Source organism: Rhipicephalus microplus, chromosome 5, assembly GCF_043290135.1.
Source record: "Rhipicephalus microplus isolate Deutch F79 chromosome 5, USDA_Rmic, whole genome shotgun sequence".
Lineage (NCBI taxonomy): Eukaryota > Metazoa > Arthropoda > Arachnida > Ixodida > Ixodidae > Rhipicephalus > Rhipicephalus microplus.
The window spans coordinates 76,035,730-76,324,087 of NC_134704.1; the positions used below are offsets into that span (position 1 = coordinate 76,035,730).

General features: G+C 46.2%; 2 protein-coding genes across 2 annotated transcripts; one reads left to right on the forward strand and one right to left on the reverse strand.

Annotated features, from left to right (window-relative positions):
* The first annotated feature begins 57,246 nt into the window (after positions 1-57,246).
* On the forward strand, positions 57,247-222,298 carry LOC119174401 (metabotropic glutamate receptor 5-like). The gene is made up of 12 exons (XM_075895697.1): positions 57,247-57,409; positions 61,720-61,912; positions 79,470-79,778; positions 86,720-86,909; positions 176,516-176,762; positions 185,195-185,427; positions 186,664-186,903; positions 196,242-196,420; positions 202,831-202,957; positions 203,625-203,946; positions 213,621-214,253; positions 221,151-222,298. Exons 1-12 carry the CDS (start codon positions 57,351-57,353, stop codon positions 222,127-222,129), a joined length of 3,711 nt encoding a protein of 1,236 aa, XP_075751812.1. The 5' UTR covers positions 57,247-57,350; the 3' UTR covers positions 222,130-222,298.
* Positions 70,755-72,487, reverse strand: LOC142817174 (uncharacterized). The gene has a single exon (XM_075894235.1). It carries the CDS (start codon positions 71,772-71,774, stop codon positions 70,755-70,757), a length of 1,020 nt encoding a protein of 339 aa, XP_075750350.1. The 5' UTR covers positions 71,775-72,487.
* Positions 222,299-288,358: the final 66,060 nt, after the last annotated feature.

Consider the following 288,358-nt stretch of genomic DNA (forward strand, 5'->3'; position numbering starts at 1 on the left):
TAGACAGTGATGAATAAATAACACAAGCACAACCTTATTATTATTATTATTATTATTATTATTATTATTATTATTATTATTATTATTATTATTATTATTATTATTATTATTATTATTATTATTATTAACTTCGAAATGCGAATACCAATGTTCTTCTTTTGCCTTCACCCCTCTAGAGTTCAGAACATTCCACGTGGTAATGATGACAGACAACCAGCTAGCCTGACCATACAGTATCTTTCGAACAATGTTATTGCTGTCCCCTGAACACCCGCTTATCTGCTTTAAAATAAATCAGCGTGATAGAAGAGCAAGAATATTGGAGCTGTCTCATACTAGACGTCAGGCAAGAGCATCAAAAGTGGGAAGAATAACACACTCATCATTTGATGTAAATGGGTACAGTGACACCGATAACAACTCTATTGAGTAGTAAGTGGTGCCCTATAATTTATTGCGGTACCACTGGAGGCTATAACTAGTATGACACCGTTGAAAGTTAAGGACGGGTGATTGTTATTAGCGCAAAAAAAAGTACTGACGACAACGGTCTATGAATATGTCTTCTCAACGTAGTTCTTTGGGTAGGTTGTTTATATTTTTCTAAATGTGGATTTGTGCTGACACACACAGACGAGGAAGCGACAGCAAGACAAGCGCTAGCTTTCAACTGATCGTTTATTTTCAAAAGGTATAAATAAATCCGCAGACACAGAGTCCAATCATGTACAATGATTGTGCATGGGTTTTAATGTGCGATGTCTGGACCTTTTGCGCACGGATATGTTTATGCCCTGATTTCTGAAAATAAACAGCGAATTGAAAGTTAGCGCTGGTCTTGTTGTCTCATACCCGTCTCTGTGTGTGAGCACTATGCCACATTTTGAAAAATGTCTTGCTTTTCAAGAGCGAAAGTTCTTATGAGATCGCGGCAGGAGCCTATTGCGGTGCCGTAGTAGTCCACCGCTGTCACCGATGTCCGTAGCCGATATAACGCAATGTGAGGGAAAAATGAGCTGTAAGATTGTATACGTTTATTCCTGGATACATAATGCAGCAGCCAGGACTACTCACCTGGCTTCGTATACCTGATGCAACCAACAGATTGCGTTGCTGCAGTAAGAGAAAACTCGTGGTGAATTCTGTTAAGTTGCACGGGAACAGAAAATTGCCGAGCCGCCGAAGCGCAACGCTTCAGGGTCGCGCCAGGGGCCTGTTCGTTTCCTAAGAACTCGCAAGGCAGCTCGCGCGGAAGCATTGCGGGCAGACTTGAGCAACGCTTCAAGTCTCTCAAGCAGCATGTTAGGCGGAAGGAAGTATGTTACGATAATAAGAAGAAAATTAAGAACTTTGGACTAACCACCCGGCTGTCGAGAATTCTAATTTAATATGCAGCTTCACGTTCGCGGTTCGTGATTGCGCGAGACTGGGAAAACGCGAGCGCCTTTCGCGCAGCGAAGCGAATGTAAAAGTGAACAAGACTGGCGTAGCGTGCGTGATTAGCCTGACACAGTTAGTTGTAGGTGGCGCAGATGGCAGAAAGAAATAAGATAGCGGGATGTGAGATAACGGTGCATAAACAGAATACAGAATGAATTTTTGTAAAGATAAGCACTTACTACTGTTATATTGTTTATTCTATTCAATACCTTATTACTTTACCTCAGTTATTTAAGCACGAGAAGTTTTCGGTTATATGGCACGACGCACGAGTAACACGATACGTATCAGTGAGAGAAGAATGGTTCGTAAGCCTCTTAAGTGAAAACTTTAGAGCATGGTACATTGGCCTCGTGTCAATCCTTTAGTTTATTCGCTGCAAAAGTTGTAAAGTTTTAATTTTCCGCTATCAACTCATTTGCTTAGCACTTTTAAGTAGACGTGTACAGATAACGTTTAATACTGAGGGCTTTTAGGGACCGAAATTTCAGCTTGTGCGTGTAGAGGTGAAAGCTTTAAGGGTTCTTTTATTCATATTAGACGCAGCATTAGTGTGAACTAAGGAAAATCAAGTCACCGTTAGTTCTCATTAACCTTGCGTGGGTGTATTACTTTCGCTTATTTGGATATCCTGGTAAAATAAATAGGAATTCGTCATACAAAACTGCTGAGCGCGTGTAATCGCTACTCATTATTGCCAATTTATTAATCGAGACCTCTAGAGGATCTTTAAATAAAGCACACGATAACGAAAGTCGCGTACTCGCCAGGAATTTAACGACGTCCGAGAACTGTAAAAGAAAAACTTTGTTTCTGTAGCCAGGTCACGGTCCTTCAAAGTTTTTCGCGCTTCCAAGACGGCTGGACGCCAGGCTGCCCCATTGATAGGACGTAGTGTGGGGCGTAAAAGATGGCCCGTAATTAGCTCTGTTCAAACGTGCGGTGATGAGCTGCGGAAGAGTTTTCTCTCCGCGCTGGACTTGACCCTATCGCGTAGTGGCTAATGAAAAAATCCTTGAACTTCCGCTTCCCGTAACCTTTCTGTGGTCCCCCTTTTAAACATCGTATCACGTACGTTGGAAGCCACTGAGCATTATTTCGAAGTGCTCAGAGCGGATTTGACGCCGGGGATTATGAGGCAAGTTAATGCCTGTCGTCCGAAATCGCCGTAAAATCTCGGTCGTCGTTTCATATATATATATATATATATATATATATATATATATATATATATATATATATATATATATATATATATATATATATATATATATATATATATATATATATATATAGCCTACACCAAGGGACGGTGAAGCGCGGTTGATGTGAAAAATCTATAAGCTTACCTCCTTACCTTGCTGGGATGTTACATGATATACGTGTGCTATACGCTTTCGTTATGCCTGAGCTAAATGGTAAATGGTGCACCTTCTGAGTACCTGGTTGCGGGTTCGGTTCCCAGTTGAGCAATCCAAGAGCTCGGGCATAATATGTATATAGTAATGCTCAGCGTTATCATACGACGCTAAGCCTTATTCCTCAAAGTTCAAATATAAGGGCGACAAAATTATGTTTTTAATTTTCTTGAGAGAGTTCTGAATTGCGGATAGTTGAAGAGACCAGTTAGTAAATATTACTACTGTGCTAAGCAATATTTTACTACGATTGCACCTGGTCGTTGTGGAAAGGCACTCTTCATGAAAATGAATATCAGCGAACATGTTCATATATATATATATATATATATACCAGATTTTTTGAACGTCACTCTGACGAAGGCTGGTCCACCAGCTGAAAACGTTAAGTCAAGACGCTTCCGTGAAAGTTTCGTCGTCTCTTGCATATATATATATATATATATATATATATATATATATATATATAGATATATATATATATATGAGTGGCTGTGAATCCTCTGCAGATTTCTACCAGTATGTTAATGTGTTAATGTAGGGTTCTTCGATCCCCTGATTCCTTAGTGCCTGCATTACTGCTGATGTCTCGACTGAATCAAACGCCTTCTCGCAGTCTATGAAAGGTATGTATAGGGGTTGGTTGTATTCAGCGCATTTCTCTATTACCTGATTGATTGTATGAATATGGTATATTGTGGAGTGTATACGGACTTCCAGACACTGGCAGTGTGCCATCTTGCTGCGTCCACGCTAAGCGCAAGACATATCGTGACCGCATTTCTTTCCAGCTATAAAGAACGCACGCACAAGCTCCCTGCTATAGTGAACTAGAATATCACTATACTCCCAGTAAACCAATGATACCACCGGAAACCAGCTGAGCAAGTTATGGCACAGACGTTAACGATGCAGTGTCTCTCCTACCGAAATAAGAGGTAAACATTTGCGAAGCAACTATGGGTAGCGGGGGCCAAAAGAACGCGGGACCAAAGGTGGCATTTATTTTTGGACTCACGACAGGCCGCCTGATTTCTATATCGTAGAGGAATGACAACAACAAAGGAAAAAAAAAACAACTTACACAGAGGCAACAACAAATAACGAAGTCATGATGAGCCCCTCAAAATAAAGGAAGTTGAGAGAATTAATTGAGCGAAGCTAAGGATTAGGTGTGCGAGGTCTACGCAAGGGCCAAAGCTTCTGGAATAAGAATAATACAGGAAAGAAAAAAAATGGTGGGGGGTGGTTGCGGCCGCCCATTTTATGGCAATAAAAAAGTGAGCAATAAGGAGGACGCTGGCGGCGAAAAACACTTAGCTCGAAGGAACCACTATAGAAGAAATAACGCCCGCCCTCCCGGTCGCTCTTGTGTCCTTGTTGGTGTATAGGTCATTTTCACCTCGGCGATTGCTCTGAGCTCTGGTTGATGTCCGGCGCAGCTGCGGTTTAGCGAAGTTCAATAGACCCACATGAACCGGTGAATGTGCGGCTGTTTATTCAAGAGTGGATATGAAAGTATAGTGCCTAGAATATACTTAATGAAAGACACGGACCTCAAAGACGCTAATTATACTGATAGCGGCGGCGCTTGATAGTGACGCCGGAACTGGCAACGTAAAGGGCATGAATGTTTGACGATGGAAACAATGTGCCAGCTGAGTGAGGTATGCAGCAATGCAGGGATTAAGGGAGGGCAGTGCAGCAGTAATGTGTGATAGGATATGTGTGAGATTATAGGACGTATAAGCGGGCATCGTCATGGGCGAAATGAGCTGTTTGAGTGAGTGAGTGAGTGAGTGATAAGTGAGTGTCAGACAAAATTAGCAAAGCGTTGGAAACACTCGCCTTTTCGTGCAAGCGTTGCATGATCAGCGAAGCGTGATAAACGCTATGGTCTTTAGAATTGCTTATGTATGCTTTTTCTAGTAAATGATGCACGCAGAGAATATATACGTGCTGTTATCGTGCCTCAGATATGCGCAATAATTGCTTTTTAATTGACAATCGCACAAGTATGACTGCTGAATCTTGGGCAACATTGGTGGGCGCTGCGCATGGGGTTGGCCATTTTGGGTATCGGCTGGTGCCATTCAGAGTACCCGGTACAGGTAAGTTTTGACGAACCGACAAATGTACAGACAGAGAGACCAAAATTTTTGCGTCGAAGGTCCCCAAGAAAAATCGTCTTTAAAAATCATCTCCGAAAATACCTGAATACTAATACCCTAACAGATGTGTACCGTTATACATTTATACAGCATTGGTCGTGGTTTTTGCGCCATTGTTGCGTTATGCTTAAGATGGTGTACACTATACTTATATGCGTTGTCTTATTTTTGATTACTTATGAACCGCAATCGCCTTATTTTTCATTCTTCAGTGATCCTGATGCTGCGCAGTGTCTTACATTACAAACGCGTCTTTTTCCTTTCTGTAGAACAGACCATGGCCACCGCAGCTGCATTTTGATGGGCACGTAGTTCAAGAACCAAGCTAAGCTGGGCTAGGTTTTGGTGTGGGAACACTGAGCGGTAAAAATAAATCTGGAACCCTAAACTATGGTGTGCCCTAAACCATATTTTTGTTACCCCAGAAAATAATATTACTGTATAATAGAACTCACACTCCCAAGTCACCGAGGGCAAGCGAGAACATGCCCGTAATCAACGCAATGACGATGCTGGCTGCTGCGAACGACGAAAGAAGAAAAGGAAACACAGCATCGGAGAAAAAAGAGAAAACACAAACCGATTTCTTGCAATCGCTATCTACTGGCTCCCTAGTTGGAGCAGCCGGCTTGGCGTGTATACGCAAGTGCTGTAATGTAATAGCAGTTATGGCCGGGCGGACCCCGGGTCCGCCTCCTTTTCGCTCGCACAGATTGCACGTCGGCGTGCTGTGGGCGTCCCGTGCCAATACGTGTGCTCCGCGGAGGCGAGGCTGTTGGGCCCATCTTCGTCAATGTTTCTGGCTGCAGGGCCGTCGGTCCAGATTAGTTGTCCGTTATGGAGCCTGCTCTTCTTTTCCTGCCCTTCCTATTACTCTTAGCTGCGGCCCCCGACTACTGCGCCTGCACGCTAAGAATGAAGTTTTTATCGCTTGATTCTTTTTGTGGGCCCACTGCGCGTGGCAAGCGCCGATGCTGGTCCAACCAGCGTCGGTTCGTTGCGGTCTGCAACAGCGTGCGACCGACATTGCCGGCCAGATACGTACGGAACGGACAGCGCTGTAGGAGGAGGGCAAGGAAAGGAGAACGGTGCATTCCGATAGCTCTGCCGCCTGCTCCTCCGCCCCTTCTTTATCACTAAAAGGCTGTTGGAAACGGTAGGAAGACCGCCCCTGATCTCGTGATCGATTATGGCCAATCGCAAACGATGCCCCGTTTGCCGTTATAGTGTAATCGTCTAATACAGTGGTCGTCTCATCTTTCTCGTGTTTGTTCCTCGGGCTCGATACGATATTTGCGATCCGAGACCACGTCGTTGACGACTTCTGTGTTTCTCCCCCATACGTTTACGGAAGGACGGCTTCTTTCTTTATGGTGCTGGTGCGGTTTCGCCTTTTTTTTCATCTGTTTTACCCTTGCTTTCGCATGCCGTGCTTGACGACTCATGCCGACCCATTACCGTGTACGTACTATTCAGCAATTGCCGGGGAAACAGATTACGGGGTCTTGGCGTTTGGAATCGGACTACGTGGCTTCGGGGATATTAGTACGCACACGTGGACAATTTATGTTTCGTCAGGCCAGCCTGGACATGACTGCTATTATGTAAGTACATAGATAAAGAGTGGTGAGACATACTGTTGGCAAGCACTGGGATGCATACACTGCGGTGGCACAAAGGCATGTTAGAAAGTAGTGCGGGAGACATAGCATGCACATGACCAGAGACGGTATTGATTTTGCAATCTGTCATGTTACAACATCACTCACAGAGCAACGAAAAGCCAATTAAGACTGCAACTGTTCTAGTTTGTTCTGTTCTTCAACAGCCGTACTCATGCTCTTGTGGTCCAGTGGCATACGGTATTGCTTATGAGGCCGACCCTGGAGACTTCTTTGCAATGACTATGATGCATAACCAAAATGCTGAGTATGTCATGATATATAACGTGTGGCGATAATGACATGTAATCTATGATGAAATCGCAAAGTACCTCACGCCTTCATCATAGTAGAAATAGGCGATATTAGGACTGACACTCCCATGGGCCTGAGAACGTTAAAGGAATTGACTTTCAATGCTTCAGATGTCTCTGATAATCGAATATTCTATTCCTCTGCCATTCAATCAGGTGAACTAATTGAATCGAATAAATAAAAATGATAGCCAGAAGATGGCACCATCATTCTTCATTGTTCGTCGCTGATTGCATTGTGGCTGGCACCGACTTAAGGTAAGTCTTCCAGAGAGCTTAATGGCGCATAATGGAAGGAACAATACCACTTCTTTGAAATAGGTAGACGGATGCGCTCGTGTTTGATTGGTTGACTCGACCAAGCTTTAATATACGAAGTTGATAAGTGCCGGATTACATGGTGATCTCAATAGCTATATAATTTCTGGTAGTTCTGATATGTTTCGGCAAGGGAGGGGGGGCATAAAGGCAAATTAACTAGTTTGCCATAACAGGTATGCTGTGCTGCACCTGAGGAAAAATGAGGAAAATTCAAAGAACATAGAAAGAGAATAAGATAGAGGGAACACACACACACACACACACACTACGTCAAAAATCAGAGTGACAGACTTGTGTAGTATACGTCAACATTATTAGTCTAGTCCCCTCTTCCAAGTATATTACCCTTAGAAATTTTAACAAGGCATGGATTACTTGACTTTTTGACGACTTTTAATAATGACATTCGAGGGAATCTATTAGTGACATCTGTCTCTTGAGAAGACGAACGAGAACCATCGCGCGTGATTGTCTCTGCACACCGTAGCGAGGACAGTTGCAGAGATGGGCTGCGGAGTCTCCTTGATACCGTAGACATCGCAGAGAGCGTTGTCGGCCATCTCTGTACGAAGAGAAAATGACTGTGAAAGCCACTTTCAGCCATAAATGACTTTACAAAGCGAAGAGCTTGGCGTAATGGCGTCTGATCTTGCCTGTCGACAAGTCCATGTTAGCCAGTGCATGTGCGTGTCTTTGTGGGTATGCCTGCAAATACGTACAGTCAGCGTTAAAGTTTTCAGAGACTGCGAAACGCAAGAAAACGCTTAATATATCCCTGTTGATTCGGTAGGATGCTTTCAATTGAGATTTGCCACATGTTCTAAAGCGCGTTAACAACACACGTTGTGCAATTTGACTGGTTACAGACATATTGCTCGGAAGTTCAGTTTTCTTTGACCTCGTAGTCTCCTAAACTTTGACGCGAATGTACTTATGTGTGTTCGTTGGTCATGTCCTACGAGGGTGATGGGCCATGACATGATGGGGGGGGGGGGGGGGGGGGGGCGGGGGGCATTCGTGAAGACGTTTCGCGAATGGCGTGGGGTTAGAGAGCGGAACTCTTACGACCAAGGCAATGACCATTTCGTTCCTGCTCCATATTTCAAGAGATAGAGAGAGAGAGAAAGGACGCTATGTCGTTGCAGTAGGGAAAGCCTGATTGTAGGCTCTGCTATACGTACACACTGCTTGGCGTGTTTTTGGCCGATTCTGTTCGGCGCCGGCATCTCTTGGCGGATGCATCAATCTGAGTGGCCGCCACCACCAACCCCGTTGCTGCTGTCCGTACGACGTCCCTAGTCTCCCCGGGGGAAAAGGGTTGGTCTCGCTTTGCCGTTGAAATATGCGTGATGAATTTATTCCGCGGGTGAACGTGGCCATTCCCAGTACGACAGGCGTCTTCTTTTCGACTCGCATTGCTCTTTTTGCACTGGTCGAGTTCCCTTTATGTGGTTTGCATTATTCATCATGGTTACTTGTCATACTACCGTCCCTACGGTACTTGTACCATGAAAGGATTACCGGCAGCGCTAGAACACACTGCTTAAATATTCGCGAGTGAACAAGGCATACCTTGGTGTGGGCAAAATTTGAGAAACTGTGGCATTTAGGAAAGCGTATACCACCTAGGTCGCATCTACACGTGAAATCCAAAATAACTACATCCGGAATGTCTTCGCTTTGTTTAACATGAAAGTGTTTTATGCCGGAGTCCACCTCGTGTTTCGGGCATGGATATGACGTTATATATATAATAGATTGCAAAGAAACGAAATGACCCCGTATCTGTATGTTTCACAGCAAAGGTCATCGAAAGACGATGGTCTTTCGTCTGGAGAAAGTGAATAAATTTTTGTCATGTTCTGGGCGAGAAAATAGGTGAATGGGATTGTGAAGGCGCTGCGTGAGACATTAGCGCCGTCTTGCAGTAATCTTGGAAAACTAATGGATTTCCTCCGATATAGCGAACGCGCGGCGTGCACGCGCAATCTTGGAGGCCGTAATTTGTAGAATGCAAAGCCACGGGTAGGTGGCAGCAACGTATCATCTTAGCAAAGCGTAGAAATCGCCCGCCTTTTCGTGCATAGCGTCGCACTGTCAACGCAGTGAAATAAACGCTATGATCCGTATAATATTACTTATGTATGCCTTTCTAGTATAAACACACCAAATAATATTGAAGTGTTGATATTTCAACTCAGATAAGCACAATGTTTTGTTTTTAATCGGCAATGCGCACAGCTATGAACGCAGAACCCAGATCAATATTGGTGGACGTTGAGGGAGTGGTTGAAATTTAGCCGTTTCGCTTGAAACACAGACAGGCAGATCAAAATTCTCGCATTGCAGTGTCCCAACAAAGAATATCGTATTTAAAAAAAAACGAGAAGAAAACGTTCTGTCGCGAGGGCCGATCCAGTGACCTCTTGCTGTGCAGCGCGCCGCTTTAGCCACTTGGCCATGGAGCATACGTTGTCACGAGTGCTAATGGCAAGCTTTTATATGCACCATACGCTGTTGGGCATTCCTCATAGCTCTGCAACTTCAGCGTGTTTTAGTCATCAGCAGCGAGTTGGCGTGAAAGGCTCGCGTTGGGAAGCATTGGGCGCGCTTAAAGGTCGTCGCTTCTCGCGTATCGATGAGCATGGTCTCTCCTGAGCATGCTCGAAAGTCACTTTACTCGCTGCTGCGGCCGCGTTCACTAAAGCTTGACGCTGCTGGAGAACACGAAGAACTGAGGATTGTCACAAATTGTTCACGCTTTCACTGTGTACGTTTGTGAGTGCATTTCATGCATTTTTTTGAAGAGATGCTGTAGGCCCGTGCGCTTAGATTTGGCTGCTCCTTAAAGAACCCCAGGTGGTCGACATTTCTGGAGCCCTCCACTACGGTGTTTCTCATAATCATGTGGTGGTTTGGGACGTTAAACCCCATATATCAATCAATCATTTTTTGAAGATGTGCACGCTGCAAGTTTTCAGTAGCTTGTCGTTCTTCGCGTGACTTGACAACTCGTTGCTGTAACATTCATTACTAGGCTCTTGTGGCGAAATAATGCACAACGAACACTCAACTGCCTTTGTGAAGACTCGTTTCATCTTCGTGTTATACCAATTTCTAGAAAGAGGGGTCAGCCACATTTGTTTTTTAAATCTATGGTGAGCGCATCTTCGTAAGTTACCCAGAAGAAGAAAACGAAGCTCTGCGGTTTGTCTGTAATGGGAACGCACGAGCGAGCTTTAGTGGCTCCAGTTTCGAAAACAAAATCATTTCAGTTGTTTGTGTACGCTTTTTAGCAACAAATTTATGTATGGGAGATGAAAACTTATGACGCTAGCTATGCCAGCATTGCTGAAAGTTTTGCAAGAGGCGCAAAGCTATTGACATGAAAAAGAGGGGACGAAAGAGACAACACCCATTACAAAATGTTCAGCAAGCAATGCCCCCAACTCACCGAAGAACAATTTCTTTTAGATTACGCCACATATTCGCTCTCTTCAAGTCTTGTCAATGTAAATTTTTGTAAACGGGGTGAAGACTGCCAAGAAATGATGCTGCCCTTGTATTTCTGTTAATAGGAAACACTAATGAAACGTTATCGAGGCTGCTGAACGCTGGCCTCTATGAACCTTCCTTTCTGCCTATTTTCGCAAACATGTGGCACTTCTTGCACACCGGCATTCTGTTCTAATCATTGTTTTTTGAGAGAAACAGCCATGGAAGGAACAAGAAACACAGAAATAAGGAACAGTCATTGTCTGCCTGGGAGGAGGGGATATCACAAGCCTTCGGTTCTAAATAAAGAAAGATGCAGAGGAAAATCACTGTGAATAACTAGATAAAAAAAAAGAGCCTCCGGTTTCGTATTCTGCATGAATGAGATATTTCAAAAGATAGGTATAATGAACGTTGAATATTGCGTTCTGAATAAATTGTGAACGCTTTAGCCCAGTGTTCACAGAACCAGCTCATGTTCTCATGTTGGAGCGTTCAGTTAGACAAGATTTGAGCCAATACGAGACACGAAAGGTCCGTGTTTCTGCCAGCGGTGCCGCAGCCACCTTTTCAGGTTAGTTCTGGCGCTGCAGTTGAGACATTATTGCAAGGTATGGGAGAGGTTATGGTTCGAATCTACTAGGTCTAAGCCATCGGAAGACCTAGCATCAGCTCAGAGGGTCATGCTAAACCCCTAAGGTCAAACAGCATCGCTTTGTTTTAAGCTTTACAGGATTAGTTTAGAGTTCGCCTTTTTTTTGTTCCTCGTTTTCAAATGCTTTACAAGAGAGAGAAACAGGAAGAATATAGGAACGCTAGCGAGGTTAGCAAGATTACTCCCGATAAGCTACCCTATACATGGAGAGGGAAATAAATCAGTAAAAGAGAGAGCGACCCACACATTTCGTAAGTCAGGCAGGATCGAGTTCTATCACTGTTAGATTTATATTATCAGATTATCGCCGTACCGCTAGCGTAACAAACATGAAATAAATTATTAACATTCCTTTACTCGCTACACGCCGTAAGATATCCCGTCTGGTACTCATCCACAAAATTTACAACTCCCTTCTGCGTTCACTTTTAATAACCCCACCGTCATACATTTCAGCTCGTACTGACCATGCGCAGAAAGTTGCTGTTCCTCACTTCAAGACATCAACATATTTCCACTCATTCCTGCCTAAAACTTGCAAGGATTGGAACCACCTCCCACAATCAGTTGCATCCATCACCTCGCCTTGCAGTTTTAAAACATCGCTCGATAACATACTTGGTGTTGGAAATGTAAACGTTTGATTTTGTTGTTAGTTTTCTTGCATAATCTACTGGCTGTATTACATAGTTGCAGTTGATAATAGTTGATTTCCAGTGTTTAATAATGTTGTAGTGTCTTGTCTATATATTCTTTTCTTTAACATTGTTCGTCAGTGCCCGCTCCCCTCTGCAATGCTGTAAAGCCCTGAGGGTACAATAAATAAATAAATAAATAAATAAATAAATAGATACAAAGATAAATAAATAAATAAATAAATAAATCTGAAGTATACCTCGTTGTTACGGCAACAGTTATATCGGCTGTGGATTGGCGTTGATTTTTCACGTAGAGATGAACTCTTCTCGATGTACCGGAGAGGAACTGACTCATACAGCTGGCGTTGAACAATGCAGAAACGCGGAACGTCAACCATGAGCTGCCGGCAGACAACACACACACACACACAAAAGATGAAGTACTGCTTTACAGACAAAGAAAAAACAAATTCTTGCGCTTTTTCGCGCATGACCGCTCGCGAGGTCGCGAGCTGACACGCGAGGGCGCTCGCAACAGCAAAACTCACGCGCGGAAAGCCAAAAGAAAACACCTTACTGTTTTTTTTTGTTTGTCACCGTCAATCAATAATTAACGCTAACGCATGCAAACGTAGCACAACTTCTCTTTAGGTTCGAATAGCGCTTGAAGCGTAATTTATTTATTTTATTCATTTAACAATACTACTGATCTCACAAGGAGATCATTGCAGGGAGGGCACACATATGATACAGAAAAGAAACACGAAGCAAGCATGCTAAACAATAAGCAATCGATACATGAGAAGCAGTATTAGCAATGAGCAAGGTGAGAGTACAAATCTCTGCAAAACTATACGAATTACAACAACTATAAAGACAAAATGTACAATAATGCAATCACGTTATCAATATACAGAGCTTGCATACGAATTACAAGAGGACAAAAGAAAAGAAAAAGAACAACAATTTTCAGAAAAACTCCTCAGCGCGCGTACCTTTGCTTCTACCATATCTAAGAACACATTCAGAGATAAAGTGTTCGTAACAGAAGGGCTAAGTTGGTTCCAATTTCTTATGGTTTGCGAGAAATATGAATATTCAAAGCAGTTTGAATGAAAAGTGTATTCACTAAGTGCTTGAGAGTGCTGGTAATTGATGCCGCTTATAGTTGAAGCCCACTTCGCGCAAATTATATCGGCTGCAGCATGGGGCGCACGGACTTCTGAAATTCTCGCTGTCAACGACCAGAACTTTCGCTAGTCGATATTGAATGACTTTGACAAATAACTGACATCACTTCCAAAGAATTTAACGATTTTTACCACAACAGCTGCACTGCAGCTTAAAGTATTCGCTGAAGTGAGGTGTGGGATCGGGCTAGTTCGTAATCTAAGTATTCGCATTCATTTTTAATGGGTGCAGGTATGAGGTGGTCATCCCGAGTGCTTTTACAGCAACGTTGCGTAGGCGCAACGCAAGACACAATGGGCTGGCGAGGAAATGGGCACTCGCTGAAAGCGACAAAAAATGATGATCTGATCTATAAAGCGATAATGGTTGGATTGAGGTGCTCATTAAGAAACTGAAGTTTAAAACTGACAAGAGCACAAGAAAGAAGAGGCAGTACAAAATAACTAACAAGTCTGCCACATAAGCAAATGCAAAAAATAAAATAAAATATCAGTGTTAGCGTAAAATTATCAATCGTACAGTTTATATAGCGAGTTCCTCCAATGCGCTGATCTATTTCAACTGCATGCGCAATCGTACATTTTATGTTGGGAGTTAATCCAATCAGCTAATATTTTCCACGTGACTACGGCAGCACACCAGCAGTGGCTATGTCATGCTGAAGCTCACATTGAAGTCGCGGATTCGTTTTCGGGTCGAGGAGATCACATCAAGTGGGGTCCTTACCTACGTGGTCTCGCGCAGTGTCACAGTTTTTAGCTTTTAAATAAATAAATAAATAAATAAATATATTGCTACGTGCCAGTGCATGGAGCTGAAGAAGACGAAGCAGATAGACTGGCACGAGCTAATCTGTGTGGCTAGCGCTGCTCGCCTAACCGTCTGTAAATACATCGGTGACTACCCCTCTGAGTCAGTCTCCTTCACGTAACATATTTGGTGGAGTTGTGCGATCCCCGTCCTCGCCACGGAACTCCGAAGCGGACGCTCACTCGCGGCTTACAACATGACCACCCAAGACTCGGCTACACCCTCTCCGGTCGCTCCCCCTTCTGCCCGACCTGTCAACCCAGCGCCCGCAACAACATTCGTGACGCTTCCCGCGCTCAAAGACCCCGGCGTGTTCTCGGGCAGCGAGGGTTCCGACGTCGACCAGTGGCTACGCCTCTACGAACGCGTCAGCGCCACTTACAGGTGGGATCCCACTCTTATGCTGGCAAACGTCATCTTTTATCTCGACGGAACACCTCGTGTTTGGTTTGATAACCACGAGCATGACATAACAAGCTGGGACAGCCTCAAGGCAAAGATCCGTGAGCTTTTTGGCAACATCTCTGGTCGTCGTGAAGCTGCGAAAAATGAGTTGTCGACTCGCGCACAATCTTCCACGGAGCCCTACATCGGTTATATTCAGGCTGTCCTTTCACTATGCCGCCAAGCTGACGAAAATATGTCTGAACCTGAAAAAGTTGCCCATATCCTAAAGGGTATCGCCGACGATGCGTTCAACTTGTTGGTATTCAACAATGTGTCGTCTGTTGATGCCATCATTCAAGAATGCCGCCGGTTCCAACAAGCTAAAAGCAGACGCATCTCCCATCAGTTCCAGCGCCTCCCGAACACCACTGCGACGTCCTCATGTCTCGACACATATCATCCACCAGACAACTGTGACAACTTGACGCGAATCGTCAGGCGGGAGCTTGAAGCGGCTGCTCCAGCTAAGGTGGGAACAACGTCCCCTGACCCCTCTCCGCCAATTACGTTGCCTCTCATTCAAGCAGTCGTCCGGCAGGAAATCGCCAGCTTGGGAATTCACTCTATCTCACCGCCTACCCGCACCGACTACCAGCCCCGATACACGCCTGCACGTCCCTTCCCGACCGGCTCTCCCTCAACGTTCCGTAATCCGTCCGCATGGCGAACACACGATGACAAGCCGATATGCTTCTCGTGTCACAGAATCGGGCACATTTCTCGCCATTGCAGAAGTCGCTGGGGTCCTCCTGCACAACCGTCCTCTCGTCCCTTATATGCACGTCCTGCCTATCGCCATGAGACCAACCGCGACCATTTTGCCCAGGAACCTGCTTCTGAACGCCGCTACTCCCGCTCTCCATCCCCCCAACGTCGCCAGTCTCGTTCTCCACAGCCCCGCCGACCATCTTCCCCCGCCTTCCCACGAGGTTCTCCGACGGAAAACTAAGCGTTGCAGCCCCCGGAGGTGGCGCTGCATCGCTCGGACTGACCGAAAATCCTCTTTTGACGATACCGACAAAACGGAACCTCATAGACGTACAAGTAGACGGCCTACATGTCACTGCTCTTGTCGACACCGGCGCCCAACTTTCCGTGATGACGAGTGATTTTCGCCGCAAGCTCAAGAAGGTTCTCACACCTGCGACCACCCAGTTCGTCCGTGTTGCGGATGGTGGCATAGCATCGATCGTTGGAATGTGCTCGGCTCGTGTGAGCATTGCGGATCGACACACAGTTGTTCTCTTCACCGTCCTTGATAAATGCCCCCACGACGTAATCTTAGGCCTCGACTTCCTATCCGCGCATTCTGCCCTCATAGACTGTTCGACCAGTACGCTCCGTCTACACTTGCCCGCAACAGAACCTCTTACACAACGGCCGAGTCGCCTCTGCACAACGGGACACGCGCGCCTCCCTCCACAGACACTGACCTACATAGAGCTCGTCTCAATACCACCAGTTCCCGACGGTGACTATGTTCTCACCCCTATCACCGATGTTCTCATAAGCCGTGGCATTACATTACCGCACACCATTCTGTCCGTCGCAGGAAATTCTACGTGCCTCCCAGTTGTCAACTTTAGCTTGACACCTCAAGTTTCGCCGCAAGGGATCTCTTTAGCGTTGCTCTGCACCTTAGAAGACAATGCGGTAGATGTTTTCGCGATGGCCGCCCCTTCTGAACCCCACGCTCAACATCAGTCTGCTGCTTGCTCCGACAGCGCTATTACTTCGATGATCGCTTCCAACTTAACACCGCAGCAGACTGATGAGCTCCACCGGGTTCTGCTGTCCTACATCGACGTATTTGACATCAGCGGCCGTCCGTTGGGGAAAGCTACCGGTATGAGCCACCGCATAAACACTGGTAATGAGCATCCTATTCATAGGCGCCCATATCGGGTGTCGGCGGCCGAGCGTCACATCATCCAAAGTGAGGTCGACAAAATGCTCGCCAAGGACATCATTGAGTCATCTTGCAGTCCTTGGGCTTCTCCTGTAGTGCTAGTCCGCAAGAAAGACGGTGCATGGCCTTTCTGTGTGGATTATCGACACCTAAACAAAATTACCATTGATTGATATGTGGGGTTTAACGTCCCAAAACCACCATATGATTATGATAAACAAAATTACCAAAAAAAAAAAAAAGACGTCTACCCTCTGCCACGAATAGATGATGCGCTTGATTGCCTCTATGGGTCCCACTATTTTTCCTCCATAGACCTTCGTTCCGGCTACTGGCAGATAGAGGTAGATGAAATGGACCGTGAAAAGACGGCATTCATCACCCCCGACGGCCTATATCAGTTCAAGGTCATGCCCTTCGGCCTTTGTAACGCTCCCGCCACCTTCGAACGAATGATGGACTCCCTGCTCAGAGGATTCAAATGGTCCACATGTTTGTGCTACTTGGACGACGTCATCGTCTTTTCACCAACGTTTGAAACTCACATAGAGCGCCTCTCAGCCATCCTGGGAATCTTCCGTCGCGCTGGCCTGCAGCTCAACTCGTCCAAATGTCACTTTGGACGCCATCAAATCACAGTGCTTGGCCATTTAGTAGACGCCAACGGTGTACAACCAGACCCGGCAAAAATCAGCGCCGTCAAAAACTTTCCTGTACCACGATCTGCGAAGGATGTACGCAGCTTTATCGGACTATGCTCCTACTTCCGACGCTTCGTGAAAAATTTTGCGCACATAGCGAGGCCGCTTACGCAGCTCCTCAAGAAAGAAGTCCCGTTTTCATGGGGCTCCGAAGAGGCTTCTGCGTTCTCGACTCTCGTCGCTCTTCTCACTACCCCTCCGATTCTGGCACACTTCAACCCTGCTGCCCCTACGGAAATCCGTACAGATGCAAGTGGGCATGGCATTGGTGCAGTGCTGGCTCAGAAACAACATGGCCATGATTGCGTTATTGCATATGCCAGCCGCCTCCTATCCGCCCCTGAACGTAACTATTCGATAACAGAGCGTGAGTGCTTGGCTCTTGTATGGGCGGTAGCGAAATTTCGACCTTATCTATACGGACGCCCATTTTCGGTAGTTACCGACCACCACGCACTCTGCTGGCTGAACTCTCTGAAAGATCCATCAGGCCGCCTTGGTCGCTGGGCTTTGCGCCTGCAAGAGTTTTCCTATTCGGTGGTCTACAAATCTGGCCACCTACACCGTGATGCCGATTGCCTCTCCCGGTACCCTGTCGACGATCCTGAGGACACTGACGAGCCCACGGAGAACTCTATCTTGTCAGTGTCCGACTTCCTTAATATTGGGGAAGAACAGAAGCGTGATCCAGAGCTGCTTGACATCATCAGCCGTATGGAATCCTCTCCAAATGATGCTTCCGTCCGCTACTTTGTCATTCAAAAAGGTGTGCTATACCGTCGCAATTTCCGACTAGACGGGCCCGACCTTCTCATTGTTGTGCCTAAGCATTTGCGCCGCTGTGTTCTCACCGAACTTCACGACGCTCCCACGGCTGGACACCTTGGCGTATTCCGCACGTACGAGCGCGTCCGGCGCCGTTTTTTCTGGCCAGGCCTTGCTCGTTCGGTACGCCGATACGTCGCCACATGTGACCTATGCCAACGTCGTAAGACACCATCGCTGCTACCCGCTGGCCATCTTCAACCAATTGACATACCCGCGGAACCATTTTACCGTGTTGGGTTAGACCTGCTTGGTCCTTTTCCCACATCAACATTGGGAAACAAATGGATAGCCGTTATCACAGACTACGCTACACGCTACGCTATTACGCGAGCTCTACCGACCAGCTGTGCAACCGACGTCGCTGACTTCTTGTTACGGGACGTTATATTGATTCACGGTGCGCCGAGACAGCTTCTAACAGACCGTGGCCGTACATTTTTATCCCAAGTCATCGCCGACATTCTGCGTTCTTGTTCGACGCAACACACACTGACAACCGCTTACCACCCTCAAACAAACGGCCTTACGGAACGATTTAACCGCACTTTAACAAATATGCTCGCTATGTACGTGTCGCCCGACCACCGAGACTGGGACCTTGCCTTACCCTACGCAACTTTCGCGTATAATTCATCCCGTCACGACACAGCGGGCTTTTCGCCGTTCTACTTATTGTACGGAAGAGAGCCGACTTTACCACTGGACACAGTCATCTCAGCTCACACCTCGTCCACCAGCGAGTATGCCCGCGACGCGATTGCGCGAGCCGATCATGCCCGTCAGCTCGCTCGCGCTCGGCTGATGGCGTCGCAAACCAACCAATGCCGTCGGTACGATGCGGAACATAGAGACGTACATTTCGCTCCCGGTACCCTCGTTTTACTCTGGTCCCCTCAGCGTCGGCTGGGCCTATCCGAAAAACTTCTGTCTCATTACACGGGACCCTATCGTATATTGCGTCAAGTAACACCTGTCACCTACGAGATCAGCCCCATCTGCCCATCATCATCTACTATGCGGTCCAGTGATATCGTACACGTCTCGCGGATCAAGCCCTACAATAATGCGTCAGATAACGACCTTTAAAGCACCGGGACGGTGCCTCCGCCGCCGGGGGTCATGCTACGTGCCAGTGCATGGAGCTGAAGAAGACGAAGCAGATAGACTGGCACGAGCTAATCTGTGTGGCTAGCGCTGCTCGCCTAACCGTCTGTAAATACATCGGTGACTACCCCTCTGAGTCAGTCTCCTTCACGTAACAATATCGATCAACCAATGAATTCACTTGGCGATGCCTTGTAAGAAGTAGGAGGAGATCACCGTCCACAAACACCGACCGGCTGACACAACACCGCAGTGATTAAGCTGATCCCATACTGACGAAAACGTTTTGCGCTAAAGATTTCCGTAAGATTGTGTTTCAGCCATTCATGACACGGGCATATCATTAGCAAAGCTCGCTGACCAATGGTACAACACACTTACAAAAGAGAAGCTTGGCTCATTCGGCTCCTGGATCTAAAATCTCTGCTTTGGTTGTGTTTCGGTACATATGAGAGAAGTTTCTGGGTTAATTTTTTTACCATCGAAGTTAATTAACGTCCACGTGAATATAAGTAAAGTAGCACCATTTGATTATGCTCCCATTGAAGAGCAATATAGGTAACAGGGTGTGTATAGACAGCGGAACTTCATTAGAAGCGTTGAGTGGTCCCATCTAAATGAGCTGTATGAGCTTATTAAAGCATTGACACGGGTTAACACGGCGTCTCAGAAACCAGAATCCCGACTATGCTTGTCTCTGTTTGCACAAACATCCCATTAGGAGTGCGTTATCCTGTGGCCCGTTTCAATAAAGCTGGAAGTAAACAACGTAGCTGGCTCCTCATTTTTATGCAAACGGGCGATGCTTTTCATGATTCGGCTAGATGGAAAGCTTAAGAAACAGGCTTCTTGTTGTAACAGCCGAAAAACTTGGAATACACGCATTAAGTCAGCCGCTGAAGGCTTCAGCGCCGCAGTGTTTTCTTAGTGTTGGTATGCACGGAACTTCGTGGGCGCGGCCGGCGGCATTCAAAACACGTGTCAAGTTTGTTTTAACGCCTTAAACTAAAATTTCCTCTCTTCCCTGCTGTGCTCTAATTGACGCTGATGAGCTTTTAGAGATCGTTGGTCGTGGGGAGTGGCGTAGCCTCCCTTCGCCCCGAAAGTATTTTTTGCCATAGCAGAGAGAGCGAAAAATGACCATTTCAAGGGGCTGCCCATCCTTAAATCAAGGAGGCCCCCCCCCCCACTCCCCCCATAAATTCACGGCTATACGCACCTGGTCGTGGGAGTTCAAAAAGGCGTGTTCACCATCCACAATGTCGTTCTCGGCGCCCAAGGCTTTGGTGAATTTTGTGAAAAAATGGATATGAGGCTGGTTATAGTGGCCTGCCTGTGGTCGGTGGCTTTCTGGAGGTAAAGGTAGGAAGTGTAGGCGTGCGCACGTCTCCCTTTAAGGGGGAGGGCGAAGATTCGTCGCAATGCCACCCTGCCCCCTATTAAGGCAAGGTATGGTATAACTGTCAGTTCAAGCGCAAGGTATGAAGCTGACTTCCCCCCCCCCGTCGTCTTGGTGACCAGGGGGGCGGCCTCCCTCCCCCCCCACGTGTGCACGCCTATAGTGAGAAGTGAACAGTTCTTTCATTACGATATATGCAAGAGTAATCAATCGCCACCTTTATAATCAAAAACACGTGTGCTCGTGACCATACACATTAAATAATAACAGGACAGGTTCGACTGTGTGAGGTGTCGAGCAGAGTTGGCATCTACTCCCCCCCCCCCTCCTCCTTTTTTTTTTGTTCTGGTGAGCCCTCCTACGAGTTCCGCAATGGAGTAAGCTACTGTCCGCGCGCAAGTACTAACACACAAAAAATCATTATATGGAGCGATGCCTGCTCTCTAGTCAATTCTGATTACGAAACTTTTCTGGGTGTTCAACGGTGCAGATCTCTTTCCTCGGCTGCTCCAAGTTCGTCACGAATAATTTAATCCGGCCAAAAGACTCATTAAGGAAGTTGATGACGACGCAGGAGTGCAACTTCGGTGTCGTATACCGGTGCCTACAGCGTGGGGATAGCGTTGATGACGGTGCCTTATTTTCATCCCTTTTCAATTATCATTATAGTTGGGTGTAACGAACCGTTTCGTAAGTGTAGATTTCGAATTCTTACGCGTTTGGTAAGTTACAGAGATACCGAAAACTCGGCCCATACTCAGCGTACACGGCAGCGATCGATTCCTTCAGCGCTAAGCTATTTTCGGGTCTTGTTCGCTTTCTCACGTCGTGATTGGAGATGGAGCTTCGCGATTAGTGGGAACTCTAACGTTTCCAGGTAAACGAAGGCGCGACGGGAAGTTCTCGTGATTCAAATGGATAAATTCAGCGAGATGTGATGCAGCCCTTAAGAAATCTGCCGGACTTTTTCAGCTTCCAAAGGTGTCAATTTTATGAACTGGATCCTTCGCTCAAGCGAAAGCTACTGTTACGGGAAGGCTGGTCTGTGTGGCTGGCGCTGGGTTGACAGGTCAGGCAGAAGGGGGAGTGACCGGAGAGGATGTAGCCGAGTCTTGAGTTGTCATGTTGTAAGCCACGAGGGAGCGTCCGCTTCGGAGTTCCGTGGCGAGGACGGGGATCGCACAACTCCACCAAATATGTTACGGGAAGGAGACTGACTCAGAGGGGTAGTCACCGATGTATTTACAGCCGGTTAGGCAAGCAGCGCCAGCCACACAGATTAGCTCGTGCCAGTCTATCTGCTTTCCCTTCTTCAGCTCCATGCACTGGCACGTAGCACTACCATCACAACTTTCCCACTCCCATGCGACACTATTATGCCGCCTTTGGTTGGGTGTTGCATTTACAAAGGTGTACTCCTTTCGCATTGGTATGGCAGCCACTCCTACATGCGACTACTGAGGAGCTGAAGAGACCATCGAACACGTCCTGTGCAGCTGCACTTGATACGACACACAGCGATGCCAGCTCCGGATGGTTTTGAATCAACTTGACCCCGGACCATTTTGTGTGCAGAAGATACTAGGACCTTGGGCATCTGCCTCAGTTGCGCAGAAAGCGACTAAAGCACTGCTACTTTACCTTAAGTCAACAAACCTGAGCGACCGCCTGTAGACTGTGTGTGCTCCCCGAGTGCGCTCGTGATTGTGTGTACCTTCTCACCTCTCTGCAACCTCTTTTCTCCCCTTTATCCCTTCCCCAGTGCAGTGTAGCAAACCGGATGTGCGTCTGGTTAACCTCCGTGCCTTTCTTTGATATTTATCTCTCTTTTCTCAGGTGACTTGGAGTTTCGCACGTGTGTATATCTTGCGAACGCGAGTATGCTTTGATGGAGGATGCGTGCGTTGTATTCAACAATTATCGTTGCGAAATACGTCCAATGATATCATTATATTGATAAAGAATAGAGAATAAAACGTTTTTGAAAGTCATAGTGTCACTTACTCTATTGTTTGGAGAATCTGCTTGAAATTAATCTCGAAACGTACCTGAAAACACATTTAATAAAGAGATAGAGAGGGAAAAAAACAAAGGCAGGGACGCTAACCAAGCTTGGATTGATTGGCTATTCTATATGCGGTTCGGGGAAAATGAGGAATAATAGATTAGATAGAGAAGAAAGAACCAGAGGAAGAAATGGAAGAGTGAACAGTTAATGAAAACTCGGGGATACATGGACTCGTGCTGCTGCTTCACAGGCGCTCGTCAAGTCCGGTCCCCTTCGATGGCTTTCGTGGCCTTGTTAACGCCGTAAACCATAAGCCATGCTCCCAGCACCTCCTTTTCGAATAACGGTCTTCCACCAAGACGACCCAGTTTGGCTTCTATAACTCGTCGTGGAGTCCGGTAGGATGGGCTGTGGCATACGTTGTGTTCGATCGTCTCCTCATAGCCGCGTAAGTTGCATGCCGAATGGTTGCATCATTCGTACGGGATGAGAGTAAATGCATTCGTAAATTCCACACCCGACCAGGTGCGACGCTACAAAGTTGCATCGTGACGGGAAATTCCGGATGGCAAATCAATTCGTAAAATAGGGTGAATAGAAAATAAGTGCGGGTTCGAGAAACCCTGCTTGTTTCATTGGAATAGTGTGACGCGATGAGCAAGCGGTTGCAGCTTGTCGCGCCGCATCCGTTCTAGAGAACGGTATGTGCATCCGAAGCTCTTCCTCATGAGCCAGTCGCGCAGCTTCGTCGGCGCGGTCGTTGCCGGTAATTTTGCAACAGTTTGGTAGCCACAGCATTGTTATATAATCTCCTTTCTTGAGTGTTAGGAGGTAGTCGCGTCTTATTTCATACACTACCTGCTCTCGTAATCTATGCCGTAAAGAAAACTGTAGTGTTTGTAAGGCTAACGTCAAATCGCAAAACATAACCAATTAATTAGGTGGCTGAATATTTTAATATTTTTCGGGCTTTGCTTCGTGCCTTTACGTTTCATATTGTTGTTTGAGCTTTTAAACGTGTTCAGTTGAGAAGTATGAGGAGAAAGTTTATACCTTTTTTTAGGAGCGTTACGCCGATTTATGTGTTGAGGAAAGCTTTACACCAACATTTCACACATTCGCTTCCAATTCTGAGCTACAAGTTTTTTTAAGGTGTGAAATATTACTTAAATTCTAAGTGTGCGATCAATACATCCTTGCTTACTACACGTGAACATCGAGCTTTAGCTGGAGATTCCATGTGGATTCGCGTACAACGAAGTCAAAGTGACCAGAACATTTCATTTAGCACGTGTTGCAATTAAAGAACAGAGATGTGTTCAACAGGGTTACCGTGTAGTAAAGGAAAATAATCAAAAGCAAAAGAGGAACGAACCCGGAAGTTATAGTGTCGCAACAAAAGGGATCACCGTTCGTGCTGACGTCACAAAAGGAGCGATCGTTACGTCCGTCTGTCGCCTCCGTCTCGGTGGCAGCACATACCACCGCGGCAACTTCTGCTAGTACACCACAGTAATTTGGCGCCTCGATTTATCACTGTGGCACCGTATATCCGATACACTATTTCGCACCTTCATCCTAGGCCTGCTAACTCAACAAAGCGGCGTCGCAAAAAAACTTCCTTCACCTTGTCTTACTATGGCTGACCCGGTGTAACCCGGTATTCTGCCGTAATTACTTTATCCACCTTATCGCCCCCATTTCACGACACGACAGTTTTCATCTCGTTTCTCTTCTTTCGCATTGTTTACGTTGCGGGGCTCGACGCATGAGCGCACATCGGAACAGTCTTAAAGGAGAGGGTGAGGGTGAAGTTTTATAGGTAGACACCTGCCCCTGTTTTGTATAGAAAAACGTGTCTACACGTTTACGAGCTGACTTGTTTATCAACGATGTTCTGAAGACGGGAAAGTGCTGGGCAACACCAGCAAACTAGGCTACCGTTCACTATCTGAGCGGAAAGCTCTATGTCAGCGCTTTCGTTGTCATGACTTCCACCGTGCGCGCACAATGTTATGAACGCGTTGCACCAATTTTTAGCTCACCTGCGATTTACGACAGAAGTTTTACAACGCTGTATCACACTTCGCATTGTTTGTTTTCGCCTAGTTACTCCCTCAGAGCGCGTTAACTTAACTTAACCTGATCGTAACAACATCCCGCCGAATCTCGGCGAATAGCCTCGCTCGCTGTCTCCCAGATCTTCTCCCTTGTTTTGTATCTTGCTGTTGTGAACCAAACGTGACGCATACATGCGTCAGTTCTCGTGAGTTTGTGCTAGTGTTTGTGTGTGTTTGGGAGCTCGCAGGTTTGTATATTACCAGCCGTATACATGCGTATGTGCTCTATGAAAGACATGTCGTAGGAATTAAATATCCTGTCAATTACGCATTGCGAACAAAAACGGAATTATGGTTCTTGAATAGTCGGAATGATGCACAGAGATAAACCCTTGGAATGCTTTATTTTAATGCAGTTTAATGTGCTGTAGTGTTTAAGGTAAACCTTTGCAATGTTTTAATAATATCGCAGGCGCGTCGACTCCAGCATGCGCTACAGTTTGCGGCATCGTGCAGGAGCAACGATGTGAACGTCATATCGGTGTTTTGAACGCATGATCCCACAGATAAGGCTAATATAGTGTGGGCACCCGCAGGTCACGGGATCGAATCCCGCTGGCAGCGGCTGCATTTTCGATGGAGGCGAAAATGCTGTAGGCCCGTATGCTCAGACTTGGGTGCACGTCAAAGAGCCCAAGGTGGTTGAAATTTCTGGAGCCCTCCTCTACGGCGTGTCTCATAATCAAATGGTGATTTTGGGACGTTAAACATCATATATCATCATCATCACTTGACATATTTCATGTCGGTCAGCGTTGTTTCTTCATTCCTGATACCGATCGACGTACAAGTTGACAATTACATTGCTTTTAGTGTCTGTCGCGACAATAAAAAGTGGGTTGTCAGCTAGAGCGAACTTAAGGCGTACGCATCACTCGCAGTCGTGGACACAACAACAAGAAAGAAGTGGAATCCGAATGGCAGAGGAGAGCGAAGCCAAGAACGAGAGTGGAAGGTTTCCTTGCATCGATTGCGCGTCACGCCAGGCAATCGCTCAGTGTTCATGTCATGTCGGGCAGCCGTTTCATCCAGCATTGTCGGGCGCGTAAGACGCTGCAGGAGAAGCGATATATATATTGGCCGCGAGAAGGCACGATAAGGCGCTATTGATCGAACGTGATGATTCTTCGTATATCCAGCCCTTCTTTGTACCGCGTAGAACACATGCACAACAGCGAGAAGAAAAATGAATAAAACATACTTTCGCTGTATATCTGGTTCGACTGTGCGCATGGTGTCAATCGTGATTTGCTTGCAGGCTCATTTTATCATTGTTATTTATTTAATCCCCTTGCAGCAAAAGCCACATTCGTCATATGTGAAAAAGGCACATATATACAGCACCTAATGAAAAACTGCAGCGCCACGGCGTGTCGCATCACCATTCTCCTTTATGCAGTTAATTGTTCTTGAAATTATATTGTTCGTTCAGCAGAAGAGTGATGGCTAAATATGTGTGCGCACGTTGCAGTTGCTTGCCTCAGATGGATACTGATAGCTAGTGCTTGGTAAACAGAGGGAGCAGAGGGAGCTAGACTTCACTGAAAGCTTCTAGGCTTGAATGATCGGTAAAAGTCAATGCTAGCCGATCGTGATGTTCGGCTTGTCAATAGCAAAGGATACCGGCCAGTGGCAAACGGCAGCTGCCAACATTAACAGCAACAGAATTGAGACTCTGTGTAGTCGGCACTGCTACATATTGAACTATAGTGTCTCACAATAGCTCCGCCGTGGTGGTCCAGTGGCTAATGTACTGGGCTGCTGACCCGCAGGTCGCCAGAGCAAATCCCTGTGGCGGCTGCTGCATTTTTGTTGGAGGCAGAAATGCTGTGGCCCGCGTGCTCAGATTTAGCTGCACGTTAAAAAACCACAGGTGGTTGAAATTTCCGGAGCCCTCCACTACGGCGTCTATCATATTCATAGGGTGGTTTTGGGACATTAAACCACACATATCAATCAAGTGTCTCGCAATAAATACGCCTACAACTTGCAGACAGGAACATGAAGACGGTAAATGAAGAAAGACAAAAGAGCGCCTTTTTCATTTTTGTATTCCTAGAAATTGTACAACACATATTATGTTCAGCAAACTTAGGCACCAAGTCTCTCAGGAAAAAGTTCTTCTAGAGCACAACAAACACTTCTGTGCATCGCTCTTTTCACTCGTCTTGGCAGGAAAACTTACATAAAGCACTGTGTGTTTGGCTACGTGCATGCTGTATCAAGAATTCTTGAAAAAGCTTTGATTTGCAGACTAACAGCCGTCGATACCGCTTGCAGTTGATATTGTGTGAACTTTTGTCAGCACAGGTATGGTTGATTAAAGATTCAGGATGACCAGAAATAAAGGACATCTTTGTGTGTGTGTGTGTGTATCTCCAGTGTAGCAGCGTCGTAGCGAGAATTATTAGCGAGGAAGACTTTTATTACTTGGAGAACACTACATTTTGACATTACCGTCGTTAATGCGCCAATCGGTAGGTCTAATGATTGCGAAGTTAAACGTGAATTATCTCTTATGAGAGAGTTTGCTTGCTAGTTAGCGAGTGAGCATTAAAATGTGCAAAATATATGAACATTTGAAATCAGGTGCTAAAAAGGTTTTTGACAGGCCTTTGGCGATTGGGGTGGGATGGTACGGCGAACCTAAGCAAAGCTTTGTCTGCTACACCTCTGCAATACTGCAGAGGTGTAGTAGACAAAGTATGAAATTTGTATGCCTGCCTACAATTGAGCTCTGTCATTTCACTCGAGAGATAAATTTACTCTTGATTGTTTCCACTATCTTTTTATACTAGAACTCGACTCTCCCAGCGAGCAAATTGACTTTATCAAAGGAACTTTTAGCCAGGAAAAGCAGTTCCTCTCTTTGCATGTATTCTGGACATCGTTAAAGGACGCTCTCATTGTACCTTATGCTATCACGTAAGAAGAACAAAAAGAGCCAAGATTTTGGAATCTTGGAATGATCCAAGATATTCCGAGATTTTGGAATCTTGGAACATCACAGGCAACAAATAAACAAATCTGTGGCACACACACACGCTGGAGCATTGGCTAAGAACCGGGGTAGTTCCTGTGAAATACTTTTATTTCGTTAGCTAACGTCTTTTAAAATAATGAGGGGGATCAAGGGAAAACCTAAATCTTAGAAATTGAGAATTAGAAATGGCGCATGCAGAAAGTGAACCACATAATATTAGCAACAACAATCAATAAATCAATAAATAAAGCAATTTTGAAACAAGTAGTTGTGGAGTAATAATTGGCTCAAGAGTCTGAATCATTTTGAACGTTTATTAAAACCGTGCAATGCACCTATAACTGTCCCGTCACTAAATACTAGGGACAATACCCCCCAAAGAAGTAGATTTGGAGTGTTTAACTTCAGTCTTATGAGACGGAAGACGGCATCTAATGTAATTTTGCTAAACGCGGCGTATCTTTCACAATACGATGTGATAATGGTCTGTTGTCTCAGGGACTGCACAAAACCAACAATTAGGGGGAGCAGCCAGACTAGCTCTGTGTAAATGAAAATTGAGATAAGTAGTTTGACACCGCAGTCCGGTGATTTCAACTTCAACTGCACGCGTGCGACGTATTATACTGTTCCAACGATGATTTAAGTGTTGAAATTCTCCTGTTTTGATTATGGACGGCAAACGAAATTCTTCTAACATTATTTCTCTCCTAAATCTAGCCCCACATAATGAGTTTATTGATGACTCGAAGGTGAAAGCTTTCTTTCTTATTTTTTCTATTCTAAGTTGATTAAAACACCCCATATAATATTGAGATAATGATGATAGTGATAAATAATCTATATCTGCTTTCACGATCTCCGTGGTGGAGGTAGATGCACAGCAAACAGTGCTTTTTGGCTTGTCCTCGTGTTGCCTTTCTGCGGTGTATACGGAGAAACGCACCTCGTGTATAGCGTATGCGCAACCGGCTTGCGAATTCAACGGCTCTGCTCTATCGGCCGAGCATCATGCCATTAACATAGCGCGATGCTGTGCTCGAGCGAGCAAGAAATCGTGTTACCATTCGTCGGGACGAGTGCGTCATTGCAGGCAGGCAAATCGGATTGCGTGCGCCGCCGGTGGCGTCGGAAGCGACGTCGGGAAAAGCCGCGCGCGTTCGAGGTAAAACCTGGCCGGTCGATCGTTTCTCGGAATGCGGCGTGAGCGCGGGCCGATACGCCGTTACGCAAAATAAGAAAGAAATCAATGCTAGTGCTCGCTAATATTTTCTTTCGTGAGAGAACTTCACGATTGGTTGATCGCTCGCACCGGTATATGTGCGGCTTTGATATTGGCTAAAATTTATTGTCGCACGGAGTTGCAGCGTATTTTTAAGGTGATTATTTAGTTGGTGAAAAATAATGAGCGACCATTGATTAGTGAACCTTCAACGTATGAATATAATAAAATGAAAATGGGTGAGTGCTTGGTTAACTAATAAAATTACATTAGCAGCGGTTAATAAGTCACATTTGATATTGAATCATTGACACATCAACGATACAGATCTGTTACAGCGTGAGGTTTCTGTTTGAAACAATAGCCATAAATAGACCATCAAACGCCAAATCTAACCGTCGGCGTCGGCTTCGTGAATAAGTGATGTAAAAAATTGTCATCGCTAGATGACGTTATTACATGACGTCAAAAACAGCCAAAAATTGTGACGTCATCATGATGCCATAGTGAACTTATTATGACGTCTGATGTCATCGCTTGACATAGTAGTTCGGCCAAAAATGCTCGATCACGAAGGCAATGCGAAAACCGGGTGAGCTACCTCCGATCTTTGAGGCCGTACAGAACCACGCAAGATGCAGGATTCTTTCTGTATGTGGCCAGGCAAGACCGATACAATTGACTAGGAAGAAAACAAAGGTGGTTTTAGTCAGCATTCGAGCCGTTTTAAAGGGCCCCTCTAACACTTTTCCCGACCTAATAGTTTTACATGTTTTTCTAACGTGTTGCGTACACCGACGGCTTAAGAGGTAAGTGCTACAAGAATGGCAGCAATAGGGTCACACAGTGCAAAATTATTGAACGTAGAGATATCAAAATAGGTGGTGGTAGTGGTTAGAAGAGGAGAAAGGCACCTAATTTCTGCAGCCCGCTCGGGAGCATGGCGCTGTGGCTATATCAAAATACAAAGAAATGGTTGCTTACCCTCAACTTGATTTTCGCGGGCTCACCTTGCCATGTTTCCCTCGCCCTCTGACGTCGGAAGGCTGCCAAATGAAATGAACTGAAAGCCCTACCATACAGGAAGCTCGCATGAGATATAGCCTGTTACGTCCAGTGCATTACGGGCGCCGTTGCGATGGTAACAAACATTGTGGTGCTGGAAGAGGGAACGAAACGTGCGAAATTTGCCCGTTCGCGAGCGCTTCTATAATGTGATGCAGTCTTACTGATCTTTCTTTTTGCAATGACGTATATATATCAACGCTCTTACATTTCTTCCTTCTAGTTTCTTCAAATAACGGCACCCTGAGCGTCGCCGGTGCGTTTCCTCCAGCACATGGCGTCCGGGGATGCGTTCTACCGTTGAAAGGAATAACCGGGAAATTCTTACAGCATATTGTTTTGTGGAAGTGTTACGTGTTGCTGGGTGCTCTTCTGACAACGGAGCTACGCAGTGGACGCCTCCTTAAGTCTGCTACCATGGCTCCGGGTGAGGATACGGCTTCGCCACCTACCTCAGCAACGACAGCAACCCGGTACGTCGCCCTAACGCAACCCCGTGATCCCGGTACCTTTACTGCAGAGGACAACGCGAATGTGGACAAGTTGCTTAGTATGTACGAGCGCGTCAGCAAGCAATATGGCTGGTACCCAACCGTTATGCTTGCGAATGTCATTTTCTATCTTGACAAGACCCCTCGCATCTGGTTTGAGACCCACGAGCACGACATCACAAGCTGGGAAATGTTTAAACAACAGCTCCGCGACCTCTTTGGCAACCCGTTTGGTCAACAGCGTGATGCCCGAAAGCAATTGGCTGTACGTACACAGACGTCCACCGAGCCCTACTTGACTTATCTTCAAGACGTCTTAGCGTTGTGTCAAAGGGCCGATCCCAACATGACTGAGGTCGACAAGATTTCGCATGTTTTAAAAGGAATCGCCGACGATGCGTTCAGCCTGCTTGTATTTACCAACGTAACGACCATTGACGCCGTGATCAAAGAGTGCCGCCGTCTCGAGCAGGCGAAGAGTTGACGCATTTTGCAGCAGTTCCAGCGCCTACCCAACACCGCGGCAACGTCGTCTTGCGAAGCCACTCCTTGTCATCCGTCTACAACCGAAGATGTGACGCGCATCGCCCGACGTGAACTCGAGGCCGCTTACCCGGCTGCCAACAAACCGACGTTGCCCGACGCCTCAACGCCAGCTGTCGCCTTGATCCAGGCTGTTGTCCGCCAGGAATTCGCTAACCTTGGTATCCTGTCCACTGCGCCCACCCTGGATAATACTGGTCTCTTGACAGCTTCTGTGGACATGAGACGTCACCTCTATTCGAACCAGGAACCCGTTTAAATGGCGAACAGCTGATAAGCCAATCTGCTTCCGCTGTGGTCGCGCAGGACACATCGCTCGTTACTGCCGCAGCCAATGGCCATCTATGTCTTCTGGCTCGTACCCCGCTTACAGTAACTCATTCCGTCCACCAAACCACCGTTATCCGACCCGCACTGAGTCTACAACATTTACTGCCCCTGAGGACTACGCCACCCTGTCCCGTCGTCGCCACCGCCTCAAAGCCGCCCTTTTCGTTAAAATACCCGTCGCCGCTCCCCCTCGCCATCGTTTATCCGCCGCATTCCCCCGGAAAACTAGGCTGCGATGCTTCTGGAGGTGAAGCTGCCCTGTCGACCTTACCCAGCAGCTCCACCAAAATGTTACGTAGAAAATAACAGTAGTCAGTCTGTAGCCTAGACGCAGCTCACCTACAACGTCCACTTCTACACTCTCAGTCTGAGGCACCTTTATTGGGTATGTCCCACTATGCCTTGTTTCAGTCAGCCGAAATCACGTAACAATATAACGAGCTCACTAAGCATTTCTACCTGTCTAGAAGGATTTTTTCTCCACCTCACAAAAATCTAACTCGGCCCCAAGCACTTACATTAAGGTTTTTGAAAACGCGGATGTACCGTACCTTGAAAATGTTACACATCTTGTACCCTGACCTGTACACAAGAAATATTTGCCCACATTGTAGGGAAATAGCTTCATTGAAACATGTGCTCTGGCACTGTACCAAATTCGCTCATTTATCGAACATCACCTCTACCAGATGGGAGGCGACAATCCGCAGCTCGTCCTTGACAGATCAGCTCTGGGCTGTCCACCAAGCCCGCGAGGCGGCTGAGGAGCTCGGCATCTCAGTCCCCACGTGGGAGCGCCCCGCAACACAGTGATCTGTGTTTTGGAGGACCAAATAAAAGTTTATCCAATCCAATCCAATGACGTTCAGCGCATTCTTTGAACAGCTTTGCAGTTTTCAGGCTCGAAAAGTGGGAGAGCTTGATTCTCTGTCGCAATGAGTGAAAAATCATGCTAATGAAAAAATAAATCAAATAGTAATCTTTATTTTGATGCAATGCCACGATCACATTTAACGTTACATTTATCCAATCATATTGCGGTAACCTTCGGCTTCATTTCCACTCGCAGTAGTTCTGGAGAGGGCCACTGCGAGTTATGCAGTCGGCACCGATGTTTTCAAGCGTTTGAGGAACCCCTTAAGCGAATGCATACGCAAGTGGCCCTGTGAGTTTTTTCTTTTTTTATGAATATGAGCAGTTTAGAACAACCCTAACGGTATAGCGCTATTAAAGAGGCTAATAAGAGATGGGGCATTACTGACGAGATGGGGTATTAGTCGCGTAGGCGTACTCATTGACCTTGTATTCGGTAATGCGCTCAATACAAGGTCCATAGTTATACAAGTCTCGCCCTCACTCTAAACTACTTCGCGACAAAGTATTCTCAGCCAGCGCAAATGCCGCACATATAGCAAAGGCGGTTGGACAACCCGAATTCGTTTGCAGCACTAGCATTAGCAAAAACGAGGCGGGCATATATAGTCAATCGAATAGCGACGGTCCCAGTGTTCTGTCTAACAGCACCGCTGTTTTCCTGTCTCCCTAGCGTAACACCCGATGTTCTCCGTGGCTTCGCCCGTTCCTGCCGGATGTTCTCCGTGGCCTCCCAAATTTTACAGGGCACCGGGTTCCTGAAAAGAATGCGGAAGTCCGGCAGTATACTACCGCTCTTCCGCAATCTTCCGCAACAGAGTTTGCCCAGCTAAATCAACTGCCTCCATATATGGAGGCTGTTGATTTAGCGGAGCCAACCCTGTAACCTGCAAGCTGTAATTTTTTTCCGCCGTGGTGGTCTAGTGGTTGTGGTCCTCGACTGCTGACCCGCACGTCGCGGGATCGAATCCCGGCCGTGGTGGCTGCATTTTAAACATATAGGCGAAAATTTTCAAGGCCCGCGTGCTTAGATTGAGGGAAAAGGAAGGAAAATAGGAGGAAAGAAACGGCAAGGAGGTTAACCAGTCCTTAGGCAGCCGGTTTGCTACCCTGCGCATGGAAGGGAGATGGGTGAGATGGGAGATAGAGAGGAGAGAGGGTAGAGAGATAAACACAGTACAGGTACGCGTCAAAGAACCCCGGGTGGTCGAAATTTTCTCAGCCCTCCACTGCGGCGTCTCTTTGTTTTGGGTCATTATTACTCTGTGAATTTGTCCAGGCTCTTGTCTCGGTCGAAAATTCATTTGTTCTTCCTTAAGGCCCACGATGCGGTGGTGAGGCTGGGCCTCCCTGTCCCAACGTTGGAGCGGCCCGCGATCCTACCCCTATAAAACGGGGGTGGAATCCTTCAGGACCCCAATAAAAGTTTTTCATCCATCCATCTTGACACGTATAGAATCCTCTTAACGCATTCGCACTTTGCATTAGCAGTCTCCGTCCTCTTCATTAATGTCAAAGGGAGGAAGTGGCGGTCACTTCAATCGGTCTCAGCTGTCAATACGCTTATTGCTAAAACCAGCAGGTAACTGCGCCCGGAGCCGTTGCCCCGTTATGTATGTCCATGTATCACTCGAACTGTAATAGCTGCACTGACCGCCGATTGGTCACTGAAGAGAGTAAACTTAGCTACTCGTTTCTTTGTTTCTTGTTTACTTATATGGGAAATTGTTTGCATCATTATAATGTGAAAATATATGAGCTTACAAGGTAGAAGGAAAAAAAAAACACTTGGCAGAAAAGACGCTCAATTTAAAACTGTCGATTAATCAGAAAAAAATAATTGCACGAGAACACCGAAACGCGCAGCCGCAACCATTACTGAAAAACTTCACCCCCACAAAGTGAGTGTTTCTCTCCTTCAACTACTTAACATTGACACTTCTTTGTCACTTAGCGTGACCGAGGGGACACTGATACGCGTGCTTGTGCTCGCCCTGATCAGCCCTGCTTCCGTGATTTCTTTGGTGAATCTGGGTTTCGATATGCTCAGAATTTTCGTGCTGCAAACATTGCGGATTGCACCCACAATTAGACAAGTGTGCGTGCCACCTGCGATAACCTTCCAGGACAACGCATGTTTTCCGAATGGATCACATGAACATCAGTTTGTCTTGCTTATGTACATTTTCCAGCAGCTCAACGGTATTTCGTACACAACCTCTGAAGAACAAGGTACAAACTGCGTGGCATGTTTTTTTTTTTTTGTGCAGCCACTTTTGTTCACCTTATGCTGTTCCCGATTTCCTATCATGGCGCACATTTTAGCCAGTTTGCAGGGAGCCGTGAGAACAAGCTCTACTCCGTGCTTACGCTTAATCTTCATGAGACTGTGCAACACCTTGTGCACACATAGAGCATGGCTACAACCAGGAAACAAGGGCGGCCGCACAAAGAAACATGCCGGGCAGTTTGTACCGTGCTCTTCAGAGGTTGTGTACGAAATACCGTTGAGCTGAGGGAAAGTGTACATCGACCAGACGAGCCGATGCTTATATGACCGACTCGGAGAACATGCGTCGTCCCGGAAGGTTCTCGCAGGTGGCACGCACTTGTATATGCATTGCAAGGATTGTGGTTGCGATGCGCAGTTTTGCAGCAGGAGAATTCTGAGCATATCTTAATACTCAGATTGACCAGAGAAATCAAGGAAGCAGGGCTGATCAGGGTGAACGCAAGTACGTGTATCAGTGTTCCCCTCGGTCGTGATAAGTCACAAAGTATTCTTTTTAAGTATAGTTGAAGGAGAGCAACACACCCCTTGGGGGTTTAATCATATAAGATGAACAGTGGGAGTGCCTCAGACTCGCTGGCCGACGTTTCAATAGGAGGACATATCTTTTTCAAAGGTACCGTGTCATCCTTGGCGTGTTAGTTTTAAAGGGGCTAGTGGTGACGTCCTCTCATGGCGGCGGCACGTGTCCCTGTTCATGATCGTCGTCGTGACAGCACTCTTCTGCTTTATAGTATTTTGCTTTTCACTATATAATATGCTTATGAGGAACTCTGTAGTGGGGGACTTCAGGTTGTTAGGAATTCGGGAACAAAAAAGGTGAAGATTTTATTGTTGAGAGTAATAAGAAACTGCTATTTCCACAATTGTTCTGAGTGAGTGAGTACATTGAGATCAGTGCCACACAAATTAAATAACTCTTTAGCTGCCAAACCAACATGGTGTATGCCATTATGACACCTGTCGTATATCCGATAGCTTGGTTATGGTGAACAGAAGCTTTTCTGCAAACGGTTACCGACTCAGTATCTTCCCCGGCCGCTCTTAATCAAGCATTTAGGCCTACTGACGTGACTTAGGCACTTTTGGCAGGGAAGCATAGACTAATTCGCACAAATAGGGATCAGTCTGATTGCGATTTGTATGTATTACGAGTGAGTGTTGCCTTCAAATCAACAAAGAGCTACTGCGAATGCAAAGCTTTATGAAATCTGCGTACGTATTCCAGGTTGTAAGATGTATGGCCATTGCGTAGAAAGTTATCCGAATCGACGCATTCTCTCGCTAGCAATGCTAATGAGGGCAGGTGGCAGCCGACGTGAACAGCGTGGAATTGAGTGAAGGCGCGAGCGGCGCATGCAGTATTTGAAGCGTGAACTTTGACTCGGCCTCCGAAAGTGCCGCTGCAGTTCAACCGTTGCGCCTTGCAAGCGTGTGAAGGGAGCATGTGCTCATATAGCGATGCGTAATCGGGCGACAGAACTTTTGGTCAGTTAAATCACTCTGCGGTTACCAAAGTTCTGCTCAACTTGTGATGCAGGTGTTTCAGTGTTAATTGTTATAGACGTGAAAATTATGCTTGCTAGCTATGAAGCTGTTTTGCGCACTGACGCTGAGTATGGGAACAGATCGGCCAGAACTGTAATAGTAAATCGGAAACTAGCGCTAGTGTGAGAAAATTTCGTTGACGGTTGGCACTGCACACAAGAAATTCAGCGTGTAACGACTGCTTACAGAGGGGCCTTCAAATACAGTGGGGATTCTTACATGACTTGAGAATGCCGTTCTACGTTCGCACAACGAAAGCAGCAGTTATCACAGAGAAAGCTTGTCACTGCCTTTTCGTTGGAGAACCGTGACAAAGGGTAATTCCCGGTGCCTATAATTGTGGCGTGCACGCCAAGAATGCGCGTTAGGCCATCATGTTATATATGACCGTGTATCGTCGAGGTCTCCATCTAACATGCATTTTAGGCATGCTGCCGGGTGCCATTGAAGCCGAAGGCATAGCACTTCACCTGTGCACGACAGACAGACAGACAGACAGACAGACAGACAGACAGACAGACAGACAGACAGACAGACAGACAGACAGAGACAGACAGAAACAGACAGACAGACAGACAGACAGACAGACAGGCAGGTATACAGACAGACAGACAGACAGACGGACAGACGGACGGACGGACGGACGGACATACGGACGGACGGACGGACGGACGGACGGACGGACAGACAGACAGACAGACAGACAGACAGACAGACAGACAGGTATACGGACAGACAGACAGACAGACATACAGACAGGTATACGGACAGACAGACACACAGACAGACAGACAGACAGACGGACAGACGGACGGGCGGACAGACGGACAGACGGACAGACGGACGGGCGGACGGACGGACGGACGGACGGGTATGCGGATAGCTATACGGACAGACAGACAGACAGACAGACGGACGGACGGACGGACGGATGGACGGACGGATGGACAGGAGATCAGCGGGGAAGAAGGTATGAAATATGGAAGATAACGGCAAAAGGAAAAATTTCCATGAAGGCGCCAAAACCCCATGAAGACACAGGGGAAAGCCGCTTTGCAATCACCGACGGTCCTTTTTGTCGTCACGTGGTGTACGGATTCCGCTCGAGCTGCTCGAGCACCAGCGTTATAATGACTGCGCGGCATTACGCTATGCACCGTGTCCCACGGGCTTTAACACACCTGCGTGTGTTGTACGTACATAATGCCACGTGCATTGCACGCTCACTAAAACGACGACGAGGGGATTTAGGTGCGCCGCATCCTGCTCCACGCATCGCGACGTTTGCCCTCAGGGCTCGGTCGTATACGCGTGGCTTATGGAGGCTGCCTCCTAATATGGAGGCTTAAGCCCACGCTGCCCGCAGAAAGCCGGGTTTTTACCTCGCCGTGAGACGCTAGAGTAATTTTGGACACTTCGCGACCGGGCAGGGAGTGCAACTATGTAGAGCTCAGTTTCTGAAAAATGGAGAGCCATAGGTCGAACGTAATAATGCCGACACGGTTCTTTTTCATAATGATGAATAGTTCACCGCAAAAGTAGGCCTCTGAGGTGATAAAACCACGATATATTTATGAGGGATGCCGCAATGAAGGCTACTAGAAAATTAGACCATCTGGGCTTTTTTAACATGCACCTAAATTTAAATACATGATTTTTTAAGAATTTAACCCCCTGCAAAATGCTGCCGCCGTGGGCAGGATTTGATCCCGCGATCTTCGGTTCAGCAGTCGAGCACCACAACTTCCAGACAGATGAACGCTTCCACATAAAAGTGCGTGATGCGCAAATTTATGCTTTATGTGGGCGCAATACAACAGGTGCCGTTTTCGGGCAGTTACCTTCGGTACTACCACGATCGTTTGCGAGATCGCAACTCACTCGGCACCATTTCAGGGCTGATCGCGACGCCTCCGTGACGCTTCCGCTAGTCATCTGAGCAGGATGTCAACTCTACCCCTTGCCGTTACTCAAGTAGGTTCCTTGCCGCCATCGTTTCAAAGTGCGTGGGTGTGGCCACGCAACATATTACGATAATGGTGACTCAAGGCTTTTGATATTGCATTAAAAGAACACTCTACTTCCTTCTTTTACCCTAGAAAGCCGGGTGCCGATGGCAGGCGCTGGTGAAAAGCACGTGATCGCCTGATTTCTTTCTCATTGCGACATTTTTTCTTTTTCTTTCGGATATGATTATTGGGAGAGGGGGGGAGTGGAGGCAGGCGGCGACAAAAATTGTCTTCCCTGATTGGAGAACATTGTGGGTGCCTGTATGTACAGAAAGAGGTTTTAACTGGTGCAAATGACAAGACCCGCTCACAAGTATAGTGGTTGTTAGAAGTTAGCACGTTGTGTGTCTCAGCAATTAGTCTGATATATTCAGTGCTGTAAACACAAACATATACAGCTTTCGCTGTAAAAGCCCTCACGCTGTCGACGTTCCAACGGGTATCAGATTTGTAGCTCGAGCGAGGATTCACTGGTTGTGAGAGTGGCTACGGTATACCGTAAGGTAGGATGATTTCTGGCGTTCAGGTGCGCCTATAAACGTAGTGCGGGTCGACTTGCGAGCCACACACGTGGGACCGTTCCCACGGCGCGGTGAACATATCCAACCGCTGCAACATGGCGGCAGCTTCGTCGGGTAACTTCCGTCCTTCGCTTGCGTGCCACTGTTGGCCAAGGCCTCGTGCCGACCCGGCACGAGCCGGAGCTGTCTCGTCTCGTGTAACGGCAGCGAACGTTGGGTATATACAGAGAGCGGGCGATATAAGTCGGCTTGAGTCTTCATACACGACACTTTTCTCTTAATATTTTGTTTTGCTAAAGCCAACCTCCGGGCAGAGTAGGGAACCACTATGCTAACCTCGTAAAGCACTCTGCCTTTCTTGTATCTCTCTCGCTGTCTCACACACTATACGTACAAACTACGAGGTTTTGAAAGAACAGTAAGGTGGAAGAGTGCATTGTAGGCGTAGTAGTGTATTGTGCTTCGATATTATCGGGACAATGACATAACCGAACATCAGTCAAGAAGGCTGCGAAATCATTTTTGTTGCTTTTAGAAAACGAACTGCTTCGTGTGGGTGCCCTTGACTGCAAGCCGCTATCTGCGCAGGCCCACAAGTCCGCCATGTTCCGCTCTTTGCCCCATATACCGGCGTAGGGTATGCTCAACCAAACACTTCAACACTGTGCCACTATCCCGTATTTCGCGCTGTTAATCCACAATGCTTAATTTATCCCGGTTAGCTCACTCACTCTCTCTTGTTCTTCCTTCTTTTTCTACGTTATACAGTTCCGCGCTTTGATATGGCGTTCAGAACTTCCCTTTCGCTCTTCGATGCGGCGTTAGTCATTGGCGGCGCATTGTGACCGAAATTCTATTGCTTTTACGCCGATAATGAAGGCTTACTTAGAGTGCGGAAGCCAATGATGATCACACGCGTCCTCCACCATCAGAGTCGAACGCAGAGGAGGATAAGTTTAGGAGAGAAAAATTACGCTATTTCTGCAGCCATAGTTCGGAGAGCGGTTCAGCGTCGACGGGCTCGGACAACACTATACTTTCTGCCCCGCACTGCACTCTCACATTCGCGTATAATCTGACCACCACTACGACATCGCAGCGGCATTCCCAAACGATCGCTGTTGCACGTGCCTTCATTTTCCCTGCACCCGTAGAAGTAAAGCGAAACCATCTCGAAGCTGTGGGCCAGACCATTGCGCGGCATATATAACATCGTTTAGGCGCCGGAGTCTGCGGCCCGATGGCGCCCGCATAGGCAGCTCTATAACCCAGCCAAAGGCACTGAATGGTCGTGCATTCGCCACAAGCGAAATGCACGTTTTACTCGCGGGAACGTATCCTCTGAAGCGATCTCGCACGCGACTCTGCTTGCGCTATATTCCAAGCGGCTGTTTCCCTTCGCTTTTTCACTGCTTGCATCCTGTAACGCCGAATAAGGGCCGAGTTTATGTGGTTCGTCGTCGTAAAGTCCCACCCTTTTGCGTGCGTTTTTTCGTAGCGATTTGTCTGGCTATCGTTTACAATGCACGCGGTTAAGGCAGGCAGGTCGTTCGTTGTATCATTTCCCATCGTAAACTGCTACGGTCAGTGTTGTACGAGACATAACTGGCCTGAGCTGCTCATTAGAAGCGGTAAACTTACGTTCTTTGACGGCACGCTTTACAACTGGCCACTAACTTTCAGGCACCACAGGCCTTTAAACGTTTGTTGAAGCGCGATTGGACATTGTTAATTTAGGTATATAAAAACGCTTACCTGTGTCAAATTTTTGTACCCTTTTCTTGAGGCTTTGTAATTAGTTATATATTGATTATTTGTGCGGTGTTTCACCGCAAGCCTAATAATTAGAGGGGTCCCAACGATAAGCAGGAAATCAGTGTTACACAGACAAAGCGTCTTTTTGCGTGTTCAGTAGCGTTTACTCGGTGTAAATCTACGTTCATTAGTGCAGAGAAAATATAACGAAGGAATTTCATTTCTAACATATGAGGAATAATCGTTATCGTCGTATGCGAAAGAGAGATAGAGAGAGATAAAGAAAGAAGAAATATTCAGCCCGTAAATTTATTGGGTGCTGTTATCTCTAAGATCTTTCACCACATGTGCAATATTTTTATAGTATGGAGAATAAATAATAAAGAAAAATAGGACGGAGTGCTGTCTATGAGTGTGGGTGCCTGGTGATAGAAGTAATTAATACTATTTGGCGCATACAGCTCTCACGTAGGTAAATGAGTGACAAAACGCTGTACAGTTACATACGCTTTTTTTTTTGGTCATAAAAAGTATGTTGTGTTAAGTTGTGTATTTCGTTTTGCCTTCATTTTTACTGATTTGTGGTATCGGTTCTAGCTTACAGTTGGCAAAGACGAGGTCTGTGCTGCCTATACACGCATTAAATTCTTATTCATGCATCTATAGGTAGGTTATACAGCGAGATCACCTCTGTACTTGAACGTTTACACCAAGGAAGCGATGCAACGAATGCCACAGTTTCGGACACACATATGGGGCTACATCTGCGGTTATTGTTAGGATACAGAGCGCCCCGACGTGTTTGGGATATGTAACCACATACGACGCGATCTCGCCGCTTAGGGAAGATCAAACGGAGAGCGGCGGTAAAGCGAAGGTTATTTACCACGGCGCACCTGTAGTGCTGCTAACGCATTCGGGGAATCGCAGAGTTGATCTTCTTATTGGAGCTCGGGATTCTCGCCGTTGCCACCATCTGGCCATTTAGTCTGCTTGTCTTGGCTCGTCGCTTGGCTAGATGGCGACGTTATGTGATGTATGTTGATTGATTGACAAGTGAGGTTTAACGTCCCAAAGCCACCATATGATAATGAGAGACGCCGTAGTGCAGGACTCTGAAAATTTTGACCACCTGGGGTTCTTTAACGTGCACCCAAATTTGAGCACACGGGCCTACAACATTTCCTCCTCCATCGGAAATGCATCCACCGCAGCCGGGATTTGATCCCGCCACTTGCGGGTCAGCATTCGAGTACCTTAGCCACAAGACCACCACGGCGGGGCTATGCGATGTATGCGTATTCGTGCCCTGCTCATCCAGCTCAAGAGTCACAAATTGGTCCTAAGTGCCCGAACCTCGTTTCCATAGCCATCGCTCATCTAGGTGTGTGGACCCACCTTCACGTTGAATATACTAAGCGCCACGTACGCTGGCAGGCAAGACTGAATCCTAATATTATTACATCAATAGTTTTTGGACAACGGATGGCAAATTTGTGTATACATATTTGCGCATAAAACAGGGCTGTATGCAACGGAGCAAGAGGATGCATCTCTTCGTCAGCGCTCGTGATGATGACGATGAGGCTTCTAGCATGACTCATACCTAATAAGGGAGATTGGCTTATAATTGATTACATGAATTGGTATTGATATTTCAAGTAATAAATATTGTTACCAAAAGGAACAAAAATGTACTTGAGAACTGAACAAGTATAATAATGACTTTTTACCCATTAAAACAAGAAACAATAGTCATTATCTTAAATAGAAATTGCAGTGATCTGGAGCACTTCCTTTTCGTTTTTTTTTTTTTTGAACGCGTGACTTACTTTCAGTGTGATGAAGAGCGCACACACGGACATGCGGCGACTTCAGCCGGCAGACGTGGTAATAATGTATCTCACAACATAGCCTCCAAAATAACAGGCGCGCGGTCGCCATTTCTGAGGCCATGCTGACAATGTGCAAATCAGCCGATGGCCGTGTACTTCGGGTATGGGGTGCAGTAATTTGGTTTTATGACATTATTTGTCGAGGAAAGACGCAAGCGTTTGTAGCTAAATTGTATAAATTAATTGTTAATTTCAGGTCTTCTGCTGCGCCACAATGTTTGGACGGCGTGTTCCAGTAGCTTGGACTGCGGACCAGCAGTGGTTTTTTCTTATTCTGATGAAAAAAAAATTTGCGATGCCTCTTCAAAGTAAGTAAAGAGCACCGGTAACAATGTATCCGATAATGAATACCAGAAAACCTGTCGGGTATCCTGACGCAGAAACATCGCCTTCGAGAGGCGTGCATTGCTTCTTCGTGGACTCCGAGAAGAGCGCAGTGGGGAGTGCGATTTAAACGACAGATACATTGCTAAGCTGGTGCGAAAGTCCGCGCCTTCTCTAGTTTACTTATCGAGCTTCGGATTTCGTATTTTGCTGTTGTATGCGTGAAAATTATGGCTACAGCTGTTTGGGAACAACTCCCTTTGTTGCGCGGAGGCATGAAAAATAAGGGCAATGAGGCCTCGTGGGTGGAGCCTATATTTATTCTTAGGTTGTCAAAGACTATGGTTGAAAAAAAAAAGATTTTTTATAATGTTTTCCTTCACCATGTGAACAAGCGTCTCTTCAGGAAAGCCTAAACTTCTTTCTCGCATTTTGTTGGGTGGTCGGTGTACTCCGAATGACGTTTACCATGATTTCTGTGGCTGGACAAGCTTCTGGTGAAACTCGGCTTCGTGAATCTGAGTGGTTTTTCCCCACCCTCTTCCTGTACGTAGAACTAGATCTGGTTTGAATGCAGGGAGGAATTATTTGGCTGACTTGATTTTTTAGGCGCTTTATACAAGGCCTGGCAGTTTGGGCCGGAAATGGCTCCATTATTGGGGATTTTCAGTGGGGTAACAATGTCTATAGTTCAGTAGAAATGCTATATAATGTCTGCAACACAAGCCCTACAGTCCATGCGAATTCCCAACCACAAATAGCGAATCACACGGCATTGGTGTCACAACTGTGAATGAATAAATGCCTGGGGATTGCCTAATCGCACAAAGGAGGCCCTTTACGGACGCATAAAAACGGCACGATGACAGGTTAGTACAAAAGCGTGGTGGTGTATGAGTTTCCCAAGCGTAGCTGTTGTGTTTTCTTTACCTTTCAAGAAGTCCCGAGCGTGACATAGTTGATCGGATGGTTCAGTCGAAAATGACAGAAGAATGGACGCCAATGGTAACATCAACATATTGAGCCTATTTCAAATTGAACAAAGTGGTGGTCAATGTAATATTATTTCGCAAGAAGTACAGAACGACGGAGGCAGCCTCAGAACCGATTACATTGCCCTCAATAAAAAAAAATTGTCTCTTGAATACTCAAGTTTACGAGCAAAAAAAGAAAAAAAAAGAACCAACTAGAACTCACCGCAGCGTCACCGTTTTTTGATGGAAAAGGCCTTATACAATATTCAGCGAGATTCAGTTCAGCCATTACACACTGTCCCACTGTATATATTGAAAAGTTACATGGGGTAATTTGTATACGCTGCTAGAAATAATCATGACTGTACTGAGTGGGTAGCTACCGAAGGTAAGCGTTGTGATTCGTGAAACAAAGGGTGCAACTAGATTTGCATAAACATCAGAACCTATGATAAGGCCGTTAGAAGCAGCATCACGCCTATAAATAATCACATGCTTCGAAGGTTCCGCGGAAATACACCCGGGAGGAATATGCATGAATAGTAAAGAAGAGTGCCATCTGAAAATTAAATAATAATATAATAAAATTGAACGTGTCGATGCCCGTTGAACGGGTGATTAAAGAGCGTGATTGTGAAACGCAAGCCTGTATTACTAAAAAAAAAACCGTCGGCCGTAGAACGTACGTGAGAATCTGACAGCGGATTTGCGAAAGATTTCCGCTTGAAGGGGTTGGCTTGCTGCCTATACGTAACAATGTGTACACCAGGATCGGTTGACGTCTGGTTTTACAAAACGCTTTGTCCAAAACTTCGCGCTTTGAACATCATATTTGACGAGTGCACCTTTCACTTTAAAGTGTAAGGATCGTGCATGGCGAATACGAAATTGTCGCCCGTGAGTATTCACTGCGTAGAATTGAAGTGAACACACTTTTAGTGCTCACAACATGACGCCCCATTCGCCGAGCGATGGCGTTAAAATAGATTCGTCATGTTCGTATCTGGAGTGTTACGCAGGGTGTGATGAAATCGAGTATTCGTGCAGAGGCTATCGCTTTCACGCTTGCATATTCTGCACTGAAACGACTTTTTGGAAGTTAGCTACATCGTCTATGCGTGTGTATGCTCCTTGATGACACACTTGTGGACGAATTTAAATTGGCTCATAACACCACGCGAACGCCCATTCAAGTAACGTGTGTGCTTCGGAATCTGAAAAACAATTTGTAGACTTCTAGCGTTTACTGGGTGCTTTAAGTTGCAAGAGATTATTTATTTATTGGCGGTTGTTTTCGTGGCTCGAATTTCGGCACTGAAACCACATGTTCTTGTGCTAGCACTGCGTACTAAGAAAACTCTTCTTGATGGCGCATTATAGAAGGGAATCTCTCTAATAAAGTAGCGCCTTACTACCACTCGTGTGTTCGTGTAGATTGCGAATTCAGACTGCCTTTCCTAATGTGATAGTTATTCCGGGGGAACCTGTCGAGGGAGCGATTAAAGCGCTGGACCGGGTTTCAATTATTAATGGCTTCACGGCTCGCCTGCCTCACGTGAGTTCTCGTGTGAGTTTCGCTTCTCAAAGTGCTCACATAGAATTCGGTTGCGCATATATTTTAACAATGCAGGCCGCCGCCATAAAGGCGTACCTCTACAAAATCGCAAACCTGCAGCCAATTTTGTCTCGTAGTAGCTATGTAGCGCGAGAAACAGTGACGCAGAAAGAACCACACTAATGGACGGTAAACTATCAACTAAGCTTTATTAAAAAACGTGTATTTATAAGTAGTGCAAGTAGCCAGTTGGTCTGAAAACAGGTGCTCGTTCCTGCACCGTGATAGTGAGTGGTGTCAGCGTCGACATAACTGGCTTTCTTCCTCCATCACGCGTGCTGGTCCTATTGTGTCGAAACTCGTGCGCATGCGGAGATGGAAAGTGCACTGTGGCTGGCTTCGCTCGTCGTAACGGGCCTGTCAAGAGTTTCACTTGTTTCGCGACGCCCGCACTGCACAAAGGTGTGTGTGTGGCACTGGAGCGATGGCAGTTTCAGTGTCAATATCTAACGAATGTTACAGTGTGAGACGGCGGGTAGCCAAAACTTGACACACAATTGGTGTAGCCCCGATGTGAGATATCTATCCGTTCACTTAAAACGCCGCTGATAGACCCCTTTTCGCGTGGTGAGTGACGTCGGCTAACTGGCAGACTGAACCCACAGCAGCGGTTGAAAAACGGCGACAGCCTGAAGAGTGCGATGAGGGAGAAAACGAAAATGGCAAGACTACCGGTTGTGCGGTGGTGGTGGTGGTAAACATTTATTAAGAAAAGCACAGAGAGTAGCACTACAAATGCACTTGGGTGGTCTCCTTATTCCAGAAGTCCACTGGAGGTCATCGCTGCTCGGACGCGGGCCAGCAGGGCGTGCGAGAGCCACACGCGATGCCACAGTTTAGCGCGCACCGTCATAGGTCGGCTGATGTGGAACGCGCCCTCGCGCTGCCTTCCACCATCTCCCGGGTTTGCGCAGCAGTTGCGCTACGCTCCTCCCGCGCTGGTTGATGTGAAATGGGCTGCACAACACTGTTCGCGGCTGTCACGCTACTCACAGCGTTCTCTTCTTAATTTAAACGGTGTACCCACACAAGTTTTAGCCAGTTCTTTCTGAACGATGCGAGACGCAGCTGGCGCAAAAGCGTCGTGTGCCAATCCTGTCAAATGAGCTGTCCCGGCAGAGGCTCAATGCCGCCCACGCTAGAATGGAGAGCGGCGCGCCACCTAAGCAGAAACTTTCGCGTAAAATTTTCGCAAAATCAAAACATCTTAACACCTAGAATTCGCTGTAGACAGCATTGTAATCGCCGGTGATTTATTCTCGGTATTTTCTTAGCATTTGCATTCCCGGACGTTCCCGCGAGTGACGCGTTCGAATTAACATAGTTCAGCGGATGGGTGGAAGCTTCTTTCGTGTTACAAAATATCCGTGGTGTACATTGCAATCTGTTCATTCTATTAATTTTTTTACCCCAGTGCGATGGATACGAAATCGCGTTGTCATAGCGGTTATCGGCTAGCGAAGGAAGCTGTTCTCGAGTCTAACCGAAGTTGTGTATCGGGGACGACATAACGTTGCACAATCCCCTGTCGCACGTGCGAGAACAGTAGCGTATGACATGCTTGTTCAGTTCGGGGGAGGGGGGGATGTGGAATCGGGGGTATATGTCTTCGCGTATGTATGCTTGTAATTGATAACGAAGAAAGAACAGGAGGGGTGAAAGGGGGGGTTAGCCGCGTCCGTATGCTTTTAGTCGATTGCCATCGCGATAAAAGTTTATACGGCCCGCTTACATCATCGACAAGCAAAACAATTGGCCCGAGAAAAAACGTCACCGCGTTTGCTGTTTGCGGCTGCTTGGCGCAATGAATCGACGTCCCGGGGTCTTCCTTACGGCTTTTCGGGCGGCGAAAGCCGATAAAAAAGGCCATTACACAAGACGAAACCAGCCACACAAATTGGGCCGGCTCCATGACGCTGGGTTGTGTCTGTGAGCTCGTACTTTCTGAACGCGTTTGTTTGTTCGCGTGGCGTGAATTTTACGTATAAGACAAAGTACAGCAGGGGGTGGGAAGGGGGCTGCGGATGAGCTTGCGCTTTTCTGCGTAGATTATGATAGCGCATCTTTCTGTGTATGCTGGCCTGTTGGACGCATTGTTGCCTACACGGCCTCACGTCTCTACAGATGCTGTTTCTATGATCAAGATCAATAAAATGTGAAAGAAGAAATAGAAGGATTCGCAAATGGACAACGTCGAAGAAACATCAAAGAAAAAAAAGGGCAGTTAAGTTTCAATTGAAACCGTTTTGAATGGCAAGCTGGTGTTATTTGAACGGCGCTGAAATGCAGTTCTTCGCGGTGAAGTGAACAAGGCATCATTTTTTGAGGGTCAACGACGACACAAAAGCTATGTAAGAGCAAGGTTTGGTGTTTGTTTTCTTTTGAAAAGTTCTGCTCGCATTGTTGGCTCCGTTTTAGAGCAAACAAAAAGATCGAAGGACAAGGGCTCGCCAGTCTGGCCTTTTGATTCGCCGACAAATGCGCGCTTGCTTAACTCCGGCTGGGGTATACTGAAAACCTGTATGAAAAGGCAGTTATTCGTTCCTTCACTTGTACTCTTTCTGCTTTGTTATCCATCGACCAACTTTCTGTCGCTTCTAATGCGGCTCATAAGAAAAAGAGGACAAGACATTTACAGCAAGCTCTCTTTGTGTCGCCGAAGTGAGCTGTTCGATAAGCTTTGCGCTGAACACTTTTGGAAAAGAAAGAAAAAATGAAGAAGCGAAGGAAGGAAGGAAGAAAGGAAGGAAGGAATTGATGAAAAAGTCGCAGCTTTGCCGCAAAGGTAAGCACTGAACGCGACAGCAACAAATTCGAAGGTCATTCGCAGTATGGCAAGTATATGGAAAGGTGCCCCGTGTTTCTCACGCACAAATGACGCACGAAACGTACTCAAAAGTACAGATGAACGTGAATGAGCGTCTTAGTTGTTACTTTGCTGTGTCCGAAAAGCACGCCCTTTTCGCAAATGGAAACTGCGCAACGATTGCAGTGACCTTTGTGCGCCCGGTAATCACAACAGAATTGTTCCGGTAAAAGCCCATGGCCAGCCAAGACGTACGATTGTCCTCACCACGAATTAAGCGCACCCGTGAGCGTCCGCCCTGGCTTTTTTCCGTGGGGCAAAGTACGCGTCCGCGATGAGAGCGCGCGCCGCCGCGTCGGGACGATGTGGGCACGCGCGCTCACTGCGCCATCTTGCTGCTAATGCTGAAAACAAAATGTTACCCTCCAAGATGCCCGTCACTATCGATAAGTGGTAGATATAAATAGTTTGACGTTTGAACTTTAAAGGAGGTGCTCCTTCGTGGCTCAGTGGCTAACACTTCGCCCTCATTTCGGAGGTGCCACGTTCGATTCCGCGTGCCGGAGTCTTTTTCTGGATATGTTTTTTCTTGCGCTTTCATATATAGAGATATTGTTACTGCATATGTGATTTGGGTATGAGCCTCTGGGTAGCGGGGAACAGGCAGATTAGAGAAGAGGACTTTTGGCTAGCGAGATAGGCCTCCGCTGCATGACCCCTTCAAGCCTCCCAGTACGCTACAGCGTAATAAAGCCATTTATAAACGTAACAGAGTGGTGGAGGTGCGGGGTAAAGCACGTCGACGAACCACGGAGTCACAGCTCTCTGAACTTCGCCGGAGCCGTCGTCTCGCCGGTCTGCCACTAACAACAACCGTCATGGCCGAGAGCGAAGGTCACGGCTTCTCAACCACGCAAGCGTCAGTGCCGGCTGCACCTCGGTATCGCTATATGGAACCCTGCCAGTTCGCGGAAAGAGCAGGGGAAGATGTGGATGAGTGGCTGACACACTACAAAAGGGTGAGCCGGTACAACGGCTGGGATCCCACCGATTAACTGGGGACTGTTGCGCTGTTTCTCACGGAAACTGCCTTGATGTGGTACGAAAACCACGAAGATTCATTAACAACGTGGGATCGTTTCGCCGAAGAACTAAAAAAATGCTTCGGCGACTCTGATGCGAAAAAGAAAAGCACGGAGCGCACTTTGGCTCAAAGAGCCGAGACACCTGGAGAAACGTGTACCACCTACATAGAGGAGGTTCTGATGCTCTGCAAGATCATAGACCCGCATATGTCTGAAGAGGACATGGTCGGATGCCTTCTGAAAGGTATAGCAGAGGACGTCTACAATTTCTTGATAGGCAGGGAAGACCTCACTTCCGTCTCCACCGTCCAACGTCACTGCCGTACTTTCGAGAAGCTGAAGACCCGTCGTATTGCCCCGAAATTTGGTAGGCTGGCAAATGTAACAACGGTCGCCAGCGTCGACGTAAGCCCGCCTGCCGACCTTGCCGCTACTATCAGGTCAATAGTGCGCGAAGAGCTACAGCGACAAGACACACTGGTCGACGACACCATTCATCATCCGCCTACCTGTTCATCCTATTACCCGGCACCGTTCGCTCCTCTGTCACCATCGGTTTGTGTGACAGACTTTAGGGAAGCTGGAACTGCTTGGCCACGCCGAGACTCATTCGCGCCTGACCAGCGGTATGACCGACGCCTTCGTACCGGCCCCGCTCCACAGAGGCGGACAGTTCCCGTTCAGCCAGCTGCTCCACTCCGTTCGGGTAGGCGACCTTTCACAGCGGAGCGCTCTCAGCAGTGGTTCGGCGAACGACCCCTACCCGTCTGCTACAGCTGTGGCATCGAAGGGCACATTGCCCGGTACTGCAACTACCGGCAGCCGCCGAGGTACGACCGCTCACCAAGATCCCACCTGTCCGCATGAGCACCAACATTCCGTGGAAGCACATCTGACGAGATAAGGCCACAGCGAAACCGTTCCCCGGCCTCTGACCGCAGTCTGACACCCCCACCAGCCGCTCGTCCCAATCGGTCACCGTCTCCTAGGCATATCCTTCGCCGCCTCCGGAAAACTAGTCGGCGCAACCGTTGGAGGTGAGGTCGCTGGACAGTCATCGATTTCCACAGAAATGCCTCCTTTAATTTGCATGTTTAAAAATAAGGTTCGTGTGTTAATTGACGGTGTCTCAACAGTGGCCTTAGTGTACACAGGTGCAACCATATCAGTGATGAGTCTAGCGTTCAAATCTCTTGTTGGACGAAAGGTTATGTTCTGTTGGGACCGTGCTGATACATTTCGTGGAGTGAGCGGAGATGTATTACAACCTGCTGGTGTTTGCACAGCGACTGTTAGTTTGGGTGGCCAGAATTTTATTGCTGATTTCGCTGTTTTCTTTCATTCAACGCATGATGTAATTCTAGGGCTCGCTTTCCTGAATCTTTGTGGTGCCACTGTCGATTGCCGCACAGGAGAGATCACAGTAGATTCAAGTGTTCCAGTAGCGTTTATGGAAAGCCCACCCTGTATGGAAAGTACCCTTTGCGTGTCCATGGACACAATCGCACCACCCTTGTCTGCCAAGTGTGTTCCTGTCGTCGGTACTCAACAGAAGTTCCCCTGCAACCGAGACGACAATTGATGTCATCGTGGAGCCCATTCGCCTCAGCTGCATAAAGAAGAATGTTCTAATATCCTATTGTACGCTGTCGGTTGTGCAAGGGCATACCGGTTTGTGGGTGATCAAAGGCCCCAATGAACCTTCGGTAATGCCAGAGGGTCTACAACTTGCTAAGATCCGTCAACATCAAGTGTTCTCCCTTGCATTCCTTGCAGAGAGCAGTGATTCTCCGGATAAGCCTGATTCCAATCATTTGCACGCCAGGGACACCTCCATATTGGCAATGATTGACAAGTCTCTTAGCACCAACGAACGTAATGACCTGGCGAGTATTCTGCGCAAGCATGCTGTTCTTTTCGATTTCGCACAGCTACAGGCTCCACTGTCAATCCCTGTTTCTCGTGTAAAGCATCGCATAGATACGGCATACCATAGACCTCTCCGACAAAAGCCATACCGGGTATTGCCTTCGGAACGCGCAGTGATAAATGAACAGGTTGGCGAGCTGCTAAAGAAGAATGTGATTCAGGAATCATGCAGTCCGTGGGCCGCTCCCGTAATAATGGTCAAGAAGAAAGATGGAAAATGGCGACTTTGTGTTGACTACCGCCGTCTCAACGCCATCACAAAAAAGGACGTGTACCCACTGCCACGTATTGATTGCTATAGACTGTCTTTCATCAGCCTCCTACTTTTCGTCTGTTGATTTGAGGTCAGAGTATTGGCAAATTCCAATGCACGAGGAAGACAAAGAGCCCCGCCGTGGTGGTCTAGTGGCTAATGTACTCGGCTGCTGACCCGCAGGTCGCGGGTTCGATTCCCGGCTGCGGCAGCTACATTTTCGATGTAGGTGGAAATGTTGTAGGCCCGTGTACTCAGATTTGGGTGCACGTTAAAGAACCCCAGGTGGTCAAAATTTTCGGAGCCCTCCACTACGGCGTCTCTCATAATCAAATGGTGGTTTTGGGACGTTAAACCGCACAAATCAATCAATCAATCAATCAGGAAGACAAAGACAAAATGGCATTTGTTACACCAGATGGACTATTTGAATTCAATGTGATGCCACTCGGACTATGCAATGCGCCTGCAACTTTTGAGCGCTTCATGGACAACATTCTGCGTGGTTTGAAGTGGGAAGTATGCATGTGTTATCTGGACGATGTTGTGATTTTTGGGCGCACTTTCTGTGAGCACAACACACGCCTCGACCTCGTGCTGAACTGCCTAAGCAAAGCACGCTTAGTGCTCAACTCAAAGAAATGTCGTTTCGGAGAACGCCAAACACTCGTTCTTGGACACTTGGTGAACAAAGAAGGCATACGGCCAGATCCTGCAAAAACGGCTGCAGTGGAGGCGTTCAAGCAACCTCGCTCAGCGAAAGAACTACGCAGCTTTTTGGGCCCCTGCTCATACTTCCGTTGATTCATCCCTGGATTTGCCAATATCGCGCACCCACTCACGGGCCTGCTTCAGAAAGGCGCGCCATTTGACTGGACTCCGGAATGTGCGTCCACTTTTTCTGAGTTGAAGTTCCTTTTGACATCCCATACGATTCTTCGACACTTTGATCCTCTGGCTCCCACAGAACTTCACTCGGACGCTAGTGGTGTGGGTGTTGGGGCCATGCTGGTTCAACGCTTGGATACCAAAGAACATGTCGTTGCGTATGCAAGTCGCTCGCTAAGCAAGTCTGAGCGTAACTACACCGTCACAGAGCAAGAATGCCTCGCAGTAGTCTTCGCAGTGCAGCGCTTCCGGTCCTACCTGTACGGACGCCCCTTTACCATCATGACAAATCATCATTCGCTCTGCTGGTTGGTCAATCTGCGTGACCCATCTGGTCGACTAGCGCGTTGGGCACTCCGTCTGCAGGAATACGACTTTACGGTTTCCTATAAAAGTGGTCGTCGTCACACTGATGCAGACTGTCTTTCGCGACTACCACTCCCATCGACGGACTGCGACGCGGGCAACTTGGACACCTACAACGCATCATTGGACCTGCCATTTCCTGATACTTATGCCTTTAAGATTGAGCAGCAAAGGGACCGCACCATACAGGAGCTCCTTTCTACTGAGTCAGGACCATCGGCGACTCGCTTCTGCATGTGCGACGGGCTTGTATACAAAAAGAACCATGCTACGACCGGCTTACGATATCTTCTAGTGGTTCCGAAGAGTCTTCGCGTTTCCGTCTTGCAGGCCATGCATGATGACCCAACGTCTGGCCATCTAGGCACAGCGAAAACTCTTTGCCGGCTTCAAGAAAGATTTTACTGGCCGAAAATGCGCCAGACGACGGAACAGTACGTCTCTAGTTGCAACGAGTGCCAACGCCGCAAGCGCCTTACCAGTGCTCCTCCAGGGTGACTACATCCTATTTCACCCCCTAGAACTCCATTCGAACAAGTTGGGATTTACCTTCTAGGTCTTTTTCCGAGGTCTTTTAGTGGTAATCGCGGGATAGTCGTATGTACCGACCACTTAACACGGTACTGCGAGAAAGTTGCTATACCATCGGCAACTGCAGCTGACGTGTGTTTATTCATGCTGCGTTTTGTGGTTCTACGACATGGACCTCCTAAAATTGTCATCAGTGATCGTGGGTGACAATTCACTGCAGACATGGTGGAAGATATGCTTCGTCTATGCGCTTCAAGCTTTCGGCACTCTACGCCATATCATCCCCAAACAAATGGCCTGACGGAACGAACTAACAGGACTCTCACGAACATGCTTTCTATGTATGTCGCAGCAGATCACAAGAACTGGGATGGCGTACTACCTTTCATCACTGACGCATTTAACACCGCACAGCATGAGACTACCAGCTACAGCCCGTTTTTTCTTCTGTATGCTCGGCCACTTCGTCATACCCTAGATACCGTCTTCCCGTTTTTGGACCACCATAATTCAGGTATATCCGAGACCGTCTGCCGTGCAGAAGAAGCCCGACGTCTTGCTTACCTGCGCACCCTCGCTTCACAAGATTGCTCGAAGACACGTTTTGACCGTCTTGTCCGCCTCAGTAGCGCAGTAGGCAGCGCGTCAGTTTCACGTTTTAGACCGTCGACGTCGACACGTGACGTATAATCGCAGAGACCTCGTGTTGCTGTGGACGCCAAATAGGAAACGTGGGTTGTGTGAAAAACTGCTTGCACACTATGCGGGACCTTATGTTGTTCAAGAACGCATAAGCGATTTAACTTACCGCGTAGCATCTCATCATTCAAATGGCTGACGGTCTGCAAAGACCGAACTTGCCCATATAGCCCGTTTGAAGCACTATATTCGAAGAGAGACTCTCTAACTCGCCCGGTGGGCTTCGTCTGCGCGGAGGGAAATGTTACTGCATTTGTGATTTGGGTATGAGCCTCTGGGTAGCGGGGAACAGGCAGATTAGAGAAGAGGACGTTTGGCTAGCGAGATAGACCTCCGGTGCACGACTCCTTCAAGCCTCCCAGTACGCCACAGCGTAATAAACCCATTTAAAAACTTAACAATATGTATAAATATACTGTGAGTGATGCCGACGTCGGCGCTGACTCCGGGGGCAAAGTCCAGCGGAGTGTGTCCCTATAACTGCAATCGCTATAAAACTTGTGTAGCTGGTTTTGTTCTGCAGACATCTGTGAGTCTGGTACTGACGCCACAGCAAGAACTTTTAGAATGAACGCCTGGAGGAAAACTGCTTGTACTCATTTCGACCTTGAGTGCTTTGCATAGAAGCTAACTATGGTCTACGGGAATGGCCGAGTTATATTGACCATAACTTTTCACAGCAAGACAGTTACAACAGAACATAACATAGCAGAAGAGCTATGTTCCGACTGCATTGCATTGTTGGGGTTTTTTAACGAGACGGTACTCAGCAGAAGCTCCCATCGCTCTGCGCAATACGGGAACTGGCTTCATGTCTGTTTATTCGATATGACCAGGGTTGCTACGAGTAGCTATTTTTCGTGAAATTGGCGAATTAGAGGGGCCCGTGGCGATTTGAACCTGTGAATTGCGACATGACGTTTTTTTGGCGAATTTCGGCTTAGCTTATGTCAGTGTTATGCATTCTAAACTCAGTGTCTTTGAAACGAATCCGCAACAATAGCTTTTAAAAATTTTCATTGTGCTATAACGTCCAATAGAAGGTGAACTTTTCGTGCAATTTGGTAAGTCTGTCCTGCTTCTCAATTTACCGATATCGTTGAGTCACTGGCGTACTGGTGCGTCTGCTAGCAACCTCCCAGCAAAATTCACGCCAACAGAGTGCTTCGCATGCCGCGAAGCTGTCGTATAAGTTATTTAGTTGCTTTAAGAGTTTTAAGCTTTTTCACAGTTTTGCTTCTCAAGGAGCTAGGTGACGGTTAGGCCCCGCGTGATCTGATCGCAATAGCTTGTCGAGTTCTTTCCGGCATGCGGTAGTCCTCTATTATCCGGTATGTAGAGTTTAAATGTGTTAACGTGGTTTTCGGGCTGGCCAAGAAGTCGATTTCTTTAGGCAGCCTTCAGAAACTGCATTGAAGTGAATGTGTAACGTAAGCATGACTGTACAGAGAGCGGGGTTCGGTCATTGCTATGGTTACGCAGTCCAATCAAGTTTATTTCTGTTATTTTGCAGTTAATTTGTTCGATTATTGGACTCAATAAATGTGTAACGTAAGCATGACTGTACAGAGAGCGGGGTTCGGTCATTGCTATGGTTACGCAGTCCAATCAAGTTTATTTCTGTTATTTTGCAGTTAATTTGTTTGATTATTGGACTCAATATTCCACTGCAATGAGATGCCCTAACATTTGCAGGAAGGTTACGCACGCCATCTCTCTGTTGTTGTATCGACTGTTTCGACCTGTATTCGATACAACTGAAGCGATCACAGCCTTTTGTTATGACGCGCTATACACTTCAGGGGCGCTGCTGGTGCATGCATGCCCTTTCTCTCAGTGCTCGCATGGTGAGGCGTGTGATGGGACTCCACGACCAGTGAGTACTTCCACAGTGAAGTGGGTGATTCGTCCAGCATTGAAAAACGTCGATATAGTTTAGTGGTTATGGATGGTACTGTGCTACAGAAGGCAATACATAAATATCAATTTTTTTAGTAGGCTTGCCACACCTATGTTGCGTGGCAACTTTTTTGGCGAAATTTGAAGAAGAATGCTGACTTTTGGTGACTTTTCACTCGTCATTTGGCAAACTTTACTGGAAAGTCAGTGGCAACCCTAGATACGACGTGCATGGCGGTCAAGCCATGCCGAGCCGGAAGTGTTGTAAAAGCGCATATAGTGTGCGCTAGAGCCCGAGGCTTGCGCGGAAGTGAAAACAATAGTAGCTAGAAATATTTTCGGTGCTGATTGAACACGCTGATGTTGCTTTAAGTGGTCATCTAATTAACTTTTTTAAGGTGTCACATTAATTCTTTCGTCACCTGCTCACATTTTTTATTGTTTTGCCATGTTGCTACAGGCTCCTGTAACTGCTGTCTATCTTGATTAGTACATTAGGTTGTCGTGTTGTTCCTCAATGTTTTAAATGAGTGATTTTATATTGATTGAAGGTATTACGTCGTTGTTTTATTGTCACTGTGTAAGGGCGACTAAATAGTTCAGGGTTTGGTCAATGCTGCGACCGTTTCTTGAGAAAATGTACGAGCGAGTCTTCATGTACTGGTTCGTCAAGCTTTCATGTAGGGCAAAACCGAAATGATTCTGATTGTCTTCGAGCACAGAGTCGAATTAAGGTATGTATTGAGAATCTATTTTTAAGCTACTCATGTGAACAGCAGCTCTCTTGATTCGAAGAGAGTTCGCGCTAGTGAAACTAACATTACGTTTTACGCATTTTTAGGCTGCTCAAAAATGACAGACAAAAGAGCAACTCCGCAAAGGTATTAGGGCTTGTTTGTGTACAAGAACGTTGCCAGGTCATAATAGAAGTGACACATATATATATATATATATATATATATATATATATATATATATATATATATATATATATATATATATATATATATATATATATAAAGACGCAGTTTTTCTTTAATAGGTTTCTTCTATATATAGTTGCCAGAGAGAAGATAGTGGTTTTTTTATGTACATCAATTTTCATCACAGAGAAGTTCGATTTAAGCCACAGACACCACATGAGCACGTCAACTTCTTTGGCGTAGGTCTTCCGTCGCCTCGGTGCCCTCTCGCTGCAGGCGCTGCCTTTCCCGCCCCCTAGTATTTTTCCAATGTACGAAATAGAAGTCTCCAGCTCGCCGCCGTGACTTCGCAGCCCTTTGTTGGGCCAACTGTCGCCTCGTTTCTGTTTATTCAAAGTTGTGTGTATAGGCATTTCCCCAACTTATGTGGCACATATCTGTTTACGAGGATATCAGCCTCGTCGTAGAGAAGTACTGTGTTGCCAAGATTTGTCTCTTACTGAGTGTGCTGTGCCGTTTTCTTCTGTGATCTATAACCAAATAATTAACACAAATGGAGCTGACGTTTTGAGCTGAAAATTGCTTCCCCTAACGAAAACAGATTGTCTCGTTGAAGCGTTGTCGCCAGCTGCGTTCATTGTCCGTCCATTCAAGCAGCTCTATTTAGCTCACACTTCAGTCTTGCTTGCGTTCTTTCATGGCTTAAAAGTAATATATCTTTATTGTTTCTTTGCTTGCTGCCGTGCAGGAGGTGGTGTTCGTGGATCCATCCCGATGCCCTCGGGCGGCGGAGGGATGGCCGGCTCGAGCCGGTGCGGCGGCCCGGCGCGCGAGCGCCGACGCCGGCGATTACGTGGGGCGCCCTGACCCAGGCCGCCGGAAACTGCTGCCGCCGCCGAACACATGTGCACCTGCACTAGCCGCCGAGCACCGGCTACACTCCGGCGCACCACGCCGGCTGGGTACGTACATACGCGAACACGCCTGCGTTTGTGCACGTAATCGCGTGCTTGCTCGCTGGGGCTGATACTCACGCACTAAGCGATAGTTACACTCCAAAAGACGCACGCTGATTATATACAGTGGCTTGTGAATGTAGACACTAGGACAGTTGAGGAAATCGATTGAGCGACTTCGACAAGTTGTCTTCATTGGCCAGACGTTTACTCTGTGCCACGCAGTAGCCAGCGTCCGCAGAGAAGTACTAGCTTGTGTTTGTCTTTGGCTGAGCCGGCAGGTCACATTAGTTCGCTTTGGCTAATTAGCTGTAAACTCGCGTATTTAAAGTTTGGCGCCGCATTAACGACATCACGCAATTTCGCTAGCCAACAATACACACTCGCGCGCATAAATGTCACCGTGCAGAGGACGCGGCGCTGCGAACTGTCAAAGCGACTCAAAGGCTAAAGGCTTTTTTATCATCATCCTCAGCAGCAGCAACACCATCATAACCATCATCTTTTTCTTTTGTTCCTCTTCCCTTCCCTTTGCTAAAGCTCTTTGCACCTCGTCTGATTTATTACTGGCTCCGTAATACGCCCATCATTGACCAAGTGAAGATTTCATTTCGTGATGTCACCACGAGGTGTCACAGAGACTTAATCATGATGCCGCAAATTTTGGGGATTTTTGAAATCGTGATGACATCGCACTAAGGGTTCATGATTTGCGCGATGATGTTTATTTTGCATGACTCGCGTGGACGCCGACGCCGATTTCACAATAGATGGTCAGGTCTCGCGAAACACCGTTAGGTCTTGCAAAATCTCGAAGAGGCTGCTGGTCGATTCTCATAATGGATAAGTCGACTTAGTTCTAATAACAGTTGTTCCAAGTCACAGATTCTTGGCCCGTGGCCATGTTGGCAACCAGGGTTATAAACTATTGTAAAATTGCGTCTTTGTAATCTTATCACCGCAAACCAGGAAACCGGAAGAGAGTCGATGGCATAAGCCCGGTTTCTGCAGGAAACGACGTTCTATAGCGACGCATCCGCGCGGCCTTCAACGCCCCTTTGTGTGTGAGATTAAGATCATCGTATCCCGGAAGAGACATGCCTAGGCGCGCCGCCGGTGCATGTTTGAACTCTCTGTTGCGAGTTCACTGCGGCCTGTCAACGCGACAACTGATGCGAACGCACACGCAAGAAAAGTTAACAAGGACATGTAGGAATACCGCACAGGGCAGCATGGGGCAGGGTCAACAGGAGTACTCGTCCCGTTTGCGCATCGTGTGGATGTATCGGTGCCTCGCTTAGGTTCGAAAGGCCGCCCCTAAATCCACGAAAAATATTGACAGACAGCGTAAGAGCAACAATAACTGTGTAGAACAGGACCGGACCAATAGGATGTGCTGGTTTTGCTTGTATTCGAACATTCCGACACATATCTCTGTTTGCACTTGTCGACCAGGATGCCTGCTTTAGTGCTGAAGCCAACAAGAAGTACATTTAGGCGTTGCACTTGTATTTCATGTTAGCGTCGGCTAGGGGCTTCTTTCTGCTTGTTCTTTGGTAGAACAAAACGAAACGCCACGACAGGGCGTAGAAGACAGCCAATAGGAAAGCTGAGAGAATTCAGAAATGTTTTAAACGCGTAAAGAACTACGGAGTTAATTTAAATAGCCTATAGAAAGAACGTCAATAGATGTACTCTAAGCAACAACAGCAATAGATGTACCCTAAGCAGCAATAATAACATCTAAGGTTTTGCGTGTAAAAACGACGATATCATTTGAGGGGTGCCATCACGGAGGGCTCCGGATATTTCAGCCGCCTGATGTTCTTTAGCATGCACTGACATGGCGAGTACGCGGGCCTCTGCCGTTCAGCCTCCATACATATGCGACCGCCGCGGCCTGGATAGAAGCCGCGACATTCGAGTCACCATCGGAGCACCATAACCACTGCTCCACCGCGGCCTACTAGAAGCAACAAGTGACAGTAATATTTATAAGGATATTGGAATATTGGCAGGCACTGATTTTTTGAGCCTTGAAATATAAGCGAGTGATGTCTCGCAATTTGACAGTGCTAATATATTCAGTGGACGTTATGTGATCTCGCAAATGGATGAGTCGTTCGGTGGTAAGAATAATAATTTTTGGGGTTTAACGTCGGAAAATTATATGATTATTTCTGGCACCGTAGTTGAGGGTTCCGGAAATCGCGACCACCTACGGTTTTTTAACGTGCACATAATCAAAGAATGTGGGCCTTGAACATTTTTTGCCTCCATCGAAAATGCAGCCGCCGCGCCGGGAATTCCATTCGCGATCTGTGGGTCAGCAACCGAGTGCTTTAGCCAGACCACCGTTGCAGGTAGTCGTTCGATAGCGGATGCTTGTTGCGGTTTTTCGAAAACCAGCAGCGCATGATTGGAGGAACCTAGACCCAAGGCAGGCCGCTTTGATTCTCTGGCACCAGTGCTTACGTTTCAATCCAATCGAAATTGTCCCAAGATTATTCTGAACCCACTCTACCGGAGAGAACGATGTCTCCGTTCATTCGGGGCCCGTTTCTTGCCAGAATAACTCACAGCGCGGCTGTTATCGTTTAAACTAGGACGTCTAACCGTCAGACAAGCCTCAATCGATCCTGTGTTGCTGGTTGTCGTCCTCTCGGGACGTTGCATTCTGTGCTGTCGCATAGCGCGTACAAAATTGCGTCCTGATGGTGATTCCAGCGTAAGAATCGTGGAAATGTTAGCTTTGCGCTCTACAACTACACTTCCTTTAGCCATTATAACTAGCATTGTGAGCGCTGTTTAACAAGCGCCACATGCTCGTGAAAAAGCTTCTTCTTTAATGGTTAGCAAGCTGATGCTAGGCAGAAATGCAACTAAAATAGGCTGATGCGTCGCGAGATCCATTAGTAACGCATGCCGAATGCAGGGACCTTCGTGATACCAGCAGCGCCAGCTCACTCAAGGTCACGTGCACGGGAAGCTTTGATGCTTTCGAGCTCGATAATGAGGTCCACAAAGAGCTGGCGACTTTGTTTTTTTTTTTGCCTGACATGTCGAGCGCGTCGGATGCGCGGCCATTCTGCGCACGACTGGAGGTTGCGACGGCCAACCGCGTACGACGACGTGAAGCTGACAGGACCGCGAGGCCACAATGCTTCATGGTGCATGAGGTACAATCGATGATGCACTGCTCTCTTTGTTTTTTAGTTTTTTTTCAACACTAAGTGATTGGAAAGGTATCGTAATGAGATACTTCTAATATCGTGGCGCCAAAAAAGCGTCGTTTGATCTCGAATTAGCTTTCGCGTCTTTATTCCGTCTAATATACACGTCGCATGCTTTGAGATTCCTCTTTCCTCCAATCATTGGCCGTTTAGCACTGCCAGAAAAAAATGAAAGTCTTTAAGCTACGTGTTATAAACTGGAACCAATATGCCTGCAATTTTTTTTTCTTTCAACGATATTTTCTATTTAAAACATCGCTTTAGTGGCCATTGCCGAAGAATAGCGCACACAAGAAAATCGTGTGATCAGTTTCAATGCTTTGGGGACTGAGAAACCTCATTTACACCTTGAGGTAGCCTGTATATACATATGCCTCACCTGTGCGTACTACGTACAGAGAAGGTCGTTATGTGAGTGACCAAAATTATAGAGCAGTTAGAGCTTCTGCTGTACATTGCCACCTTGAATGTCCACAGCACGAGAATATCTGATAAAAGTGAAACTATGTTTCGTAATCATGTTATAACTTTAGACTAGCGACTACTTTTTGTGCAGAAAGTACCTAGACTTATCGTGACATCACAGACAGACACTGTTTCGCAGGGATCGACACGACGTTTTTCGTATAAAACGTACAAATAAACTCTTTACAAATGGTGACTTCTGCGTGAATTCAACTTTCTCTCCACGTTACAGTATGCGGCTCTGCTAATGAGTTCTACGGGATCGCGCAAGGTGGCGGATGGGGTAAGTAAGGGAAAACTGACAACTACCCATTGGTAGCACAAGGAATACAGCCTTCGTAAGACATTTAGCTGAATCGTTCACTATTGTGTAATAAAGTGTGCGTGTGTATAAGGGAGCTAGATATAATGACGTAGTGTGTGGGTGTCCTCAATCACCTGTCTTACGTGCGGTTAAAGACGCGTGTCTGTAACCGAATGTCTTTAGAACACTGTTTTAATCCACGTGTTTAAGCAATAGTGCCTTAAAGCGCGAATTGATATGTACTATATGCCGGCACATTGCTGGCACCCATAGGTGGCAGAATGCTTCAGTTTGTTTGCAATTGGCTTTCGCAGGAGGTTGCTGCGGGTCTGCGTGCTGCTTCTGCTCCTGGAGATGGCGGCCGAGCGGCACGGGGCCTTCGCCGCCGTGCCGCCCAGCGCCCAGCGGCAGACCGGCAGCATCCCGGGAGACTTCATCATCGGTGCCCTCTTTCCCGTGCACCAGTCACCGGACGCCAAGAACGCGCAGACGCGCACTTGTGGAGAGGTACGTCTGTCGGTTCGTCTCTTACTGCGGATGCTCCGTATGGCTGTGCTTCCGATTGAAACAGTTGGGGTAGCTACGCGCTGGTGGTGCGAAGAACGATGAAGCAGTGAAGCTGATGGCCTTCTTCTCCCCCTTTTCCTACTCAACAACTTTACTACCCTTTCTCTCACCTTGATACACTACTGGGCAAGACTGTACTATGCTATGTGGACCGATCCCCTCAATCTTTTTCAAATCCTCCCCTTTATTTCTCTTTTAGGAGCGAAGCTCCTTAAGGCGTGGGCTGTGCGTCCCCTGTATGTAGCCACCTCTCGTTCAGTTCTAAGTATTACGCTAGCCGCCGCCCGATCTAAAGGATACAGCCATATCCATCCGTCCATCCGTCCATCCGTCCATCCATCCATCCATCCATCCATCCATCCATCCATCCATCCATCCATCCATCCGTCCATCCGTCCGTCCGTCCGTCCGTCCGTCCGTCCATCCATCCATCCACCCGTCCGTCCGTCCATCCGTCCGTCCGTCCGTCCGTCCGCCCGTGCGTCAATCCGTCCATCCATCCGTCCGTCCGTCCGTCCGTCCATCCGTCCATTCGTCCATCCGTCCGTCCGTCCGTCCGTCCGTCCATCCATCCATCCGTCCATCCGTCCGTCCGTCCGTCCGTTCGTCCGTCCGTCCAAAAGATGCAAGATGTTATAAACTAGACGGCGGTACGTGTAGTTCATTATGAAAGATGCGAGGTGTTATAAAATAGGAATGATGCCACATATGGCGCGTGTCATTGTTCGATATAGTGCGGCAACGTACGCTAGGGGGAGCGTTGCAATAAAATCGAGTGGGCAAAATGTACGGAGGATTCATGGTTTACCAGGTTTACCTCCGGAGCTTCGCCCACTCATCATCATTCACTTCGTGGATATGGCGGCATTTTTTTTATGAATGAGGGTTTACCGTTGGAGTCGTCGTTGGCGTTGCGCCGTAGCCGCTGCTCGTGATAACGTGATGCTCGTGAAGATCAAGAACAAGCGCGTTCTAGACCACACATTTTCTTTCAGTCATCACGGCACACCACATGCAAGGTACCCACTATACGCGGTGACGATGACAGTGATGACGAAGACGATCACGGACAAGGATGGGATTATGCAGTAGATGAGAGAGGAATAATTATTTTATTGGAGCGATGTCTAAATCTGATTACACTCAGCAGTAATACGTCAAACGGAACTTGCAATTCAACGCAACATACCATTTTTGACTAATAAACAATGCATACAGCTGTACTACGCTTGGCACGCATTTACATCCGTAAATGTGGCATGAGTGATTTACAGCAACACCGGATGATCCCACGTCCTCGTCCACTCATCATAATCTATTTCGGGTATATGACGCATTTTTTATAATATACTATACGTTGCTATGCTATCGAACGCTCTTATCTCCTCCATTTTCTTTTTCTCACCCTCATAACGCTCGTTTTCCTCCATTCTCTTTTGCATATTTCGCATACTATAAGGTATGCCTGGCTGTGTTATGCTAGGAGGTTTTTTTTACACTGTGAATATGATGACATGCATGACTCCGATGTTAACAAAAACACTCCACCGTGGCCTCCACGATTAGCTCCAGACGCGGCAATCGCACAGGCAGCGTAAATCAAAGAGGCAGCGGGGAAACTACGAGAAAATGTGGCATGTTGAAAATGCGAAGCAGCTTATGGTTGAGGCTTGTCCCTTGTCCGTCGTCGTAGCGACGCCACTACTTGGAGCACCCACTAGATGGCTCCGCGTTAGAGCACTTGCTTTATGGCTAGATGGCGTGAAGCACCGCCCGATTAAGGGCACAGCCAGATCCATTCATCCATCCATCCATCCATCCATCCATCCATCCATCCATCCGTCCGTCCGTCCGTCCGTCCGTCCGTCCATCCATCCATCCATCCATCCATCCATCCTTCCATCCATCCATCCATCCATCCATCCATCCATCCATCCATCCATCCATCCATCCATCTGTCCGTCCGTCCGTCCGCCCGTCCGTCCGTCCGTCCGTCCATCCATCCATCCATCCATCCATCCGTCCATCCGACCGTTCATCCATCCAACCATCCATCCATCCATCCATCCATCTGTCAGCGATGTCCGAATGAATGTAGTCAAGGCAAGGTTCAAATTTTAAGAAAAACTGTATTGTGCTAAGTTACAGGTGAATCGGCAGTGGTTACTTGTATAAGGAAACTGGACTCGGTGCAGGAGCTCGATCGAATACGTCCGACGCCACTCGCGTCTCGGCTCGCTCTGCGGTGCGTTGCTCTGCGGTCCCGGCTCGAATCTCGGCTCGTTCTCCCTCTCTGGCGATGCGTTGCTATGCGGTCTCGCTCGAAGGCTCATTTTTTGTTTTTTGAATGTTCGTCGAACCAATGGGCAACCTCGTTGAGTGGACGCGCTCAGGGCTCGGAGTCCACGTTAACGCAGTGCAGCGTTTCCCGAGCAAGCACGGAGACGCTGCCGGAGAAGGAGGCGCTGCTGGAGAATGAAACGCTGCCGGAGAATTCAGCTGTGTGAACTCGAGTGCCGCTGACACGGCCCTCCCGAAAATTGCGCCTGTCCTCAGGCGTGCGTGTCGTTAGATGGCGATGGTTCCGTAACTTCTAGGAGCGGCTCCTTATATCTACGAAGCTGCTCCACGTTGACAATTTTTTGGTTGATCATGCCCGGTGTGTGGGGTAATCTTTGGATCTCGGCCCTGTTTCCTCAGACGAGGGCCGTTATTACGAACGGACCTTCATAGCGAGGGTCTAATGTGCCTCGAGCGCTCAACTCAAGCAGGACGAGGTCCCCCGTTATGAACCTCGGAGTGCGCCGCTTCTTGTCGTATCGGACTGTTGTTTTGCGCTGACTCTGCAGTAGCCTATCTCTTGTCTCCGCACGTCCCCTTGCCAAGTCGTGCAGTCTATGAGACTCGTCGATGTCTCCCTCAACTGAGGCGACGTTGAGCTCTCCTGGCTGTTTTGGGTCGTAGCCGTGCATGAGTCGAAATGGGCTGTGGCCACTGTGACGATGCTTCGTGGCGTTGACTGCTAGCGTTGCTCGGGGTAGTTCCTTCTGCCATTTGTCCTTGTTGTTTAGCATTTTGCGTAGCACCTGTTTCAATGTTCCTACCATTCGCTCGATCAGTCCGTTTGATTGTGGCCACTACGGTGGGGAGTTCTGATGAGCGATTCCCAGTCTGCGATGGAATTGGTTGGTTTTCTTGTTCACGAATTCCTTGGCTTGGTCCGTAATAATGACGCTGGGAACTCCAAATCGCGGAATCCACCGGTTTGTCATGAAGTCAAGGTAGTGCGTCGACGAAGTGCTCGGTAAGGTCACGGCGTCCATGTATCTCGTGGCGTGGTCGATACACACGAGAATGTGGTCTCCCTTCTCGTTTAGCGGACCCATGTGATCCAGGGATATCACCGCATTTGGCTCAGTAGGAATATCGCGTGGGATGAGGCAGCCTTCATTCCGTGTCGTGCGCTGCTGCTGAAAAACATTTATTTACAGATGTTATTTACAGGGAGGGTGGGAACGGTCCTTAAGGGGCCGCCCCGTACAAACACTAGGTGGGCTCCCTCTTACGGGAGCCCATTGGCGTTGGCCGCGGCCCGGGCACGCTCGACCAGGGCCCGTTGGGCCGTCAGGTCAGAGCAGCCGAGCAGGGCTGCCTCCCAGTCCTCCCGCGAAGTGTTGGGTAGTGGGGTAACGTTTGGGGTTTTTCGGCATGCCCAGACCATGTGGAAAATGTCAGAGGAATTTTCCTCACAATGCGGGCACTTCCCCGTGCATGCGGGGTCAAAGAGTTTTATGATTGCCGGGCACAATAGAGTTTTAGTGTAAAGGCGAAGGAGGATTCGCTCCTCCGCCTTCGTGAGGCCCTTACAGGGTTTTGGATAGACGTTATGGCCGGATTGATCTTAAAGGTGTAGGCAGGATTGGGTTCGAGTTCCGGATCGGTAGGGGACGAGGATGGTGCCCGGAGAGTGAGCGCGCGGGCAGCGGCATCGGCCGTCTCATTACCATCGAGGCCCGTGTGAGCCGGAGCCCATATGATCGTTCGGTGCGCGGGGGCACCTAGGTAGCTGCTGTTCTGCAATATTTTATAAGCACGGTACGGAATGTATCCCTGTTCAATATTGCGACAGGCACCCCTTGAGTCGGTGATGATGACCCTCGAGTCCTGATCTGCGGCGGCTAGTGCGATGGCGATCTCCTCCGCGTGCGTAATGTTATGTGCACGGAATGTGAGTCCGTTTACAACGGTGTTTTGGTGACGACCGCAGCCGTATACCAACCACCGTGGTGCGGGCCGGAGGCGTCCACGTAGAATACCCCGAATTTGTGGCCGAAGTGTCGAGCCAAGGCTTCCGCCCGCGCGAGGCGTCGGCCAGTGTAGTCGTCTCGGGTCATGTTAGCCGGAAGAGGGCGCACGTGCAAGGAGTATCGCCAAACTTCTGGAATCCGTACGCGCTCTTCCGTGTGTATTGAGTGATTGATGTGTAGCCGGGCAAGGAGGTGGCGACCCGCCGGTGTTTTAGAGAGTCTAGTATATTGGTTTGTCAAGTGCGCCTCTCTCAGCTCCTTGAAGGTGTTCACCATTCCCAAGCCCAAAAGGCGCTGGTTAGAGGTGCTGACAGGAAGGTCGAGGGCGCGCTTGTAGATTTTGCGGAGAATGACTTCGAGTGCATTCTCGTCGGATTTGCGTAGGTGGAGGTATGGAGCCGAGTACAGGACTCGGCTGGTTACGAATGCATGCGCCAGCCGCAAGGCATCTTTGCATCGTAACCCCCCAGGTTTGTTGGAAACCCGGCGGACCATCCGGCCCACCTGGTCCCCCACCTTACGCAATTTGGCCAATGTTGTGTCTGCTCTGCGATTTTTGTGTATAAAAAGCCCCAGTACTCTAATCTCATCGCGTTCGGGTATTGGTTCACCGTAAAGGGAGAGGTCAATCTTTGCGGTGCACTTTGGTGAGGGGCGTATGTGCACGAATTCCGATTTGGACGGGGAGCACTGAAGGCCGCAGCGACGGGCATAGTCATCCACGATGTCCGCCGCTTGCTGCAGGCTTGCCTCCATGTCTCCTGCCGAGCCGTGTGATGCCCATATGGTGATGTCGTCGGCGTACAGCGCATGCTGTATGCCTTCGACTTTTGCCAGCTGAGCGGGGAGTCTCATCATTGCCACATTGAATAGGAGGGGCGAGAGGACCGCTCCCTGCGGAGTCCCTCTCGTGCCTAATCGGTAAGGGCCGTGTTCAATGTCCTGAATCCAAATGTATGATTGTCGGTCAGTGAGGAATTGTTTAATATAGTTGAAAGTGTTTTGGCCGCAATCCACCTGTGAGAGATGTGTTAGAATAATTTCGTGGGTCACGTTATCAAAGGCCCCCTTCAGATCCAAAGCGAGCACAACTTTGTCATTCAGGGGATACTCGACTGGATCGAGGATCTCATGGTCGAGCTGAAGCAAGACATCTTGCGCGGACCGGTGTGGGCGGAACCCGAACATGGTGTCTGCAAATGCATTTTTGCTCTCCAGGAACGCGGACAACTTGTCGCGCACCATCGTCTTCATTAATTTTCCCACACACGAAGTAAGGGAGATGGGGCGGAGGTTGTCCGTGTTAATGGCTTTGCCCGCTTTGGGTATGAAGGTGACCAGGGCGGTCTTCCACTCAATTGGTAGGCTTGTTTTCCCGATCCAAATGGAATTGATGTAGGCAAGGAGCATGGTGTAGGCCGAGTCAGGAAGATTGGCAAGTAATTTCACGGTAATTTTATCCCTTCCCGGCGCCGTTCCTCGCCTCATTTTTGCTAGGGCTGCCTTCAGGTCGTGTAACTGGAACAGTTGATCCAGCTCCGCGTTCTCGGTACCTGCATACGAGTACGCCGGCGCTTGGGAGTCCTGCTGAGTGCATAGATATTGGTCTCGGAGTTTACATGCCAATTTGGCTGTGTCTCCGTCGAAGCTGTGAAATGCTCGTTGCAGATGCTTTTGTGTCTCTGTTCGAGTTTGGGTCGGATCAATCAAGGCGCGGAAGAGGCGCCAGGTACTCCGGCTGGACATTTGTCGAGCGGCCGTGTTGCAACGGTCCACCCAGTTAGAGTCAGCGAGCTGGGCCGCGTACTCTGCTGCTCGCTGGGTGAGCTCAGCGATGCGAATTTTGAGCTTTCGGTTGTGTTTTTGCCGGCGCCATCGGCGGACGAGGCTGCGCCGGGCCTCCCAGAGGTGAAGGAGATGGTTATCCACCGCCGGAGTCGCCTCGGAGAGTTTAATTTGCGTTTCTGTGGAGCGTAATGAGGAAACCAGTTGCTGGGACCAAGCATGGTATCCTTGCTCCTCAACGGGTGTCGAATTGGCGTATATTTGCCGAAACTTCGTGTAATCGGGTAATTTTGCCTCTCCGTAGGGTCTTGCCAAAGGGTATGTGCGAATGGTGGTGTTGAGTATGCAGTGGTCGCTGCCGAGGGTCTCTTCAGTGTTGACTCAATCCGCATACTGAATGTTTTTTGTGAGGGTAAGGTCCGGACATGTGTCCCGGGTCACGGAGTTACCCACGCGAGTTGGATATGCAGGGTCGGTGTGAAGAGTTAGGCCCAGCGTGGACATAATTTCCGCCAATTTACGTCCACGTTTCTCTTCACGTGCATACCCCCAGAGTGTGCTGGGGGCATTAAAATCACCCACAATCACCAGAGGGTCCCTGCCCGCAGCCTTTAAAGCGCGGCTAAAAAGGTCTGCGAATGTAATGTTGCTTACCCCCGAATGCAGAGATGTTACTTGACTCGTACTTGACTCGTTCTTGACTCAAGACCGTCTTGCCGGTCGCCATAAATCGTTCTCGAACTTGCGGATGACTTGAAGGCGACTTGGCTCGGTCGAAGTCAGGACAAGTTTCAAGTCAGCTGCGGGGCTTGCTTGAAAGCGACTTCACGCGTTATTCCAACATGGCCACCTCTCGAATGGACGTCGCGTGAAAGGTGGCCGCTTTTGAGTTTGCTTCCTCGCCATAAGCGTAGCATTTTTTGAGGCGCACTGCCTGCCGAAGATTCTTGGAACCGCTTTACGTGACCGAGGAAATCCGATGGTGTTGTACGACGAGCAACAATTCCACGCTAGGTACAGATTCATGAAGAACGCCGTGGGGCAGCTGCTCGTTATATTGCCGCTCCGTGAAAGTGGGGACAACCGAAGACAGCCCGTGCATCCAGTGTTACAGCTACTGATGGCTCTCAGGTTTTACAGCGCTGGCACATTCCAGCCAGTCACCGGAAATTTCGTCCGCATTCCGTAGTCGACAGTGTGCCGTGCAGTCGGAAAAGTTACGCTACTCATCGCAAAGCACCTGTACGCGATGCTGGTGCGCTTTCCGCAGCCGGCGGACTGTTATGAAGTGGCTGAGTTCCCTTGCGTTACAGGTTGTGTCGACTACACACACGTGCGTATTAATAGCCCTGGTGTCGACAACGCCGAAGTGTTCCGTAGCCGCAAAGGCTATTTCTGTTTTTCTATAACACGACGACACTTTCCGTCTCTTACGGTAAAAAAAAAATGGACTCGGTGCTGTGTCCGTGTGCCTCGTCTATCCTTTCGTCCCGTCTAGGGCGCTGTTTCTCGCTCAGAAAGGCATCGCTTGTAGCACAACGCTACGTAAAATTACACACACACAAAAAAAGAGGTGCCCCTATCACGGGTTTTTTAATCCGCGTCACCATCATGCAGCGATACATTGCTGCACCCCGCGAGACAGAATTCTGCTGAGGGCAATGTCCTGACCCCCGCTTTTTTTCTTGTTTACCCAGCTCAACAAAAGGATACGAATCACATTTGTTCCCAGAACTTGTTTTTTTTTCATAATAACTGCGACCTAGCCCATTACAGGCATGCACACCGGGGAACAGAGGCAAATACCGTGAAAATCGCGTCACATCGTGAGCCAGGTCAGCACAAATACATGCCATGGCGTTCGATTAAGAAAAAAAAAAAACGACGAAAGAACCCAACGCGATGCTTGTTTCTCCTCCAAACAAGCAACCATGGAGAAACGCACCGCATTTGGGTGGCCACTAAAACCAGCGGGCAACGAACGCTTTACAGAAGCAACACTACGCATCGCTGTGGTGGCAGGCACCACGTGCCGCTCGTTAGCCGTAAAATGGCAAGAATATGCTTGTGGCCCTTCGTTTTTATAGTTATTTTAAAACGTATGGTCTTTTTTTGGTGTAATGCGTGCCTTACGCGAACAACTTCGTTATTACCCTCGTTAGCAGGCGAGCAGCGTGTTTCTGCTTTGAAGCTCGTTCTTGACTTGACCAAGCAAGACAGCCTGAGCATCTATGAAACGCGAAGGCTGACTTGGGCGTTTTGAAGTCCGCTGCTTGCTTCGCGCCGACTTGCTCAAGTTAAGTTGAAGTCGCGAGCCAAGTAACATCTCTGCATTCGGGGGTTAGTTTCGGTGAGCAATAAATGTTTAGCACGCGCAGTGGCGGGTCCTGTTTACGCAGAGGAAGGAGTGTCACCATCACGTACGAGAAAGCTGGCTTAAGGTCGAGATCAACTAGGTTGGCCGTATAATTTTTGTGCACGCAGATGCAAGATAAAGGGTCCTGCTGAAACGTAGTATAGTTTGCTAGTGTGGCAGCACTCCCTGGCTCCTGGAGGGCTACCACAGCAGGAAGGTTTTGAAATGCTGCGAGAAAAAGCCGGAGGTTGGCGCGCTTAGTGTGAGCCTTAAAGCCCCGAATATTCCACTGGGTGATTTGGATGGGAGTGGCCGTATTGGATCGTTCCGAATTCTAAGGGTGCCCGCCTTGGTCAGTGGAGTTAACGAGCGATTGCAGTGGCGGTGCTCCCGAGCCAGCACTCGAGGGGAGGGGGGTGTCCTCAATTCCGGAGGCGGAGCAGCTGTCATCATCCTCAAATTCGACCTGTCGTCGAAACGTTTTAAGGTACCGGCCGGACACATCCTTAATTGGGCCGGCTCGTTTGGTGAAACGCGCAACTTGTTGGGCTATCAGGGTAGGGATGGTTTCTGTCATTTTAGCAATGGCGGCATTTACAGCCGCTGAGATTTGGGTTTCGAGGACAGTTATACGGCTGTCCATACGGACCTCAAGGGTGTTCACACGAGCCTCGAGTGCGGCAACCGCGTCTGCCGCCCCCGCCCCGGTCTCACTCTCCATTACCTCTACTGTGGGGGGAGGAGGAGGGGAGACTAGTTGGGTCTGTTTGGCCTCGGCTTCCGCTAGTCTTTTCTGTAACGCTTCGATTTGTGCCTGAAGTTTGGCAATAATATTTTGGTCAGCGTTACGCGATGAAGAGGGGATGATAGGGGGGGGATGAGGAGGCAGCTCTACCCGTACCACCCACCTGCTTTCCGTTTTTGACGCGTTGGCCCATGGCCCGGCTTCGCCGCATGGTTGCGCCGTCGGCTGCTTTTCGGTTCCTCCAGTAGGGGAAGCGGGCTTCTCTGTCTTGGCGACTTCCCGGCGTGGTGGCTCACTGGGAGTCTGATCTTTGCGTCGTTTCTTGGACGCCCTTTTGGACTTTCTGCCCTGTTGTGCGGCCACCTTGGAATTACGGTACTTGGCCGTACATGCTCGAGAGTTTGTGGCGTGTGCTCCACCGCACACAGAACACACGGGTACACATTCATGAGGGGCCCGCACCCCCTCCTCCACAAGCGGAACCTGCTGTCCACACAGGCCACACGTATCCGGTCGTAGGTTGGGACAAGTGTCCATCCGATGGCCGACGACACCGCACTTGCCGCAGGCCGGGATCGTCCGGTAGTAGGGTTTGACGGGGATCAGCATTGCGTCGTAGTGATTAAAGCGTGGCTTCTCCTTGCCGGCGAAGGTTACACGCGCCTTGTTCGATGTGCCAAATTTACGCACCTCGACGATGGTGCCTGACCTCCAGCGTACGCTCTCTTGGAGCGTCTCCGTCGTATCTGTGTTGCGGACTACGATAACTCCGTGGCAGACATTGCTACCATCTTGTCACAGGTACCCGTTGAGCAGAACCTGCCTGTGCTCGATGTTTACCGCGAAGTCCCCGATAATTTTGTCCGCCGTGTCAGGGTCCGGGGTGTAAATCACGATCAAATTTTGCTCTCTCGATGGAATAACTGTCAGCGTCTCAGCTCGCCTGGGCCCGAGGTATGCCTTAAACGCAGTCCCGTACCAGTTCTCTGAGAAAGCATCATGCAATGAGATGCACTCTCGTGGCTTTACGACTATTACATAGTCGTCCGGACTCGGTTTCGGAAACGGGCGAGGCTTCCATTTGGTGAGAAACTTGCCCTTGCGTCCCACAGCGCGCGAAGCGGGAGGCTGCGTCTTGTCAGCTGGCGTGCCGGAAGCCGAAGCAGCGGCGGACGCCGCCTTCTTGGCGTTGGCTTGCGAGCGGCGTTCCACCGCGTCGTTGAGAGCTTGGCTCCGAAACCTCGGTGAAGAAGCAGAGTTTGGCATTTCGGAAATCGTAATCGTTTCCCACGTCATGGCATGCGGGTCGTATCCACGCTGCATGAGAGTAGCGTCCATGTTGCCTCGGAAAGCCGGTCCCACGCCGCCGGGTGTTGGCGTCGCCGTTTGGCCTAACGGCGACGCCAACACCCGGCGGCGTGGGACCGGCTTTCCGAGGCAACATGGACGCTACTCTCATGCAGCGTGGATACGACCCGCATGCCATGACGTGGCCAACGTGGTCGGGTGATGATCGGCCGTAAAGTTGTCAAAAATGGGCCCACCTGGATGACACTGGTATCCACGTGTTGCCTGTGAGTTGTCGAAACGATTGATGTTGGTCTTGACGGGGTACTGTGAAGTTGCCCGTGGTTCCAGCCGAAAATCAGTGGAGCCGAAGCGCAGCACGTCCTTTATCATCGCGCGCTTGCAGCGCCCCCGTGTCGTGCGGGCGTTGATAGTCTGGCACGTGTGGCAGGAGTCAACATACTCGCGTATGTCCTTTCTCATCGATGGCCACCAGTACTTTCGCTGGATCAGGTCTCTTGTCTTCTCGACGCCTAGGTGGCCGTTATTGTCGTGGAAAACGATCATCACACTGCTTCGGAGGGCAGCGGGAATGATCTCTCTCCGACGGACCCGTACTCCCTCGAGAGATTTCTTCACCAGTATGTCGTTTTTGATCTCGTAGTCTGAAGATTTGTGCTTGGCCTCCTCCCGAAATCTTTTGCAGTCAGTATTCCTCTCCTGAAACTCGCGTAGGCGACTGTGTTTGCCGACCACTACTGCGTAGCAGTGGAGGTCTCGGGTCGAAACGCCCTGGTCAAAAGCCTCTGCAGATTCCGACTGCCTCGAGAGTGCGTCAGCAGCGGAGTTCTGGCGTCCTGGCTTGTGCTTCACGTCGAAGGTGTACTCTGCTAAGTCGAGCGTCCACCTCGCAAATCTGCGGTTGCTGGCTCCCTTCTGGACGAGGTATGACAAGCTGAAGTTGTCCGTGAACACTGTAAAACGAGGGCCTTTTCTCAGATAGACCGAAAACTTCTCAGTGATCGCCCAGTGGAGCGCCATGCACTCAAGCATATTAGAGTGTAGACCACGATCGTGCTCGTTTAGTGATCTGCTTGCGTACTCTATGATTCGCTCCTTTCCGTCTTGAGTTTGTGAAAGCACCGCACCCAGCCCGGTTTGCGAAGCGTCGACGTGAACGTTAGTCGGGCAGTCTGGGCGGAAGCTCGCCAAAATCGGTGGTTTCTTCAAGGCGTGTTTTATGGCGTTGACGGTTGCTTCATGAGCTTCAGTCCATACGAAAGGAACGTCCTTCGCCAGAAGGCGCCGTAGCTTGTGCGTGACCTTTGCAAACTCCGGTATGAACTTTCGGTAGTGGTTAGCGAACTGCAGGAAGGAGTACAGCTTCTTTGCGTTGCGATGCGGCTCGAACTTCTCGACAGCGGCAACTCTGGATTTGTCCAGTGTTCGTCCTTCGGCGGAGATCACGTAACCCAGGAAAGATACTTCGTCTTGAATCAACTGGCATTTCCGGAGATCCATCTTCAAGCCGTTGATCACGACTCTCCTGAGTGCTTCGTTCAGCAAATCCAAAGCCTCCCTCACTGTTGTGGCTCCCTGCCCGACATCGTCCATGTACGTAGTTGTCCTAGGTAAGCCATCGAACGTGCGACGCATGACTCTTTGCATGGTCTGAGGGGCCTCGCAAAACCCAAAGGCTATTCGAAGGTATTCGTACTTTCCGTCAGGAGTGACGAATGCGGTCTTGTGTACGTCGTCCGGCTTCATTCGTATAGTCAGAAATGCCGTCTTCACGTCCAACACAGTGAAGTATGCCGATCCGTCGTTCATGACATCGTCAATAACGTCTTCCATGACGGGCATTGGATAAGAAGGGTTGATGGTTTTCTCGTTGAGCTTGCGATAGTCGTGTACCATTCTTCGTGGAGTCGTCGGGTGGTGCGGTTGGTCGACGACTATCGTTGGAGCACCGTACTCGCTTTCGCTCGGCCTTATGATGCCCTTGGAGAGGTAGTCATTCACATGTTCTCGGATGAACTTGCGATCAGCCGGTGAGCACCTGTACGGCCTCGATGACACTGGTATATTGTCTCTGAGTTCGATGCTGTGCTCGGTGTGAGGACACACGCCCAAAGTGTCGCCTTTGGAAGTGAACGCTTGGTGATGCCTTAACAGGATTGCGTGAAGTTGTTCCCTATCTGCCTCGTTGGCATCCTTCGTTATCTTCCGTGTGGCGTCTTCGACTAGACTCGTGAAGTCTTCGTCGGGTGCGGGACATTTCGTGTTGAGGCGCACGTACCCTTCGTTTTTGGAAACACTCTCGTCCGATTGCCGGCAGAACGTCGCAATAAGCGTTTCCCCGGTGCGGTGTGGTGTGCCTAGTTTCGGGGGTGGCACTTCGGACGATGAAAATTTTCCGGAGGGCTCGACTGGAACGATAGTCACATCGTTTGACGTGTGAAACGTTACGTCGACGTTCACGACTCGTCGCCAGTCTGATACCAGAATCAGGTCAATGCCGCTGGGCAGTTCCGTTACCACGACGTCTTCGAGTCGCACATTCGTGGTGCCCAGTGTCACATCAAGCGTTGCAGTGAGAGTTGGGCATATGCTGCGGTTGAGAACTTCAATGTTCTCGCGCGATACCCATTCGTGCGTGGAAATGTCTTCCGTCAAGGCATTGGCACTCATAATGGATAAGTTGGCGCCACTGTCAATGCACACGCGGACGGGTCGGTTGTTAGCAATACCGGACACTATTGGTAATGTGCCGCCCGTCGAATGCAAAAAACAGTTCGCTTGCCTACGTGACGTAGTCCCTGTTTCGTGGCTGCTATTGTCCCTCTTCGCTCGTTTCTCGTCCGCTCTGATCGTTGCTGGCGTTTTCGGCTTTCTGCAATCACGGGACAGGTGACCGATGTCGCCGCAGTTGAAGCACGAACGAGCAGAGATGGGCCGCGGGTGTGGAGCTCCCGAGAAATCGCTGCGCGGGTTGGCCTTCGGCAAGTTGGCAGAGCTGCTGGCTGGCACCCGCTGGTTTGAACCCTGATCACGGCTCGCTGTAGGCGATGACGGTTTCTTGTCATTCTCGGCACACACGGTCGTGCGACGCCTCGCGTCGAGCAAAGCCGCTCTGTCAATGAGTTCGGCTACTGTGCCACACAGCTGCGCTACGAGTGGGTTGGCCCATGTGTCGTCCTCGATGCCGCTGAGAATGAGGGAAATACGTTCTTCCTCTGCTAAACAGTACGGCGCCTTGTTCAGAATGGCGTTCTTCGAGTACATGTACTCGACGATGGTCTTGTGGCTCTGAAGGCATTGCTTCGTCTGCAGTTCGAGGAACTCCTGCATTGTCAGCTTTCGTTTGAATCGGAGAATGAGCGCTTCCTTCCATTGCTCCCAGGTGTCATAATGTGAGCCGTAGGCGCTGTGCCTATCCTTGGCAGATCCCGTCAAGCGGCTTGCTGCTGTCACCAACGTCAGCGATGGCGTCCAGTGGGCGAGTGCTGCGATTCTCTCCACTTGCGTAATCCATTCGTGAGTACTTTGTTGCGGCGTCCCATCGAACAAGGGGATTGAGGATGACGTGTCGCTTGTGGAATGAATCTGGATCGGGCTCGTCGTCGGTGGACCTCTCGACAGCGTGTTGGCGAGCAGGGCTTGTGTGTTCACGAGCGCGGCGAGGATCTGGGCCATGGAAGGTTCTCCCTCGTGCGTTGAAACGGTCGGCGTGGCGGGGCGTGCCGCGTCTTGGTTGGTGCCGTCGTTCAGTGACGGTGGCCGCGTCGAACGCGAGGACATCGTTATGTCAGCAGGGACGGAATGGTGCAGCCCGAGGGTTGGAGTCGTCACCCGTTCCGTTGGCAGTGAAGCGTTCTGATGGGCTTCGTGCAATGTCTCACGTTCACTCGTGGTCGCACGGTTAAGCTGGGCTCGCAGGCTGCTCAGTTCAGCGCAAGGCCTCGCGTTGTCGGCGGACAGCGTCTCCAGGTGCGCCTGCCTGTCGTCGTCATAGGCAGCCTGGTCCTTTGTTGACGAGTCCGTCGGCTCTAGTGCTTGGCGAGTGATGTTGTCGCGGATGATTCTTGCGATGAGCTCGTCCTTTCGTCCGGAGCACCGTAGACCTCGTGCTCTCAGCTCATCGACGAGTTGCTTTTTCGTTACATTGGCCATCCTGCTGTGGTCGAGGGTCGTGAACACACTTTCGACGATGGTCGTTTCGGAGTCCCGAGACGATGCACGGCGTGGCGTCGCTCCTTCTCGTGGCGTCGTTTCCTCCTCCGCATGCAGCTCGGTCGATTCACATCCGGTCGGCTGCGCCATGTCAGCGATGTCCGAATGAATGTAGTCAAGGCGAGGTTCAAATTTTAAGAAAAACTGTATTGTGCTAAGTTACAGGTGAATCGGCAGTGGTTACATGTATAAGGAAACTGGACTCGGTGCAGGAGCTCGATCAGATACGTCCGACGCCACTCGCGTCTCGGCTCGCTCTGCGGTGCGTTGCTCTGCGGTCCCGGCTCGACTCTCGGCTCGTTCTCTCTCTCTGGCGATGCGTTGCTATGCGGTCTCGCTCGAAGGCTCTCTTTTTGTTTTTTGAATGTTCGTTGAACCAATGGGCAACCGCGTCGTGTGGACGCGCTCAGGGCTCGGAGTCCACGTTAACGCAGTGCAGCGTTTCCCGAGCAAGCACGGAGACGCTGCCGGAGAAGGAGGCGCTGCTGGAGAATGAAACGCTGCCGGAGAATTCAGCTGTGCGAACTCGAGTGCCGCTGACACATTCATTCATCCATCCATCCGTCCGTCCGTCCGTCCGTCCGTCCGTCCGTCCGTCCGTCCGTTCGACCGTTCATCCATCCATTCATCCATCCATCCATCCATCCATCCATCCGACCGTCCATCCGATTGTCCATTCGATCGTCCGTCCATCCATCCATCCATCCATCCATCCATCCATCCATCCATCCATCCATCCATCCATCCATCCATCCATCCATCCGTCCGTCCGTACATCCGTCCATGCAACCGTCCATCCATCCATCCATCCATCCATCCATCCATCCATCCATCCATCCATCCATCCATCCATCCGTCCGTCCGTCCGTCCGTCCGTCCGTCCGTCCATCCATCCATCCATCTATCCATCCATCCATCCATCCATCCATCCATCCATCGCTCCACTCCAGCGTGTGCTTCGGTATGAGTGAAGACCGCCAGCGGCGCTGCGCTGCTTTGTAAAATAAAAGCGCTTAGCCTATTAGAGGGCTCTGCGGTAGAGCGCTCTCAGCGCTCCGCATCTGATCTGGTAAGATTGGAGACCACTAGTGACGCTGCGCTGCTCTGTATTATAAAATATGAACGTCTGCGGTGATGAATAAAAAAAGCACCTCTTTACAAAACTTCAAGTCGATCTATAGCTGCTTCGAACACTACTAAGGGTCCCCTTTACGGGGAGAGCAGCCCAGCACTTGAGTGCGAAATTCAGCCATGAAACTCGTAAACTCGCCCTTCTCCTCTGTAATTGAGTCACATTTGCTGGAATCCGACCAATCTTTTCTTCTGTTTATAAAATGCTAGATATTCTTACAAATAAAGCTTTGCTGCATTCGGCTGAAATGTTGTCTAATGCTGACGTCTGGACGTCCTGCAAAACTTGGCACAAATATTCAGCCTCCATCCTGAAATCAACAATGCAAAGATGCATCTCACAGGTAAAACACGCTATCTTCTTAGGTAAAAGCGCTTGATATTGAGAACGTAAACGCAAGTACCATTTTGCTGTGCCACAAGTTACACCGTACCCGTGCTCTCCTGTCGGTACGTGCTGTCGAAGCAATTTTCGCAACCCGACGTATTTCTGCTCACCTGAACTGCTGGTACATGTATGCAATCAAATTCACTGTGCGTGCCTATTTCGTCCGACGTGATGCTTAATTCCACACTCGGGTCATTTTTGGTATGGTATACTTGTATTATTACACTTCCATCCGGCGTGTGTCACTATCGTATCTGTTTCATGCAGACGTCTTATCTGTCACAAGGTATATGCGTGAAATAAGGGGAATATTAGACTTGTTTTTCTTGGTCAAACACAATTTTAATCAGAACTAACTGACAAAAAACTCAAGAAAAGTACGGGCGATGTAATCCTTATAATTATGATGCAAATGTCAAGAAAATAAAGTGAATGAATAGATGACTAGCCGGTGACAGGCACCGAACATATGACCTTCGCATAACGTGCTCCTTGTATTCTTTCCTTTATCGTTGAACGTACGTCGATCCTGTTTTTCCTTTTCTTCATCTCTTTCTGTAACTTCTCTCGTCTAAGATCGTTCATTCTCCTCAACCTTTTGTCCTGCACAAGGTAGCCGGCTGGTCTGAGAACTGTCTAAGCTTCTGTCTTTCTCCTCCTCCTCTCACAGTTTCATGCCTCTCACTGCAGGTATAGAGCCGACTTACACTTCTTTAAATTACCTTATGTAATACTGTAAGTTACCTTAGGTTATTTCACTTAATTTCATTTATTCACATCAAAGACCCCAAAGCGGTGTTACTAAGGGGTGGTTATCTGAAAAAAATTACAAAATTTCTCCTCAAATGAATCTTGTCATTTCTTTCGTGAAGGTAGGTGAGGTGGTGATGGAAGTGATGTGGTGGAGAAGGCCGTTTCTGTATTTGCAAATGTAGGAGAAAATGATGATGAGCAAGTGAGAGTTCGTGCAATTAGACGAGAAACGTTAAAAGGATGGCAAGTCCGCAGTTAAATGCGCATAGGAGGTATAATGTGAGGTGTTTGGAGAAGTGAACTGTTACAGAATTTACGATATAATAGTAAGCTCGCGATGAGACGGCGATGCGCTTGTGCATCCAAACGAGATTCGGCGTTCAACCACAACACACTGATGTGATATAGAGGCGGCTTTAGGTTACCTTAAGCTATATGTAATTTAATTGTGAAGTTACGTTTGTAGGCTACATTACCAACCTATAGACGCACCCTACCCATCGTGGGCGCAGGTCCGCGAGCACTACGGCATCCAGCGCGTGGAAGCCTCTCTGCACACCATCGACGACATCAACCGCAGCGACACCCTGCTTCCCAACGTGACGCTGGGCATCGAGATCCGTGACTCGTGCTGGTATTCACCCACGGCTCTGGAACAAACCATCGAGTTTATCCGGGACGCAATCAGCGCCCAGGAGACGAGTGGTGGTGGCGGAGCGAACGTCACCGAATTGCCCGCCGTCTGTCCCAAGGGCCCGGCGAGGCGCGTCAAAAACTTAGTGGGCGTCATAGGACCTGGCTCGTCGGCCGTCACCATACAGGTGGGTCTGAAATCGTGAACGTTCTCCCGTTCCTGGTTTAATGGGCTTGCTGCGGAGAGCTTTAGTTTTATACCACCAATATTAGGGTCGAGGGCCTAATCTCTCATATCCTGGCCTTCCAGAAGGTCGGCGTGAGGGTGGGCAGGTGTAACCTGACCGTTCTCGAGTGGGCCTAGCCAGGTGACGTCGAGTCAACTCGTGCCTATTGTGGACCTAATAAGGTTGTTTAACTTACTCACCTCGGCTTTTTCATTTTTATAACTTATCTAGCGAAAACATTGGCCCCGTATCTGCAGGCTACACTGCAAATGTCGTCGAAAGACGACAGTCTTGCGTCTGGAGAGAGTAAATAAGACGTTTTTTTTTTATGTTTTGCGCAAGAAAATCGGTGAATAGTGTTCTGGAGGCGCTGCGGTAGAGGGCATCGAGCGTGCAGCGGAGGAGGAGGAAAAAACCTTTATTGATGCTGGCTCTGCCAGATAGCCCTTGTCCCCACCGGGCTAGTTGACATCCCTAGTCCGGGACGTCATTAGTCGAGGCCACCACCCGAGCCCGCTGCACTAGAGTTCGCTGTTCCTCTAGTGTGGATCTATTGAGAAGGGTCGTCTCCCAGTCCTCTTTGGTGGGGTTGGGAAAGGGGGTTAATTTTGGGTTTATTTGGCAGGCCCAGACCATATGGTAAGTGTTGGCCACTTCCCCGCAGTACTGGCACTGCCCACTTATTTTAGGGTCGTAATATTTTAGTATGGCTGGACAGAGCAGCGTATTTGTCTTTAGGCGCCGCAGGATGCGCTCCTCCGTTTTCGAGAGTCCCTTCGCTGGTGCGGGATACAAGCGGCGTTGCTCAACGTAGTATTCTTTGATTTCTCGAAACCGTGTTAAAGGTCTGGGACGTTCAGGTCTATCAGGGGAACGGGGAGTTCCCCGGGAAGTAAGCACGCGGGCCGCTGCATTTGCAGCCTCGTTACCCTGTAGACCCTGATGTCCCGGAGTCCATATAAGACGTTTTGGAGTAGGATCGTGGTTCCTGATGCTGAATTCTAAAAGTCTATTAGCCAATGGAGAGATTTCTCCTGCAAGATAGCTCTCGCAGGCTCTTCGAGAGTCTGTAACTATTTGTTTTGAGTTTGGATGGGATACTGCCAGTGCAATGGCCACCTCCTCCGCCTTACTTGAGCTTGTGGCTTTGAAAGTGAGGCCGTCCACCTGCGTTCCTTGATGTATTACCGCCACCGTGTAGTATCTCCTAGGTGACGGCCCGGCCACATCGACGTAATAGACCTCATTACGGGAGCCAAGCCGTTGTTTGTGTGCCTCAGCGCCTGCTTGCCTTCTACCCTGCTGCGCCTCTCTGGTCATTTTGCGGGGAAGCGGGGACACCCAGAGTTTTGTTCTCCAAAGTTCAGTAATACGTTCCGCGTTTTCGATTTCGCATTCGTGTTGGATCAAGAGGCGGTCCAGTAGGTGCCACCCGGGGGGCGTCTGCGTAAGACGCGTATATTGATTTGTGAGGTGGGCTTCTTGGAGCTCTTGTATAGAGTTAAAAACTCCCAATGCAGAGAGTTTCTGATTTGAAGTGCTGATGGGTAAATCAAGTGCGCACTTAATTACTTTTCTAAGAATAGCATCGACTCTGTTCTCTTCGTGTTTAGTCATTCGTAAATACGGTATTGAATATAGAGTCCTGCTTGTTACAAAAGCATTGGCGAGCCAAATCGCGCCCCTTTCTCGTAGCCCCCCGCGCTTGTTTGACACTCGGCGGATCATGTGCCCTACCTGTTCTCCAATTTTCCGTAGCTTGTCTAGCGTGGTGCTGTTTTTTGTTCTGTTGTGAATCAGAAGGCCAACGATTTGTAGTTCTGAAACCTCTCGTATTGTTGATCCTGATACCATCAATTTCAGGGTCGTCCTATCTTTAATGTTTTCTCTGATATGAAGGAATTCAGATTTGGTTGGAGCGCACTGCAACCCACACTGGGCCGCATAGTTCTCCACAATGGAGGCGGCCTGCTGCAGGCGATCTTCAATTTCTCCTAAACTGCCCCCATTCGTCTAGATTGTTATATCATCGGCGTATATTGCATGATATATTCCTTCCACTACTGCCAATGCTTGCGGGAGCTTCATCATGGCAATGTTGAATAGCAGCGGAGACAGGACAGCTCCTTGCGGGGTTCCCCGCGTCCCCATTTTGAATGGTCCATGTTCCTCGTTATCTATGCGAATGAACACCAGTCTTTCAGAGAGGAAGTCTCTGATGTAGGCAAATATTTTCTTACCGCAATGGACACTACTCAAGTTCTTCAGGATGCTTTCATGTTTTACGTTGTCGAATGCGCCTTTAAGGTCGAGTGCAAGGATTGCTCTGTCGTTGTGCGTCGAGGAAATGGGTTGGATAATGTCTTGTTTTAGTTGCAAGAGGATATTTTGCGCAGACAGGTGGGGCCTAAAGCCAAACATGGAATCTGCGAAATGCCCCTTGCTCTCGAGGTACGTGGCGAGACGGTCTCTGACCATTGTTTTCATCAATTTGCTGGCACATGAAGTTAATGATATAGCTCTGAGGTTGTCCGTGCTGATTTGCTTGCCTGGTTTGGGGGATGAATGTGACAACTGCTGTTTTACATTCAGTTGGCAGTGGTTGGCCATCCCAGATCGCGTTAATGTATTGCAATAGATGCCGATAAGAATCGTCTGACAGATTTGCTAACAGTTTTACCGTGATCAGGTCTCGGCCCGGGGCAGTGCCCCTGCGCATTTTTTTCAGTGCTGCTTTCAGATCGCACATTTCAAAAGGGGCATCGAGTTGACTGTTTTCTCTACCTGCGTATTTATATGCGTTCCTGTTGGGATCCGTGGTGCGACATAGGTATCCAGCACACAAATCATCAGCCAGCTGGGAGTTGGTTCCCTGAAAACTGTGCAGGGCTCGACGGAGCTGCTTTTGCGCTTCTCCTCGGGTTTGGGCGGGGTCCACGAGAGTTCGAAAAAGGCGCCATGCTTTTTTGTATTCATTTCTTTAGCTACAACATTGCACCGTTCTATCCAATTGGATTCATTCAGTTGTGCAGCATATTCATCCGCTTGCTTACTCAACTTGGCTATTCTAAGTTTAAGCTTGCGGTTGAATTTGTTTTTCCGCCAACGTTTAGTTAAGCTTCTGCGGGCGTCCCAAAGGTGGAGCAGGTACTTATCGACGGCGGGGGTGTTTTCCGTTGTCTTTATAGTTTTAAGACACTTGGAATTGGCTGCAAGGAGCTGTTTTGCCCATACCGTATATCCTCCCGCCCCTGGCACAGAGGGGATCGCCCGTGAGCGGAAGGCTGTCCAATCTGTCAGCTTAGCTTGGCTCCATGTTCTAGGGCCTGTGTTGCCGGAGAGTGTGATTCTGAGGAGACAGTGATCACTGCCGAGCGTTTCTTCTAAGTTTTCCCATGTTGCGTAGGAAATGTTCTTAGTGATAGATCTGGGCAAGTATCTCGGTTTACAGAATTCCCGATTCTAGTGGGTTTCATTGGATTTTTGAGAAGCAATAGACGAAGAGTGGATATGAGTTCTGCCAATTTCCGTCCCTTGGGGACTTCTCGGGTGTACCGCCAATGATAGCTGGGGGCGTTAAAGTCACCCAAAATCATTAGTGGGTTCTTATCTGCTTCCTTAATCGCTTTATAAAACATTTCGTTGAAGACACATTGCATAGATTTTGGAGAACTGTATACATTTAGAATGTACAAGCTAGGATCTCGTCTTTTGTTGGGAAGGACTTTGACCATTGTGTATTCATGCGCCTCTGACAGATCAAGGTCTATCTGACAAGCGGTATACTCCTTGTGTACGAGAACACAGGTGGACGCACTTCCCTGAAATGAGTTGTAACCAGGCAATTTCGCCTGTAAGCCGGTTTCTTGTAGCGCCAAAACTGCAGAGGTAAAATGTTGATTCTGCAGGAGAAGGTTAAGAGTGGCCCTCTTTTTCCTATCTTTAAAGCCCCTGCAGTTCCACTGGAAAATATCGAGTTGCTGTTGTTTGGAGCTTTTATTAATATGTTTAGAATTGCCTGCCATCATGAATTTATTATTGAGGAGGTGTCATTTTCGCCACTGCAGCCAGCGTGGGAGCCTGGAGAGGCGTGGGGGACTCAGTTTGGTTGGTTGACGACTGGGCTATGTTGTTCTCGGATTCAGAATTTGCCAGGTTACGATAAACAATTTTGCGTCGGGGTTCTGTTGTCTTAATGCTAGTTTTGAGTTGGTCCAATTGGGGTGTGAGCCAATTTTGAATGGTTTGTAGTACACTGGCTGTGAGAATTGGCAAAATGCTTTGCTTGAGGTCTTGCATAGCGGCTTGAACTGATAGGTTCAGCTGCTGCAGAATAATGTCTTGTACTGTAAGCTTGGTTTGTTCTAGGATTATTTTGCTCTGCTCCTCAAGTTTAGCCTCTAGTCTGCTTAGTCGACCTTCTATGTCGTTCGAAGCACCTACCCTAGTTTTAGACACACTAGTGTTACCCGATACGTCTGACTGAGTGTCCTGCTCATCGTCCGAGCAGTCGGAGGTGTGCATAGCCACCGGTTCCGACGGTGGTGGAGGGGTAGCAGTCTGCGACGCCTTCAGCGCCCGATTTTCGCGTTCCAGAGTTTCAATGCGTTCTTTCATGGCTTCCAATTGTTTTAAAATTTCTGAATTGGAGGGGGAGGCAGCGGTTGTGGTGGGAGACTGAGAGAAGACCCCTACCCAATCGCTGACCTGTTTGGGCGAGTTTGCCAGTGACGGGAAATCCTCGGCGCCGAAGGTAGACGGCCTCGACTTCTGTCCGGCTGGGGCTGTGATCGGCTTGGGCTTGTTATGCATGGGCTTCGCTTTTTCGTCAGTCCTGAGAGGGGCTGAGGGCTCTTCTTGCTTGTTTTTTTGTCCATGTTGCCGCTGTGTTAGAGCGGGCTTCCATGCCTTCCAGAATTTTCCGACGTACTGCGCTGAGCCGGTGAAGTGGTTTTCACCGCATATAAGGCACTCGTTTTGACAGTCGTGCTTCGCTGGGCCCTCCAGAGTGAGTTCCACCTTCGCACCACAGTGAATGCACCACTGATTGTCCGGATTGGGGCACGCATCCGGTCTGTGGCCCACCGTTCCACACCGGTAACATGCCGGAACCGTTTTCTTGTAGTAGCGCACTGGCACGTTTTCACAGCAGTAGTGAATGAATCTTGGAACGCGGCGTCCTTTGAAGGTCAACACTGCAACGTTGGATTTTCCGAGTTTTCGCACATACAAAATTTCGCCGTCGATCCACTCGAGCTTGCGTTTCATTGTCTGCAACGGTGACGACACCATTGCAGGTTTCTCCGGCTGATTTCAAATGTCCTTGAAATGGTACCTGGCGGTCCCCGATCGTCAGCGTGATGTCTCCGATGAGCTTCGAGGCCAGGCTTTCCGTTTTCAAACCTACAACAACGATGTTTTAGTCCCACACCGGCCACACGGAGATACCAGCGTTCGTGGTGCTGCCGGTGAAGCGTTGCACTGCTGTGCCAATCCCGCCTGGGCCGAACGAAGCGTGCAGATCCACGGTTATTTTTGGTTTAAGCACAATAACCAACTCGTCCGACCGGATTCGAGGCGTGTGTGTTGGCTTCCACGTCGCCAGCTGCCGCGGGGACTCAACGCAAGCTGCGGGTGTTGATCCTGTTTTGCGAGCCTGTGGCTGGGCGGCGGCCGTCAAGCCTCGGGGCTTCATTTTATCGAGCTTCTCTTGCAGTTGGCGAACCATGATCGGAAGATATTCGTCTTCACCTGGTATGGGGTCTTCCCGTGTTTCTGCCACCTCGATGTCAACCCACTGCATCGTGCTGGGGTCGTAGCCTGTCTTCGTGGACGCTGCCATGGCTGGGGAGCCCGGGCGTAAGCCTCGTCGGCGTTAGGCTTAGCCGGGCTCGGGCGTCGCATGGTGTTCAACCAGTCGTAGATTGGCGGAAAATGGGCCTACCTGGATAAAATTGGTATCCAGAGGTTCCTGATGGCTTCGCCGAAACGCTGAACCCGGTTTCTGGTGGATATTTGCCAAAAGTCCACAACATTAGTCGATTTCCGACGGAGCCGACGTGACATGCGTCTCACGCGCGCGCTGAAACGCCGCGTCCCCTCCGTGCAGCGGAGGCACGCCAGTTATATAAAAAGAGACTCATGGATGTTTACGACGGCTTTTCTTGCTACTTGGCAATACGTTCATCAGCGTACCTGCAACCGTTGCTCACTGCGGAAGCACAAAGGTGGCGACAAGAACTTATGCTTATGCCACCCTTTCAGCATTGCTTGTACTTCTGTTCTTGCTTATTTTTCAGTTACTTTGTTACCAGATGTCGCTGTTGCACGTTACCGCATCTCCTCAAGATCAGCGTCTTTTATAAAAACGCAATAAAACATGAAACTCTTTTGCCTGCTTTTGTCAGCTTCTCTGGGAACCATGTTTTACAGATATGCATTTGGAAGATCATTTGTATGTGGGTCATCAAGAACAACAGCATCCATCCAATAACCCCACGGGCTGGAATACGTCATTTTGAAGTGGAAGAGCCGTTATAGTGTGGCCGCTCTAATGAGAAAGTTCAAGACTGCATGGTTCCGTTGCTAGACAGTATCCGTCTTGATTGCACTTGGTCTAAGTGTAATCATAGTGTAAGTAGACTTGGGACTAAGCTACATGCTATATAATTCAAATCAATGCATCAGTGTGTCGTGACTTCGTTTCTGAAAAAAATAATATGAAGTGGATTGCGTACCTGTTCGTGATTCTCCCAGCTTTTATGCCATACATTAGCAAACTAATAAATGGGCATTGTAAAAAAACAAAAAACATCAAACAAGAAAAAAAAGCAGCCAATCAAGAAAGTAGTTGCGTATTGACGATTTAGTCTTCTTTCCTCCTCATCCGGATGGGCGAGCAGGTGCAGAACCTGCTGCAGCTGTTCAACATTCCGCAGATCGGCTACTCTGCCACGTCGCGACAGCTGAGCAACAAGCAATTTTTCAAGTACTTCTTGCGCGTGGTGCCTTCCGACCAGTACCAGTCGCAGATGATGGTCGACACGCTGCTCATGTACAACTGGACCTACATCTCCACCGTCAACACGGAAAGTAAGTCGGCGGTCGCCGCCTCTTTCCTTCCTTTGAGAGCGGTGGCTCTGCTACCAGGCGAAGGATAATGCACACAATACTTTGTTTGCTGAGTTTCCACGGTTAAAAGAACAACCACCTGACACGATTACAGATAGATATCACGATGCATTTGGCAAGGGGTAAGAAGATGAACCACAATCACGGTTTTTATTGTCAGTTTGCTTGGCAAGAATTTTGCACATTTAGAACGTGATGATGGTCATACAAAGGTCGCACTTCCTGTGTCTAATCGAGACAGACTAAAGTTTGATAATTTAGTGCGCTTCATCCAGCTCCACTGGTCGTTGGAATTTTCAGTAACAGAGACACGCATAAATGTTTGGTCGTCTTAGGCCTGCTTTTAAACACGTGGCTGTGATTACAAAGTGCTGTTTATAAATGCAACGAAACCGTACGCATGCACTCCGTACGAACATAAAAAAACAAGTAGAACAGGACAGTCAAAGCGTGCACTGTTGCTCCTTCTCAATGCCCCGCCTTCTTTACACTGCATCGGAAAAACGACGCAGAAAAATCTTTAGAACTGCGTTTGCTATTCGAGATTGTTGACGGCATTGAAACACCTTCGAAATCGCATTGAAACTCCTACTTGGTTGCTTCGTATAAAATTCACCGCAAAATTATGGACATTTTCTATGGTGTACTGCAACGTGCCGTTATGAAACAGCAAGAACTGACGACTGACCGCTCCGCTCTAGAGCTGTGCCAAAACTTGGACGAGGCATCCTACTAAGGAACCTATAGGATCTAATATTGGCTAACATGACGGATTTCCCATGGGGGTATTACCCCCATAGAGTTTCCTAAAATACTATTGGGGACTCTACTGCGATCATTGAGTCGTGCGTTCCCGACGTATCTAGTAGTAGTAGTAGGAGTCATCGTCGTCTGAGCTGTAGGTAGCCACCTCTCGTTTAGTGTTTGGAATGTTCGCTGGGTGATGGTACTTGTATATGATGAAGATATGATGGAAAGATGCGAGATGGTGGTACTTGGAGCGTTCACTAGATGGACGGACGGACGCATGGACGAAGAGACAGACAAGCAGACAACGTACGCGCAGACGTATGGACAGAGAGACAGATGCCCGGATGGACGGACCGACTCACAGACCCACGCAGGGATGGACGCACGGATGAATGGAAGCACGGATGAACTGACAGATGCTTCGCCCTACTCATTATCAATCACTCCGTGGATATGCTGTGATTTTTTTTTCAATGAAGAAACTCACTAGAAGACGCTGCCTGCGTCGATGTTGTCTGTCGCGGGTGAGGGCGCGTTCTCGTTCATTGCGAGCTGTTAGTTCAGCGTTCATCACAAAAAGCGTTCCCTTTCTTCGCCACACGACGAGTGCTGAGGTGGTGCCCTCTCTTGCGCACAAGCAAAGAGACAGCAGCAGAGGACGATGCCCGCCGACACACCGATAACCTAAGGTACTTCGCCCCTAAAATGTTCCAAATGTTTCTGAGGCATTATCTGTACTCTGAACATCCGCTGTCTTGCATGAATGTCATCAAACTTACGTAACAAGCGCACGTGTTCGCAGATTGAATACGGTGGTGTTAGGAATGCCCCGCATGTAAGCAATTAATCCAGCGAGTGCAGATGGTTGGCGCGTTCTCGTGTTTTCCACTACGCTGATCATTTTCTCAAAAATCGTTTTTATGCAAAACTAGCACTTCGAAATGGTGGGCGCGTTATCGCAGTGCTGACAGAATTCCGTAGAATCACTTTTACGTTACTTGCATCAAATATTATAACTGACAGCAGAGGACTTTGGTTGTACGTTTAATGATCAGCTGGCTGAGAGAAAATATTACTAAACATGAGCGGAGTCGTTTTTTTTGTCGTTAATAATCATTGAAGACCTCGTTGGCTTTACTTGAAGAAAAGTGCGCGTAAGAGGAACTATATGCACAATATGCAATGAATAATAGGTGCTGGCCGACTCGTAGTGGGTGAACACGTCATCAGGAAGCGCCTCTTCGAAGCAGGAAGCTGTGAAGCATTGGCATGATTGAAACTGCTCCTTGTCGCACAGTGTAAGCTGGAAAGAACCGAGGCGGGTGGGTGTGGGCGGCTTTTTTTATAAACCTAACATCGATCAATCATCCGCTTAGAGGCCAGACAAGGCTGCAGTGTTGTACTTCAAGCGTTGGACGGAGTAATCAAGAACTTCTTCCCAACGTCTGCGAGACCCGGTTAACCGAGACACACGTCTTATGCGAAAATATACAGCAGCTTGATCGGTGCTGTAGAGAGAGAAACATGGCACTCGATCATCGGGAAATTCCTCAGATAGGCGGGGTTTGCCGACGAACAAGGCACCAAGGCTGCTTGAGCTGTGAACGTTCTGCAGACAAAAACAATGACACAACAGAGCAACAGATGAGGCTTATCCACGTTCGTAAATCATGACTCCAGCGGGAGCTCCGCTTACTCTTTTATTAGTGAGAACACTGAGCTCATGGCCATCAGGAATATTTCAAAAAGCATTAGAAAAGCTTCAATGTTCTTTTGAAGTCACTAACATTTGTGATCAGTACTGAAAGAGAGATATCGAAACTGTGCGTTGTGCTTGTGTGGAAGCAATGTTAAAATGAAGAATTTCAGCCTCGCCAGCTGCAGGGCTGTGTAAATGATTGTGTGTGTTTTAAATATTTACTTTATTCAATAAGAAAGTGGGATTAGGTAGCTGTAGTGAAGAAATGGCTGTGACAGCTAATTCAATAATTTTCTTGTTCAATTTAAAAGTACAAAAAGAAGAACGAACTGCTACAGACTACAAAGGCGGTTAACATTATCTCACTACTCAAATACTCACTTCATCTCCCTTCATTCGACAGCGTACCAGGCAAGTTTTCCTTCCTCTTGTCCGCAGTGTCATCTGGTGGCTAAATTGAAGTGCCCGGCAAATTGCCAGAGAGCAAGCGAACGTTAAGAGAGCAACTGGCTTTTACAATGTGGCTACTGGTAGTCTGTAGTAAGTGCATAGGGGCTCTGATTTTTTTGCTTTTTGTTTTTGTTTTTCACATCGAAGCAGTTTTTAGTCGAGGCTGCCTCGTCCGTAGGCGTAGCTCTGGTCACGGGATTTTGCAGCGTAGCGAGAGTAGGACTCTATAAGAGAGGAAGGGCTGCTCCGTGCCAAGATGAATGAGGGCCAGGCTTTGTGGAAATGATGAAACAATAAGATGTGCGCTCAGAGCGGGAGTTTCCAGGCTCTGTGGAAAGGGTGCACCAATAATAGATGCGCTGAGAACGAACGATTGTGTTGAGGCTCACTAGAAAGGGTGAGCCACTAGAAGGCTCACAAGCGTGGGTGAGGGTGAATGTGACAGAGCGGGTGAATGTGACACAGTTTTGACTGTGTTCGCAAAGTGGTGCTGCCGCTTTTTTTTTTTCTCGTTATGGTCTCAGAATAAAGTCGCGTTATTTGCGAACATTTGGACCTTTCTTTATCATATCACTAGCATGCGTCATTTCTAAACTACAAATTGTGAAGCAGGGCGTGTGTTCAGCTTACAGATGTAGCATGGACGCAGTGACAAAAAGAAAATTCAGTGGTTGACTACGGCTCCGACAAAACAGAACAAAAAAAGCTAAAATAAGCTTGAATGCGTAGGCAAAAGTCGCAAGTGATTTCTACTTCAAAATAATTATACAACCTCTCCCAGAAGGCAACCCTGATGAGATGCGAATTAGCAGTGGTGCGCACGGCATCGAGCTTGTGAATGCGGGCGTCGACGCGGGTTCTGGAAGAACGGTTTCAAGGGAAATCAGGTGTAGTGCTTACTCGAATAAACGTTTGTTTGAAACGCAAAGCTAGAGAGGCGGGTTGTGTTTCGTGTAAGTTTCATTGCAGATAAACGAGCTTAAAGAGTGTTTTCACTTGACGCGTGGTCCAGCGTTGTGCATGGTGGAGAGGGTGAAGCGAGAGAGAAGTGTGTTGCGAGCGGGTGGAGGGGCCGGCAGCTGTTGCGCATAAGGAAGAGAGTGACGTCAACGCGCAGCTGATAGTTGACCTACTTCGCACTGCTGGAACACCTGCGGTGAGAGGGTTCGTATGGATGTACGGGACAGCGTTACACAGGCTAGTGAAAGCGCTTCTTCGCATCTAATAATTTAGATAAGTTTTCGTGTCATATAAGCGCACACTGAACTGAATATCTAAGGGTGGTGAATAATAATTGGGAACGGTCGCAGTGACTGTGAGCCACCAGAGCATAAGTGGGGCAGGCATGACGCTATGCAACGTGAAACACTGCGTAGAGGCGTCATGGCTGTCTTATCTTTGAGCCTTGCCGCTGCAGTACCACGCGAGAAGGCGTATGACGGCTGCTTCGGGGGCGCTTGGTTGTTCAGCCTCGCGATGGGTGGCGCGCTTGCTGGGCCATCTGTACGTGTGCTTCAGTGGAAGTGACAACCTGAATGCCATCGTCGAGTAGATATCGCAACACCGCAAGCTGTGAAATCTCAAGCAAAAACCCAGTTTCCTTCTTAAACATCAGGGCAAAAGGAGGCCACATTAGCCCAATATAAAGCCTAGCAAGCGGGAAAGCTCACCAACATCGAAGTTGTTGCAGACGCCGGCCTTGTTTAAGAACACCAACAAGGTAAAAACATCAAACTTTAATGATATCGTATGCGTAATTCTTGCCAAACTCAGCCAAACATGCCTTAAGATATTAAAAAGTCGGCCTACGAGAATACGTTTTAGCCAGTATTTTGTTTTTCCTCTTGAAGGAACACACGTGGCGCCCTTTTGTTTGTTTTCGTTCAGGCCCCTTGCTCTATCCATTTTATTCACCCTTTCTCGTTGATCCCAGTTCTTCGAGTCGAAAATCATTTGTACTCTCTCCACCACCTCTTAACTTTTCTAAAGCGAGTTCACTGCGTCCCTAGTTTTTCTTCTTAAACATTTATTTTTTAACAACCTTGTGTTCCGGCAATTTCGATGACAAAAGTTCGAAAAACAGCCACCAGGGGGAGGATTACACGAGAGTGCGGGTCAGCCAGGAGGAGATTGAAGCCTAATGCATCCGAAATCACGGACATGTACGCTTCATTATTGGCTTTGTTTGTTTCTTTCATCTTCTTTATGTTTGGTAGTCTCCTCTTTATGCGAGGGCGTCGTCGCCATTCTACAACCTCGGCTGTGTTTTTCTTTCGGCGCGGTGGCCTGTTACGCCTGGTCGACGTGCTTACTCGCTCCCACGAGCACATCGGAGCAGGCGCAACAAAAACAAAGAAGAGAACCGAGAATAGGGATAAAGGGAATAAAGACCGAGTGATGGTGGCGTGAAAGGGACAGGATCCGGGGGACAAAGAATAGAGCAGCAACGGCACTCGTCTGCTTGAACCGCGGAGGCATTAACGCACTCCTTCGGGGAATCGGGTTCTTCCGGGTCTCCAGGACCGCACGGGATTGCTACAGGGCATTTCGCTGCTGCCCCCCTGTGTTGGCACTCTGCTTGGCTTGGCACCCAATGTGACGCGACCTGCCCGATACAAGATGGTGGCGTTCGGGTCTACTTGGCATTGTACGTGTGTGCTAGTCCCTCAGGCTCCGGCAAAGATGCCACCTCCCTCTTTCTCAGCCGTATGTAGACTCCTTCGACGTCTTGCGTGAATGACAAGACATGGCTTTTGGTAAATGCCATTCGTGCCATGTATGGATGAGGATGATGAGAAGAAGACAAGAGGGGACTCGATTTTTGTGTATCGAGCTCTTGCAGGCTACGGACGACAAGGAACGCAATGCATAATCAACGTTGTTGTTTTGATTAGCATTAGGCGGGCATTAATTTCTGCTGGGGTATTAGTACCGGTGGATGATTGTGATAAAGTCTTCGTGAAAATAAATGAAAAGTTGATGAGAAAACATTAGAGACAACTCAGCGCTGACGCGAGTCGAACACGTAGCCTGCGCATTATCTTTTGCTGTTTTCTAGCAACTGAAGATGTACAGCGACGACTTATTTCTTTCAACTATATTGTTGACTATCTTTATAGATCTATTTACAAAATTGTGCTGCAAGTGGAAGCAAAACCAACGTATTGCAGCCTTTACCTGTAGTTACCCTTTAGTAGAATAAATTTACAGAACAAGTTGTTATTACCGGATGGTATGAACTGCCTTTTTGTACGCTATATAAATATCACGTTCCCACCCTGCACCCACGCGATGGAGCATGCGCTGAAATTCCACAGGAAATGTCACCTAGGTTGCGTTTGTTTTGTGAGCATCATGGTGTTTGGTGTCTTGCGTCGAGTTCCTTGCTCAGGCGTTAATAATATACACTTTGCTGCCTAAATATTGTCTTGCAATTTGTTCGACCTGCACTGACACGTTTTCAGGGGCAAAGCTTCGTAAAGCGTGGGTCGGTCGTCACCGGTATGTATGTATGTATGTATGTATGTATGTATGTATGTATGTATGTATGTATGTATGTATGTATGTATGTATGTATGTATGTATGTATGTATGTATGTATGTATGTATGTATGTATGTATGTATGTACGTACGTACGTATGTATGTATGTATGTATGTAGTATCCACCTTACAGCATATCCACAGAGTGAATGATGATGAATGGGGCGATGCTTCGGAGGGGTTTATCGGCAAACCGTGAATTATCCGCTGGCCGCGTCCGTGCGTCGTCTGTCTGTTTGTCTGTTTGACGAACGGATGGACGCACGTATGGACTCACGGACGGATGGACAGACGAACACACGAATAGATGCACGGACGGCCGCAGAGACGAATGCGCAGACAGACGCACGGATAAAAGCGCGGACGGACTGATGGACGCTTCGCCCCACTCATCATCATTCACTCCGTGCATATGCTGTAATTTTTCATTCTTGCCGTCATGCTTTTTTTCTGTAAGCCTTGCTGTATTTCCCTTACTGAAATGTGCCACCTTTTCAATTTTCAACCCTTCTATTTATTGTGTATTTTCAACTTTCTATTCATTACAATAGCGGTGCAGTTATGTTTATCGTTATGCCACGTGGTGACATCAGGAAAATATCATCATCAAGAACGAGCACGCGATCTCTTCGTCCTCTTCTTTATCATCTGCTTGGCTCTCAGGACGCGCGGGCCCAATCTGTCCGGCGTGGAATGCAATAACTCTAATGGGTCAGATAATCAGAGAGGGAGAGAAAAAGAAAGAGAAATAGAGAAATACATTAATGGAGGAAGCCATACTAAGAAAGAAACACAGAAGAAAGACAGAATGAAAAAAAACAAGCATAGTATTGTATAGTATTGTCAAGCAAAGGCTGAGAAATGGAAGTGAGGGTGAGGGGAGAGAAAGGAGAAAGCAACGCTGCCATCTCCGCTGTTATCACAGGTTTGCAACTTTACCGAGCAGCTGCCCAATTTTTCGCCTAGCAATAGACAAACATTTCCCCTCGTTATTTTGGCTGCTGTAGTAGTGATATTATTTCCATCTTTGTAGTTTGCCAATTTGATGTGCACTTTGAAATAAAATAACTTTATCAGATGTGGTGCCATTAGTTTACAGCGGTGCTAATAGAGTCGATGGTAGTCAATGGTGGCCGCTTTACGGTATGTGTAAATTTGATGTGAGCACTGAAATGAAGCCGCAAAACTTTGTAACAGTGGTCGAGCGCCTGTACTATATGGTTTACACACAAACTGAGCTTTCATCACTTCAATTTTTTATCAACGTTTGTTTCACCACAGAAAGTGTGCAAAGGCGGTGAAGCACGCTTTTCAGTGAATTGTTGCGTCAACGTCATTCCGCTCATTTTCTCCGCCTACCGCACCCTATACCTCCGTAATAAATTTCATAAAGTGTTCACGCAACATATGCACTGAGAGAAGCATTTTGAACGGAGCAATAAATAAGCAATAAACGATTGGAGCAGCACTCACACAAGTGGAACCAAATTGCCGTGAACACACGCGTGTTCACTGTATGGCGATGGGTATAGGGGAAAAAGTGCAGCTAGGCATGTTACAGACATAGAAATTGCGTCGCAAATTACGTAATAAACACTACCCATGGCAAAGTTTAGCCACTAGCAGCCTTGCCATAATCAACAATCTCTAAATGAAGAACCCAATGTCGAGTACATTAGCACATACCTAGTCTCACAAGAGCTGCTTGTTGGAAACGTGGCGCTAGTGTCTGCTATAGCTGCAAATATGGCGAGCCTTCAAACACGCTAATGGCAATACGAACATGGATTCCCCTAATCTCGAGCCTCGTGAAATCCAACAACTTCACAACTAACTTACTATTTCGAACAAAACCGCGTGCTAGAAGCTCAGCAATGCGTGGCGCCTGTGCATCTGCCCAGAGTAGACCTGTGTTCCGCGTTAAAAAAAATAGATATGCACCATCATTTGAGCTGATAAAGGTACGTGCGTCTTAGAAAACAAAGTCACACAAATGATTTAGCTCTTTAGTACAAATCAGACAAAATCGAGAACTGCCCGTCATTCTTCAAGACTTCTGAACGACTGGAGCGTCATAGTTCATTGCAGTCATTCTTGTAGCCATACTTACGGCAGCACAAGTACGTGTGCTTCTGCCTTATGACCGTCATCACGCGTGCTGCATAAGAACATTGGAATTGGCTTTTTTTTACAAACGCGAGGAAAAAAAAACACTCTTTGACGTGGCAGCACCTTGAAGGAATATGTCCATTAAAAAATAGTAATACAAGCGTGCTTAACGAAATGCATTTTCTTTCCCCGAGATCTGAACTTATTCATTCTGTACGGACCTTCGATCTTTGTCGCCATCTGAAGAGAGTGTCTTCCGGAGCGTGCGATATAACAAAGTGCTGTATGACACACTTCTAACTTTCATAGGCGCCCTGCATATCCCCGCCTCGTGGCAAGGCTGCCCACGCAACGCCAGCAATAAAATTGCTTAGAAGCTGTGTTGCGCGTAACTGAACCGAAAATGTAGCCGTCGGACGTGATTACCAAGGCATGAGTGGCGCCGCATTGCTTTAATGCACGAGGAAACTCATTCAGAATTCATTACTTTTTCCGCGTAATCTCGATGTTGTGCGCTGACGTCACACTTGTAGAACCGGTGAACTCCACAATCGCTCTCGCGATCACGCGAAACTGTACTTGTACAGCCTGTACTCGAAGGCGGAACAAAAAGATGAGGACGTTCGTTCTAGAAAGTACAAACCTTCTCCTAATGAGACCGCGAGACCAAGGAAGAAAGGGAAAGAAATTTGATTAGTGCACATTGTGGAGAATATCTGACTAGAAAATTACGTTAGGTCCTGGAACACAAATTCCGATTACCGTCGTTCATATATGTCCGGTTCCAAATTTGTCGTAATTCTCGAATATGATGTTGCTTCCCCACGGGTCCTTTTCTTCGCGGCCATTTCTCGGTGTATTAATGTGCACTTCTCTGTCTTTGGTCTCTCACGCATCTCGCCACCCTTAAGCCTCCCCTCGCCCTCCGCATCTTTCCCGCCCTTTAGTTTTTCTTTCATCCCCAGCAACGGCTTATCAAGAAACGTTTCCACAAGGAGAGGAGGTTCATTTCTATTCATTATCAACTCGCTTATTATGTTCAGTCTTGACGTATACCTTCAGTCTTGCACCACCCTTCATCTTTTCTCAGGGGACATGTTCCTCTTTTGTTTTATTCTTTGGTATTTCCTTGCTTCTCGTTCACTTATCAATTCATTTGCATGCACGCGCGCGCTGAGTGTTCTATAGTGCACGTCTGGTGCGAGAAAAAAAATCACGAGTAATAACCCGCGTACAGGCCCGACAGCACCTGTGCACCCAGCGTTCATAATCGTCACGGAGCAGGGTTTAGCGAGAAAAAAAAGAACTTGGAAGAGGAGCGTGAAAGAAGAATGGACTCGTGCTTCTGCATACTACGAGGCAGTGAAAACAGGGATAATTGCGTGGTTGTTTCACGCGATCAAGTGTGCAGAATCGTTCGCTTTTTCTCTTTCGTGTGTATGTTTTCCGCTATCCTGACAAAGTTCCCTCAACAGCGACAGGAAGGAGAAAGTAAATGTAGAATATTTATCGCGTTTTGTCTCCATCTCACTACGTTCTTCTTTCATTCGAGCGTCCCTGTAAAAACTTACCAGCATCTTCCTATCTGGCGTCGCTGTTTTCGTTCCAGAAACTCCGGTGCCCTTCTCAACGTCTTTCATGAGTTCCCTAGGGTAATAACGAATTTCCAGAGGAAGCTGGAGTGACGTCAGTTGAGTGCCCGGAGCGCACAATCATACGCAGGCTTTGATGTAATGCACATCACTTCTTCAGTGAGGGGTCCTCGTTTCTAGAAGGATCTTCGTGGCTAGCACATGTATCGAAGATAGTGTCGGGCTAACAAATACGCACTTACTTATTTTGTTGAACGTTTCATATATTTTTTCTAAAGAGTTGATGCACTTGGAGCTTCATAATAATCTTCGGAAATCTTACGGCTTTCATGCATCTAGAGTGCGACAGAACCGGCAGTTTAGTTAATTCGTGGAAGTCTCGGGGCGCATTGTTTTCATCAACGTCAAAAGATGTATCCTTCATCTTGCTAATTAAGTGAGATGCATTCTGTCGACGTCAGATACTTGTCTTTGACCACGTTTTCAGCGCTCTTTAAATCACAGAAACACTCCCTTACACTCGCCCCCGCCACACACACCACTTCATAATTTTGGTTCACATTTTTACGCTGATTCGTAAACCTTTTTAATAGGAAGCAAACCGCCTCTGAAAGTTCGGTTGGTGACCCACATTAGGGCAATGCCTTTCACACCGCTTTCACTAACTTCCCCGTATTTTAAGCGCACGCATTAGCCGCATTTCACGCTCCCAGATGCGTAACCTACACGTTATGTGCGGAAACTCCCCCACTCGTTCCACTTATGAAGCGCAATGAAACTGCCAGTTGCAGGGGCTGGGAGTCTTTGTGGAGACAAGGAACTAGCAAATATAAGCTTACACCTTAGTTCGTCTAAGCTTTAAACTTGAAAAACCTATTTCATGGTGAGTGACTAAGCAAGATTGATGGTATCGCTCCGGCAGCTACTATGAAAAAAGGGAACCTCTTCAAATAGTATCCGCGAAAATAGTTTCTTTGCTTTTGCGACTAGCTTTCCGGACTGAAACACAAAGTTGGTAGCAAGGGAATGAAGCCCTTAGTAATGAATCGTATTCTGCTCTGCTAATTTCCAACAGATCTTTCTCGTCATAAAAGTGACGTATATATTTCTGCAAGTGAGAGTGGGCGCTGTGTAGTGCATCCGGGGCTGCACTGAACCAAAAGGCAACCTGCTTGTATGAGTCGTAGTAACTGAGCAGCGGAAACCTATACTGCACCACCACGAAGACTACATGTTTCTTCAGAATCATTTTTATTGCGTTCTCGTTGTTTGTGTTTTTTCCTCACATTTAGTTGTATTGATTAACGTTTGATAAGTCAAGTGAGAAGAAAAGCTCTCACCACTTTATTTGTATTTTTTCTAGGAAGTCGTGTTGAAACGCTCTCGTTTTCAACAGCGCTACTTGCATTATTTTTCAACGCTTGTTTCGCTTGAGCGAGCCTAATTACTGTCCAAACAATAAAGCGCCTTCGTATTTAACTCAGATTTATTTATCATGACCGGATTTTTGCACATTAACAGCTCATGTAGCGCGTTACTATGGGCATGCCGTGCCTCTTGGAAACTTTCGTCGTATTCAAATTTTTACGTTCACCGAAATTTACGTGCAAGAATGTTAAGTGTATCCAAATCAATTTGTGTGTTATGAAAGTAACCCGCCATGGTGGCCCAGTGGCTAAGGCAATCGGCTGCCGACCCGCAGGTCGTGGGATTGAGTTCAGGTCGTGGCGGCTGCATTTTCGATGGAGGCGAAAATGTTTGAGGCCCGTGTGCTTTGATTTAGGTGCACGTTAAAAGAACCCCAGGTGGTCGAAATTTCCGGAGTCTTCCACTGCGGCTTCTCTCATGGTAGATTTGGGACGTTAAACCCCAACAATTATCTACAATTAATGTTACGAGATTATCTGGCTCGGCTTTTGAAAATGTTTCAAGCACTGACGAACACCCACCCATTCATCCAATGCGATCTCAAGCAGATCGTTGGATAGAACTGCTGGACGAGTCTTTTTTGACGGTGGAAAATACGAAGGGATTCAATGTAACTTGTTTTGCGTTATTAGACGCGAGTGAGCTCACACAATAGCCCTGGCTTTCGGCGTGAGCAGGTTCTTCCTTCGGCAAGACGTGCGTCTCTGCGACATCGACGCCACTGACATTTTTTTGTTCGGCGACTTATCGCTTGCACGTCAAGTCTCTATACACCCTTGAGTATATGTCTTATTAGCATTTGCTTATAGAATTTTTCACGTTATAATTCTGCCTTTTTTAGGCGAAAAGTAACAGAACGATAGTAATGGTTGTTGCGTGTGGTCTCTTCGCCTGGCGACTGTCCTTTTCTTTTTCGTTTGTCAAACGTCGTCTCGATACGTTTACTATTTGTTCAAGAACTTCGCTATCTCCGATGACGCAAGCTCGAAGCACGCCTCTGTGTACACGGTTTCGAAATGAACAAGAAAATGTTTTCGCTCTTTCCTAACGTACCCGTCGTGAACTTTTCGTCTTGCCGAAAAGATATTGTCAACAAAAGTGTCAAGTTGACGTCACGGTCAGTAGGCTTCAGTACTTTTGCGCTGTCCTTTTATGGCAGCTCTTTCGAAGCCCGAACGCACGCAGACTAAAGCAGACCAGTTTTAATTAGTTCCCGGGACCCGACGGCACTTACAGTGACGCACCAACTTGAATTAAATACCCCCTCGAGAATCAGATGCCACGAAACTCTGCTCGTTTAATGCTTTTCCCCGAATACCGACTGCTAACCATTTCCTCTGCGATCGTTTCATTTACGTGGCGATTGGTCACTCGCACCTCGTTTTATTTGCTTTTAATTGCATTGCATATCCTTATTTGGCTTGGGTTAGAGGTGCCGGTACTTTCCCACAAATCAGTAAACAAGATGTTTGCCTGTGTCAGTTCAACACATCGAATAGATGTCACGAATTTCACGAATTCAGCGATTTCGGTGCTGTATTTTGATTTTTACTCATTCGACACTTTTTTTAAATTGACGCCTAAGTTAAGGTTTTGAGTCAGACGAAAGTTGTCGAGCGTGCGCGAGTATACATTTTTGTTTCACTCGGCTTTCATTGGAAAAAAAAAGATAAAGCAGATTTACAGATGCGTTCATTTGCATGGACAGTCATGACTGCCCCAGCTGCGGCGGCTGCATTTCCGATGGAGGCGGAAATGTTGTAGGCCCGTGTACTCAGATTTGAGTGCACGTTAAAGAACCCCAGGTGGTCAAAATTTCCGGAGCCCTCCACTACGGCGTCTCTCATAATCAAATGGTGGTTTTGGGACGTTAAACCCCACAAATCAATCAGTCATGACTGCGGCAATAGAAGTACAATTTCAGTAAAATTAACAACTTCTCTTGAAGGAAGTGAATGATCTTGTCGAAGTTGACCATTCAAAGGAACACTCACATGACGGAGCGGCTCGCGTCGTCACGCCTGGGTCGTTGTTTTTTCTTGCCAGCTTGTCGGTGTGTCGTTTTAACTATGCAGTCTCGGCAGGGACAGAGCTTCTCGAAAGTCGTGTATTGTAGCAGCAAAACACTTACCGCGTCACAAAAGGCGCACGATAAAAGATGCACTTAGGTTGGCTTCACAATTCAAGTCAACTAAAGCGAATTCATAAGGGCCCAGTTGAATTTTGCTGCCAAGGTGAGTCTTAGCTCAACATGCTCGCGATGTGTCTACCCTATATTTTCCTACTAGCACATCTCAGAAGCAACACTTACCTGTTATTCTGAAACCTGTAGTAGTATTGTACTCGCGAAGCACTACATCAATCATCTTGCCATCACTGGGCACTGCTTCACAGTGACAAGGCTTCTCTACCCAAGCAAAGTTCTTTCCACTTAACACGCAAACAGGTAGTTGGAGTTGTCCAATCTGTACCAGAGTGCTTACAAGACGTCGATACGCTGGGATCATTGATTGATTTGTGGGGTTTAACGTCCCAAAACCATGATACGATTATCAGAGACGCCGAGACGCTGGGGATCAGATGAGAAAACAAAGTGCAGGCAGTCGCGAAACTGAGCTAAATGAACGTTGCTGTAGAGTAGCCCACAGCATATACAAACGGCATGCTGATTGCATAGGGAGCCACTGGATCTCAGTTTTTGCTGGTATTCACACTCCTTCTTACGTGAAGTTGCTCACGTGGATTATATTATAAGCAGGTGAGTAATGACTCTTCCGAATAAAGATTGTTAATTTAAACGGGGAACCATAATGCGTTGCGCAAGCAACGCAGTGCCATCAGGCAATAAAAACGAAATATGAAGCCAGACGCTCCGGTGCCGTTCGGGAGTGAAGAGCTCGTATTGTATGAGGTGGAAGCGTGACTGGAAGAATGGGAATGGCAGTGCGACAAAATACACGGTCGTGGCTTCGTAAGGGTGCACCGAGGTGACCTCGCATGGTGTTGGCAGCAGTCGTCGCTCGACGGAGCCAGCGGTCATTAACATAGGGAAATTAGTTTTCCGAGTGACGGTTTCCGGGCCCCCGGGCGGAAGCGCGTTTTCTGACTTCCGGTTTAATGCGAAATGCGGCAAGATGGACTGGGGACAGAGGTAGACAGAGAAAAACAAAAATCGCAAAAGTGAACTTGAGTTTACGAAGGTAAAATGGGTGAACTAGATAGAGGGAGATAGAACGGAACATCTGGAGCGTGGTGAGGGCGAATCATTGAATGGGCGTAAATAAATGCAAAGCCGAGGATCCAAAACGGGTGGGGGAAATGAAAGTATATATGAAGATGTAGACGAGAACGAAGTAGATAGAGGCCTCTCCAACCCTCGTCCTTTCTTTCTTTGAAACGGAATAGAGGCGATGCGATGGAACGATGCGCCCGTATTCATAGAATCGGGCCTGCATTGCATAGCCGATGCGAGTTGCGTGAAAAACGGAGACAGTGTAATGAGAAATGGAGGGGCATGGTAGTTTTCGAGTTTTCGTACACCAGGTGAACACACATCTTCTCCGGAAGGACAGCAGTAGCGTCCTTATATGCTAGAGTTTACAAACAAATAGGTTTTTCTATGCGGTTCTTTTGGGGCTGAGTGATCACTGAGTAAAATGAATATGTGAAAAAGCAATGAAAAACTGATTATAGAATGGAATAGTTTGTCGTTGATGGCTGCACTTAATGGCGTCTTTGCTCTTTGATGCGCTTGTCTTGACTCGTTGGATCTGGCTTGCCGCGTTAAGCCAATGACCCTCCGAACCACTTGCGTTTTCTTGGCTGTCTGTACGTTGTAATTTGGAATTGTTGCTCTTTCGTAAAAAGAAAACACAGCGTTTCACAAAGAATCGATTTACTGAATACCAGACTACAATATCTGTCTTTACTGATAACGGAAACCAAACATGTGGACAACCATACAAATAGAATGGCAGGGCGTGGGAGCTATTTGGCTGGGTAAATGCTCCATTGCTGTTTTTCTCGAACTGAACGTGGCGGCAGATTTGCATCTTGAAGCAAAGCACCTCTTATTCGTTGTGTCTCGCATGACAGCTTCGTTTAAATTTGTTTTGTTTCTCCCTCATTTCGCATTGATATCTCATTACGTTCCGCCAGTGTGAAAACTGGAATCGTGAAACTCAAAGAGTGGATCATTCTGTTTGAAGTAACGCCTGCAAGCATTATTGGAGAATTCAGGTAAGGTGCTGTCGAAAGTATCTTCGATTTTTGTAGAAAGTAAGAGGACAAATAATGGCTATAAAAAAACCGTGTGACTGCTAGGCCGAGCAAACTCTGATGTTCCTTTTTGTGTATGAAGTTAGCTTCCTTGCACACAGGCTAGCCTTGTAGCAAAGCACGCTTTACAAGTGACACTTTTGGTACTTCAGAAAAGGTCTGTACAAACAATTCACCACACTTTTACGCTTGAAAGAACAGGGATGTTTACCTCGACGACGTGTTTTAGCTGTAAATGATAATACGTGACAATTTCTATGGCACATTGGCAACTCTCGCATGGACAGCACAGCGACCAAGCTGTTTATTTCGTTCGCTTAGGCAAATCAAGCACTCACACGGGATGAACTTGAAGACCGCAACAGTTGTGTAGGCGGCACTGCCAAAGTTTCCTGTAAAAGAAGAAAGTCTTTATTCTGAACGCAGGACTGTTGTTTTAGGGGCGAAGCTCCTTAGGGCGTGGGCTGTGCGTCCCCTGTAGCCTGTATGTAGCCACCTCTAGTTTAGTTCTTGCAGTGTTCAATAGATGGCGGTACCGTCCCCTGTATGTAGCCACCTCTAGTTTAGTTCTTGCAGTGTTCACTAGATGGCGGTACCGTCTCCTGTTTGTAGCCACCTCTCGTTTAGTTCTTGTAGTGTTTACTAGATGGTGGTACTTGTAGCTGATGATGAAAAGATGCAAGATGTTATAAACTAGAAAGCGGTACTTGTAGATGATGAAAGACGCGAGATCTTATAAAATAGGAATGATGTCACATATGGCGCGTGTCATTGATTGAAGGCAATCGTTCGATTTAGTGCGGCGACGTACGCTAGGGGGAGCGTTGTAATAAAATCCGTTCGCTGTTGGCGCGTGCTCGAAGTCGCCGGATGGATAAGGCTGCACAGCGGAGAGAGCACAAGGCGGCAGCAGCGCACGCTCGCCGACAGAATCCCGATGTGCGAGCGCGCGAGGCAAGGGACATCGCAAGCCATCCATCGCCTAAGAACAAATAAAAGTTGATTTGTGTGTATACACACACAGCGTTTCTCACGTCTTTACATGATGATCAACTGGGCGAATTACACGGAAGATTCACAGTTTACCGATGAATCCCTCCGGAGCTTCGCCCATTCATCATCATTCACCCCGTGAATATTTCGTTTGGGCAAAAATACGCTAAATGCCGTACGGCCAAAAGACAGTGTTGAAAGCACTGCAAGAAAAAAAAAAGATTGTTCCCTTTGCTTTACGCACTCTCTGAGGATAGTTCATGGCAAGAATGTTCATGATGATGATGATGATGATGATGATGATGATGTTTGGTGTTTCCAAGTGAACGTGTAGATAACGCATGTAAAAAAAACTGCTAGGCCTGTGCTAAACACGCAGCACAGTCACAGCAAAAGCTGAAAAAGTGGCCTTTCAGAGCCTTCTTAAAACTCTATTTGGGTAACTACCACAAGCACACTTGCAGGGTACCCACTACACCGCAAATCATCATAATTGTTGTGTACTAAGCAGGCATCTATTTGATTTGATTCCTTTAAAATGTGGCAGATACCCACTCCAAGGGATCGACCGAGAAAACGTAGCGTACTTGTTTATCGTAGTACATTGCCGTAATCATAACGACCTTGTAGTGTCACCATGGACTCTTCTCCCATTTTACAATTCTTCACCTTCTCTACCTCGTTAAGAACACGGTAGTCGACTGGCAATATCGTTTGGTTAAACTTACTGCATTCTCTTTGTCTCTCTCTATCTCGCCCTCTATCTGTGTGTGTATCATGAGCTATAAACACTAGCTCTTTACTTGTCCCATAGAAATGTCTCTGGCCACGTAACGCGTCCTTGTTTTATGCTTTGCCCAAGCCGAATTTGAGGCGCAGTTGTGTGAGTCGATGTGGTAACAATGAAATCGCGGAGTGGGTTTAGATGTCACGTGGAGTGAGTGGATGAGTGAGTGAGTGAGTGAGTGAGATTGAATTTATTCCAAATATCCTGAAGGAAGGAAAATAGGAGGAAAAGAATGGCAGGGAGGTTAACCAGCCTATAGGCAGCCGGTTTTCTACCCTTCGCATGGGAGGGGGACGGGGGAGATGAAAGATAGAGTGGAGAGAGGGAGAAGGCGGTTACGCGGAGGCGGTCGGCACGCGCATGCTGCACCTTCCTTCGATTGATATTTGCGAGAGCATACATGTATTATGGTTTAATGTAATGTGGTTGTGGCAATGCTTTTAAATAGACAACAATAGGGCTAGTCGGAAAGGCATTAAAATAAACGATACAGTGAAATAATCTTACAGGGCTGCATTCAAGTGTCCAAGTTTTCAGTGGTCGTTAGTAAAGTTTTACATGATCTTCTTTGTTGTATTAAGCATTACGATATGTTTCGCTCAAGCAGATTGTAATTGGAAGGTATGTTTGTCTGTTTTGTTGCATTTTACAGGCTTTCAGCTTTGCTTATTAACCGCAAAGTTGTTTAAGCTAGACGTAATTTTGGGCAGAGTGCAACAGTGCCACTGCGCAGCCTATAAAACTGTCATCATATTAAAGAAATATCTGCCGCATAATTTGGGTAAAACCCTCTCACTTCCCCCCGCCGCGGTGGTCTAGTGGTTAAGGTACCCGGCTGCTCACCCGCGGGTCGCTGGTTCGAATTCCGGCTGCGGTGGCTGCATTTCCGATGGAGGCGGAAATGGTGTAGGCCCGTGTGCTCAGATTTGGGTTAGCGTTAAAGAACCCCAGGTGGTCGAAATTTCCGGAGCCCTCCACTACGGCGTCCCTCATAATCATATGGTGGTTTTGGGACGTTGAACCCCACAGATCGATCGAACCCTCTCACTTCTGGTCTCTTATAAAAATGAAGAAGGCTACAGGCACCGCAACTTAAAATGGCTGCGAGGCGATGGCGGTGATCCGAAGACCCCTCGAATACGCGAAAGATACTAGAGAACGGGAAATGCTACGGCAACTGCGGGAGGAACCCAGAGTGATAGAATGCCAATGACGACGTGCCCGAAGGTCTAGGAGATGTGCCAATGCTTGGATTCAGCGTGAAATTCTATTTTTGGAGTTTGGACATCCATGTCGTGTCTGTGATTATGTGTGGTTTTGACTCAAACTTCTCGACGCTGTGAATTGACGCAGGAAGAATGTTTTTATTTTCATGCATAATTAGGACTGCTCTGAGTAAAACTACTATTTATTATTTCATCTCAAGAAAGCTTACTATCTACCATTTTGCCCCGAAATTTGAGGTGGTTCTCCACCATGAGAACAATAAATTATAGAGTTGTGCCCACTATATACCTCAGCACAGAACCACACATAGTGCTATGTATGTATGCTGCTTTAGGTTTAACCGGCCTGTAATGCAGCACTTTAGAACGCTGCATGCCACCGCTTGGTTGCCTACATTGCTTTTGTATTTGTTCGTGCTCCTTTAAGTATCCCTTACCATTTTATTGACCCTTCCAGCGCTGCTTTTTAATCAACCCAAACTACTTCTACATAAATTTAATTTCCTTCTTGTTATGTATTTTTTCTTAGTGCCTCACTTTTTACAAAGTTTCGGTCTCGCAAACAGTATGCGTTCAATATACATCTTTCGTGAAGCCAGCTAGCTTCCGCTCCAAATACGTGACTTCATTCCATTGCAGCGTGTATTCGAAATTCCTGCACTGAGGGGCAGACGTAGCTACGGCTCCACATATTCTTCCGAATTGCGTCGCGACGCTGGATAGCAAGCTATGAGAAATCTATAGTAAAAAAATTGCCCGCAGCTTCCCTCGGGGGAACACTGAGGAGGATGCGGACCATATAATTGGTTAACGGGGTGTTAAAGTGCGACTTACTTGGGTCGATGGCTAAATTGGTTAACGTGGTTGTGAAATGGGGTGTTAAATTGCGACTTACTTGGGTCGATGGCTAAATTTGTTAACGTGGTTGTAGGAGGAGGTGTTAAATGAGTGAACACGTACACACGTATGCGAAAGGGCGGCGCTGGTCGAAGGGACGTCGATCATTGTGTTTGTGGATTCGTTGGAATTCATTTCACCGCGACCTTGGACGTCGACGCGCCGTACAAACCAACCGACGAGCGGCAACTGAGCGAGCGAGCGCCGACCTTGAGTATATATACAGCACGACGGCGCATGCACTGTCAGCTGTTGAATGTTCTCGAGGCGCGACGCCACATGCGCGTCCACTGGAGAATCAGGAGAATTGTAGATGTCGAACGCGGTGTGTAGAGGAGGAAGGGTGCACAGATGGTGGAGGAGTGAAGCGCGCGCGGTGTGTAGAGGAGGAAGGGATGCACAGATGGTGGAAGAGTGGGCGACGGCGCGACGGCGCGACGGCGCATGCGCGCGCGTCAGCTGTCGAATGTTCGAGAAGCGGTGCGGGCGGCGCGGACGGCGCCCTACAAGGCGCGAGTATAAGATGCTTCCGCATCTAAAAGCGTGTCCATGGCAAAAGCATCGCGTCGTACCGACGCATCTCTTTTGGAAGAATGGCGCGCACTGCCCGAAAGTATACGAAGGCGAAGCAATACCGTATACGCGACGACGGGTAGTGGCTTCGGCGGTTCCAGCACCGAGTTGCCGTATCCCCCAGGATTGCGCCGCGCTTCCGCGCTGGCGGGCACGTGCGCCGAATGCCGAATTATGGCGCACCCGTACTGCAGCATACGTGCAGCAGCGCGTTGTACGGCGTCGCCGCTAAAATGATTTGCGAAATGAGTCAGACGCTGTGTACACTTCCCGATTCGATTTGTTCACTGGGGAATGCATCACTTTGCTTCTTTGATTCCCTCAGGTGGCGTAGACTATACCTCGCTTATGCGAACGGGCTCTCTCGGCACGTTTTAGATGCAGCTCTTTGACTAGCCTGTGCAACACTGTCCCTCCATATGAACGCGCCACGTGCCGCAGGTGTTGGCGCGCTGCCGTGTAGGTCACGCCACTGCTGTGCGTTGACATCACGCTCCCGTCACTCTCTGCAAGCGCGCTGACGTCACTCTCTCCCTCGCCCGCGCGCTTGCAGCTGCCGCCTCGTCCTTTCGCCCGCAACACCGGCCGCAACCACCGCTCGCTGCACTGCCGACTCGTCGTTTTCCGTGCTCTAAACATGACGCGCGCCTAACGTATGCGTTGAAACATGCATCTACGTGTAACCTACAAGACCTACGCCAGCCATCGCTTCAAACGAATCTTTCAGACTCACCACAGCACACACGTTAGCACCGTCCTGCCCGTGACGCCTCCCTTGCGCAAAGCTGTTGATTCACATCCCATCATATCTTCGGAGAGATGGTACAACTTTTCTTTCCACAAATGACGCCTTTTACCCTGAAGTGCGCCTATGGGGGCTGGATGGTACACGATGAAGACGGAACCAAGCAGCGCTGGACCCGGGACGGAGAAAGGACGACAGACGAGGACACTGAACTAGTCCAAAATTGGTTCGCTGAATTAGTTCAGCGCCCTCGTCTGTAATTTTATCCCTGTGCCGTGCGCACGCTGTTTGTTTCCATCTTCTCCGTATACCCCTATAACCGTGCCATATACCCATAAGCACGTTCATTCGATGATTTGAGTAATGCAAGCCACGTAGTTACCTCGGCCGCCACGGGAGGCCACCACATGCACACGCGCGTTTCGGCAAACACTGAAGTAACGGCGCACCGAACTTTTATAGTTTTATCTGCTCAGTCACCGCGGCGTGCATATTCCTTCGGTCACGTCTCCCGCAATCATCTGGTCATGAATTCGATTTGTTTGCGTGCAGTGCATTCATCGGTGGCGCCTTGGATACACATTTCGCCTGTCGGGAAACAAATCAAGTCCAGGAGTGTAAACAGAGCACGCACAACACTATTTGCTTGAGTCCGAAAGGAAAGGTGGTAAACGATGCAGTGTACAGCCTTGTTATTTCGTTTTTTCTGAGCGCACGCTATTATGGATTTTTTATTTCATTTAGATGATAGCGTTGCACAACTGGGTTGTGTGTAGGAGCGCTCACTTTGCATCACTGCATTTGTTCTAGTCTATTCTGTTTGAAGTTGCTTGGAACGGAGAGGCGTCAGAGATATTCGTACGGTGCGTCACGTGGAGGCCCGAAATGTACGGAAAGATTAGGGGAATTTTTCTTGGAATTCGTGGCGCACCAGTGGCTCGTAGCGCTGCCACGTGAAGAATAGTTAATCGCGACGGCACACTGGACACGATGCACGCGTTTGCTTGAAATGCTTGAAAAAATATTGGAGGTAGTTTACGGGCACTTTAGGAACACCAGATGGTTGAAATTTCCGGAGGCCTACACTACGGCGTCTTTCATAGACATATGGTTTCGGGACGTTAAACCCAAGGTAATATTAGAAAGTTTCATCAGGGGCTCAATGAGGGGCTCAATACATTGCGTTTCGTAAGTTGCAGACTGCTTTGCGCAGCTGGCTCTTGCGTTTGGACGAACCGCACAGTTTGAGAATTGGGGCAAACGCAGGCGGCGTTGTATCAAACGTAAGGAGTGCCAAAAGTGGCGAAATTTAAATTATGTGACGACGTGGACAGCGCTGCGTCTGCATCGTTTTCCTAGCGATCCAGGACGCCTTGGGGGGCCCACGCTAGATTTCAATTTTAGTAGCCGTGGGTCGTGCGTCCGCGATGTATGTAGTAGTAGTAGTAGTAGTTGTAGTAGTAGTAGTAGTTGTAGTAGTAGTACTAGTAGGAGGAGGAGGAGGAGTATAGTGCTTAGTAGTAGGTAGCCACCTCTCATTTAGTCCTTGAAATGTCCACTGGTTGGCGGTAGTTCTATATGATCAATATATGGTGAAAAGATGCGAGATGGCGGTATACCTGGAGTGTTCACTAGATGGATGGTGGATGGATGGATGCAAGGACGGACAGACAAGCAGACGAACGCATGAACGGACGCGCGGATAGATGGACAGACAGACAGATGCATGGACGGATGCATGGACGGATGGACGGACGCACAGACGTACACACGGACGGACGAATGAACGGATGAACGGGCAGACGAATGCACGGATGGATGCATGGACGTACGGACGGACGGACGTATGGACGGACGAAAGCACAGATGGATGGACGCACGAATGGACACACGGACGAATGGGCGGATGGAAATACGGACGGACGCACTGATGTACGGAAGCAAGAACGAATGGACGGACGGAAGTGCGGACAAAATGACGGACGCTTCGCCACACTCATCATTCACTCCGTGGCTATGCTGCGATTTTTTGGGAAGCTTGTGACAATGCGAGCGCATGAGCCCATGAGCGCCTTGGGTTATACGCGTGTTTCCTGGTCGCTCAGCATATCACCAGAAAAATGCGCGCTGGTGGCTTTCACTCGCAAAGCAATGACCCCTTATGTCATCTCAATCTGCGGGCGACCGATTTTTTACGCCAAAACCCACCGGTTTCTGGGCATCATTATTGATAGAGACCTCTGTTGGAGTCCGCATGTGACCTATATAAAGAAGCGCCTGACCGCTATTTCTCAACATGTTCTAGCTCCTGGCAGGAAATACGTGGGGGATGTCAGTAGACGCAATGATGGAGCTCTACAGGGCCCTGTTTCTTGGTTTCCTCAGATATAGCTTGCCCGTGCTTAGCAATACCTGCAAGACCAATGTTCGTGTTTTACAGGCAGTACAAGCCCAAGCGCTGAGAGTATGCCTCGGTCTGCCCAGCTGTACGTCAACAGAAGCAACAATTGCAATTGCTGGTGACTATCCGATACAAACTCACATTGTTGTAGAAGTCCTGAGAACGCACATCCGACACTTCGCACGTGGCCCCGGCCATCACCTTGCACTGTTGCCTTCAGAGAGGCGCCAAGCATCGTTCGCCAAAACTATCGTGAAATACAACGATAAACTTCCCTCGGGCTTCACTCATGCATCTAAACCATCCATACCACCTTGGTGTTTTATTCGGCCCACAGTGCATCTTAGTGTACCAGGGATCCGGAGGAAATCTGAGTTTTCGTCGCCCGTGCTGAAACAACTGTCTCTCCTTCTTTTGCACGAGAAATATTCAGACAGCAATCATGTATACACCGACGGTTCCACGAACCACCAGTGTTCGTCAGGGGCAGTAGTTATCCCAGCAAGAGGTGTTACCATCAGCTTTTGGACTGACCACGCAATCTACAGCAGCGGAACTAGCTGCTTTGCGCGCTGCACTTTGTGTGGTCAATCGAGAACCACCGCAACAATGGTCGATTTTCAGCGCCTCAAGGGCTGCCCTACAATCTGAGTTCTCAGCACTGCGTCGCGGCCCGTACGAACAGCTTGTTTTCGAAATTCGATGCCTTCTCCACACTTTACTCGAGAAAGGGCATCATGTGACACTTCAATGGCTGCCAAGTCACTGCGGCATCATAGGGAACGAACATGCCGATACTGCCGCGCGGGCAGCCCTTGAAGAAACACGAGAAGAAGCCATACCACTTTCGAGGATTGATGCTGCCAGTAATCTTCGACGACTTGCGCGTGAAATCACGTTTTCACTATGGTGCCGACCAAGCATCGATACGAATCGTCAACACCACCTGTCCTCTTTGATGGCTCTCCGCATGCCCACTGGACTCGACCGAAGAGAAGCCACCCTTCTTCATCACTTATGGCTAGGAGTGGCATTTACCAACTCTTACTCTTTTGTCATAAGAATGGCCGACAACGCTCTGTGCGATGCCTGTCATTGCGAAGAGACGCTACACCACATCCTGTGTGACTGTCCATTGTATGAAATCCAGAGACAGTCACTGGCGTCTGCTTTTGCGCGCATCGACAACAGCCAAATGTCTGTGGACACTATTCTGTCAAGTGCCCGAGAGAAGACCTTGCAACAGAAGGCGACGAAGGCTCTGTTGAAATTCTTACGCGACACCGACTTGAACAAGCGACTGTAACAGCAATGTCACACACCGCGAAAGGCAAGACTGGACTATGACTGAGTGTGCGCGCGTGTGCTGCCGAATGTGCTGTTTACTTCCCTCTCCGCTCTCTTTCGTCTCCCCCATCCCTCTCCCATGCGCAGGGTAGCAAACCGGCTGCCTATAGGCTGGTTAACCTCCTTGCCTTTCTTTTCCCTCTATTTTCCTTCCTTCTTTCTTCCTGGTTGCTCGCAAATTTCTCGAGTCTCCGAGCTTCTTGAGGCCCCAGTTCTGATTAGAACGAGGCGTAGAACAACTTTAGACCCTTCTCGCCACCAGCGAATTCTCTTAAACTAGTGTTGCAATACTTGGAGCCGGCACTTCCCACCAGTCGTTGTACTGCTCTTGTCTCGTGACGTGGAGATGGCTCTAGCGCTGTTATCAGTAGTGGACCTGTGAACTCGCTACGGGACAGACAGGTGTCGTTCGTCGGAGGAAGTGCGGGAATCGAAGGAATGCCAAAGGTGCACACAAGTGCGAATGGACACGAAAATGACGTGCAGCCGCCGCCGCTAGCTTCCAGCTTCGCAACAGCAGAAGAGCTTTTCATACGTTAATCTTTTTTTTTTCAACCCGGCTAGGAAAACAGTAAGGACGAGAGTGCGAAAAAACTTCTTTCAATAAATACCTTTCCTTTTTCATTTGTACGTCTATGTTTGATCAAACTATGTTTCGACGTTCCGCAGTCTATTAGCCGATCGATCCGCTTTAGTGAGTATCAGACTAGGGAACAAGCGTAAAGCCAATCAACCGTTATCGAGGCTTCCGAAGCCGGCGTACAGTCGAGAAGGGGGGGTTCTTCTTTGCTTTGAGACCTGTCACATTAAGTCTGGTTCTGACGGTGACCGCAGTGGTGTGTCTCTTCTAGAGCAGGCTGAGTGTGTTTGCTCGGCACACGTGTCAACATAGTCCCCCTTTCCGCGGCTCTTGTCAAGCGAGTGCCGCTGTGTGCTCGGTGCGGTCATCACCGGATGGGCGTCGCTCTGACGGGCGTGTCACCCACTGCGTGGTAGTTGGCTGGGCGTCACTTGCAGCTATTGAAACAGAAACCGAAGAAATGAAGATTAAATGAAGTTCTATGCATATTTAGGCACCGCTAATGCAAACAGAGCCTATCCGGCACTGACTGAGCCACTTTCACGTGTTGTAAGAGGTACCGTACATAAGCTTCGAAGCTTGAGCCGCCTCTTGTGGTATTTTAAGGATGCCGCCTTTCAGGGATATTTTTTTCTGCAAAACATAACAGCCATACAGCGTCGCTTATGCGATGGTATACAACTTCAGTATCTACTGCTAGTATAGAACTATATATTCATAACCCATTTCAAGTTGTTACTTTTTAAATGGCTTGTGTGACAAGTTTAAATTTTGTCCTTAACTTGATGTCGTTGGAAACGACAAGTGATGGGTACTCTCATCATTGCCTAAAACGGGTTAGGGATGGTGTATGTGACAAGCGATTCATTGATTAAACAGTGCTCCTAAGGAATCAGTTAGGGACAAAACATTCCTACGAAAATGGTGAAGAAAAGTGTAGTTCTTTCATCAATAGTACGAAACCGTTGCTCATAGTTTATTCAAATAGAACATCAGGTACACCGTAGTATGGCCGCGGAATACTTACCAATCTATTTGCCTGAGATTTGAAAGCGTTTGCTTTGGAAAACAGTTTTACGTGTATGCGCTTGTAATGTTGGTTTACAGTTAGCATACAAAGTAAGTTTGTACACTGTGGGTTGCAGTTACTTGAACTGACGCGGATTTCTTAGCATAAGCACGAGAGCATCTCAATAATACAACTTTGAAAAATACGAGCGCAGTCACGGCAAAGTTTACCGAACTTGAAAAGAGTAAACTGCAATTGTCCATTATTATTATCATGCTTGAGGAGCATTTCATTGTGCAAATGTAACTGTTGCAGGTAAAGTGCTTTCTTTGAATGCCTATTGTTCGGCTGTTACATCTTGGCTACCCTTTATGTGGCGTGTAGACGTTTAGTGTGTGGGAACATTTGGTGTTTTGCGAACATCAATGGTGGTCGAATGCATTTTTGTATTGAAGAACTGGAACTAAGTGCGTGAGTGTGCGCCCATGGATCTATTTTCATAGTTGTCTTCTTCACTGCTCTGTCCCGGCGACTATTATGCATGAGAAGATGAGTAGCCGCTGCCACATATTGATACCAATGTCTACTCATGTACATAGAATAAATGAATTGTTTTAAACATACCAAGCACAGGCATTTTACAAATTTTTATTGCATCTGTGCAAAGTTCAGGTCAACTTTGTGCAGGGATTCTGCTTCTTACTATTCAATCCCGTGTACCGGTATCACTCGGCCACTCTCATGTGGTTCAATTTAACACAAATTGTGTTTTGCACACACGTAAATCTAATCACAATCTAGCAGCCACATTGCGATGCTCCGGTCGCGATCGTCCTCATTCCGAAGGAGCCTCATCGCTGTTACAGCTGACCGTTTAGCAGCAGCTTATCCGTATCGAGCCTGAAAGGGATCAGCACGGATCGCTGCTCAGAGCCATCGTTGAGACGCTTGTATTGGATTTCTGTGGAAATGCATGTTCAGTGGGTATGTGCATAGGGGATGTAGGGAGGTATTGGCAGTAGCGGGGACGTAGGACGTTCTGTAATACCTCCTTCAACTTCAATGAAAAAGCAAATTGAAAACAAAGAAATTTGAAAAACATTGACAGACGCATATTATTTCATGTGGGCGGCCTGGATCAGCAAACCACTATATTTCAATAACCCGTAGCCGCGAAATAGCAGCTATGGCACATCGCTTCTAACCAAGAGGCAGATGTGTTGCTTGCCAGTCATGGCAGTTACATTTTCTCAAGTGCAATGCGCGAAAACGCCTCTGAAATTAGACTTATGTGCTCGTTAAAGTAAGTGGTTCAAAGCCATCTCGAATTCCTACACCATACGGTGTGCCTCGTGAACATATCGTAAGACCCAAGATAAATTTTTGGGAAATACTTTAAAGCAAAGTTGAAGCAAAGAACTCGATGAGGTTCGGAGAGAGTCGTCCTTGTACGCGTTAAACGATGAACAGGTAGCAGAACACTAAAATTACAACTTAAGAGCGTTTCTTCCGTCCCTCTTCTGATCGCAGGTATCTTAAGTGGAAAAGCTTGTAACGTTGAACTGACTTTTTGGATTCGCCGTGTGCTCTTAGTGGTCCAGCCAACGTTCCTTTTCTGTGCCGACTTTGTAGCTTATCGTGTCGGTAAACAGCCATTCCACCGTGTCTTCAGACGGCAACATCTCTTCGAAAAAAAAAAGTGATAGTTGAAGACCACCTACTCTGTTGTTTGGGTTGTCTCGAAGGCATTGATAACTAGATCACGCAGCTCGATACACTCTATAAGCACACGGCAATGGACCAGAGGGCGCGACGAAGCTTTTTGGGCCGCCTCGGCATTGCTGGTACCGACCGCCCGGGATACCAAGAAAATGAAACTCTCGCTGAACACATTGGCACGCTGAAGTGTCAGTGCCCTTTGTGGCACGTTTTCAAAAAACGCTTCTCCTGGGCGCTTACATAATCAACCGTGACCACCTGCTCACAGCTAAAAAAGAAAATAATATGCACGCGTAAGTCTGGTTTGCTGCGTTTACTCGCTGTAGGGTGACGCATAGGGAGACTCCGTTTTGCTGCGCCCATACTCCCTACGTTGTGTTCTCTGGTGCTACCATCAGATCTCGTAAACTGCATTGCCTGGTGCCTATTGAGGGAGCTGTCGAAGCCACCGCTCTTATGGGCTGCTTCTGAAAAAAAGTTATTTATGAAATACGCGAAATGCAAGCTTGTAGGGAAACCTATACGTTCAGAAGTGCAGCGCCTTACAACACGGATTTCCAGAATTGCACATAGCCGGTGGGAAGCCGATCGCGACGCAATTTTTAGCTAATAAAGCTCCATGGTCCTGCCGCATCTTGGTCAAAGCACATGAAAAACAATCTTTAACGAGAGTGTCCCGTGGATTTGGTTGTTGATTTCATTGTGCAACAGCGAATGTACCTCAGAGTACTTGAAGATGTGATGACACAAATACTCGGTGTAACAGTCGCTATGGTGCTCAGACCCTGACCAGAATTTAACGGGTTTCGATCCTGGCCGCGACAGTCCCATTTCAATAGAGAAGAAACGCTAATGGCCTCCGTAATCTGCTCCTTCAACACACGTTGAAGAAACACCAGATGATAGAAATTTCCGGAGCCCTCCACTATGGCGTGTCTCATAATCATGATTGTTGTTTTGGCATGTAAAGCTCCACACATTAATATGAGAAAACAAAATAACGGTGCTTGCATTCAGTGGCGCAAGGCTTGAAATAGTGGAACTGGATGACTCGAGAGATGGATTCAGTTGCTTCTAGGTTGTGGCCGGGCTTTTGCTATGTGATGCTAAGTTGTTACTAGATTGATTCTCAGCGCAAATAGGTTTACGTTAAACCACAGACAGTCAGAGACACGGCCCAAATGTCTTGAATGCAGAGACAAGAGCTCGCGCTTAAACCAAGCGTTCGCACCTCTCATAGATCTACGGGCACGTCGTCATTGGCACAGGCCTCCCCTCGATTGAGTGCGCTCTGGCTGTCGCCGCCGTTGCCTTTACCGTTCTCTAGTATTGTCTCGTTGGAGGTACTCGGGGCCTTGAACCATTTGTTAGGGCTCACTGTTCTCTTCTTCATTTTCACTGGACCAGTGTTGAGTAGTGGGAGTCACCCCATTTCTGTGGCACATACTCATTTACGATCATGATAGCTTTCTTGTGTTCGTCAAAAAATGGACCTCCAGCTTTAGCACCTTTGTTGTTAACGTGCTCGTATCTGTTCGCGCAGGCGAACACTTTTTTTGCGTCCACTTTACCCTACGTGTTCAGTTGCAGCAAGTGTCAGTTTTTTTATATGCGTATATCTTCTCGGCGAATGTTCACAGATCATATCGAAGGCCATTCCCACAACCAACTATAACACAGCAACAATGTATAAATGCAAGCTAAATCTCATTAAATAGGCAGCAACTAGCTGGCAGGAATTATGACTGGTTTTTACCATGTAAACGAAACCAAGTTTGTTAAGATACTTAGCCATAAATTGTGCCAAGAATGGATGCACCAATAGCTTGTCAGACGTTACCACGCTAAAATGTTATTGTGACAGGTGCGTCAGAGATATCTGAAGCCTTTGTTATTAGCCAAATTTGCGAACAGTGTGTAAGCACGCAATCTCCCGAATGACCAAATAGGCGAGCCCGCTCCTGTCGTCACCTGCTTGTTGAATATGTCTTAGTCTTTGATGATGCTTGATTCATTACTATTATTTTTGAATGTGTATATGTATGTTTTCTTAAAATAAATAATCAGTTGGCACTCAGCGCCCGTACTCGTGTTTTTCCTACTTGCTCCGATTCTCGCGATGTGAATTCATTTTCAAACATATACCAACAAGCGCGCCCTGTAGCTGCTTGTTCAGTGCGTGCTAATCTCATTTTGCTATGTAGGAGCTCAGTTTCAGCGCCAAAGAAAGAGGTAAAAACGAAAAAGGGAACGACGAGTGCTTAACTTTCGGCTTTTGTTCCGTGACCCTACAACACATTACACGGTTCACTCACAGCACGCGTCACGCCACATACACACACACACACACACACACGTGACTAAAGACAATAACTAAACGTGTGGCGCACCACACACACACACACACACACACACACACAAACACACACACACACACACACACACACACACACACACACACGCACGCACGCCCCGCCGTGGTGGTTTAGTGGCTAAGGCACTCGGCTGCTGACCCGCAGGTAGCGGGTTCGATTCCCGGCTGCGGCGGCTGCATTTCCGATGGAGGCGGAAATGTTGTAGGCCCGTGTGCTCAGATTTGGGTGCACGTTAAAGAACCCCAGGTGGTCAAAATTTCCGGAGTCCTCCACTACAGCGTCTCTCATAATCATATGGTGGTTTTGGGATGTTAAACCCCACAAATCAATCAATCAATCACACACACGCACACACACACACCGAGTTACTTTTATGCCAACATCAAATCTTCCAACCAACAAGCAAACATACGTCAGCACTTCAGTGCACACATTTGCTACGCCCAAGAAAATTGAGCTGTTTTTGATAAGGCTAGAAATGGCGTATTAACACACAATTTGACACGTTTCGCAACGAAATTCACTTCAATAATTCCGCGTCAGTCCGACATTATACTTCACCAACCTGCCCAATCTACAGTACCTGTCAGTACGTTTTTCGCTTCGGCGCATTCCCAACTGAATTCAAGAAGTCGCGTACGTCTTCCATTAAGTCGGTGGTGGCGAGCTCCATTTTTCATATGTCTCGCTTTTGTCCAATGCACACGCGAGGCACGTCGAAGGCGCAAAGGGGTAGCGAGAACACCGTCTTGTGCCGCCTGCAGAAACGGGATAAGCGGGCGAAGCCAGCGGCAACGTGTGCTCACGGGGAAAGAAACGTAGCTCAGCCGGATCCTTTATGAAGGCTCATGAAGCGCAGGTGGCGACCCGCTTCCGCTACAACACGTGCACGACGGATCGATGGCGGAGCGCAGGCTTGCGCGTGTTTAGATATAGCCCTACGGGGAAAGCCTCAGGCCAAGCGTGTCGGTGACGTCGTAGACCAAGGCGTTTGGCCGCAGCTTGTGAGAATATCTGGAAAAGTAAACGACGGCGGATTCCTGAAAAAAAAGACAGCTTAGTGCAAATAGTTAAGGGAGTTTTCATTAGGCATAGCAGTACACGTGTATTTCTTTACGTGGATGATACACGGCAGCCCGACAAAAACCAAAACCGAACAGCTTTATTGCTGCCACTATGCGTGTAAACACGGTACACTTCAATCAAAATATAATTTTTTAGTTTTAAAGAATGAAATGAAAGAGTGTTTTATATTTCGTCCGTCGTTATGTTTTCATATGATGGCTTGTACGACGTCTTTTGCAACGTAGGAAGGGTTTTGTTCTTTTTAATTTTATAACATAGGTATACGGCGTTTGTTTTTGCCTACCCCTCCCCCCACAAAAAAGAAACTGCGTGCGAAACCACAACGTATCTCCCCAGCCCATAGGAAAAAATGGTAATTTGGTAGGAAAAAAAGCACGTTGAACAGGTGGATTCATTAGACGCAGAGGCTACGCTATAAGGCGCGTTTTTTTCAATATCATGCTTTTTTTACAAACAGTAAACACTTAAGATAGCCACACAACCGTCTGGTTATTCCTTGAAGCCTGTGATGTCTTCCAGACGCCTAATGTCAGTTAATGGTGGACATAGTGCGTTATCCTTGCCCGCAGTTATTGATTACTAACGTTCTTAAGCGCGTCAACCAAGGGACACTCGCACGTCTTAGTGTTACAAACAGGAGCATTTACAAGTGGAAGAAAGGCACTAGAGCGAAATTTGTACGAAGAACCACAAAATATCAGAGTACATGGACACGCGAAGAAAATGACTTTAAGAAAAAGAAAGAAAACAGATGTGAAGGCAGCGCTGTGTATGTGGGCTTCTTGTAATTTTTTGTCCCGTCTAGGCCTACCGTTTCACATTCAGTATGTACTATCAAGTGGTTCGCCGACGATATGTGCTGAAAATTGCTCAAAACATGGCCACGGGAGAGGCGAAGAAGATCATGGTTGCTTCTACAACAACGAATTGTTGCCAATATTTGTCCTGGAGAAGTGCAGTGGAGGATATTTTGCTCTACTATGGGTGCCCACGAGATTTCTTTTCCCAACAAATGAGCCCTTTGCAGATGCAATGTCTATTGTTCAGGCAAAGAGGCTTTACGTGGTCACGTGTGTCTAAAAAAAGTGGGTAACGATTTAGAGTGCTCGGTACGCTACTATGGGAGGTCAGAAAGCCGCCCCTAGAGTGCGTTTCGGTCGCTTCGATGAAAAAGAACACTTCAGCGTGAGGAAACGAAGTTTATCCTGTATTGCTGCGTACGGCAACGCTTCAGCGATTCTGCTTCCTATAGTCAGAGAGGAGTTGAGTACTTCACGTTCGCTTCGCTAAGGTGTAGCTCCTTCCACAAACTTTCAAGTTAGTTTTCAACTTCACCAACCACGAACTTTTACTGGTTAACCGTCCTCCCTTTAATCTTTCTCTTTCCTTCGTTGCTTCCGGTGTTAATCAAAGACTTTTTCATGCTTCCGAATTTGTGCGGGCCCTCGATCTTCCAACTGTGCGCAAACTTGCACAACGTTTTGTTTTGTTGCGTATCGGCAACGCTAAACTTCGTGTGCGACGCATTCAGTTCGTACGACAACCCAAGGAGGTTTACAAATTTTTTTAAACCTCCTTATGAGAACCTATGGTCACGAAACATTCCGGTTAACGTAATCTCAACCCAATGAAATCTAAAGAAGCTATAAAAAGGATATATACGCCTCATCCACCAGGGACGTTTGGCGCAAGTTGGCTATAAAACTCGCTAAAACGAAACCGCTAAACAGTGATGTGTACGCATATTTCCCACGATGCGGGTCGGCGCCTACATCATAGAGAGTTTCACCGGAGTCCATGCATGCCTTCGGCGTTTCGCTCGATAGGGCAGCCAAGGGAGACAGCGATGGCTTACGCCGCGTCTCCCTTTGAACGTTTGTTAGGTCGGCGTCCCTTCAGACGGAAAGATAGAGTGTGTTAGCGTCTATTGCTCTTTTTTAAATTCTCCCCTACATCATCATGTTCGGCTGTATACGGTAAGGCAGGCCGTAAACCACGGTGCAGAGACAGTAATACCCGTTAAAGGACGCGTTGACCTTGGTGAATTTTAGATATTCTTGTCTCCGACACTCTACGTTGAGCTGGTTCAGTGGCGCTTTCTCGGCAAGTTCCTTCAGAAAGTTTAGCATCTCGCGAGCTCAAAAGTTGTCCAAACGTTTTGTTTACGGCACAACAAAGTCGTCTTCCTCTACTCTGTACGAATTTCCGCGTTCGAAATAAGCAAGGCCGTAACAACAGACTGTGTAAGCACGTGACTTTGTCTAAGCGCTCAGCGAGAAATTTTCGGGGGGTGTGTCGGCCTCCATTCATGCGTAAACTGCTGATTTCGCTTCGATAGAGCTACTTCTCGCTGAGGATCTGTTCTGCCTTTCAGAACATTTCACGACCGCAAGCCCAGTAAGCTCTGCTGCTTTTTTACCAGCTCGTCATTGTATTTACCAAATTTTTCTTAGGAATCGTGCGCACGGCCAAAAAACGTCATTTGCGTCCTGTTTTCCCCAACAAAGCTCACTCGAGCAGTGTTATACTATTTTCGCATCGCGGCGATCACACTTTCTCTTTTTCAAACGAAAAAATTTGTGGAAACGAATTTCTTTGTTGCAGAAGATCTCTATACAGAACGAAGCCGTGGAAAAGTTCTCGCGTGCTTTGCTGCTGCCTGTGAAAGCGCACCAAATGCAACGTGTGAAGCTCACATGGATGCTCTCATTGAAAGCGAGCTAACACTAAATCTGTCCTAAATATTCCCCAACACGGAGCCTTTGACCGTATAGGCGGGAGAGGCTTCTTACGGGCGATGGAGTGGGATGCATGGGGAAACGAACACGTTGTAGAAAGCGCGGCTCCGGCTTTCAGCCCCCGCCCCCTCCACCGGTTGCATTTCTTAGGGATCCGTACATACTCATGAATATTCCATATATTTCAAGCTGGCAAAAGAGGCTGTCTCGGTGTAGGTGGGAGTATTGGACGAGGATGATATACGAGTTCCTGCGTAGACAAACTCAGCTATGTGTCGGCGGCGCTCGCCTCGTTCGTATTTTCGCTCCTTCAGTGCGTTCAAAAGTGTAATACTCGTTCGACAGACTACACGCTTCTCGAAGAGTGTATGTCCGCTATGTATTCAGGGCATGATTGAGTGAGTGAAGATTGACGACGTACTTCAGCTTTATCCTTATATTCTCTTTCAAACGCTCAACGTTTTAAAGCTCCTTCTTTTCGCGCCACTTTTCAGTAAGTGCCCTGAAATTTCTCTGAATTGCACACACGAGAACACATGCAGCCCTGAGTCATCGAGATATTTTGTATCATCCGGAAGCTTGACGCATTATTTGATTTAGTAGAATTTCTGTGCCATAGAGTTAATATACTGATTCTGTATACTAACTCTATGTTCTGTGCTGACATAGGTGTTCAAACTTGGCGGCAAGTGTAAGCGCAGTTTATTGCACTATGCTCGTTTCTCTGCTGCAATTAGGCTTTCATCATCGGGAGTGCAAATGTACTGCGCCGTGTGCGCCATGTGCATTGTTACCGTGAGCGCTTCGAAGCTTTAACCACGCTGCTTTTTTATCAAAAAAAAAGCTTGCGCCTCGGGCGAGTATCTCGTATGGGAAGTGCTGTCGAATCGCAGGCTACTCTTGGTGATTGTGTGAGGATATAAATGACAGCCAATGACACCTATTGTGCACTATAGTTTCAAGTTAACGTGGGCGTTTTCGTCTGGACTGCAAAATACTATCTTATCCTGCGCATGGACAGTCATGCTGTCTCTTACCTACCATTCTGTCTAGTACAAGTTACCACTCCATCAAAATATATAATGCACGAATCGGACGATACGACAAAAAACAATGAAAAGACTATAATTTCATCACTTTTTTGATAGAATATTCTACATTGAACACTGTTAAGACTGTGAAAGTTGCTCATTTGGCGACATCATGCATAGTTGGGCAATGCAGTGAAGTAAATAAAACACGCAGAAGATTTGGCCGAGAGATGAGTAAAGAGACGATATATCGATATTTGGGCCCAGATAAGAATGGTCAGAGTACTGAAAAACATAAATGCAACATTATGAAGGAATATAAGTCAATTTACCATGTTCACGAGTGTTGCGGTCAGTAGGTCGACGAAAAAAATACTTTGTCGAAGTGAGGGATATCAATTCGAGTAGATGAAGCTGCACGGGAAAAGTAGGAACGTGGAAATACTGTCGAATCAAACAATGAACTGCCGAAAGCAACAAGAGGACACCTTAAGAATGACAGCGAGCGGAACAATGAACCCCTATACGCTCCTGAACTAGGCATAGGGGCAATGGCCATGAAAGGCTACGAACGCGCAGGAATGAGGCAGACGGTGCGTGGGAAAACCGTGCAATGGGGAAAGGAAAGGAGGAAAACGGGAGCTGGTGAGGGATGGCTGTACTTTTGGTATTGTTACTAGCTTGGCAAGGACCGATAAGGGACAGTGGCCCTGCAAGAGGAAAAGGAAAATGATGGGAGACAAGGAGAGAAGAGAAAGACAGAGCGAGAGAGAAACGGAACGAAGGGCGCGGTCTGCTTCGCGCAGAAGACGTGAGGTCGCAAAGATGTATTGCCGTAATTTTCTCGGTGGCTTGCCATGAATCATTCCGAGTGGTCCTCGCCATTGAATTTCTCGCGTCTTTCTCTCCCCAATTCCCGCGAGTTCTCGCGGGATAGAGTACGTAAAGGTCGCACCATGCTGGCTGAGAGCGTCATCCACCATCTGAATATTTTATCCCCCTCCCCCTTCTGCATTTGAGCCCCTCTCTTCTTTTTTGTTTACTTGAATTTCATATTTCTTGCACATCCTTTGAATTTCTCTATACTTTTCATTCCACACCCCCTTTCGTCAACTACTTGTATTGTTAAATGTTATCTCTTATTGTTACGCAGGAGAGAACGTGAAAGAAAGCCGCAATATAATTTAGCCAGTGGCTTCTGCATTATCAGCAGCGTTTCTAACTTTGCGTGCCCGAATAAGACTGAACAGCATGATGAAATCACTTTGAAACAGCTTGCTCAATGTCGACTGTTGCGTATTTTTTCGGCATTTTCTTGCCAATGGTTTCGCGTTCCTTATTTTTTCTTGCCCGGCATACTCGCCTTAACGCTCAGAAAGGAAACATAAATGACAAATTTGTATTTTGGGGCAAAAGACGTGTACTATGAAATGTGCCCCGTTAAGCGCATTTCGTGTACGTTGAAAGCACGTACATTTTGGTAGTGCGTATAAAAAAAAAAAGAAGGCAGATGTGCGTGCGTTATGGAGTTTGGAAATCGGCGTATACAACGTACACAGCCTGTGGCCGCCGCGCATTTCGTCAATGCTGGCGATCATTAATCTTCGCGCATCATTTATTTACACATGCGGACAAATTGCGCTTGCTCCCGCATTAACATAACTAAACGAAAACGTTTGTATGTGACACCAGCGTGCAATGACTTAATGCCACAATGTCGGCTGCATGATCGATCAACAACGGAATAGCTCATGCATGTGCCTCGTCGAAGCTTTACTGCGAAAGCCGTTAGGAGATCGCACGAAGGGTGCCGAGGTTGGCCGCTGCTACCGCCGCTGCCACCGGTGTCCGTAACAAGTATCTCTCGCAACAAGAAAAGAAAGAACAAAATAAAAAAATAAATATTTAAGATTGGGTGTGGTATGAACCTGGGTCCTCTGCCTGGAAGCCAAGTATTCTACCATAGAGACATGCCGTTGCTCTAAAGTCAGTTGCAAAGACACCCGTACAAGCGTTAGTTATGTCGGGAAGGAACCGCGTTGAAATATAACGTTGTATAAGAGTACAATAACAAGAAGGTGTGACCCAATGCGAATTCTATAACCCTGCGTCACATAATATTCTTACACCGTAGTGAATTAGTCTGGAAGACTGCACAGGGATGCTGATTACCTCTCACGCTATACCCTGCAACCGACTGGGACCCCACGAGCACTGATACCATCGACTGTGTCCTTTAAATCTCCCAGCTGCTGCATGTCGGCGACGAGCAGCGTGACGAATCCTCACCGTACGACGCTTCTGTTCGCATGTTTACCTTGAAGGACCACACCTTGTATCGGTGTAATTTGTCACCCGCCAATTACGACGCACTTCCGGTCATATCAAAGCACCTGCGCTTTACAGTCCTCCGCAAGCTCCATGACGCACCGACCACTGGTCACCTTGGCCTCTCTCGCACAAATGACCGTGTGCGCCGCCGCTTCTACTGGCCTGGCCTTTCGCGCTCTGTACGCTGTTATGTCAACGCCTGCAAAGTTAGCTAGTGCTGCAAGAAGCCGTCGGGACTCCCTGCCGCGTATCTTAAGCCCATTGACATTCCCTTCGAGCCCTTCTTCTGTGTAGGTTTCAACCTTCTCGGTCCCTTCCCAACATCAGCCTCCGAAAATAAGTGGGTCGGGATTACTGTATACAGATTATGTGAGCCGCTATGCACTTGCACGAGTACGCCAACAAGCTAAGCTACAGATGCCGCAGATTTCTACCTACGTGACCTCATTTCAGTGCACGAAGCCTCTCTTCAACTGCTGACAGATTGAGGCCGTACGCCCCAGGTGGTCGAAATTGCCGGAGCCCTCCACTATGGCGTCTGTCATAAACATATGGTGGTTTTGGGACGTTCAACCCCAACATATCAACCGAGGCCGTACGTTCCTTTGTAAAGTGGTTGACGATATCCTGTGTTCCTGATTCACCAAACACAAGCTCACAAGCTCGTACCACCACTAGACAAACGGGCTCACAAACGCTTAAACGCAGCCTGACGCACATGCTATCGAAATACGTCTCGGCCGATCATTGTGAGTGGGTTCTTGCACTACTGTACGGGGCGTTCGCACACAATTCCTGCTGGCATGAAACTGCTGGGTACTTGCAATTTCATCGTTTGTTTGGACGCTAACTAACATTGCCGTTGGATAACGTCCTGCCGGCTGCAGCACAGTCGAACTCTGAATAAGCGAGCGACTGTTTTGCCCGGGCTGACCACGCTCGTCAGCTTGCCCGTCGCAGACTAACTGCTTCGCAAGAAAAACGGAAGCATTGTTACGACGAGCGGCATTGCGACGAACGATTTTCGACGAGTTCCCTCGTTCTCCTTTGGTCCACTACACGACATGCAGACCTTTCCGAGAAGCTCCTTTCATAAACCCACACCGCGGGCTTCACTAGTGACAGACGTCACACACGAAATCGTTCGTAATGATTCTTCAAACTCTTCCGCTTTGTTGTCCCGTGACGTCGTCCGTGTATCAAGGCTCGAGCGTTACCGCACTCTTCCTGTTGTGGCCCCGTAGACGCCCCGGCTCAGCGCTTTCGCTGCCACGGGTTGTATTACGTGGTTTCAGCTGACGGTAAGAGGGCATAGTGGGACATACCCTGGAATGCGCCTCAGACTAGAAGTGAAGAGGTTGACAATGTGTGTGAGCTGCGCTCTGCTCACGGACTGACTGATCTTATTCTCACGTAACAGTATGAATTACGTAACGAGTCTCTGTGGCTGAATGCTTCCAACGCATTACAGAGGGCGCAGCCATAACTCTTCATCGTAATCAGCAACCACTTCAATTTATGTCGTAGTGGGTACCTTCCAAGGGTACTCGTAATTTAGCAGCCCCAGGATAGCCTAAGAAGGGCTTTAGAAATTTCGCTTTTTCAGCTTTCGATGTGACAGTGTTTCTCTCTCGCATAGAATATCCCCCTCAGGCATGATGAAATTCTAGCGGCACAAGGCATTTTTTTCTTTGCAATCAGTTCGCGTGGTCATCCAGCCCGTCAGGGTTGTGAAAATGAATGCTTGCTTGATAAGATCACGTGGGCATCTCAATGTACGCAGAGAGGGGGAGAGTCCATTCATGTTGCCTGTTAATCTGTTTAAAGATTAATCGTAACGCCCTTCAAAATTATTGGCGCAAGGTTAGAAACCCGCACCGGTTTGTTATCCATATATGTGAATACAGTGGTGCTGTGTGGTCTGGCTGTATTATGTGAACCTTGGCGACATTCTCCGAAAAGCGACATAGTTGGAGCATATCGCTTTGCCCCGAAATGGCTGAGAATAATATTTCGATCTTGACACAGGGTGTCGTTCGCACCACACTTCTGTTAAGAATTGATTGTGTTCGCTCAATATTGCTGGCTTACTTTTGAATAAAACAGAAGATGAATATGGAACTAGACACAGTTTCTGAATAGTTTCTTTTTTCAAACATATTGGTTTATCTCATTTTTCATAGATAAATGTTGTGACGTACGGACGTATTATTCATAGGTAGCGGCGGTTTCCTGAAGACACAGAGAAAAAAATGTACTACTTCTCCTATAGTGCGGTCTATAGGAAAGCCAGACTGATGATCTGGCCATGTGCTTTTCCGGGGAAGCGGTCATATGCTAGCCGTGCAGTGTCGTATTATTAAAATTATTATTAATATTATTATTATTAATATTAATATTATTATTGTTGTTGTTGTTGTTGTTGTTGTAGTAATACTGTGATAGTCGTAGTTGGCATTCGCAGTGAACTATATGGGCTGAGCCTCCTGGTCTCGCGATCTCATTTTGACCAGCTAGATGTGATTGCGTTCGTTTCAAATCTAGCGTTTGGTTCAGAGCATCACAGGATATAGCTAGCCAATCAAATAGAATCGCGTGCATTTGATAGCCGGTAAGGCCCTTTCTTGCGGCTAGCGCATGTTTTTTTCGGCTGTGACATGGTCACAGAGGAAGCAATCGCCTGTACCTACTTTTTCGATATTTTCCCGTACACCACGGTCTGTCCTTTTTTTTTTCAATGCCCGCATCCTTTGGAGAAAAAGCGAATAAACGCAATAAAGTCTGAATAGCACGGAGAAGAAAGCATGAAGGCGAAAAGTTGAGAAAAGAAGTCGTTATGGAAGAGAGGTAGAGATGCTGTGAGGAAAGCACGGTTTTAGACTTTTGTTTGTCTATTTCGAATAAATAAATAAATAAATACATACATACATAAATAAGAGACTACGTGACGCAGCTCCACGTTTTTTGACGGACACAAATTCTTTCCAGCAAACTGTTTCCTTGCTTCTTCCAATTCCACCTCCCGGCCGCTTCACGCTCCTTTTACGATTTAAAATCACGCACCGCTTTTAATCTTCTGGCATATAGCGACGCCATGTCGTGGAACCTTATAATCATCCGTTAGTTTTCTTTTTAAGTTCATTCGTGCGTACGTACGGCATGTCTTGTGAGCTTATTATTACAATTTATAATTATTAATTTTTTGTTTGTGTGTATACGTACAGCTTTGTGAACCAAGCTCAGACGCTTCCATATATAGAAGTGTACGCGGATGATGCATGTCCCTGCAGTCACGAAGGAGTTATTTCTCGATCTGTTTCTTGCTCTTATCTCTGTTGCGACCCATTGAACATGTTTGGTATATATTTTTTTATTTTTAGCAGAAAACGCAGCAAACGTCATTTATATTGAAACGGCGAAGTCTCCCAATTCCTTTCTTAGTAAATAATCGGGATATCTGTTTCATTTTGTTTACCGGCAGCCCCGTCGCATGTTCAACCCGTTCCAAGTGCATTTCTTTGCCATTGTCGAAAAAAAAAAACAGGGGGGGAGGGGGGTTGTATCGCGGACTCCTGGTTCATGCACTCTCATCTTAGTAGTAAAAAAAAACGCTGCATTTGACGTCCGAAGTAGTTCATCGTCGCTGAAGTGGAACGGCTTAAAGAAACACAACCTTCGCCTTCACCAATCGCTTGACCTTTTGAGCAATGGTCGGAGCGCACTCTCGTCATTTCAATAAAAGCACTATAAAAATACAACTGAGACCCAGCATTTAGCATAAAAATATGGTTTAAGATACACTCTTGGGCAATTAAATTTAGGAGGTCATTAGTGTAATGGACGCTGTGTCTGACGCAGTTGGACAAACTTCGTTCATGAATGAATTATATTGCTGCAAGATTTTGGAGGAACGGCCGCTCTATGTTGTTCACGCATAGCTATCTTCCTGCTAGTGTCTTTTACTTCAAGGACAGAAATGAGGGAAGTTTTTAATTTACTACCCTGCACAAATATATAGAGCTTGAAGTGTCTGAAGGACGAGGACGCCAGGTGCCCGTATGTTGGCGCAAATAGGAAAAGTGCTTCGCTATGTTAAAGCATGTAGTGGCCAATTTTCTGACAAATACATATAAGTTATTTTTGCTAAAATTATAGGCATAGCTCTGTGTTCATGCATATGAGACACCTTTTATGCGTGACTTCCGAACCTCGGAGTGATAATGAACATTGCTTGCACGATGAAAGGGGACAGCAGAAAAAAAATTGAGAAAGCGGAAGGAACTTGGAGTGAAGGATGACTACTGAACTTTTAGGTGATAAAAAAACTGAACTGCACAATTGAAGTTGTTGTACTGTACTGAGCTTCTAAGAGATCGGAAATGTGTATTTCCGATCTCTTAAATTTGTGTGGGGAGGCTTTCCAATCACCAAAGTGAACAAGTTGCTGCTTCAGCATGCACACTTGGTATTCAGAAAGAATAGGTCTCGATTGCTCCAGACACTTTCATATTACATTACATCATATCACCTATATATCTTGAAAATACTCATAACGGGCATTTCATAAGAGGCGGGTTGACAGCATGGCCGCGTGACGTTGCTGGGAAGGAATATCAGCTATAGTGTTCAAAAATGTTGATGGATAAGGGATCTCTACAGCTTGGTAAGAAAGACCGTTCGAATCCAATTCTACGCGGAGGCAAAAAAAATGAAGATATAAATGTAACGGCGTGCGCACGTGCTTCGAAACACTTGAAAATCGACGCACGTAACACGTGAAGCGTGCTACACGTAACACGATCGCAACACTTCGCGATGGGGTCTTACGTGCAAGGGGCGATAATGAACCGCGTGAAGGAACGTTATCAATCAATCAATCTACCAATCAATCAATCAATCAATCAATCAATCAATGCTTATTTTTTACCAACACTTATACAACAGTAAGAAGTGGGGAAATGACAAGAAGCTGCAGTTTCTTCATCTTGACTAGGCACGATCTACCCTGGCCGTCAATGAAACAGCCTTGCTGCTATGATGTTTGACACTAATCTCATGACATTGTGTAGTATTGTGGGGATGGAGGGAGGGAGTGCGGGCCGGAACAAGGGCCGCCAGGGTGTCAAGCTGTCCGCTGTTGTGTTCACCTGCACGCATAGGGCTTTTGAAGAATGCCAATGTTTCCTGAATTTTCTGAATACAAACAAACAAACAAACAATCGGAATGTTACTAAGCTTGAGCACGTTACTACAAATCTCTTCAACCAGGCTCTCAAGTTTTTCCCATGTTTCTTTGCGCTCATTGTCTGGCACACCAAAGAAAATTAAGTTTAACCAGCGGCTCCTGTTTTCGAGATCGTCAAGCTTAGCCTCTATCTTTCTTTCGGATATTTCAACAATATTAATGCGCTCCTCGATCACATTTGATTTTGCTATCACGCTGTCTATTTTCTGTTCCAGGTCGGCGTGCTTCGCCACTATTTCTGCAAGTTTAGTAAGCGTGGTTTTCTGACTACTTTGTACATCCAAAAGGATCTTCTCTATGTTCGCCATCTGCTCTTTTTCGGTTGAGTTCATAGGGCCTGGGTTTAGCTCTACATCCCCTTAGAGTAGCAATAGAGCCTCCCCCAACAAAGAACAATCATTGCAGATTAGCACCCAAACAGAGTCAATCAAGTATTTGCAAACAGTGTCAATGAACAAGCACAACTTCTGTCTATCAATGGGGCACGACACTCTTACAAGCATCACATTACTCGTGCGATAATATTTTGCGTATTTCAAATTACAAACCTGATACATGAAGCAACGTAAGTTCGTGCCCAGAAGAAGATCATGCTGAAATTATGCAGCATGATCTGTACCGAATATCAACGTGGCGTCAAAAATGGAAAATGAGTCTAAACGTCCGTAAATGTTGCTGTGTATCATTCACCAACCGGATTAGTAAACTAGACACAGAATACGAATAAATACTTGAATAATTAGCAATGAATCCGATTATAAGTATCTGGGCGTCTATTTTTCCGATAATTTCAAGTGGATAAACACATTGACATAACTGTGACCAAGTGCATACTTTACGCTGACGACACAACCATCTTTCAGTCATCTAAATCAGTTTCTTCACTCCAGTCTGACCTCAACACAGATTTACATAACATAACTTTATGGTGCCAGGCCAATTATCTTCAGATCAATGCTACTAAAACCGTGTTTATGTTGTTCCATTCCCCGCGCATTTCACTTGACATACAACCTTCCCTTCACATTGGTAATACCGTCATAAACATTTCCAGTGAAGCGCGGTTTCTTGGCGTCATCTTAGATAGCGAACTAAAATTTCATAAACATGCAGCATCACTCGCTAAAAAGATTGCATTTGGTATTCACGTTATCATCAAGACACGAACTTATTTTCCGCCTCACATCATACGTACTTTGTATTTTGCTTATATTCATAGCCATATTTCGTATTGCGTATCATCTTGGGCCAACACATATTTCACGCACATTGAACGTTTGCAGCGACTTCAGAATCAAGCAGTTAGATTAATGACTTTCAGCCCATTTTACTTCTCCTGCAGCTCGTTGTTTTCTCAGTTTAACATACTCCCATTGAGACAATTATTTTGTCATAGAATGTCCGTTGTCGCCTTTAAACTCATCACGCATGACATTTTTATTGCATGCATTGATCATCGTCACTTAACTAATGGTAACATCACCAGGTTTTCTCAGTGCTATAATCTTCTTTTGCCGGCCGTAAGGACAAACTACGGCAGGTTCTCAACCTTATTTACTAGCATAGCCATTTGGAATTCATTGCCTTTCAAATTGAAATCATCGCATAACATCCATATTTTCACTTCGCGTAGTAAGAAATATTACGTTCAGGAATTAATCAACTCATCCGATTTGTGTAATTAACTGTTAATAGCTTTCCACAGTTCTGTGCTTTTTTACTACTTCAATTTGCCATTGTATAATTGATAACACTGATAATGAAACGTGTTACATTTGTCACGTAGAGTTCATTAATATTGTTTTTTGTCTTAACTTGCTTTTGATTGTTTCCTTGTTATTTTTCAATAGTGAGTATTACCATTATGTTGTGTATTGATCGTGTTTTTATTGTTAATCAAGATTATTCATTATTACTCACAAGACCGTATACTATTGCTGTATTTTTTTTGTAATTACCCCATCCATGTAGCCATAGGAGGTCCCCCTGTCAGTTTCTCTGAAACTTTGGGACCTCCTGCTGTAATAACGCTAACCATGTAACTCAACTGAACTATTTAATAAACTTGACTTGACTTGACTTGACTTGAAGGCAGGCCGGATGCTATGCTTCATACGCAGAAATTTTAGGCAAGCTTCACAAACCGTGAAACCAACCCTTTATCTCATGTATGTAAGACCTATTCTAGAGTATGCTTGCGTAATCTGGGATCACCATCAGCAATACTTGATTGACGCATTGGAAAAAGTTCAAAACCAAGCAGCCAGATTCGTTAGCAACAACTCTAATTCCTTTGCAAGCATCGCAGAAATGAAACGAGCATTTAAATGGGAGACACTGATGGTAAGGAGGTAGAAACTGAGGCTTAAATTTCTTCATTGTATATATTATAATAGAAATGCCATTAACCCTCTTCATTATCTGTTCACACCAACGTACGTCTCTAATCGTCAAGACCATCCACAAAAGATATTAGAATACCGTTACAAAACCCACTCTTTCGGTAGTTCTTTTTCGTAAGAACAATACAGGAATGGAACCGTCTACCGGATGATCTCGTCAATGAAACTGATAATGAATCCTTTTTTTCTTCCTTGTAACAACCCCCACAATATCACTGCCACTAAGAATGGTTTGCTGTCTCGAAGCGTGTGGGTGTTTACAAATGCATGACTGTGACGTTGTTTTTGCTCACCAATATTCGAGTGTTTTTTTTTTCTTCTCTCAAAATATTTTGAGTGCTGTTTCATTTGTTGAATCTATTGTTTCGATTGAAAACTATGTAGTCAAATTATTATGTGTACCTCCCCTACGTAATGCCTCACGGCGATGTAGGTGAAATGTAAATAAATAAATAAAATAAAAATTTGGCGGGTGGATTCAATCAATCAATCAATCAATCAATGTTTCTTTATTAGCATCCGAAGTGTACATTGTGAGTAAGTATGCAGGAGGAGGTCCCAAGGTAGTAAACTGCAGGCGGGACCTCCTATGTTATTACAATGAAAAATGTGAAAGAGCATTTGAATAACGAAAGAGCAAGTCACGGAACATTTCGAACTTTTTTTTCTACAAACAAAGCAAGATATCAAAACTTAACAAAATCTAGCAGTTATACGTTTAATAGAGACTTTTTCAATTTCCTCTTAAAAACATGAATGTGCATTAAGTCTTTCAAATCATGTGAAAACGAATTCCATAATGAAATTGATGAAAAAACAATGCTCATTTTTCCATAATTAGTGCGAACTGTAGGTAATAACAGGTTATGGGCGACCGCGAATCTAGTATTATTGAAATTATCCAACAAGGTAATAGGAAAGAGGTCGATAGTGAGGGTACGGTGGAAAATTTTGAAAAACAAAACACACACATTGTAAACGTACATTTGGGAGATCGGTAATACGTAAAGCTGGCGAAAAATCTCATGTGATGGCGCTTGACGTGAAGCGAAAGTTATGAGTCGAATTGCTTGTTTTTGCAATACCTTTAACGGCCAAATGTGCACCGAATATGAATTACCCCATGATGTAATGCAATAACTGAGATGACTGTGTATGAATGCATAATACAATGCCTTCAGAGTTTTGATGTTAAAACACATTCGTGACTTGACCAATGCCCTGATACCGTACAAAATCTTTTTACAAACAGAATTGATATGTTGCTGAAATTTGAGATGTGTGTCCATTATAACTCCTAAAAATGATGTATGATCTTTTAAAGGAATAACTACTGAGTTCACGTAAAGGTAAGGAATAAATGCTAGTTTTTTGTTTGGTGAATAAAAAGCATAAAACAGGTTTTGCAAGGATTAATCAACAATCTATTACAGTTCCACCAGTCAACAAGGAAATTAAGGTCAGCTTGAAGTCTTGACACGAGAGTCGCTAAATCCAAGTGATGAGAAAAGAGAGTCGTGTCATCAGCGTAAAGTAAACCAGAAGAATAATTAAGGCAACGTGGTAAATCATTTATGAATCATAAAAATAATAATGGACCCAAAATTGAACCTTGCGGAACACCTCTTGTAATGGGGTTGGGACTGGATGTAAAATTATCGACCGAGACCACCTGCAACCTATTAAGAAGAAAGCTCTGTAATAGCGTTAATGCGGGACCAGTTATGCCATAGTACTGGAGTTTGCGAAATAGAATGAAATGATCAATACTGTCAAATGCTTTAGTAAAGTCGACGAAGACAGATCCTGCGATGTTACCATTATGAATGAATGATCTGATTTTGTCAGTGAAACAAGCAATTGCAGTATCAGTGGAAAGACCAGCCCTAAAACCAAACTGACAAGGAGAAAGTATGTTAAATTTGGTTAAATATTTAGATATTCTTATTTCAATTAGTTTTTCCAAAATTTTTTCCAGGAAGGAAGGACAGATATGGGCCTGTAATTGCACATGCTGAGGGTATCACCTTTTTTAAATACTGGCACTACCTTCGCAACTTTTAATTTATCCGGGAAAACACCGTTCTTCAAACAGCGGTTAAAAACGTGGCTTTATATAGGAGCTACAAGAGATCTTACAAGTTTAATGTGCTTTGAATGGATGTTGTCTAACCCAGCTCCGGTAGCTTTTAATCCAGAAATAATTGAGGAAATTTCAGAAGCACTGTAGGAAAAAGAAACATCGACTGAGGGCTGTGAGAAAACGGAGGTACATAGTCTGAGGAGAAGGGGACTGTAAGGCTAGTGGAAAAGTGTACATTAAAGGCGTTGGCCACGTCACTGGCTGCAGTGAGGGTGACGTTATCGACACGAATAGAGGCCACTTTTCTGCTCGACTGAGTGAAATTTAAAAATTCTTTTAAAAGCTGCCATTTTTTTTCTGAGTTATGTCCACAATTCTGTAGTTCCCGCTCATAATAACTTTGTTTAGCCTTTCTCAAAATTGTGGCTAATGTGCTGGAGTAAGTTTATAGCGTGATTTCAAGCGTGAATTAAAAGGCTGACGTTTCGTCTTTTTATATAGGTTCCCTTTTTTGCGAAGAGATCGTATCAGTGATTGTGATAACCAAGGGCACCGTGGGGCGAAGTAGCGTCTGTTAGATGATTGCAATGTAGTTAAACGCTCAACTGCTGAATAAATAGCGTCGTAGAACCTGGTCAAGGCCTCTTCAGGATCATTCGCGGCATATACACTGGACCAATTTTCATCGGCAATGAGCATGCAGTACTTGTCTGAATCAAAGCGATCCTTTTGACGTATTATATTGCTACAAGTGATGACCTGTCAAAAATATAGGAATACAGGAAAGTGATCTGTGATGTCACTCTCAATGACACCAGCGTGACTGACGTCATCAATGTTTGTGAGGATGTGATCGAGTGATGACCGTGAGCCGTTATCAGAAAAGCGTGTTGGTACAGATATTAGCGATTTAAACCCAAAACTATGAAAACAAGTCTTATACTCGAGAGCAGAATGGTTAGAGGAATCTAGTAAATCAAAGTTCATATCACCCATAATTATTCTATTCTTGCGCTCAGCGGTAAGTTTATCAAGAAAGTGATGAAGCGCATTACAAAAAGCAGAGGGGTCACTGGAAGGGGATTGATAGACAGCAGCAAGAATAGTTTTTCGTTGATTCTGACAAAGACCCGGCAGATCGATTTCCAACCAAAGAGATTCACATTTCGCCACATTTAGGTTTAAATCATTGCGCCTTTTATACAGAATGCTGTTTGATATAAAAATGGCGGAGCCACCATGACGATCATCAGCACGGTGAGCATATTCGCTTACATACCCCGGAAAGCCATTCAAGTCCCCATGACCAGGCAATAACCAAGTTTCGGAGCAACAGATAGCCGAGAACTGATGATTAAAGGAAGCTAGTAGAGCGGTAATACTGTCATGATTTTTAGGGAGGCTGCGAGCATTGAAATGAATCGAAGAAAAACCCTAGTTCTGCTAAGAAATGTTATTAAAGTCACCCGGAAGAAAATAAGCCATTATGTTTTTTTTTTCAAGCTTACGTTATTTCACACCTATGAGTTGAACACATGTAGATCTACATCACTGACAATTCTGTGCACTGCACTATCGAGAGTTTGTCTTGCCTTAATAAAAAAATTGTCAGTCCACAGAAAAGCCCACTTCATTTGTTTTTTGAGTGCAAGTGCTTTCGAAAACAGCCACTTATTATCAGACGTCAGGTGCTCATTAACGTATATTGGCTTTTCCTGCGCTGCCGAAAAACCGAGCAAGTCTGTTTTTAGGCGGAACTTCCGAGCCTTCTTCAGAAACTCTGTGCGCATGTCACGCGAGCAGAAGCGCACAATGATGTTTTTGTTATTTATGTCGCGCGTTGGTACTCTGTGTACAGTATCGATGTCATCAGGTTCGATAGGACAACCGACCTTTTTGCCGAGAAGCTCGACAATGTTTCTGCAGTTTTCGCCTTGTGTTGTTGGAACACCTCTTATTTCCAAATTATTGACGTGAGAGTACTGTTCCAAATGTCTAATCTTTTGCAGCAGCATCTGATTATTTTCATTTAGGAGCTTATTGTCAGATATGAGACCGCTGTTTTCTGACTTTGCAGCCTCAAACTTACTGCTCATGAAATCCATGGCTTTTTTGATGTCATCGATCTCAGATTGCAGTTTGTTCACAAAGTTCGCCACACCTAAGATTTGCGATGTTGAGCTGCACTTGTCAGGTGATATAGAGTTAACGGGCCGACATGAACTTATTTCGAATAAACTCGTCATATTTTGCAAGTGAAAGATCAATATACAGGGGTCTTTCAAGCATTTATTTAGTACGCCTCGAAGGCCAAATCACAGTCTAACATATATATTACACATCTTTCGTCTTTCGCCCATTAAGGTATCTTTCGCATTATTAAACAACCATGACCACTTTTCGTGCCTAAATTTTCACACATCGGTGATTTTGTGACGACACTGCGCTCTACAGCTCGCAAGTGATTGAAAAAAATAGCTAACGCATGCGAGATTTTGGTCATATCAACGCACCAGTCTCCGCAGCTCTTCTTGCTGTATTGAGTTCGCAGCATGGGCGAATTTAAACAAGAGAATCAGGAACACAGAAGAAAGTTTGCCTACGAAGAAGAAGATACGGCGAACTAAGAAAGAAGTTTTTAGATTGAACCGGTCCAGAAATTTTCGACCAGGGTCATTTCACGCCCGACTAAAGGGAACCAAGCATGCAGAGACAGAAATAAATAAAAAGAAAAATAAAATAAATCAAAACGACAATGAGAAACAAAGAGACGGGGATTCCGTCGTAATCGTTCGTTGTAACACTCGGTGTAATCTCAACCTGCGATCTACTCGTTCGTTTCGCTCCATTCCACAATAGTATTGCTCGCCTTCGAAGCCGAAGTGGAACAGTTGCGCCTGCCAAGTCGAGACGAGCGCGAGCCGTTTGTATACCGTACACACGGCGCACGTTCTCTCGAACACGGGGCCGCTTTAATCTCCCAAAAGTTCGAGGCACGTCGCCCAGAACTGTACGCTGCTTCTGCTCCTGTAATCTCTAAAAGCGCCTTGGTCGAGGCGACTTCGCACGAAGCCTCGCGTGAGAATTTAATGGCGACTTCTCTTTCACGGGTGAGCTCATTTCTTTTTATGGTTTGCTCGCGTTTAGTTTTCCTGCGAAAAGAGCTCGCGCCTCGTCTTGCGTAAACACGTTTTCCGAGCTGTATGACGTTAGCATTCGGCTGAGAAATTCGTTGGCTCCGTACATATTGCAAACTCTGCCTCTCCTCTCTCTCTCAAGTGATCTAGTCGTCTTGTGTCGCACCTACTTCGTCGACCTAATTCATCGCACTGCATTTGCTCCACTCGGAGCAGAGGATAATCAAAACCTTGCCGGTGCGTACAGCTAGACGCGTCGTATATGAAAGACGAGACCGCCTCTGAATTCCGAGCCCCGCGTAATTACGATGCGCCCGCAATTTATTCATCATTTTTTATTGCGTGGAATACACATATACAGCCACGCTCAATTAAAAAAAAGCAAAAGGCCACAGTTTTACGTCGTTTCACTGTTGGCACAGCGAGCGACTTTTGTCATTGCTTTCGCGCCATTTCGGAGTCTTCGCCGCCGTTTTGTTTCTTTTGTCTTTTGTTTGAGACCACCGTAGCGAGGGTTCAGTATTTTCAGTTTGTCGGGATATCCGGCGAATAAATGAAAGCGCGGTGTAAAAATATCAGAAATATTTTAAAAGGCTGGCACGCCTCGTTTCGCTTCTCTCTACAGATATTGAAATTTCGAAGCCGTGAAGCTTTGGGGCGACCGATAATAATCATGTTCGGAGAGAGCGATTTCCCGAAGTTATACAGATTGGCGTTGAGTTGGTTTATTTGCAAAAAAGAAGAGCAAGAAAAAGTGACCTGGTCTCTTATGAATTTGCCTAACTCTACTCAAACCAGAAACCCATTTTTTTTTGTTCCCGGTATAGAGGGCTTTCAGCCCGCGACGTGTTATTGCTGTGCCTCTGCGATTGGCTCACGTTTGACGAAGTTAAGATTTCATGCAACGACGTCATGCTAAAGTCATGATGAAGTCATCAATGTGGCCACCTCTGTCGTCATGATGACCTCATACGTTCACCAAGTGATGACTTTTTCTTGCATCTTCCACGTTGACGCGTACGCAGCCGGTGGTCCATTTTCGTGTTTGATGTGGCATCTAACGCTTTTGCTATCAAAAATCACAGCATATCCACGGAGTTCAAATGATGAGTGGGGCGAAGCATCCGTAAGTCCGTCCGTGCTTCCGTCCGTTTGTCCGTGCGTCCATTGGCCCATACATTCGCTCGTTCATGCGTCCGTCCGTGCGTCAAACAGACAGACAGACAGACAGATGGTGGATGGACGCGGTCAACGGATGATTCGTGCTTTGCCGATAAAACCCCCCGAAGCTTCATCCCACTTCATCATCATTCACTCCGTGGATATGCTGTGAGGTGGTTACTACATAGCATGCATACATATAGGGGACGACCGACCCAGGCCTTAAGGAGCGTTGCCCCTAAAATTTCTACAATGCAGATGCACCAGCACTTACGTAATATCGTGCCGTGCGCTACGTGACCAAATCCCTAGAATATGCACAAAAAAATAGAGACTGATGCTTACATATAACAAGGTCGCAAGACTATAATACATGAACAGAAGGAAACTTCCAGGGGTAGGAGGAGGCAGCAACAAAAAGGGATAAGGCAGGGAGGTTAACCAGAAAGACATCCGGTTGGCTACCTTACACTGGGGGATTAGGGAAAGACGAGAAAGATAGAAGAGAGGGAAAAGAAAAAAAAGGGTGTGGGAGAGACTGACAGTAATTTCACTGCAGCGTGTAGAACTCTACCGCATGTCAGAGGCGTTCGCACAAGCCTGTCTTTCTCAGGAAATACAGCAGGGCTTTCAGTGCCTTGTGGGCTGTCGAGGCATGTGGACGTTGCTGTAGTAGCACCTGCACAGAAAGAGGCCGATCATCCAGTCGCCGCATTGCGTCGGCAAATACTTGTCTATCTGAGGCAAATTGAGGACAATGGCACAGCAGGTGTTCGATATTTTCGTTGGTGCCGCAAACATCGCACGCCGCACTGTCAGTAATTCCAATTAACGTGGTATAAGCTTTCGTGAAAGCAACTCCCAGCCAAAGGCGATAGAGAAGCGAAGCTGCACGTTGATGTAGGCCGGGTGGAGGCCGGAGTTGTAGTGAAGGGTCGAGCTCGTGCAGTCTTGTACGTCGTATGCTTGCTGAGTTCCACTCAGTCAGTGTGAGACTGCGGGCCAGTTGACGAATCTGCCTCGCCGCATCTGCTCTTGAAAGCGGAATCAGAACGCTGTTCGCTTCTTTATGTGACGTGCGAGCAGCATGATCTACAGAATCATTGCCGTCTATACCACTATGCCCAGGTAATCACTGAAAGACGATGTCATGGCCTTTTTGTATTAAAAGGTGGTGAAGTTTCACGGTTTGGTAGGTCAACTGGTCGTGGCATCCGCGACGGAGAACTGATATCAGGCACTGTAACGCTGGTTTTGAGTAAGAAAACACAGCCCATTTACCTGGTCTTTCTTCTGAATTGATGTGTTCCAGTGCATTGCGCAGAGCCTCAAGTTCTGCCATCGTTGAAGTTGTCACATGTGAAGTCTTAAAACACCGAGTTACCCCTTGTGATGGTATAACCACTGCTCCACCTGAACTAGACGACGTAGTAGAGCCATCCGTGTAAATGTGCACGTGGTTACTGTAGTTTTGTTCCAGTAAAAATAGACTCAGTTGTTCCAAGGCATGTGTCGGTAAGTTCGATTTTCTCCTCATTCCTGGAATCATTAAATGAACTAGCGGCCGGCTCAAGCTCCAAGGAGGAAGCAGTAGCTTTGATGCAGGTGCGTATGTCTCAGCAAACGATGAACGATGCTTGTAGACAATAGTGCCGTATGTCGTGCAGGGCCTTTCAGCATCTAGGCTCGCCAGGTGGTGAGAAGGGGTCCTGGCATAATGTCTGAGGTGCATGCGCATTGTCTCGGTAATAATATGCGTCTTTATCGAGTGATCTTGAGCGATGGCAATGGTTTCAGCCGTTGAAGCACTGCGGGGTTAATTCAAAGCATATCTTAGGTGCTTGGGCTTGAATGCTCTGAATTGCGCGCAGGTTGGTCTTGCCGGAGTTAGATATTGCAGGTAAGCTGTACCGTAAGAATCCGATAAGCAGCACTCTGTACAGTTGTATCATGGATGGTATGGGCACTCACCAATTTTTTCCTGCAAGGAATTTGAACATGTGGCATATTGTGATCAGCCGCTTCTTCACATAGTTCACGTGTGGAGTCCACGACAGGTTTCTATCTATTATGACTCCCAAGAACCTGTGGCTTCTGCTGAACAATATGTATTCTTCATTAATCGATATGCTGTAAGCAGACATTGGCTTCCGCGTGAACGCTACCACTGCACATTTTCCGCAGCACACCTCGAGGCCTTGTTTACGAAGGTAGCATGACGTCGTTGTAGCAGCCTCTGAAGGCGGGCGCGAAGCTGAGGCCTTGTCACACCTTATGCCCACATGCAGATGTCATCAGCATAAACAGAAAGTTCTACAGTGCTAGGTAGCTGCTCGACTAGACCAATGAGAGTTAGGTTGAAAATTGTAGGGCTTAGAACTCCTCCCTGTGGAACTCCCCGGCTGCTGTAATAATCAGGTGTTGGGTCATTCGCTGTCATCTCGTAAAGTGATCTCAGCTGTAAGTAGCTGTACACCCACATATATATCTTGCCACCAAGACCTACTGTTTCCAAAGCACTAAGGATGGCTTCATGGGTGACATTGTCGTAAGCCCCCTTAACGTCTAGAAACAGCGCGGCGCAGTCTCTTACAGGCTTTCTGGTGTTGAACATATGTCACCAGATCAACAACGTGGTCGATTCACGAATGACCGCGCCTGAATCCGGTCATGGATACTGGATAGATTTCATAGTGCTCTAAATACCACTCCATTCGTGTTAGAATCATTCGTTCCATCGTTTTTTCCACACAACTGGCAAGTGCGATAGGACGGTATGAGGCAATATCAAAAGAAGATTTACCAGCCTTTAGAAGTGGAATGAGGCGACTTGACTTCCATGCCCGGGGAACCGTACCAGTCTGCCAGGAGTCGTTGTATAGGCGTAAGAGTGCCTTCCGAGCTTGGTCTCCAAGATTACAAAGGACACGATAGGTAATGCCGTCAGGTCCGGGTGCTGAAGAACGTCTGCACAGTGCCAGTGCCGCCTCTAGCTCATCCATAGAAAACTGGCATTCCATACGGGGATCACGTGAGGGCGGTGGATTGTCAAATGTGCCCGTTCTTGATACTGTGAAATTGGAATCACCGGAAATTCTTCTACAGAAAGATTTTGCGACTTCAATCTCTCTGTATCGACGGTGAAGTGCCAGAGATGTAAACGGGTGTCACTGACCCAATGTTGTGCTAAGACCCCGGACAGTTCGCCATATCAGCGATAGGGGCTTTTGTGGATCCAACGACTCGCAAAAGGATGTCCAACGTCGCCTAGCCAGTTTATCCATGTGCCGTTGCATTTTCTTTTGAATGCTTCTAGCCTGCCTCAAATCATCCATGCACTTTGTCCGTCGGTACTTTCATGCTGCACGACGGCGTATTGCGCGAAGTTTTTCAAGCTCGATGTCGAAATCGGTGCGCTTGTGGCTAGTCAAATGTGTATGAGTGGTATTCTGCAGGACATCGTTTATGGAGTCCTCTAGGTTATATGATGATCCGTCAGTACAGCAGTCTTCCATTAACATTTTGAATTTCGGCCAATCAGTGTATTTGAGGCCTCTTGAGGACTTGGAGCTGGTGAAACCTTCTATACACAGGTAAGGTGGTATATGGTCGCTGCCCCGCGTTTCCAGATCCGAAAACCAGTGCACTTTCTTGGTAAGTGAGCGCAAAATCAATGTAAGGTCCAGGCAGCTGCTATAGGCTGATCCGCGTGAATATGTAGGGCTTTCATCGTTACAAATGCAGAGTTCGTACTCCGAGGCTAAGGATACCAATTTTATTCCTCTAGAGTTGTCCCTGGAGCTTCCCCATAAGAAATGGTGGTCATCGAAGTCACCAGGGATCACCCATGGCCTTGGAGTCGATGTCAGAATACCGAGTAAGCGCTCGCAGTCAAGGCGGCTTGACGGAGATAAGTAAGCTCCGATAATCGTGAAAGCAACCTTATCCTTCTTCACAGTAAGGCACACATACTGATTCCCTTCATCAGGCGAGACTCTGTGGTGAACGTAAGTGAGGTCATGGCGCAAGAATACAATAACTTTGCTGCAGTCTCTGTGAGTGGAGGGCATAAAGCACTCATATCCTGACAGCTCGATTGAAGCACGCAGGTTGGGTTCACAAATCACGCTAATGGGGAAGCGGTTCACAAATACAAACTGTCTAAAGTCAGACATGCGCGACTTCAGTCCTCTGGTGTTCCACTAAAAGACAGATGCATTCTTGACTTCCGCTTGAAACGACGGTGCCTCGCTGGCCATGGTTTTACCTTAGAGCTGCAAGCACCGGACTCAGGGTGTCCAGCACATGCAGTGCGGTCTGCGCAGCCGAAGTCTTCATGTTTCTCAATAGGACACGCATGGTACTCATCAGCGACTGCAGCAAGCTTATCACTTGATCTTCATTCATCGCATCACTGGTTTGAGGGGTCGTAGAGGGCGGCGGGATTTGATGCAGCTCCGAAGTAGGTTGACTTCGTGGAAGTGAGGGCCACTGTTCGGAAGGTGCGACTGCTGTCGCTTTCTTCTGCTTGGCAGTATCCGTCTTCAGTGAGCTTGGTGTTTGTGGGTCAGCCTCTTTGATAGAGTATGACATCTCTCTATCGGTAGAGCCGTTTTTCCGCCCACGACGCAGTCGTCGGCGTAGTTTAGCGGCAGCTTCCCTGTGTGTTGAATTGTCCCGCACCATACGCCTGAGTACCGCGTGCTCATTTCGCACCCGCGGGCAATCTTCGGATGAGGCCTCATGAGTGCCGTGGCAGTTTGGACATCGTAACACGGTGGCACCGCAGGCGTCTTTTGAGTGAGACTCAGCGCACCGTGGACACACAACTTCGTTCGCACAGACACCTTTTACGTGTCCCATCTTGAAGCACTTGTAGCATTGCAGTGGCGTCGGTATGTACGGAGGCACTGAGTGGCGAACATGGCGAACTTTGACATACGAGGGAAGGCTGTCTCCCTCGAACACAAGCCTCAAGCAGCGTGAGTTGCCGAGTCTGGTAATGTGCGTGATGTGGGTGCCTTCAGTCACTGGCTTTATTAGTATTGGCAGGTCATTAGCTGAGATGGAAAGATCCACATCATAAATGACGCCTATTAGCCATTACAACCTGTAGCGACCATTGGCAGAACTTTCACGTTGCCAATTTCTGTTATGTGCCGAAGGTTTTGCAGTGCGCTACGGTGCATAACGTCTGCAGCAAGGACATTTTTTCGTGCATTGATCCTCACGTCTTTGATCTTATTCGGCGCGATTTCCTCGAGAAGCACAAAAAGAACTTGCCTGTTGAGGAGTCGCAAGTTAAATGCAGGGTCTTTGGGCGTAAACAGCATGGTGTGCGGCCACCGCTGTGGTGCAGTCTTAACGGTGGAAACACTTGCCGACGATGCCGTCCACAGCAGTCTTCGTTTTGTAGATCGATTCATGACGATAGCGAAGTCATCATCCGATGACTCAAAGCCGTCCGAGTACAAATCGGTTGCCTCGCTGTCCGTGTCGCTCGACGCGTTGCTACGCTTCCTAGACGACGAAGCCCGGCGCGACGGTTGCACGCCTGGAACATTCTCAGGTGTGTCCTGAAGCATCACCGCAAAGGAGGGAGCGGCAGCTCCCAGGATTTCCAGGGGACAACGACGAAGTGATTCTCTCACAGAACGCTTGTGCCCGTGTCTCGGTATTTTCAATTAGCACACGGAGGTTCGAGTTAAACCAATCACAGTCACAGACAGGACACGGATGTACAAACTACACAGACAGAAACCCGCCTTGAAGCATGGCATTCGAACTTCTCGTAGATCCATGAGCACGTCGTCCTCGACGCAGGTCTTCCATCGCTTCGGTGTCTTGTCGCAGCCTTCTCCACCCCCCAGTATTCTCTCGTTGTACATACTCGGGGTCTTCGGTTCGCTGCCGTCGTTTCGCACCTAATTGTCCAGCTAGCTCTGGCCTTCTTCATTTTTAGTGAACGTGTGGCGAATGGAGGGATTGGCCCAATTTCGGTGATAGTTCTCTGAGAAGTTGCACACACAACTTATTACCAGTCTAAAAGTTTCGCTGTTTAAAAAGAGGGGCCGAAATGCAAGTTAGGGAGAAAAAAGAGACGCAGCGTTAGATCACTCTTTCTTAAGGCAGCCTACGCAATAACGAAGACGGCCTAGTTGTGTTTTGTACGTTTTGCGTATTCTTCAGTCTTCAAAAAGAAAAAGAAAGAACGCTGACCTAGATGAGCCCGGATTTATTAAATTTGCTTTTTTGCGCTAGTTCACACTCCCTTCAACGTTCTTTTAATTGTTAGTGAGAAGTCTAGTCCACTTGATAGAACTACGTACATAAAATTGAGTTTGCTGAAAGCAGACCGGCAAAAAAAAACAAAATGAAGTGTATCGGTGAGACATCGAATCTGGGTGTATGACTGCGCTGCAATCTTAACGAGGTATGCTTGAGACCGGTGCTGACATTTTTTATTTTTTTAAACTTTCACCCGAAAAAAAACGGAATTCCGACTGTACAGTTCAAAATTCCAATCTACCTGCTTCCGCGTTCAGTCAATTTTAGTGAATCTAACCAATGCGAATGAACATCAAATGGGAAGGACTAGCTCGTAGGACAAAAGAGAACCGTGCTTCTTTTTTTTTTCAGAAATTCAAGATTCTTTGAATCTGTAATGCTGCTTATGCATACACGGTGAAACATGCTGCATGCTGCTTCTTGACAACGCGGCAGCATATCTGACATGGTTACGAGGTTCCACAGAATTTCCGTACGTTTTCAAAGATTCCTTCGTTGTGATCCTCCCCGCTGTGCATCTTCCAGACCCATAGAAAACAACAACAACAACAACAACAACAACAACAACAACAACAACAACAACAACAACAACAACAACAACAACAACAACAACGACAACAAAGGATAATGAATACGTGTTACGTTTTTGGCTGAGTGCTGCCGTGTCACGTATGCGATCGAGTCTCTTTAAAAGAGACACGATTACTTTCTATTGTTTGTCCCTCGGCTTTCCAACGGGAAGTATAACCATCCCCCTCCAAAAGAGGTCACGCCCCTTTTTTTAAAAAGAATAACATACGTGGTGAAGAGTCGAAAAAGAGAGTCAACGTACGTACTCTTTTTCTTAAAGAACATTTCACGTCAATAATTTTTAGGCAGGTTCGGACAAACATTCAAGAATGCGCTCAACACTTCGCCGTGTTCGTCGTTCGTTAAAAAAAAGAAAAAAAATGAATATCCATATTTCACGCCCTGTGGGAATCGTCTTTATGCGAAGCAGTCGGTGAGTAATTGTTTATTCTCCATTTTTCGTCTTCAAGCCGCGCATTACGAAGTGGGCCGATGTGTTTTGTAAGCGTAATATTCGCACGTACATCGTGGGCTTACCAAGAAAGTCCACGACACTGGCGTGTAAAGGTTATAGCTTATGGTCCGACGTAACGTCAGTACTAATCTTAGCACCGAGACGTCAGGGTTATTGCAACGAAATGCACTTTACAGTGTGAATATACGGAATATTATACGTAGCGTTTGTTAGCGTATTCCACAAGAGTCGAGCAATGTGTCAATGTAGCTTGCTGAATCACGCATATACAAATGTTAGCTGCACTACTATAAATGTGCAGCCTACACTCAAACCGCAACTGATGTTAACTCGACGGTACGCAAATACATATGTGTTGTTTACTTGTACACATACATTACAGGTATAAATGCATTGATATTGCGCACTGTAGTCATGTGTAAGCATATATGTAATTTTTATTACACGCGTAATGTCAGACACGTTCAAAGCAGTTTCAAAAAGTGGCGTGGTTCTGCGGTAGAATACCTGACTGTCACGCAGAATGCTTGGGTTCAATGCCTGCTGCCATCCTGATTTTCATTCTTCGCATTCGTTGGATCAACGCTGCCAATGTCGGTCATTATTAACGCTCTCACACCTAAATCATTAATGCCTTTTCTCGCCGTTCATGGGTAGATAAGAAGTGCCCCTCACCCGTGGCGCTTGCCGGCATACCGCCGTTTGTGGTATACAGCTATGGTTCGCATGTGTTTAGAGGAACGATTCTGAAGAGGTACGGGATAGAATTTTCACTTCATTCATGTCACGACCATACAGTCGTATTCGCTGAACCTTCTTACCTACCCATATTACCTTACGTCCACATTAAATTAAGTAGACGATCAGCAGAGCACCCAGACATAATTGTCTACGTAGATAGATGGACAGATCGAAAGGCTCAAAGGGCCTTTCGTTCAGTAAGAAATCATTCGCATTTAAAAAGCGCGACTTGTTAGAAATAACATCTTGTGCTTGTTGGTACATGACCTAAGGGGTATAGCGCATACTTGTTCTACGCAGGGACGGAGTAAGCAAGACGACATACAGCGTTAGTGTGTACATACAGTCTTGCTTTTGTGTAAGCAAGACCATAACCTTGCTACGTGGCCGTGCTACACATAAGCAACTAAGTTTGTGCCTAATTTTGTGATATCGCAGATGCGTTGTGGGTTTACGTCAGCGCCTCGCTATACCCATATTTAAGACGCATATAGTCGTAACACCATTTGCCAGTATCTCAGACATTTGTGGCGTTGGCTTATGTACGTGAACAGAAACACGACGGTTCAAGATCTTTGAAATTAAGTGCGCGAGAAGAGAGCGTCGTGAACGCGTAAGACAGGTGTTTTTACAAGTCCATAAAACCTTGGAAATGAGTACCAAAGCGGCTCCGTTAAGGCCTAAACATTCCAGCACGTCCGCGCAGCAACTGCTTTCCCAAAGTGTCTCTTGTGTCAGCAGTGATGCGAGGATTGAACCTCCGATTCCTGTAACATATTTGTTTTTCACACAAAAAAGCAAGCAAAAAAAAACGGGCGGTTGAACGACATTCGAAGTTCCAACTGGTGAGTTTACTGCCCTTCGAAGAGACTTGTCACCCGAAGAACGTGTTGGCAGCTTCGGCAGAGCACCCTTGCGACGTAAATATTGAACACCTGTGTACGCCTCGAACTGCAAAGGAAAGGCGCACTGCTTTAGATCTAAAACCATAAACGGCGCACGCGGGTCATTCGCCTCGAAACATGAACAAGCAAACAAGCAAACGCAAGCTCCTGTCTGACGTGCCGCATGGCTTGTGGGAATAGCACGCGAGCGATTCTCTGTCTATCGTCTCCAGAAGCGCGCCCACGGCTGAAACGACCCCGGACAAAAAACACGGGCAGCTCTCCTCTTTCTCTTCGCGTCTCTATTTTTTTTTCTTCCACTTTTCCTTTCCTTGGAAGCCTTGGCAGCTACCATCGCCACTGTCCTATAACTGCGAGGCTCATTCCGTTTCTCTTTATTTATGATCCTCCTGTTCTGCCGCGCACGCTTTGGCCATCACTGCCACTCTCTATATTTTGTCAGCGCTGCCGCTACTTCCGCTACTGCTGCTATTACTGATTCAGCGCTGTGCCCTCCAGGGTTTCCCTCGCCCCCCCCCCCCCCCCCCGCTCATTCACTCTCCTGTTGTTTAAGACTGTTCAGGAGCGCGAAGACTGTACGGTGTACGCCAGGCAGAAAGAATACCGTTTGTGTTGCGTTTTGTTTTCTTTATTTCTTGCCCTACGTGCTTGCAGCTATCCCTTTGTTCTCGCCTCTTGGTGTTCTAGCGCCGTGATTTCCGCCGCTTCGCCTGCCTTTGCCGAGTTTCTTTTCGACGCTGTAGCTCGAGGCAGGCCGAGCGTGCTGGAACACTGAGGCCGCAACTCCGGAACAAAAACGGAGTTTTTCTCTCGCTCTTTTGTTTCATGTATAGCGGCCTACGAACGAGGTGAGCGGGAGGTGGCGAAGCGATCGTGGTCACGCCATCGTGCCTGTCTGCTTCGGCGCTGCGGCCCCGACTTTTCTCACGCTTTGAGATATCACCTGTATCAGTCTCAACCAAGAGGTTCCCGCGATGAGTGTGGATTGCTGCATAAGAGGGTGAGGTATATATATATATATATATATATATATATATATATATATATATATATATATATTTCTTGACCACGGAAATATTTTTTCGACGTGATATTCTTTTGATATATTGAAATGCTTTTTTTCACTGGGCGCTGAAACACTGTGTCTCTTTGTTTGTATAGCTGCTGCATCATGGGATGGCAGCTATCTCACGCCAGCACCAAGTGTACTCATGGTAACACTTGAATGTTCGACGACTCCCTTTCTTAATAGTGTTCTTTAGTATCTATTTTTTCTTGCGAGCTCCAAAGCGTGTAAAAAAAGAAAACCTTGACCAAAAAGAAAGAAAGAACCTCTCAGTTCGCTTGTAACCTCACGAAACAGACTGCACCGATTGCGTTCTCGTGTCATACCGAGCATGTAAATCTGTCGTTCTTGTCTTCTAAGTGTTCCAGAATCACATCACGACCCCCATCTTAAGAGCTCACGGAGTTTGTTTCTTGGCTCAGTCCATTTATGGCTCTCTGAGGGTGGACGCAATCAGGGTAATCAGTGCAGGATAATTCTTATCGCTCACTCGCGTCAGTGTGTACGAAAAGACAAGTTTCTGGCGCGAGATGATACAGTTGTCTTTTCTTGGATGGGTGTATAAGTTGGAGTTCATGGAAGCCCTCCGCCTATAAAATTCGTGGAATAGTCTGCGCTTGGGCCTGAATGTACGTAAGGATCGTTAGTGAACGTACCTCTGTTGCTGATGGGGTGTGTTCGCGTTGTGTTCACGAAAGATGCTTCTCTAGTGGGGCAGAGTTCGAAAATACCGGAGAAAACTGTGACGTTTCTCGTTTTTTTTTAAATTCATTGATTGATTTGATTGATATGTGGGGTTTAACGTACCAAAACCACCATTTATGTTTATGAGAGACGCCGTAGTGGTAGGCTCTGGAAGTTCTGAGTACTTGGGTTTTTTTAACGTGATTTTTTTACTTCAAGCTTCGTTTAGACTTGGTTTTTACTTCAAACGTCGTCTATTTTGGGTTAGTATGCGCCTTAATGCTCTCGCCATAATAATACTCGCACATTTTCAGAAGTGCCTTGTAGTGCTCTCTTTCTTTCTTTCTTTCTTTCTTTCTTTCTTTCTTTCTTTCTTTCTTTCTTTCTTTCTTTCTTTCTTTCTTTCTTTATTCAATTCATTCATTCGTTAATTTTTTCGTTAGTACTCGTGAACAAAGCCTACAAAAAATAAAGATTCTAAACATTCTACAATACAGTTAGAAAACACGCCCTCTGAGCATTTCTTGAGCATTTGAGCATTTCACAACCAATGCTCCTCAAGTAGCCTCTACGTACCTTGCCACCTCTTCTTCCTCTCTCTTAGCTGAGAGCAGATCACTAAAGAGTAATTAATCATAATGCAAGAAATTCAATAAGCCACATCATTCACTTCCTTGGCCTGGACATGCACGCGTGAGCTTTCAGTGCTCTACATACGTCTGCTCTAGTGTACTTTACGAGAAATGTCGGATCATACCCTGTCACTGGCGTCTGAGTGTACCTGAGCTGGCACTTCATTGTTTCGCTTGCAGGAAGTAAATATTTAGACTGTCTTCCCCTGGTGGAAGTGAAACAGGGCAACGTTTATTGAATGAAATCACATTAGCACATCGCATCACAAACTGTCAGTGTCGTCGTCGTAATCATCAAAAAAATAAATGTAGGGCGAAAAGAAATAAATTAGGGTGACAGTAAGAAATGTAGTTCATCCTAGTTTGCTCTAAACTCTACAGCACACAATGCAATTATCTGGCTACACCAAGGCAAGAGCTAAAGAGAAAAGCAAACAAAGGTGTTTGGTTTATTTCACTGTCACGGCTTACAGCGACACGGACAAAAAAGTGAGAAGTTTCTGCAGGTGTGAATGGTTGCTCATAGGAGTGGAAATTCTTGCCCACAAGTGAAGCCGTGCCAACCGCAAGACGGCGGCTGCGGTAGCTATCTTATTAGGGGCATGATGAGCTGTCGGCAGTCGGCGATTAAGAAGGAACGTTTTCCTCGCACGCCCAACGAGTTTAACGTGGCAACTTTTTAGGGTCACATAGTGTTCAAATTGCGTCCTTGAGTAACTAGTTGTCTTTACTAAGCCTCGAAATCAAGGCAAATTTTATTGGAGGTGATGTCACCGATAATAATGATGATGATAATGACGATGATGATGATGATGATGATGTCACCAATACTATAGCCTCTTTGGAGTATTTCTTCGAAAACAACGATTTTTTTATTTAGAATTAACGTAGCCAAATCAAAGGCACTTGATGTCTAAGCGGGCACCATCAGAAAATAGCATGTTTCTGAGATCTTTGGAGGGCAAAAGCTGGCTTCACTTCTGCTGGAAAATCATTGCGGGAGCTTCAACTTTAGCAACTTTCGTTAAATCTCCTTGTTTCTGACAGTTATACCCATGTTACACAGGCAAGCTAAGCGAGGTTACGACCGAACACGGTTAACCGCGTGGAACCGCGGTTAGCGCCAACCACGGTTTGCCGATGTTGCACAGCTACTATGGAACCGGAAACGCATACAGCGTTTCTCGCGACCGAAAAACGCCACGTACGCTCGCGGCATGCACTCATAGGTGGTGGGCGCTTCCATTTCCTTTGCGAGTGCCAGCAAAGCTGCAGGTTCGTCATCATCATCATCGTCATCATCATCATCGTCATCATCATCATCATCATCATCATCATCATTTCCTCGGTAATCTGCAGGTAGCCAAGCTCGGTTTCTTAAAACCGCCGTTAGCGGCATAACCGCGGTTTCGTGTGGCATGTAACATCAGCGAACCACGGTTAACGTAACCGCGGTTAGCGCAACCACGGTTGAGACTGCATGTGTAACAAGGGCATTAGGTACTTAGGTCTAATCGGTTGCCCCGTGTTGTTTTTTTTTTAAGAAACAAGGAGGAACGGACATCACACGAATCATCATAACTTCCCCCGTAGACCGACTGAACTGAAATTAAAAGAATTTCACCAAGTTTCGCATTTCTGCACAACTTTTCCAAAATCAGATGCTGCTGCAGCTGCTTTTCCGAAAATACGCCAGTTTAATCTGTTTCTCGCACAGAAAAAAAAGACTTTCATTAGTTTTTTTTATTCGCTTACAAAGTGGAATATTTTAATAAGCCCCAGATCAACAGTTGAGTTCACGAGCTTGAAGCCGTTAAAGACGATGCTACAGCCGTTATGAAGCGACCGCAAATTGCGGTTCAGTTCGCTCCGCTGGATAAGGAGCTATGGTGCACAGCTGCTGACCCGAAAGGTCATGGGTTCAATTCCTGTGGCTGCGGTCGCATTTCGATGGAGGTAAAATAGTAGAGGCCTGTGTAATGTGCGATGTTAGTGCGCGTTAAGGAACAAACAACAGATTCTCAAAATTTCCGGATCCCTTCAATATATGGCTTCTCTGATAATCATATCATGGTTTTGGGATCATGGTTTTGGGATGTAAAAGACCAGATAACACTAAATTGCGGTTTACAGATTTTTCGAAGCGTGTGTTATTAAAAAAGATTATCTTAGAAGAGCCTCTTCTTGGACGAGTTTTTGCATGATTTGCGCTGAAGTTGATTTATGCAACAGTGTCCTCGCTAGCTACAGTGCTTTATATCAACTTATCGCTTCTGGTGTTGCCGATATTCATCGTCCCATTGGCATCGTTGCGAATGTGCAAACAATTGGTCTATAAACATTTACAACAGGTCAACATCTGTCTGTGCCTGCGAAATTTGTACCTATATTTAGCGTCATTTCATAAAGTATCACTCAATAAACAAATTACAACGCGATCACCTTCCCTCTGAATGCTTCGCATGACGTCGATTCCCAAGGTATGTGGGTTCCGCCAAGTTTTTATGGACGACGACGGAGTGCCGGTGTGACAGAACGCTGAGTGTTTCAGTTTTATGGTTTTCTGTGAATAATTTTCATATCGCTTGTCAAGCACGGTCTCCTGCAGGTGTGCGATGGAGGTAGAGCCCTACGGAAGACTACCGGACACCTGAATGACCGCGGGTGTTGCTTCCAGGAAGCGCTACAGGTCCAAGAGTGGCACTTACGGTGACGACACCGAACCCTACAACGTCAGCAGTGATGAATCAGGGGACGAACACTTCGAGCCTGTCAGAAATCACAAGGGAAAGGGACTATTTCTGAGCACGTCACCCACTTTGAGTGAGCCCACCATGCGATCTTCGCGGAATACCGAACGCTAGTGACAACGTGAGACGCCTTAACCGGCAAGCCGTGTCTGTACAGCTAGAGGCGCTGGTACCAAATGAACTAAAGGAAGTAAGAGTGAATAGCTGCAAGGACATCCTAGCGATTGACGTCAATCATGTGACTGCGCTTGACAGATTGCGTGAAGTAACGGAACGTAATGGGATGAAAGTCCACTCTCATATACTGCTGGGCAATGAAGTGAGCACTGGGGTGATATATGATGTTGGCGAAGCCATTGCCAACTCGGACCTACCAGTCTTGAATAGGCCGGCTTCGGAACATGCCATTATTACAACTATATGTCGTATCGGGACATCAAGATGAGTAAGTATTACATTTAAGGGGGAATTACATTAAGGGGAATTACATTTAATTTCCATCACACGCAAAATTGGGCCACTTCCGACACGCAGTTCGCCCTTTTATACCGAAACCACTTCAGTGCTGGAAGTGCATGAAGTTAGGTCACGTAAGTGGTGTGTTGTTATGCCAGCGAGTCCTCGTCAAACGACCGTGCCTCTGAAAAAGGCAATCTGGGTCAAGGCCAGCTCGCAGTCCGCCTGGCGTGATCAACTCGACGGCGTGAACACGCGCGGCGCTTCTCTGGCCCACGTGCATTGAGTCAGCTGCGCACGTGACAGCGAGCCGGCGTCCTCGTGTCTGGTGGTCTGACGCATGGCGCGGCGACCCCATTGGAGGAATCTGCCCTGACGACCAGCGGCGCTTCTGATTGGACATTTTGGTTGGACCCGGTGCAAATAAAAGAAGCCCTGCGGTGTCTCGCGATCGGCGGTCCTACGAGAGAGGAGTCCCCATGTCGGAGAGCCGACATGTGTGTGAGTCGGCGGTCTTAGGCGAAAAGTTGACCTATGTATTAGAGAGGAGAGCTCGGCTCTTCGAGTCTCTGTCGGCCCCAGTGCCGAAATTGTAACGCCTCTGTATATATGCTGTACATAAACCTTGTTTAACTCACCGTCGTCTCGTCCGCTCGTCTTATCAGCTCCGCGCAGAAGCAGTCGCGGGCTGAGAAACATACGCTACCAAACGGCTGGTGACCTTCCCGGCGGAGTTGAAAGCAGTGGCGCCTTCGGGGCCTTGTTGGCGTCGCCGTCTTTCGCAACAGTGGTGGCTTCGGCGGGATCGGTCCGTCTTTCGCAACAGTGGTTGGCAGCTGCGGGATCGGCCGGCGTCAGCGACATCGATGCGGTGAGTGCCTGATGTTTTCCCCTCAGTTCACCAGACTACTCTAGCTCAGGTTGTAGTAGTTTAGAGAAGGGCTGTGTGAAGCATTAGAGTGAGCTTTGATCGTTTCAAGCAAAGTCGAAGTGCTTTGAAACCAAAGTTAATGCGGAGGGGGTAAACACGGGAGAGTGAAAAATTGCTTGCGCGTCTTGCTAGTTGACTTATAGTGGGTACGGCAAGTAAATTGTTAACAGGGGCAAACAGCAAGAGGCTAGTGTGAACGATGGAGAACCTTAAAGTGAAGGAACTCATCGAAATTTGTGAGGAACTCGGCATTACTTTGGGCCGTGCGAAACGAAAGCAAGCGATCCTTGAGATCATGAAGGATGAGGGAGTGTCGGCTGAGGAAGTCGATGAGGCCTGGGTGGATATCAAAGCACGCCGCGAGGAGGCTGAAAAGCGAGAAGCTCGCGAACGTGAAGAAGCTGAAAGGCGAGAAGCTCACGAACGTGAAGAAGCTGAAAGGCGAGAAGCTCGCGAACGTGAAGAAGCTGAAAGGCGAGAAGCTCGCGAACGTGAAGAAAGGCGAGATGCTCGCGAACGTGAAGAGGCTGAAAGGCGCGAAGCTCGCGAAGAAGCTGAAAGGCGCGAAGCTCGCGAAGAAGCTGAAAGGCGCGGACGTCGCGAGGAGGCCGAGAGACAGGAACGCCTCGAGATGAAACGAATAGAATATGCAATCCTACAGTGTTCGCAGGCGCCTAGCGCAGCTTCTCCGACGATTCAGGTCAGCGGTATTAGAATTCGGGATCAACTGCCACCGTTCGTAGTAGGCGAGGACATGGCGAAGTATCTCGTCAAGTTTGAACACGTCTGTGAGCGAAATGCTTTGGAGCAGTCTCTTTGGGCGCGGAACCTGCTAGCTCTTCTTCCCGGCGAAGTGTCCGACGCGATAACTTGCTTGTCGAGGGAAGCGTTTGAGAGCTATGACGAGGTTAAAGAAGTGCTCTTGCGACGTTATAAGTTGTCACCCGAGGCTTTCAGGCAAAGGTTCAGGTATGCTAGAAAAGGGAATGAGTCACACGTTGACTTCGCGTTTCGTCTTAAAGCCGATTTGATTGAATGGCTCAAGGGCGAAGGTGTTTATGACGACCGCGATAAAGTGGTGGAATGCGTTGCATTGGAGCAATTCTACCGCTGCATCGAGGATAATGTCAGGCTTTGGCTGCAGGACAGACTTGGTGAAGTAAAGCTAAACAAGGCAGCAGAGTTAGCTGAGGAGTATTATACTCGCCGAAAGTTGCACAGCAGGGCAGTGCGCGTTGAAAAGGATGAGAGAAAAGAGGGCTTTTCAAAGAAACCTGATCAACGGAGACCCGATCCGCACCGTAATTTCAAGAAGGACCCGTCTCTAACGAAGGACAGTGTAGGGGAAGGGCAAACAGAAGCGGAGAAATCGAGTGAGGTTTCTACCACACAGGCATTTGAATCGGAAAACAAACGGAAGCCGCTAATCTGCTACAACTACAAAAAGGAAGGGCACATCGCGAGAAACTGTCAGGAAAAGTTTGCTTTCGCAGCGATCCGAGAATCAGAAAAAAACATTCGGTTGTTGGAGCCGTATTTCCAAGAAATTAGGGTGAATGAGAAAACGTGCCGAGCAGTTAGAGACTCAGTGGCAACCATGGACGTTGTCCATCCTTCATTGGTGTCTCCGGATGACTTTACAGGAGAATGCGCGTGGATCAGCCAGGTCGCCGAGAAGCAGAGTGTTCGCTTACCAATCGCCACGGTTGTCATTAAAGGCCCGTTCGGTGAGCTTCGCACCGAAGCGGCTGTGTCTGCCGCGCTAAATGATCGTTTTCCTTATCTTTTCTCCAACAACTCAGAGCAGCTTCTCAAAGAGCAGGGCAAATCGTTCTTCCCCAACTTAGCGTGCATGGCTCTCACGCGATCGCAAGCGCGGAAGCTATCGCGGCAGCTTGATCTGGTTCCATGCGGTGAACTCTCAAGTGACCTTGTCGGCGGGTCGACGGAACCCCAGAAAGGAAAGTTTCCGCATGAGTCATGTGAGCAGTCACGCGAGCGGCCCGTCGCCGAACCGGCCGGCGCGGTTTCCGTAGAAAGGGGAGACGACATGGCGCCATTGAGTCAGAGCGAGGGGGTTGCAACGCTCTCGCCTGTAGCGGAAAGTTGGAGCGAGCTGCTGAGAGTTGATCGAGAGACGCTCATTCGAGAGCAGCGTGAGGATCTCTCGATTGAAGCGCTAGTGGAAAGCCAAATTGAAGCGCTAGTGGAAAGCCAGAAAAACACGGCAAAAGTGCTGTCGAAGGAGCACTACGAGGAATCGGTGAAAAAGCGTGCTTTTGAAGTAGGGAATCAGGTAATGCTGCTGCAGCCGTTCAAAAAGAACAAGCTTGAGGTTGATTGGGAAGGGCCCGCCAAAGTATTATCGAAGCCTTGCGATACAAATTATGAGGTGCAAGTAGGAAGGCGGCAGAACAAAATTTACAACTTGATGAAACCCAACGCTCAACATCAAGCGGTCGTAAATCTGTTGTTGAATGCTTCAAAAGAAGAGGAAGCAGAATTTTTTAGTTCTAGTGAGGTGATTGAAGGGGGATCGAAAGTAATCCGGGAGCAGATAAACCTAGAGCCTAGCTTAAGTGAAGGAGGACCTGAGAAAAAGGACCTGAGAAAGATTGGTTCCGAGTTTGAAGACGTGTTTTTGGACTGCCCCGGAAACATGAGGGTGATCGAACACGATATCGAGCTAAGCGGTGAGGAGTCAATCCGTAGCAAGCCGTATCGTTGTTCCCCTGTGCAACGTCGAAAGTGTGAGCCGCTCTTGGTGCCGCATAGGTATCGTCGCCTAAAAGTGGCCGGTTACTGAGGTGGAGCATGTTGCTCCACAGCGCAACTTTGACGTTCGCTATCAAAAAAAAGGGAAAGCTAAACGCTAATGAAGGTGCAGTGAGCAGTGCGTTCTAGCTAGTACCTTCTCAACCTTTCGGTTTCTCGCTGGCAATTCGGAGCAAAAGTTTGACCTCATCACGACCTGGGCTGAGCGCTCTCGTTCAGAGTGATCTCAAGGGGCCAACTTTGTGGTATTCTAATTCGTTACGTTGTTGTACGTGGAAAAAAAAATCTTGAGTTGTCATTTTAAGAGTCTTGTGTCCCACATGTGCCTCTTGATGTAGAGGGAACAAAATTCCGATAGACACGAATATAGGTATATGTTGTACTATACTTTGTCTGGTGTTCTGTCGGGTGACCGAGGGCACTTGCGTGTGTCGTGTGTTGTCTGTTGTCGAACCGTTCTTAGCAAGTTGCAGAACCATCGACAAGTGCTGAAACCGAAGATGGTCAGAAGAGACGAGTGAAGCTGGTCGACAAGTTGTGGCGACAAGCCAGTGGAGCTGGGATCCGTCGTCAAAAATGGGACGTGTTCCCGGAACTGTCTGGAGCTGTATTCTCCCCATGGCCCTGGAGGCGAACCTGGAGGGACCTGGCGAACGAGCGCACCTGACATCCGAGCCCCGTGGAAGCAGCTCGTCTTTCCGGTGCATTGTCTGGCGGCGGGGGTGCTGTTATGCCAGCGAGTCCTCGTCAAACGACCGTGCCTCTGAAAAAGGCAATCTGGGTCAAGGCCAGCCCGCAGTCTGCCTGGTGCAATCAACTCGACGGCGTGAACACGCGCGGCGCTTCTCTGGCCCACGTGCATTGAGTCAGCTGCGCACGTGACAGCGAGCCGGCGTCCTCGTGTCTGGTGGTCTGACGCATGGCGCGGCGACCCCATTGGAGGAATCTGCCCTGACAACCAGCGGCGCTTCTGATTGGACATTTTGGTTGGACCCGGTGCAAATAAAAGAAGCCCTGCGGTGTGTCGCGATCGGCGGTCCTACGAGAGAAGAGTCCCCATGTCGGAGAGCCGACATGTGTGTGAGTCGGCGGTCTTAGGCGAAAAGTTGACCTATGTATTAGAGAGGAGAGCTCGGCTCTTCGAGTCTCTGTCGGCCCCAGTGCCGAAATTGTAACGCCTCTGTATATATGCTGTACATAAACCTTGTTTAACTCACCGTCGTCTCGTCCGCTCGTCTTATCAGCTCCGCGCAGAAGCAGTCGCGGGCTGAGAAACATACGCTACCAAATGGCTGGTGACCTTCCCGGCGGAGTTGAAAGCAGTGGCGCCTTCGGGGCCGTGTTGGCGTCGCCGTCTTTCGCAACAGTGGTGGCTTCGGCGGGATCGGTCCGTCTTTCGCAACAGTGTGCAAGAACTCCACTATCTGTTCCCGATGCGCTGGGCACCACAACAAGGACACGTGCCAGGCCACGACTCTGAAGTGCTCAAACTGCAATGGGCCACATGATGCCTCTTCGAAGGACTGTCTTTTTATTCGAAAGGAGCTAACAATACTGAAGAAAAGGGCCAGAGATGGCATCTCACACCGAGAAGCAGCTGCATCCATTACGCGACGACGGTCCCGTCGCTGGCGCTGCACCAACGCCGTCATAACCTTGTCGCCTCGCGAAGCACGCCCAAAGCCACCTCCACCTCTCCCACTCTGGCCAAGCGCTGTTGGTTCTAATAACAAAGGCGCTTCTGCTAGCAGTGGAGCTGACGCTTCATCCTTATTGCCCAGTCAGAACCCAGCCGTTTGAAAGGAAAACGATGCCTCTACCAGCAGTGCAGGTGACGCTTGGCCCGAACTCCCAAAGATACATGTGCCTGAAGAGAAGAATCAGACTTCGGCAATGAGAGACGCTTAATCGGTACCTTATAACTTGACGGACGAAGGACAACTTATCGCCATGGTCAGCACCCTGGTCAGCGCTACGCGCGTGCTGCTGAGCAAGATGCAGACACCGACAGCTCAAAGGGTGGTGCAACTGTTTGACACCATGACTCCAGTTCTCGCAAGCCTTCAGAAGTCTGCTGCTTGAGAACGCAAGTGGCACCATCATGGCTTCACCATCGGCAAGATTTTGGGTGCATGTAACCACGCATACAAACTAATGCAACGAATGCCCTCAATTGATTAAGACGCGGGTGTGACTCACCGTATGTGATGTTAAGCACGTAACTGTCGTTTTTTCGATGACATGAGGGACATTTCTCTTTCTCTCTCTCTCTAACTTTTATTCCCCTTACCCTCTTCCCAGTGCAAGGTAGTCTACCAGACTCAGCTATGGTTAACCTTCATTGCCTTTCTTTCATCTTCTCTCATGAATTTTTTTTCATTCTCTCTCATGAATTCGCTATAAATTCAAAAGCTTGATTGTAAGATGTGCCAGCGAACGTTGCATTTATTTCTTGCATACTGCTGAAAGTAAACGCCAAAGTGGGCATTTGCGTCGTTTAATCTGATTTGTAGATGGGAATACATTATAACCATGCGCGACGGTTTCTTTTTCATGCTTGTTTGATATGTGTGTTTGATGAGCGTTTTTCGGGTAAAATAAGTTGCTTATTTCGCGTCCTTTCATTTTGACAGGGATGTCAGCGTTGGTAACGTCAGTGCAAAAGGTTTTGTTTGACCACACTGCAGGATGTATTATGCTTTAAAGATTGACAACGTAGATGTTTCACCTGCAACAACTGATGTTCATAGATAGATAGATAGATAGATAGATAGATAGATAGATAGATAGATAGATAGATAGATAGATAGATAGATAGATAGATAGATAGATAGATAGATACTTAGAGAGATAGATAGATAGATAGACAGACAGACAGACAGACAGACAGACAGACAGACAGACAGATAGATAGATAGATAGATAGATAGATAGATAGACAGACAGACAGACAGACAGACAGACAGACAGACAGACAGACAGACAGAGAGACAGATAGATAGATAGATAGATAGATAGATAGATAGATAGATAGATAGATAGATAGATAGATAGATAGATAGATAGATTCAGGCAGGCAAGACAAGGAATGGAGCGTCACCTAAAAACGCAGAAGGCCGCTGGACAAAAGAGCTGAACAAAGTTAAGGCAGCAAGCAGGCAGGCAGGCTAACAGGGAAAAGATTCAACTGGTAGGTAGGTCGGTTAACATAACTAGGTATGTAGGTAGGTAGGTAAAGAGGGAAAATGTAGAGGTGGTCAAATGAAAAGGGAATTTGCGAAGAAAAAAACTGAAGGAACAGCGGAATAGTTTGGAAACAGTTCCTAGCTCCTCTGACTTGTGGGCAGCCCAGAAAGTTGAGATATTTACAATAGAAGGAAGCCTTGGAATTCCTAGTGTTTTGTTTTATCAAGGTGCGGACACTGGATTAAGCTGCTTGCTTCTCCTTATTCCGGCGTTGAACAGCGGCGAGGCCTGTCGCCAGGCTACTGTGTACTTGTAATGTAAGTCGAGCGCGCAATGTTCGAGACACGTGTCTTTACGAACGCCTTCGATCGCTTGCAGCGACCTTGCTTCAGGAGCAAGTGCGAGATTTCCTTGGTGGCCGCGACTTCCGATTCGAGCGAACAAAATACGACCCGTGCTTTCTGTTCGGCGTCCCCTCACTTTCGCAGGCTTTTATTTCTTCCTTTTCCATACTTCTACTTTCGGCTCTTCTAAAGGAGACACCGCTACTCTCAAGAATATTGAAGGAGAATATTGAAGAATATTGAAGGAGCTTGCAGAATTTACCGACTTCCTTTTTTTTCTGATCTTGTTCCGTATCGGCTGTGGTAAAAGAACAAGGAGAAAACAGGCCATCGCATTGTGAAGTTTACGAGTATACATACGCGTCAGAAAATAGTTCTGCATGTCCGGATAAGACGAAGTCTTTTGTTCCTGCCTTCCACTGCCCATTTACCGAGCATACGTGTCCTTACTTTCTTTCGCGTGTTTATCGTTCTGTCGCAACCGCACGGCCAAATCACAGCTGCCTCTCAACGCTGCTCGTTTTTCCTGCCAGTTTTGTCTTTTGTTCCTTTCCTTGCATCACGCCATTTCATCACGTATAGCGTATACCTTCGCAAGATGTGAGGTCATCTTCAACCCCTACGTGGCACAGCGTCACGTCTTCCGTGCTCCACGACCTCCAAAGCAGATGACGATGCGCGCCCAGTGTTTGTTGCCTGATTCGGTTTGGTGTCGCCATTTTCGTTGGCTTGTTGGCTGCGTAGCAGGCAGCGCCGTCTTCTGGATGTATTCGGTGTTCCCGCAAAACTTTGCACTCATCTCACCCCCGATACCCTTCTACCCGAACAGATTCACCAAAATCCTCCCATTCTCAGAAAATGTTGCCACTTCGTCTTCGTCTTCTTCTTCCTCTTTTTTTATCGCCTTCCTACTCCGACTGCAATGAAAACCGTTCGCGTATGAAACCTATGTTTGCAAGGAAAGAAAGTGAGGGCAGGCGCGATGCTTCTATTCTGTCCGACATCACTATGTTCATTTCTCTCCTGGTAAGACATCTTGGCGATGTGTGCTTGGTACTCCACACATGTCTGGTCTAGCATGGTCTATTTTACGCACACTTTTTTTGCATGTTTTCCAAGATGAACGTTGGCAAACACGTTATTTGGTACGCACCGTTACTTTTATCCTCCCTTTCTTCTCTATACACTAATTTTACTCGCTTTGCGTTTCCGTGAATATGGTAGAAGAAGTCATTATTTTCTTTTGAGTGGCTCTCACGAAACCGCGCAGTGCGAATACGTGATGCCAGACGTAGTAAACGAACAGTTGAATGTATTTCTTTTTTAAATGCGAAGCATTTCTTAGCGAACTTCAGCGACATTGAGCGTATCTATCTATCTATCTATCTATCTATCTATCTATCTATCTATCTATCTATCTATCTATCTATCTATCTATCTATCTATCTATCTATCTATCTATCTATCTATCTATCTATCTATCTATCTATCTATCCACTTACGTTTGGATGCTCTTGTAGTCACCCCCTTGACTTGGCGTGAACCAAAGTTGGTATGGGAGGGTATGATGGTATGTTGAATATGAAGCGCTGGTCAAGACATGAATATTGTCACAATGACGTCGCGTACGTCGTGAAACACTTCCCTCCAGAGAGTGGCACATACCCACGGGCGAGTATGTGCCGCTGGTATGTGACACAATTGATAGACACTTAGTATCTACTCAGGATTGATGAGAGCACACATGAGCAATTTTAACGTGCGAGCGTTAAGAAATACCCGACGTCGGTAGCGTTAACCCAACGATTGCAAAGAACAAATGTCAGGGTCTCAGCTGGAATTGAACCCAAGCATTCAGCATGGCAATGAAGCATTTTACCACAGAGATATACGCCCGGTCTCGAAACTACTTTTCAAAAAGACGTTAATCTTCGTGAAATGTGAATAATGGTTGCAGCGGTGCGTACCCAATTTGACAAACATTACAAATGTACTCCTTTCATACAGCCGTCATGTCGGGTTAACGTTAATTGTGGTTAGGTGCCGTGCGCTGAAGTTAATTTATGTAGTACTGTCCAGGGTTAGCATTGCGCAAGCATCAGCACTTGGTATCAGCTTCTGGTGTTGCTAATACGCATGTTCCAGCTGTCATTGTTGTGCAAGTGCAAACTACTAGTTATATAAACATCTGAAACTCTTCAACATGTGTCTGTGCGTGAAACATTTGTAAACACAATCAGCGTCATTTCTTGACGTGTTGCTCAATAAGAAAAATTGCAACAAGGTCTATTTCCCTCCACGTGCTTTGCATAACGTCAATTCCCAGGTACGGAGGATCTGTCAAACTTTTTTTCATTTGCAGTCCTCCGACCAGAACGGAACAACAGGTCTTAGAGTTGGGCTTGAAGCAACCATTTCTTTCCAATTCGAGCTTTCTCCAGTTAAGCTTAACAAGCGCTAATTTCCCGTGTATAAGCTTGTTTTGATTGGCGCTTGCCTTAATGTGGCTGAAGTCAAAATGAAACAACGGAAAAGCTTTTATGAACGCGTGCAATGGCTACGCTGGCGCAAACACACCAATTTGTAAACTAGAGTATTGCATCGAACTTTATTCTGAGATAAGGGAGACCCCAAAAATGAAGTCTACCAAAAGTTGATTCATCAAGCGTATATTTCCTGGCATGCATCTAACGTTGACGGCTGTTGTTTCGTTGACGCTGCAGTTTGATTCAGCGTTAGTGCTTCGACACTAACAAATTAAAACACGCTGTTAGAGAGTTTTGGTATATCGGAAGACACTTATGCTAGCGTTAGCGTGCGTCTCAGCGCTAACGCTAAAACAGAACACGCTTCCTGTCAACTGGTGGCCTTTTAGTACAGCGGAAGGTACTCCCACTAACGCAAATGCAAGCAGCTGCGGCGCGATGAAGTTATAAAAAATTGGCAGATCCCACGTACAGGGGGAATGCATCATATGCGAAGCACGAATGAGGAAGGCTGATATGTCACTTTAAAATCATTACAACGTTACGAGGTGAAGGTGAAATATGCGGTACATAAGTTCCCTATCATGGTTATCGTCTTTGGACGTGTCATTTACCTTCGTCATCTATTCACATCACCTGATGCTAAATTGGTATATCGGGAGCTAGCGAAACGGCCGCAAGCGTGCTATGAGCGTAGCGTGTAGTCAAGTTTTACATGACACGCATCTCATAATTATCATGCTTGCACCAGTCACATACCTTCGTTATCCATTCACGCCCCGTAATACCATATTTGGTATAAGTGAAGTTAGCGTAACCGCCGCGAAGTCATCATAACCGTGGCATGTAATCATCTTGTTACATGACACGCCTCTCATGATTATCATGTTTGCACCAGTCACCTTCGTCAACCATTCACGTCCTGTAATTCCAAATTTGTTATATATGAAGCTAGCGAAACGGCCGCGAGTGGATCATGAGCATGGCATGTAGTGATATTGTTACATGACACGCATCCAATGAATTTCATGTTAGGGTATGTCGCTTGTGTTTGCCATGCAGTCATGTCACACCATACCAGTTTTGCAACATGTCACGTGAAGGAAACCACCACAAGAGAAGCAAGACAATAAATATAAATCATGACATTCGTCATATACATGTCATGATTTTGATGTTATGACTAGTCAGTTATGCTGGTAATACAGTCATGTTATGCCATACCAAGTTTCGTATTGATACCGTTATTGAAACAGCCAGGAGAGCTAAAAGTAGTAGGTGGCTAGATAGATACGCTCAAAGTCGCCGATGCTCGCTAACAAATGTTTTGTATTTAAAACACCATATGCATTACAAAAACCTCAAGTGTGCCACTAAATCGAACTGACCCGAAGTCACCATTCAAGCGTCACCGTGCCGCGTTTGGTTCAGTATTACGTCTGACGGCCTCAAACACATCGTTTTCTCTCGACGTATGCCGTAATCGGGTATTCCTTGAGACCCCTATTATCTGCCTCAGCTTGGTTTGCAGCCGAATTTGCCTAAACATGGAAACAAGCGAATGAATGCAGTGGCCATTTTTGCGCGGCTACCAAAAACGAGGGCGAACTTTCTAAATAAGTTTGACTAAGCCTTCTGTACCCGAAATTCGCTGCGTATCTAAAAAACATAGCTCTTTTATCGGTAATTTACAACTGGCGAAACCTTTTTACTCCAACTAAATGAAGCACGACAAGCGTCTGGAAATGGAGAAATTTAACAGTGCAGGTTGACGACTATAAAGATTCGAAGTGAATGAATCTCAGTTCAACAGGCACCGCCACCATGCCTTACGTACGGGATCTGTTGCGTGCGTTAGTGCCGAATGCCGTATATCAGAAATAGCGTTAATACGTATATGGGTGCAGGCTACGTAACGTTCTGCACATGCTTGGTGTAGAGCACGTAACGCTAACGCTAAAGCTAAGTTCTTCTGAGAGGACGACGACGAAGTGATTCTGGCGTAGAACACTGCTGTCACTATCTGTAATTTTTCAAAGTTTTTCTGCGACTCTGTGGAAGACACCGTTCCAGTGACTGCGGCGATGGACGTGGATTCGCCTGGGCTTCCACCGCAACCATCGACGTCGTCCGCAGCTACCACGAGAAAGCGTACGGGCCACCCGAGTGATGCCGACAGCGAAGACACGCTGATTTACTCTACGGCCAGCGACGAGAGCTCCGATGAAGGCGACTTCGTGCCTGTGACAAGGCGGCAGCGAAAAAGAAGACTAGTGATGCCGTCTCCAACAACAAGTAAGAATGTGACGACGACGCGAGAGCCCTCGATACACACAATTCTGTTTGTGCCGGTCGATGTGGCTCATAGTCTCAACCGGCTCAATCGTCAAGTCACGTTTAGGTTTCTTGAGGAACTCACCCAGGGAGAGATCGCGGACGTGCGGATCAATGGCCGTAAGAATATCCTCGCCGTAGACGTCACTCAACGAAGCACATTGGAAGTGCTGAGCAACGTCAAGATGTTGGATAATATCAATGTTCGCTCATATATACCTGATGGCCGCAACTCTACGGCAGGCGTCATTTACGACGTCGACATTTCCATCAGCGAAAGTGACTTTGCTGCTCTCATCAAACCGGTGTCTGCAGAACTTACTATACTGCAAGCTCGTCGCCTTGGAAAATCACGCTGCGTGAAGCTGTGAAGCTCGTGTTCAAGGGTGACAGCCTTCCATCGCAAGTCAAGGTCGGCCATTTTCGACACACAGTGCGACCCTTTCTACCGAAGCCCCTTCAATGCCGGAAATTTTATAGATTGGGACATGTCAGTGCTGCTTGTACAAACCTGGCTGTGTGCTCGCTATGCTTAGAATCAAATAGCGTAGACGCTTGCCCGGCAGAACTTCGAAAGTGTCGAAACTGTCATAGCCCTCACGAAGCATCGTCAAAAGATTGCCCAATTATGAAAAAGGAAATGCAAGTGTTGAGGCAATTGGTCCGGGATGGCTCAACTCACAGGGAGGCCGCTGCCGAAGTACGACGCCGTCGGCCTCGTCACCGGAGGTCCCTGAGGAGACCCAGTGCTGAAGCAAGGATTGAACCTCACCAAACGACCGCCGGCGTACCACCTCAAGCGTCCAGACACGCCGACAACAAATCCTCCAAGCAAGACAAGAGCATCACCGGCTCTCCTGAAGCATGGCCAGCGCTGGCAGCGATAGACCCACCGTTCGAGCCACCGCATCGCTCGTCTACAATGACTTCGGAACTAGAATGCGGTGATAGTCGCGACAAAGAAATCGTAGCCATGGTAAAGGCCCTTATGAATACCATTCGTATGCTTCTCACTAGCATTGACAGTCCGGCTGCAAAGAGTGCACTTAAGTTAGTTGATGCGCTGAAGCCGGTGCTATCAAGTCTGGAAAGGCACCATGGCTCTGCCTCTGCAAGCCTTTCGTAAAGAGGTCAAAGGAGCTCCGATATTTCAGTGGAATGCCTGAGGCCTCAAGCCCCGCATTTCTGATATCCAACAATTTGTGTTTAAAAAGCAGTTTCCAATTATTGTTATCTGTGAGCCAAGGCTACACAATGCAATACGACTATCCAGGTACGAAGCCTTCAAGTCCGCTACCTGCAACGAACAGAGTAAAGTCATTGTATATATCAGATGCAACCTTACCTATATCGAGCACCGTGTAGCACCTCACGACGACAACCAGTACGTCTGCTTGACAGTTAAACGTAGAGACCTCAATTTCACGCTTGTAGGCGCATATATATCACCTTCAAACCGTTTTGAACCTGAAAGACTACGTGAACTGTTAACAGCCACACCTGGACCATGGATCATCACCGGAGATTTCAACGCTCACCACTCACTATGGGGAAGTCAGAAGACAGACAGTCGCGGAAGGCAAGTATTCTCCTTTGCTCTGGAGCAGCAGCTGCTTTGTGTAAAAGACAGAAGCCCAACGTTTCTACGGGGAACGACATACAGCAGCTGCCTTGACTTGACATTTGTGTCACGAAGCCTAATTGGAAAGGTAAAGTGGTTCGCAGACTATGAAAGTCATGGAAGCGACCACATACCAACTTATTTGAAGATCAAGGGCCTAGAAAAATCGCCAAACTACGACACTTCGACTCGCATCGAATGGACAAAGTTCAGGTCACTGACGGAAAAAAGGCGTCAAGAAAATAAAGCGCGTCCTCTTGATACTCTCGAGGATATGATCAGAGGTGCTACTCAAGAAGCGACCTGTCATATTCAATATACTTCAGAATATTGTCAACATCAAGCGGAATTGGAACGACTCAGAGCGATCCGTCGTCGCGCAGAAAGAAGATATAGGCGCACTAAGTCCATTCACGACTTGAAGGAGGCAAGGCGCCTACAGAAAAAAATCAGCGGTGAATCATTTCACTTCAACCCTTTCGCTGGAAATATCTGTGCGAATCTTTGGATCCAGACAAGCCTTTGACGCAGACATGGAGGATTTTTCGTGGCCTACGAACATCGCCACATCAACATCGCCCCTTCAAGTGTCTTTCTCTCCACCAAGGCGCACCGAAATTGAAGTAGCGGAAGATGTTTGCATGAAAGTTGCCGGTCATGCGTCCGCGTGCACCACGCGCCACCTAGAAAACGCTCCAGTTTCCAGAGATTCAAGAATGGACACCTTTTTCTCTCTAGAGGAACTACAAGCGTCCTTTACGGCATGCAAACGATCTTTATCGCCTGGTCCGGATGGGATCACGTACATGGCTCTTTGCAACCTAGGAGAAGCAGCTCGGCGGGCCCTTCTATCCGTGTACAACGACTCGTGGAGCAGCGGATTTATCCCTCATTCATGGAAATCCAGCCACCTCGTCCCTGTGCTTAAACCAGGTAAATCTCATCTGCACTTGACCTCTTATCGCCCCATCGCGCTTACCAGCTGTTTCGGGAAAGTGATGGAGAGGATGATTTTGACTCGCCTAGAGTGGTACCTGGAGCGCCACAATGTATACCCTCATGCTATCACGGGCTTTCGGCGTGGGTGGTCCGCAATTGATAACGTTATAGACCTGGTCTCATCTGTTCTGCATCAAAAAAAGACTGAAACGTTTATCTGCGGCGTTGTTCTTGGACGTGAAAGGTGCATACGATAACGTATCACATGAAGCCATTCTGGATGTCATGGAAAATATTGAATTAGGGGGTCGGGTTTACCAATGGATCCACAGCTATCTGAAAGGCAAAACTTTCTTTGTACATATAGAGAACGGCACAACAACGCACCATTGCAACCGTCGAGGTGTGCCTCAAGGGGGTGCTCTTAGCCCCACACTTTTCAATCTAGCCCTACTCGGCCTGGTTGACGCACTTCCAGAATCTGTCCAAATATCAATATATATGCAGATGACATCTGCATCTGGGCGTCAGGCATAACACGCCTTCATTTGCGTGCCCGGCTTCAGAGAGTGGCTACAATAGCGACAAAGTACCTGGAAGAACGATTGATTGATATATATGGTTTAACGTCCCAAAACCACTATATGATTATGAAAGACGCCGTAGTGGAGGGCTCCGGAAATTTAGACCACCTGGGGTTCTTTGACGTGCACCCAAATCTGAGCACTCGGGCCTACAACATTTCCGCCTCCATCGGAAATGCAGCCGCCTACCTGGAAGAACGGGGGCTAGAGCTGTCATCAGAGAATTGCTCGCTTATAGCATTCATGCATAAGGCTAGGAGCCCATATGTTATTAAAATCAACGGACACACGATCAACTACGTGAAGACCCACCGATTCCTCGGAGTCATAGTTGATCGCGACCTCTCCGGGAGCCCTCACATTGCCCACATGAAAACTAAACTCACCATGATCACCCACGTACTGAGGTTTCTTGCTGGAAAAACGTGGGGTGCATCGGTACGAGCAATGCTCCAACTCTACACTGTTCTGTTCCTCGGTTATATGCGATACAGCTTACCCGTACTTTGCGGGATCCGAAGAACAAACTTGCGCGTCCTCCAGTCGATCCAAGCCCAAGCCCTGAGAATATGCCTTGGTCTCCCGAGATGCGCATCTGCAGCAGCGACAGTCATCATTGCGCGTGATTATCCAGTCAACGCATGCATCCGCGTAGACGCTTTGAGAATGCACATAGGACATTTCGCTCGGCTTCCATCTCATCACCTCGCCTCACTTCGAACTTCCAGGCCCCACTCAGCGTTCTGCGCAACTGTAGCTCAGCATTGCGCAGTGCTTCCATTGCACTTCACGCATGCAGCACAGCCGCCAATACCATTATGGTGCCTACACCCTCTCAAAGCCCTTCTTACAATTCCTGGCATCCAAAATAAGAAAATTTGTCGCATCTAGCCCTGAAACAGGCCACATTACTTTTCCTGCAAGAGAAGCACAATGGACGCCTTCACATTTACACGGATGGCTCGGTGTCTTAAGTAAGCTCCGCAGGGGCGGTGGTTATTCCCGCGAGGCACATCACAATTAAATTCATGACATCCCATTCGACGTCGTCGACAGCTGCAGAACTTGCAGCCATACGTGCAGCTCTGGAGTTTATAGTGAAAGAACCTTCGGAAATTTGGTCTATCTTCTCGGACTCGAAGGCATCTCTTCAATGTCTTATGTCACCCTTTCGCCATGGACCTAATGAACAGTTAGTAGCTGAAATAAGGCTTCTTCATCACCAAGCAATCGAAAAACAGCCCAGCATAGTGTATCAGTGTATACCAGGACATTGCGGTATATATGGCAATGACCGCGCAGATGAGGCCGCTAGATCTGCACACGATGGTACTCAATACATAGACATCCCGTTCTCAAGAACCGACGCAGCTACAAGACTTCGTTCGCTTGCACGTGACCTCACACTGGTACAGTGGAACTCAACAGACTTCACAAACGCGTGCCTGCATAACTTGGATCCCGATCTGCAGCTTCGTCTTCCCCCAAAGATATCTCGAGCTGAGGAGACTCTTCTATGCCGCCTGTGGCTTGGAGTGGCCTTCACGAACGCATACTTTTATCTCATTGGGATGGCCAGCTCTCCCACATGCACTTACTGCAGTTGCGAAGAAACCATCGCGCACCTTCTGTGTGAGTGCACCCATTTCAACGCGCAGAGACAAGAACTCACTGCAGCTCTGGATAGAGTAGACGATCGGCCTTTGTCGGAACAAAGGATTCTGGGTCATTGGCCGAGCCCATCCTCAGCCCAGAAGGCTTTGAAAGCTTTGCTGCGCTTTTTGCGGACAACTGGCCTGAGAGACAGACTTTAGTGTCTTATACTCTTTGATGTTGCCTTTCCTCTGTCGCAATTTTTTTTTGTAATTTCTCCCTCTCTTCGCAACATTTTTTTAACATCTTTCATTCCCCTCACCCCTTTCCCCAGCACAGGGTAGCCAGCCGGTCTAAGAACTGGCTAACCTCCCTGTCTTTCCGCTTAAACTTTCTTCCTTCCTTCCTTCCTTTCTTCCTAAATTCTTCCCTTTGCTGTTTTCCGCTATACTATATAAAGCTTTCTAATAACTTGCGGTTGAGGATTTGACGCAGCTTAACCACCTTTAACGTGAGATCGAGGAAGAGAGAGCGGGGAACGAATATGCGGATAATTTCGGTCATTAGTCAGTTACAGACCCCCGCCTGCCTTTGTTCTGAGCCTTTCATGACATCTTGTTAAGGTTAAGGCTTCCGCAATTCCCAACCATGCAAACTCTTCTGTGAGTACGGAAACGCATCTCTTGCTTCCCTACTTCACTGTGGCTTTACTTGAGAAGTCGCGGAAGTTACGAATAGTACGTCGGTGCAAGAGCACGCTGGAGGACGCCGTCTTATTCAATTAGGCAAGACTTACGCGAGCGAATCTGTGAAAAATGTAAACCGTGGACAATAACTTCTCCTACACTGCAATGCCTTTCACTGAACTCGGACCCTTTCTCTCTTACCCGATCTCTTGAACGTTCGTGAAAATACGAGAAATGCAACCACATTGACCTTGCCTCCCGAATAGACAGTATGCATTCTTAGCCCTCAAGGAAAAACTAACACGCTCTGATAATGCCAAAGCCGGCGGACCGATCGCAAAGCTCAGAGCAGCGTGAGCCCTCGCCTCAATCCAGCACGCTAGCTCGGCGCATGTCATTTACTTGCACGTCGTAGCATGCTCGGGCTCTGTAACGCACGTTAAACGGCTGATTGTTTATGCAAAGCGCCATCTGTTGTGTCCGACCACTTCATCTATACGATAGAAAACGAAGCAGTCAATCTTTGTATATAACACTTTTTTTCCTGCCAAGAAGATAGCGGGATATCACACTACTATCCGAAGAGCCCCTATAGCTTTATATGAGGGCTGACGGGGTTCTTTCTTTTAGGAGGAAGCCTGTCGTCGATTTGGTCACCCGTAGTAAGAACCGTTATTGGGCGCGTAGTTATAGGACTGGGGCGGTGTTTTCGCAGGGCGGTTGTGTTGCTACGGGCAGCGTCTTCCTCGGCGCATACTATACCGCAGGAAGATGAGGAGATCTCAGCGAAGGTGGTTTCCCGGAAGCGCGTACGAAGAGAGGGTCGTATTCTTGCGCGCTCCCCTCGTTTTATGAGAGATATCGCCATGCAGATACCAGCGTGCATAACGAACCGTACTAGGCGACACCATCATGTGAGGACGCCAATTTCCCGCACTCTACATTTTCGCCGTGTCAACAAAGCAGCCCCCACCCCCTCTCTATACCTACTTCTCCCCTATCTTTTCATCCGGCATTTATTTCTATTCGCGCGGAAAGCACGATGTTCTCGGAGCTCATTTGTATCTCGGTGAGAGATAAAGATGATGAAAGTAGGGGGATGGGGGTGAATTCGCAGTGTGCTCGTTTCCGCTAACACCACCACTCAAGGGTTTTATTACTATATTACTATTTTTTGAGCTCTGCACATTATGAATGTATATAGCGAGGCTTTCTATCTAGCGGAGTGGGAAATTGAACCATCCTTCATGGAAATTCGTGTGTTCATATGGTATGTGTAATTGATGGGGGTTAACGTCTATGAAAGGCGCCGTTTTTAAGGGCTCCGGAAATGTCGACCATCTGGTGATCTTTAGCGTGCACCTAAAGCTAAGTACGCGGTCCTTAAAAATTCTCGGCTCCACCACAAATGCGGCCACCGTCACCGGGATTCGATCCCACGACCTCTGGATCGACAGTCGAACACCATAAGCATTAGACTACCATGGCGGGTAATTTGAATGTGTTCGAGTCTACGCATGCGCATTGAAAATCGATTAGATTTCAAAGGAAGGGGGAGATGTTGAACTTCCCTGGCTTCGCCAATGATGCACTTGAAGATAAGCCAGACAGAAAACAACTCAAACTTGTTTTACTTCCGTATCGTTGATTGTTCTTTGATAGTTATTTTTTTATTCGTAGAATGAAAGTACAACGTAAAAAAACTATAACAACCGTTCTACTATCTCCTCCCTTGATGGAAGATCATCATTCGGGATTAAAGAAAAAGAAGTATAGACTGGAGTGGAGAGACCACTGTGGTGCGACGAGCGTTTGTCTTAACGCTTCCGAAATTCCCTGCATAAGTGTTACTTCGTTTTTGCTTTTTCTGTTTTTCGTTCCGTTTCTCATTCTTGATCTCTTTGCTTGGCGAGTGTCGCACGCAGGCGTCATCGTAGCGTACTTCCGAGTATTCTGTCCAGTCTTTGTTCAGCTCTTTTGTCCAGCGGCCTTCTGCGTTTTTAGGTGACGCTCGATTCCGCCGCCACTTTTTCACGGCATGTCTTTCTGGACATTGTTCACGACCGAACTCCATTATCCCCTCGAGTTGGAGGCGCCTGTAGAAGAAGGACTTTAGCGACACTCGCCGTCGCCACCGCCTGTCGACTCGGGCCGCCACTTCGCGGGTTTCTTTTTGTCGCTGCAGGGACGGCTGGGGCCGTCTCGTACGGGAAACTGCACCTCTTTCCCACAATTTTTCACGACTTTCTGTCTGCCTATCTTTCACTTATCCAGGCTTCATTTCTTCGCCTTTTCCGGAACCTCATTTTGTCGATAACGTATAATTCTGTACTTGGATGTGTGAGTTCTCTGCATCCTTCGTGCAATTGTTAACGAAGTTGATCAAGTGAACCTTTTTCATCGGAATGACTGCTGAAATTCTGCTCTGAGAATGTAAGTTAGCCGCACACTTTCGATCCCAATCAGCTAAGCCAAGCAGAGCATTGAAAAAACCACGGTTTAAGTCATGTTCCTGAAATTCCAGGGATATAGCTAACATTTCAAGATAGCATTATAAAAGGTGGCGCTGCTGTTACATGAGACCTACTCGAACCGATGGCGGATCTGTGCTGATGGGTTGGTCTCGCCAATCAACTCACCAGGCAGGTGATAATATAATACCGACTGCAGTGATGAGAATAAAGTTTAAATTATCGCACGTAACGACATATACTGCTACAGAGCTTGTTTCTGTAAGGGCTGTATATGCATCAAATAAAAAAGAAACAGTTACCATCAAGTTTGAGAGAAAAGATGGAATAATGGCTACCAGGACATAAACATATTTCTAGTAATCAATTAGGCGACGAAGCAGCCCAATTAGCACTTAAAGGAACCCGAGTTGTTTTGATACCTCCGTCAACGACGTACGTGCCAAGAAAACTACACTTCCGGGCTCAAACATCTGTGCACGCTTTTTGGCGGTCTCATAACTTGATAAGGTGTTATCTACACCAGTTTGATCTTTTGTTAATGCTGCAACTGCCATAGCAAATTTCTCGTTCTGATGTGAAGCTCTTGTGTGATTCCTGCGCAATGAAACACACAATTGGACACGTCATGTGCAGCGGCGCTTTCTATGACCCTCACTCATTCTCACTTCATATGATTCTCGGATAACTGAACTCGAAACCGTTTTCTTCAACCAAAGTTCTAAAATCTTGGACATATATGCCTGGCAGCCACAGGAGGCAATGAAAGTGCTCCGAAAATAATCAGTCAACAGGCCTCTGCCACCGCCTGTAGACCCGATATGCTCCTCCAAGTGTGCGCGTGATTCTGCCAATCCTTCTGTTTTCTTTCATTTCTCTATTCGCCCCTTCATTTGTTCCCTCTGTGAAAGGTAGCAAGCTGGGCATGCGTATAGTTAACCCCCCTTCCTCTCCTTGCTACATCTCAACCTCTTCTAATTCTTGGAGTAACTAGGTGGTCACCGATACACTGAACGTAATTGTGATTCAGTCATGTGATTCACTGATTGTGTGACTAAAAAGAATTTAGTTTTCACCATTGTGACTTATTTTGATGATACACATTAATGTCATCTTTTCGTTTTCACCGGAAGTTTCAAGATGCGAACGAGTTGAAATGCATTATCTATAAACATCGCGACCGACGAGGCGCAAATAAACATAAATTCAGACAGTCAATGGCAGAGTGTGTATTTGAGAATCAGAACTTGGCGTTGTCCCTGACATTTCCAAAACGCGTGAGATAACGAGAACACGTGTGATTCGTGGAAAGTAAGAGAAAAGATACATTCACGACGAAACTTTATAGTGTGACAGAGGGGGGGGGGGCGACAAATATCTAAATTGAGCATGAATATCAAACAAGTCTACTTCACTCTACAGAGTTGAAATGAAAAAAAAAACGGAAGGCAGCAGCCAGGGCACACAGATCATTATAAGCGCCATGTTCTAGAGTTTTAATATACATGACTGTTTCGTTTTGGTTTTATATTCGCCAACATCTCAGACGCCGTGTACTCTGGTTCTAATTCAGAAAACTGCCGAGTTTTTTTTCTTTGTTTAATGAAAAAGGGGATTCTGCTGTCGAATCATGCCATAATGACACGCTATCCAAAAAGACACGGCGATGGTAGGGACAACATAAAACGTCAGCAGGCCGCTAGTCTAACACAGCAAACATACACCTCCTGCCAAAGCGCTGCAGCGCAGTCATAGAAAAGAAAAACAAGGAAAAGCGGGGAATCGTTTAATGGAGCGACGGTGGCGGTATTTTCTGGCCCGGAGCCAACCGGCGATACGTGCTCAGAAAAGCCGAGGAAGGTGGGATGGGGATGGCACATAAAGCTGCGAAAAAACAAGCGTCAGCATAGCTCCTATCAACGTCAAAACTCGATAAAAAAAGAAGAAGAAAAGAGAAGTGAGGTGGAGACGGGAAGTAGGGCGAGGAAATATACGGTGGCCGAACGCTTTCGCCTCCATTCCGCTTTGGTGACAACGTCTGCAGCATCTTCCTCCTCACCAGTCAGCCCACAAATCAAAGCGGTGCGTTTCATCGGGTGCTTCTGAGTTGTAGATGCAACCAGAGAGGTATATAGGAAAAGCGTGCGTGCGCTACACGCACTGCACAATGTGACATCGAGCGATTGCTGTACTCTATTGCGCGCACTGATGCGCTCTTCTATCGGAGTTTGTTATTTCGCCGGTGGCTGCACTGTTTGTGTGCCGGTGATATGTGCGCTCGTTTTCACTTTCAGAGGTAATGCAGGCGCCGCTTTAGGAAGAGTGTCGTAGGGTGTTTCTGTGCGTGACACCGAAACGACAAGGCAACGTCGTCAGAAAAAGGGTCTGTTTTCAGTGCAGTATTCAGATACGGCGAGTCAGTTTATGCGTATGCAGATAATAAAAATTTGTGAGACTTTCACACGCCAGAAAAACAGTATCATTACGTAACATACCGTAGTGGAAGGCTCCGGCAATTCAAATCGCGTGGTGTTCCCTAAGGTGCAAAGACACCGCGCATTGCAAGGGTGTTGAGCATTTCGGTTCCATCGAAATACAAACGCGTAATTGACCCCCAAACCATCGCGTCAACAGCCGAGCAACGTAGCTGCCGTATCACTGCGATGGACATGTTCATGCGGTGCACATAGGTAAAGTTCTGGGATAGTTAGAAATGCGTAAAGAAATTCTCAATAACGCAACACTATAAAACATGCATTCTTCCACAACCTGTTTTTTATTTTTTAAGTAGCTGTGAAACATAATAATTTGTGAACATCCTTGCTCTGCGGACGTTTTTGTTTCATAGAGTTTCATAAGTCTAACAGTTACCACTCAGAATTTTCATTGGAACGTTTTCTCACGTGTTCATTGTTCTATTGTGTTAGGAACATCACGAGCAAAAATATATATTACAGAGAAAACGAGTAAGCGGCATTACACGTAGTATTAACTTATTTCTAAATGTTATAATTAGAATAGCGCATAATAATTGCGGATGAAGTGACATATCTTACATGACTCACTCAAGCAGGCTTCATTATTACGACAAAAAAGAGAAAAAAACTTACAAGCAAGTTTTATTATACGCCTTTCCTCGTTTCAAAAATTACTAGGACCATTGGTTGAAAAGCATGCAGGGAAAAGCATTGCAGAAAAAAAAAACATAAGACAGGGCAGGAAATGACGCTACAGGAGCGGAATGGACAGAACAGGACAGACGTTTCTGTACATGACGCTTTTCATTTGCAAAGTTCACTACGATGACATTATGCCTTGCACCTTGTTCTATCGCAGGCAACTACGGCTACAACGGCATCGACGAGTTCACCAGTCGTGCCAAAGACGCCGGCATCTGTGTGGCCAACTCGCACGCCATTCCAACGGACGCGGACGACGAGGACTACAATGCGGTGGTGCGCAGCATCGACAAGTTTGGCACAGCCAAAGTGGTGGTCTGCTTCTGCGAAGGTTTCACCGTGCAAGCGCTTATCAACGCCACCGCCAGGCTCAAGGTCGCCGGGAAATACATCTTCTTCGGCAGGTGAGCACTATAATGATAGCAGTAACTCCTGCAGCGGACAATAACTCCTCGAATCATGCTTCGACCGTGGACTCATGTCGGCAGTAACCATGTTAGAATTTCGTCCAAGACGTCATTGCGGACGAAGGCGACCAATGGGTGTTTTGTTGCGCTGTTACAATTTTTCAAGAGAGTCACTTGTTCGGCGGGGGACGGGGAACGGTAGGAACGTTCAAACGACCCCCCCCCCTCCCCCAGAATTTTTTTTTACTTTACATGTGTATATATGCACGTACGCACAAAAACGTGTAAGGCATGCTTAGATTAACCAAGCGTATGCAATATATTCGTGACTAAGACAGAAAGAAAGAGTATAAAAAAATTCGGCGGATCCCACGTACTTGGGAATCGACATTATGCGAAGCATGCAGATAGAAAGCGACTATGTTAAAAGTTTTTATTGAGCGACATGCCATGAAATGACGTTAAATATATGTACAATTGTTGTGCGCACAGACATATGCTGAAGAGTTGCAGATGTTTATATAACCAGTTGTTTGCATATGTCCGACGATGCCAACTGGGACATGCGTATTAGCAACACCAGAAGCTGATATGAGGCGCTGATGCTCACGAGTATGCTGGCTCTCGACACTGCTACATAAATCAACTTCCGCGCATGGCACCTAATCACTATTGACGTTAACCAGACGTCAAATCAATCAAATCAAAATCTTTTATTTTCATCATTTCATACAAAGGTGAAAAAGGGAGAACTGGAAAAAAAAACCGATAGTTCTTCGGCTTGACAAAGCTCCGGTCCCCCAGGCAGACAGTGGTGAAGTTTGTTTCAAAGCAGTAGAAGAAAGCATGATACAAAGTATAAAGCATTAAAGCAATTATAACATTTCAACTGAATATAAAATAAACATTGCGATGAAGGAAGAGAAATGTATAAATTAAAAACTATACAGCAACTACAAAGTACAACCGAAAACACTTTTTTTATAACGTAGAAAATAACTATAACAGCAGCATGCTATCAACAACCGGTGGGATTTTTTTTTCTAATCCTATGTTAAAGAGCCGTTACAGGAACAGGTCCAACATTTTAGTTTTGTTTAGCGGTAACACATCAACACTTTGTCTGTTTAAATGGTTAAGTAGGGAAGGCAGTGTATGACAAAGGCGCTGTTGTCCATAATTTGTACGAGAAAAAGGAATTTGCCATGGGGCCTGACGGCAAAATGAATATGTACTTTTGTTTTCTATTAGATCAGCGAGGGTTAAAATGAATCTAGCTTTCCTAGCATAGCACTCTTGTAGCATTATAGAGTTTTCAGTTTCCAAATATCACCAGCTTTTATTATTTTAATTTGCCGAAAATCTCTTCCGTATGTTCGGAGAAAGAAACATTCGCAATAGCTCGAACTGCCTTCTTTTAAAGTGTTTCCGTCATCTGAATATTTTGTGCGGTGGTGTTTCTTCATATGAGTGAGCAATAAGTGAGGTGTGAGTGAAAGAGAGCATGATGAATGAGGCGCTTAATTTTATAGGGCAATATATTTCGATAGCGATTTAAAATACCAATAACTTTTCGCACTTTCGTACACACATTGTCAACATGAGCATTCCAGGACATATGCTCGGCGAATATAACTCCGAGTGTTTTCGTAGAGGACGTAAAGGTAATCTTATATGGACCCAGAACAATGTTATCTGGTAATGAAGTAGAACTTCCTTGGGCACGAAAAATGACACATTTTGTTTTGGCTTCATTAAGAATCAAGTAGTTTGCCTTTGACCAGCGTTGAATTTTGTTACAGACAGTGCTAGCTATAGGCAATATTTCTTCTAAGTCTTTTCCTGTAAAGAAAATTGAGCAGTCATCTGCACAAGCGACAACCTTACACATATCACTAATTTCTACGATATCATTACTGTAATAAAGAAAAAAATATTGGGCCAAGGATGCTACCTTAAGGCACACCCGCTGTTAGAGGTTTCGTTTGTGACCTATTTTCATTATTTCAACAAATTGATGTCGACTTTTTAAATAAGATCGGATAAGTTTAAGTGTTATTCCTCGGAAGCCATACCTTTCTAGTTTCGTAAGCAACAGTTGGTGGTTGACTCTATCAAATGCTTTGCTAAAGTCTAAGTATAACCCTAACGTTAGAAGCTTTTTTTCAATGTTTTTGAAGAATAAGATCCTTTTGTATATTTAATGCACTTTCCGTAGACCGTCTTTTTCGAAAACCGTGCTGACACTCGGTTAGCAAGTTATGTTTCTGCGAAAAATTATCAATACGGACGTTTATAGATTTTTCGAGGCCCTTCGATAATATAGGAAGAATAGAAACTGATCTACAGTTGCCAATATTGATTTTATCACCCCCTTTATGTAAAACTATTACTCGGGCTACTTGCATATTGCGAGGGAAAACTCCAGTCGACAAAGATGCGTTAAAAATGTGCGTTATAATAGGAGCGAGAAGGTCTATGGCATAATTAATTGGTCTGATTTCTAAATCGTCCATATCCTTACCGCGGCTATTTTTCAGACACGGAAATGTTGCAATCACCTCAGAAGTGTTAGAAGGCTTTAGAAATATAGACTCCCTTAACGAGGTTTGATGCAGTGTGGGCTGAATGCCGTGATCTACACATCCCACTTTCACAAAGAAATCATTGAATAAATCCGCAAGTTCTGTGCCGCCTATAGAAATACCATCGATATTCAGTGTATCTATTCGTGCAGTGGATAGCCTGCGATTTAGTGTATCGTTTATTTTTTCCCTTACATTGTTATTTCGGCGCATACAATCATTATTAAATATGCGCGTGTAGTAGTCATTTTTGCCTTTTCTTTTTTTGTTCAATTTATGTCGAAATTGTTTATATTCTTTCCACATTTACAAGTCCTTTGACTCCGGGAAACACTGGTAAAGTTTATTTTCTTTTGTTGATTTGTCTTATGAATTCTTTCGCAATCCAGGGCTTGCGCGATGGCTTTTAATTTCGGTAGCATTGAATTGGAAATGATTTAAAGTAAAGCATTTTCAGTTTGTTCATGAACTTGTTACATGGCTCATTGGTATCCCTAATGGAAAATATGCCAGTCCAGTCTGTTTCGCGCACAGCTTCTCGGAATTTATCAAGTGACTGAGCCGATACCTTGCGGTACGTTGCATTACTAGTAAACGTGCTTTTAGTTGACGTCTTTCGTTCGGGGAAAAGATATATGGGCATGTGATCACTGATGTCATGGCTTATGATTCCAGATTTTGAATTATCGATAGTCGAGTTTATTATGAAAGTGTCTAGTAACGATGACGTCGTAGCGGTTACACGTGTTGGTGCTTTGATTACACTGTAGAAGTCATTGCACTCCGGAATTGACAAAAACTGTGTAGTAGCTGCCGTACTGGTCGTCATGTCGATATTAAAGTCCCGACCAAGTGTAAGTAGGTAGCCATATTCATTTACAAATAACAGCAGATTGTCTAAAAACTGAAAGAAGGCAGAGGGGCGGCATTAGGGTGTCGATATAAGACCGCAAACACTGTTTTTTTTCTTTTTTAATGTATATAACTTCGTAATCTTCGGTAGCGACGCTATATTCTCGAAGAATATCGTAACCATTTAAAGAAATTAAAATCGCAACGCCACCACGAACACAGGAGACTCAGCAGGTGGCATTTGTTAGCCTTTTCTTGCGCGAGTTCTGAAGCAGTTGATCACGTTTGTCCCTCCGCTGAAATTGAACAATTATATTGGTTTGACCAACCTGCTTTGTTCGAACCTTGTGGCAAACGTCAATGTCCTCAGGGGTTATAGTCTCGCCAACTACCTCTCCAATTTCTTGGAGTACTTCAACAAGGTTCTCATTCGGTTTTTCGGTTATTACTTTAATTTCCCAATTTCGATTTCGCGAGTACTGCTCAGACTGCAAGAGGCCTCATTGGCAGTGCGCCAGTTTCTTTTCCAAAGAAGAAACTTTGTAAGAAAAAACTGGTATTGGAATCCATTGCTACCGAAGCGCCAAAACAAATCGAAAGCAAAGACTAGCGTGAGTCTGAAAGTTACGGGCCGCAGAGCGCACGACAATGACGTGATAAACCCGACGCGGGAGGACACCTGCATGGAGGGAACATGCCTCAGTGGGCACCAGCGACCCCAGAAAACTACCGGTCACCTCATTTACCAGCTCCTAAGTCGAAACTGAAAGCACGTTTTCAGATTCTGTTTAGGGCTAGAAATATCTCTTATTAGTTTTTCAGATAAAAGGAACGTGCGTACAGTTCAAGAAAATCTCTCACATTTTTCTAAGTAGCGCAAAAGAACATTTATTTGAATGTATTTTGCCAAGTAAGTGAAAGAAAGTGTAGAAAATCAGTGGGCTATTTTCTAAAGCTCTTTTTAACCGCCGATGTAATTATGGTACATCGGTGAACAAAACCGGATGTCATCAAGGGGCATATCGGATTTGCTGATCAGGCGAGTTGGTATCCCATAACTGCAGCAAGTATTAGAGTGGGAGATATATAAAGAGAACCAGGATACACACGTAGAAACAGGTAAGCGCTATTCTGTCGCCTACGGCGCCTGCTCGACTTTTCGTCTGCGTGTGCACATCAGTGTCGTATTATGGCGGGCGGGCAGGCATTGTAGGAGGCATGTTGTGATTCATTTTTATACGCATTGTCCAAGTACATGCTGCAGTTATATAAACCGGTAGCCTCTCTAAAGCATCATGTCTAGTCTGAACGCCCCGCAACTTCCATAAAACAGCCCTGTAACTGTTTTTAGTGTTGTGAGGCCATGTGCGGGGCCAAGAATATAGCTAGCACCACAATGCCCACCTTGATGCGTTGCCAAAGCTGATGTCAGAGTCTGCTACTTCCGCAACTAAGGCAAGGCCAGTCATAGAGGATGTGTTGCGACCCGTAATGCTCTTTAGAGTTTTCCCAGTTTGAGCTGTTCGTGATGAAAGCTTTGATAATGTCTGACATTCCAGTAATGAATATTTCGGACGAATATGGATGGGTGGCCAAACTGGAGTTTTGAAAGTCGTTGTGCTTTAATGTGCGCCACCATCTGTCTCATCGTAAACAAATGGCAAAATAGAAACGTTTTTCGTAGAGCCTTTTAGGGCTTCCACAGCTATGGTTTTCTACCGTTGCGCAAAAGCAGTTACCGGTAAGCTGGTACCAACTGTCGCGTTAATGATCCCCACTTCCCCAGTCCCCGAGTCAGAAAACGCAACCCATTGGATAGCAAGTTACAAAGCAGATAAGAAGACGCTGTGATCTACCGCTTGTGGAAAGCAGCTGGGCTTATCTTCGGAAAAAAAAAGTTAACAAGAATTGCACGTCATTACTACGCGTTCTCACTAGTCGTAAAGCGTGTGTCGTGTTTTGAAGCGATCTTTTTTGAAACTGAAGAAACTCTCGGCTCCTCAACGAACAATGCATGCCTCCGAAGCAAGGCATCAGGCAACATGAAAGGAGAAACAAAGAATATATATATATATATATATATATATATATATATATATATATATATATATATATATATATATATATATATATATTCCACTCAGGAAATTTATCGAAACATGCCGACTTTCTAGAGCCTGGGATGGTGGAGGAGATAGAGACAGGGAATCGACTTGACGTTTGCATCTCTTTTTGCCAAGAAACTTGGCTATAAATTATAGAGTATAGGTTCTATTTACCTAAACCTACTGCTGCAGAAAAGATCTCGTCTATTTTCTGATATATTTTTGCTTCCATTTCTTTTTCATTACATCCTCCCTGACACATGCTTTGTGCGTCTGCGATGTGTGATCTTCGATTCTTTCTTTAAATTGAAAAGCCTTGATCTCTCGCATTCCTATCGACAGACTTCGCGACTGAATTCTTCTTCGGCGCTGAGACGTCAGCGTCAGTACACACAAACCAACGAAACGCAAATAAATCGCTAGCCAGCCTTACTGTGTAGCCTCGTCGCTTTCCGCGAGTGCAGCCGTCCACGAGTCCTCCTGACCAAGCTTCGCATGTGCCCTCGGAGCATGTTTGTTTGGTCGAAAAGCTGAGATAAGGGTGAGAGAGCGAGTTTGTGCGTGTGTGTGTGTGTGTGCGTGCGTGCATGCACTGTAGTAGAATATTTTCAATATGTGCCATATAGGACGATATTTCCGGGAACTCCTCCTCGTCTGAGCTCACTGAGTCTCACGTGCTTCCCTTGCTTACACGATATTACTTACACCCTTTCTTCGATGCCCACCTACAACCCCCTCCCAATACTTTCCTAGCTGCCAACACCGACAACAACGAACTCTACCCTACGTTACATTCGTTCTTTCGTTTGTTTTCTTGAGGTCTCTGTTAGTTTCTTCTTCCACATTGCGATCATCTTTGCGTTTGTCATTCAATTATTTTGCAAGCGCATGTAAAACGAAGTCACAAGGTATCAAATTACTATAATATATATGACTATATAGCAGTACAGCGGAGTAATGGTGGTAATATTCTTGGTCCCTCACAACCTCAAATCTCATGGAGGCGGAAATGTTGTAGGCCCGTGTGCTCAGATTTGGGTGCACGTTAAAGAACCCCAGGTGGTCTAAATTTCCGGAGCCCTCCACTACGGCGTCTCTCATAATCATACAGTGGTTTTGGGACGTTAAACCCCACATATCAATCAAAACCTCAAATCTCATTCATCCATCATCATCTGTGTTGTGCAGCGAAGATCTGCGTCATGTCAGGTTACGTGCTCATCGTTTCTCACATCTCTCTGCTCCGTAACCGCGCCACGCTACAGGTGTTTCCTGTTGCGTGCTTCGAATCTTCATGCACGGTCGCTGTAGGGATGAACAGTAAAGTTGCAATTTAGATACCCTGCGTGCTGTCGCCGCTGGCCACAGCTGTGCACAGGAAATGTGCCTCGAGCGTGCGTGATCGTCACATTACTGGACAGCTGGGAACGTTCGCGGAAGCGATGGTCAACAAAGAAAAAAGCGAATCAACGCACAAGGTTGGAAGGGCAGCCTTTCTCTCTAAAGAATTCACGACAGCGGAACAACTACTGCGCACGTGTCGGCTGCTCATAAGTTATGACCGGAGCAGACGGCCATTCTCACGTCTTTTTTATTTACGCAATACCCGAGCGTTCATCCATTCCAGTCAGGTAGTTATCTAGTTACCTTAATGCGTCTACGCGCTTGATTTAGTATGTACTGTCTCGCGAATCATGTGTGACGATGCTTTGCTTTTGGAGATTTCGAGACCTTGCAGATGCATCAATGGCTAGATGCTTTCCTTCTTTTACGTTTCGCTAACGGATCAACCAGATGACATCTTTAGATATGTAGGAATAAAATGAGGTAAGGCTTTTTTATATCATGGCGTCATATTAAGCGAGCCAGTGACGGAAAGAGTGATAAATAACGTGCGAAAGGCAGAACATGATGGCGTAGTTGATATCATTGCACTTCAAAAAAGATAAAGAGAGCCGTAAAGAAAGTTGCTATATTTTGACTTTGACGGCCTTCTACAACGCGCCTATAGCAAGAAGTTTTTCGGTTGTGTGTGATACGCGAACAATACACATTGGTTTTGTGTGTTGATTATTTGTTTGTATTACCGTAAAGCTGAATATGAATGCCTTCGAGACCCTTTATGCTAGATAAAGAGATCCACGGTTGCTAAATTATCACATGTTCTGTCATGTATTTTCCCAAGTCAACTCGTCGGCAAAAGACAAAATTCTTATTCGTCGTCGTTGATTGTATTGAAACACCTGTACTCCCCTCCCACGTTCGGAAAGTTTTCTTTACCCAAAGGTAGCTCAATTCGCACTGTGTGTTGATATCGGACGCATTGGAACCTTTTTTCGCCTCATCTAGTTTTGTAGTGCCCCAGGAATCGCTTCTCGTTTACACAAGTGACTATGTCGTCTATTCATGTGATACGATGTTCACTCTTCAGGTGACGGCATCATTACGTCACAAAATTTGACGACTTATGACGTGGTAATAACGTTATAGGGTGACGTTAACACATGGTTGTTTCTTGCATCACTCGTGTTGGCGCCGATGCCACCGACGTTCACTTTTCGCTTTTGATGAGGCGTATATGCCTCTATGAGTTCGCCTTACCTTGACGCTGCTACCCTTTTGATGGTCCGTTGAACGTCATTTGACTCGTGTTGATTTCTTATGACAGTCAGCGCACGAAAAAAAAAAAGAAACAGTCCCAGGCACACGCTTGTGTACATGCTTGTGGCGTGTAGAGAAGTGCACAAGTACACGCTTGTGGCGTGTACTTCATAGTTTTCTGTGTCCTTTTGTTGCGTTGATCATCATGAGTATGTTCCAGAACTAGAACTATTTGCCACATTACCTGCTTATTTGCTCTCTCTGCTCCATTATTGTCCTTCTGCAGTGACGGCTGGTCCGACCGCCAGGACGTGGTCAAGAACCAGGAGAAGGCGTCCGTCGGGAGCCTCTCGATCCGCTTTCACGCCAACTACGACCACGCCTTCGATCACTACTACTTCGGCCTGAACCCTTTTACCAACACGCGGAACCCTTGGTTCAAGGAGTTCTGGGAAGTGCGATTCAACTGCTCACTGGGTGTCGGTCCGGGCTCGGCACGCTACAACCGAACGTGCACGGGTGAGCTATAGAGCGACACACACACATATATATATATATATATATATATATATAATGGGGAGAGCGAACGCAAGCAGGGGGTAGGAGAGAGGTGGAGAGAGCGACACGCAAATGTTGGAGGGAGTTAAGGAGGAGAGTTGCGCATGCGTAGAGTGAGCACGGACAAAGCCGACGCCGTGGTACATAGGCCCGAGCAAGAGATGCTTCGCATCTAAATACAGAGGTAGGAGGACGGAGAAAAGCGGAGACTCGGAAACAAAGAAGGCTGCCCAGCTCTGCCCTTCATTCAGACTTGGCGCCACTAGAGGGAAGTTGCCTAACTATTTGTTACAAAGCTATGGCCTACTATGCATACACCCACACATACCAATCGCAGTAAGCTCACCTGACCTTTAGAATTAAATATCTTCCGATCAGGATAGAAAGCTCATGCAATATACCGCAGTCGAAGTGGCTTCTTTAGAGTAATGTAAGAACTGTTTACTCTGTTGAATGTTTGACATGAAATTGCTCACCATCCTTGACCATTCCCCGCCTCACCACCAAAAGCGGCTAATAAAGATCACACTCATTCTAACTGGAAGAGGTACGGGAAATTCTATAGGATTTTCCGGACGACACTGTTCACCTGCCATATGACATTCATTTTGAAGACAAGATGCATCTCAGATGTATATTCTTGAAACAATATTCACGCAGCTCGGAATATCTTTCTGCTTCTGAATGTCCGCTGCAACCACAATCCTCACTTTGTTTTTTTTTTACACGATAGAAGCTTATGTAGGTGAATGAAGAAAACGTCGGTTGCTCTCTTTAAATGGTGGTACATACTACACAACATTTTGTTATTTCTTAACAGTAAAAAAGACAGCGCTGATTTAATGGTGAACGCGTTTGGAATGCTTCAGAGCTATTTCAAAATATCACTAGTTATCTTCACTTGCTTTTATAGCCAAAGCAAATCAACATTAGCCAACTTGGTTGGTGTTGTTTCAGCAAATACAGCAGCCAACAGCATTACGTGAATAAACATGGTTGACTTGCCATACGTAAAATGTAGGCATCGCATGAACTTGTAACGTTATTTTCTACTTTACAACATTTAGCTCGGTACGGAAACAACACCGTGACAACAGAGGTAGCATACGTGGAGGATACAATTTCGTTATCGCTTACAAGTTAATGAAATCCTATGTTACTGCTCAACTCTCATCGTAATCCTCTGTTCGTGTCTAGGCAAGGAAGACCTAAGAGAGGGCCACAAGCAGGACACCAAAGTGGAGTTTGTGAAAAAGTCCATATACACCATGGCGTATGGCCTGCACAACATGCAACGCGACCTCTGTCCCAATACGTCCGGCGTGTGCCCCGCCATGGTGCCCGTCAACGGCTCCGTCTTCTTGCAGTACCTGATGAACGCCACATTCGCGTGGAACAACGAGACGGTTTTTTTCCACGAGAACGGAGACCCCCAGGACGGTGAGCGAATCCTCTAAGTGTCATATCAATCGCTTCTTAGAAATATCCCATGCAGGCTGTAAAAGACAAAAAAAGCTTTGTTTGGCCGCTACGGCAAAGCAATGAATGTCATAGGCACTAATTGAAATGTTAAAAGAGGTAATGATAGCAGCCAATACCACTCTGGCGTGACTCCACTCTGGAATGTGTAAGGGATCCGTTCGGTCATAACTCGGCGAAAAGGGGGCATGGCTGCTCGAGAAAGCGAAACAGTTTTCGTGCTGTTGAGCTCTTGCTGCCAAGACGATGGTGGCGTCACTATCAGGTTTTCCGTGATATTCTGCCACATTTAGCTGATGTTCGTGGAAGCAGTGCAATATACAGCCAACTGATACGCCGCACGTTATCTCAGTTTATGTTACATACAGTTCGCTTGCCGAATAAGGTCATGAATGAACGAAATGTAACATGCCGCGGCCTGACGTCCCTGCATGGTCAGTGGTTCAGGGCGTGGAAGTAAAGAAAAAACATATAACCCCAGATTTGACGTCGTGCGTACGCACATATCTATATATACGTGTTTATAGCCAGAGAGCGAGGGAGAGAGAGAGAGAGAGATAGAGAGAGACGGAAAGAGAGATAAAGAAAAGGATATGAGGGGCAGAGAGGTAAACTTAGCTCTCATTTGCTACCCTACCAGTGCAGAGAGAAAAAGGGGGGCGGCAAGCGTAAGGGTTTGCATGCCGAATCTACGATACGAATATAAATGAGGCATACTGCAGTCAAGTGTTCCTGAAATATTGGCCAACCGGTGTGAAATCACGTAACACGCGGGTCTCTATCATTTCGCCCCTGTCAAAATGCGACCACCAGAGCTGAGATTTGCCTCCACACACTAAGGTCGCCCTTCTGGTGCAGAGACCTCGCCGCGGTGGTCTAGCGGCCGAGGTACTCTGCTGCTGACCCGCGGGTCGCGGGATAGAATCGCGGCTTCGGCGGCTGCATTTTTGATGGAGGCGAATATGCTGTAGGCCCGTGTGCTCAAATTTGGGTGAACGTTAAAGAACCCCAGGTGGTCGAAATTTCCGGAGCCGTGCACTACGGCGTTTCTCATGATCACATGATTGTTTTGGGACTTTAAACCTCACATACCAATCAGATCTTGTGGCTCAAAGAGCAGTGGGGAGGAGAGACAGAATGAGAGAGAGAGAGAGATGGCGCAGGTGCAGGTTATCCTATTATCGGAGCAGCGCCTGCCAGATTCCGGGAGAGCCCATAATAGGTCTAGAACTGACGTGTGCCTTTAGTTCCTGTAGGCAAGACGGTGCAGCCTTTACGCCGAGGCCGAGAGTGGTGTAACGAGACGCATCTCACTGGCACAGAAGTGTTCAAGCAGACCGAGCAAAGCAGTAAGCTAATCTGAAGCTACGGCTTCCTGGAAAGACGAAAAGAAAGATGTTCTCGAAGAGTTAGCTGGAATGGCGGCCCGCCTTGCCGAGTGTCAAGCGCATTCTTCACTTGTCCGTTACCCGTGACTAATAACGTCACCGGGTCGTTACTTCCAGACGCGCCATTTCCCGAACCAAGACGACGCCCAAAAACACAGGCAGCCGAGCTTCCCTCCACCCACTAATTATTTCTTTTCCCGGCGTGGCTCATCGGTGCCGCCCATTCACGCTTTTCGCACATGTCACTGTGGTGCTTGTGTGCGCTCACTTTGCCGTGCCTGGTCCCTTCCCCCCCCCCCCCTAGCATCGCTTGTCTTTAGGTTCAGGTAAATGATGACACACTTAATGCGTTAGAGAGAGCGAACGTGAAGTGACGTACATACCTCACCTTTTTTTGTGAGAGACATCATCTTAACCTAAGCGTGAGAATGCATCTGCTTCTTTACGCCAGCAGGCTAATTGTGGCCGTCTAAATTTTCTTCACAAAACTGCCAAGGCATCCCGTTTCTATACACAACATTGTTATCGTTTTCATGCGCTGCTTTTGGCTGTGTTTATTTGTCACATTAGTTCGGCACAATGAAAACAACTGGCAATTATGTCAAGCAAAGCATACGGGATGTGTTTGTCGTGTTCAACTGTACTGTAATGACTATGACCTAAATTTAAAGCAATTGAAGTGGACAAAAAAGTACCCTTTTTACCTTTGTGATCTAAACCCGCAACTTCTTTCAATTTAGCTCGTAATCATGACGACGTGGCCGAACGCAGCAAACAACGCCTGTTGCTTTCATTGCTTGCGCGTAGCAGAAAAACAAGCTACTTGAACCCCTCCCCTCCTGTCTCACTGAAATATTCACTTCTTTTATTCCACTTTGATTGTTATTGCTATATAGCCATTATATGAACACTCTCGGCTGGATTTTGCATTTCACCGCCGGTGCAGGCGTGGGCGTCCTGCACTGTATATGTATACGTATCTATATATAGGAAAACTCAAGAAAGAAAAAAACTGAAAAAAAAAAGACCCCGGCGCGCGGAATCGAACGTGGGACCTTCACGTCGAGGATGCGAGGCGGTAACCACCTAGCCACCAAAGTGTACCTCCTTCAACGTTCAAACGGCAAGCTGTTTATATTTACCATTTACCGCTGTTGGCGGGCATCTCGGGGGGAACTATCGTGTTTTCAGCATTATCAGCAAGATGGCGCAATGAGCGCGTGGTGGCTGTCATCTCTCGCGCGTACTTTCGCCCGTGGAAAGGAGGGGAGTGGACAATCTTTCTCTCGCCCTTATCTCCCGGTGGGGAGGATCATACGTCTTGGCTGGCGATGGGCTTGCACTAGAACAATTCCGTTGTAATTACGGGGTGCTCAAATGTCACTGCAGACGTTGCAGAGCCTCCGTTTGCGGAAAGGGCACGCTTTTTAGACACGGCGAAGTAACAACTGAGACGCTTGTTCGCGTTCATCTGTACTGCGAGTACGTTTCGTGCATCATTTTGTGCGTAAAAAGCGTGGGGCATGTTTAGATCTGCTTGTCATTCTGCGCGTTAGCTTCAAATTTATTGCTATCGCGTTCATTGCATTGCCTTTGTGGCAAATCTGTGACTTTTAAAGACAATAGTCTTTCCTGGGGTACTGCGACGCAAAAATTTTGGCCTGCCTGCCTGCCTGCCTGCCTGTCTGTCTGTCTGTCTGTCTGTCTGTCTGTCTGTCTGTCTGCCTGCCTGCCTGCCTGTCTGCCTGCCTGCCTGCCTGTCTGTCTGTCTGTCTGTCTGTCTGTCTGTCTGTCTGTCTGTCTGTCTCTCTCTCTGTCTGTCTGTCTGTCTGTCTGTCTGTCTGTCTGTCTGTCTGTCTGTCTGTCTGTCTGTCCATTTGTTTGCTTGTCCACCGTACCAATACCCCAAACGGCACCAAGCAATACCTCAAACGGGTATCCCTATCCACAGCGCCCACCAATATTGCTCAAGTTTCAGCGTTCATACATGTGTGATTTTAAATAAAAAGCAATTATTGCGCATATCTGAGGCACCATGACAACACGTCAATATCTAATATGTGCGTCTTCATACAAGAGAAGGAATACATAAGTAATTCTAAGGTCCGTCGCGTTAATCACGCTGCGCTGACAGTGCAACTAGACGCTCAAAAAGTCAAGTGTTTCCAGCGCTTTGCTAATACGGCACTGTGGTGGCACCTGCCCGTCCCTTTGCGTTCTAGGCCATAGCGCCCCCGAGACAGGCGCGCATCTTTCTCCGTGGGCGCGCAGGCCTTCCTTCGTTTTCGAAGATAACTGCCAGATAGCGCTCGTGTCTAACGTGCCTCGATGCGTTCGTTCGCCTTCCCTGCACGGATCGAGACTCTCTAACGCAGTGTTTCTAGAATAAAATTCACCAATTTTTCTCGCGCAGAACATCAAATAAACGTTTTGTTCACTCTCTCCACACGCCAGACTATCATTTTCCGATGACATTTGCAGAGAAACATCCAGATACGGGGCCAATGTTTTTCGTCTTCCTATGTTGCATCTATAGCTGTTTTCCAGAAGGCGTCAGCAAATGTACCTCTTTGCAGCTATTGCAATTATGGTTCCCCTCATTACCTCCTTTATTCTTTGTATGGGCCAGGGATAGATTGGTTATCTAACTGGTATTGCAATATTTGAGTGAAAAGAGGGCTCGCGATCGCACAGACAAAAAGAAAAATAAGATAAAAAACAAGGTTTAATATCGTTGTGACCAATTCCCAGTTTGGTTTAGCGTCACAGACCTCCAGTTTAAGGCTTCCTGCCGCCTCGTCCTTGACCCATCCTCCTTTGTGAGTGAGTGCCATCAATACAACGTCATCATCATCATCATCATCATCATCATCATCATCATCATTATCATCATCATCATCATCATATGTTTTGAAGGAGGATTGCCATGGCTTAGACTAAGCGAGTGTTTACTTTGATCTCATTTTGTTCAAGCTTCGTTGACGAGTTTAGCGCGTTTGCTGCAGGTATAGAGAAATTATGAGGAGTGCTATTGTAAGTCTAACTGTCGGCATGTTTACTTCTTTTGCGATAAGGAAACGCGAAACGATAAGTTGATGTTATTCAAACACAAGAAAACTGCATATGGCAACAACACCTCTACACCTCACAATTAGCTAAAAAGAAAAGTTTCTCGATGGCATCTTGATAACGATTTCCGCTTCTCTGTTTTTCGGCAGCTTCGAGTGCTTGCGGCGAAAATGAGTGTGACTCGAAAGCGGGGATCAAAGAAAATGTTTCGCATCCGCACTCTTACAAAACTCCCGTGAATGTATCCGCTCCCTTTCTGCTCTGTCTTCATTTTTAATTTTGCTCAGAAGGCGTCCCTTTGAAGGCACATGATCACTGTGCAATACAAGCCTCGCCCCTTGCCGAGCGCCGTGGGTACTGGTGCTGAAGCGCGCCAAGAGGACATCGACTATACCACTGTGCTTACCCGCGGGAAATGCGAGCGCAAACATTTAGCCGCATCAGGTTTAATGCGTTCGCCAACACTCGCCATTCATCAATCATTGCGGAATAGTTCTGGGCCCCTCTGGGTAGTTGTTCAGTATGATTACATAACTTTCCTAGTCAACGAATTCATTTTTATTTCAACGTTTATTTTTTGTAGTACTTCCTTCTTGTGGCACGATTTGTGTACTTTGATCAACACTTTGTATTAGCGGTGTATATGTCGCTATAGCACGTATGTAACAACAGTAATATGCCATTGCGTCAGGAGCACTAACCGACCGATCGACCAACCGACCGACCGATGATCTATTACTGTTCTTACATACTGTCGTTACAAATCGTGCAACATGAATCGTGCAACATACAGAAAAATTAACGTTGAATTAAAATGAATTTGATAACTAGGAAAGTTATAGAATCACACTGAACAACTAACCAGAGTGGCCCAGAACTATTTCGGAATGAATGATCATTGGTGAGTGTTGGTAAAAACGCAGTAAACGTAATGTGGCTAAACGTTTGCGCTCGCATCTCCCGCGGGCAAGCGCAATGGTATAGTCGATGTCTTGTTGGCGGGTTTCAGCAAGTTTGCCGCACTTCTTCATTTTTCCCTTTTCAAAGCCACAATGCCCACGCATATAGCAGTTCCTCAGCCTCACGAAACATTTCTACCGCTTTGCTATAGATCGCTATGCGGTGCATGGATTTTCCTGCGTGACACCAAGCGACGTAACTGTATACAGCTCTTCGGTATTTCCGTTCGCGTGCAGGGTTCGATTTGGCAATTTATGAAACTGAGCTGTCATGTCGTATGCTACTGTCGTATACACTATCGTCGTCGTCGTCTCTAATGGCCTCGGTTAAAATAAAGGATTTACCGCGCGTAGACACCTAATCAAAGGTGATGACTCAGTCAAAGAATGTTGGGGTGGCCTAACGACTTAAATATCAGCGCTGTCGAATACGCCGGGATGAATGGATTCAGATCGATTTTGACCACCTGAGATATTCTTTATATTACATTAAAACTTGAGAGCGACGACGTTTTTGACAACTTTCTCGTCGTAAGGACGCTGCCACTATCGGAAATCACTTGCGCGGGGACCATATGTACCTGGTCACTGAAACAGGTGGGTTGCTGAATCAACGCCATACTCGATTAAGCGGCATACAGGAGTTATGAGTGTATACCGGCTTCAACAGGAACACGTGTAGTGTGCTAGATGATGCTTCCGTCATCCCGCTTGTTCGTGCAGCACCTGCGTTTTCGTTCATTGTCATAAGTGACGACGACGCTGCGACTCCTGGAAGTTCTTCGAGGTATATGAGAACCACTATTCAGAAAGCAGTACGGAACACAGGGAAACTTTGCGAGCTGTTCGCGACACGAAATTCGACGCACTCAGTTTCAACGTCTGAGCTGTTTTTCAAATCGTTCGTTAGGAGTTGATCGCAGTAAACTATCATTGTCTTAACATGTATGTCCTCCTGAGTGGCCTACAAGAAAACTATGATCATCACGATAGGTGTATGTGTCTAAAAAATAAGGTAAATCCAGTGACAGGTTGCTAACCACAGGTCCACTATAAATAACGTAGACAACTTTTGGCCCGACAAATGACTGCGAAGCTGCGATGAGCCGAAAACCACCAGTAAGTCAAATTATAGAGTCTTCTAAAAATAACTAAAGGGGGCTCTGGCGCTGCGATTTTTCAGCGACCATGCAGCTTCAAGCCACGCAAAGCCAAGCGAAGCCGAAAGTACGGCAATCAGGCAAATCCGTGAACTACCCATCATTCCCATGCTTGCTAAAGTGCCATGCCTTGCAGCTCCCATAGACACTAGCGCCAGAGTTCCCTCTAGTGTATTTATAGGAAACGCTATGCATCAAACGAGAGAATGGCAGGGAGCGGTAAAGGTAACGGCGGCTTCGAAGACACCGATGCGATGGAAAGGCTACCATAACGATGACGTGTCCGTAGATGTGTGACAGGTGCGAACGCTCGGTTTCAACGCGAGTTTGCGTCTCTGAAGTTTGGACATCTATGTCGTGCCTGTGACTGTGTGTGGCGTACCTCGAACCTCTCTGCGCTGAGAATCATCTTAGAAACAACTATACATCACCTAGATAAAACCTAGCAATAACTTAGAATAAACCTAGAACCTGCATCACCTAACTAAGGCACACACACAAAAAACCTAAACATTTGTCCAGTGTCACTGTTTCAAGCCTTGCGTGGCTTAGTGCTAATTCCTCCTTTCTTTTTCCCCCTTTCTGTCGTAACGGTGAAGTTCTGGGTACCGTTGGGCGTGTTTGCGATAACAATTTCGCCGTTTTCTGCACAGCTTCCTACGTCCAGACGTAACATGCCACACCCCCTCGTAAAATCACCCGCTTATCGGTTGGCTTATGAGACGGTCGTGGACCGATTCGAGAGAAGTTATAACGTCACAGGACATCACTTGGGTTATACAAGGCACTAGGCTGCTGACCCGCAAGTCGCGGGATCGAATCGAGGCAATGGCGGCTGTACTCGATGGAGGCGACAATGCAGTGAGTTCATGTGCTCAGATTTGGCTGCACGTTAAAGAATCCCAGATGGTCAAAATTTCCGCAGCCCTCCACTATACGGCGTCACTCATAATAATATGGTTGTTTTGGGACGGTAAACCCTACATATCAAGCCAATTGCCCATTCTCTCATCGGAGGGCCTTCAACCAGGCTCTATTAGGTTGAACTTCCAGCCTCCAACCTATCCGTTGCCTCGCCTCGCCTATCCGAATTAACAAATTGCGCCAGGGAGCATTATCGTTTATCAGGAAGCATTTAAACAGCACGCGTTATCTTGCTGTTTAAATTAAGAAGTACGTCATGCCATTGGCGGCAACCGTCACGAAAGGGTTGTGTTACCTAAGCCTTCTAGGAATGTCACTGCAAACCTATAGGTAATACCCCGAAGCGGCGGGGTTATTAAAATGGCGTAAGGAAGCTCTCTTCATGCGAGTGTTATCGTGTGGCTCATTAGCTTGTGCAATTAACTGCAGAATTCCCTGACAAGCTTTACCTTCGGCTGATACAGCGCATGAATTTCTAATGGATGCGGAAGTCGACATTGTGCTTTGTTTTTTTTTCTAGGCGCTTGAGATGTTTGCGTGTACAAGGATATTTCACGCTTCATAAACTGCACCAACCTTACCTAACGCTATCGAAAGGTACCCCTGCCTCTTACTAACTTCATTGTTTGCCGCTAGCGAACGCGCTGTTACTCGTGCAAGCTGGAAGCGATGTTTTCCCACTAACTCGCAGTTATCGTTAGCCGGAAAGCATCCTCGGACGAGCCACGTGTGATTCATTTTTTTTCTTTAAGCGAAAGTGAAGGTGACAGCACGGATGAACCGAATGTCGCGAATTTCTTTTCGCGGAGGCGCGTTCGGAGAATCGGTTGCGAGTCAATTATACTTAAGCGAAATATTTTGCATGGCTTCTTTACTGCGGTGCACCGTCGAAACAGATGGTTCGCGGAAAAGAACTCCGCACTACCAATGATTTCTGCTAGGCTGGGAAAACAAAACAGCCACCTTCTCTGCCTCCGTCGTCGACGCCTCTCCTGGAGCCAGAGCCACAGCTGGTGGTGGGTTTCGCGTGCGTGCTTTGAGAGGTATTGCAGTTATTTTTGTGCTTTTTCATTGCAAAATGACGCCAGCTGTATACGTTAGTGCTGATTTCAAATCGCCGAGCGTTTTACCGTCCTGTGCTATTCGCTTCGCATAGTAAACGCCTGCCGCGTGGCACAGCGACTACCCAACGCAGCAGCTGCTCAGCAGAGCATTTCAAGCATTTCACACGGCAGACTTTGTCTTCACGACGTGGTTAACTTAATATATTTCGTTTTCTTCTTCCGTGTCATGTTTGAAATGAGTACTACTTTTCACAGAAGGCACCTTTTTTCTTGGCTATCTCAATTACATCAGATTCTGTCGTCAGAAAATTAGTAAACTAATTGTCCTAAAATTTTTGCGTTTTGAGGCAGTCACCTAGGCCGGCGTGCTTGTGGGCCCACCCGGCGCAAAACTGCCGGACATATTCAATGAAGTTTCTCCTCACTCACTCACTCACTCACTCACTCGCTCACTCACTTGCTAACTCACTCACCCACTCACTCGCTCGATCGAAGTGTGTTCTTACGAGACATAAAATACACGCAGTCCTATAGGCCAATGCAAACAAACTTGATCTAGAACCTCTCCTTGTGTCTACGTCGCTGTTATTCATTAAAAAAAGAGTAAGAGAGAAAGCTTGCAATCTTAGAAACTTTCGTTGCATACCACACGCTGTGATTTGATAAAGCGACCATCTGACGTTGACGCATTGCGATGTGTATCTGACTGATTCAAGTTTCATGCTCGATAATGCAGGTATGACCTGATGAACTACCAACAACTGGGTGAGCACCACTACGACTACGTACAGGTTGGTTCGTGGGTCAACGGCGAGCTCACAATGACCCGAGACGTGCAGTGGCACCGAGAACAACGCACGGCGCCGCCAATCTCCATTTGCTCGCTGCACTGCGAAAAGGGAAAAGTCAAGGTATGCCACTGAATCACCAAGCCTGAAATCATATAATTCCATAGTAGCACACTAAAGATTATACACTAGCAGTAGGCGCTAGTGACCGTAAGTGGGCGCATGGCGGGGGCACAAGGGGTGCCCCAGTCTACTGCATACGTTTACTGAGTTATGGCCACGCGATTTTTGAATGGGAATGTACTTAGTTGGGCTATGTCAGGCATCCGGTGGCAAGGTACGTGGCGGGGGCCGCGCACCGGCAGGAGTTATCTCTTCGCTCTCATTCCCTCTCTCATAGCAACAGCTGCGGGCGCGCGCACTTATCCTCGCCCCTAGCAACCGGAACATCTGGAGCGAGAGTGTGTAAGAACGGATCGGTGCAGTGCTTCACCGCTTCTTCTCTCACCGTTCGCTCTTTCTCATCCCTGTGCCCCACTCTCCTGTCAACTCTCGTCTGACTCGACCGTTCGCTGACTGGGCGCCTGTCAAGAACACCCGAAAGTGTGTGCTCAAGACGCCGCCATGAAACGCCAAGGCAATGGTGAGAATGCTGGCGCCCCATTCTTCCGTCTGCTCGCTTCTCACTTTCGACCGTTCGCTGGCTGGGCGCCTCTCAAGAACATCCGAAAAGGTGTGCTCGAGACGCTGCTGTGAAACGCCAACGAAGAACCGAGAACGCTGGCGCCCCACTCTCCCGTGTGTTCACTTGTGCTCACTCCCGACCATTTGCTGGCTGGGCCCCTCTCAAGGCGATGGCAAAACTCGGTGAAGGCGGATGTCTGACAGAAACAGTGCCCTCTCTAGGCGCAAGAAATGCATTCGCGTTTCGTCACGATTCCCCTCAAAAAGGTGGGGGCGTTTTTTCAAATGCGAAGCATTTCTTAGCGAACTTCGGTGACATTGAGCGTATCTATCTATCTATCTATCTATATATCTATCTATCTATCTATCTATCTATCTATCTATCTATCTATCTATCTATCTATCTATCTATCTGTCTGTCTGTCTGTCTGTCTGTCTGTCTGTCTGTCTGTCTGTCTGTCTGTCTGTCTGTCTGTCTGTCTGTCTGTCTATCTATCTATCTATCTATCTATCTATCTATCTATCTATCTATCTATCTATCTATCTATCTATCTATCTATCTATCTATCTATCTATCTATCTATCTATCTACTTAGCCGCCTACGACATTTAGCTCTCCTGGCTGTTTCGATAATGGTATCGATACCAAACTTGGTATGGCATAACATGACTGTATGAAGAACATATTTGAGTAGTCATAACAAGAAAATCATGACATGGATGTCATAAATGTCATGATTCACATTTCATGGCCCTGCAGCTCTTGCAGTGGTTTCGTTGACATGGCTTGTAGCAAAACTGGTATGGTATGACATGATTGCATGGTGAACACAAGCGAAAGATCACCAACATCAAAATCATGACAAGCGTGTCAGTTAACAACATGACTACATGCCAAGCTCATGACGCGCTCGCAGCCGTTTCGCTATCTTCAATTATACCAAATTTGGTATCACGGGACGTGAATAGATGACGAAGGTATGATACTGGTGCAAACATGATAAACATGAGATGCATGTTATGTAACAACATGACTACATGACACACTTATGATGCGCTCACGGCCCTTTAGCTAGCTTCACACATGCCGAATTCGGTATTACGTGGCATCAATGGACGACGAAGCTATGGAACTGGTGCAAACATAATCATGAGATGTGTGTCATGGTAGAACATGATTACATGCCACAGTCAAGGCGCCAATACATTTCGACGTGACGCAGCGCGCGTGCTCACCGCCTTTGCGACACCAAGCGCCAGTCCTGCCATATAAACGCAGGCACGCACCACGCTGCGTTGCTTTGACGCATGCGCGCCTCAGCGCGTCTGGCATCCCTCCGTCACGAAAAGAGGGAGACGCGTCGTTGTCTGGGTAGCGCATCGGTGCGAAATGTAGCACGTCGCATTTCGCACCGGTTGCAGTCGAGCCCCACCGAAGGACGCTTGTCGCGCCTGGTGTCAGACCATACAGTACTCCCGTTTTGCTAACGTAACGTCGCTGTGCAAAGCGTGCTCGCGCGTCGACGCTACATTGGAGTATATTGGGCCCTTCATGATGCGCTCGCGGCCGTTTCGCTAGCTCCACACATGCCAAATTTGGTGTTAAGTGACGTCAATGGATGACGAAAGTATATGACTGGTGCAAACATGATAATCCTGACACGCGTGTCATGTAAAAACATGACAACATACCACGCTCATAGCATGCTCGCGGCCGTTTCGCTAGCTACGCATCTACTAAATTTGGTATCACGTGATGTGAATAGACGACCAAGGTAAACGACACATCCAAACATGATAATCATGACACTGAATGAATGAATGAAGTCATGTATGCCATCATTTACCCCCTCCCTTGTAACGTTGGGCCGATTTTAAATTGAGATATCAATCTTTCTCATTCGTGCTTCGCATATCATTGATTCCTACTGTACGGGGGATCTGCCATTTTTTTTTTTGGTATGGACGTGCGCTATGAGTGACACCGACGCTAGAAGTAATATCGTCACCTGGGGGTGTGTTTGGCATTGACAAAACTGCACAAACACTTAAAAAGACGCGAACTCATTGCGGATGCTGCGGTCATGACGCATTACTGCATTTTACCAAGAATGCTGAGAGGACTACGGCAGATTAAAAAAAATGTGTTTTTAATGTTGAAGGCACTTGACTATGGCGCAGTGGCATCTGAGCCAAGGTCGCACACTTTGAACCTTAACAAACCCACCAGGCCTGCGCGAAAAGCGCAGCATAGTCATAGCGAAAGCTCGGTCTTTCAGAGTGTTTTCTGAACACTCTTTGGGTAGCTGCTACAAGCACGCTTGCTCGGTACCCCCAACACCATAAATATTTATAATTTCTGTGTAGTAACAACGATGATAATGATAATGATGGTCCTTGGATCATTGGCAAGTGCACTCTTGGTGATCGGCCATGAGTCGGACGGATCATACATACTGAATTTATGATTATTATTTAGCAAGAGCTAAGATAATTTTAAGATAATTTTAGGGGCGAGGCTCCTTAGGGCGTGGGCTGTGCGTCCACTGTAGCCTGTATGTAGCCACCTCTAGTTTAGTTCTTGCAGTGTTCACTAGATGGCGGTACCGTCCCCTGTATGTAGCCACCTCTAGTTTAGTTCTTGCAGTGTTCACTAGATGGCGGTACCGTCTCCTGTATGTAGCCACCTCTCGTTTAGTTCTTGTAGTGTTTACTAGATGGTGGTACTTGTAGCTGATGATGAAAAGATGCAAGATGTTATAAACTAGAAAGCGGTACTTGTAGTTGATGAAAGACGCGAGATCTTATAAAATAGGAATGATGTCACATATGGCGCGTGTCATTGGTTGAAGGCAATCGTTCGATTTAGTGCGGCGACGTACGCTAGGGGGAGCGATGTAATAAAATCGAGTGGGCAAAATGTACGGAGGATTCATGGTTTACCAGGTTTACCTCCGGAGCTTCGCCCACTCATCATCATTCACATCGTGGATATGGCGGCACTTTTTTTTAATGTAACGTTAAGTATGAATAATTGTAATTTCAAGTTGCATTATTTTGTTTATTCTCCCCGAGACTGAAGCTCTTTTGACTAGGAAGGCTGACTAAATATTTGTTAGTAGTTGATACACCTACCAAATCTATTCGAGTCGCATATAGATTTTTCGACAGCTTTGAAAATATTCCTGTCAGAGTGTCCCAGCGCAAAGGCCCCAAATGATAACAGAACGGCCGACGTAACCAGTAGAACATTGATTGATATGTGGGATTTAACGTCCCAAAACCACCATATGATTATGAGAGACGCCGTAGTGGAGGGCTCTGGAAATTTCGACCACCTGCGGTTCTTTAACGTGCACCCAAATCTGAGCACACGGGCCTACAACAAACCGGTAGAACATGTTGCCGCAATATAATTTCTTAACTGCGTTTTCTGTGTAAGAAAAAACGTTGGCAGCTCAACAAGAATTCGATAGTGTCGAGTTCGTTGCAATAGGAGCAAAAAGGGGAGATCGCCAAACCCGCCCTGTGCATGGAAAAAATTAGATTTGGAATTCTGCAACGCATTATGGTAAGCTCGTCTTGCTGCACACCATTTCCTGCTCCAAGAGAACTGTAGGTACAGAAAGTCCGCTGATGAATCGAGACTTGGAGTAAACACAGAGAATGCATACATTCTGAACCTTGCCGCAGCAACAAACGCCGTAACAGGAAGGAGAGAGAGAACTCGACCTGTCAGAGAAGCTTTCGACAGAGAGTCCACAACTTCATTGAGTACAATTATTTTGTGTCCCGGTACCCAAATTAATCGCAGGTGTCGCAAATGATGAGGAACAAGTAATCGCAATAATCTTAAAATATTTGAATCTGTTGAAGCAGTTAGTGCCGAACGCAACGGCAATGAATCTTTAACTATAGCCACAGGAGTAATAGGTAAAGGAAGTTAACGTTGTGCTAATATAATAGCCAGGAACTCGGCCAAAATGTTTGGGTGTAATCAGAAAGTGACCGGTCTAGTTGTGTAGGACGGCATTCACTATGCAATCCTGCGTCCTTCTTCTGAGAAGCGTGGTATCCGCTGCACACTCGCAAGGAATTTTGTGCTATATTTTCATGCTGTAGCTGACGATGATGAATTATTAGGCCTGAAGTCGGTATGCACCACAAGTAATAAGTGATCAAGAATCTGTAAGTTTCGTTACTCTAAAATCGAATAATACTTTATAAGACCGCTCAATTGTTTGTCGATCCCCCACAGTAAGTATGAGCCACAAGTTAAAGGCAACAAGAACAAGAACAAGAACAAGCTTTTGTTATGGCTGAGAGCATTGGACTACCCATTAGTTACGCAATTTGCATTGTATGACGCCTGGTTGTTCCTCTGCTGTTCTAAAACGCTTTATTACTCATATTAACGCGATGATTTTCCCGACATCAAGCCTGCCTAAGGCAAGCTTGCAGGAGCGTTCCAAGCAACTGCGTGGCTCAGTGGTATAATACTTAGCTGCCACGCATGGGGCTCGGGTTCGAATCCCACTGTGTTCTTTAAGCGTTCTTATTTACTGTTTTTTTTCTTCTTTCGTGCGATAGAGGTTACGGACCCCGGGGGCAGTGGCTGCGGACAACTACGGCGCGCACGTGACCCGCGTTGTGATCTCATAACAGCTTTCGCTCTGAAAAATGACAATGGCGCAGTGGACAGTGTGCTTGGCATCGGTTGCCGCGGACCCACAGGTCGCGGGTTCGACTCCCGATGACGTTTTTATTTTCTTTTTTTTTATACCACATCATAGCTCCTACTTGTCATTGCGTATGCTGCATTTACACACTCGACAGTTGCACTTTCAACTGCTTGATGGGGGTACCAAGAGACTCGAAATAAGTACAGTCGAAAAGCGCAAAAAGGTTTGCTGAAAACGGCGCTATATTTGACGTATAAAGTAGCAAGGCAGAGATGGCATGCTTAACGCATAAATTCACAGCTTAATGAACGGAACAGGCGAGTAGCGGCTTCAACAGCAGACTCCTGGACAGGAGCTTTTAACGGTCTCTTTCAAGGGCTTCGGAGAACAGGTCGTTTTGAAAGAAAGCGACACTTAGTTGGAGTACTTCCATCTGGTCCAGTTTTGTGTGTTTGTGTGTTTTTTTTGAGGGGGGGGGACAATCTCGAGTCAAAAGTGCTTGTCCATGACCGCTCTTGTGCGCCGGAATTTGCCATTAACAACCTCGTTAACCTAAGTCTCAAGCCGTACTTCAAAGATGGTGCACCAATGGCAGACCCGCCCTGGGGTCCGGCAAGGCCGTCATTGTGAGACTGCTACTAATTACTCTTTCTGGCGTTTCCAAACAGCTCTTTCTTCAATTACGTTCACGTGTCTTTCAAGTTTCGCTAACGCAAAGCGTCACATAAATGGCATCTCTTCTTCTTTAAAACCCCCTTTTAATGTTTCTAAAGAAGCAGTATTCTTTATGGGAAGCACCTGCTTCTCCTTCTAAGATTCTTTAAAATATTGAAGTGTACCCGACAGTGTAGTGCATATGCTTAGCTTGTTCAGAATGCGCACACACACGCAAACACACACATACACACACAGACACACACACACGCACCCACATGCACACACACACACACAGGTGGGCCCACGGGGATGGCAAAAAGGAGGGCGTAGAGCCTGGCCCGTACTTTGACGTATCGCTTTTCACGCCTTATATTCTGGTAGCGGAGGGTGCTGCGACGAGTTTTCACTCCCGCCCCTTTACGGGGAGACATGTGCACGCTTATGCGCACATGCACACTCCAACTACTTCATCTTTCTGCAATTTTCACTTATACGGCTATATTTTTGCAGAGTATTCACTCGGAAACGATGAAGTGTTGCTGGAACTGCGTGGCCTGCAAAGAGAACCAGTATGTCAAGGACGAGTACACCTGCCTGGACTGCGAGAGGGGCTGGTGGCCTAATGAGAACCTCACGGGTGAGGCACTTTGCTTTTAACGCTCTTTAGAAAAAAAATAGTAATTTTATTTAAGGCATCGAAACTTTACACGCAAGGGCAAGTAATTTCATCAACCTATACAGAGCACGAAGTGAGATTGTTCTGAGAATGTCGCGCAAAAACGGAGCAGCGTTTGTTTAAAGGAACGGTGACACAAATATCAAACTCCAGTGGCAGCATTCATTCGATTGCTTGGTATGAATGGCTTTTTTTAGTGAACTATGAATGGGGTCTGCCTCGTAGACGTTGTTCTATTTCGTGCTCAACGGCGCGTTCCCGTCCATGAGACATCGACAGTATCTTGACGTGTCCGGCGAGCTCTTATAGGCCACGCCTCAGGCGCTGAGTGATGATGAGTGAACAGTCATGACTCTGACACATTTAGTGTTGTTATCGCGGTATTTTCATGTTGCCCATCTGGCGGGAAGTACAATTAAAAAGTTCACAAGAATCAACTTGCTCAGGATAGGGTAAACTGTAGATCATTGCCAGAGGCCCCCATGATATAGTGAATTGAAATATAGGCTGATAAACAGTCTGAATATAATGGCTATGATGATGATGATGATGATGGTTGTGTTTTGTATATCTGCGAATATACTGTAAATAGTGCTCTTTCATTTAGAAACTACACACCTTTCTCCAGGTTGTGTTCGTATTCCCGAGGAATACATCCACTGGACTGACAGCCAGTCGTTGGCGGCCATGAGCATAGCCATCCTTGGCCTAATGGCCACGCTGGCTGCCATGATCATCTTCATCCGTCACAACGACACGCCCGTGGTGAAGAGCTCGACGCGCGAACTGTCCTACATCATACTGATCGGCATGTTCCTCTGCCATGGAACCACGTTCGCCCTGCTGGCCAAGCCCAGCGCACTCACATGCTTCATCACACGCGTGCTCCCCGGTCTCAGCTTCGCCATGATATACGCGGCGCTCGTCACCAAGACCAACCGGATCGCAAGGTACGTTGTCTCATAGATCAATGATCCTTATTACCTTTGCATCACCTTCTTACAAGTATGAACACGTAAGTCTTTAGTTGTTTTCGGGGTACATTCACGCAACGTTCACTACAGCCTGTGGTGATGATGACTGTACTTAAACGGAGGTTAAGTGCAGGCTGTGACGACACCGTGGCTCGGGATCCTGGTGGTCGCCTCGTAGGTGACCATTAGGACTTCGCTTCGTCTTAGAGGCAAAGCGAAGGGACTGAAACGAGCGCAATGCAACATGCGAGAAAGGCGAGGCAAAAGTAGGCATACATATTAGCTGTCTACGGCTGTTTTTGACCGTTGGCTAATAGCAAATGAAGGCTAAATGGACCTGCTAAAATGAGCAATGCGTGTCAGCTCGTGGAACGGGCAAAATCAGGGTTCTTCACTCAGAGCTGCTAAATCGGGTCGTCTGAAAGTGCTGAATCATTGAGCCACCCTGAGTACATCAGTCACACACAAGCGGTTTCCGAGAACAGCGCACCGGTGATTTGGTGAGCGTTGAGGGTTCAGCGCTTATCCGCTCTCGGCACGCGCATTGAGTGTTTGCCGACTGTATGAGTGGTATGATTGCATTCCTTCGTGCAGATACGAGTCTGCCTGAGTCGCCTGCTCAGAGACACACTGAACGAGCGTCGCCAGGCCTACACCCCTTGTCAAGGCCACTCGGTTACAGGCACCGAGCCAGCTGCACTTCACCACGAGGCGCAGCGCAGTTCGTTGAGAAGTATTATAAAGCACCTCGCGCCAGAAACGTACTCGAGATGTATAATCGAAATGAGCAGGACGCGCTCTGTTACACTCACGTCTTTCTAAGCTCTTCTCGCAAAGTGGGGGCGTTAGGTGCAGCCGACTTTTACCTATACAGCCGCACACGGCCTGGTAGCAATCGCAGTGATCAATCTGGGACACAAGGCCACCGACAGCGCGTAAGAACCCGCGGTCTCCCATTTCAGACGGGCATGCTTATTTGCCGTCGGTGTTCTGGTACTGAGAATGGGGTACAGAGCGCACTTAAACGTGTTTCACGCCTCACAAATGCGTCCCTTGCTGCCATACGAAATCTCACGGCTCCTGTAGTTGGCGCCCAAGGTGGCTTTGAGCTCTGTCTGTATCCTCTTGCTTGATAGCACTTCTTGCAGATCATGGGGCGTACTGCTAACAACTTCGAAGGTGGGCTATTATCGGTAGGAAGATTAGAAAGCGTAATCTCTAGTCAGGTTGCATCAGTGACTGAAACGTCACGTCCGAATAGGACGAGGCATTTCACCCACTGTGCGAAAGCTGTTATATGATAATAAGGGCCTTTCGTGGCACCGTAGTTGTCCACCGTTGCAACCGTCGGGGTCGGTAACCTCTTTTGCTCGAAACAATAAGAAAAAAATTCAAATAAGAAAAATATACTCTTGATGGAACGAGGTTCGACCCTTGGTCCTCTCCATGGCCGCCTAGTATTGCATCACAGTTACATGCCCGTGCTTGAAACTCCTTTGCAAGAAGACGCTATACAGGTGTCATGTTGGGAAGGAACCGTGTTAACATATGCAATATGGTGGGTTGTAAAAGCGAAATAACGACCAGGTGTTACACAATGAGAATTCCGTAAGAACACGTCATCTAATGTGAATTGCGTCACAAATGGCTCGTTGAATGCTTCCAACCCATTACAAAGGGCTCAGCCAAAATTTATCGTCATAAGTCACCGCATGAGCAAAGGGCACGTGATGCCTTTCACTTGCGTAGAGGTTACATCGCTTCTCGCAGAAGGACAAAGAATGCCGTTATGGGTGCATCCAAACTTCACAAAATTTATGATTTATGGAGTAGTGGCGCCTTTTAAGCATACTTGTATTGGTAACCCCCAAGGAATTTTACAACGGGTTTTAGAAATGCAGCTCTTCCTGCTTTCATTGTGACGATGCTGCACGTTCTGCGCAGGCCTGGCGCCACTGCCACCGCTGGTATCCGTAGACGCTATTGTTCGATTTGATAAAAAAAACGAAATAAAAAAAATCGCAGCATATCTACGGAGTGAATGATGATGAGTTGGGGCGAAGTGGCCTTTAGCTTGTCCGTCCGTTCGTTCTTGCTTGCGTCCGTCCGCGCGACAATCTGTGCGTCCGTCCATGCGTCTGCTTGTCTGTCTGTGCGTACATCTGTCCGTCCGTTCATGTGTCCATCCGTCCGTATGCTAGTCTGTCTGACCGTCCGTCCGTGCGTCCGTCTGTGCGTCCATCTAGTGAACACCGTATCGCCATCTCGCATCCCCTGTGGCACATACCCAGTCTAGAGCGGGTATGTGCTAAGCGTATCACGCCGATGGACAGGGGACATTGCTCGACACTAACGAGCTTCGCCCCTAAAAAGAGGTGTCCGTGATGAAACAGGCAACACGAGAGTGTTTTATTCCGGTGTCCACCACCGCAACGGGTATCTGTTAGAGATATGACGCCGTAAAATATAGACAGTTTCAAAGTTACAAGCGTTGTACCCCAAAAAATTGCTGGTCACCACATTTACCAGCTCCTAACGTCGAAACTGAAAGCATGTTTTCAAGTATTTTTCAAGGATTAGGAAAGCCTTTGTTTTGTTTCTCACATAAAAGGAACGTGCGTAATGTACAGGAGAATCTTTAATATCTTTCATGTAGCTCAAAACAACAATTATTTGAATATGTTTTGCCAAATAAAGGAAGAAAACTGTAGAAAATCAGCGGCCTATTTTCTAAAGCTCTTGTTGTCTACCGATGATATTAAGGCACATCGGTAGACAGAACGGGATGTAATCAAGGGCCTGTGTTTGTAAAGAATGGAAGGGTCTATACAACAATTGTTGCCAAAGAAAAAAAACTGAAGAAGTAGTTCCGCTACCAGGAGTCGAACCTACGACCACTTGTTCTGTAGCGCGGTGCACGTATCGACTCGGCCACAGAGGTACGTTTTCAGCGTACTAACGGGGAGCTACTTGTATACGCCATTTACCATTGGCGCGCCTCAGCGCTTGGTGGCTTCAGCATGCCCTTCTTATTACTAGCGAGATGGCGCGATGGCGGCAGAGGGCGTGCCTTAAAGGTCGTCGCCCCGCGCCTTGCGACCTGCGCACGCCCCAACAGGGCGTGGCCACTCGCGCGCGTGCGTTTATCTCATCACGGGGTTGGTTTGTACATCTTTTGCTGTTACCGCAAGTGTGCGCTGAATGTACAAAGAACACGAAGGTCACTTCACTCGCTTTAGAAGCCGCATCTGCATGCGAAAGGAGCGTGCTCCTAACATGTGCCACTTCTTCGCTAACACTCCTCGTGTGTATTCATGTGGGCTTGTTCCGGCGTCCTTCTTTGAGTTTGAGCAGATCATTTTAAGGGGTTTCATGTGACAGTTAACTTGCGCTTGCCCAGTGTATGTTTTTTCGGGCGTCCTTTCTACTTGAGGAGTGTGCTGCAAATTTCGAACTCCTTGCCGTTTTTCACGTGACATTACACTTTACGTTCCTTCACTCCAGGGGCGAAACAATGCACAGTAAACGCTCAGCTACATCTGTTAATGCACGTTTCGCTATCGTGTTATGCCGATTCTTATGACACAGGGATCGGTGTCACACCAGTCCCGTTAATGAGGGAAGGCGATCGCCGGGCTAATTCCAAGGGTCGAAGTGTCGGCCCCCCGAACCGCACCACAAAAGCGTGGACAATTTAGAAGTGGTCCTTTTTGGCGCGCCAGCGGACGCCGGCTATGGTCCAAAGAACAAGTCAGAGCCGAGAGTTGATAAACAAAACAAATACTATATTCTCAAAAATGGCAGATCGAAAACAATACACAAGAATGCACACTCCACAATAGTTACATACAATACGTCACCAAACAAACAACGTACTACACAGTACAATCAACCACACTTGAAACAACGGACACAGACAACAATACGCACTACAATGCAGCCGCATGCACTGAACAACCAAGACACTTAAAGACTAAAGAGATATAAAACCTATTCAGTCCAAAGTCCTTGGAACCAAAGACTAGATGATACTCTTCCGAGAATCACTCACTCAAAGTCCAGCGTTGTTGTCGTTCCGCAGCCCTCGAAGTTTCTCTTCCAGGAAACCTCGCCGAAGTTTCTCTTCTAGGAAACCTCCCGTCTTCAATAGGCCACTCTCCAAGCTTCAAACTTCTTCGCCCGAACACGTCGGCTTCACACACGCAGCTGTCGCCACGCGTCTTCGCTCGATAGCGGTAAACACACACTCTTGCCTGTAGCTCGAGTCGTCACCCCTCAGGTAGACATCCTCTTCATTTCCTGCTTCGTCCCTACGGATGAAACCTTCGCCGACTACACGGCGGATCCCTACGCACTCTGGCGCTACTTCCGTCTTCCCCTGATCTCTCGTCTCCGCTGCTCGGTTAAATACCTTCCGCGCGACATTCCAGAAAGTTCTCCTCATTTCGTCGTCGCGATGCGCAGCGGAGGCTGGGGAGAGGCGCGAGACTGTACGGGGGCCGTCCCCGACAGATGACTCAACTCGGAATACACGCCCCTTTCCTTCTGGAAATTTCTAGCGCTTGCCCGGCCGCCGCTGTGGGGTGAGGAGGTTCGTCGGCGAAGCCACGCTTCCGAGAGGAGAGGCGTCGCGCGTTCGGGGAACCTTGGATGCTTGTTTTCTCTTTTGTCTTTTTTTTCGTTGACCTCGCCGCGTCTCTCTGGGCGCGTTATCGCAAGAATTTGGCGGCGCGCCCGTTTTTAGCGCTCGTTCTGTGACACTGCCCCCCACTTTAAGAATATTATCATATAATATTCAAAACCTCACAAACGAGTGCGAACAGTCCCCGCACACTCAAAGACTGTAACATAGTCCGTCGCTCATGACACGTCACATTCGCAATAGATCGGCCAATACAATCTTACATTGTAGTTCAATTCCACAACACATGAAATATAGCCACAGGTACACGACTACAACACTTCATCACTCATTCCAAACAATACAACGTACAAGGTTCTCTCATTACAACAAATATACAACACTATACATCACACCACAGCACAGACACTTCGACACTTGTGACACAGGATAACAAAACATTAACACAACGTATGGCACTCAGCACTGCCAAACACATTCTTATTCGACTTCAGCACTTATCCTGTGTACATTGAGCGGCGCTTGCGCCCTTTCTTGCGGTGTTCGCTCGATCTCTTCTTGTGTTTCCACGTTCTTTTTCGGCGAGCTATTTCCAACGACGATATCTGAGGCGGCGTCTGAGCCATCGTGGTCACTTCCGACACTGTTAACGGGTGATAACACTCAACCGATCCTGTCACCCGCTTGTTCACGTCCCGACATTTGGCCTGGCTGGCCAACTCCGTCTCCTTTGCTCTGTCGGTCGGTTGAGGTCGTGCCGACGTAAGTCCAGTTGCCCGGCCCGTGAACTCGTTCAACACGATCATCTTATCATTCATAGTCCCTTGTACCGCGACTTCACCTTGGGCTCGAGTGGGATCCGTCACGGGTTGCTCCTCCACTGTATCTCGCGGTCGTTGGGTTGGCGAGGGCTCTATCTTAAGGTCTTCTCCCAAACATTCCGGATCATTCGGTCCTCGCGCCCCGTCGATGTTTCCGATGACAAGGTCGTAAAGGGGGGTCGTCATACATAGAGCCGCAACCTTCCCGCTGAAGTATGGGGTTTCAACCTCAATCTCTGCTTCGGGAAGCATCCGAACTGTACGGTCAATTAAGCAAACTGGTTTCGTTTTGCCGGTTAACTGACTTTCCCGTACCAAGTTTCTCCGCACGATAACAGTGGAGCTGCCGGTATCTCTTAACACCGTAATCTTTTTGTCCGCAGCTTTTCCTGGCAGCGTTGGCATTCCTTTCGTAAAACCGGTTGGCTGTTTTGACATTACAGCACCCACAATAGGAATTTTCTCCCCATTCTTCAACTCTACGAATCCATCGGTGACGGCATTATTATCAGATTTCGGTGCCGCTTGCACACAAGATACCTGGTGAGTTTGACTCACTCCGTTCCGACAAGCGTCTGCTTTGTGCCCAGTCTGACCACACTTAAAACATTTTACTGCCGTAGGGCTCGTAAAGATCGTTCGACAGTTTTTCGCGCGATGACCCACTCGGTTGCACAGAAAACATCGCGGAATGCTCTCAGGTGCACGCTTCTTTTCTTCGGGAGCCAATTTCTTCGAATCATCGGGACAATCCTTCTTGACCTTGGCCAAATTAGTTCCACCTTGCGCTTCCAAGAATTGATCAGCCAATTCAAGCATTCCTTCAAGTGACTCAGCCTTCGTCTCTTTCAAGTACAGCGACAGGCTTGGGTGGCAACTGGAAAGAAATTGTTCTCTAATTAGGAGCTCTCTAATCTCATCGTACTCCTGCGCTGTCCCTGAAAGTTCAATCCATCTGTCGAAATAATGGCAAAGTCGGGCGGCATACTGCGTAGCCGTCTCACCATCAGCTGGCTTTCCTGTCCTAAATCTGTCCCGGGATCCTTCTACAGTGAATCTAAATCGCTTCAGCAAAGCAGCTTTCACCTTTGCATAGTTGGCTGCATCGCTCGGCGTCAGCCTACCGTACACAATGAGCGCTTCACCACTCAAGCAAGTACTCAAAGCAGTTGCCCATTGATGTTCTGGCCAATTCTGGCTCTTCGCAATCGTCTCGAATCGGTGAAGGTACGCGTCAAGGTCGTCCTTCCTTTCATCAAACGCCACGAGCAGCTTGCTTGGGTTCAAGCGGAAGCCATGATCTTCCCGTTCGCTGCTTTCAACTCTAGGTTGGACGGGAGTTTCACTTCGCTGTTGCAACCGGAGCCGCTCGAGTTCCATCTCGTGCTGCCGCTGCCGTTCCCTTTCAGCCATCTCCGCTTCTCTTTCTTCTCTCGCCCTTTCGGCTGCCAATTTTTCTCTCTCCAGCTCCAACTTCAATTGCTGCTCTCTTTCTTCTTTCAGCTGTCGCTCCTTTGCTTCTCTTTCTTCTCTCGCCATTTCAGCGGCCAGCCTTTCTCTCTCTACGGCCTCTTTCTCCTTCTGGCTTACCCACTTCCGTAGTTCGGCACCAGAAAGACCCATCTTCTCACCAAGAGCTACTAACTTTTCGAGATCCATGGTGTCTCGCAAATAAAGTCTTGCCGCGTGTAAAAAGTATCTGCCTAAATCAATTTATCGGAACACTCCATTGCACTCGTTAACGAGAACACTGCACAACACACAAAATCGTTCCGATAGCACTATCAACAACTCGAGGCTCTTTCTCACTACTTTGGACACACTGTGCACCAAAAAGTCCTGTCGCGGACGCCAGATTAATTGTCACACTGGTCCCGTTAATTAGGGAGGCGATCGCCGGGCTAATTCCAAGGGTCGAAGTATCGGCCCCCCGAACCGCACCACGAAAGCGTGGACAATTTAGAAGTGGTCCTTTTTGGCGTGCCAGCGGACGCCGGCTGTGGTCCAAAGAACAAGTCAGAGCCGAGAGTTGATAAACAAAACAAATACTATATTCTCAAAAATGGCAGATCGAAAACAATACACAAGAATGCACACTCCACAAAAGTTACATACAATACGTCACCAAACAAACAACGTACTACACAGTACAATGAACCAGACTTGAAACAACGGACACAGACAACAATACGCACTACAATGCAGCCGCATGCATTGAACAACCAAGACACTTGAAGACTAAAGAGATATAAAACCTATTCAGTCCAAAGTCCTTGGAACCAAAGACTAGATGATACTCTTCCGAGAATCACTCACTCAAAGTCCAGCGTTGTTGTCGTTCCGAAGCCCTCGAAGTTTCTCTTCCAGGAAACCTCGCCGAAGTTTCTCTTCTAGGAAACCTCCCGTCTTCAATAGGCCACTCTCCAAGCTTCAAACTTCTTCGCCCGAACACGTCGGCTTCACACACGCAGCTGTCGCCACGCGTCTTCGCTCGATAGCGGTAAACACACACTCTTGCCTGTAGCTCGAGTCGTCACCCCTCAGGTAGAAATCCTCCTCATTTCCTGCTTCGTCCCTACGGACGAAACCTTCGCCGACTACACGGCGGAATCCCTACGCACTCTGGCGCTACTTCCGTCTTCCCCTGATCTCTCGTCTCCGCTGCTCGGTTAAATACCTTCCGCGCGACATTCCAGAAAGTTCTCCTCATTTCGTCGGCGCGATGCGCAGCGGAGGCTGGGGAGAGGCGCGAGACTGTACGGGGGCCGTCCCCGACAGATGACTCAACTCGGCATACACGCCCCTTTCCTTCTGGAAATTTCTAGCGCTTGCCCGGCCGCCGCTGTGGGGTGAGGAGGTTCGTCGGCGAAGCCACGCTTCCGAGAGGAGAGGCGTCGCGCGCCCGGGGAGCCTTGGATGCTTGTATTCTCTTTTGTCTTTTTTTTTTCGTTGACCTCGCCGCGTCTCTCTGGGCGCGTTATCGCAAGAATTTGGCGGCGCGCCCGTTTTTAGCGCTCGTTCTGTGACAATCAGTCATGTTATTTTTTTTTCTGTTGTCTGGACTCCTCAGTTGGTGGTTCTCACTGCTCCGGCTTCCCACATGACCCACTAGGCCCCAGTTCAGCGTCTTTCGTTACATGTATTTTCCGCAATACCAGTGAATCCCAGTAAATACATCAGAGGATACAGCAAGCACTGATTCTTTTTTGATTGTGCGTGCATTCTGTGGCCAGATCCTATATGCTGCCGGTATGACTGGTTGACTACATTGCAGGAAATGTAATTTCATTGTGAATAGTAGGTGCTAGCGGCCCCTTATATTAGTTGTGTACAGAAAAAAGAGCGTCGTGCTGCTGCTTGTATTCTCTGAACAAAGGCGGATCTCCTCTAAGAGATACTGCGTCGGGTTACATTCTTGGATTAGCTTATCGACGTCATTATTACCGTGTAACTATAGAGCTCAGACACTCAAAGACCTCGTTGCTATATTCACCTTGCGGGATCAGCACCAACATGTTCTGACATGTGTTTACAAAACCGTATTTCCCGCAACTTCATTATGAGTAGCTTGCAAGACAAAAGGTAATGTTGAATGCCGCTTGTTGGAGTATATAGGAGGACTTACAGAACGGAAACTTTCATTTGAGAGGACGTGTCTTGACTGTTCCTGATTGATTCAGGGATAGGACCGATGACCATGACGGGAAGGAATTGACGTACTCATTTAAGGACATTGTGTCTGAAGCGGGGGGTGGGGGGGGGGGGGGTTCGGTGACGCCAGATGCGAGGCCTCACGCCAATTGACCGACATATTGCTGGCTTTCATACTGTGCCGCCGTGCATGTCGGCAGCACTCCACTCTTGAGCCATTTACAACTTACTTGAAATTTCCTAATCCACGACTGCTGGGACGCTTCACAAGATTTACACATGTGACTGGCATTGGTTCTGCAGGATACAGAAACGAAATTTTATTGTGTTCTTGTTTGGCTCAAACAGGCAGGCACAGGGAGACTTAGCGTACAAACCTGGCTGTACTAATGGAAGTTTGTTGGTCTCAGAAAATGCTCGATCCGCTTACCATCGAGTCATTATATTTGAAAGTTTTAGATGGAAGCCCATTTGTTAATGCCACTGCCAATACTGAACTATGTAACTCCACCGTATTACCAATTCTGACCTCGCAGAATCCTGGCCGGCTCCAAGAAGAAGATCATCACCAAGAAGCCCCGGTTCATGAGCGCCACCGCCCAGGTGGTCATCACGTGGCTGCTCATCTCCGTCGAGGGGGCCATCATCGGCGCCATGGTGGTGCTCGAGCCGCCCGACTCCATGTTCGACTACCCGGCACTGGACCGCGTCAAGCTCATCTGCAACACCACCACGCTGGGCATAATCGCTCCGCTGGGCTTCGACTTCTTTCTCATCGCCATGTGCACGGTGTACGCCGTGAAGACGCGCAACGTGCCGGAGAACTTCAACGAGGCCAAGTTCATTGGCTTCACAATGTACACGACTCTAGTGATATGGGCCGCGTTCGTGCCCATCTACTTCGGCAGCAAGCACAAGGTCATCACACTCTGCCTCTGCATCAGCTTCTCGGCCGAGGTCGCCCTGGTGCTGCTTTTCATGCCCCGCGTCTACATCATCCTCTTCCGGCCGGACAAGAACAACCGCAGCGCCTTCACCACGGCCAAAGACGTGCGATGCCACATTGGCTACATGAACTCAAACATGGCCACGGCCACTGCCTCGGGTGCCTCGGCCGTTTCCAGGAACTCGTCGCACTCCACGTCAGAGTTCTCCATGGAATCACCCAGGTGAGGGAAAACATTTTGACTCATCTGATTGTGCGTGGTCGGTCAGAAGGTTTCGTTCAACCTGTTAAATTAAATTTGTTTGCCAGAACTGCATACACAATATTTTGGATAAACTTACTGGCAGGCTCGCTGTCAGGAATGTTCTTCGGGGGGTGAGGGCGCATTTTTTAAAGGCCTTAAAACACCTATTTTCATTTATTTTCAGGAAAACACCCCCCATCATACAAACTTCGGAAAAGGGGGGGGGGGGGTGTAGGGCACCCTTTCTGGCTACGAGCATGCTTCTGGGCTTAAGGCCGCAAAGTATAATGCTGACGGGGCCCATGATACCATTTGCATGACAACGTGTGGGAACGTGTCAAAGTTTACTAGTCATAAGAAATCGGTAGTCGGTAAAAATGCGTCACGCATGTAGCAGGGTGTTTTTAACATACTTAGCTATGCGTTTACCATTACCACAAACTCAGCTATATGATTGGGTGTACGCTGGAGAAAAAACTGTTGGCTTTGAGGTGTATGGAACAATAGTTTAACTTGAAAATTATGTTATAGGTATAGTCTTACCATTGTAATTCCGGTAATTTGTGGTTTTTTCGTCATTTGTAGTCATGCCATGCGTCCTAGCTGGTATTACTAATTTTCATGTATTGCTTACTTGTGGTTTTGCGTATTACAAGGGAACAATAGTGTTTTTTTTTATTTATATGTATACGGCTTCACTGCTATGATCTACGGTGAGAATGGCAGCATTGCTAAGTAAGTAACACGCATATGGTCCCATTGACAAGAGTTTCGTTGAAATTCTTACTGTAAATTTCGGGAACTTTGACACCAGTGTACCGCGAGAAGCAGTAAATGAATGGCGAACTATTTATGCGAGATCGTTTGCTGTAATGCAATGCGCTGTTAGGTTAGCGTATGCAGTTTCCATGCAGCCTTCGAACCTAAACACACCAGGATCAACAAGAAAAAAAAATCGGTGCCCAAGCACTCTATACAGATGGAGCTAAACCAGTGCAGCTGAAACGTGTGACCATGGTGTTTATCACGAGCTGGGATCTGTCAGTTTGTTTCCAGCTGTGAATTTCAATTTCTCTATCACGGCCTTTAGGCAGTGCGTGCTTCAAACATTTTTTTTTGGTGACACTAGCCAAGTTTTCAATAAAAACACCCAGGTGATCTTATAGCTCGAGAATCATGGTGGACTGGGAGCGTCCATATCTATATTTGCCGACAAAACGCGAAAATAAACAATGGCACAAGAATGAAAACCCCTACATGTAGTGTATGTTAACATCGTTTTTGCAATATTGTGTCTGCACAGTCACAAACCACCATGCGTTTTACCTCTTAGCCATATTGTAGCATATTTGAAGCAACGCAGTTATACGAAAAATAATCATTAAAAATAAAACACCGGTGTTCTGAAGAAACGTTAGTACCGAGGAGGGGATGGTAGGATTCTGCCCGCAGCTTGGCAACGACATCTGATACACATGCAGGAGCTCACAGCGTTGCTTTTTGACCCAAAGTTTATTCAGGCGACTGTGGCGTGGCTGTGTAAGGCTCTCTTCAGAAGCCGCATTGCGCGGTCGTGTATGTATGCGTGCCTATACACATCACCTGCAGCGGAGAACGCGAAACGAGGTTTTAAACACAAACATCACAAACACACACACACACGCACACACATACACCACACACACACACACACACACACACACACACACACACACACGCACGCACGCACGCACGCACGCACGCACGCACACACACTGAGAAGAGAAGCCAAGCAGCCGAGCCAACAACAAATCCTCTTTTTATGCGGCACCGGTGGAAAAGCTGCCGTCATCGCCGCAGCGTAGTTGCCTGTCACGGACAACACCATTATTATTATATCTTGTTGTTCTCTATTTGCCTGAACGACGTCACCAGCAGCTGCCACCGCGACGCTGCTGCAGTACGCATGCCTGCCTCGTATTTGGGCTTTGGTGCTTGGCTTTTCAAAGCAAGTCACGCATGCAACAACCTGCATAAGGAGTGGAGCATGTGAATCCCTCCTCCCCATCCGTCTCACCTACGTTGACTGCCTTCTTTTCAAATAAAAAAAAAGTTCACCCGATTTTCTACCTTCTGCTTCATCGGATTCCTCGTCTCAATCCTTTTGCCAGGATGTTTTTTGACACAGCAATAATGCAAAAGAATTTGGAATGGTAGTTTACGAGAAAGCTAAAAAATAAAAAAAGCAAGAGAAATTCAGAGATGCCAGGAAGATTGTGTAATACAGGGCTGTAGTGGAGTTTTGTCTGGTAACGGCTTCGTGGTCGTAAATGTTTGTTCTTGTCGGCTAACAAGATATATCTACGAACGTGTATGGTGCTTGTCAGCATGAGAAAAGTCTTCTGATAGAAATAATATCAAGTAGAAAGAGACGGGATCGCATTACTTCAAGCCAACCAAGAGTAGCGCTAGTTTACCCGCTACGATATTTTCGCTATTATACACAAGGATGCGTGTACTTAAAACAGGGTTTCATGGCGCAGCCGGCACACCTGGCTATTACGCACCAAGTCGTTCATATAAAAGAATGTAAGATAAAAACGGGGAAGTGTAAACAAAGCGTGAGCATCGGGTTTACTCTTTCTCCTTTACGGACAAAACCATAAACACTGCCATCTCCTGAAGGTCACGAGATGTAATCCTAGGCGCAGCGGCCGCATTTTATATAGGTGGAGGCGATATTGCTTGACGCCCTTGCGCCTAGATTCGGCCGCAGGTTAATGAATTCCAGGTAGTCGGAACTTCCGGAGCCCTCCACTGCGGCGTTGATAAGCATATCGCGGTTTTGGGACGTTAAACTCCGGATATTATTGTCAGTTTGCGCTCGTCCTTCGTATACTTGTGCACCCTTTTCATGTGTCCTTCTTTGTGTTAGAGGATTGAGTGTCGAGCTGTGACAGCTCTTCGTGCTCGTCCTGTGCATGTTCTTTTCGTGGGACCTTTCTCCTTGGGGAGCGAGCCGCAGCTTTCAATCTCAAAACATCCAATCCTTTATCCATGTGGTCAAACAATGGAAAATAAAAGCTCAACAACCTCTATAATTAACATTTCGTTTGACGTGTTTTTTTTTACTTAGTGGAACGAACATCCAGTGACAATCTTTTCGCTTTTGCAACAATACCCGGTCGAGAACTTACATCGGGTTGGACCAAGAAGGTTTACAAAAATGCTGGAATGTAAATTCTTGCCTACGAGTGAAGCCTTGCCAACCGTAAGATGGCGGCTGCGGCAGTCATCTTACTAGCGCATGATGAGCTGTTGGCGTTCGGCGACTAAGAAGGAGCGTTTTCCTCGCATGCCCAGCGAGTTTAACGTGGCTACCTTTTCGGATCAAAAAGGGCTCATACTGCGTCCTTGTGTTACTATTTCTTTTAGGGGCGAAGCTCCTTATAGCGGCACTCGTTCGTACCTCGTAGTCGTAGTAGTAGTCGCAGTGTGTAACAAGTGTTACATTTTGACCTCGAAGGTGGTGCCGGTGAGAGATTTCTTCTGTGCGTTGTTGAACAAAAAAAAAAAATCGCAGCGCATGCGTGTTAACTAAAAGCCGAATTCTCCTGTCTCTCATTCACCCTTAGCTGCCATTGCCATGTACATTGAGTATTATCTGACAAGAAAGGGTTGCTCTCGCTGGGCGTAACCTCATAGGTTTTAGAAAGGTTTAGCGGGCGTTGGGCCGCAGTGCCATGAATGCAGTGAACTAGTATATACCATTAACTCGAGGTGGTTAACGGTGGGAAGTAGACACGAAGCGCAAGCCGTAAGAAAGTGTGCGTGTGCCTCCTCTCGTTCAGTCCTTCGAATGTCCGCTGGATGACGGTGCTTCTATATGAGGATTATATGATGAAAAGATGCTAGAAGGTGGTACTTGGAGTGTTGAATTGGTGGACGAGCGGACACACAGACAGCTGCATGGACGGACTGACGGATGGCTGCATGGACGGATGGACGCATAGATGGACGCAGGAGCAGATGCATGGTCGAAAGCAGGGACGGACGCACAGATGAACGCGCGGGCGCATGAACAGACACACGCGCTCATGGGCGGATGGACGCACGGGCGGCCACACAGACGCACGCATGGGTGGACGGAAGCAAGAACAAATGGACGGACGGATGCTTCACCCCACTATGCATCATTCAATCCGTGGATATGCTGCCATTTTTTTTTTTTGGTTCTCCGATCGCAAGCCCAGAAGATGGGGTCACCTTGATTAAAGAAGTGTCGAAGATAAAAATATTGAACGAAGCGGGCCTGTTGTAAGACGAACTTGAACTTCAGCATGGAAGAGGCTGTCCAAACACTTGTACGATTGGCGTAGCCAGTAGCGGTGGTCCAGTAATTGAATCTGCATTTAAAATGACTGAAAAATCGTCCACGCATCTGAAGACCGTTACTGCGCCTAGATCGGCTTCGCCAAGTAAGCTCTTCAGATGAATTTCAAACTTGGTGTGGTGTGGTACAGCCTGGTATCATGGTCCGGACTGGGTTTAGACTGTTGGTCACGACTACCGCCAATTTTCTTCGGATTCGCAAGCGTCTAGACCTGCCGAAGAAATTGCGATGAAACGTCGTCGGTAAAATATGCATGCGTGTTCGGCGGCCTTGTGTTCTTTGTGTTTTCTGCGCATTTTCTGTGTATTTTTTTGCGCTGTAGTGTACCAGAAATTTGTTCCCTAGGCACGAAATTCTTGGCTACTGCATCCAGCGCTTTGTCGGCGACGTTGCTTCTCGAGAGAACGACAAATCGAGTACTCCCCTAGGAAGCTGGCCAGTTCTAAATATTCGTCTGCTTTGTTTTTGTGCAGAGAAAATAATAAAGAAATAACGGCAATAATGTGGCACATCCAGTTGTAGTCGACGCATACGGATAGCGAGGTTTTTGTTTCGCGTTCCAGCGATGCTAATGCAATTACATTGTGCATTGCTCTGGAGTTGAACAGGCTTGGTTAGAGTGATTCATAAGAAAAAACGCAAAGCAACGCGGAAGACATGTGTCGGACATAAAACAAAGCGCAAAAATAAATAAAAAAATGGAGTGAAGTTTGTGTGAGGCCTTCGGGGTATTCTGCGTAACGGCACGTCACGTATGCGTTGCAATGAATGGATTAGTGAATATGAAAAATTGCAGTAAGAACAGCGAAATTAGATTATTGCAATCAGTGTAGACGAAATCGTTTTTCATCTCTACTAAAATATTTTATACCGGAATACATGTTGTACTTGCGCAGTTCTAGACTAGAGTAAGCATTGCTTTGTGTCATATAGCATTTGTCGCCGTGTCACATGAGTCATTCGCTCTACTCTTGGGTATCCATGTCAAGTTCTGAAAACCGCGCATAGTACTTGACCAACGCTAACCCTGCATACATTATTCTAAAACTGTCTATACCCGATATAAGTTTGAGCGACTCGCGGATGTCTGAACAAGTTATGCATCAAATCAAAACCATAGAACATTGATAATCAATAATAAGAAGAAGCCGGCCTAATTTCACATACTACCAATCCCTATGCTTTCTGGTAGCTCGGGGCTCCAGATTGTCAGCGAAGTCGAAACAAGCACCGCGTTGTTGTCATCGTACTACGTAATCTACTTCGACGCTGAGCAACTCCACCCTCGTTTCACTTCTCTCCGGTGGTAGTGGTATCTGTAGCTCTGCTATATATAAACGAGTTCTATACCTTTTCGTTTGCTGCCATTCATAGTTATATTTACACTGTATTCGGCCGGCAGTGCGCGCCAGTTGCAGCTTTACAGCTGCCAACTTGGAGCCTCTGCTACATGCCTCATCCTCTGTTCGCGCCCGAGGACACGGTCGTCCCTTCTCGTGTATCACCCTTTCCTCCTCTCCATTGTCCCTCGCAGTCCATGTTCGGTAGCTTGCTGCGTGCCATTGATCTATGCCGAAGCTGTTTGCGGAAGAACTGGATTAGCGTGGCCTGTGTTCTTGTTCCGCGTTTTCTTGTCTACCGCGTATTGTAGCAGGAAAACTTGCGCATAATTAACGGTCGCGCAGCGCGTTCAATCACTGGAAACTGCGCCGCCTTGCAGCGAGGTTGCATGCATCTGTTTGTGTGCGTGAGTGTGCGAGGGGGACGGTAGTCTGAGGCTAAACTACGACACGCTTACGGACAAGAGCGTTGCGTCCCTTCTTGACATGTGCAATACACTGTTAGAATGAATTGTTGTAAGCAGGAAAAGAGAAAAACTTGCGATCTTGGTGCCTGCTGCGTAAACCTCACGTTTAATGAACTATCGTGGCTTAGACATGATAACATGGCCTTGTTTTAAGCATAATCAAAGAAAAAGAAAACAGATGTAACGCACTTTCGTTTGTTAGTTCTACCTTACTCTAAAACTACCGCAACTCCCTTAATCAGACCCTAGTCCGCCTGGTGGTCGCAAGTAGCGCAGCGCAGCACCAGTACTTTCTACAAATGAATTTATTAGATTGGGTAGACTCTTATGGCGTCTCCCAAAACACAGGTCATTGCGCCGTGGGTGACATCCACGTGATGACCGAGAGATCGAGCCTTTCAGCCACTTCGAGGGATTGGTGGGCAGACCAGAGTTGTTATTACCAGCATGCTTTGATTGATTGATATGCGGAGTTTAACGTTCCAAAACCACAATATGATTATGAGAGATGCCGTAGTGAAGGGCTCCGGAAATTTCGACCACCTGTGGTTACTTGCATGCTTTCGGTGTAGTGTAGTGATTAGTATTGAATATCATTGTTGAAACACAAATACAGTCTCCCTTTCGCAAACGAAATGTAATACCAAAAGGGTTTTTTTGGGTTTCTTTGACCTAATCCTTCATGTGTTTGATGCAGAAACCACACCGCAGAGACAGTCATCAAACCACCGCCCACACGAACCAAGAGCCTCAACTTGCTGGAGCGTTTCCGGGCGAGCAAGCAGGACCGCATCGCAGCCAGCGTAGCCCAGCACATCCGGGCCGTGCGAGCCGCCGAGGCGCTCGACCGACGCACGCACCTGCGGCACTCAGTCGAGCCGCTGTTCGGCACCACAACCAAGGTGCCCGCGCAGCGCACCTCCTCCGACTCGCCTCCCGGCGCCCACGAGCGCCGTAGGCTGGTGCAGCAGCAGATCGCGTACGGCGCCGCGTCGGCCTCGAAGCGCGAGGTCTCCTGCCAGACGACGGACGACCTGGTCGAAATGTGGATGCCCTGCCTTCGCAGGCGCATTGCGCGCTCCGAGACGCTCATGTCGACCTTGTCGCCCGACGACGAAGACGACGTGGCGCCTGGTCTCCGACACCGGAAGCTATGCCGTCACGTGCCCTCCGTTAGCGACGACGAGGTTCTGGACGTCGTGTTCCGCGGCGGTAGCTCGCAGCAGCAGCATCACCACCACCTACCGGGCGGCTCGGTCCGGTATGGTCGCAGCGTTTCCAGCAGCGGTGGTGCTTCAGCGGCCTTCAAGAGCGACGAGTCCCTGCTGGAAGGCGCTTCCTCGATCGTTGAGGAGAGCGCCAGCAGCGGCAGTGAGGACGCCGCCGTCTACAAGAACATTATCATCAGTCTCGGAAGCCCCGACGCGGTGCGAGTGCGTCAGACTCCAGCATCTCCGGTGATAACGCCCCGTCGCGGCAGTAGCGGTGCCAGAAGCATAAATAGCGGCGAAGACGCCATGGCCGCTGCGTCGACATCTTCGTCCCCGTGGGCTGAAGTGTCGGCCCAACTACTGCTCAGGTCGTACAATGGCAATGCTCAAGGGACCGGCCAACAGCCTTCGTACTGGGCCGGCCCATCGACAGGATGCTCAGGCCAAGAACGCTTCGGCAAGTGAATGGTTCGGCTTTCTCTTCGATGCCCCTTACTGCTGTGGCTACAGCAGTAACCATTTCAAGGTACCGTCGAGTGGTTTGCAGAATAGGGGTTTGTTTGTTTTCTACTTCTGTGAACGTGTCTCCCCCGGCGCTTCTTAATATTCCGACGAAACTTTTCTATCTATCTAGGCCAAATTTCTCAAGTCCGAGACCTTCCCCCCTCCCCCCCCCCTCCCACAATGTCTGCAGTTTTCAGACGTGCAACCCCCGGCAAACGTGTGAATTGCTACAACAGCGAACGGCGGGTGGTTCTGCTACCGCGGCCCTTGTTGGTGTTCTTTTGTGTGTTCTGCGCATTTTGTGGGAGCAGCGTGTGCGTTCCAAATGAAACGCCCGCGAATCGTGCCGCTCAAGAGTGTCATCACTTCTTTACTTCGGCTCCCAAAGCCTGTCTTCCCGTGTCGTGGGAGAGCACATGCGACATCCGAGAACCTATCTCTCACGCGATTATGAATGTGACCTCTGGCAGCCTCTACCCCACAGCCTATCGTGGTCGACCGTGTGTTCCTGCTTCAATAGGCAAGTGAAAGACAGCCCGTTTCATTGCTGGGTGCACGTGGGAAAACCCTTTACGTGCGTGTTACGAAATGTCTACACCGTTTTCCTTTCTGTTGACTGAACATCGTCGCTGCCTGAGATGATGTCCACTGTCCGTAGTCAACCTGTGTTACCACGTAGTCTATAGTATGCGGAGTACTAATAACCCCGATACAAAACCTACCATGCACAGACGAGCTGTGAAACTCGAGCAGTTTTCACTATTTTTCAGCGCGCTACTTGTAACCACAGTGATGTTAGCTTTTTTCAATGTCGACAAAGTCGATGCGAGGTCACAGTTTTTTTACTCATCGCCATAAGTGTATTACTTTATTACACAACACATTCCCTGCTTCGTGTGTTGCGTAAGCGAAGAAACAATGCACATTATTCATTTTTATCGCTGCCAATACGAACGACACCGGCGAGAAAGCAGCTTTTCACTCATTAAAACATTCCCAACGTCGTTTCGGATTGAACTGTTTTAAAGGAAGGTGATAGGCAGATAAGTACGTTCATTTTGTTCAGTGCTCTCTTTTTTGCGTTTCTCACAGCTAGGCTTTCATCTATCGCTATTATTTATTGTGGATGAGTCAGTAGGCACCATTTATTTCGCGTTCAAAAATCACAATAACTTGCTATGGAAACAATTAGCTCTAGACATGAATGCCGTTCCTTTTTAAATCATGAGTTTATATTGCACGCTGGCATTTGCGTATGTCTTCTGACTATGGTGCTGAATAAAGTAGTCAACATTGAGGTTCATAAAGAATCTGCGGCTAGTATGTAGAGCAGACGTGAAGTATATTTATAAAATTTTGCGTTACTGGATTGCAAAATAATATATTTATATGGTGCATTACACGTGGGAATTGGAGTGACTTTTGAAGGTGTGTTTCGAAGCTCTAGTGGATTGACTAGTTAAACATTAACTGAAAGTTTGATTGGAAAGGGCGAACACAATACCCCCCTGCCCCTTCCCCCCCCACACACATAGAGAAACGCTGACAAACGAACTGATGTCACGAAAATACCAACCCATATCTTTAACAACTTAACATTGCGTATTCGAAATGGCGTCTGCTTTCCGTAGCTCGATGTTGCATCTTTTCTATCCCTTCGATGTTCAAATTACACGTGCTGTTTATCTCTGTCATTGCTGTGTGTGTGTGTTGGCACTTGTAAATACGCAAATCGAAGCAAGCTTCTTTTACCACATTCTTCTTTTCGTGTTACCGTACTCTCGAATACATGTTTATTCTTTCTGTGCTTATGCTGTACCGGAGTATTCAAAAAACCTCTACACCCTTGTCGCCATTAGCAGCGACTGGAGTGGTGCTCAAGAAGTTGTTAATACCAAGCGGTGATGCGGAAACGTTTGTCACTGGCGAAGAATGTACCTTCAGTAGAGCTAGTCGTTTTCATGTTCCTTTCCCTGTGTCGTTGATCCAACGAATAGAAGTGGACGTTTGTGCGTTTTCACTTTTTTTTTCAGGAACCAGCGAATTGAGATCAATGGTTGTATACTGTGAGGGCTGAAGCGAAGTGTTGCTTTCTGGGGCTTGTCCCTTAGTAACTGTATGGGTTTGTTGTTTAAACCACCAATACTGATTATACAAGCTGTTACTACAGGCTTCGTTTGCAGTATATTGATGGGAAGATATGCTACAAGAGACGCATGGTGCAATGATGGCCGACAGGTTCGTCGAGAGCTTATGTGTCGTTGTCACTCAAGACAAGTAAATTCCCTTGCTGGCAAGGCTCTCTAGAGTGGGCCCGACCAGCGGAGGTATGAGTGCGCCATTTGCCGGAGCGCGTTTAAAGACTCTTTGAATTGCGAGTGTTCACCAAATACCGGGTTTGTTACACAGCTCAAGTTAGCATTTTTTTCTGGCCAAACAATATGTGTTTGCGTGTTTGTCGGTGCAGTATGTACATGTCGAAGCCGGTTCACGCTTTGTGCTCCCAGCTGTGTTGCTTTGCAGTGAAATGTTCTTGTCAAAACAGTCGAGCTGCTGTTGTGAAACGTTCAAGGTCCCTCCTATTTCATACACAAACACAAACACTACCTGCAGTATTACTGATACAGTTATTTTTTTTTCTCACACTTGTCTTCAACAGGTGGTTTTCAAAGCTGTGTCCTTCGAGTGTTACCATTAGTACACAGAAGTGCTGCAAGTAGGCTTCAGTAAATAACATAAGCCAGCACCAGTGTTTATCCCCATGCCCGTTCAGCAGTTCAGATTCAACAGCGTCATGAACTCGAAAAGTCGGGGTTTCAAAATGGGATAACAATCATGGAACACGAATTGCGCATGAAAGTTTTGGTGGTTGATAAAAATATGTAACGCTAACATAGTGACATCTCATTATTGCTGACTGGTGCACCATTAGCTCAATGTTTTGTTTGTGTAGAGTCGGGAATACGACCGTGGTTGTCTGGTGTCTTCTCATTAGTTCTTCATTTACTTTATTCGTCATACGAATTTGATAGGCTGAAAATAATGGTGTCTGTAGTGTATTACTACTGGAATCTCTGGAATCAACTTTCGAATCGACCGTATTGGTTGGCAGACACGTGCGTCAGCTCTCCCGAAAAAGAAAACAAAAAATCAAACAGAAGGTAGTTTGCACTTTTCCTACAAGAGAGTTCTTCTAGTCTAATTCAGCTGCAGGGTGCGTAGTTTTTCACGCTGCACGCAAGTCATTTGCGGGAATGAAAGGTGAACCTGTCGTCAAATTGCGTAAGTGGAGTTTACCTGGCTAGTGGTATAAGGACGTTGCAGTCGATGCAAACCTAGTCTCAGTTACCAGGCGACAGCCCGGACCGTTGCTGTTTCTCACCTATAGTGAAGGACGCATCTGATAGAACAAGACTTGTAAAGTCTGTGTTGTTGTGAAGGTACTCCAATGCATTTATATAAAGAATGTCTCAAAGGTCACGGAAATATGTCATTCTGCACATACACTGATCGCGGGAAAAAAAGGGCGAGAACTTGTGAAGTTGGTATCAAAGTGTCGAGTGAGAGATGGATTTTGTATATGTTATGTACATAGCTATTTAAAAAAAGCAAAGGTCACCATTTCTGTATATAATAGATGGTACGTGCGTCAAGACACCCTGGGGACGAAACCAGTTTGTGTCGTATTCGTTTTCAGACCACGCCGTGAAGCGTTCACTCAAGAATGTGCTGGATCTTGTGCCAAATGTTTCATTGCGGATTTTAGAGTTGTGTTAGAGACCATGCGTGTTTGAAGTTTTTCACGTTTTCGCGATTATAAACGCTGAACTACAGTTATCACATGTTTGTCCTACGCACCACGTTAAAGAGCTGTCATGGTGTGCAAGTTATTAAATGATGAGTGTCAATTCCCTAAGTACACCGATGAAGTGTACTGTGAGTTAAAACTATAAATATGCAATGATCTTCTTCTTTCTTGTTTTTTTAAAGCCAGAAAAATCTAGGTTGTACAACTCAAGCTCCCCATTTTTTTCTTACGAGGCTCATTCCATGCACTTTTTTTAGGATTATGTTCGCTCAAATCTTTTTTCATGGATTCAAGAGCATACGCTCGTAAGTATGAAGAAGTATCAAGTCATATTTTAACGCACCTCTTAAGCGATGACCCCAAAGGAACGATACCAATAGTTTCTTTTTATTCAATAGGAGCTGTGTATACCTGCTCCGCAAAACTTTTTTCACATATGAGTGTCCAGATACACTACCACTAGAATCCATCTTGATCGGCGAGGTGAATGACGCGTTATAATGTTTTGTAACGCGGCTGCAGTTTACAAAAGTTTAGGCAATATCTCCATCGTTACCACTGTATATTGTCGTATGCTGCCGAAGATAATATGCACATCATAAACAGTTTTATCCTTCCTGTGATCGCTGTTGAAGGAAAATTAAAACGTGTATACACAAATACAGCTTACGAGAAAAAAAAGTCGTAAAAGGATATATTAGCCAATCATGATGCGCGATATATGAGTATTTAAGACGGATTACTAATGACAAAACGCATTTACGAATAAGAAGTTTCGCGAATTCTAAACGAGTATTGTAGCGAAAAAAAAAACTGGAATATCTCGTCATTTCTACTATGAAATTCCGAGATTCAGAAAACAGCGTGGTTGTTCTAAGACGCGCGACTTACGACACAACCAGTGTAAGATACCTGCCAGCTCCAAATCTACGAAGACAAGTGAAATGGATTTTCCGCGTGTTGTCGTACGTCGTTATGTCTCTGAGGGTTCACGCACGTAGCTGGAACTTCGCGTTTACAGTTGGACATGAATCACTGCTATAGGCCAAAAAAAAAAAACAATCTAAACATCAAGATGAAGACGAAGATACCTTCTCAATTCACATCACCGATCATGGATAAACGCGACTCAGTGCGGCGGCGATCCGGCAACGCAAATTCTGTGACCCGTGCAGATCCTGCAACTTGAACACTTGTATATATAAAGCTGTCTTATTTTGTAAAGTTGGTATGATGCACCTGTATACAGACAAAGGTTAAAATGTGTGTTTAAAACACAAGTTGCCTTGGTGGTCGTGAGGTCAGAGAATCGGTCGTTCTGATTTAAAACCTCTCTTCAACCAGAAAGTTCAGTGCAGACAGAGGATGATTTGTGTTCAGCAGAATTCATGGTGGCAGGAGGGCAGGCGCGGTAATTTAGCGAGTCCTCACGATTAGTGTTCAGGTAATTCCCACTTACAAGCGCGTGGAAATGTGTAACCCCAAATAAATTGCAGCAGAGTAATTTACGTGGCACGTTCATTGCCTAAATTATTGCATTTGGCTTCACGCATCGGACTCTTGTATGCACCGTTAACTTGTTTGTAAAGCTTACGTGTTTAAAATGTCGTGTATAAAACGATTAAAATTGGTGAGCGTTAGGTTGTGCGTTATGTTCGCCGTAAACCATAAGTGTGTTGTTTTTAAGTAAATAAACTCTGCTCGAAATGTGTTCTTTTCACTATTTGCGCGCGTACTGACTGGTTGAAGGGACGAAGCTGCTACGGCATTGAAACGATGTTGTGATTAGAGACTGCGTGATGATTGTTCTAACGAACCTTTCTATTGAAACCTTCTGAGTTCAACAAAGAACTTGACGCGTATGACGTAGTTCGTCGCATCGTAACGCTTTACATCTCTCTTCTATGTCACAACTCTGCTGTACTGCCGGCTGCAACACTGTCCTCGCTCATCTCTCATATTAAAAAAAAAGGGACTCATTGAGAGTATTTCATTCACTTCATTGTTTGTCATCATATAGCTCCCTTACATAAAAGTTTCAGCCATTGCTGCGTAGTTGTAATGTCGTAATGTGTAGCAGTTTTTCAAACGTACCAAATCGACTTCAAGTGCGGCCAACAAACAGTTGCTGGCATGCCAAGTCTGGCGCTTCCGTAAGCTATCCTTGGAAAATATGCTCTCCGTAATTCATTCCGCAGAGCCCCGACAATGGTAGCTGTGCCCGTGTAACCTTCAGACGTGAAAAAATACCTCACCTGTTACGTGTGCATGCATGTGTGTGTCTGAGCATGTGTGTTGAGCATGGAGCCAATGAGTTTTGTTCTACTTCTGAATTGGCAATCAATGCTGAAATTTCTCGAAGGGAGGCGCATTGTGAACTTAGTTCGAAATGTTATAAATATTTTTTCGAGTTCCTATAATCTATATATTTATGGCGAATATTCGACCGCTTGGCCATGATCTATAGTGAGGTATTCATAAATCCGTAGTTACGGTAACATTGTAGACAATTAAAAAAAAACACTGAATGATATGAAAAATCAGAAAATTTGTTGTCCAATTATATAAAAGGAGCGAATACTTCTATAATGAATGATCAAGATCATGAGAGCAATGTACCATACGTATGGTATTGCTGTATTATAAATCATCAGTATTACAATCAGGAAAAGTCCTTTCTTAAGAGAAAGATGGTCTTTGAATATTTTGTGGCCTGCTTTCTGCCTATTCACGACGTATGGGCTTAGTGCGTAAGCACTTCGCACCTCGGATGTTAGCTTCAGCTCCACTTTTCGGTTCAAATTCTCGAACTGGACAAGTTGCACAACTGACGCTCGCCTTACTCGCCAAACTACAATTTCGTAGCACGACTCCTGGCGGAGTACGTTACTGCTAAAGATTAGGCGCATTTGTATAGGCGGTTGAAACATGACGACTTTTTTCAGTTCTTTTGCTGCAACTGCCATGTTAATTCTTCATTCCAGGCCGACAACTGCGTAATTAAGGCGAATGTTTGAGTGTAGCTTCGATTGTCACACAGTCTCGGGAATGCAATCGTTCTCTCATTTGCGTGACGACATCTGTGTGTCTATACAGTGTATATATATAGTAGACAAGTCACAGGAAACACGTGACCACATCGACACGATTCCTCGCATGTAAATAGGGGGCGTGCATGCATCGTACTCCAAGCTGTCTCTGTCTGCTTGCCTGGTGTAGTTGTAATCGTTTATGTGCGATAAAAACAAGCAAACACACTCACACACACAATCAAACAGACAAAGAAAACGAACTGAACAGCCGTTGTAACAATGTGTCGTATTGCCATGCATGCGTAGTGCGACGTAGTTTGGTGAGCGTGTTCCCCCACTCGAAAAATATACTGCGCCCTCCGCCAGCAATCGCGAGGTGGTTCGTAACGAACACACGTTCACTCCTTGTGGCGGCGAGGTGTGTGCGAAAATGGCGACACTAAGCCCAACTCATCATTGAACGCGCGCGCTTGACTTTGCATCTTGCTCACACGCGCGCGTACACACCATTGTTTTTTTTTTTTTGTAAAAAACAAATGCACGTCATCGACATCATCCGTATATAACTGCACGTCTTAGTAGTCTCTTACTGATTGTGTTCCCGGATTCTCCTTCAGGGCCTATATCGATGCGTCCGTTACATAAAAGGGACCTTTCATCTCAATCGTTGGATGAAACGAAGGCAAAAAAAGAAAGCGCGAGCGGGCGCTACTTATCAACTAGCACAGCTCACTCGCCCCCTTTCTTACCCGCAATAAGCGCTTTGCCTCATGTCCAGACTCTTCTTGTTCATGCGTTTCCCTGTGTCAACAATACCTCATGGTCGCGGGTTCGATTCCAGCCGCAGCGGTCGAATTTTTATGGAGGCGAAAGGGTTGAAGCCGTTGAGTTGAGGTCTACCGTGCTATGTCAGGGCACGTAAAATGAAACCGTATGGTCAAAAAATTTCTGGAGCCCTCCACTACGGGGTCTTTTATATCATATCATAGTTTTGAAACGTCAAATTCTAGATATTATCATTAATAACACGTCACACGCTTCGTGAACTACCAAAGACGTAATTGAGCAGTCAATACGATATACAGTGCTTCACGCATAGGCAAACCGGTATGATTAATAAAGGGAATAATAAACTATGGCCCAGCATATCTGATTAGGCATATTGCTCAAGACTTCGTTTCGCATATGGGGCAATTGGTGACCTCAGGAAGCAATTTTGTCTGTGATGTGAATGTTTAATAAAACTTAGGCGGGCAACTGCCATGCTGCTCATTCTTCAGAACGCGTGAGAGAGCTTGCAAACGCGCTTGTAATTAATTCGTCAAGAAGCAGTAGCTAGTCGGGATTGCCAACGTGTTCCTCTAAAGTGCATATAAAGGGACAAATTAGTTAGTTGCAGGTCAGTACTGCTGCTGTTCCTGTTCTTTAGTCATTGTGTCGCTGAGCACTGCACGATTCATAACATAATTGCAAAAAACGACGTACAGCATTACCGGGTTGAATGCAACATCATTTTTTTTTCTTTTGCACAGGAAGTGTTGGGAGCAATTTCACGAGGCAACAGCGTCACGTCGCAGCAGATCTGTGCTGCTAAAGGAAATTTGGACTCTGGTCTAACCGTCTAAGTGGTCGAGTCGAAGTAGCGACGATGTGACACAAATTGTAGAAAATGAGAACGATGGTATAGACGAGGAATATAGCCTTTAGCCTCTGCTCCCGATACTGTAAGAATTTCAGGACAAATAAACTTCAATTCAATTCAATTCAACTTTGACTTTTTCTAGTGAAGTCATGAGACAAACACCGTTCCAAAATATAGTCAAGGTGACTCTTTAAATGGAGTGCTACACATGTGACGTTCACATGTATGAGAGTATAGCCAAACGACGCCCTCTTTTCTTTACACTGCGAGAACGTTGGCTTTTTTTATACACGGGACATTCACATATGTAGAACTCTTTTTACAGAAGCAAGCTGACTCTCTTCACGAGAGTCATACGACGCACGACATTCCAAAAGAGAGTCAATGCAATGCTCTGCTAAAAAGAGTTAGCTTGCTTTTCTAAAGCAAGTGCTACACATGCAGGAAAGATGGGTAAAGGACACCTTTTTGATAGATTGCAGAATAACGTGCATCATTTAGCCCAAAATGTTCAAACTTTCAATCCGTTAGTGCTGTACGTCACCGCAGCGTCTTTGTGAAAAATTTTCAGTTTACTGTGGTAATGGGTATTAGTAAAGCTTGTCGAAGAGTGAGCTATCGTAATACCACGTTTTAATATTTGGTGGCTTGTGTTTTTTTATAGCCCTGTCTCTTTGTTTGGGTGGAGGGTAGAAGAGAGTCCTGTCGTTCCCATATCGTTCGCACACGCTTTTTTTCCCGCAAGCGAACCCGTCATGTATACCGCAATCCAAAGACGCACCTGGAAAGGGTACAAAGCCGAGTACACTAAGGAGGTTTACACGAAAGGATGAACCAAGTCACGTAACGCACTTGTCAAATCTATCGCGGTAGTTTTGAGTGTCAGGCACCAATGAGGACGGCACAAAATGTTACTTTAGTATAACGGGGGCAATAGTAATCACCCACCATGCCACGCTGCTAAGCTCTAAGAAGCGGGTAAATGTAAGGTCTGTAAAGAGGCCTATTGTAATGTTCGTAGTGGTGTTCATACCTGGCATCCTCGACACGAGTTGAAACGGGCAAGTTCCCGCCAGCGCAGACGGGAGTGGGCTGCCAAGAAAGATGCAAACCACCCACTATACTTGAGACGTTGGCCCACCTCGCCCCGTCCCTCAACAACCACAGTAACAACAACAGCAACAGCAAAAACAAAATTTTGATTGAACACGCTACACTTTGACCAGTTGCTGCGCAATATCTATGCGTTTGGGCACTCCTCGTGGTCCTTTTATTCAAGGCGAGTTTTGGGGACGTGCCCCGGACAAGAATTAGAAGAGGAAGCAATTTCGCAAAATACGTTCTAGCTTTGCCTGCTCGCGTGGGTGAACAATTTATGGCCTCTTTCACGAACGAGTGTCAATCAAGGCACTACTCTTATGAATACACTTCTTGCACTGTATACGTTTCTCTTATTTAGAACTGACCGTATAAACGCACCATTTGAACCATCTACCTATGGTAGCTTTTTTTTTTTCGCACTGTACTCAATCTGTGTGTGGCTTAGGAGTCATTTTACCGGTCACCACTTGCGTTGTGGGCGGACTGAAACCAACTAGATGTTTTAAATCATTTGAAGAGTAAGCTTGAAATGCCGTTCATTTGTCTGTATACTTTAGATCTCCTGCTCATCTTTGTGTCGTTCCATCTTCGTGGTTAAGAGATTTTGATGTACGCTACCAATCCAAGTATGAAAAGTGATAGCCAGATTCTGAAGAGAAGGTTTCAATTATTAAGCGTCGAGGATATTAGCTTCGATCCCTTCGCCTTGGTGCAAGAGTTATAATACGTGTTTATATATAGTGGATATTACAGTAATAACACCCTACCGCCACCCTTTCTTACGTGGGTACGGAAATAAGTTATGTTGGAGCTGGCAGCTTCAATGATCGAACACTGGTTGCAAACTCGAATGCTGGGAATGAATGATGCAAAACGCACATATCACATGTGCGGGATTTTCGCATTACTTAGTGTCTTTGGCAGCCTACGACATTGACACACTAACCCCGTCACGATGGTCACTCGATCGGTAAAACCCACAGCCTTAAGAATACGCAGATAACAGAAAGACTGAGCGTGATAGCACAGCTTCTTTATAGAGGCATCGAATCGGAAAATAGGGTGCATGGACACCATATTCTCTTTTCGAAGCGGTGATAGTTGTTTAACGCGTTATTTTAAGAGAACTGCGACTCAAAGCTCAAGTCAGTATTGTTCACCGGATTTCATCGAATTGATGCAAGAGATAGTTCAGGTCGAGTGATAAGGAGGGTGTGTGGCAGAACACACTACTAACTCTCAGCGATGACTGGAAAGCTCATACCCTACAAAACATAGGCGGCTTCACGTGGTAAGACCTTTTGTATTGCATTTGGGGAGCCCAGTAGCAATGCGTGACACACTGGCTGTTATCGAAGTACACGGGTAAAGGGCAGGAGTGAGATCGTCGATTGTTTCGTAGAGGCACTTTGGTATTTGTAGAATATTTGCTCGGACAGTGTTACGTGGCCATTTAGCAACTTTCTTTTTTTTTGCATTGAAAAGGTTGCGCTGAGGAGAATAACATTCAGGTCTGGTCCTGCACTGCAAGTGGGCGTCCGATCCAGCGGAGTCATCGCTCTGAAAAACTTTATTGAGGAATCAGTATCTCCTAATTTGTGTCTATGAAAAGACACTAGAATACAAGCAATCAGTAATTACAGACTGGTAAGGAGATAGGAGGTTAATTAAGTGCAAATAGATTATTCGAACTTACCACACAGGAGCTGCTGTCTAGGACGTGCCTGAAAAAAGAAAAATATCTGAAACGCCAATGTAAACTGTTGTAAGAAGTGTGGCAGTTTGGGCTACTTGGTATAACATGACGATAGTTATAGCGCGAGAACAGAACGACGACAAAGAGACAAGAATGACACGAGCGCTCGCGTCCTTTTTGTCTCTTTGTCATCGTACTGTTCTCGCGCTAAGACTATCGTACTGTAAGAAGGTAAAAATTTGAGCAAGTATTATTTGGTACGCACCACCAGACTGTTTAAAATAAAAAAATAGACTAATCAGACTTTTTACTAAAAAAGCCCCAGCTCTCAATTGGTATCGAGAAAGTTTTAACATTGAAAAGCTGTATTTTTTTTCACACCCATGCTGACAGAAATATATCGAAAGGTATGAAATAAACGAGTAATTAATGACATCTTGACTTCGCAGCAAAACACTAAAATGATAACGGGCATTTATTTTGCGAGCTGACCGAAATCGACCGATGCTCCTTGGAGACAAGATTAAGGAAGGATTTTCGAAACAATTCTTTGACCAGTCTCGATGGACATGTTCTCTTCAGAGTACCGTATCAGCTTCACACTCATGACTGCTTATCTCATCACACGCATGCCGTTTTAGCTTAGTAGTCGACGCGTGGCGTCGCAAAGTGGGAGGGTGCGGGTTCGAGTGCCTGTCATGGGGGTGGCATTTCGATGGAGCGGTGCAAAATGAAAGGAACACACACCCGTGTGCTTATGTTTAAAAGCACGTAAAAGGGCCCCTAAAATACCTGTAGTCGTACAAAGAACGATCGCGCTATTTTGTCCGGACGTTTCCAGTCTATTCAGCACAATTTGTGTCTTTATTAGAGCGTTCACGTCAACTCTGAATTAAATCACGTCTATATTGGTCGATGCAAGAAGAGCATCAGTTGTGGACTGTGTTCTATATCCTTCTTTTCCGTGCAGACTCAGTCGCGTGCCGCAGGACCAAAATAAAGGTATTCACCGTCCTTCCTTCCGCGTGCTCGTTCTGCTTTGTTTCGCACGACTGTCCCGTATGATCAAATGATTTCATTTCACCGTGTGCGCTTTCAATTGTGCAAGCCGAGAGTGAGGTGAGTAGTCGATAAGCGCGAATTTCTGATGGGCTCCATCCTCATTGCGAACATGTCCACATGTTTTATGCCGAAACAAGAGGTAGTGAGGAGATAGCACCCGTACGAAGTGCATTGAATGCGAGAAAACAACCACACTTTCTTATTTGGACAACGAGTAATTTAGGGGCCCTTTAAAAAGCACCGGGTGATCGAAATTATTTCGGGGTGCACTCCACTGCGTGTGGACTCTGGATTGAGTTTAAAATTTATAGTTTTGCACGCAAGACCATGGAATATTGTTCTCATCTTTTCGTAACCGTTGTTTGTCGGTATAATAAGGAAATCGGTTTGACATTGTACCTGTCACTCGTCTCAGCTTTTGCCAACGTTCTTTTTGGGGAAGAAAGTTTTCAAAACTCCCTATAACTGATGAACACTAGAGAAACTGATTGGAGTGTGGTCCTTTCATTGTTTCGAAAGGACCGCGCTTCACCACCTATTTGTTTTTCAAACTGCAATATACTCGAACTAGGTGTTGAATATAAAATACCGTTGTGCTTGACGTGTACATACGTAATATCTAGTTGAGAAAGGGAAAAAAAAAGACTGTTGGCTGTTGTTATCGGTACCTTTGTGGAAGAAAAAAAGTTGTTTGGAATCTCTCTGTGTCACCCTACCCTGCCTCCTTCATTTTACCCGACCTGCGGTGTTCTTCGAAATGTGATTTGTCATTTTTTTTTGTGCGCATCTTACAGACCACAATAAAGGCGGAAACGGGAACGTTTGTTTATACGACCGAAATTCACGGCTTCTCTGTGTGCATCTTTTTCAATTCTGTCACAAGACGGCCCTCACTGATATATTGCACGTGAAAGCATGAACATACAACCTGGCTCTAACAAGGCGCCTTAGATAACGCCGTGGCAGTATAATCACGCGGCTACTAACCTGCTTCAGTGTGATCAAGAAGACGCTAGAACATTACCGGGCCTCTGTGCATCGATAGCGAAACATATAGCGTGTGATGTACTGATAACATTAACGTGACGTTACAAATTTCTCGTCGCACGTGTGTCGGTACTCCAACGGGGCTTTTTTTGGAACGTCAGTACAAGCTATATGTACCGTACGGCCGGATACCAAAGTTTTCAGAGCCTGAACTTAAGTTTACCAGGACGTAGTCCCACAGTTCTGGGTAAATTGGTGTGAGCAAATGCAGACAAACGACAACAACAAAGAAAAAAAGACAGGGACAAGTGCTCATTGTCCCTGTCTTTTTGAATTATGAATCAACTCGCCCAGCTACAAACTTTACTAGCCCCAAAGCTTTCGGCTCATTCACACTCTCCGACTACAGAACCTCTCGCTCGATCATTCTCAACATGAATATCCAAAAGCGACGCAAGGAGACCAACAATCACACACGCATGTGAGAACTTCGCCACCGCACCGAATTTGCACCAGCTGGCGCAGCAATCACTCCGTAAAATAAGGCTCACGTCGTGATCCTTCGCATTTGACTGGTTCGGAGATGTAAAAGCAGGTGCATGGAACCAAAGTGGCCATTTGGGATCAGTCGCCTCGCAAATAACATGGCGTCGGTTTCAGCAAGTACTCCGTGCACATTTTTATTGTGAACACGTTCCACACTATTCCGTGCTTTGTGATTTGAAAACATTGGCCACATTTCAAGTTCTCTCGACACACTCACGTAAGTTTTTTTTATCCTCAGAATGGATACACCGGTTTGATTCTGGAGCACCGCAGCGGTAGTCAAGACAATGACTCACTTGTGCGCAGACCCGGTGTTGTTAGCTATACACGATTAATATCGATGGGTGGACCATAAAAATTGCCTGACCGAAGATATACTCTTAGCAAAAAAAAAGAGAAAGAACTGATATAGAAGAAAACAAGGAAAGCCACTGGCCTGAAATTGAATTTGGTAAGTATTCGCACGCAACAATTTATTCCTTCCAGTTTTTTTTTTCGTATTGGGCCTCACGCCGCATCCGGCAGCCACCAACTGATGGCATCGGTCATCAACCGATTATAGTAGAGGCCGTCGTCCTGCATTTTAAATAGTAGGCCTAGTCATACCGGTCATTAGGACTACCGCTAACTTATAATTTTTTAAATAATATACATATGTAAGGAATTTGATGAGGATGATGATGATGATTATAATCATGGTGATGTTATTGTCCTCCTTGTGATGGCGGTCCCGCATAAAGAAATATGGGGCAAGAACCGTGTGCAGGGTCTTTAAGCTGGAGAACTACGAAACTAAAAACAAATATTATCTTTAGATTATAAAGAAAACGTTGCTAATAAATGAAAATTCTGAAAGAGCAAATAAACAGACTACCTGATGGGATTTCGATTAAAAAATTAATGCTTCGGAAGGAATAAAATTATATATATATAAGATCTAACAGACAACAATGCCAAGGAATGTATAGGGGAAGTTATTAGAACCAATGTAATGTAAATAAGAAGAAAGAAAAGTGGGTGAAAAAATAACCTGCTAGAACCAATGTAATGTATATAAGAAGAAAGAAAAGTGGGTGAAAAAATAACCTCCTCACGGCAGGTTATTTTTTCACCCACTTTTCTTTCTTCTTATTTACATTAGATTGGTTCTAATAACTTCTCGTATTAACGTTTAAGCGATTACGTTTATACCCATCAGAATTTTTTGTTGCTTGCAGGTAGGCTTCTGCATGCTTACAAACCATTGCAAATGAAAGCAATCTTAAAGTGACTCTTCAAAGAGAACAAAATGTATTGTCACTCAACCCAAAAGCTCGCGGCTGTAAAGCTATCGCTTTCTTTTTTATCACAAGTTATTACGAATAGCCTCAGAAACCACTGTAGCGAAAGCTATTGAGCGCCTATTTTAATATTGGTGCTTTACCGAAAGCTCGAGTGTCTCTCCACATCTGACGGGCCGTCACGAGTTACGAGTTCATGGTTCACCTACCACAAACGGAGAATGGCCACACTACGGGAACAATTGCGGCATGCCACGGAGCTTGCAGATTCATCTCGGGTGGCACGTGCGTATGGTAAGTAAACGCACTGTTGAATGTACGCGTGCCGATAACTAAACGCGGCCCGGAGTCCGAATGAACGTGTGAGATCAAGCACATGCAGGGGTTTGTATGGGGGCAGTCTACACAATGCCGCTATGACATGCCAGAGAGTGCTGATTTCTACGTATCAGAAACGCGTACACGTGCGTAACAAAAGCTTGCGTCGTCAACGCGTACGTTCGTTGTAGCTCCGTGCGTCTGCGTATAGGATGTCATCATATAAAGTGGCACCGAATGAACATTGTACCCATTATGACATAAAAACTGAGCGCTTGCATGTCGAATCCTGCTGCAAATTGAGCAGATCAATGATTCACAGCTGATGTAACAATCACTACTCTGTATTATAATATGCATGCGTTGCCTTCATTGGTGTTATTGATTGATATGGGGAGTTAAAGTCCCAAAATCAGGACAGGATTACGAGAGGTGCAGTATATATAGTGCAGGGCTCCGGAAATTTCGACCACCTGGTGTTCTTTAACACATGCACCCAAATCTGGGCACACGGGCCTACATTTATTAGTATTTTTATAAGCCACATAGTTCTTAGTATGTAGCGTGTATACTCCCCACAGTTTTTTTTAAATCTTCTCTACCAAACAATTGGTCAAGTGCACAATAAGTCCCGCAAACACTCCAACAGCAAAACTAGTCTATTCTGGAAAAAATGATCTGGTTGCGTCAGGGTTGTTTTTAGGTAATAGTTATACACACACACACACACACACACACACACACACACACGCATATATATATATATATATATATATATATATATATATATATATATATATATATATATATATATATATATATATATATATATATATATATATATATATATATATATATATATATATATATATATGTTATATATGTGCAGGTGTTTAATGTATTTCTTCTATCTACAGTTGCTAGGCATTAGCTAGACGATACTGGGTTTTCATGCACATCAATTTTCACCGCAGAGAAGTTCGATTTAAGCCACAGACAGCCACAGACACCACATGGGCACGTCGACGTCGGCGGTGCCCTCGCGCAGCCGCCGTCGCCTCTCCCGCTGCCTTTCTCGCCATGACTTCACAGCCCTTTGTTGGGGCAATGGTCACCTTGTTTCTGTTTATTCAAAGCTGTGTGTATAGTCATTTGCGCAATTTATGTAGCGCATACCTGTTTGAGATTACGATAGTTGTTTTAGTACAGGGTGAACAAGGAATAATTTGCGAAGCGGCTTTGCTTTTGAAAACTATTCAGAACCAAACAAGCGCACTAAATTCAGAAATCTGCGTCACCTCGCGTCACCTAGTTGAAGACCAGCAACAATCTAGGATAAACATGTTGACACTTGTAAATCGTCCAGCTTTGTCGTTTCAAGGATTGCACGTGTTTGAACAAACTTGGCTTTTTTTTTTTCATTTCCAGCAAATCGGTTCGCTACGATGTTAAGCCACATTACTCACATTAGCGTCCGGCTGAGATTGGCCGCTATGGTCCCTTTAGTGTGTAGCCGTACCAAGCATACCCTAACAAAAATTTAAAAAAAGTAATTAAGAATAAAGTCGGGAACGAATTGCGTCCGTGGAGAATAAATAAATGAGTCAAGGCATACCCACCTGAGGATATTAGCGTGCTCCTAATGCAAGGTGTGTCACTCAAATTCGAACACTCTGAGCAACCACAAGAGCGACGTGTCTGCGTTAGGGAAGTTGCGTTAATGCGGAGGCGGTTGGTATAAGACAAACTTGGCACAAAGGAAAGCGACGAGAGTCTAGCTTAAAGCTCCCGTTTTATGCAGCCGCGATTGTCCCCTCAGAATTCCCTAAACGCAACTATGTAGGCACGATCTTTCGTTTCGCAACTTGAGTGAGCACCCAGAGAGCCACTTTCTCGTGTATTTTTCTTTTGGCGGCCCAAGTGCTTTACTACTTCTGCTACAACCGACGCTTGGTCGAGCGTAACGAATGAAGATTGTGATCGAAATAAGAAGACCATAAGAGGTTATCTGAATATATGGCGTGAAGTTTAAAGAATGAAAGTAAGTGTCTATTAGAAAACCTCAGTCGATTTGAAAGGTACAATAAGGAGGAAAGATAGAAAGTCAAATATATAAAGAAAGACGCCTTAGAAAAGAGAAGTGGGGGATATTGGGGTTCGATAAGCTTTGAAGGTTCAATAATACCGTCACTAGAGTCGCTTTTTGATGGACCCAGAGTATCACGGAATATTTTTTTCCCACATGAGCGAGGCAGCTCGCACAGGGTTTCAGGATAAAAAAAATATCACGAAAGAATGATGAACGGATGGATTTGAAACGACATAATCGAGAAGGATGACGATCAAAAGCATACATGTGGTAAAGGAAAGAGAGCGTTCTTTATTCTACCTCCACATCCGACCAGGAATTCGCATTTTATGACCCCTTCCGATGGAGAGCCGAAGGAAACTCCCATCAATATCCCACCGGGGAATTTAGCTTGATGGCCATTGCTCTCTCGCGGTGTTCTGCCCCTGTAGATGTACTGCCGAGCACTACTTCGGGCGCCTAGGTCCGACCTGCTATACATCCTTTGCCTCCTCGGCACATTTGCCGCGCTTTTTATGCACGTGACCTCAGAGGAGAACCTCGCACGAATGCGCGCCGAAGCCGTGCGAAGATCATTAAATCGTTTTATGTTCGTTCGCGCGTTTTTGCAGCGTTCTCGCGATCTTTGCCTTCATTGCCCATGCGTGATGACAGAGGATTTTTTTTCCTCGCTCACTTAGAAACTTGCATCAAAGCGAACGAACGAACGAACGAACGAATGAATGAATGAAATAATGAATGAATGAATGGCTCCCCTTCCTTAATGACTGCATATATTCTTTAAACAAAAATATTATGCACGTGCTACGGAGGTTTTAGTGTCGTATACTTGGAGCACATTGTGTATTCGTTGAATATAGTAAGACAACCTCAGAAGTGAACATTTGCCAGAAGCCTGCCCGATTGGGATTGAGAGTGAAGGAATGAGAAAACTCTTACCAAAATACATTTTAGGAAATAAACCCGTCATTTGGAAGCTGAGTCGGCTTCTTCTTCAATATTGAGAAAGGCCGAGATGTTTGGCGCTTATATCTGGTTGCTTTCCGTGTGGGAGAAGTTCTCCATGACTTCTCGTGAGCCCTGGCAGTAGAGGGAGGGCAATGTCTCCGTCGAGTGGTTAATGTTCCTCGCTGTCGGCTCAGTGTGCCAGGATTCGAGGAAGAGTTGCCGGTGAGGGTTTCCTTCCTTTTCCAGAATCACCCCGTCGTCGGGATCGATGTAGTGGTCAAACCACTCGCAGTGTTCTGCTGCCGCGCTCAGTTCGCTTTGGAATTGACGGAGGTAAAGCATGTATTTAACTCAGATATGTAGGTTATGTGGGTATTAGGTTTATTCTGTGCTAAAGGTAATAACCCAGCGCAAGGCGAAGCTCTTGCACGTCTTTTCTTCGCCTTGCTTTGCGTTATTGCTGTTCGCACAGATATATAAAACAATTTTGCATTCGAAGTCTTGGAAATGATTAGCATAGAGAATGGGCATGTAGAACAATAGTATTAGGTTATTGTCATGCCGTGCAAAATTTTGAAGACGAAGCAGCTTTCACTACATTTATCAACATTTGTGATTCTTATAACCTTCTTCAACACCTTTTTCACGTACGTACAGAGGTCAAAAAAAACTTGAAGCAACGATTTGCTCTGAATCATATTTCGTGTTTTGAGCGACAACAGCCCCCAAAAGAAAGCGGGAATTATAAACAGACAAAAAAGTTTGATGTTCAGCGCAACGACTTGAATTATGTTTGACTCTTCAAGGCTACCACCATACAAACAAAAAAAAGAAAGAGGAGCCGGGTCAACGGCGGGTGAACCGCTGCTGCTTCGCCACGCATCACGGTTCCCCTCGGGGAGAAGGTCCAAACTTTTTATTCTTTCCTGCTTAGTGAGTACCATTTTCCACTACCTCAAGTGTTTCATGGCAACTTTCAGTTTCGTTCACTTATTTTCTGTTGACTGCCCGTTAACCTTATTTTTTATTTGCTGTTATCCAGTATCTCTTAATACGCCAATAATGTTTTTGTCACAGAATGTGGGTAATTATAAACAAGCGTTTTCATCATCTCTTAGTCTTTTTCTCTTACAATGCAGTAATCTACTGGAGAAGGTCCCGAATGCTCTACGCATCAGCTAGGAAGACACGGAAAAATACTTGTTGCTCAACAGCCACTGGGGTGAAAGAAAGCTAGAAAAGAGAGAGATACAGAACAGCTGTTCAGCGATGTCACGGGCCTGGGCCCGTGACATCGCTTCTGCCATGACTCGCCTTCCCTTCGAATGTACAAGAGGCACCTTCACGTCTGGATGCCTCACAATTAGTTTCTTGCCTTCAGTTTTTGTCTATCGCCGGTGAACATGCAGCTGCACGCAATTTCATATAAGCGCGTCGTCTTTTTTCATCCTTCGTTTGGTTTCGTGCTTTTACCTTAATTGTAGGGCTTCGTATTTGCCAGGAGTGCTCGACTGGCGGTGGCTACCGATTCGAAGAAGGTGGACGTGCTGGTTACTTTTCTTTTTTTTTCTCATGTTGTGTACAGTTTGCCTGAAGGAAGATGCGCTAGGAGTTAACGAAGCGAGTTATACGAGAGTGAGTGAGAGAGAGAGAGAGAGAGATGAACATCCCTGAGTGGTTTTCGGTGTAGCGCACATTTTTTTTGTCTTTTTTCCTCGTGGGAAATCCGTGCTTTTGCTGGTTGGCCTCACGCTGTGATGAGAATAGACTTTGTGAAGCAAATCTTTTTATGCTGCAAATGCGAGTTATTTATTTTCACAAGCACTTTTGCTTGCGCTTTGTACTCGACGCCTCATGTTCCTCATATCTTGGCCTGTCCTTCTCGCTCGTTTCTGAAGGGAAAAGGTGGGATCAAGATACGTTCTTACAAAGCTTGTTTACTTACATGCTTTTTTGTCCGAATTAGATGTGAAAGGGACTCCTTATTCTCAATATCTGTAGGCAGTCAACATGGGGCAAAGCTTGTACTTCAGTGCTTCTAGCCTGTAGTTCTATTCAATTTTGTGAGGCTCATAAAAATACAAGCATGATCTTGTTCATAAATATTGTTATGGACAGCCCCAAAAAGACAACTATGTTTAGCACCTATGGGGGCTAAACGGATTAATCTAGACTCAGTACTAAGATTTTTTCCAGGCCCTTAGTTATACGAGCGAATACGCACCACAGTGAGAGGGGCCAGAGGAAAAGAGGAAACGCCGCTCTTTGGGTTGGTCACAGGACATTTTTATGAAACGAAAGGTTTTTTTTTCTCTTGCAATGATCCTCACTCTGATATTGTGCTGAGTAACCTACTCGTGGCAGCAGCGCACACTCTTCTCAATAACTATGCGTTTATAAGGCAAATGTTCAAATAGTACAAATTGAACTGCGAAAATTGCGCAAATGAATATAAACAGTTTCTCTGCATGTTCTAGATAGTGTGTGTGTGTGTGTGTGTGTGTGTGTGTGTGTGTGTGCATGTGTGTGTATGTAAAACAAACGAATAAAATTTACCCAATTCATTTCGTCACTTTGTTGGTCCATCAATTTTGCTCCTATAGATTTACCACACGTTCGAAAGCACACATTTTATTTTACTTTCTCGTGAAAAAATGGCTCAGATGTAAATCTCGAAACACTTTCAAGCTTAATGAATTACATAAATCAGCGCCTTCCATCACCGTCGTGGTTTAGAGGCTAAGCTACTCGCTTAATGACCTGCAGGCCACCGGATCAAAATTCGGTGGCCTGCTGGTCATTAATGATGCAGGTCATTAATTTTTATGAAGGAGAAAATGCTGTAGGCCCGTGTGCTCCGGTTCGGGTGCACGCTGAAAAACCCCAGGTAGCCGAAATTTCCGGAGCCCTCCACTACGGCGTCTCTAATAATCATATGACAGTTTTGGCACGTTAAACTCCACACATCACTCAATCAAATCAAACCAGCGCCGTTTTTTTTACGCAAAAGGCAGAATAAAGAAGTTCAACATGTAAAACTTGCCGCGTACAATTTATCTTTTAACGGGATATGACAGTGGCAATAGATTCACAGCCTTCAGTACGCACCCTTGCTCTGGCAAAACGAATGACGTCACGGCAGCAGTGAGCATGCCTGAAAATATCGTTCTAGGTCGCAATGGTTCAAACGTAGCAACTTTATAACCTCTCAGTTTTCTTTCCTTATCTAGGCTTTCCAAGTCTGCAACGTGTTACGTTGTGAAACGGCTAAACAGTTATACCGCGCAAGGGTTCAGAAGAGCAAAAAAATAACATTATCTCCAACACAATGCCAGTAAACAGCCAGCCCGGCCTAGAAAGTGATACTTCAGCGGCTCCGCTTACACCACTACGGCATTGCGAAACATTTTCCAGAAACAATTTAGCTGCCGGATAAGCCACAAATCTTGGTATCTGAGTTGTCACTAAAGGGAACCAAAGCCGTAAATACAAACAAATAAGTGAAAACAAGCACAAGAAATCTGGGAGACAGGTGCGCGATGGCGCAACACTACGTTTATTTATTTCGCTTTCATTTCACATTGTCCATGCTTATCTGCGCTGCATGCTGCTCCCCGCAGGTACGTTGAAAAAGAATAAGTGAGCAGATGGCACTGACATTTCAACTTTATAGCACGGCGCAATCTGCCCCTTTACTTCTCTATTTTTTTTCCTTTCCCTGGGAACAATATTGTGACGTGAACGTTTCCACTGTATTGCAAATGTTTCTGTGCGCAATCTTTTAAAAAAAAAGCTGTCTGTGAAACGAAGCATCATGAAGGTTTGGAGCACTTTCTCACTCCTTCCTTACTGTTTGCTTCCCCAAGCTGATCATCACCCGCCTTTTTTGCTGCGCAACACTTCAGTTGGTACAGGCAACAACGAAAGTTGTGCGCACACATCCAAGCAACAAGGAATTGTGAAATGATAAGTCTTTGTGATAACCCCGATAAAAAATTAAGTTGTCATATGAGAAATGGCTGATCACGTATTAGCCAAGGATAGAGAGAAAAACGGCGTTCTCAAATTGCACCTAGGACTGAGGAACCTTCGATGGTACCGTTTGTTTGTCCTCGAGGGCACCAAGAGTTTTTTTTTTTTTGCCAATCAAGTAGTGAGAGAACACAAACTTTGTTTGTAAAAGAAAATTGGGAGAGAAAGAGACAAGTAAAAGGAAGAAAGAAAGAAAACATACGCCGCAAAGTACGTCGTAGCACGGTCGCAAGTGCTTCTATGCTTGTTCCTGAAGTATTGCGAGATTCGCACAGTTCGTGCGTGAAAGCGGAACTGGAAATGACGGCCCGCTTCATAAGTGTAACCCTGGCGCATTTACACACAGTGGGTGCATCGCACTGCACGGCTGAGTACTGTGGCTATGAAATCACTTCCTGTGGTGCAGCCTTTTTCTTCTGTTGACTGCTGAAATGTCACGCTTGGTAACTTAGTACGTCCTTTTAACAACTTTGGTTGAACGAAGACGCACATAAAATAGCTGAATTAAAAACATTGGCTCTACAACAGCAAGGAAAAATAGCTTGGTGATCAAAAATGTCAAGTGGAGCTGCTGCAGGCTCAGCTTTAGGAAGCATCAGCGTGACGAACTGCGCTATAATTTTGTGTGTCCTTTTCCAGTGTAGGTCTGCGTGCTGTCGTGAATTCACTGCTTCTATCTTATTTCTTTTACGCATCTTCATTCACTACCTTCTCTCTCTTTTTCATTTCTCGATTCCCCTTCCCTTATATTTCAGAGTTGGGTAGTTAACCGGAAGTCCCTGTGGTTAACCTCCTTGTCTTCTCTCTCTCTGTACTTCCCTCCCGATTCAGCATGTTTTATTCCACTTTGTTTATACTAGAAAACATATAGGAGTAATAGATGCCGTATTCATTGCCGTCAACGTTTCTTGTATTGATATCATGTTAGAGCTTAGCGGATATGACTGATGGGTGGCAAGGCTGACAAATACAAAATGAGGCCTGACGAGCAGAATGATTGAGAGATAGATATACAAAAAAAGTAGAAAGACAGACGATCATGTAAAGCGTGAGTATGGGTAGAAAAATTGGCGGATGTATGGATTGGTGGATCGATTGAAGAATGAATTGGTGGGGGGGTGGGGCTGAATGCATTGCTTCGAAACTTCACGAAAGAGCAAACGTAAAGGAACGCATTACGAAATATTAAAGAAAATACCGGAAACATTTTGAATGACTTGTAAAAAGAAAGAAAAATTCTCGGCAGATCCCTCGTACCTCGGGAACCATGTTATGCGAAGCATGTACATGCGAGTTGACTGTGTTGCGATTTTCGTATTGAGCGAGATGTCGCGATGCGGTGTAAATATATCTACAAGTGCACGCAAGACATACGTTGAACAGCCACATATGTTTCATATTACCAGTTTACAGTTGTGTTACCATGCCAACACCAAGATGAATATTATTGAATTATTATTGAACACCAAGATGAATATGAACATGAGAAGCGGTTAGCTGATACGAAGCGCTGGTGCTCGCGAGGTAGCCCTAGACACTGTTACATAAATCAAATTCAGTGGATCGCAACTAACTACAACTGACGTTTAGCGGACGTAACGGCTGTATCATGCGGATACATATGTGATGTTGATAAAATCGGATAGCCAGCACCTCAACCAGAATTGACGTTTCATAAGCATTCTGGTATATTTTAAAAGTTATTCTGAGACCTGGTTTGGTTCTGTCGTAGAATACTTGATTCAAACGCAGAATGCTGGGTTTCGATTCCTGCTGTAACTCTTACGATTATTCTTTGCATTCATCGGGTCAACGCTGCCAATGTGAGCTTTTTTCTTAACGCCCATACGTGTTCTCGCTGTTCCTGATTAGTTATAAAGTGCGAATCACCTGTGGCACACAACCGTATACTAGTGGCACATACCCGCCAGTCTGTATGTGCACTATCAGAAGGAATGTGTTTGGCGAAGTCCGTGATGGTATTTCGACATTATTCATGTCATGAACAGCGGGTAATATTGTCAAACCATCTTCCCTTCCTATAATAAATTTTGGTCACTTCAAATTAAGGGGGTGATCACTTGGGAAGTCAGACGTAGGCGGATAGATAGATAGATAGATAGATAGATAGATAGATAGATAGATAGATAGATAGACAGATAGATAGATAGATAGTAGATAGATAGATAGATAGATAGATAGATAGATAGATAGATGGATAGAGAGATTGATAAATGGATAGATAGATAGATATATATGCGCCCAAAGAACCTGCAGTACTCAAAGAAATCATCATCATTATCATCAACATTATCATCATCAGCCTGACTACGTCCACTGCAGGACAAAGGCCTCTCCCATGTTCCGCCAGTTAACGCGGTCTTGTGCTTGCTGCTGCCAATTTATACCCGCAAACTTCTTAATCTCATCTCATCTCCCACCTAACTTTCTGTCTGCCCCTAACCCACTTGCCTTCTCTCGGAATACAGTTAGTTACCCTTAATGACCAGCGGTTATCCTGTCTATGCGCTACATGCTCGGCCCATGTCCATTTCCTCTTCTTGATTTCAACTATGATATCCTTAACCCCCGTTTGTTCCCTAATCCACTCCGCTCTCTTCTTGTCTCTTCTCTTAAGGTTACACCTACCATTTTTCTTTCCATTGCTCGCTGCGTCGTCCTCAATTTAAGCTGAACCCTCGTTGTAAGTCGCCAGGTTTCTGCTCCGTAGCTAAGTACCGGCAAGATACAGCTGTTACATAGCTTCCTCTTGAGGAATAGTGGCAATCTACCTGTCATATTTTGAGAGTGCTTGCCAAATGTGCTCCACCTCATTCTTATTCTTCTAGTTACTTCAATCTCGTGGTTCGGCTCCGCGGTTATTACCTGCCCTAAGTAGACATAGTCTTTTACAACTTGAAGCGCACTATTACCTATCTCGAAGCGCTGCTCTTTTCCGAGGTTGTTGTACATTACTTTCATTTTCTGCAGATTAAACTTAAGACCCACCTTCTGCTCTCCTTGTCTAACTCCGTAATCATGAGTTGCAATTCGTCTCCTGAGTTACTCAGCAATGTCATCGGCGAAGCGCAGGTTACTAAGGTATTTTCCATTAACTCTTATCCCTAACTGTTCCCATTCTAGGCTTCTGAAAACCTCCTGTAAGCACGCGGTAAATAGCATTGGGGATATTGTGTCTCCCTGCCTTACACCCTTCTTGATTGGTATTCTGTTGCGTTCTTTATGAAGCACTATGGTAGCAGTTGATCCCCTGTAGATTTCTTCCAGAATGTTTATATATACTTCATCTACGCCCTGATTCCGCAGTGTCTGCATGACAGCTGATATTTCTACTGAATCAAACGCCTTCTAGTAATCTATGAAGGCTATGTATAGTGGTTGGTTATATTCTGAGCATTTCTCTATTACGTGATTGATAGTATGAATGTGCTCGATTGTTGAGTAGCCTGTTCGAAATCCTGCTTCTTCCTTTTTCTACTCAAAGAAACGCGTCGCATTTATTATCTCAGTAGAACACTAAGACGTGCTCTAAATGCGTACGTACGGAAGAAGTACTTATCTATTAAATGAAAAGGCCCTTGAAGGCCTCCGAGTTCAAAGGTGAAAAGTGATTTCTGTGTTGAATTTACTATTGTTCCAACAGGTGCTATCTCTTACTCTATACTTCGACAATCATTTTATGTGAGTTTGACATTGTTGTTACAAAGCAAATATGACACGACTTCTCTTACAATAGACAGTGAATTTTTTGGCCTAATTCACCAGCAGAAGAGGTAGTATACCGTTATAACGGGAGGAACAGCGTAATGTGTCGCCTATACACTGCCCCAACTCTTTTTTAGTTTTTGTAATAAAAAATAATAAAACCAGGCTGGTGTGGCACTGCGCAATGGGGAAACAATCTAGTAAAAAGGAGACGACAAACAGTATCATGGTGTATTGCATCTTAGCGTACGAAAGACCAGTTAAAACCAGTTAGCCTCATAATAGACACACACCATATTCCAATATGAACTTTGCAAACTAGTCTGTTTACTCGTTGATCGAGCGGTATGTTCATAAAAAAGTAGTAATAATAATATCTGTAGTTTTACGTCCAAAACAGCGATGTCATGAGAGACGGCGTAGTAGAGGCCTCCGGGAATTTGAACCACCTAGAGTTCTTTAACCTGTACTGACATGACACAGTAGACGGGCTTCTGCCACTTCGCCTCCTTCAAAAGGCGACCGCCGTGGCCGGGGTCGAACCCACGACCTTCGGTTCAGCAGCCTAAATTAATAGTGCTACATGAGGGACAAATAAATGTGAAGGAGTCATTGTAACATTCAAGCTGGAGCAGTTCACAGTTCAGATAAAACGATAGTGAATGGCAGCTTAGAACCACAGCGCGGTGCAAGCCACACCTAATTTAGTATGCACACAAATCTGGAAACCACTTCTCCTTCATACTGAGCTAGTGTTGCAGGCAGCAAGAAATACCCCAATTTGTATAAGAGGTTCATTAAACGCAGGGCTTTACTTTTTGTTCAGTTTAATTTTATTACGTTCTCTGCGTTTGTCAGGCTGGCTTCAAACGAATAGTGATGCTGAAACTGTGCAAGGGTGAATGAAATAGTCTCGTGGTGGATCGAGTCCATTTGCATGGAGATGAGATGAGGCGTCCTGTGATGTTTCGTGGAGGCCGGGGTTTTCTTTCGTTTGTACTGCAGCACCGATCGCACATTTCATTTTATTTATTTATTTTCCACATACTGTTAGCCTTTCGGCTGTTACAGGGGTGGGACATACTAAGAATGACAAACATCAATACATTCAAAACATACAGCAATTTAAACAACAACACTTGAACTTGTAAATGTTACATGACATATGATTGGAAACACCGGCAATGAGGCTGAAGGAAAAACAGTTCAATCGTAGTAAGCATACAAATGAATTGCAATAAATTAACATAGTAGACCATGCTTACAAAAAATATCTTTGAGCCCTTCCTCAAATTTTTCCAGGGAATCACAATGAACCAGTGGTAATGGCAAAGCATTCCACTGACGAATTGTTTTTGGAAAAAATGAATTTGCATATACATTGACACGCTGTTGTAGCACTTCGTATGTGTAATCGTTTACACTTCTTAGGTTTCTTCCACGGCGTGGCGTTAAGTATTTTGTTGTGTTTATGTTTAATTTATTTTTTGGCAATAAAAACAAGAACTTCATCCTTGACAATCACCGTCGCTCAGCTAAAGTGGGCAGTTGAAGAGAGCGTAGCATTTCTGTTACTGACTCAGTCAAGGAGTACTTTGCAAGAATAGACTTGGCAGCTCGCCTTTGTACTCTTTCTAGCATATTAATGAGGCCGATTTCCGAGGGATCCCACACAATGCTGGCATATTCCAATGTTGGCTGAATATAGGTAAGATATGCTGCTAGCTTAACGGGAGTAGTAGCAAGTCTTAATTTTCTTCGCAAGTACCATAGTTTTCTTTCCGCCACCGCGCAAATGTTTTCCAAATGGGTCCTCCAATTTAGATTACTGGATATTGTTACACCTAAATATTTTATTTCATTGACGGTAGACAGACGGGTAGAAAATAGAGTGTAATTAAAATAGAAGAAACGCTTACTTTTGTTTGTGACGCGCAAAGCCACTGTTTTAGTTTGATTTATTTCCATTTTACATTCAGTGCACCAATTACTGACAGCATCAAGAATATCAATAAACGTTTTTTGGTCAGCTTCACTGTGTATTTCTTTATAAATTAAGCAGTCGTCTGCAAAAAGTCGCACTGTAGTACTTCTATCTATGCCGCATGAAATGTCATTTATGTAAGTTAATTTAAGAATGATATCGGTCCTAAAACTGAACCTTGCGGTACACCTGAGGTAACGCTTAATAACTCAGATTTGAAGCCATTTATGTCTACATATTGTGTTCTGCCTGTCAGGTACGCACTTATCCACTGTATTATGTTATAATTTATGCGTAGGTGTGCTAACTTATTAATTAACTCCCTGTGGGGAACCTTGTCAAAGGCTTTGGAGAAGTCAAGACATATTGCGTCAATCTGAACACTATTATTTAAGGCACGCGTGAAGTCATCGACTGTTTCTATTAATTGGGTTACAGTGGATAAATTCTGCCGAAAACCATGCTGATTAGAAAAAAATGTTTTTGCACCCTCAAGATACGTACACAAAGCTTTGGATATAATATGCTCTAAAAGCTTGCAGCATACACAGGTGAGGGAAATTGGACGCGTCAGGCTGATTTGTTTCAAGCGGGCGTATTTGAGCGTTCAGTTACCGGAGAAAGCTTATTCGGAGTCTTTGGGTTCATTTTTACGAGTGCAAGTGTGTTAGTTTACCCGAGTTGGAGCGTGATAGCATTGGCGGGGCGTATTTGTAGAATAACTTTCAAATACTCATCCCCCCCCCCCCCCGCACCCATACCTAGTGGCTTAAATTAAAACAATCTACACTGTCTTTTGCACATTGCCCAGTATTTCAAAGGGTACCAAATATTTATTTTTATTCATTTATTTATATACCTTAAGGGCCTGTAGGGCATTACATAAGGGGCGTTTCACACAGTAATGAGTGACAACAGCAATTTTTCAACAAGAAGAGAAGACAAAAAACAAGAAAACGTGCGCAGGCTACACAGTCCGTCAACTAAGAAAAGCAAGAAATAGCACAGCAAGGCTTTCACAAGCGAGCACATTGAAAAATCTGCAGGACACGTTATACAGAAATGCCTAAGATTGATCCGCCTAGGCAGTAATGACCAATGATCCGCCTAGGCAGTAAAATAAAAAGGCAGAAATGCTTGGGTGCACAGCTGTTGTCACTAAAGTCGCGGATTTGATCCCGGTCACGGCGATTGAATTTCGATAGATGACAAACGATAGAGGCACATGTACTGCGTCATGTCAGTGCATGTTATGAACACCAGATATTTGGAACTTCCGGAGCCCTTCACAATGGTGTTCCTCATATTCATAAAGCGCTTATGAGACGTGAAACAGTAAAAACTTTATAATAATATTAATATTATTATTAATATTATTATTAACATTAATAGCAGTAGTAGTAGTAGTGGTGGTGGTAATTGTCGTGGTGGTGTAACGTTAAACAATTCTCCTCTGGCCGTCGAGAAAATCAGGCAGTCTTAGTTTGTCGCATGCTTCTCGCAACATCTCGAACAACGTGTCCTTTTCTCAATTTCTCGCTGGCGGTGACAGAATAACTATAACAAACGACAGCAGCCGACACAGAAGCCACAACTACACCCCGAGTTCTTACGAGGCAAAGGTCGAAAAAAAATACCTATTCTAAATTATAGACAGCCAAAAGCACCAGTTTTTGCAATGGGAAGCAATCGTATAGAAAAATTGACAATCGCACAAGTATAAACGCTGAATCTTGAGCAATATTGGTGGGCGCTGCGGATGGGTCGGCCGTTTGGAGTATCGTTTAGCCACTTTGGTGCCGTTGAGGGTAACGTTAAAAACAGACAAACAGACAAATGTACAGACAAACAGATAGACAGACAGACCAAAATTTTTGCGTCAAAGGTCCCCAAGAAAGACTATCATCTAAAAAAAAAACGATATATTGAAATGTAAGACGAAATGCGTCAAGCCGAAGCTGAGACAGGGAAACTGATAAGCACCGCGAGGAACGTCTGGCAGATTTTGTGGTTTGCGCGAGCGTCTGTCACTCGTTGAACATCCCAGCTACGGCAGATTTCTTGCGAATTGCTTTCTCGGTTTTCCATTATTTATTGTTGTTTTTTTATTATCCCCGCAGCGCTTCGTGTGTCCTGCTTCCGACAGTTCTACCAATCGTCTGCCTAAATTATGCTACGCAGAAGACGTCGCGGAAACCGGAAGATGAGCGTCTCTTTTTCCGGTGCCTCCTGGTGAGGGTCGCCTCCTTTTTTCTTTCATGTTCTTCGTGATCTCATTATGAAACGTAAGCCCTTTACTTAACCATTTCGTACTCCCGCAAGAGTGGCAAGGTTCTGCGACGTGCGCTGTGTCGGCCGAAATGTAAGCCAACTATACCGATATAGGACCGGAGTATGGGTGTACGCTGCAAGTGTGCTATTATAATTTTCTTCAACAGCTGCCTCAAGTGAAGGGATGGTGCCATACGTTTAAGAAAAAAAGGCCTGTGATGTCCAACGCCCGTCAGTGCACGATATATTAAGCTGGAAAATACCTACCGCCTGCGGGCTATCGCTTCGCCGAGGTGTCAAGCGCAGAGGTCAAGCCCTTCCATTCACCACTTGTCTGAAACATGAGAAGGGGAAGAAAATGTAAGTCTCATCGTATTCTTTTTTATTGTTGTTCATTTGCTTTCCGCATAAAAGTAGAGCTTTTGATGGCTTGTTTGGAACAGTGTTGCTATCTCTATGAACTGGACGTGATAGTCGCTAAGGCCTTGCCATATGTTCAAGCTGCCAACAATATCGCGATTTTTGTTCCTTGTTTTCGATAAAAATTTCTCTTTAAAGTGCGTCTGGTAAGGCGTCTTTAGTGGACCTTTAGGACAAATGCGCTTATATAAGTCTGAACGACCACTTATAGGCAAATCAGCGGTTTGAACTGGCCGCTTAATCTTGGTGAAAATGTTAACGTGGCTTAGCAATTATCTTCTTTTTGTTACACTTGAGAACTAAATACCGGAGTTTTTCCAGCACGAATAAGTAGCAAAAAGACAACACGGGAACAACGTTAACTGGTCCATACACTGATCATTTACATTGTGACTGTTGCTCATTTCAATATTGAAGCTAGTTGCATTGCATTTTTTTTTTGCGCTTAAGAAACACGATGGAAACCACCATGGCGATGTTACGTCCTCCACTGACGCGATAATTTGTCAGCGAGAATTCCAAGAACGGTTTGCATCGATAACGACCTCCTATCAACACTATCTTATACCGCTCGTCTAGGTGCACTGAATCGATGATTCTTAAACGGTCGTCACATCTGGCCCTGAAACCGGCCACACTATTGTTCTTGCACAAGCAGCACAATGGACGCATTCACATTCACACGGATGGTTCTGTTTCTTCAGTAAGCTCAGCAGGGCTCAGCAGAGTGGTGGTTATTTCTATGAAGTCCGTTACAATTAAATTCAAGACATCGCCTTTGACGTCATTGAAGGCTGCAGAACTCACTGCCATACGTGCCAACGTTACTTGAACCAGGTTGTTGATACGTGGAGCACTGGCGTTTTTTGTTGGAGAACCTTCGCAAGCTTGGTCCATCTTCTCCGACTCAAAAGCAGCTTTTCAAAGTCTCATGTTACCCATTTGTCATGGACCTAAAGAGCACTTAGTAGACGATATAAGGCTTTTTCACTACCAAGCAATCGAGAAATAGCACATCATAGCGTATGAGTGGTTACCAGGTCATTGCGGTACATATGGCAACGACTGCACAGAGGCGGCCACTAGATCTGCACATGACGGTACGCAATACACAGCCATTCCGTTTTCAAGAACCGACGCAGCTACAAGGCTTCTTTCGCTCGCACGTGACCTCACACTGGCACAGTAGAACTCGATGGAATTCGTAAATGCTCGCCTACATAGCTTCGATCCCGATCTCAAGCCTTTCCCACAGGAGTATACCTCGAGCTGAGGAGACACTTCAGTGCCGTCTGTGGCTTGGAGTTGTATTCACGGACGCATATTCCTTTTTTAATTTATTGACCAGCACTTCTACAGGCAATAACTGAAGCTGCGAAAAAATAATTGTCTATCTTCTGTGCGATTGTACCCCTTTCAACGCGCCAAGACGAGAACTTATCGAACCTATATAAGACTAGATGGTCGGCCTTTGTCGGAACAAAGAACTCTGCTTCATTGGCCGAGTTCATTCTCGGTCCAGAAGGCTTCTAAAGCTTTAGTAGGTTTTTTGCGGACAAATGGCCTCAGAGGCAGACTTTAGTGTCGTATTCTCTTTAATTTCACTTTTTCTCTATCACTATCTTTTTCTTCTTTCTCTCTCTTTGTAACATCGGTTTTCTATCATCTTTTATTTCCTGTGCCCTCTTCTCCAGCACAGGGTAGCCAGTCGCTTTGAAAACTGGCTAACCTACCTGTCTTTCCGCTTACTTCTTTCCTCCTTTTCCTCTTATATAACAGTATAACGGTGAAGAAGTGGAAAGGAGAAGGCGCTTAGATCACGTTTTCAAACATGGCAGCGCCCGTTCGCCGCTGCGGAAAACCGTCTATAGGAAATACATGCTTCGGATCGGATAGTGATTTCTAGTCAACTGTTTACAAGTATTATTTCTTCAAGTTTGGTTTCAGTCTGCTAGTGGCCTCTGCATGCTACATCCCGCAGCAATGCATACGGTGTTCTTTGGCACAGATTTCATGGTGCGTCGAAAAGTATTCAAGTAGTGTTCTTGTTCAAAAGTGGCCCAAGCGCGCTAGGCCTAACCCGTAAGCGGGACCATGGTGGCTTTGAAAGTTGCATATGAGCATTTCAGGAAAATGTGATTCACGATTCACTCTGAAAAAAAACACGTAGCGCCATGATCCGATATGGGAAACTGTGTAAACTATGTTTTTGATAAGCACGTCTTGCCAACACGCGATTGACTTGGCTGCATGCTAAACGACGTCTTCCGTAGGCGTAGGCAACGGGGTGGGCACGAGCTTCCCCTCCTCCACCTTCTTGTCATATAAGAGGGCTGGGCGCGAAGTTAGCCAGATACATTGACATGATAGGAAGGGAGCGCTGCGGCTAAACTTGAACGCCTACCCTCCCCCCCCCCCCCCCGACGGGAAACACTGGGCACGCCTGTGACGTCATCGTTACGTGCCATCACACTCCCGTCGCTCGGATTTTCTCAGTGGAGTGACAGATGCGTCACCGCTGCTGTCGTTGTGCGCACGGGCAGACGCACCCAGGAGTTGCACCAGACGATACATTTTGGGTGTCTATCAGAATCACAACACTTTTTGATCAATGCTATTTACTTTCAAGGAAAAATCAGGCATATTTAGGACCATTCAAAAGAGAAAATAAGTTCTTGCTGCTTTGAAATATCAATTGTTGATTACAATAAATATGGTATGCACACCCGGGTGGTTTGATTTGTTCATGCTTCACTTCAATCTTACGTTCAGCCAAGCTTTTTACAATAAATTTTACTCACAAAAGAATGAAGCAAATTTTAATTGGACAGTTCTATTTGACCTTTGAATGAGAAAATTAGACAGCGTTCTTTCGTTCGGGTACATTTATTAAAGCCAAATGTTCGTTTAAAAGAGAATGCGGTGAGCGCTTCCTTGCCTACGCTGTGAAAGGATCAAGAAAGGAAGCGACAAAGTAAAAGGTAAAAACAGCGCTAACTAGAAGAGATGAAGTACGAAGAAATGACTGACGTGCTTCGTCTCTTCTAGTTTGTGCTGACTTTAACTTTTACCATGTGTGACCAACTGGCCCAACAAAACACTGCTGGGCAACTGACCAAGAACACGGAACTTCGTTATGGAACGGGCAGTTCATGCATTCCACGCATCGACGGCAACAGGCACGCTCACGAAGCCACCTTTTTAAATCGGTCTGTACTAAGTTATGGCTAAGAGAAAAATCGATCAATAAACAATAGCGTTCTCCTAAACTCTCTAATTAATGACGTAAACAATAATTCTGCCCCCGCGTAAGTCATAGCACAGTAAACTCCCTGGCAAGGCAAGCCGCGTTGTCGCAGCATCGCGTAGTTTATTAATTAGAGCAGGTCGGGCTTGAACACCCGCTGTACGAAGTTGTCAACGCGAGCATTATCACCTCGCCTAAGCATCTCTTAGAGGCATAGAGAGAAGGTGCGAGAGGGTGCTGTATAGACGGGCAGCGCTGGTTTGTTGTCTACGAAGTGACGTGCGCTCAAAACGTTGGCGGCGAACATGCTTATATACATGGATGGGGACAGCGAGTGCCTACAAGGGCGTTGATACGAAACGGGGAGGCTTGACTAACAATGTTACGAAGAGGCTATGATAATGGTGCAGCATCAAAGGTCACGCGTGATCGAAGGGGTCGCAAGAGGGTTCTTGCGTTTTGTAGTTGTCTCCTTCTCTTATATGCCGAACAGTTTTTAATGGTCCCGCGTATACCTTCTTTCTTGGCGAAGACGGGTACGTATGGGACATCAAAAGGGTTCGCGTATTGAGGGTAACCTTGGAGGCGTTCGACAATATGCTTCAGCGTTGAACGGTATAGACACTACAGTGAAGTATACGGCCAATTATTTGAGCATTTTGAACACCGAGATATTCAATGACAGTAAGGAAGAATGCGGGTGAGGGATACTAAACAAATTTTTTATAGTAGCAGTTCTCTAGCACTGATTCGTTATTTAATTTCACATGTGCCTAACTTAATTTTCACATCTGCGTTGCATAGACAGACAGACAGACAGACAGACAGACAGACAGACAGACAGACAGACAGACAGACAGACAGACAGACAGACAGACAGACAGACAGACAGACAGACAGACAGACAGACAGACAGACAGATAGACAGACAGACAGACAGACAGACAGACAGACAGACAGACAGACAGACAGACAGACAGACAGACAGACAGACAGACAGACAGACAGACAGACAGACAGACAGACAGACAGACAGACAGACAGACAGACAGACAGACAGACAGACAGACAGACAGACAGACAGACAGACAGACAGACAGACAGACAGACAGACAGACAGACAGACAGACAGACAGACAGACAGACAGACAGACAGACAGACAGATAGATAGACAGACAGACAGACAGACAGACAGACAGACAGACAGACAGACAGACAGACAGACAGACAGACAGACAGACAGACAGACAGACAGACAGACAGACAGACAGACAGACAGACAGACAGACAGACAGACAGACAGACAGACAGACAGACAGACAGACAGACAGACAGACAGATAGATAGATAGATAGATAGATAGATAGATAGATAGATAGATAGATAGATAGATAGATAGATAGATAGATAGATAGATAGATAGATAGATAGATAGATAGATAGAAGTGGGCAGGGTTACCCGATGGCTGGCTCATCGTCATCGTCCATGCCTACGTTTTTGCACCGGGCCACTTGGTTCAGATTACTTTGCCTTTATATGAGCGCGATTACTTTGCCTTTATATGAGGCCCTTCTTAGCCTCTTTTAGTTATAATTTAGCCTAGAGTCGGTGCTTTATTTAGCTTTTTTCCGACACCGGGCTTTGCTCGGAGCACTGTTTCGAAATAAACGTTTACTTCTTCTCCTTCCGTCATCCGGCCACAGTGGCGGGACAGCCTAAGCTTAGTACTCCGAGTAAAGCACGGGCGAATTCTACGACGGACGTTGGGGATGGGAAATGGCGACTGGGTGGCGTGGTATGTTCGATAACATCGCCATCTGCCACAACAACCCAAAAGAACATTCGACCACCGGCGGCTGTCTGTGATGCCGATCCGGCGTCTGATGATGAGGGCCAAATGTCTGCGTTGGCTCAGCCGCAATGGTATGGCCACCCAATCTTCCTCTTGTCTCTTCTATCAACATAGATGTATTTGCCCATAGAAAATGAATCAAGGCTATCACTATTTCTTGATTTTTTTTCTTATGCCACGTTTTTTGCTTCTTATGGGTGCTTCTCTTTCCCCCTTTTCATTCATGCAGCTTCGTGCTTCTGACAACTGGTTCACCCGCAGGCTTTGAGCTGCCACGTGTAGCCTTTCTTTTGCTTTTGTAGATAGAAAAGAAACCCGATGGGAAAAATTCCCGTCAGTGTCGCGACCGATTCTCATGCCACCACGCATTTCTCAAAACATAGCATACACGGATAGCAGGACCACAATTAAATTTTGAAATGGGTGATTCAGTTATTTAACCTGCTTTACATTGTCATAAGGTAGTATTGGTTGCTGGCAGCTATTCTTCCTTGAAAAGATTGACTAAAAATTGTGACATTGAAGAAGAGGTCGTTGTCAGCCAGGCGACTGAGTTTCAACACTTTCTCTCTATGTATGAATGGATGAAAAACTTTTATTGTGGTCCTGAAGGATTCACCCGCGTTTTATAGGGGTAGGATCGCGGGCCGCTCTATGTGCCCATTAAATTGCTCTTTCAATAGCGAAGTGCTGCGGAGGTGCCCCTCTTCACAGGGAAAAGCTCAAGAATTTTTTTTTGAAAATGACCTTCATTTCAAGTTCAAGAGCCCGGTCCGCCTGCAAATATTTGAGGCTATCCATAAGTGTCACCACCCCTACGTTGGAACGGCCCGCGATCCTCCTCCCATACAATGCCCGTGGAATCCTTCAGGACATCAATAAAGTTTTTTCATCCATTGATCCGTCTGTAAACGCCCCTATTCTTTTTTCTTTTTCATAAACGCAAGTTCATGATTTTTGAATTGCGCTGGACTTTCTTAAGGTAGGCTCATGCTAGGCACCATGTTTGGAATCCTTGACAGTTATAAAATTGAATCACGTACTCCAAGAACCTGTTTAAAAGAGAGCCTTTCATTCATGATTGAAGAAACTTTACGAACACCGGTAGCAAATATGAATCACGCGTCAGTTTACTATAGCTTACTGGCCAGTTAGATGTTCACTAAGGCTATGTGTACGAAAAGCACAAAACAGGGGAAAGGGAATTGCCGGTAAGTTGACTAGAAGGGGGCGAACGGTATGCTACATTATACTGAGCGTAGCGGGCTATTTTTTTCTTCTATATTGGGGAATGTGGTCTCATGCGGAAGCTGGAGAGATTACTACGGCACGTTATACTATGCTACTTGGTTGAAATTCATAATTCATACGGCGCGGTGCAACATAACAAGAAGTGAGAAGAACACACATACAAAGCTATATATGTATATTTTCTTTCCTTGACGTGTCACGCTGCCCGGCCGTGGTGGTCTAGTGGCTAAGGTACTTGGCTGCTGACCCGCAGGTCATGGGATCGAATCACGGTGGTGGCGGCTCCGTTTTTGATGAAGGCGAGAAGGCTGTAGGCCCATGTGCTCAGATTTGGGTGCACGGGGACCCCCAGGTGGTCGAAATTTCTGGAGCCCTCCACGGCGTCTCTCATAATCATATGGTGGATTTGAGACGACGTTAAACCCGATATATCAATCATGACGTGTCACGCTACTGCGTAGCAATTATGGAGGGTGATGGTTCATCATAACAGTGTAGAGCAAGAAAAAAAAATAAATAAACAGTGTACAGATGTGTCACACTGTGATCACAGTGTGTGCGAAACCGCCGAACGCATGAGATAGTGAATATTCATGGAAACGCGGGCCCTTTAATTTTGAATAAGTGTTCATGTTTGGTGCACGCATCTCTCATTTATTGAAATATGAGTCGGATCAGTCTTTCATTTTTTTCAGTACTCTTCGGTTCACTGGAAACACGAATGGTTTACCGATAAAACCCTCAAAAGCTTCCCCCCACTCATCAACATTTACTCCGTGGATATGCTGTAATTTTTCACCTACGGATGCTTGTTACCACGACGTAAACAAAAGTAAGCTAAGGTTCATTCCTTTTTAGTTCCACCCCATAAAAATATTTCGGTGTGACAGGGCTTGCCACTTTAAAATTGCTTACTCTTCCATGATCCCGGTTTTTTAACATCATGCAGATGCCCGTTCGACCTTGCAACGTCTGTCACACTGACATTAACCGAGACGCTGTCACGCTTCTTGTATTGAAATTTAAGTGGGCAAAGTGGTATTGAGTACACTACAGCCGCTACGCGGTCTTCGGTATGTTTAAAGGGATGGGGTAGGTTTATGCCTAGGCGTACTCATGTTTCTCTTTCACTAGGGGGAGGCTCGTTGCAGCGCCCCCTCCCCTCCTTAAGTCAATGTATGGGGCAGACTTTGCGCCTCCTCTTCTTACGTGACGAGACAAGAACAGATTTAATAAACGTACACACATGATGTCCCCCATTTGCATGCGTGAGTGGGCAATCTCACCGATGACTTGCGGTAAGAACAAATCTCGTGATGCCCACTCGTGATGATTCACTTAGGGGCGAAGCATGGGTCGTTTTATTTTTTGTCTGCTTCTTCGCATGAACACAGTGAAACGCATAACACCTTGAGGGAGTTTAAAAGTGCCAAATTATTTCTAAGCACGTTTATTTGATGTGTTTTAACATGAAGCCAATTAAATTGTAACAGATATATTATTTCTGAATTAGTGCTTCAAACGTCATACTCACCGTCCTCTAAATTATTTAAGTTAGACATTTCTTTGCTTTAATTCTAGGATAGCTGCAAGAAGCGAAGAACTCACCTATTATGGCGACTATTCTGCTTTTAAACGCTCCTTTTAGGCGCAGCACACTATATATGGTCCATTCAATATTTTCAAAGAACATTCATCTCAGTTTATCTGCGCATTTAGACACAGGAGATGCCAAGCTCAACTTTTCTCTTAACGTACCAGCACGAGCAGTACAGTGGTTTAGATGGGTCAGTTTATTCACCTCGGAAAAACACAGGAGAATGTTTGCCGCTATATAAGTCTTTTTAACACTGTTTTATTGGACAAAACAAACTTTTAAAAAATCGTTTACTCTGTTAAGCAACTCTAGCTCATGCCGCCTTATAAGTTAGGGCGAGGAAGATTCATTGTGAGGCAACATCACTTAACTCCGGGAACCGCAGTTAAGGCCAACGACATCATTCGATGACCAAGTATGGACAAATAACAAAAAAGAAAAGCGAAAGTAACTGCCCAGTTGGACGTTCATGTTTTCGTATTGGAACTTCGAAGTGAACAGACAACTCGTGCTGGGTGCGTGGCGCCTATAAGCTTTATATTTGCGGTACATGGTGTCGGGTCGCTGATGGCGCAATCAGTACCACAAATTGCTGGAGTCGATGGACGCGTGTGACGAAAAAGTTCCTCTCATGGCGACACTATCCCCCTGCAACTCAGACTTTCGTGCCCCGTGGCTTCTGCACCATGCCTCATCTTGCTTGTTATCGACCACACCAGTCAAAACGATCATAGGCGTCTGCACAAAAGAGATGCAGAAGGGTTACCCCCCTTTCCCACATGTCTTCTAGAAAGTGCCACAAAGTATACAATATACATTGACATAATAAGGAGCAGATCGCCGACACAAATTCCCCACCACCTCACCCTGAAGGGTAATCCTGAACAAGCCTATGGAAATGATTTCTGCATGTGCTGACTTTCGAAACAAACTTCGTGGTGCATTGTAAGGATGTGATTTTCGGGTGCTCTGTCAGCTAGGCATGTTTCCAGGTCACAGCGAAAAAAACAATGAGAGATATTACAGCGAGATGGGGTAGAGGAATCGAGGAAGCGGGAACAGATTTGCAAAGAGATCACCGTCGCACCGGATTCCCGTCAGCGCCCCTTGGCGGCGCATCTTCGCTTCCACCCGAAACCATCATTACCGAAATTGATAACGATGCAATCCGGCGTGGCCAGTGGAATTGACCCGAATTTCACCGCAATTTCGCAATTGCATTTGCGATGCCTCATCTGTTTCAAACATTATTTTTTTTTCGGATTCGTTGTCTAGCTTTATTCAATACGCCGAGCGATATTGATCTCTTCCTGTGCGCTGCGCAGACCTTGCGTGCGTCTGGGATCTCACAATTCCTAATAATTTTGGAAGGTTCGCGCTTTCAAAAACGTTGCTGCGAAGATCTAAATAGGTTTGCTTTATTAAATGAGAAGCATTTCCTAACGAACTTCGGCGACTTTCAGCGTATCTATCTTTCTAGCCGCTTACATTTGGGTGCTCTTGTGATCACCCCGTTAACTTGGTGTGAACCAAAATTAGCATGGGTGGGTAAGTTGGTTTGACGAATATGACGCGCTGGTCAAGACATAAATTATTTCACACTGTCGTCACGTGTACGTCGTTAAACACTTCCCACCAGACCGTGGCACTTACCCACGGAGGGGGGGGGGGGGGGTATGTGCCGCTGCTATGTGCGTGCCCCGGTAGATTGACACTTATCTACCCAAGAACGACAAGAACACACATGGGCAATTTTAACGCGCGAGCGTTATGAGATACCCGGCATCGGTAGTGTCCACCCAACGAATGCAAAGAATAAATGTGAGGGTCCCAGCTGGAATCGAACCCAAGCATTCTGTGTCACAGTGAAGCGTTTTATCAAAGAGCTACGCCAGGGCTCGGACCAACTTTTCAAATAGACGCTAACCTTCATGAAACGTCAATAGTGATTGCAATGCTGTTTACCCAATTTTATAAACATTACATATGTACTCTTTTGATACACCCGTCACGTCGGGTTAACGTCAATTGTGGTTAGGTGGCATGCGCTGAAGCTTATGCATGTAGCATTGTCCAGGGCCAGCATCTTCACGAGCATCGGCGCTTCATATCAGCTTCTGGTGTTGTTAATACGCATGTTCCAGTTGACATCGTTGCTCAAATTCAAACAACTGGTTATATGCTACTCTTCAAACATCTGCTACTCTTCAACATATGTCTGGGCGTGCAACATTTGTACATATATTTAGCGTCATTTCATGACGTGTCACTCAATAAAAAATTACAACACGGTCGCCCTCCTCCGCATGCTTTGTTTAATGTCGTTTCCAGGTACGTGGGATCTGCGGAGTTTTCGTGACGTGGAGCAGTGAAGTCTCGCGGAGAAATAATACACGTGTAATTGTGTGAAAAACTGCTGAGAGCAGAAACAGAAGGCATATTATAAAGAAATATGATTGTCTGTAACGTTATCATTGTGGTCCCTGACTTTCAATATATATGACCCTGTACAAAAAAATCACAGCATATTCACGGAGTGAATGATGATGTGTGGGGCGAAGCGTCCATCAGCCCATCCTTGCTTTCATCCTTCCGTTCGTTTTTGCTTCCGTTCGTCCGCGCCACCATCCGTGCGTCTATCCTCCATGCACCTGTCCGTGCGTCCGTACATAAGTCCATCCATCTGTCTGCCCGTCCGTTCGTGCGTCCGTCCATCCGTCTGCTTGTCTGTTTGTCTGTCCGTCCATGCGTCCGTCCGTGCCTACATCTAGTGAACACTCCTAGTACGGCCATCTCTCATCTGACATCCCCTGTGGCACATGCCAGCTCCAGTGCACGTATGTGCCACCGGTGGCTACCTACTACTACATACATCGGAGGATGTACAGACCCACGCGTTAAGGAGCTTCACCCCTAAATATACACTATAACTTTCTTTTGGAGATCATTGCACTTTCTCAGAAGAGTTCCGAAAGTTCCTAATTTCTAAAACAAAATAAACAAGCACATTTAAATGGAGATGTATGTGTGGCATGTGAGAACTTGCCAAATGATAATGATACGGAGGTTTAACGTCCCAAAGCTACCATATGATTATGAGAGACTCCGCAGTGGTGGTCTCCGGATATTTCGACCACCGGGGGTTCTCGCACTCAAATCTGAGCACACGGGCCCACAGCATTTTCGCCTCCATCTAAAATGCAGCCGCCGCAGTCGGGATTCAATCCCACTATCTGTGCGTCAGCAGCCGGGTACGTTTAGCCACTACAGACCACCGCGGTGGGGCAACTCGCCAAAGGACCAACAGATATATTTATTCCCTTGAATTCTGTGCACACTTTATGGTCCCACCCTTTCCTTTTTAGAATTACTGGCGTACTTGAGAAACCATGTTGAGCATCCGGAGAAGGTAGTGTAATGTAGTAGTGGTAATGGTCTTCTCTGAATTATTTATTGCCTTTTTCTAGTCATTTGTCGGTGCGGCTGTCATCATTTTTGCTTAAAAAAAAAACACGACAAGCAACTACATCATACTTGTTCTCAGATAAATTTTGTCTTGCCGCTGAAGCGCGAGAGAATGTATTAACTGTAGAGCAATTAAAGAGCCGTTGAATGCCCATAAATGCCTCAAAATTTGCTTTAGTACAGCTTTTGAAGCCAGCCTTCTGGATAGTGAATGACAAACTGGTAAAATAAAAAAATAAAAATGGGCAGATCCCACGTACTGTGGGAATCGATGATAGGCGAAACACGACTGAGGAAGATTGATATGTTACTTTAAAATGAACACAACGTTACCAAGTGGACGTAAATTATGTGATACATGACTACCATGCCATGATTATAATGTTTGGAAGAGTCATTTACCTTCGTCGTCTGTTCACGTCACGTATTGTCAATTGTCGTATATGTGGAACTAGCGAAACGGCCGTGAGCACGCTATCAGCGCAGGACGTAGCAATGCTGTACATGGCATGCATATCATGATTACCATGTTTGGACATGTCATTTATTTTCGTTGTCTTTTCATGTCACCTGATACCAAATTTGGTTGAGTTAGCGAAATGCCCACGAGCACGCTATGAGCGTAGCATGTAATCATGTTTTACATGACGCGCATATCATCATTTTCATGTTAGGGTCTGTCGCTTGTGTTCGCCATGCAATCATGCCATACCATACCAGTTTTGCAACATACCATCTAAACGAAACCACCGCAAGAGCTGCAGGACCATGAAATCTAAATCATGACATTCATGACACACATGTTATGATTTTCATTTTATGACTAGTCAAACATGTTTTTCGTATGGTCATATTATGACATATCAAGCTTGGTATCGATGTCATTATCGAAACGGCCAGGAGAGCTTAAAGTCGTAGGCAGATAGATAGATAGATAGATAGATAGATAGATAGATAGATAGATAGATAGATAGATAGATAGATAGATAGATAGATACGCTCAAAGTCGTCGAAGTTCACCAAGAAATGCTAACAATTTAGAGTACGAGGTACTTCACTGTGGGCCGTCCCGTACCCGAACCGCAGACAACATATGTTTCGAACATGTTCCACTAAAGAGTGATAGCTGCACGAATTGTAGAGTATCAATCCGCCTGTGTTTCCCTCAAATATACCTTGGGATTATCTGCTGTTTTCTCTTCATTTGTGTTTTTTTGCGGTGCATGTTCGTTTTTCTGAGCTTTGTTTTGTTGGAACACCGGATATTTATATTCATTTCTGTTTTTTTGAGGAAATCTGGATTGTTATGCAATTATCCGTTTTCTGTTTCGTTATCTCCTTTCTAATGTTTTTATACTGTTCGCGGGTCCCAGCACGTTGCCTGTAAGCATATAGTTTCATACAATAATACCTAGAGGGGAATCTGGTGCTAGTGTAAATGCGGCCTAAAGGTCCCTAGATAAAACAAGTTGTTTCTTCTAGGGAATTTATACGGGCTCCTTCAATGGCGCTTGTACCCCCATGGGAATTATGGGAAGTACAGGCTTCGGATTCGCTTCGAATGGATTTCGTTTTTGAGATTCGCGACGCTCCTTTTCCTATTGTAAAACAAAGTGATATGAAATTGCATTTCATTGAAACTTGCTTTATTTTTATGCAAACTTTATTGGAAAAAGCTTTTGTGACGAGGTGGGAAAAGTGAAACCTGAGCAAATTTAACCATCAGAGTATGCATTGCTCTGCCATTCCGTTCTAGATTTGGCATCAAGATTTAATGAAATATTTTTTGCAATGCTTGAAAGCAAACGTGTTTGTTTTTTCTTTCGAAATTACGAACGATCTATTTATAGAAATAACAGCACAATATTAAGTAATAAACACTCAACGTTTCGTCTGCTGCGATGCTAGGGGCGTCTGTCCAAGTGGTCTGCCCCCAGCGCACCTCTGGTTCTGTTGTGAAGTTGAGTTAGCGGAGCGTGTCGGTGTGTCTTGGCTTCTTCGTCGTTTTACAGTCGATTTAAAACAAGTTGAGACTAGACGCGTTTGTGAAAAAAACATGAACTCGATGCAATATCTTGCACTGGCATGAGACGCTACAGCTATGCACAGCGGTGAGTGGACGACGCTTCGTTTAAAGTGTCAAATACGACTCGTAAAGCTCTATCGTCACCGCAAACTTCAGACCTAGTGGTCTTTAGCCTCTTTGAACGACAAATGCGCTGCTTCAGTGCTTTTTTACCGCAGCCCACAACCCTCGCTGCGCGAAAAACGAAACTGAAACTATAGAAACAAGTCCTTAGACAGTTCGCTAACAAGTGGTTCTAAGAAAGACAGGAAGAGAAAAGTGAGCCGCTAGCTAACCCTTTCCAATCCGAAGCCTGTACTTCCCATAATTCCCTCGGAGGTACACGATCGCAGCGCCAGATTCCTCTCTAGGTAACATTGTGTGAAACGCCATGCCTGTTACTCCCGATGGTGAATTTTTACAGTCACTTCACTCGTTAGGACTGACGCATTAAGGCCTGACCACACCCACCCCGTTGCAGCATGTCAGCGCATGGAATTTTTACGCGGCGCCGCGCCCTCTTTGTATGAAGAGAGTGGGCAGGCAGCTTCTTTTAACCACGCACCCTCTTTTTCTAGGAAGAGAGCGCGGCGCCGCGTCGGAAAGCCCCGCGAAATGGTAGCACATAGGTGTTCTGTAGCCCCGCATTGACGCGCTGCAGCTGGTATGTGTGGTCAGGCCTTTAGTCCTTCGGCGATTCTGGCGTTCACGGGCAAGTGCTCGCTGGCGTTCCAGACGTGCAGCCTGCCCTGCTTGTGTTTACCAAACGTGGGATCTGCTTGACACCGACGTGAGCCGTAAGAATACTCCGCCGTAAAAAAAAAAAAAAAAAAAAAACACCCTTCAGCACTTCACAGGTCGTACATAAAAATTGCTGTCATACTGTCCACTTTTAAATGCGAAGCACTTCTTAGCAAACTTCAGCGACTTTGAGCATATCTATCTATCTATCTATCTATCTATCTATCTATCTATCTATCTATCTATCTATCTATCTATCTATCTATCTATCTATCTATCTATCTATCTATCTATCTATCTATCTATCTATCTATCTATCTATCTATCTATCTATCTATCTATCTATCTATCTATCTATCTATCTATCTATCTATCTAACTGTCTATCTATGCAGTGGTTTCGTTCACATGACATTGTAAAACTGGAATGGTATGACATAACTGCATGGTGAATATAAGTGACCAACCGTAACGTGGAACTCATGACATGGATGTGATGAAAGTCATGATACACGCCATGCTCATGGTGCACTCGCGGTTATTTCGCTAGCTTCACATGTACGAAGTTGTGTATTACGGGATGTGAATGAATGACGAAGGTATATGACACGTCCAAAAATGATAATAATTACGTGCGTGTCATGTAAAACATGACTTATTCCTACGCTCATGGCATGACCATGGCTGTTTCGCTAGGTGTACATATACCAAATTTGGTATCACGTGACATGGAAAGACGACACAAGTAAAGGACACGTCTAAACATGATAATCATAACATGCCTGTCCTGTAAAACATGACTACATGCTATGCTCATAGCGCACTCGCAGCTGTTTCGGTAGCTCCACACATACCAAATTTCGTATAAGACGGCGTGAATAGACGATGAAGGTACACGTCCGAACATGACAATCATAGCATCACGCATGTACGGCAATACTAACGCTTTCTACCAGTCGGCTCTTCCATGAGCTATCCGTTTGTGGAATGATTTGCCAGATGATCTTGCGTCAGAAGAAGACCACACAAAGTTCTATTATACTCTAAAAATTACTTATGCACCAAAAACTGCTCTATCGCATCTTCGTAATCATCAATGTGTATAGGACTGTTGCCGATGTTTTTGCACTATTTCTAGATTGTAGTTACTGTCATAATAGTTTTTTTTTGTATTTCACCTTCACATACTGTAACTCACTTTTCTAGTATGTATCTTGCGTACATGTTCATAAGTTGAACTGCATTTTCTAATATATTCATTATTTGCCTATGCATGTAGAGATATTATGTATATATATTTTTCTAACATAATATCTGTACCGCCCCCCTTACACAATGCCCCTCGAAGGCTCTGTAAGGTACAGTAAATAAATAAATAAATAAATAAATAAATAAATAAATAAATTTGTGTTTTGTAAAACATGGCGACATGCCACGCTCATAGCGTGCTCACGGCCGTTTCCCTAGCTTCACATATACCAAAGTTGGTATCACGTGACGTGAATCAACGGCGAACACAAATGCTAAGTGAAAACATGATAATCATGACATGGATGTCACGTATGGCATAATTTGCGTCCGCCTCGTAATGTTTCGCTGATTTTAATATGACAAAATCAACCTTCCTCATTCTTGCTTCGCATATCATCGATTTCCACTGTACATGGGATCTGCCAATTTTTTATGTCTAGATCTACCAGGGCTCTACTGAAGTATTTCCGTGAAGGATATGACGTTGTAAAATATACACTGAAAGATGGCAACGAAAAAAATTGCAAGAAAAAGTTTCGTATCCGGGAGTCGAACCTACTGCTTCTCGCTCTTCAGCGCGTGGCACAAATCGAGTCGGCCCCCATGTGTGCGTTCTCAGCTTACTAACAGCCATCTATTCATTATACACGATTTAACTTTGATGGTACTCACAACTTGGTTGCGTCAAGGCGTTCTAGCTTTCACTGGTGAGATGGCGCGAAGAGCGTGGTGGGCACTCATTAAAGGTCGTCACCCCATGCTTTGCGACGCGCCTGTGCTGTTCTATTGATAGGTGTGGTTTGTACGGCTTGTTCTTTTACTTGAAGCATTCGTTGAAGGGACTGCTCAAGAATTTCACTTCGCTTGCTGCCGCGGCTGCGTTTGCGAAAGGAGTGCGTTGGCCACGCACAAAGAATTGAAGTATGTGGGAGTTGTTAGTGCGTGCGCGCCTTGTGTGTTTACTTGAACACCCGTTTAGGGAGTTAATTGTATTTGAGCAGAGCGCTCGATGCATGGAGGTTTGATAGTAGTGTAGTACACGCTCGCCCTGTGTATGTTCTTTGCATGCGTCCTTTCTACCTGAGCAGTGAGCTGCAAGTTTAGAGCTGCTTGCCATTCTTTGAGGGACATTACGATTCTTTGCTATAGCATTCATTCGTTCGCCTTTGCGGCGGAACAATGCATAATAAATGATCAACTACCTCGGTGAAGACTCGTCTGACTTTCGTGTTTTACCTATTGCTATGACAAAATAATCAGCCACGTTTAGTTTTTCGTTTTTATGGGCGCAGTTCTTAAAGGTCGAGGATGGTCCATTGGAGTTGATGTTGTGCCCCTTCATGCAAGCTGCACAAGCAGCTTGCATGCAAAGCAGTAGCAAAAGCACTTTCGCACTTAGGTTTGCTCACGATATCATCGCCTTGATTGCATCGTCTACAGGACTGGCCAGATAGTCATTTACTTGAAAATTCTGCTTAATAGTGCTGTTACTTACTCCCCGCCTAATCTATCGTGATAATTTCTTTCTTTTTTTCTTTTTTTCTTTCTTTCTTTCTTTCTTTCTTTCTTTCACTGCTCACTGGCTGCTTTCGTCATGAGTGCTGCGTAGACTTCACCCAAGTTTCTTCTCGCTGCTGGGAGCCTACCTCGTAGTAAAGGCACCGGGGCAACCTCATCTATTTTTGTGACGAGTTCGGTGGTACTAAATCACTTAGGGAACTCGATTGGCGCACGCTGCTAATGTGAATGTTTTTCGCCATTTGCCGGCTGCTTATTTGTACGGCTAGCCCCGCCCTGGTTAAGGCACTGGGCTGTTGACCCGCAAGTCGCAGGATCAAATCCCAGCAGTGGAGGCTGCATTTCCGATAGAGTCGAAAATGCGGTAGACTTGTGTGCTCAGATTCGGGAGCACGTAAAAAACCCCAGGTGGTCGAAATTTCTGGAGCCCTCCCCTACGGGATCTCTCATAATCATATGGGTCTTTGTGGGAAGTTAAACTGCAGATAAAAAGAATATTCGCACAGTTGTTACAATATGAAGTGCGCTTGGTCGCTTAATAGAACAAATTTGCGTTTTACAGCCTCGTACTGACTTATTTATTCAGCGCTTTTGTGAAGTGTTTCTTCATATTAAGCTTATTCGGATATTCTGCCAATACATCTGCACGGTTACGATAAGAATGAAACAGCCTTATACAAATTACCCCCGGGAAGTTGTGCGAAAGAAGCACATACGGATGCATGAATGCACGTTTTTGTGGAATGAGCAAAGAGTGACTGCTGTATTTTTTTTTATCACTTGCGTTTATTTTTCAAAGATTTAGCAAAAAGGCTTGCAAACGAAAATCAGTTTCACCGCAATACCGAAGAAATGAATTCAATAGCAACCAGCTGGAGTGCTATACAAATTAAGGGTACAGTAGCCAGCTCTTGAATGCGATCTCCTACCAATCTACGGGACTGTGATTAGGGTGTGTGATAGCCTCCGCTCTTGAGAGCAAAGTGTATTTTCGTGCTGCCTGTATATATTAAGCGCTAAGAGAGCACAACTCTTGAACGGGCTGTCTAGCAAGACTCGCTTGCTGGATCTCGTGCCGACCGGTTGTGCCCTCGCGATCTACGACGACAGCGCAGCTCTGGCCGACTGGGTTGGTCCTACGCCATTTCCTGTCGCTGACAAGAGCTATCGCAAGTGGTGCCCCGTCCTCGGACTCATGTGACCGTGTTTCCATCTTTCCTATCTCTCCTATCTCTCTTATGTCGTCGCTCACTGTCCTTGCGCATCTCTTTCTCTATACGTATACCTTTAATCATATCCTTTTAATCCCTCCTCACCACCACCCCTTGTGAACTACTGTTAAGGTGTCACACGCTGATGCAGACAGTTACGGGGCTCACTTTTCTCTTTTTTTCCCTCTTATAACCAATATGTATGTGGGCTGTCTATGGATGTCTGTCGGATAGCACACGTGCCAGCGCTTACGACTTCGTCCTTAAGATGAAGTTCGAAGCTGTCGATCGAGCTACGTGGACTCCCAGACGCTATTTATTCTTTACTAGGCCTTGCAAAAGCCATGCCTCTAACCAACCATGATTATTTCTAAGCCACGCTGGTTGATGTATGAACGTGTCCGATCCATGTTACACAGAGTGTATTTTCAAGCCACGGATAAACACGGATGCCGTTTCAGCAGGCGGTCAACCAGTGTTAAAGTTAACAAAGAAACAAAAAGGGCCCGAGACACCATCACGAAAATTTTTTCTGGGAGGGGGGCATTTCGTTTGGCGGGCCGCATCAGAAGCGTATGAATTATACACCTTCTCATGGTAATTTGGCGCGCACCGTCCATTAACGCCAGCCACCGCTTAGAACACTGAGCCAGGCAGTAATGAATTTCAATGGACCTCGTGCTCGCACTCCCGCGCTGAGTCGTGCGGTGCTTGTCTCTAGAGATTACATGCAATGCAAATTGATGCACCTCCCACGTTCGACCTCCCCTTTTCTGTTCGCCACCAAAAGTCGGGTCTCTAGGCGTCGGTCTTGCTTTCTTTACGCACTGAACAACAACAAAAAAAAAGGTCAGTGTTCCTGTGTGTATCGACATTTCCTTTCATCAAAGTAGGTTATAAATCAATAATACGGGAGTAAATGTACCACTGTAATATAGTCTTTTAATTTAAGTGGAGAACTCGAAGTGGTGGCCTTGCCCTGGAATTTTGTGGGCGCGGGCTTCTTGCCGAATACGGTAGCCAGATTTTCAAGGGGGGTGCGAATGATGCTTCAAGTGCAATTTGTGGGGTCGCTGGGGTTGCAAGAAAGAAGGCTACGAAAAGCATGAGACAGTTGTGGCCCAGTGTTTGGCCAATAAAGGGGGCTCCCCTTTCTCTACATTATATTCTCGCTCCCCTCCCAAAGCGTTAGAAAATTGCAAGTGTCAGAAATCGTTCCGTAGTACCTTGCCACAGATAACGCTGACGCGATATTGGAGCATAAGACTTCACCATTTAAGTAAGTGCCTGCCTCGGTGTTGCAGTGGTTACAGTGCTCGGCCGGTGGTCTGAAGGTCACCAGATTGATCCCGGCATCGGCGGTCACATTTCGATGGAGGCGCAACAGTTGCGGCCCGGGTACTATGTGATGTCAGTCCACAATAAAGAACGCCAGGTGGCCTAGATTTCCAGAGCTCGCCAATATGGCTTGCCTCATAATAATAATATTGTGAATTTATAACAGAAACTGAGAAGAAAGAAGTATTAGAGCCAGTGGGCGTGCTAGAAAATAGAGTGGAATTTTATAAAGGCCACACCAGCGTGCGCAAGAGAGTTCACCCTACAGCCAGCCCATCTGCTTAATATGAGCAGGGTACGGGCCTTTGGTTCGGTGCGCAGCTGTGACGTGTGGCGCACGTAATACATTTCATCACGACGCAGTTGTTTGTGCCGAAATGGAATGTCTTGAAAACCACCTGTTGCCACGCTACGCATGGCTTCAGACAAAGATTATATCCCAATTTGAAACGGCAGTCAGATAAACAAAATTTGGGCGTGCTAGCCAACGTGTAATCAAATATTATTTCATGTTATGAATTATCAGTGTCGTCACCGAGACGCTCCATGTGCAGTTCCAATATTTTGGGTAGTATCCTTTTCTTTCGTTATGTGTAATGGTTTACTAGGCGTTCAGGTGTGTTTTGTAGTCAGGGTGACCACTTCAACCTATTGCTCTTTGTGTGACCCAAAGCGCTGGCACGGGTTGTGTCTGCATCTGAACGCCGCTGTGAGCCCTCCAGCTTATTGTGTAAGACAGAGAGAACGCACAGGCTTTTGCAGCGAAAGCTTTTATCAGATCACAACGGTAGAGAGGTTTAGTTATTTACCGCCGCCATTGTTCGTAAGCGCTATCACGCGAAATAAGAAAAAAGAAAGGAGGAGGGATTTCGAGGAACGTAGGCCACTATTACTCACTGTGATCCCCATGCAGTTTTACTGACTGATACGTGGTGTTTAACGCCCCAAATCCCCCATATGAATATGAGAGAGGCCGTAGTGGAGGGCTCCGGGAATTTCGACCACCTGGGGTTCTTTAACGTGCACCTAAATCTGAGCACACGGGCTGCATTTTCACCTCCATCGAAAATGCAGCCGCCGCAGCCGCGATTCGATCCCGTAGACCTGCGGGTCAGTATCTGCGTACTTTAGCCACTAGACTACCGCGGTGCAGCATCATCCAATTATGAGAACTTCTAAGAGCGGGTAAGGTTCCACGCCCATAGCCACGCTTTTGAAGATCAAGCGATGGCTTCAACCTGTGCGACAGATACTGCTGTTATTCTTTGCTTCCATCCACCACCTACCGAGTCAATGGCAAGCAATCACTCTGTTCTCTCGGTTATGTCTCTGGTGAGAGTGGTGCGGTGTTTGTGGCCTGTGATGAGTGAGTGTGAAAATCGCTTTTCATTTCCTCGTGCGAGACACAGCCTCAGCCTGAATAGCAGCTACACTAAACCTGCATCACAAGACCCTGATATATGTTATAGCGAAAGCTTCTTTGACATTACAACAAGAGCGAAGTTTGGTGCCGTAGTTATCCACCGCCACTGCCACAGTATTCGTAACCGCCGTTGTGCGAAATAGGAAAATAATATTCTAGAAATGTATGGGCTTTCAGCTGGGCCCGCTGAACAGCAGTCGAGTATCCTACAAAAGAACCGCGCTGATGCTTAAGGCTCCTTCACAAATATGCCCTATACAAGATCCGTGTCGGTCAAGCAATTATGCCCTATGTACACAATGGTATTAATGTACAATGATTTCGTAGAAGACTAAAATTACAACAAGGTACAACAATACAGATTTTGCAACGAGTGACCGCGTCATTGATCGCTTCAAACTACAAAAGTTCCGCCATAGTTGATCATCGTCATAAGCCACAGCTCAAACAAAGAAGGAAATAGGTGTGAAATTGAGGGCTCTTTTTCTCTGTTAAACACATTATAGTAATGCGAACTAACAGGTAGTGATCCCGAAGAAAGTGCAGAGGGTGTTATCAGAAGGAATTATAATGTAAATGTGATGAAATAAAATTGGATGAAAAGGGCAATAAACAAAAGCGAAAAGAATAACGGCATGTCACGAGGCTGCTTAATGAACAAGCTCTCGTGTAGGTTTGTGTAAAGCAAAAACCTCCGATGACATAACCATCATCGGGAAATGAGCTGACGAGACCATTTGCTTCCACCCAAATCCCCAACACTCAATATAATCAGAAACACCTAAGACGAATAGCAGACAAAGAACACAGCATACGTAACTAGAAAAAGATTAGCAAGAAGAACGAACGGCTAAAGACGTGAACAGTGCATGGACATAAATGTTCAGAGGAAAATAAGCTTTGTCATAACATAGCGGGATGTGGCGCTTGAAGCGAAGGCTGTGCTACCAAGGCATGGACACACTCACGCAAACGATGACAGTGGTGATGCGGTGCTTGCAACTGATGCGACCGAATAATGGTGAAGACCCACTCGTGCAGCGGGGGAAAGGCTGGTGATTAGCTTGAGATGCTCACGTGGTTAACTGGCACGGAAGGAAGCGTCGGGCTGGTCGAAGTCAGTGACCTTTCGGCGTTCGGCAGCCATAGCTCGCACACGACACCGGAGACATTTCTTGGCCAACGCCAGAAGACCAGAACCAGCCTGGCCCACGTCAGGCGACGAGAAGAACCTCTGTGTCCAGGTGGGAGACCACTGGGACCTTGATGCAGGAGCTCTGCTGGCCGCCACTCATGCGCCCTTGTCACCTTCTTCACTCGGTCCCGACTCGGCCCCGTCTGGCTATAGTTTCGCTGTTCTTCTCCAGTGGCTCTCCTAAATCTCTGTGGAGGGACATCATTGGACCGAAATGTTCATGCCCACATGTGCCGCAACCGAGCTTTATTTTATCTTCTTCTGGCTGATAGAATGGCGAACTTTTTTAACGCGCACAATCACATCACACGGCAAGATGAAGAACAAGAAGAACAACGATGATGCCGACCATCGAACAACAGAAACGTGAAAATACATGACGCTCTTCTTTTGTGTGTGTTTGCCGTCATTATGTCACTCTTTTCAAAGCTTTTTTTTTGAAGTCTTAAAACTTTGAATCATTGCCTGTTATACTTAATGAACTCAACCCTTTCCTTCAAGAAGTGAATTGGTTTAAAAAGCAAAACACTGTCCCATTCATGGCCTATTCCCCTGGGTGGGTTGTGCCAATCTGTTGAGGAACCAACCAACCAATCAACATGACGTTTAATGTAACCTGTGTCTGTGGGGCTGCTGCTTCTACATCAGTATAATTGCTTGATGACAAGTCAAGAAAACTTATTGACCCGAATTGACAGTTGTCAAAAGTTATCGCGACTCTTTTATTTGAACAAAATTCCAGAATGTGTGGGGCGCAAATGATGACATACAACAGCCGGCTGGACAATCTTCAAATACTTCAGCAGCTATTGCCGTTATTACTCCTGCTCTCACACAATGTTGACCCATCTGTGCCCGGTAGTTAGTGTATATAGTGTCGTTGCCGCGATATAATAAAAAGAAGAAAAGAAGAAGAAAAAAGAAGAGGAAAAAGAGCACGCAGTATTAGCCCAACCGAAACGAATGTCAGATTCCTCTGCACGTGTTGCATTCTATGAAAACGCATTAGAACGGCGTCATGATTTCAGTTTCCAACTCTCTCTGGGAATACGGGAAGCGCATTATTAAGGTCATTTGATCCCGGCCCTCGCTCGGACACATAGCGCAGTGTACGAAAGTAGTCTGTCTGGGCTTGGTTGTATTCGAGCGACACTGGCAATCTCCACAGCCGCTAATATAGGGTCACGTTACTGATAAGGCGTTAGCAGACAGAGCGCTGTCAGAAATAGAAGATCATCATCATTCTTCTCAGGTATCAGGGGCTGCAGCGAAGTGCACATCTTTTCTCCCTATCTCAAAGGATTATACTTTTTTTATTATTTCAGCGAAAAATTGGGAGTGGTGCCGGTTTGTTATCGTTGGTCTACATTCAGAGAGCTAGCCTTCCAATATTGTATACCGCAGCTACAGTTGGCCAGTCTTGAATATCTTGGCGAATGAAAACACTCAGCCGAATCCACACATGTGCAGTAGGACTGTCATTTAATACCATTTTCATTATAGTCATTCTTTCTGGGTCGCCGTTGATGAGAATGGTACTGGTATGCGAACACGTTACAATAGGTTTGAAAGTAGTGATGCCTTTCATGGTGAATTTGCTGCTACATTGGCTACATTGTTGCAATGCTTAGCTCGAGTACGCAAAGTTAGATTCTTTGATGAAGCTGAAATGAAAGCTCATGTGGGCACCTGCAGATATGTCTTTACGCTGAAGAAATTCAGGTGGACAACATTGATACCATGCGTTTCAAAGTGGCATGTCTCATAATAACGTTTGGATTCTGCAATAGCATTTTTTTTGAAGAAAATGTGGTAGCGTTCAGACGAAAGTAATAGGAAAGCGAGGGTGGATAGGGATGAGTTTTGTAATATTAGCCTCTAGTTAACCTAAATTTATGTGTATGTCAATAAATATAGGATAGTTAAAACGCGTACTATTTTGAAGAGATTTCTAAATGCGAAGTACAAAAATGCCAACATCAAGAAATGAGGACTAACTTAAAAACAGAATGACCAGAATGACGTCTGTATTTGTTTCTGCTACCCTGTCAACAGAGCTGAATGATGGGAGGTGTTCAGGAAGACAACTTCGGTTTCACCAAGCAGCTCAATGCTTCTAGGTCTACGTCCTGTCTTTCGTTCAGAGGCATGCACTCTCTCTTGGCACCCAATATAACCAGCACGTAGTCTCGGGAATAAAGTTGGAGCTGTTGCTAAGACTACAAAACAGGCTAGCTTAAAAAAACAAAAAAAACCGTTACGACCACTCGCACATTTGCACTATCTGGTTAGCGCATATTAAGTTCTTCCTTCTTCTACTTCATCTCCTGTTTGTTGTTTCATGTCCGAGTTGATATATACAAAATTTTGTGGACTACGATATATGAATTATTCTTCTTCTTCTTCTTCTTCTTCTTCTTCTTCTTCTTCTTCTTCTTCTTCTTCTTCTTCTTCTTCTTCTTCTTCTTCTTCTTCTTCTTCTTCTTCTTCTTCTTCTTCTTCTTCTTCTTCTTCTTCTTCTTCTTCTTCTTCTTCTTCTTCTTCTTCTTCTTCTTCTTCTTCTTCTTCTTCTTCTTCGTCTTCTTCTTCGTCTTCGTCTTCTTCGTCTTCTTCGTCTTCTTCTTCTTCGTCTTCTTCTTCTTCGTCTTCTTCTTCTTCGTCTTCTTCTTCTTCTTCGTCTTCTTCTTCTTCTTCGTCTTCTTCTTCTTCTTCGTCTTCTTCTTCGTCTTCTTCTTCGTCTTCTTCTTCGTCTTCGTCTTCTTCGTCTTCTTCGTCTTCTTCGTCGTCTTCGTCTTCTTCGTCGTCTTCGTCTTCGTCGTCTTCGTCGTCTTCGTCTTCGTCGTCTTCTTCTTCGTCGTCTTCTTCTTCTTCTTTTGTTTGTTTGTTTGTTTGTTTGTTTGTTTGTTTGTTTGTTTGTTTGTTTGTTTGTTTTCCTGGGATGACGGCTCATACCCACTCAGGGGGATTGGCCAAGAAAGTGCAGTGCAGTTTTTCTGTGATCATTTAAACTATGTGTAACGAATTGGTATTATAATAAGACTAATGTAGGAAACAACATAAAAAGAGCAAGCAAAAAAATCTTCTCCTCCTTCTTCTTCTTCTTCTTCTCCACGTCATCATAATTATCATATCATGGCTCTTACATAATGCAGGGGATAGGCCGAGTGTTTGGCGAATTTGATTTTTCGTTTCTTCGAAATATTACTCGTATATGCTAGGGATATGTTTCAAAACAAATAATTGCCGAATAATATTTTTTAACAAATGAAAGAAGGAAGAATTCAGCTTTATATTATTTGAGTCTGACAGATAAATTCCTCTATTGCATAGTAAACATCCCTGTGACTGTAGCCCAGAGTAAAGGCACCGAATGATAGAACAACTGATTCGGTAGTTTCCAGACCCAAGTCTTGAAGAGGTGGTGCTATGAATTTTCTTCTCAAGGACGTATAGCGGAAGCAGAATAGAAAGCAATAACTTATTGTTTCGCCCTCCTCACAGAAGATTCACAGGAGACAACGCTGACATGCTCTGTGCAGGTAAAAGTTGAGGGAGGTAACCCGGCAGGGAAGTTTGGTTATGGCCACTTCCATTATTCTAGACCGCGATAATTCACTTTTCTAGAGAAAGAATAGGTGCTTATATTCTAGAGAAGCTGTCCAGATGGGGTCTAATAAGCATATTTTGAAAGTTAAGGTGCAGAATCATGCAATTGTAATGTATGTTGTCTGTGGGAAAACCGGAATGATTGGCGTCAAAAGCGCCGCCTTTGCTAAAAAAATTAGCGCTTTCGTTTAACAACAAACCCTTTTGTCCTGGTACCAAAATTAAGTGGAGACATTGTAGGTACGTGGGAACTAGTACTCCGAAAAGCGTTAGAAGAGGCGTTTCACCCTATGAAAAGAGAGAACACTCAGATAATGAGTAAGTGATGATTGCTGCTACTGTATTTCGACTGGGTAACTTTTGGAGAGCTAATACTATGGCCATAAATTCAGCTATAAAAATTGGGATAAAATCCGGCAGTCGTAACGAAAAAGACCAATGTATATTTCGTTGGTGTCAGCTCTGCTTTTTTTTCTTTTTCTTCCTTTCCGACGAAATGTCGGTGTTGTCTTTATAGTTATTCTCTTTGCCGTGGCATCTGTTACGATCGCGGCGACGTGTTTACGCGCTTCGTCGACCACGTCGGAGCAGTCGAGACAGAACGACAAGACTGGGGCAAATAACAGTAAATACGTAACCAGTGCCAGTCAACGGGAAAGGAGAGACAGAATCCGGGACAAAGGCAGTGGCAGTCGATCGCCGTGTTGAATCGCGGATACGTTGTCCTGCTCCTTCGGGGATTCAAGAGAGGCTTCCCGGTTTCCCGGTGTCCGTGACGGGCCGCAGCCTTTTTCTTCATTTACTGCTATGTTTCCCTATGCTTCATTCGGCAGTCTTTATGACCCTTTTCGGAGCCTCAAGGCATTTTCTTTTCTGCTGTGACCTGTCGTGCTGATTTGCCTCGCCACGTTTTGCGCTCTTAATCAGGAGGTATGGGGTTTCATATTCTGAGTATATATATATATATATATATATATATATATATATATATATATATATATATATATATATATATATATATATATATATATTCTCGTTATGACACATCGTAATCTTTTTACTAGTTATTAGGTTTTACTTTTGGGCCCGTCATGACTGCAATATACGTCTCATTACTTACAGGAAGATTACAATGTACGCTCTGCATCGTACCAAAAACGAGTGTTACGATGTACGTTAGCATGTGTTTCTCACGTAAAGTTGCATTACGTTATCTCACAACACGCGAGCACTTTACGGACCATGGCATTTTTTCTTCAGGCAGCAATGGCGCGTTCGTAACTTTGCAGTTAGACCATTGCACGGGTTCAACTTGTCCTTGTCTGATTCCCCTAGGTTGTTCTTGGGGGTTCTTCGCAGCCTTAAATTTTGGCGATATAGCCTCATCAAATGTGAGGCCCACAGGACAAATTTTAGCGTTCCCATAGTAGAATACCTAGTACTCTGAATAGCTATTTTTTTTCTACACACTTCGTACGCGCTTCATAGGATCATTTCTGAGAGCTGTAGTTTCATTTCGTGAACTCATTTAGAGCGTAATTTTTATTGACATCGACAGAGCCTCATCGAGTGTGAGGCCCACGGGAGGGCTTTATGCTCTCCCATAGTCGAGAACCACGTACTCTAATTTGTTAACCATTGATTGATTTGTGCGGTTTAACGTCCCAAAACCACCATTTGATTATGAGAGACGCCGTAGTGGAGGGCTCCGGAAATTTTGACCACCTGGGGTTCTTTAACGTGCACCCAAATCTGAGTACACGGGCCTACAACATTTCCGCCTCCATCGGAAATGCAGCCGCCGCAGCCGGGAATCGAACCCGCGCCCTGCGGGTCAGCAGCCGAGTACCTTAGCCACTAGACCACCGCGGCGGGGCTCTAATTTGTTAAACACTTCTTGTAAACATCTTTGGGGAGTGAAAGACAATAGTTTATTCTTGGCACTCCGTGTTCATGTTGTCTTCTGGCGATGACAAGTTCGAGGAACCATGGGCTCTCTCAAGAAGCTTTAGTGGCTCTACTTTCACGACCCTCAACATCTGCATGTTAACACAGTATCGTTAGAGAGCTCATTTTGCAGAAATGCCAGCGTCGGCAACGGCATCGGCGTTAGCATCTGTGTCGGCCATTGTGAGCACACAATTGTTACGTTATGCGTGACCCAAAAGTTGAGAACGATGGAAAGAAGTTTTTATAGCAATTAGCGACCGAACCAGGGTTGTTTAGGTCCAAATGGGGATTTAACCCAAGTCGTTTGTGTGGCAAGCGGATGTTCTACCACAAGACTACGCCTCTTCTTGCGAGAATACTGAAAATAACTTCCTCTGCTTGGAAATGCAGTGAAAGCAGCTGCAAAGAGAAGCTTAAAGAGAAGCTTAGAGCGTTTCTTCTCGTAATCCATGTCAGGAGTGACTACCGCATTGCCTTGATGAGAGGCAATTTTCTCTACGCCATTAAGCTTTATTTATCAACATAAGTTCTTTACTTTCTTTGCGCTCTACTCTTGCTTCCACCAATAAGAAAGCGTTTTTTTTTTCATTCTTCTCATTACTCTGGCGAACGTCATTCTTTAAAACGCAAAATGAACAACGCGCTCTTGCCGAGAAACTGAAAAATTACCTGCCCGTTCAGCTGTCAACAAGTCCGCTCCACAGCACACCTGCGTCGGCTCCATTTGCTGGGTGGCTCCTGGTGAGAGTATGAGATTCAGCGCGTGCCATTCAGTAGTGCACGAAAAATCCACGAAATGAGAGCATAGTGCGGGCTGTCACATACACACGTTATTTTTGAAAGAAACATACTTTCTTACTGCACAGCAAACGTTTCAGAAAGAAAACAGATAGGACAGAGCGTACTATCCTGTCTTGTCGTCTTTGTGAAACGTGCCCTGTGCACTAATAAAGTATATTTCTTTAAAAAGGCATTACCAACAGCCCAACTAGCCACTCTACACACGTTAGCCGAGAGAAGAACATTGTTCTTTTATTTCTTAAAAATTATAGAAAACAAAATATATCTCAGCGGAAATACTTGAGTGCACTGTCTCTGTCATAACGCTGTTTTCCCTCTTATTCACCTTTTATAATTAGAGAGAGAGAAAAAACAAGAGAACGAGAAAAATGGAAAGTAATGTCAACGATTTTGACATCGCGTCATCACAGCTTACGTTTATCATGCTTACGTTTATAAGATATTTGTATAAAAACAACTCTCAATGGCATATGCTGCTTTATGTCTTGCCTCTTCGGTCGGCCTGTCTCGTAATATATATATATATATATATATATATATATATATATATATATATATATATATATATATTTATACTCGATTATCTTGCACTCATTTTGCCATCATTTGTACTTTAAAGAGACACTGTCACCCTCGCGTTCATCACTGCCTTCAATTGAGCGTGCCTGCCTCTGTGTCTCTTCTGGCGTTCTGGTGTGCGTTCCCCCGGGTAACTCTGGGTTCCCCAAGAACAGCAATGGCATCGACGCCTCTGTACGTGCGCGCGCCAGCACATAGGCTTTCAATAGATGGACGTCTGCTGTGGACCCGAGGGTATACTCGCTGCCGGCTCGTTCGTCTGCAGCGGCAAATCGCTGGTGCCTGCCAAAGTATACGTTATTTCGCGCGCGTTTTCTTCGAAATCCGCCCTTCGTTCGTGATGCACTTGGTTACTTTATATTCGCTCGGGGGAACTTTGTATTTGTTTCAAAATTTCAACGTCCTGCTTTCAGGACGGGTGCGTTGCACCCATCGTTGTGCCAGCCCCGCGTGTTTTCGGCTTCGCTGTCTGCGCTGATATAACTGAAGGTTGCTGTTGCTGCCTTTGTGAGGCTAACTTTAGCAAAAATATAAGTGGAATAATTGTTTTAGTTATTTTCGCTTAATGTTTTTTTTCTCTTGGGAACTTCAACTTTTTTTCATCGCTGACTTTGAAGCTGAATAGTTATACCCCTTGGTGGTGAGGTCTGTCTATTTTTTATAATTTGTTTTTTAAAGAAATAATTGTGTTCATTCATTCACTGGACACATCTTAAAAGTTCAGTCAGTTCACGTGGAATCTACGTGTACCACTTTATTTGTTCCCTAATATTTTGGAGAATTCTGAAATTGGCAGCTGGAGGAATTATTGCGGGGAGTGACAGTGGCCCCGGAGCTTCCAAGCTTTCATAGAAAAGACTGACAGATTGGCGTCATTTAGAAATGTGCTGCGTGTCCGTTCATATTTTTTAACGAGCTAACTTATAGGGACTATAGCCATCCTTTGTTGGCATTTTGAGCTTTTTGGGAGAAATGATAGGGTTCAAAAGGCTCTGGAAGCCATAAAAAATAATGCATATTTAATCAACAAAGAGTGGAAGAAACAACACGAGGTTTTTCTTGTTATTTATTGTTATCCTTATGAAACATCACTGTAGCAAGGCTCATCATGTCTAACACAACCTAGAAAAATAAGATCTTGTTTCGTATTTGGTACGCGCATATTCCTGTCACCATCTTATGCTGAACAATATATAATGATCTCCCAGACAGCATTAACTCCGCTATAAGGTTATTTGCAGATGATTGTGTAATTTACCGCGAAATAAACAATGAATATGATAACCAATTTCTACAGTCAGACCTTGACACTGTCTCAACCTGGTGCAATAAATGGCTTATGACTCTCAACTCTAACAAATCTAAATGCATGTCAATAACCCGGCGATCTATTTCTCCCCCCTGTACCTACAGAATTAACGCCGTTCCCCTCCAGCATGTCTCTTCATATAAGTACCTCGGCGTTTACATTACCAACAATCTATCTTGGCACACGCATGTTACCTACATCTGTAATAACGCTAACCAAACGCTAGGATACTTACGCCGCAACTTTTCTCGCGCTCCGCTGTCCCTCAAAATTCTATATACCGATCACTAATTCGCCCAAAGCTTGAGTACGCGTCCGCTATATGGGATCCCGTGCAGCAAAATTTAGTTAACGCGTTATAATCTGTTCAGAACCGCTCAGTTCGGTTCATTTGTTCTAATTATTCCCGTACTGCTAGCATATCAGAAATGAAATCTAACCTTGACCTACCCAATTTAACTGTCCGGAGGAAAGTGGCGCGACTGCATTTTTTTCATAAGATATTTTTTCACAATCCATCAATGAAGCGAGACTTCATTGCACAACCGTCATACCACTCATCGCGCATTGATCATCAGCATAAGGTTGCCATTCCGTTTTGCTGCACCAAATTCTTTTCAGCAGCCTTCTTACCGAAAACAGCCGCCGATTGGAACCACCTTCCCTCTTCCGTTGTATAAATAACAGACCCTTTGTTATTCAAGACTGCAATTTCTCAGCAATGCTTGTAACTATACGCAGTTTCCATTATCTATCTTTGTCTTGTATGTGCTTGAATTCTTATACATTTTTAGTTGACTTATGTTGCCTTCCTGATTTGCGCATCTGATACTTGTTTCTTTATTTTGTCTTTTTTTCTTGTGTGTTATATATGTTGTACCCACCCCCTCTGTAATGCCCTACGGGCCCTGAGGGTATTCTAATAAATAAATAAATAAATAAATAAATAAATAAATAAATAAATAAATAAATAAATAAATAAATAAGGAAATGAAAGAGCTTCTGCATTGATTTGTGCTCTTGGTTATGCGTTGGCGTTCGCTTTTTATCACTTGGCTTAATTAACCTTTCACAAAGTTCTCTTGTAACTTTTCTTCCCTGTACAAAAAAAAATTACTGTATCCAACCGTTAGAAACTACTTGTAATGTTTTTGTTTCACGACAATCAAAACTCACTCCTTGTCTTTTGTTTCTAAAGTCACCTACCTTGCACTTCGCAAGTGCATGCTATACAGCGCACTTAACAAAAAAAATGGTTAGCACTACATGTTGACCTTAAGGCTACAAATTTAGATGTAGGCGAAATGCAAGCGCCCGTGTGCTTTCCAATGTCAGTGCACTTTTCAAGCTAGCCCGGTACGCTAGTTCTAGAAACTTTCAATGATTCTACACTTTTTGTACAAGGACAGCGCTAGGCTGTCAGGCCATGATAAAAAAAAAGTTGCGAAGTCACAACAAAAGAACACACAACGACTTGTCAAGTGTCGTCCTTTTTCACTCAAATATATTTCTGAGTGAACCGATGTGCCCCTTGGCACATGTTATTACCTCTGCTAGTGCTTGCAGTGCGCACTCCCGCTCAAACGTTTTATTGATGATTTTTTTGGTGGATAGGCTCTTTTGATAGTAAGTGGCCTTAGTATACAAATAATATTGCACATACTGTAGGCGCTGGTTGGCTACATTTAATTTTTGTTTTTAGACCAGGCTAATCAGCATTACATTTGCCTTTTGAAGATTTATTGTCTACCCTACTTCATTACTTTCTCAGCCCTAGATGTTTTCACTCACTTTTTGCAATTGGTCTCCATCGTTGAAGAGCACAATGAGAGCTGCAAAGAGTAAGTTGATCGCGTGTTATCCACTCACGTATAGTCTTCTTTCTTTATTATTTAGCAGTTGAAATACTTCTAATCACGCCCTAAGTCGCCTTGGACAGATCGTGTCTTCTCGCCAGACCCATTCTTGAAAATCAATTCCTGGGATAATTTATTGAATGTTCGTCGCAAAGGAACTGCTTTTAAATCCATAGGGAGAATTGAATACCAAGATTGGCCTCTTTATTCAGAACTGAATGTGAATATGCTCGAATTACTTGTTGAGCTTAAAAAAAAAGGCTTCCTGGATATAGCAGGCTGGTCGTGAATAGAGCTTTATATTGACGAAAGATTAAAAGAGAAGTGGCGCCTCGTTAAAATTTCAACACAGTTCCACCTAACTTGTACTCCCGCTGTCAGTACAAGACACGTCGCGTGCAACGGAATATTCTTGGCTAATCAAGAGTCTTGGAGTAGATTACTGTACAGCGAAAGAAGATCTGACATGGTAGGCAGAATTGTACTTTGTCGTGAAACGGTCTTCAGTTGCCTAGGGTAATGGCATGCCATTCATTCTTTCTTTAAACGTTTGTCATCCCCAGATGGGTATTGCTCTGTTACTTAAATCCCCTATCAGCGCTGAATAAAGCACTTCAAAATCAATTCAAATAGAATATTATGAATCCACAGATATTCTTTAAAAAGACTATATTCTGTGTGATTATTTCTAGTTATTTAGCTAAAGCGAACGTCCTAAACTCACGAAGTATTAGACGGCAGCACAATAGAGAAGCGGTCGAGCAAACAGGTGTCTTGGACGGAAAAAAATGCAGTCGTAGTGAAGCTGGCGAACATTCTTAAAATTTATGCCTAAAAAGGCGGGGACACTTTGTGTATTCACAGAGTGAAGTGCCGAATTTCACAGCACGCACCATCTCTACGTAGTCTCTTTTTAGATTCTTCACGCAGTGACGTTACGCACACACATGTGAAAGTTTCTTATTCTTCTTGTCAATTTGATGCCCTTTTCTTATGTGATTACCCCCTCCCCCCCCCAAAAAAAATAAACACATTCTTATAAATCTAACAGCAACAAAAGTGGATGTGGGGGCGACGGCAGCTTATCGGTGGAGCTTATGAACTTTAATTTGTATTTGAACAGTGTAGAGCATTAGTGTATCCGGGAGAGTTTGCTGGGATCAACCCCATTGCCCCACCCTCCATTTTTCCGCTTTTTATATCGACGTATATACGCGCATATAAAAGCACACACACGATTACACGTCATGTATGGTTGACCACTCCCCCCCAGCTTGCACTAAAGTATTTTCTGGCCACGCCCTCATGTGCAGTATGTCGTATCTGTTGATTTTAACCGTGTTTGATGCTTTAATTTTGAGAGTAGGATATCCAGTTTTCTTGATGAATATGTTAACTAATATAAACATTCATAGCACGGTAGACTGCAGAATTTTTTTTTCATGAGTGATAAAGCGAGTTTGACAGTCTGATGGCTATATAGACAGAAGAAAGATTGCTATATGTTGAGAGGGCTGTATATAGAAAACAGAGCGAAGTTCAGTTAAAAATTGGGAACAGGTAATAGGTAATGTTGCCCGATGAACTGACTGTGGCACCTAACGCAAGAAACATAAGACACACAGTGCAGCTTCCGAACACTGCTAGCCTGAGCAAGTGGTTTGCATATCGCGTGTCGTCTGTCTTTATGCCCTCGTTAGTGGATCGATAGTACATTTATTGAAAACTCATTCTAGAAATTACAGATGTCATAACTCAAAAATATTCCGGTGGCTATTTGTGGTTATCTCAAGAGCACGCTATGTAGAGTATAGTGGCAGTGAAGAGCACGAGCGCGAATATGTCCCTCTACTTCAGCTCGTATATAAAACCAATGGAGGCGAGTCAATCCAGGTAGCGAAATAGAGATGCTGTTGTCATTTTAATGTAATCACTACGTTATCGAACCTCTAGGGAGCATCTAGTTGACGTTGAAGAACATGCGTTCTGAAATCGATGCTGGCGCTGAACGAACTCGGAAAAGTAGACAAACACGATCGAGTCGCGTCGAGACAGTTGGATTCCTACACTGACCTGCTTTATCTTTCCTTGGAACGAGGAATGAAAAGGGAGATGACTGTACGGTTAGCCAGATAGCAGGCCAGTTAGTTACTCTATTCTAGACTTGCTTTATCCATCCTCGAAGTGAGGAAAACAAAGGAAGACGCCAGTACGGCTAGCCAGACAGCCTGCCGGTCGGTTATCCTACGCCAGATTTGCTTTATCCTACCTTAGAGCGAGGAATACAAAGGAAGATGGCAGCACGGTTACCTAGACAGCAGGCTGGTCGGTTACCCAACGCTAGACCTGCTTTATCCTACCTTTGAGCAAGGAATACAAAAGAAGATGGCAGTATGAATGTCCAGACAGCAGGCCAGTTGGTTAACATACGCTAGAGCTGCTTTAGTTTACCTTAAAACGATCCGAAGCCCTCCACTACGGCGTCCCTCATAATCATATGGTGGTTTTAGGACGTTAAACCCCACATATCAATCAGTTACCTTAAAACGAGAAATACACAGGGAGATGACAGTACGGTTATACAGACAGCAGGCTGGTTGGTTAGCTTACGCTAGACCTGCTTAAGTATACCTTGAAACGAGAAATGCTAAGGGGGAAGCAGTACGGTTAGCGAGACAGCAAGCTAGTTGGTTACCTTACTATAGACCTGAATTATTATACCGTGGAGCGCAGAATACTAAGGCAAATGATGGCATGAATAGCCAGACAGCAGGCCGGTCAGTTACCCTACGCTAGACTTGCTTTAGTCTATTCTTGAGCGTGGAAAACAAAGAGAAATGACATTACTGTTAGCCATACAGCAGGAGGGTCGGTTGCCTGACGCTAGACTTGCTTTTTCTACCTTGGAGCGAGGTATACAAAAGGAAATGGCATTACGGTTAGCCAGACTGCAGGCTGGTCAGTTACCCTACCCTACACCTGCTTTATCCTC

Excerpts from the sequence above, each read along its gene's own strand:
- LOC119174401 (XM_075895697.1), top strand. The coding sequence starts at position 57,351 with ATGTGCACCTGCACTAGCCGCCGAGCACCGGCTACACTCCGGCGCACC. Across the intron at positions 176,763-185,194 it reads AAATACATCTTCTTCGGCAG|TGACGGCTGGTCCGACCGCC; the intron begins GTGAGCACTATA and ends GTCCTTCTGCAG. Across the intron at positions 214,254-221,150 it reads TTCTCCATGGAATCACCCAG|AAACCACACCGCAGAGACAG; the intron begins GTGAGGGAAAAC and ends TGTTTGATGCAG.
- LOC142817174 (XM_075894235.1), bottom strand. The coding sequence starts at position 71,774 with ATGCTGATCCCCGTCAAACCCTACTACCGGACGATCCCGGCCTGCGGC.